Source organism: Eulemur rufifrons, chromosome 21 (genome assembly GCF_041146395.1).
Source record: "Eulemur rufifrons isolate Redbay chromosome 21, OSU_ERuf_1, whole genome shotgun sequence".
NCBI lineage: Eukaryota > Metazoa > Chordata > Mammalia > Primates > Lemuridae > Eulemur > Eulemur rufifrons.
Genome location: NC_091003.1, coordinates 14474866 through 14728076, shown reverse-complemented (window position 1 = coordinate 14728076; position 253211 = coordinate 14474866). Strand labels below are relative to the sequence as shown.

At 46.2% G+C, this 253211-nt stretch overlaps 4 protein-coding genes, 3 non-coding genes and 1 pseudogene across 10 annotated transcripts; 5 read left to right on the top strand and 3 right to left on the bottom strand.

Moving 5' to 3' along the window:
* Window positions 1-8147: 8147 nt before the first annotated feature.
* On the top strand, window positions 8148-58163 carry SVOP (SV2 related protein). The gene is made up of 16 exons (XM_069497134.1): window positions 8148-8182; window positions 21107-21267; window positions 24788-24873; window positions 25960-26058; window positions 31135-31206; window positions 37030-37154; window positions 42803-42866; window positions 44592-44717; window positions 45516-45644; window positions 47191-47264; window positions 48969-49045; window positions 51226-51333; window positions 53478-53589; window positions 54393-54474; window positions 56793-56882; window positions 57957-58163. The coding sequence occupies exons 1-16, from the start codon at window positions 8148-8150 to the stop codon at window positions 58161-58163; spliced, it is 1647 nt and encodes a 548-aa protein (XP_069353235.1).
* Window positions 58164-64543: 6380 nt separating this feature from the next.
* DAO (D-amino acid oxidase) lies at window positions 64544-80226 on the bottom strand. The gene is made up of 11 exons (XM_069497413.1): window positions 80100-80226; window positions 75069-75271; window positions 73897-74011; window positions 72635-72711; window positions 71905-71970; window positions 70106-70160; window positions 68880-68984; window positions 67592-67674; window positions 66534-66651; window positions 65754-65852; window positions 64544-65073 (listed from the first exon to the last, which is right to left on the bottom strand). The coding sequence occupies exons 2-11, from the start codon at window positions 75260-75262 to the stop codon at window positions 64942-64944; spliced, it is 1044 nt and encodes a 347-aa protein (XP_069353514.1). The 5' UTR covers window positions 75263-75271; window positions 80100-80226; the 3' UTR covers window positions 64544-64941.
* Window positions 80227-82200: 1974 nt separating this feature from the next.
* Window positions 82201-82306, top strand: LOC138401998 (U6 spliceosomal RNA). Its single transcript, XR_011236592.1, has one exon. It is a non-coding gene; the product is annotated as a U6 spliceosomal RNA (small nuclear RNA).
* A 4455-nt stretch (window positions 82307-86761) lies between these two features.
* On the top strand, window positions 86762-148545 carry SSH1 (slingshot protein phosphatase 1). 3 transcript variants are annotated; one of them, XM_069496799.1, is made up of 15 exons: window positions 86762-86917; window positions 90797-90837; window positions 113022-113125; window positions 116751-116815; window positions 117207-117328; window positions 122676-122744; window positions 123815-123880; window positions 126837-127031; window positions 128298-128391; window positions 129372-129500; window positions 132511-132557; window positions 133968-134114; window positions 135582-135782; window positions 138816-139359; window positions 142396-148545. In XM_069496799.1, the coding sequence occupies exons 1-15, from the start codon at window positions 86849-86851 to the stop codon at window positions 143650-143652; spliced, it is 3150 nt and encodes a 1049-aa protein (XP_069352900.1). In that variant the 5' UTR covers window positions 86762-86848; the 3' UTR covers window positions 143653-148545. The 3 variants fall into 3 exon arrangements, with proteins under 3 accessions (XP_069352900.1, XP_069352902.1, XP_069352901.1); XM_069496801.1 differs by having other exon boundaries at window positions 138816-139363; window positions 143031-143204; XM_069496800.1 differs by lacking the exons at window positions 86762-86917; window positions 90797-90837 and adding an exon at window positions 109493-109790 and having other exon boundaries at window positions 138816-139363; window positions 143031-143204.
* LOC138402006 (U7 small nuclear RNA) lies at window positions 148043-148104 on the top strand. Its single transcript, XR_011236597.1, has one exon. It is a non-coding gene; the product is annotated as a U7 small nuclear RNA (small nuclear RNA).
* Window positions 148546-171977: 23432 nt separating the features above from the next.
* CORO1C (coronin 1C) lies at window positions 171978-249200 on the top strand. 2 transcript variants are annotated; one of them, XM_069496809.1, is made up of 11 exons: window positions 171978-171997; window positions 203660-203859; window positions 222403-222525; window positions 235992-236121; window positions 238641-238822; window positions 239990-240109; window positions 240970-241074; window positions 242811-242956; window positions 245356-245413; window positions 245529-245774; window positions 246755-249200. In XM_069496809.1, exons 2-11 carry the CDS (start codon window positions 203665-203667, stop codon window positions 246872-246874), a joined length of 1425 nt encoding a protein of 474 aa, XP_069352910.1. In that variant the 5' UTR covers window positions 171978-171997; window positions 203660-203664; the 3' UTR covers window positions 246875-249200. The 2 variants fall into 2 exon arrangements, with proteins under 2 accessions (XP_069352910.1, XP_069352908.1); XM_069496807.1 differs by lacking the exon at window positions 171978-171997 and adding an exon at window positions 177466-177555.
* Window positions 197289-197397, bottom strand: LOC138401999 (U6 spliceosomal RNA). The gene has a single exon (XR_011236593.1). It is a non-coding gene; the product is annotated as a U6 spliceosomal RNA (small nuclear RNA).
* On the bottom strand, window positions 229464-229529 carry LOC138402008 (U7 small nuclear RNA; annotated as a pseudogene).
* Window positions 249201-253211: the final 4011 nt, after the last annotated feature.

Below are 253211 nucleotides of genomic sequence, written 5' to 3'. Positions count from 1 at the left end.
ATCTTTAGGGTTTTCTGCATATAAAATCACATCATCTGCGAACAGAGATAATTTTATTTCTTTCTTTCCAGTTTGCATAGCTTTTATTTCTTTTTCTTGCCTAATTGGTCTGGATAGAACTTCCAGTACTATGTTTCTAAAATATACTGTATTCCTAAAATATTTAGGAATTAACCGAGAAGGTGAAAGACTTGTACAATAGAAGTTGTGAAAGTGAGCATCCTTGTCTTGTTCCTGATCTTAGAGAAAAAGCTTTCAGTTTTTCACCATTGAGTATCATGTTCTGCAGCATTGTTCTTAATAGTAAAATATTGGAAGCAATGTAAATACTCAGAAAAATTAGGTAATACCCACTCAGCAGAGTGCTATGTAGCTATGAAAATAATGAGCCAGCTCTTTGTGTACTGTTAAGTAAGATTCTAAGATGTACTGTTGAGAGAAAACAGTAAGTACAGAACAATGGGAAAAGAATGCTATTATTTGTGTGAGAGAATAAAAGATTAAGTGTTGATAATTATAGGAATAAACAAGAAACTGAGAACACTACTTGCCTCTGATAGGGGAACTGTGTGATTGAGGACGGGGAAGGACATCCTTTTGTCCTTAGTGAATTTTGTACCACCTGCATGTATTATTTAGTAAAAAAATAATTTAAAATTTAAAACTTGAGAAACCTAACAGAAACACAGCATCAAAATTGATACTCCTTTTGGTCAAAAAATGCCACCTAATAGGATAAATATGGTCTTAAATTTGTTCAAAAAATAACTGTATACAGGTGTCCATGCACAAGAAAATGACTGGAAAGATATGCCTCTGAAGTGATAACTCTGGTTATCTCTCTCCAGTAATATTATTGCTGATTTTTATTTTCTGTCAATTGCTTTTCTGTATTAGTTGCCTTTCTACAATGATCATTTATTTTTTATAACTAAACAATTTTTAAGAGAAGACTCTAAGTTTGTCTTTTCTTATGCAGTAGTTCTGAATTTTCACAACTTTTGTAACCCAAATTTTCTTTTTCTCGTCGCTTTCCAATTGACAGAGGAATCGTATTATAAAACCCTGCTTTTAAGTTTTTCTTACCTTAAGGAAACCAGATATGAAGTACTACAGGAAAGAATGAAAACAATATCTCACCAAAGAATATTAATAAAGAGGTAGAAATTATTAAAAGGGATCAAGTAGAAACTCTGGAGTTGAAAAGTAGAATGAAATGAAAATTTCACTAGAGGGTTCAACAGCAGATTTGAGCAGGCAAAGAAAGAAATAATTGATGAACATGAAGATAGGTCGATTGAGATTATCCAGCCTGAGGAACAGAAAGAAAAAGAAATTAGGCAGAGGTTTGGAGGCCCGTAGGACACTATCAAGCATAATAACTTATGCATAATGGGAATCCCAGAGGAGAGAAGAAAGAGAAAAGGGAAGAAAAAATATTTGAAGAAATAATTACCCCAAACTTCCAAAATTTCACGGAAAAAAATCTATACATTAAAGAAGCTGAATGAACTCCAAAGGAGGATAAATTCAAAGAATTTGACACCTAGACATATTCTAATTAAATAGAAAACTAAAGACAAAGAGATTTTGAAAGCAGAATGAGAGAAGCAACTCTCAACATACAAAGAATCCTTAATAAGATTAAAAGCTGATTTCTCATCAGAAACCATGAGGATCAGAAGGTAGTAGGATGACATATTCAAAGTTCTAAAAGAAAAAATCTGTCAACCAAGAATTCTATATCTAACAAACTATCCTTCAAAAATAAAGGAGAAATTTAGACATTCTGAGATTTAAAAATATAAAACCGAGAGATTTGTCAGTAGCAGACTTGCCCTACAAGAAATACTAAAGGGAATCTTTCAGGCTAAAATGAAAGAGCATTAGACAGTAATTCAAACCTACATGAGGCAATAAAAAGCATCAGTACAGGTGGCTACAGAGGTAAATATAAAAGATGATAAAAATGTATTTTTTGTTTGTCATGCCTTTTTTTATTTCTTATCTGATTTAAAAAAACGATCACCTAAAGCAATAATTACAAATTTATGTTAATGGACATATAATGCATAAATATGTAATTTTTGGTAATGACAGCTTAAGGGGGGTACAGAGATACGTATGGGCAGAGTTTTTGTATACTATTGATATTAAGATGGTATTAATCCAAACTAAATTGTTATAAACTGAGATGTTAATGATAATCTCCAGGGCAACCACTAAGAAAATAATTCAAAAATATATAGTGAAGGAAATACAAGGGAAATAAAAGAGTACACTAAAAATATATATTTAATGCAAAAGAAGACAGTAATGCAGTAATTGAGGAACAAAAACACATAAGACATATTGAAAACAAATAGTAAAATGTAAATCATACATTATCAGTCTTTACATTAAATTTAAGTGGATTAAGCTCTCCAATTAAAAGTCAGAGATTGGCAGACTGGATAAAACAACACAATCCAAGTATGTACTGTCTGCAAAAGTATCATTTTAGAGTCACAGACACAAATAGGTTGAAAGGAAAGGTGTGGAAAAAGTTGTATCATGCAAACAGCAACCAAAAGAGAGCTGAAATGATTATATTAGTATCAGACAAAATAGACTTTAACACAAAAATTGTTACTACAGACAAAAAAGGACATTTTATAATGATAAAAGAGCCAATACATCTAGAAGATATAACAATTGTAATCAAACATGCACTTAACAACAGAGCCCCAAAATATGGTGAAGAAATAAAAGGACAGAATTGAAGGGAGAAATAGACAACTCAGTAGTAATAGTTGGAGACTTTAGTATCCTGCTTTAATAATAGGAAAACTAGACAGAAGATCAGTAAGGGAATAGCAGACTTGAACAACGCTATAAACCAACTATTTCCAACAGACATTTGTAGAATGAACCACTTAACAATAGCAGAATGCACCTTCTTCTCAAGTGGCTCAGTCTCCAGGACAGACCATATGTTAGGCTGTAAAACAAATCTCAATAAATTTAAAAGGATGGAAATCATATAAAGTATGTTCTCTGACCACAATGGAATGAAATTAGAAATCAATACATTTGGGGAATTCATAAATATGTGGAAATTAATTAACACATTCCTATGTTGCCAATGAGTAAAAGAAGAATTAATGAAGGATATTAGAAAATTCTTTGAATGAGTGAAAATGAAAACCTAAGTTATGAGTCACAATATCATGGAGAGAAGACCACCATTTCTTCTATGACAACTACTCAGACACTTTGAGTGGCTTCTACTTGATGAGTTGTTTCTTAGGTCTGGCAGGTTTACTGGCTGCTGAATCACCTCTTCCTCTTGCTTACTTTACAACCCTCTGGAAATAACATCGTCTGAAACATCAGTGTTTTATTAGAAGAGTTTTTGAGTCTGTCTTTTGAGCCAGCTAGTGGTTGTTCTCTCTGCCCTCTTTCGGCCTCTCAAGTCATTGATTAGACAGCTTGTATTTCATGAAGGAATGGCTTTGTAACCAAGGAACTCTTTATAGTTGTGCACCTTCATATTTTTTTTTAACAAGGGCTTAACCTCCTAACGAAGTCTCACCTTTCTGCCGGCTCCCGTGGCACAGTCAAGAGATATTTAACAGCTCCCAGCACAGTGCCAGGGACTTGGAAGTGACTCCGGACGGAGGTGCCATTCCACCAGCATGGCTAGCAGACCAGGGACCTCCCACCAAAGGTTTATTTTTCCACTTTGGGTTATTTTTTAAAATCAGATTTAAGTTCCCCCCCCCCCAAAAAAAGACAAATCCCTTTGTGAATTTAAATCCATGGGCTTCCTTTTTTAAATTAAGTGCCATTTTTATAACCGGTAGAATATTGTCTTGATAAAAATAGGATTTAGAACACAGTCAATTGTGGAACCACTTGTACATAGCACACGCTTGTTATTTTCAGGATTTCAGGCTAAGGGGCAGCTTGTCAGTCTCCATCCAAGCCTCTGTTATAAAATATTCACTTTTGTTTTAAGAATCAGAGGGGGGAAATCATGATGCATTGCTTTGGTGTGAAATAAAACCCGTCTGGCTTTTGGCATACCCCCATTTCCCAGACAGATGGATAGTGTGGTTGGCTGGAAGCAACTGCCTTTGTAATATTCCTGTCTGCCCAAGATGTCTCAAAGATCAGAGGCATAAACAAACATGGGCCATATTTTGCTTGGTGGATAATCTCATCCAGATATAACTTTAGAACAGGGTTTCTCAGTGTCGTCCCAGCCAGTAGCATCACCTGGGAACTTGTTAGCAATGAAAACTCTCAGGCCTTAGCCCAGTCCTGATGAATTAGAAACCCCAGGAGTGGGATACTCACCCCTCCAGAGAGGAGGCAGAGAATATCACTGCACCAAACTTGCTGCGGGCTGGCTACAGCCTGGACAGTTTGGGGCGGACTGCTGCAAAGCCTTAGATGCTCCTAGCCTCAAGTGATCCTCCCACCTTGGCCTCCCAAAGTTCTGGGATTACAAGCGTGAGCCACTGTGCCCAGACTTATTTTTAAATTGAGTTAATTGTCTCTTTATTATTGAGTTGCAAGAGTTTTTTCTATATTTTGAATGCAAGTTTCTTGTCAGACAGTTTGTAAATCTTTTCTCTGATTCTGTGGGTTGTCTTTTCACTTCTTTGATGGTATCATATGCAGCATAAAAGTTTTTGACTTTGATATAGTCCAATGTATCATTAATATTTTTTCTTTACTACTTGTGCTTTTGATGTTGTGTCCAATAATCCATTTCTTATGGATTATGACAATCCAGGGTCATAAAGATCAACTCCTATGCTTTCTTTTAAGAGTTTTTTTTATTTTAACTTTTACACTTAAAAGTCATTCTTTTTTTAACAAAGTAATTCTTTCTAACCCTGTAGGCAACTCAAAACACATCTCTATACCACATTTGGTGTATGGTCGTAGGTTGATCAACCATCAAGGGTTGCTGGGGACTGAGGAGTTTCCCAGGACGTGGAACTTTCAGTGCTAAAACTGGGAAAGTTCTGGGTAAACCAGGATGAGTTGGACACTCTACTTAGGGACCTGCAATCTGCCACATCTGATACAAACTATCATTCCTGCTTTCCATAGGTTAAAATCGATCTTGGGTCCCTCCTCACCCGAATGACAGACCAGTTTGTTTCCATTCAATTTAACAAGCATTTTTTGAGTGCCCACAATGCAAAGCTGTGGGGTTGCATGTAATGAAAGATAGGACAGTGAGTCAGAAGTGAATTCTTTGTTTAAGGTTATTCTTACAGTTTAAAAAAAAATTTTTTTTTTCCAAAATAGTTCTGATTTGCGTTCTGACTTTTCGGGACCAGTCTTTTGGCTTCTGCTGATTCATGGAATTCTGAGTGAAAGTGGGTTAAAAATGAGTGGATTAGTGATCACCTAGCAAGTATTTAAGGGAATATACTAAAATGTAGGAAGCCTCTACTTTCCTGCTTTTTCAGGGAAAATTTGTCATAAAAATTCTATAATATAAGGAGAAGTCATCCTATATTTGAGTCCTTATAAAAAATCATATTACAGAGTGTCATGTCAATTCTTTATTTTAAGGAAAACCTATTAGCTGAAACGACAATCCGCTTTGTTTTGGATGTTTAGAGGTCATTTAAGGGAATTCTTTTTTTTAAGATGGAGACAATGAAATGGTGCACTGATTTATTATTCCTGGGGATATGGCCTCACAGTTGCAAGGACTGAAAGCTATTGTATCTTTTTTTTTTTTTTTTTGAGACAGAGTCTCACTCTGTTGCCCGGGCTAGAGTGCCGTGGCATCAGCCTAGCTCACAGCAACCTCAAACTCCTGGGCTCAAGCAATCCTTCTGCCTCAGCCTCCCGAGTAGCAGGGACTACAGGCATGGCTACCATGCCTGGCTAATTTTTTTCTATGTATTTTGAGTTGTCCAGCTAATTTCTTTCTATTTTTTTTAGTAGAGACGGGGTCTTGCACTTGCACAGGCTGGTCTTGAACTCCTGAGCTCAAACGATCCGCCCGCCTCGGCCTCCCAGAGTGCTAGGATTACAGGCGTGAGCCACCGCGCCCGGTCTACTGTATCTTTTTGAACCACAGTTCTAAAAAAGAAAAGTGATTGTAAGCCAAGTCTTTTAAAGATCACTTTAAAAAGCCAACACATAAGCAGTTAAGTTGTGGCAATGACAAATAGAAATACACACAAGTGAGAAAAGCAATTGTCATAATGTTATCAAGAATGGTGCTCATGGGTTAGCCTAACATTTTCAGTTGCGTTTTTTTTTATTGTGGTAAAATATACATAACATGAAATTACTCTTTAACCATTTGTTTATTGTAGTAAAAAAACCACACAACATCACATTTACCATCTCAACCATTTTTTTTTTTTTTTTAAGACAGGGTCTCACTCTGTCACCAGGCTGGACTCCTGGACTCAAGCAATCCTCCCACTTCAGCCTCCCAAAATGCTGGGATTACAGGCATGGGCCACCACGCCCAGCCATCTTAACTATTTTTAAGTTTACTGTACAGCAATATTAACTATATGCACACTGTTGTGCAACAGATCTTGAGAACTTTTCCATCCTACAAAACTTAAACTCTATACCCATTGAACAGCAACCCATTTCCCTCTGCCTCCAATCCCTGCTAACAATATTCTGCTGTTTCTATGAGTTTGACTACTTTTGATACCTCACATAAGGGCAGTCATGCAGTATTTATTTTTTGGGGACTGGCTTATTTCACGTAGCAAAATGTCTTCAAGGTTCATCCATGGTGTAGTGTGTGACAAGATTTTTTTCTATTTAAGGCTGAATAATATTCCATTGTAAGCCTATATCCTATTTTCTTTATCCACTCATCCACCGATGGATACTTTGGTTGCTTCCACCTCTTGTCTATTGTGAATAATGTGGCAATCAACACTGATGTGCAAATATCTCTTCAAGATCCTGATAGCTTTCATTTCTTTTGGATATATACCAAGAAGTGGAGATTGCTGGATCATATGTTAATTCTATTTCTATTTTTTTTTGAGGAACTTCTATACTGTTTTCCATAGCAGCTGTACCCTTTTACATCCTTTAACCAATTTTTCAGTGTACAATTCGGTGGCAATAAGTACATTAACAAGGTTTTGCAACCAGCACCACTATACCTTTCCATAACTTTTTCATCTCCACAAACAGAAACTCTGTACCCATTAAGCAATAACGCATCACCCCTCTCTCCGTTGTGCTTTCTGTCTCTGAATTTGCCTATGTTAGGTATATCATATTTATGTCTGGCTTATTTCACTTTGCATAATGTCTTCAAGGGTTATCCGTGCTATAGTATCTGTTGAAATTTCATTCCTTTTTATGGCCGAATGATTGTCTAGACAGGGAGGATCTTGAAGGCAGGGACTTTAACTTATTCATCTTTGATTCCGCAGAGTCAGGGCTGTGGAAATCATACAATAATGCTTGTCGAATGAATGAATGAGTGATGTTTGGCCTTTTCATACTTAACTTGCATTTTTTTCCCCTCCATTCCTTTCACTAGACCTTCAGCTCTATGCCAATGACATGTCGAATTTGTCCTGCCACACCCCCTCAGTGCCTATGACAGTGACTGGCACACAGTAGGTGCTTCATAAACAGTACTTAACTGCACGAATACATTAAAAAATGCATACCTGTATTTGTCATAGCAGCCTGGGGTTCAGGCATATTTATGCTGATATCATTCATGACTCCCTACAAGTAAACATTTGGAGAGGCGTTGTCAGCCCAAGGATGCTCATTGGTACCTCGACAGCCATTTCGCAGGCCGGCGTGCCCTATAAGCATCCCGGTAAAGCACCAGCAGCCACGGAGAGCCTGTCAACTCCTCCGGGCAGAAGGGCCCTCCCCGCCCCCTCTCCCCGCGCAGCTCGCTCTGCCCTCCGCCTCCTCCTCTCCGCCCACTCTCGCCGCGGTCTCCTGGTGGCGGCGGCTTTGTCTCGTGGGCTGGTCCCCAGCGGCTTCCTCCCCCGAACAGCTGCCGCCCGAGGGAGGAAGCGGCGCGGGAGCTGTCCGGCATCCCGGTGCTGAAACCCCGGAGGGCTGGCTTTGCACCGCTACCATGTAAGGGCCATGCAAAGGGCTCGTCCTGGCGCAGCGCGGACATGGAGGAGGACTTATTCCAGCTAAGGCAGCTGCCGTGAGTGTCATGGGGGCGAGAGAGAGGCAAGCAGGCTTTCTTTTAGAAAACGGAAACCTGCAAGGGGAGGAGGAGGGGGGCATCTCTGCATGGCTTCTGGAATTTAATGGGAACCGTTTCGGAAGGGGGACTTGGGCCTGGAGCAAACAAGCCATTTTCCTTCCCCATTTGCCCAGCCTCTGTGTCTCAGACTCAGTTGAATTTTTTTTTTCAGATCTGTCAGGACCTTATGGGGAGCCACGGGGGGGTTATGCTTTCCCTGTTAATTGCTCTCAATCCTAAAGGGATGGTTGAGGTCTGTGCTTTGAGAAAACATTAGCTGCTGTTTTGATATGTGGACTGAATTGATGAAGTCCACGCAATGACACCGGTCCTTTCCAGCCCTTCTTCTGTGCTGTGAAATTCCTAATTCTTCTGCAAGGTCTTTTGGAAGGGAATGATACCGATGTTGCAAACTGGTTTCTAAAAAGCTGGGATTCCTTCCTAGAGGACAGGCTTGGGCAAAGTCCTGTTGTTTATGAAGTGTGTGAATGAGAGAGCTGTGCACGGTCGCTGAAACCTCTCGCCTGCTTCTGAATGAAAGGTTTCTGTAACAGCTAGCCAGAGTGAGACTCACCGTCGGAACAGCAGAAATGCACTCCTTTGAGGATGGGCAATTTTTTAAGAGATACCAAATTTGCTCTGCATCTTAGGGAAATATAACCAAGCCATGGAAAGGACAGGGGCCTTGTAGAGGGGCTTACGGATTCTTCCTACCACAAGTAGATGGTGATTTGTTAAGCAAATTCCAGGTGTATGAGAGGGAGCATGAAAAAGAACATTTCTGGTTGTTGTTTTATTTATTTTTAGAATCACTAGCCATTTGGATGGTAAAAGTAGATTCATTTTAGAGGATTAATTATTGTTAGTATGCATGTATTTTCTTGACTTAAAATATGGTGGGGGGGTTTTTCCCTCTAAGCTACTGAGGAATTCTCCCAAGTGACTTTTAGTGTGACTGATACAGTTCTCTGAGGCTCTGAGTACTGAAGGGGATTGTAATGTTTACTTCTCAATTAGCGTAAAATTAATTTTTATATTAAAATTTTAATTAATTTAAAATTTACTTTTAAGCTTTTATTAATTGATCCACAAATAGCATATCTTATTATGTAATATGGCATTATTTCACAAATGCTAAAGGATGCTGAGTTATAATATCCAGAGGTTGATATATGAGTACATAAAAATGTAAATGTCTGATTGCAAATCTCTCGAGGAAAACATATCACTGTCACTGAAAATAAATATGATCAAAAATCAAATTATTATCCCAAAATTAAAAATAATTAAAAATGAGAAATATGAAATCAGTTACTCAGAATAAGACTACATATAAGAACTGCAGTTTTTCTGGGATAAATTTTCCAATAGTGTCAGAGCATGTGAACTTTGCAAAAGATTCATTTATATTTAACCTACTAATATGTAAACCAAACATTATCATGGCAATTCCTTCCTTAATTAAAAAAAAATAAAAATAAGTAGAGGTTTTATTTATTTAAATTTAAAAATTAATTCAGTTTTTATATGAATATAATGTACCAATAAATAAAGGTAAATAAATTTCAAAGAAAAGCACAAGAATAAAAAATAAGTCTCCTCCCTTTCAAATCCCAGTCCTCTTTCCCAGAGTTAAGTTTATTGAGTATTCTTTCTGATGTTTTATAGACATAAATACACATATTATCTATTAGAGAGACCAAATTGTGTACTGGTTAGGTACACTAGCTCTTGAATCAGACAGACTTGGGTTCAAATCCTGACTCTGCCACCTCTTGGCTGTGTGTCTTTAAGTCAGTGACTTAACCTTTCTGAGACTTAGTTTCTCTAACTATAAAATGAGGATCTAAAGTACTTGATTTATAGGGTTATTGTGAAGATCAAATGAGATAATGTATGCTAAATTCTTGGCAGGCACAAAGCACTCAATGCATATTACCTATTATTACTACATCTGAAAAATCATTTATAAATATAAAATATATAGGTTCAAAATGCTGGACTTCCCAAAATTATAATCTGTGACCCCCCCCAAACTACATTCAAATGAATTCAAAATTAGTCTTGAAATGTGTTGACCTCAATTTCTAAAAAAGAGTAAGCTAAAAGGAATGGCCACATGAATCTGAGTGGGTTACAAATCACGACTTAGATGTTTTTTAAACTACACCCTGCGTATATTATGCACAGATTGTAGGCAGCAGATTTCCTGAGAAAATTATGGTTAAAAAAAATTCAGAATGCCTTGTAGAGGGTTGGCAAGAGTGGACTTTGGAATAGCCTCAGTCCTGTGGGAGACCAAGTGTTGGTAGATTATAAGCCACTGAGTAGTTTACAAAGGGGTAAAGGGGTGAAGGTGTCTAAGAAATTAGCCCTTCCTTGCACCTGGGGCCATCTTTGCACAGCTCTGGGATGGTTCATTTGAGACCACAAACAACCCTTGTCTTTCACCTTCTGTCTACTCAGGGACAGCATGTGTACAGGAGATTCAGGAGTCTAGGATTTTGCATCCAGTTCTGCCTTATTGTAAGACCTTGTGCAAGTTATACTTTTCTAGGTCTCTCCTTTCCAGGATGATGTCTTGAAAGAAAGTTTATAGACTCCATTGATTCATTCACTCATTCATTCATTCATTCACTAATTTACTTTAACACCATCCTAGGTGCAAAGAATTCTACAACCAAGTAAGGTAGAATGGTTACTGACCTTAAGGAATTCACAGTCTAGAGCTGTAGCATCCAATATGGTAGCCACTAGCTACATGTGGCTATTTAAATTTAAACTTAAATTATTTTCAATTATGTAATTGTGTATGAAATGATTTATACAGTATAATTTACAATGTAAAATTCTAAAAGTCTGTCCTTCAGTCACATTAAACACATTTCAAATGCTAAATAGCTGTTTGGCTAGTGGCTATCATATTGGACAGCATAGGTCTAGAACATTTCCATAATTGCAGAAAATTCTATTCGACAGCACTGATCTAATGGGAGAGGTGGACATTGAACACATCATTGCACAAATAATTACAAGAATTATCTTAAGTGCTATCAAGAACCAGTGCAGCGTGACGGGACTAGTTCTAGATGGGTGAGGGGGCGGATCAGGGAAGGCTTCCCCAAGGAGGTACCATTTGAGCTGAGCCCCTGGAGGTGTGTAGGAGTCATCCAAGAAAACAAGACAGGATGAGGAGCACTCCAGGAAGATGGAATTGTATAACCAAAAGCACTGAATTGGAAAAAAGCTTGGTAAGTCTCAAAATCAGCCAGTGGAGCATCATGAACAAGTGGCTGAAGGGAAAACTGCAGAGGACAACAGGGACTGGGCCATACACATGTGGCAAAGAGTTGGGACTCCACCTTGCATTTGTTGAATACACTCTCTATCTCCTTTTTAAGAAATCCTGTCTTTTAAGATTGAGGTTAAGTCCATTCCTTCAATGAATCTTCCCCTGACTTCTGCTGGGCTTAATCGCTAGCAGAGGTAAAAATGTGGGATCTGAGTCACGCAGACCTGAGTTCAAACTCTGGCTCTGCCACTTACTATCTGGTGGCCTCAAGCCAGTGGCTTCATCTCCCCAAGGCTGGGTGCTCATCTGCAAGGTCGGGCCAGTGATAGTACCTGCATGGCAGGGCTGTCATAAGCATCAGGGAGATAATCACCGGGAAGCTCTCAGCATGGTGCCCGGCTCTCGCGTTTCTTGTCTTCCTCCACTCTGGATTTGTGTCCCTTATCTTCCAACTTGTTCAGGTAGTAAAGCACCTGGAAGTCATAGATTCCTGTGCAGCATGCTAACAGAATATCTGGTTTTGGTGTGAAAGCACGTGTCTGAACTTGAACTCTTCATCTTTCCTCCACCTGCGCCTCTCTCAGCCTCACCCATCTCAACTGATGGCAACTCCATCCATCCTGTTCGGGCCCAAAACTCTGGAGTCAACTTAGACTCTTTTTCCTCTTGCGTTTCACTTTTGATGCATCAGGAAGTCCCACTGGCCCTGCCTTTAAGCTCCATCCAGCCTCCAGCCACTTTTCTCTACTTCTGCTGCAATGCCCTGGCTCAGGTCTCCATCCTCTCACATCAGGGTTGGTTGCGATGGTCTCTGTGCTGGTCCCCTCGCTCCTGCCCTTGTCGCCCCACAGCCCATGCCCAACACAGCAGCCAGAGGGATTCTTTAAAAGTCAGATCATGTCCTTCCTCTGCTCAATACCCTCCCATGGCTCCCACGTGACCTCATCTCTTCCATTCTCCTGCCCATTCATGCTGCTGCAGCCACTCTGGGCTCCCTGGTGTTCCTCGAACACACCAGGCAGGCTCCTGCCTCGGGGTGCACTGCTCCTTCTGCCTAGAAAGCTTTTCTCCAAGGTATCTGCTTTACCTTCATCAAGTCTCGAATGCCACACCCTCACCAAAGCCTACCCTGATCACTCTCTTTAAAATCGCAGCCCTCTCTCACAACCATTAGGATGGCTACTATTGAAAAAAATCCAAACCAAAATAACAAGTGTTGATTAGGATGTGGAGAGATTGGAAATTTTGTACACTGTTGGTGGCTGTTTTCAGGCTGAGCGGTGTTCCGTTGTGTACCATTCCATACCACGCCTTCTTTATCCATTCATCTGTTGGACGCTTAGGTTGACTCCATGTCGTGGCCATTGTGAATAGTGCTGAAATGATTATATGACTATTGTTTTAGACATTGTCCCAGGTAGACCCTTTGGGCCCGTGTCAACCCTGGCAAGAATTCATGTTTGAGTTCTAGAGGAATGAGAAGTAGGTTCTGGCTCCTCGAACTGAGACCTCTGCAGAGACACAGGACAGGACTAATTGGGAAAGGTCCTCGTGAGGCTTTCTGAGGGCTCTTGTGCCCCACACTTGGTGTGGCAAAAGGAGAGGAAGGGTCCTTGGCCAAGGTGGAGACATAGGGGTTCATTGTCACCCACCACAGGCAAAAAGTAGGGAGTTATTGTAATAGCCCGGAGATCCTCAAAGGTAACCCACCAAAGCCTTTAAAAACTCAAGCTCAAAGCTGCACACACCCCTGCATTTCTTTTCGTTTGTTTGTTTTTTTTTGTTTTGAGACAGGGCATCACTTCGTTGCCTCTGCAAGAATGCAGTGGTGGGATCATAGCTCACTGCAACCTCAGACTCTGAGGCGCAAGCGATCCTCTTGCGTTAGCCTCCCAAGTAGCTGGGATTACAGGTGCACCACCACGCTCGGCCAAGTTTTGTATTTTTTGTTGAGATAAGGTCTCAAACTCCTGGCCTTAAGTGATCCTCCCACTGCCTCGGCCTCCCAAAGTGCTGGGATTACACACTGAGCCTGCAGACTCATTAATGTTTTATACCAGCCAGTCTCACCTCTGAGGGATGTTTCAGTGACTTAAGGGGACCAGTCTGGAGGCCAAAGAAAGAAAGTGTCCTTGTAAAGAGGCTATTGTTTGTGTGGCCTTAGGTCTTTGGGAGGATTGTTTGGGAGTCAGCTGGCCTCGACAATGGCTTGACAACCCCAGACAAACTCTTCCCTGGACTGTCTAAAAGAATTATGCAGGTTTGCATATAAATCACTGTGTGATCTTGGGCCATTCATTGAACTTCCTTGAGACACAAGGGGGTGCCCGGGTCACCCTTAAGGGCATTTTCAGTTCTAACAGACTGTAATTCTCAGCTGTCTGGATGGGAGAGGCACAATCCTTATCGTGGTGGTCCTGGCGTGATCATTAATAGCATCGCATTCACTCTTAGCACGGGCTTTCTCAACTTTGACACTATTCACATTTTAGACCAAATGATACTTTGTCGTGGGGGGCGTCCTATGCATCGTAGGGTGTTTAAGCAGCATCCCTGGCCGCCTCTGTCCACCAGACGTCACAACCAGTTGTGACCATCAGAACTGTCTTTGGCCAGGCGCGGTGGCTCACGCCTGTAATCCTAGCACTCTGGGAGGCCCAAGGTGGGAGGATCACTTGAGGCCAGGAGTTTGAGACCAGCCTGAGCAAGAATGAGACCCCATTTCTACTAAGAATAGAAAAAATTAGCTGGATGTGGTGGCATGTGCCTGTAGTCCCACCTACTCAAGAGGCTGAGGCAGTTGGATTGCTTGAGTCCAGTAGTTTGAGGTCGCTGTGAGCTAAGATGATGCCACGGCACTCTAGCCCAGGCAAGAGAGTGAGACTCTGTCTCAAATAAAACAAAACAAAACAAAAACCTGTCTCTAGACATTGTGGATGTCGCCTTTGGGGCTAAATCACCCAGGGTTGGGAACCACTGCTCTAAAATGTTCTACTTTAAACAATAAATTATTTGGTCACTCTATTTCTAGAGCATCCTGGGATCTCTCTTTAAACCTCACTTTTCTGACTTTAGTTGTCTTGGACCCCTGGGGCACATTCACTTAGCAATGCCTGCGTCTTCTGTCATCCTCAATGCACCTTTGGTAAAAGGCTCTAGGTTCCACCAGTGCAAGAATTCAGTTCGACACAGAGAAGGTCCTCACTGCGTGGAGGTTGAGTGAATGAGTGAATAAATAAGCTACAAAGACAAACTCCCCGGAAAGTTGTAGCCAGGGCCTTTTGTTCCTCCAACCGGAAGAGTTACCCAACCCCCTCCACCGCGGCCATGTCAGAGAAGGATCAAGTGGGTGGGCCCTCTGCTCAAGCAGAACCGGGTTCAGATCCTAACTTTCCTGCTAACTTGATAGATAACCTTGGGCAAGTTATCTTCCTTCGTTAAGCCTCAGTTTCATCACCTATAAAGTGGGGATAAAATAGCACTCACCTCACAGAGCAGAAGGGTTCCTTGAGATGGTTCTTATAAGGTGCTTAACAGAGCTACCAGCACCTAGTAGGGCTTCATGAATGCTAACTTTTATTTATTTTATCTTATTACCTGTTGTCCAGAATATAAGCTAGTGGCCCACTATCCAGGGAACAAGCTCATTGCTATCCAGGTCGATGAGGGTGGCAGGAAAATACAAATAAATAAAATCTGCAAAGGACTAAAATTTCCATTTAATTGTAGACGTCTAGACATTCAGGAATGGAAAGAACCTCAAAGGTCATCAGATCCAACCCCTCATACCCTATTTCCCCAAGGCAGGGCAGGAGGGTATCAGGTGGTGACTTTCAAACTACCGTGGCCACTATTACTATCTTATTAAAATTCAGATTCCTGGGCCCCAGCTCTGCAGAGGTGCAAAAGCATTCAGTCTGGAGTGTGGCCCAGGAATCAGCATTTTAATCAGTTCCCTAGGAGTGTTCCTGGCCTCAGTTACAGAAGCATTGGCTGCTAGGTTAAGATCGTGGGTTTTGAAACAAGTTGGGCCAGGGTCCTAGTGCACTACACACTGTCTAGGGGACAGGGACCCCTTGGTGTAACGTCTCTCGGCTTGAGTTTACTTGGCTGTGAGCTGGAGATATTAATAACACATCTCTCTTGGGATTGCCGGAGGCGTTATATAAGGCAGTTTATAACACTCAGGCTTGGACCTGGCATGCAGCAATGATGCATAGATATTAAATATCATCGCTCCTGAACCAATCACATGGACACCTGCCTCTCCTGCAATGGCTCTCATGAAGGGGAGCCCAGGCCCCCCTAAACCAGCCTTTCTCATCTCCAGCCTTCTCTGCCTGAGAAGGCTTTTCTTTATATTGAGCTGAAACCTGCTTCCTTCTTCCCGATACCCAGAAGTTCAAGCTCTGTTCTCAGGGTCCAAGTTGAACAACCACCTTCTTTCACAGTCCAGAACCTCAACTGTTAGAAGACATAAACCCATCCCCCGGGCAGACTCTTCCCCAGTGACACAGATCGGGGAGCTCCCCAGGTCTTGTCTCCAAGGAGACAAAGCAAGTCCAGGTGTGAGTGACCTTGGCAGTTTCTGCTGCTCCGAGTGCACAGCGTCTAACCCCCTTTGTCGGTAGGTTGTCAGGCTCCAGAGAAGCCCAGGGCTGTAGGGCCCAGCCATCTGGGACACAGCGAGGGCTGCCCGCTGTCAGTGTCCTTGACTGAGTCCCCCAAACAAGGTAGACCCTTGTTACAACCCGGCCTTTTGCTGGTTAGCCTTGCAGATGTGTCTCCCTAGGAAGAAGTCTTCCTGTCCTAGTTGGAAGCGTGGGGGCGGTGGGGAGAAGGACTGATATTTACCACAAGCCTCAGCTCTCTCCTCCCTGCAACCCCCTAACCCAAGCCACCGTCACCTCTTGCCCACTGGCCGCTCAGCCTCCTCTCTGGCCATCTTTCTGTATTAACCGTGCCTCTGATTTTCTGTATTCTGATGTTTGGACATCCTGGGCCCTTGTCGATCCTGCCCAGAATTAACTAATTCCTAGAAATAGCTAACAGCTCGCTGGCCAGTGTTCCTTTCATATACAAACCAACCAACGCAGAGGTTCATGTCCCCAGTCGCCTGCTTGAACGGGCTCTCCCAGGGTTCTCAGACTCAGGTCCACATCCACCTGCCCCAATCACCCCAGAACCAGGCGCTAGACAACTAGGGACAGCCCCTCTGCCCCGGAGTCTGATGAACTGATTCAAACCAGCCAATCCTAGCCCTGCTCACTCTGACTTGCCTGTTTCTTCCCTCGGAAACCACAATAAAGGTTCTTGCTCTCACTTTTCTCCCTTCTCTCTTGCAAACCACAATTTCCGCCCTCCCTCTGCCTCCTGACTCCCCGGGTGGCCTCCCAAGTGTGGCTTTGTCTCCCTGGGATCTGTCAGGACAACAGAGTGTATCTTTTCGGAGGCAGTCGTCTGCTGAGCTCTTGGCCTTGGCATGCCTAAATAATGATAAAACCTATGATTTGAAATACTTTGCACCATAGATTCCTCCTCTTGCGGGGGAATGTGCCTGGGTGACCTTCTCAAAACTCAACTCCGATCGTCTTCCACCCTCTCGCTGCCACTTGAAACTGTTCCATGACATCCCGGTGGTCTCAGGATGACACACAAGGTCCTCACTCTGGTCTCCGGAGCTCGGTGTGACACAGCCGGTCTCTGACCTCTACCCCTTGGTCCTGCCTCCTGGCCTTAGTGTTTCTCTTGACCCTCCTCTGATCCATGTGTGACTGTCCTTGTTCCCTTGACCTCCGCCTTCCCAGGGAGGTCTTCTCTGACCGCCCCCTCTCTAATGCTTCCTTATGTTTGCTTCCTTCTCAAGGTACATTTCATTTGCAAATGTACAATGACGTACTTGTTTACTTGAATATTAACGATCTCCCCGACTACAGCATCTGCTTCCTGAGGGTGGGGACCATGTCAATTTCACCCCTCCTTGTGATCCAGCCCTCAGCACATAGTCAGCCTTCCACAAACGCTCACGCCTGTAATCCTGGCACTTTGGGAGGCTGATGCTGGAGGATCGCTTGAGGCCAGGAGTTTGAGAGCAGACTGAGCAAGAGCAAGACCCCATCTCTACAAAAAAATTTAAAAGTTAGCCAGGCGTGGTGGTGCACACCTGTAGTCCCAGCTACTCAGGAGGCTGAGGCACGAGGATCATGTGAGCCCAGGAGCTTGAGGTTTTGGTGAGCTATGATTGTGCTACCGCACTCTACCCAGGCGACAGAGCCAGACTGTGTCTCAAAAAAAAAAAAAAAAAATGCTTATTGAAATACTGAATGATTGTGGTTGGCTCTCCCAGATGCCCTCTGCAGGTTGACTCCTTTAATCTCCATGGCAACCCTGGGAAGTAGGAATCACCGTCTCCATTTTACAAGAGAGGACACTGAGACTCGGAGAGGTGCAGTCACCTACCCGGAAGAGTCACACAGCTCCTGAATAGTGTGGGTGGGGGATTCACACCCCGGCCAGAGACCGCCTGGCTTCGCCCAGGACTCTGAATGCCACCCGGACGTAATCACAGTTCTGTGTAAGCTTCCCTTCCAGTCTGATAGATTCAGGAACTCAAGGGATAACAGTCCAGAAGCTCAGATGAAAAGAGAGAAAACTTCCTTAAAATACCCTCATCAAGTCACAGGCCCTAATTTAAGGCACTGAGGTAAATTACATGATGGTACAAACAAGCTCTTTAAGTTGACAGCTATTTCCTCAAGTTCTTCTCCTCCTTAAATAGCAAAATTATATAAAACAAATGTTCCCTGCTATTTTGGTAAATTACATGCTATATATATATGTATACAACAAATGGCGAGAAATTGTGAGCCAGCCTGTTTTGAAGCCTTCATATATTTAACATATGCCACTGCTATTTTCTTTTTCTTTCATATGACATTTTTTTTTTCCCCCTTTCTGAAATCTTGGCTCATGCAGTTGGTAAATACTTTTAGGAACCCAGCTGATTCGAAATGTAGTCGGGCTTTCTGAGTATTGTGCAATGTAATGTCAAAGGTCCCTCTTTAGCTCTGTTTTAAAGCAAACTTTAATAAACAAAGGTGCCCCAGCTTCTAGTGCTTCACTAGGAACAGATTCTTGCTTAAAACTGCGGGGAGGCCGGGCGTGATGGCACACGCCTGTAGTCCCAGCTACTCTGGGGACTGAGGCAGGAGGATCCCTTGAGCCCAGGAGTTTGAGGTTGCTGTGAGCTATGATCATGTCACTGCTTCCCAGCCTGGGCGACAGAGCCAGACCCTGTCTAAAAAAAGAAAAAAAAAAAAATTGCAGGAAGCTAAGCCATTTTCTCAAAGTCCCACTTTACAAGTGTCAATATACTCTGTACTCAAGGTAGAGAGGTGATTTGGATGAAGCAGGCTGGAGGGAAGCTAATATTTACTCAATACCCAGAATGTCCTGTTCATCAAGTTCATTCAGTTAATCTTTATGAGGGTCCTCCTAGCCTGCTGTCACCCCCATTTCAAAGACGAAAAGATCTGTAACATGCTTTAGCAGAACGACACGAGCTCGGCCAAGAATTGCTATCATTATTTATATTTGCAGTAAAAGCGGTAGATGCCCAGGTTAGAAATTTCAAACATTACAGAGGAGTCCAAAATGAAAAGGAAAAACAAAAATTCTCTTCCTTCAAAACTTCCCATTACCATCCAGTTCTCCTCCCCAGAGGAAATCAGCCTTTGGTGTCTTTGGCGCCCTTCCAGAACGTCTATGACTGTGTGAGCCTAACGACTCCACGACAGTGACTTCAGATTGTGCTCTGAACCCAGATGCCCGGAGACCTGGTTAAAATGCAGATGCGGATTCAGTAGACCTGGGTCAGGGCCCGAGACTCTGCATTTGTGACAAGCTCCTAGGGAATGCCGGGGTCTTTGGTTCAGGACCACACTTAGGTTTTTGAGTAGCAAGGACCTAGGTCACAGACCATATTATAGCACGTTTAATAATGAGCCTCAACAGTCTTTTCCTGTTGGCTCTTACAGATTAACGTGTGTGTGTGTGTGTGTGTGTGTGTGTCTATGGTGGTAAAATATACATAACATAAAATTTACCATTTTGACAATTTTAAGTCAAAATGGCATCAAGTGCATTCACAATGTTGCACAACCATCACTACCATCTATTTCCAGAATTTTTTCAAATTCCCCAGCTGTACCCATTAAATGCTAACTCCCTATTCTTCCCTTCCCCCAGCCCCTGGTAACCACTATTCTATTTTCTGTCTCTGTGAATCGGACTATTCTAGGTCTCTCCTATAGGTGGAATCCTACAATATCTGTCCTTTTGTGGCTGGCTTATTTCACTTAGCATGATGTCTTTGAGGATCATCCATATTGTAGCATGTGTCAGAATTTTCTTCCGGTTTTTTTTTTTTTTTTGAGACAGAGTCTCACTCTGTTGCCCGGGCTAGAGTGCCGTGGCGTCAGCCTAGCTCACAGCAACCTCAAACTCCTGGGCTCAAGCGATCCTCCTGTCTCAGCCTCCCGAGTAGCTGGGACTACAGGCGTGCGCCACCACACCCGGCTAATTTTTCTATTTTTAGTAGAGACGGGGTCTCACTCTTGCTCAGGCTGGTCTCAAACTCCTGACCTCATGCAATTGTCCCGCCTCAGCCTGCCAGAGTGCTAGGATTACAGGCCTGAGGCACCGCACCCAGCTTCCTTTTTCTTTGTTTCTTTTTAAAGAAGCTATCTATGCATTAAAAAAAAAATAGAAGATGGGAAAATGAATACCCCAAAATGTTAACAGTGACTACCTCTGGAGATAGATGGTGGTGACAGCTGCGTGACAACGTGAACGTACTCATTCACATTTCCAGCCAAGACGAGAGCTTGGCAGCTCAGGTTCTCCAAGCCCGGCCTTGCCAAGGAGTGGAGTTTTAGGTGTTTGCAAAATTGCTATGATTTCATCTGTCTTTTCTCTTCCAGAACTTCACAGCAGTGCGTATGTCCTCTATGCTTCTGAAATCCAAAGATTTACCCTTTCTATACCAGAGCACCAGTTAGTCTTTGGTGAAACACATGGGCTAATGCAATAGTTAACATTAATAGCAATATTTTTCACTGAGATATTCCTCTTTCTTTTTTTTTTTTTTTTACCTTCTTCCAATTTTAAAATTTTGGCATCCACTTTAAATTAAAAAAAAAATATGTATGGGCAAATGTTGGTGGCCTAAATGTGACCTTTAGATGACCAACTTGTTAATGACTTTAAATTCTGAAACAATGTACTTCCAAACAGTATTTACATCTAAAACAGAGATATCCTCATTCACATAGGCTATCATGTGAATAGGGCACCCTGGAATTGTGTAGTGCCCAACGTGCCCAACTGTATATGGCAGTCCTGATATATAATTCTTTAAGTTGTCATTCTCCCCCTGACCCCAGTCCAACTCAACAGAAATGCCAACCCCCATCCAGCAGCCCTCCAAACCATGAAAAAAGTCTTTCACCTGTCTTGGGTGCTAGAGATGTGCAGCAAGGCCATTGAGGGGAAGGTCTACCCATCTTGACCAGATTTGCTCTGTTCTCTAGGGTGGTGAAATTCCGTCGCACAGGCGAGAGTGCAAGGTCAGAGGACGACACGGCTTCAGGAGAGCATGAAGTCCAGATTGAAGGGGTCCGCACGGGCCTAGAGGCTGTTGAACTGGACGATGGGGCAGCTGTGCCCAAGGAGTTTGCCAATCCCACTGACGGTGAGGGGCCCTGCAATTGGGGCATCAGCCCAGGACACAGTCAGGGGCTCTGAGGCTCCAAGGTTGCCCCCCGCAGTGGGTGAGCTCAGACGGTTCTTGCGAAGGGGCAGTCAGGAGGGCCCAGAGGGCCCAGGGGTGCCACTGGAAGTGTGGGCTGGGCTTACTTACATGGCTTACTTCAGCAGGCAAGGTTATATCACAATCCCTGCCAGGGAGCATCATCGCATAGCACTTGGCTGAGGATGGCAGCCACAATCGTGATGATGATGGTGACAAGGGTGATGATGATAGTGATGATGGTGATGACGACAGTGGTGATGGTGATGGTGATGGTGGTGATGGTGGTGTTGGTTGTGATGATGATAGTGATGATGATAGTGGTGGTAGTGATGAAGATGATGGTGATGATGATGGTGGTGGTGATGGTGGTGATGATGATAGTGATGATGATAGTGGTGGTAATGATGAAGATGATGGTGATGATGACAGTGATGATGATGGTGGTGGTGATGGTGGTGATGATGATAAAGTGATGATGATGGTGGTGGTGACGGTGAGGATGATGACGGTGGTGATGATGATGATAAAGTGATGATGATGATGGTGGTGATGATGGTGATGGTGATGATGGTGATGATGGTGGTGGTGATGATGGTGATGATGATAGTGGTGGTAATGATGAAGATGATGGTGATGATGACAGTGATGATGATGGTGGTGGTGATGGTGGTGATGATGATAAAGTGATGATGATGGTGGTGGTGACGGTGAGGATGATGACGGTGGTGATGATGATGATAAAGTGATGATGATGGTGGTGATGCTGATGGTGATGGTGATGATGGTGATGATGGCGGTGGTGATGATGATGGTGGTGGTGATGGTAATGGTGATGATGATAAAGTGATGATGATGGTGGTGGTGACGGTGAGGATGATGACGGTGATGATGATGATGATAAAGTGATGATGATGATGGTGGTGATGACGGTGATGGTGGTGGTGGTGATGATGTTGGTTATGACGATAGTGTTGATGGTGATGATGACAATGACAGTGGTACGGGAGCAGCTACATTGGCTGAGGATTTACTCTGTGCCAGCCACTTTACATGTGTAAGCACTTTACATGTTTTACCCATTTAATTCTCACAACATCCCCAACTGGATCTATTACCATCATCTGTCCCATTTTGCAGATGAGGAAACTGAAGCAGAGAAGGGTTAAGTATCTTGCCTGGGGTTAGGAATTAGCCAAGCTGGATTTCCATCCAGGCAATCTGGCCTCAGAGCCCATGTTCTTGCTCCTGTCCTTGTGCTGCCTCTGATCAGAGCTGGTCAAGTCAGGGACCTGAGACGGTGCTGTGGGACCTGGTCTGTGGGACTCTTCTCACCGCCTGATGCTCATGGATGAAAAGATACCACGCATTTCCTGAAAGAGCCCAGACTCCCAATATAAAAGAGGACCAATGACTTGGACCCAAAGCCTGTTGTTGGCAGATCCACGGAGGCAATGACCGGGTGGCAAGGGGGAGACGGGTTGGGGAGAGGCTTTACTCTCAGGCTGATCTGGGCTCCACTCCCAGCTCTACAAGGTGCCAGGCGTGTAGCACAGGGAGAGTCCTTGTCCTCCTCCGTAAAGTGGGGCTCATGCTAGGCCTTACCTGACAGGGTTGTGATGGGGATGAAGTGAAATCATGCACGTCTGGCTCTTAGCACAGTGCCTGGCACACAGTGAGTACCCAGTAACTGCACCAGAATATTGTTATTACTATAGTTATTATTTTTGATTTTTATTTATTTATTTAGTTTTTGAGATTGAGTCTCGCTCTGTTGCCCGGGCTAGAGTGCCGTGGCATCAGCCTAGCTCACAGCAACCTCAAACTCCTGGGCTCAAGCCATCCTCCTGCCTCAGCCTCCCTAGTGGCTGGGACTACAGGCGCTCGCCACCACGGCTGTTTAATTTTTTGTTCTATTTTGAGTTGGCCAGCTAATTTTTTCTATTTTTAGTAGAAACGGGGTCTCACTCTTACTCAGGCTGGTCTCGAATTCCTGGCCTCACGTGATCCTCCCACCTCGGCCTCCCAGAGTTCTAGGATTACAGTCGTGAGCCATCGTGGCTGGCCTGTTGTTATTTTTGATGGTATTTGTGCTGGAGGAAACCAGAACCTGCTAGTGCAGCTCACATTTCCAGAGAAAATTATGATTGACATGCGAGGCCCGTGGTTGAAAGAAAGAAAGATGACACCTCTTAGCAGAGACTGATGAGATGCTCAGAGGCTGCTTACGGAAGGGCCACCCAGCAGCTTCCCTTAGTATTTTTATTTTTTAATTAACTTTTTATTTTGGAATCATTTTAGATTTACAGAAAAATTGCACACGTAACATAGAAAGTTCCCATGTACCCTTCACCCAGCCTCCCCTAATGTTAACATCTTACTTAACCATGATATTAATACATTTGTCAAAACTAAGAAACTGACACTGGTACACTATTAGCTAAACTCCAGACTGTGTTCAGATTTCATCAGTTGTCTCATTTGTGCTGTTCCAGGCTATGATCCACCATGCCACATTGAGTTTAGTCTTTTAGTATTTTTCAAAACACTTACTAGCTTATAAATTACATCCATACTTTTTCTGAGCATAAAAATGACACCTGTTTATTTAGAAAGCATCCAGACATTATAGAAATGTCAAGAGTAGGATGGTGAGTGTTGTTCTGAAAGATGGCCCTGTTGATGGTTTGTAAGACATCTACTCAATCTTCCTCCCTTCCCTAATTTTATCACAAAGACAGCTCTTCCAGTACATACCTCTCCACAACTGGCCTTTTTTTACGTAGGAATATAGTATGCACATCTTTCCATCTGAGTGCAGATGGAATCCTGCTTTTAAAAAGTATTTATTTTTTCCTGGCTATGGAAGTAATAAATTGTAAAAGGAAGAGATTAAAAGTCTCATGTGATTTCTCCCTTCCTCCCTCCAAAGACAACAAAAATAAAACCATAATTCAAAGCCTTGTATATAGTCTATGGATATGCACATATACATATAGACACATATGCATACATTTCCTTTTATTTTATTTTAATTTTTTTTTCCTGAAATGAGAAGGACGCATACATTTCCAAGAATAGAAGCTCACTAAATATTTTGTTTTCCATCTTCTGTTTTAAAACATTAATTGACAATATATTATGTGCATCTTTTTATATCTGCACATTCTTTTAAACAGTTGAGTCATATTTCTTCGTGTGATATTTAATAATTTTAATGTATTTTATATATATCATAGTTTATTGAACCAACCTCCTGTTGATAGCCATTTGGGGTTTTCCAGTTTTCCCTGTTGTAGACAATGTCACAATAGCAAGATACCGTCACACTGGAATGTTTTTCTAGGATAAACTCTAGCACAAGCCTTTAAAAGCTTGCCTGGGGACCGCCCCAAACACCCTCATGTTAGGATAGCTTCAAGATGCTCTGATTCCTTCCTTCCCTCCCCTTTCTCCTTCCCAGATACTTTCATGGTGGAAGATGCGGTGGAAGCCATTGGGTTTGGAAAATTTCAGTGGAAGCTGTCTGTTCTCACTGGCTTGGCTTGGGCAAGTATTTTTTTGGGGGGGGGGGGCGGGGGGGACAGTGGCCTTATATGTCATCTCCAAGAAACCTCCATGCTGCTTAACTGGGTTTCCACGGTCTACAAGGAAGGACACAGTTTCTTCCACACGGAGCCTTTGTTTGAATTCCAATCAACAAAACGTATGTGCAGTGGTGAGAGTTCAGGTCTGTGCTTGGAGGGAGTTGGGTATGGTTGGTGATTGACCTCAAGGAGGAGCTGAAGCTTCTCGCTAATTAAGTGGTTCTCGACCCTTTCAGGCTCAGGGTTACTATGAGATTATGATGTCAGCTGTGGAGCTCTCCCTAGAAAAACGCACAGATTAAAAATCTGCCTTCTGCTTCAAGGCACTCACAATCTCTCGTTAGAATCCTCTTAAATAGCTATGGCAAACAGAACAGCTAAACCTTTCACAGAGCTGAAATTGATTTTTGTGAATGGCGTGACACAGCCATCTAACGACACATTATTCCAAATGGATCGTCAATTTCCCCAACTCATATTCCCCGCTAATTTGAAAAGCCAACTTGATCACATACCATATTCCCGCGGCCACACAGCTCTGCTTCTGGACTCTCGCCTGTGTCCTGCTGTTCTGTGTGTCTGGTCCTGTAAAGGTGCCACGATGTTTCATTGCTGAGGCTTCCTACGATGTTTTCATGTATTAAAAGGTCACACTTGTTACGACACTGACCATTCTACATGAACAAATATGCTAGAAACCAAAGACAAACTAGTCTTTCATGGCACTAAAGAGAAAAGATCATTGTCTCTCTACTGCTATAAAAATGTTTTTTTTCTTACATTTTAGAAATATGGTGTTTTCCCACTTCATTTAGGGAGTGCCCATATTTTTTAAAAACACACACATACACAAAGCAGGTAACATGTCTATTTGTCAACTCCTGCGTGATCACACGTGGTTTTGGCTACTAGAGCTTGGAGTATGTTTTGATGGGTGGTAGGACGCTCAGCAGGTGGTCCATGACTCCGGGGTCATGGACTTGGCCGGCCACCCCCGGCACTGGGCAGGTGGCATCCTGGCCTCATGGTGTCTCCTTCCTCTCTGCAGATGGCCGATGCCATGGAGATGATGATCCTGAGCATCCTGGCACCACAGCTGCACTGCGAGTGGCGGCTCCCCAGCTGGCAGGTGGCATTGCTGACCTCGGTAGGCAGCCCGGCACTCTCTCCTGTTGCATGCCATCCTGGTCCCCTAGAGTGTCCCAGGGGATGTCCCCTCTTCTCCTGCTGCCAAGGGCTCAGCAGAAAAGAATTAAGCCCTTGATGGAAACACTGGACCTTAACTTCCATTAGTCCCCTCCCCACCTCCCACGGTCTGGCAGGTTTGCAGCCAACTCTACCCCAGCCAGGGGTCCAACTACTTGGTAGAGGGGGGCAGGGGGTCCCAGACTTCCTGCTCAATTCCTGGGAACTTGAAACCCACTGGCACACATCACTTAAACCTTGTAAGCCTCACTTTTCCTGACTGCAAACAGGAGATGCCAATCCCTTTTCTCCTCCCGGGGTGATTTGAGGATTGGAAACAACACAGTGTCTGGCACATAGTAGGTGTTCGATAAAAGGTAGGTAGCTGTTGCTCCCTGGAGTTAAGGCTTGAAGGAGACTGCGGCAGAACCTTCAATTTTTGTCAGGGGAAGAGCAGCAGCCACCTTCTAAAAGAAGGGAATGAACAGTCCACATAGGAGGATAATAAAATGATAATCACAAAAGCTAATATTTATTGAGCACATATGTGCATAGGCCTTTACGTACATGGTATGTAATATATGCATAATATGGATTATGCATATATGGTACGTACATGGTATGTAATATATGCATATATAGATTATGCATATATGGTATGTACATGGTATGTAATATATGCATATATAGATTATGCATATATGGTATGTACATGGTATGTAATATATGCATAATATACATTGTGCTCTTTAATCCTTGCAACCCTGTGAGCTAGGTACTATTTGGGAACTAAAATAAAATCTTAAGCCCCCCTCAGCTGTCTGAATGGAGTCCCTCTTGGCCAAGGGGACCCCAGAAATATCCTAAAGCTGAGTTGCTGGCCATGAGAAGAGAGGTCAGACAGGCCTTGTCATACCCTCTCCCTTCTTGGAGATGTCCTTTGTAACCCATCACCAGGCCTAAGGCCATGCAAGACAAAGCTCAAACCAGACCTGCAAGTCATCAACTCGCTTAACAGATCACTTGAGTCTGGGTATGTCTGGCATCTTGTCTCCGATTAACAGATTTCCTTAACTTAAAACATTTAAAATACTTAGACGAAACTTCATGTCTTTAACCAATTACAAATCAAAGAATCTTTAAACCCACCTATATCCTGTAATGCCCCACTTTGAGATGTCCTGCCTTTTGGGGCCAAACCAATGTACACCTTCCATGTATTGATTTATGACTTTATGTGTAATTCCTGTCTCCCTGGAAGGTACAAAGCCAAACTGTAACCAAACCATGGCAGGACCACCTGCTCAAGGCCTCTTGGACTTGGCTTTCTGGGCCACGGCCACACATATTCAGCTCAGAATAAACCTCTTTAAATTATTTCACAGAGTTTGAGTTCTTTTCCATTGACATATTATTAGTTGAGGAAAATGAGGCACAGAGAGATTAGGTCACTCACTCAAGTCACAAACCCATCTAGTGGCAGAGAAATTGCCAACGAGGGCTGCCTCCCAGAATGCTGGGGTTTTAAACAGATAACCGTTCTGGCCTGATATTAGCAAGAAAGTCATGTAGCTCAGCGGGAGGGCCTTCCTAGCACGTACACCTGTGTTTTTGTGATTTAGTCTCCTCCTAGAAGCATGACCTTGAGTGTGGCACTTTATGGGTCTAATTTACGGCCTGCAAAATGGAGGTATAATGCCTGTTTGTCTGCAGTTGGGCAACAAATTACATGCAGTGCCTGGCGCAGGACAGGGGTTGAGTGTTATATTCCCTGTTCTCGTTCCTGTCTCCTAGACGGTCACTGCAGGTCTGCGTTTCTGCAATGCAGGGCCTTTCCGGTCTCTGGTCATTGGTTCATAACAAACACAATTTATTGCGTACTGAGTATATGCCATCTGTGCTAAGAGTTTTTTATATAATATCTCTTTAACCCTCTCAACCCTACAAAAGAGGTGCTATTATTGCTCAGTTTTCTACAGATAAGGAAACTAAGGCTGACAGAGGTGCAATGATTTGCACCCAACCTCTCACGGCCTGTACGGCCTGTACGAGACAGAGTCAGAAGTGAGATTCCCAGCCACTGCCCCGGGCTACTTCCTTGTGCTGTGAAGTTTGGGCTCCTGGGCTAGGTAGAGCCCTGAAGCCCTGTGGCCAAGTTTTCCGGGGGGAAAGTTAGAGAACAGCAGAAGTTGCTCTATCTGCATCAAGCACGCAAGGAGAATACAGCAGGCGCATCATTGTTGCCTCAGGAAATACTGTGCGAAATTACCGTAACTATTATGATATAGAACAGGTGCTCTGCTATACCTGAATCTCTCCCTTGGGAAAAATGGTGTTTTGGGGCATACTTAACTCTCTCAGGATACAAGGATACCACTTAACGCATGACTAAGGCAACACTTTACCCCAAGATAGTAATCTTCAAACATTTTTGTTCTAGGTCAATCTAGAAAAGAATTGAGTACAACCTATGTAGCATCTAGGACCTCACATGTTTTTAAATGAATGTAAAATTTTTAAAATATCATAGGTTGCAGAATACATCATTCCCAGTGTATTGAAGTATAAAAACTTAAACAAAATTATCATATCACTTTTTAAAATGTGTCCAATAACATGGAAATACTTATCTGATACCCAACATCATCCATTTAAAAATAACACGAATAAGCACTTCAGAGAAATTTGGAGATTTTGCATTGTCTTGTTTTCTTAGAACTGGTATTTCTATTCCGTTTCTCCGTATAATTTTATCTTAATGTAATGTTTTCTTATGCTTGAAAGTATCACATTCATCGCCCTATCCTAATTCTCTGTGACAGAGCATGTAAGTTTTAAATTACTGTTTTTAATTTTCTGAGATGAGGAGGCTCTAAGTACTAAAATTTTTCTCCTGTACTGAGTTATTATAATTATGTTATAATTATAATTTTATTCTATTATAATAATGTAATTATTAATATTTATTATGTATAGTTATTGTTATAATTTATTAGTAGTAATGGTACACAATAGACCAAAAGAAGATTTAATTAATTTTGATAAGTCATGGTTAAACATAAGTAAATTTTTAATGGGAATATACCCCTTAATGAGTGGTATGGAATGTTTCCCAAATATTTTGCATATTCCCAAACGATTACTTATTTTTAAAGTAAGACAACGTTCAGCACCAATTCTATTCCTGTGTCTCATTTTTACTGAATGGAAATGAATATGAAAAGCTTTGTTCATTGTCAAAAAAGTTTTGAGGAACTGAAGGAGATTTGTTATAACAATAAATTAATGCCTATTTAATTATTTAGAGACAAGGTCTCACTCTGTTGCCGGGGGTAGAGTGCAGTGGACTCATCACAGCTCACAGCAACCTCAAACTCCTGGGCTCAAGTGATCCCCCTGCCTCAGCCTCCCGAGTAGCTGGGACTACAGGCATGTGCCACCATGCCCGGCTAATTTTTCTATATATATTTTTAGCTGTCCATGTAATTTATTTCTATTTTTAGTAGAGATGGGGTCTCGCTTTTGCTCAGGCTGGTCTGAAACTCCTGGCCTCAAGCTGTCCTCCTACCTCAGTCTCCCAGAGTGCTAAGATTATAGGCGTGAGCCACCGCGCCCAGCTCCTGCTTGATTTTTTGAAGTTATATGCCAAAGAGCCCTCAGCTATCGCTTATAGAAAATTATTTTTAGTGATCTAATTTGCTGACAGCTTGATTAGGTTCTCCTTCAATTTCGTTGAAAAGCATAATAAAAAAATAATAATATTGGAAACTAAATGACTTGCAAAAGGCTTTTTTTTTTTTTTTTTTTTTTTTTGAGACAGAGTCTCACTCTGTTGCCCAGGCTAGAGTGCCGTGGCGTCAGCCTAGCTCACAGCAACCTCAGACTCCTGGGCTTAAGCGATCCTCCTGCCTCAGCCTCCCAAGTAGCTGGGACTACAGGCATGTGCCACCATGCCAGGCCAATTTTTTATATATATATTTTTAGCTGTCCATATAATTTCTTTCTGTTTTTAGTAGAGATGGGGTCTCGCTCTTGCTCAGGCTGGTCTCGAACTCCTGAGCTCAAACGATCCACCCACCTCGGCCTCCCAGAGTGCTAGGATTACAGGCGTGAGCCACCGCGCCCGGCCGCAAAAGGATTTATGTGTCATTGGTGTCCCTTTTGAGGCACCCTGGACAGTTTACATCGAAAAGCAATGTGCTTTGAGGTGCCTTGGCAGGCTTGCCATAGTGAGAGGTGGGGCAGGGAGCAGGGAAGACCCCTAACTTGTTCTCAGGAAAGAGTTTGTAGAGATGTTGAGGACTCGGAAACTAATTCCTTTAAAATGATTCGTGTCTGCTTCTTCCTTGGAACGCCTCTGTGTATCTCCAGCAAGCAGCCCGCTGCCCTAGGACATGCCAGGAGGAATGCTTTTGGGGTCAGACAAAACTGAGGCCATTCCTTCTACTCTCTGGGCCTCAGTTGCCTTATCTGTAAAATAGGTCTAATGGTAGCACCATGTTGTAGGTGAGATGTGTGTAGTAAGCATTTATAGCATGGTGTCTGGCACTTGGTGAGCAAAGAACACAGTGACAAGGCTGCAGTTAGCCTGCCTGGGTTTAAGACTTGGCTCTACCCTCTCCTTTCAGGGATCCTGAGTAGGCTTCCTAACCTTTCTGAGCCTCAGCGCCCCACGTGTCCAGTGGGTGTGATCATTCAAACCCCATCTGCTGGGAATCTGAGAATTAGCAATGTAACAACGACTCTGCCCGGCACACAGGGAGCTCCGTGAGCGGTTTCTCCTACTAGTGTTCTCCTACCCCAGCCTCCTGTCTGCCTGCTTTTCATACCTTCCAGGCTCTACCTTGCAACCCTTGATATTCGCTTAGCATTAGGGCAAGACATTTCCTTGCTGTGGTGAGACACCGGTCAAAGGCTCTCCGTGAATGTTGGCTCAGTATTATTATTTAGGGTGCGACATCACGGGTTCGGTTTGTCGTTTCCTTTCTCTGCGATGCTCCGTGCCTCTGTCTAACGGAAACTGTCTTTCCACCCACAGGTGGTCTTTGTAGGCATGATGTCCAGCTCCACGCTCTGGGGAAACATCTCAGACCAGTACGGCAGGAAAACAGTAAGGCAACCTCTTCCGAGCGCGTGTCCTCTGGGTTCTGTCTGTGATATAAACGTGGCAACGGGCAGGCCCGATGAGGAGCTATGTTCGAGTGCAGTGAGAAGACCTCGTGCTTAGGCTGCTGTGGACTCTTGTCAAATCACACGTTCCTAGTGGGCCCCAAGCATGTGTATTTCAGAATCTGGGTGCCGCTCCTGGTGCCTAGACATTAACCATTTCCTTACTGCCCCTGGCTGGGGCAGTCAAGGGCTGGTAGATAAAGACATCGGCTCTCTTGCCTTAAAGTGAGTCATTTCTCAGTCCCAGCAGGACTGAGCTCCGGTGCCCACTGTGGGAACCTGTTGGTGAGGGACACCCCGAATTATCCGCCTGCCCTGCCCGGTCTCACCAGTCTCCTCCACTACTGGGATCACTACCCAAATAAACTGTTTTTGCACTAGGATCCTTATCTTAGGGGCTGCTTTGGGGGGAGCCCAGACATGACGTGAAATGGATTTGCAACCCAAAAGGAAGAAGGGAACTTACAGGTCTGAGCCCCGAAGGCAGGTGGACCTGGGTTCTGTCCCAACTTTGTCACTGCAGGCTGTGTGATCTTGGGCAAGTGAATGGATCCCTCTGAGCATCAGTGTCCTCAGATATATCAAGAAGAAGATAACAGAAGCTACACTGGAGGGTTAATTGAGGGGATGGGCGTGAATGTCCTTGTACAATGGCCAGGCACATGGTAGGCAGAGAACACATGTGAGCCGGAACTCCTAACTTCTAATGAGTTCCCCGGCAACTTCTAACACTGTCCCAGGCAGTGCTGACGCTGCTAGTCTGGGGACCACGCTTTCAAAACTATTGGCTTAGACTGATGAAAATCTATCCCTGGGGTTGGGAATGGGCTACCCAAACAGACTTAGAATTCTGTTAGGAAGGAAGAAGTGGAATATGGGTGTTGGGTCGGTAACAGGCAATCTCCACAGCGCAAGCCCTACCAAGCCCATTCCTGCACTAGCTCATCCGGCCCCCTTAACCACCACTGAAGTAGGTACTATTATCACCCTGACTTTACAGAAGAGGAAACTGAGGCACCGAGAGTGGGCACCTTGCCCAAGGCCACGCGGTTTGTATGTTCTTTCTAAGTCTAGATCTTTATTTTAACCATGATGTCAGTCGCTTGACTCTGTAGGTGCTCAATAAATATATATTGGCTCAATGAAGGAATGAATAAATGTTTGAACAGTGCTGTGCAGGAAGTAGGCTCCAGCTGCATCCTCTCTTACTGCTACTGGGCAGGAAACACTGGGCCAGCAGGCACTGGGAGACGGTGATTAGTGAAATTGCCAAGAAGTGGCCACGACAGGGCCAGAGACAGCAGCCTGGGAAACCAAGCACATCCATCAGCGCCCAGAGGGTCATCTTGGGTGACAGGAATGGAAAGACCTCTCGGGGCCTCCCCACAGAGAATAAAAGTGGTTTCTTCCCCCTGTTAACCTAAGAGGGGATTAGTCTGGTCTTCAGCCACCAGCTGCCTAGGTTCTGTCCCCATGCACCCTCCCACCCTCTTCCTGTTTCTAGAGAGTGTGAGTGATGGCTTTGGAGATTTTTCTGGTTGGAAGAATGAAGAAGAGTTTGAGGGCAGGAGAGAGAAAAGAAGGAAGAAAGGAAGGAAGGGAGGGAGGGAAGAAAAAGAAACACCTCTTAAAATATAACAGGGCCATTTATTTGGTGGAGCTGAGCAGTTAAAAGAATAATAAAACTGTGGCTCTCTGAGGCTGAACCTAATGTTAATCTTCAGGCCTTTAAAATAATCAAAGGGGGCTGGGCGCGGTGGCTCATGCCTGTCATCCTAGCACTCTGCGAGGCCAAGGCGGGAGGATTGCTGAAGGTCAGGAGTTCGAGGCCAGCCTGAGCAAGAGCGAGACCCCATGTGTGTTAAAAATAGAAAAAGTTAGCCAGTCGTACCAGCTATTTGGGAGGTTGAGGCAGGAGGATCACTTGAGCCCAGGAGTTTGAGGTTGCTGTGAGCTATGATGTCACCACTGCACTCCACCTGGGGTGACAGAGCGAGACTCTGTCTAAATAATAATAATGATAAAGTGTCATTGTGAAAAGCCCAGACTCTGAGTCCAGACTGCTTAGGTTCAAATGCCGGCTCTTCTGCCCTGTGACACCTTGGGCAAGCTCCTCAACCTTGCTGTGCCTCAGCTTTCTCATCCGTAAATGGGATAACAATAGCCTCCCCCATAAAACTGCTACGAGGAGTAAGTGGCCCTCATACATAGAGCTCTTGGCACAGGGGAAGAGTTTCATACCTGTCCATTATATTCGTATCATGTGCCGAGTGTGGTGCCCGTAAATGGCAATGCCAGTATGGAAATGCAGGCGTGCCTGGCTCCAGAGTCCACGTCCTCAACCTGAGACACAACTCAATTGTCCCCTAGAATTCAGGTGATCCGTTGGACATTCATCCATCCCAATTAGAAGCAGCTTGGAGGGGCTGTCCGTAGAGCATCCCATCAGTTCTTCCAACCAGCGTGGTAAATTCACACCCAGCGTGAAACTGGCATGACCAGAGGGACAGGAGAGAAAGCGATCCCCGGATCGCAGAGCTTCCTCCTCCCCAGCACAGAATTCCGGCCCAACCTCAGGGCAGACGGGTCGGACTCTAATTATAAGGGTTCCCCAGGCTCCTGCGTTAACGCTGGCAAGCCTCGACAACCGACAACCGCAGAGAATCAACGTGATCCGCGTTGTCGCAGCTGGGAGATTTCCGTGAGGGTGGCCGCCACGTGATTTTGCAGGGCCACCCCATACGGAGATACGACTCGGTGAGCCACTTGGATTCCTCACAGAAGCCTGTGAGTTTGTGGCAGCCACAAATTGGTGAAGCAGAAACGAAAATAATAACCTCTTTCCACACCGTTGCTATGGGATCCAGTGCAGAGCTGTGACAGTCCTTTATAAAATGCAAATTAAAGTCCCGTGAAGTCAGAGACTCTGGCTGTCATGTTCCCTGCAGTAGCTCAGTGCCTCGCAAACAGCAGGTGCTCAATATATACATATTGCCTGGATGAATGAATGAATGAATGATATATGTCAGTACCTCTAGTGCTGGGTACACACCAGATATTCAACATATGTTTATTTAATAAACGAATGAATAACATATATCAGTGTCTAGCATACAGCAGGTGCTCAATGCCTGCTTACTGAATGAATAATTGAATGAGCAAATGAATGGATGCATAATGTCTATGCATCTATCGCTGGAGCCTGGCACACGGGATTCTCGATACATAAAGGAAGAAAGGAAGGAAAGGAGGGAGGGAGGGAGGAAGGCAGGAAGGAGCTGCCACTCTATAAAGGGCAGAACAGACGTTAGGCAAAATGAGGACTGTGGTTATCGAGGAGCCCAAAGGCCCATGAGAGTCCCAGAGAAGCTCTGGCTGGCAGCACCCCTGCCTTTGTAGTGGCCACGACGATACACACACGTGGTTGCGGAGTCCTCACTTTCCGGGCAGCTGGAAAGCGCTGGCATCAGCAGACAAATGCAGAGGCAGATGCAACCTGTTGTGCCCAAACAGGACAGGTTAGCATGCCTGTCTTTGCCGCCTGGCGAGGGGGAATGACACGGCTCCCCAACAGCGCTGGGGGGAAGGGCAGCCCCAGGCACTGGGCTCAGAGCCCCCTCCTTTCCTCTCCTCTTCTGCTCTGTTTTTCTTCTTCCCTTTTATTTCCTCTGCTGCTAATCACATCTTGTGTTTGATTCAAGACTCCTTGGATGCCAGGGAAGAAAATCTCTACTAAATTAGCTTAAGCCAAAAGAAAGGAATTAAGTATCTGCGTGGCAGGTACCAGTTTCACAGTCATGGGGTTAGGGGTGCAGAGCTGTTGCTTTTTTATTACTGCTTCTTCGACTTCAGTAATTCCCACTCCACCTATTCTCTTAGGCACCTAATATCGTTCTGTATATTAATTTGCTTTTTAAAAATAAGTTAAAAGCATTTTTCTTGGAAAAGGAAACTTGATGGAGTCTTAAATGGAAGATCAGGAAGAATTGCCCTAAGTAGGAAATGTCTGCAAAAATAAGTAAATGCAATGCAAACAAAACAATAGTATTAAATTCTAGCTGGTTATGGTTGCACCACTGCCTTGTCTGTTAAAAAAAGAGATGAGTAGATGTTTTTAAAAGGTTTTTTGTTTTGTTTTGAGACAGGGTCTCGCTCTATCGTGCCCAGGCTGAAGGCAGTGGCACGATCATAGCTCACTGCAGCCTTGCACTCCTGGGCTCAAGCGATCCTCCTGCCTCAGCCTCTGGAGTAGCTGGGACTGCAGGCGTGCACCACTGTGCCTGGCTAATTTTTCTTTTTTTTTTTAGAGACAGGGTCTCACTACATTGCCCAGGCTGGTCTCAAACTCAAGTTAAAGGTGAATGTAATTTACAATACTATTTTGATATCACAATCAACACCAAACATATGGATGCAAATTTTACGTGAATTTTAAACTTGCAGCGGTGAGGTCTGGGGCAGGTCTCTCTGCAACACCCCTCCAAGGTTGCGTTCACCCTCCTGCACCTCCGTCCCCCCACCAGGGACACTTCAGCGGGAAAGTGTGACACATATTGATTTTAGCTTTAAAACCTTACACTGAATTAAAAGAGACTAGAGAGGAAATTTGGAGGTCTATCAGATGATTTCAGGTCTTTTGGAAAATGATTCTAGATGGTAGAGAGAATATTTTAAATAATTTTGCATCTCTTACAAGAAAGGTATTTCTTTTTCACTTCAGTCTTCATTCTTATGATTAAGCCATGAGGTGCTAGTCTTTCTTTAACATCTTTTTTAGGCTAGGGGTGGTGGCTCACACCTGTAATCCCAGCACTCTGGGAGGCTGAGGTGGGAGGATCACTTGAGCCCAGGAGTTCAAGTCCAGCCTGGGCAACATAGCAAGACCCCATCTCTAAAAAAAAAAAAAAAGCAACAAATTTTAATAATTCCTTCTTAATTATCAGAAATAAATTTCAAAGATAAAAGAACCTCGTCCCTCTCATACTTTAAAAAAAGAAATCAGTTCTAATGCCCTATGATATGAGTGAAAAATAAAAACAGGTCATTCATAAGATTTATTTTCAATATGCAAATGTTCACATACAACTCTGCCTAGATGATAAGAGGAAGTAGGCAAGATATGCCCTCGATAACTAATGTTTGCATTTACGTGAATATTGTCAATGCTTTTTCTTTATATTTGACATTTCAAGATAAGATATAGATCAGTCTATCCCTAGATAAGCCCTGCGAATGCGGACAGATAAATTATTCCATCAGCGACTCAAATACCACAGGTGGCATTGCCATTAGCAACATGGTTTCCTGAAGTGAACAATTTTGTAAAGTCCCAGTAAAACAAAGTAAATCTGGCTTTGATTTTACCTGCATCTGTGTATATTCAAAGTATGCCCCCCAAATCCTGTTTCTATGTAAAAACAGAGAACGTCTAGGTACAGATCGTCATAGAGTTCTCAGCTGCATGACGGCTGCGGGACATCTGAGCTGGCGTGGGATGCAAGACAAGTCTGCAAGTGCCTCCTGCAATGTGGAAGATCTCACATCTCTGGGCCCGGATTGGTATTAAATGCCAATCACTGGGACAACCAAGAATGCCCCATGATTTTCCCACACACCTCCTAGGGGTTGCCACTACCCAGACAGAGAACCTCTGGCATCCCTTTGGCTGTGTGGGTTCCCGTTGTAGCTTTCGATGTGGGGAGGGGGCCGTGCCACCTGGAGGGGCTGAGAAGCCCTAATGCTTCGGTGTCTTCCTTCTCCGCAGGGACTGAAGATTAGCGTGCTCTGGACTCTGTACTACGGCATCCTTAGCGCTTTTGCGCCTGTGTATAGCTGGATCCTGGTGCTCCGAGGCTTGGTGGGCTTCGGGATTGGAGGAGTCCCCCAGTCGTAAGTAAATACCTGGCTCTGGCCATCCACAGCCAGGCAGCCACTCAACTGTGCCTGTTCATGGCCTCGGGGGAATGCAAAGATGGCTACGCCACAGTGTCTGGCATCCAGGAGCTATGGTGTTGCAAGACAGTAGCGTCATATCAGTATCGTAATGACTAACAACAACAAACACCACCACCACCACAATGGCTGCAAGGTGGTAAAAGTGAAATGACAATAAAAATAATAGATCTAGCATTGATCGCTTAGAACAGTAAATGACAACATCTGTAAAGTGTCCAGGACGATGCCTGGCTGAGCGCGCCATGCATATTAGCAAACATCTGATCTACTGAAGGCTTTGGTAAGACGCTGAGGTGTCACCATGATGGGCGAGGGGCGCAGGGTGTGACTGTAGAAAGAACAGGGAGGGGAGGAGACGTGACCATGTGGATTTAACACAGGAGCAAATCCGCAGGCTCCTCCTGCCACTTGGAGGCTGGAAGGACAGTGAGTGGCTCTCAGTTCCCCTCATTCCTTCCCTGCCTTGTTCACGGTCGATCCTGCCAGGGCTCTGCAAGGCAGCGTTGCACATGGGTGGGCTGGAATCTGGGATGGGCTTGGAAACCACTGGATCTTGAAGCAGAGGCCATTAACAGAGCCACAGCCATAAATCTGGGCTGGCAGGGGCTTGTGGACAACGTGCTCCACTTCTGGCCCGGCCCCAGGAATTTCTGCAGACGCGGCCACTGCCCCATTCAGGAGCCATTCATTGACGAGGGCACAGTGTCCCCCTAGTGGCTGGAAGGAATGTACTCGCAGAAGAGCAAATCGGGGATACTCCGGTGGATGCCCGCAGAAGTAGCCTCCAAACAGTCTCCTGGATTTTCTTCCCCTTTGAGGAGAGAGAAAGGGACTAAAAATGCAAGATGGTAAAATGAGAAGTACCATTTTCTATTTCTTCTTACGAATTTCCTGGACATGACATAAAAGGGACGAGAGATAGAATGCATCTTTAATAGTGCAGGAAAGCAAGAAAAGGGTACCACTGGTGGACCAGAAATTTCGAGGAACCTCTGGAAGCTTACAAGCAGATGGGGTTGCAATGGCAGAGCAACTGGAACAGAGAAAGTCACATCCGACAACAGCAAAGGAGGGAGATTCTTCCCCTTGGAGCCTGGGAGAAGCGCCCTCCCCAGGGTCTGCAAGTACAGGGAAAGGGGATAGGACTCCAGGGAATAAAACAAAGGACCCAGCGTCTAGGCGGACCTGTCCTCTTACCTGTTACTCTGAGAGTCCCCAGCCCTCAAATGCCATGCTGTCCTGTTGAGTTCATTGATTGAATCCTATTGTAACCCCACCATTTGTTTGAGCTATTGCTACATTCCAGGCACTAGGCCATGTGCTTTACGTAGATTACCATTTACAAGCCCACAAAACCTTAGGAGACATAGATAAAATGATCACCTCCATTTTATAGGTAAGAAAACTGGGGCTTTAAAGAAGCTAAGTAACACGCCCACGGTCATACAGCTAGTGAATGGCAGAGCCGAGATTTAAGCATCACGGGATGGCTCCCGCTTGTAATCCCAGCACTTTGGGAGGCCAAGGCAGGAAGATTGCTTGAGGCCAGGAGTTTGAGACCAGCTTGGGCGATATAACGAGATCTCATCTCTACAAAAAAAAATTAAAAAGTGAGCTGGGCATGGTGGCATGAGCCTATAGTCCCAGCCACTTGGCAGGCTGACGGGGAGGGCCAATGGAGCCCAGGAGTTCGAGGCTACAGTGAGCTATGACTGCACCACTGCACTCCAGCCTGGGCAACAAGCAAGACCCCATCTCTAAATAAATTTTAAAAAATAATAATTTGACCCTCTAAACCTATTCTCTTAACTACTTCACTAAATAGCTCTTTTATCTTTCAGAAGGGCAAATAAAAACTGTAAACAAAATTACAGAACTATTTAGCCATCCAAGAAAACCACAGGCTTCCCACCCCTATAACTCTACCCATTTACGTAAAAATGATTATGTTTTAATTGTACACTGTTCGTATGTAGTGATAAAAATGGCTCCCCAAGTTCATTATTTGCAACATTTCGTTGAAGATATTTTCATGTAATGAAATGTAATTCAGAGCTCCCATTAATTTAGAATAGCTTTATCCAATTGCAGCACCTCGTAAAACCAGATGAATTAAGATTTTGCTGCATGATTTTTAAAAGCTCAACAACCAGAAGTCCTTACAACGTACTCTGAATTTTTAGTGTAAATACCAATTATTTTATGAATAAGGAACTAATTCCTCGGCTCTGATCTGTGCTTTTTCTTCTCTTCCCCTCTTTTTTCTTTCTTTTCTTCCTTCCCCCAGTCGGGGGTGGGGAACCTTCAGCCTTGGGGCCACATGTGGCCTTCTGGACCCTTGAGTGTGGCCATTTAATGGAATCCAAACTTCACAGAACAAATCCCTTCCATCAAGGGGGCACATTGGCTTTGAGACCACAGGTTCCCCACCCCAACTGGGCACTACGCTAAGTGTTCTCCAACTATCTCTTCTGGTCCATTGAACAACCTGATTATCCCCATTTCACAGATGAGAAAACCGAGACTCAGAGCTCATAAGTGACTTGCTTAAGGTCAGATAGTTATTAAGTGGAGTGTAGGGTTAGCTTTTGCTTTGTAACAGACCATCCTCGTGCTCATGGCTTAAAACAACAATTTATTTAACTCACGACTCTGCAGTTGGGCAGTTTGGTGGTTCTCGTGGTCTTGGCGGGGCTTGCCCACGTGTCTGCAGTCAGCTGAATTAGATGGGGGCTGGCGAGTCCGGCATGGCCACGACTGACTCATCTATGCTCCACGTGTCTCTCATCCTCCGAGAGGCCGCCTGGTCACATGGCACCCGAGCACGGGTCTAAGACAGCCAGCAGAAGCCGCAAAGGTTCCTGAGGTCTCAGCTGGGAACTGGTACGTCACTTCTGCTACATTCTGGTGGTCAAAGCTGGTCCCAAGGCCAGCCCAAGTTCAAGGGGACATTGGGGGGGAAATAGACTCTCGATGAAATGAGCTGCAAAGTCACACAGCAAAGGAGCAGGAATACAGGGAGAGAAGCATTGGAGCAACCTTTGAAAGCCAGTTGCACCTGGGTTCAAACCCAGGTGTGGCTGATGCCAAAGGCACTCAGTGTGTTGAACAATTACTTTGAAAGTGTTCTGAGCACGAGCGCGTAGAGTCGGAAGGTCCTGCTAAATCGTTCCTGTGCCCTGGGTCCCCGGTATTGACTTGGAGATGACTCTGGGGATGTAGAGCTGGTTGTTCTCAGCAGGTTTTTATTCCCTTTAAGGAGGGAAAGAGGAATCGCACGTAGGTTGCCAAATATTACACTTTGTCTGTGGAAGAGCATCAGGCAGGAAGAGACTTTCATTCAAGCAAGGGAGTTAAATAGCATTTTATTTTTATTCTTGCAAACAATATATTTTTGTTTTAGAAAATTTAGAAAACGCAAAGAAGCATCAAAAAATCATAATCACCTCTCATTACTCACATATCTCCTCTCTAAAATACGTAAGATACAGGTGGGTCCTGGGGCCAGTGGATTTTTATTTCCAGCAGAGGGCGCTGTGCACCCCGGCAGGACATTTATGTAAGTGTCTGCGGTGAAAAGCTGTGGTCTCTGACACCCGACTTGTGTTTTAGCTGCTCTTAAAGATGAATACCCCACGTAGCCAGCTCCCCTGTTCTACACTGAAACCTGCTTCGGAATGTCCTTTGGATCGGTGTCCACCACGAGCTCGCCTGCAAACCCATCCCTGACACTGCTGTGTCCCCCAAAGACCGAGCAGAAATGCCAGACTCAGATCACGGGGCATTGCTTTCCACGCACGTGATCCAAATGGCCACTCTCTAATTGCCCAGGGCTGCAAATGCGATTATTTGCAGTGGGGAATTTATTTATGCCAGAATCAGCTGCTGCTTGGCATGGGTCATTTCGTTGCTCGCTCTTTTATTTTTTCAGTCTGATCGTAATCATTGCCATACGTTGGGTGAAGATCAAGCAGCTCGTTTTCCTAATGAACTGCTATACATAATGGCCAGATGCGGAGCGCAAGGATTATAGGAAAAGATGTTTCTTGTAGCGTAGGTCGCAAAACAAGAAATTGAACACGGCCTGCGTATTAACCAACAGGTGTAGGTGATGATACAACTGCAATGAGGAAGGGTATGCAGCTGTTAAAAATAGTGCAGTAGCGCCACCTACGTTACTATGGAAAGGTTTCCCAGTGGTCTTACTGAAAGCAGATCCTAACACAGAGCGAGGAGTAAGTCGTTTACTCTGGGGGACTCAGAGTGTCCCACTTAAGGGATGAGGGAACTGTCAGTGGAGGGCTGCTACTCCTGGGAAGTTTAACTTCTTTGGCACTGCTCATCTGCCACCACGAAGGTTGGCAAAGCCAGCTCGAGTGACCGGAGAAAGTCCTCAGGAAAGGGTTGCGGGTGCAGGCGGTCGGAAGTTGGGCTGGCATGCGTGGGAGTGGTAAGAACGGGGACGTTAGCATGGGTGGAACACTGGCAGTGTGCTGTGTGCGTTAAGAGGAAAGAAGGAAGGAGGGAAGGAAGAGAGAAAGAAAGAAGGGAGTTAGGGAAGGAGGGAGCGTGGTGCTTAAATTTATGTATTTATTTATTTCCATAGAGAAGGTGCTGGAAGGTTGCAAAGCAAACTGCTGGTGGTGACGGCTCTCGGGTGGAGGAATGCGAGGAGGGCAGAGGAGAGGTCACCGTGTACTCTGTGTACTGGTGTATTGCCAGGTTGTGTTGCAGTGAGTGTGCATTCACGTAATGCTCTCTAACTAAAAAGGACGATGAAAAGACTTCATGAAAAGGTTATAGGTTCATTATAAAAACAAATCCTTGACCTCTAAGGACAGGAATAGTTTTGCCCTTAGAATATTCTATGGCACTCTTTTTTTTTTTTTTTTTTTTTGCGTGGTTAGTAGCTTGACTTGGATTTGGTGGGGGACGCTGTGAAGTTAGACTCGCTGGCATTTACATTTCTTCCGACTTTTCTTGTGAGACGATCTACCTGAACTGCTGAAGCCCTGGCCTTTCTTCTGAGGTTCCTGGGAATTCTGTTTGCTTTGGACAGAGGTGCCTTTGATCAGCATCCTAGGGAGGACTTTGCCTGGTGACAGAACTGTGTCTACATCCCAGTGGTGTTGCTGAGGCCATTTACAAAGTTAGATGCTCTGTAGAGAAGGGTGTCGTGGGTTGGGCTCTATAGACGCAGCCTGAGCCTGAGGCAGAGATTCTTGTACAGGTGATTTATGGAGAGAGCGTTCTCAAGAGGAAGTGGTAAAAGAAGGAAAGATGCTAGAAAGAAAAACGGAAGAAGTCTGGCAAGGGTGTGGTTTCAGGTGAAGTCAGACTCGCTTGATCACACAGGGAGCTGAGGAGCGTTCAGTGCTCCGTGGGGCCTGTCCCCTGATGAAGCCAGGGAGCGGGCCTTTTGTACCCATGCACCAGTCTGCAGCCCGCCCTGGGGAGAAGGGGACGTAACCTCCAGGTACCTCTGTGTGTGGCAGCTTGAGTTGCCTAGAAATTCAGGAAATGTAGCAATTTTCCCAGCCAGCCCTGACCTTAACCCCCTTTCTGTCCCTTTGCTTCCCCAGGGTGACGCTGTATGCCGAGTTCCTTCCCATGAAAGCCCGAGCTAAATGTATTTTGCTGATTGAGGTAAGGCGGAGGGCGGCCTGGGTCTCCAGAGAGTGCTGACTCTCTGGCAGGAGGTTCTCTGAAGTCTTGAGCCACAGGTCAAAGAAGAGCAAGTTGGAGAAAAATATAACATACTCACTATGCAAAGACTTGAATGGATCAGTGGGGTCGATTCTGACATGGCTGTTTTGCAATGTGGGTAAATTCTTTAATTGTCAGCATTTCCTTCCTTTTTAGAGACAGGGTCTCGCTCTGTTGCCCAGGCTAGCGTGCAGGGGCATGTTCATAGCTCACTGCAGCCTTGAACGCTTAGCTTAAGTGATCCTCCCGTCTCAGCCTCCCAAGTAGTTGGGACTACAGGTGTGCCCTGATCTCTCTCTCCTTCTTCCCTCCTATCTCCTGCAGGGCTTCCTACCCGCTAGGGAGCCGGAGGACAGGGAGCCTGTTGATGGAATCCATAGAAAGGTGGAAAAGGACAGAGAGTGACTTGGAGAGGCAGACAGAAGACATTCAGTCACACCGGGAAGAGGCAATCCTGATAGAGGACACTGGGGCACCGGTGGGCAAGGGAGACGGATGTCAGTAGACAAAAGCCAATGTGTCCATTTGCACAGCCACGTTCATGGCAGCAAGGAGTCCGAAGAGGGAGGTTTACTAGAGGTCAGGAGTTTGGGACCAGCCTGGGCAACATAGTGAGACCCATCTCTACAAAAAATTTTTAAAAATAATTAGCCAGGTGTGGTGACACACACTACAACGTGGCTGAACCTGGATGAACCTTGAAGACATTATAAGTGAAATAAACCAGTCACAAAAATACAAATACTGTATGATTCCACTTATATGAAGTACCTAGAGTAGTCAAATTCATAGAGACAGAAAACAGAACAGTGGTTGCCAAGGGCTAGGGGGAAGGGGACATGGGAGTTATTGTTTAATGGGGACAGAGCTTCATGTTTGCAAGATGAAGACAGTTCTGTAGGTGGGTAGTTGTATTATGTGCAAAACATCATGAATGTACTTAACACTACTGAACTATATACTTAAAAATGGTTAAGATGGTAAGTTTTGTGATGTGTATTTTACCACAATAAAAAAAATGGAAAAAAAAAAAAAAAGCACCTTACTGGACTTGGTGGCTCACACCTGTAATCCTGGCAACTTGGGAGGCTGAGAAAGGAGGATCACTTGAGGCCAGGAGTTCAAGACCAGCCTGGGTAAAATAGTGAGACCCTGTCTCTAAAAAAAGTAAAAACAATTAGCCAGGTTTAGTGGCGTATGCCTGTAGTCCTAGCTACTCAGGAGGTGGAGGTGGGAGGATTGCTTGAACCCAGGAGTTTGAGGCTGCAGTGAGCTACCATCACAACATTGCACTCCAGCCAGGATGACAGAGTGAGACCCTGTCTCTTAAAACAAACAAACAAACAAAAAAAAACCAATGTGTCCACTACTGTATTGACATCACACGATATTGATTATATTGCTGTCCTTAAGCTGAGCTGCTGCATTGCACAGCGCAAGTGGGCACCATGCAAATACACACAGTGTAGACGGTGCCCTCGGGAGGTGGACAACATGGCGGCCCTGGCCTCTCCCTATGGACCACAGGGAAGGGGTGGCTATTCTGACCTTGCTGACTCCAGTGACCTCTCACCCACATCTATAACCTTGTCCACAATGATCCAGTAGATGCTCACCGTGTGGGCCTGGGAACCCCCACCACTGACCCCGATTCTCCTGCGCCAGGTCTTCTGGGCCATCGGGACGGTGTTCGAGGTTATCCTGGCGGTGTTCGTGATGCCCAGCCTGGGCTGGCGTTGGCTGCTCATCCTCTCAGCTGTCCCGCTCCTCCTCTTCGCTGTGCTGTGTTTCGTAGGTATCCTTTAAGACATCTCAGCCTTTGCTGCCTGGCACCCCGCTGAACTCTGTATTTTGGCGGGGAGGGGATGAAGAAGGACACCAAGCCACCTTTTGAGATATTTTTTCTAGATAAAGAACCAAGACAAGGGAACAAGGCCTCAGGTAGCCCCAGGGTGGGGTGTTGGATTTCCTCCAGACAGAGCTTCTGGGATGTTTTCTAGGGAGATAGCTGGGGGCCAAGGGATCCATCGGCCCCCTCCTTGCAAAGTCTACACTTAAAGTGACTGTATTAGATTAGTCGGGACTCTTAAGTTGCAAGTGACAGAAACCCAATTCAAGCTGGATTGAGTGAAAAAGAGAAGGATAAATGCATCACAGAAGATTAAATCTGGCTTCAGGCATGGCTGGATCCAGAAGTTTAAATGGTCTCCCCATCTCAGCTTTGCATAAACCACACCCCTAGTGAGATCATGCCACACACTCGTCATTTCATGTGCATGAAAAACGTTGTAGCCAGTGGGGCACCTGTATGGAGGTAGATGGGGAGCTCTGATGTATGGTAAATACTACAGTTATTCCTGCTAATGACAATCGGTGTTAATAACTATGGAGCTTAACTGTGTGGCAGGCTCTGTGCTAGGCTCAGAGAAGTTTAGTAATTGCGCAGGGTCACACGATCAATATAACAAATGGCAGAGCCAGGATGTGAAGCCGGGTCTCTGAGTCCACACATAGATAAGAGTGTGTGGCTGGGAGTGAGTGGTCTGTTCCACCCTAACCAGCGTTCTGGGGGTTTCCTGTCCCCCGCAGTGGCTGCCGGAGAGTGCGAGGTACGATGTGCTGTCTGGGAACCAGGAAAAGGCAATCGCCACGTTAAAGAGAATCGCGACAGAAAACGGAGCTCCCATGCCGCTGGGGAAACTCATCATCTCCAGACAGGTCGGTTCCGGGGCCGGCCGACTGTGGCGTGCGTGTCTCACCTCGGTGTGTGCGTTCAGGGGGCGTGTGCACAGGGGGTGGGGCGTGCACCTGTGTGGTGAGCGCGTGTACCCAGGGTGGGGTGTGCATGTGTGTGTGTGTGTGTGTACGTGGAGCAGATGGGGACACAGTAGGCAGGACCTGGAAAGGGAATTTAGCAACTCCAATCTGTATTTTTATTGTCAAGTTCCAAATACACTACCCAGCGCATTTAGCCAGTGATTAGAGAAACGTAACATCTGCTAATGGATCCTGTAACTACTCCTGCTTTGGTTGCACCTTTCAATACTGATGAGGTGTGACTAGCAAATGTGATAGGTCAGCAAAAGGTGTGCCATAAAACCACATGGGAACGTACATCCAGGGGGTCAAACCATACCCGCTGCAGATGTTCTTAATGGTTGGCGCATCAGTCCCCTGGAACGCCAGCAGGGAATCCATCACGGTGACACTCTATGAGCACCTGCGCCACGTAGGCGCTGGCGTTGCACACGTGGGAAGAAGGGATGCAGGTGTAAGGCTGCAGTCCCTGCTCTCAAGAGTCATCCACGCGGGTTGGAGGAACATGACAAATGCCCTTAAGCAGACAACACACCCTATAGGGAAATTATCTTTTTTTTTTTTTTTTTTTTTGAGACACAGTCTGGCTCTGTTGCCCAGGCTAGAGTGCCATGGCATCAGCCTAGCTCACAGCAACCTCAAACTCCTGGGCTCAAGCAATCCTCCTGCCTCAGCCTCCCGAGTAGCTGGGACTACAGACATGCGCCACCATGCCCGGCTAATTTTTTCTATGTATATTTTTAGTTGTCCAGATAATTTCTCTCTATTTTTAGTAGAGACGGGGTCTCATTCTTGCTCAGGCTGCTCTTGAACTCCGGAGCTCAAGCCATCCTCCCGCTTTGGCCTCCCAGAGTGATGGGGTTACAGGCATGAGCCACCGTGCTGGCCCAAGAATATATTTTTAAAAGTGCATTGTTAAGCAAAGATTTGATAAATTTGCAAATGATAGAAAATTGGCAACTGAGTCACTCAGCTAATCAATGTTTTGGCAAACTGGCCTTCGGTGAATTGGTTTTTCAGCACATGAATTGTCGCCACCTTGACCTAGAGCTGGCTTTGGGCGAGAGTGTGTGTGTGTGTGTGTGTGTGTGTGTGTGTGAAATGATTGGACTATGTGACGCCCTTTGGTCTGGTTTTCTGCTCCCCGGGTTCGTGGGACTGCCCAAGGCCAGAGGCGGCCAGGTCTGCGGGGTCTGCCTCCCAGCTCCAACTTTCCAGGTTGGAGGGCATGAGATAGCTCCAGTTTGTGGGATCAAGCCCCTGGATATTGCTGGGTCTGGCTGACGGTGCTGGGTAGCTGAGTCCTGCAGGTTTGAGTCCTGGTTTCACAGAGCCTGCGTGTCCTGTCCCCAGAAGCACCCCTCCCAGCAGTGGTCTCAAGCCACCAGCTGGTGCCCCACACATCTGCAGGGTACAAAATAAACACTATGTCCTTGTCTCAAAACAGGAAGACCGAGGCAAAATGAGGGACCTTTTCACGCCCCACTTTCGATGGACAACTCTGTTGCTGTGGTTTATATGGTAAGAGCTGTTTGGGGACCACGTTGACCCCCTTCCACTCACTCTGCCCTGTTCTGGCTTTTGTTTTAATGGGTGCACGGAGACCACTTTGATCTCAGGCAGCGTTTGCAAATTTCAGTAGTTTGAACATCACCCTCCTGATCTCTGCCATATCCAGGTTGTCATCTGTACTGTTATTCTCTTAGCTTTTTTTTTTTTCTTTAACTTGACTTGCTTTTTACTCAGATGAGGATCTTTGAAGAGGCAACTTCCTATCTCTACTTCAAAGGAAAACATTTTAATTGTAGGTCATAGATAAAAGTCACTCTTAAAGATGAATACAGTAAAAAATAGCTAGATTGATGGTTTGCCAGGCAATGAGCGTCTATATTTAGGAGACAGAAAGACAGAGAGAAAAGGGAGGTGCTAAGGATTCAATAGCACATCCATGAGACTGGGATGTAGTTCAAAAGAATTGAAAGGAAACCTCAAAGGGATTCTTCCCCCCCACAATACGATTTCCTATTTATGCCGCATTAGTGTCTTCCTCTCTGCTCATCTTGCCTTGGGTGTCACCAGCGGCGTGTATTTTGGGAACCGCTGATTTGGTCAACACGGTCATTTTTAGATCTTCCAGTTTTGATCCTGTTCAACTTTTCTTAAACAACAGGGAGGCTGGCGGTCAGGGCAGCATTTGCAGACAGTAATCACCTTCAGCTGCACAGCCAATCGGATTTCAGTCACCTTTCAACTCTCTTTGGACCGATTCACGAACACGGCCTTAACAGTGTACAAATTGGCCTGGCTTAAGGCTTTGTGTTCTTTTTAAACCCGTTCTCATTTTTCCTATTCACCTTTGAGCAGAGGTGCCAGTTAGTAGGGAAGTGTTCCGGAAGTGGTTGATTACAGGGAAGAGGAGAAAAAAAGCTTTGATAATATACAGAACTCGGCTCCAGTTCTGCCCCCACATTTCTAAGAGCTGAATCAACTCACCAAGCATTTATTAAACACCTGCTGTACAAGTGTGGAGTCCTCGGGATTTTTTAAAAAGAGGTTGGGGGACAGAGTTAAGAATATGTACCTTTGAGTGTGTATAAGTTTTTCAGTATTCACTACTTGAATATGGAAACAACGAATTGGAGGCTAATTTTAGTGCCCTGGGGAAGTCACTACAATTGCTAGCACCGATTGCAACCCCAGGAAATTAATCACTGGCTTCCGATTCTGACTGGGTTCCCATGTTAACTATTCCACTGGGCTAGAATGTTCTGGCCCTGTAAACTTGACTATTCTAACTCCTGTGTCCGTCAGGAATTGATAAACTGTGTTGTTCTGCTCTGAAATTCTAAAATCCCATGTCCAAGTTGACCCACGGGACCCAGAAGCCCTGACAGATGTCAACAGGACTGTTTTGTTTCAAATTTTGGTCCCTAACGTTTTCACCTGTTGGCAGTTGCGTAGACAGCCTTGGAAGTGCTGTGTCTCTAGAATATGATACAGTTCTCAGTCTTTCCAAGAACCTAGGGCCACTTCCTGTCCATCACGTCACGATGCTGTTTACCTGCCATCTTCCTACTCAAGGTCCCCAGTAAAGCCCCCAAAGACCCAGTGCAGCCCCAAGACTGGTCCCTGCTGCTGTAGACACAGGCCCTTCCCAAAGGGACGGGCAAAGGAAGCCGGCATTTCTCTGATCATTTCTTCACCTTTCTCACTTGCTCCTGGCAGGTTTTCCAACGCGTTTTCTTACTACGGGTTGGTCCTGCTCACCACGGAACTCTTCCAGGCGGGGGATGTCTGCAGCAGTGAGTGTCCTGGTTCTCTTTGCCGGCCAACTACCTCCTCCCCCAGTTCATACGGAGTCATGCACACGTTTCCCTCCACCCCCCACACCGGGGCTCTGCCCTTCTGGGGCCTGGCCCTGCTTTGGCTTCCAAGATGCTCTGGGGAAACCTGTGCAGTCTCGTCACCGTGGAGCTGACGTTAGCAGAGCTACATTTCATGTCACGGTTTGGGCTCTGAAGTTAGCGTGGTTAAAAGATAAACTGAAGCACATTAGCATTTCAGAGAGTTGATCAGAATAGACAGCGATTCATGAATCAGCAGAAAAGAGCTGCAGAAAGTAGGAACAAGGAGCAAAAAAAGAGGACGGGTTGTTTCAAAGTGACTTTCCTTATAGGGTTAAAACAGAAGGGACTTCCTTTTCATGCTAGCTCAGGTAGGCTCCTTCTTGGGGCTTGCTGTGAAATCTCCTTTTTTTTTTTTGAAAAGCAGCCCCTTTTAAAGTTCAGTTTGATTATATCACTTAGCAAAAGTGACTCCATTTTGGTTTGGCCTGGACCGCTAGGCCCTGATGCAGGAGGCCGATTCAGAACAATGGCCTCCCATAAGCTTAAACATAGGGTACACACAGAAGCAAGATAAAAAATTGCTTAATTGGTTAAAGTGGAACAGTAGCCTTGACACCCCTAGTAGATGTTTGTCGGTGGTTTCTGGTTGCTTCGGTTACTCTGAGTTGGGTTTCAGGTTTGCTTATGCGGGAACCTAGAATGCAGGAGTGGTCTCAGCCTAGTAGCCTCCCAATTAATTTTTTCTAACAGCATTTAAGGGGAAAATTGCATATAGCTTAAAATGCTCATTGCTAATCCCCTAAAGACCCCCACGTAGTACAGTACTCAGTTTTATGGAAATTATCCTGCAGCGATTCTAATGTGCACATTAAGTTTGAGAACCAGGTTGGACCTCCACCCTGGCCACATAATAGAATCACCTGGGAAGCTTTTCAACAATGCCCAGGCCAATTTCATCAGTATCTCGGGGTGGAGGAGGGTGCGGGTGAAGCCGGGGCATTAGCAACTTTCAAAAGCTCCCCCAGGTGATTCCGTTGTGCAGCTGGAGGTGGGAACCACTGGACAGAGGGAAAGAATAAAAAGAAAATTCTATATGCGGATGTCTGTGCTTTCAGACCATTCTGTCTTTAAGATAATACTAGATTCCTAGCGTTGAACCCAGGTTGGAGGATAAAGGACTCAAGTTCCTGCTTGTCTTTAAGGTTTGCCCAATTATCCTTTTTCATATTAAGCCTCTATAATCTTAGGTAATAGTTTTGTCTATTGGCATAAGAATTTAATGAGATAGTGGAGTCACAGCCCACTGGGGGGTGTGGGAGAGTCCACGTGAAATGCTCTGCAGAAGTGCCTCGGTTTAGATTCAGTCGCAGGGCTTGGTATCGATTGAACATAGATCGCATCCCCTAATACTAGCACTGAAGCTAAACAGAGGATCCAGGGCAATGTTAAAAAACAGGGGTTGGCAAACTTTTTCTATAAAGGGCCAGGAAGTAACTATTTTAGGCTTTGGGGGCCATGCAACTCTGGCGTTTGTAGCAGGAAGTCAGCAGTGGACAATAAAAAACATTGCTTGTGTTCCAATACAACCTAGAGGCTCAACTGTGGAAGGATCCTCTGCCCCACTTACGTGGGTTGTTGGTAGTGTTCAATTCCTTGTGGTTGTGGGACCCAGAGCTTCAGATTCTTGCCAGCTGTCAGCTGAGGCACCCTCAGACTAGAGGCTGCCCTCAGCTCCTCGCCGTGGTGGTCACCAACGCGGCCACTTGACCCTTCACAGTCACCAAGGGAGAGAGTAAGAGACAGTCCTAGAAAGATGGGCATTGCGAACTTACACAGTACAGTCACACACACCCCATCACCTTTGCTGTCCTCTGTAGGCTGGAAGCAAGTCACAGACCCCAGGGGAGCGGATCACACAAGAGTGTGAGTACCAGGAGGTGGAGATCAGCGGACCACCCTAGAGTCTGTGTGCCCAAAAAAGCCTGCCACGTGACAACTGTGCACAGTGGTTTTATTAGCCCCAGTTTTAGGAGAAAATTCATACCCAGGGAAGGAGGTATGGGGAACAGGAATATATGATTTAAGGCTATGTATGACACACACACTCTCTTTCTCTCTCCACCCCTCATCCCTAGTCTCCAGTCGGAAGAAGGCAGTGGAGGCCAAATGCAGCCTGGCCTGTGAGTACCTGAGCGAGGAGGATTACATGGACTTGCTGTGGACCACCCTCTCCGAATTCCCAGGTGAGGGACCTGTGCAAGGTGAGGCTGGGGCAGGGAAGCCTGAGAATATGACAGGTGTTCAGCTGGTGGCTCTGTCTGTGCCACTTGGAAGCCAATTCCGTTTCTAGGTCAGCCAGAGAATTTTTTTTTTTTTCTCAATTCTTAACTGCAAGTTGTCAAGAACTGTGACAGGTCTCAGATTTTATCCTACTTGAAGGCTAACAAGTTAAGCTGCCCAGTTGCATGCATGTTGGTAGAAGACATCAGACTCCTGGGTCAGAGACAAAAGACTATTATAGCAAGCAGCATCAGTAGTATAGTGGTGACAGTTTCCCTTGTCCCCAAGTCCCACAGAGATGAGAAAGGACCCAGATGGATACTAACACATGCAATGGATTTGCAACACAACTGAGGAACCCAAAGTTTAGGGAAGCTAAATCTTTTATAATGGGCTTCCAGAAATCTTCCCAACCTTTTCTTCAAAGGGAGACATCATCTTTATTATATTAGGCAATAAACTTCCCCTTTGCCCCATAGGGAGACAGTATCTCTACCTTCTAAGGCTGTTTGCAATACAAACAACCTTGCCACAATAGTCTGGAATAGAAGGGCAGCTAATGCCTCTGCTCACTAGATGTACAGGAATACGAGAGACTCATGGAGAGTTAGAATTGTCCCCTAACACCAGACACATTGGGAAGGATCGGTGGAGCATGAAAAATCCAAATCTGGCTGGGTGCGGTAATCCTAGGACTTTGGGAAGCTGAGGCAGGAGGATCGCTTAAGGCCAGGAGTTGGAGACCAGCCTGAACAAGAGCGAGACCCCATCTCTACAAAAAATAGAAAAATTAGCTGTCTGCCTGTAGTCTCAGCTACTTGGGAGGCTGAGGTGGGAGGATTGCTTGAGTCCAGGAGTTCGAGGCTACAGTGAGCTATGATGGTGCCACTGTACTCCAGCCTGGGTGACAGAGTGAGGCTCTGTCTCTAAAAAAATAAATTAAATAAATAAACACATAAATAAAACCCTTTCCTTGTATAGCTTAGCAGGTAAGACTGAAGGCTCAGAAGTTAAATCAGCATGGCCAATCTCCATTTCTGTGACTTTACCTCTCTGAAACTCAGGTCCTTTTTCCTTGATTTATTATGTTGTTTGTCTTAGTTGTTTTTGTTCACGTACGCATTCCAAACTCCTAGAACAGTTCCTGACACAGAGTGGGCACTTCATTTATTGACTGAATAAATGTGGAAAGTGGGACTATGAAGAGCATTTATTTTAGAGGGTTGTTTTGGTGATTAAACAATATAATAAATGTAAAAATACTTAGCCCACATTAATTATTATTCATAATAAGTACTATGCTATACTATACTACCTCTACCAAGGTGGAGTGTGTTATTTTTTTAGTCCCAGTTTACAGATGAAGAAGCTGAGGTTCAGGGGAGGCAAGGGACTAGCCTGAGGCCACACAGCAGTTAGAGGCAAGCAGAGGTGTTAGAACCTAGGAGTTTCTGTCTCCCCGTCCAGGTGTTCTCCTGCTTGGATGCAGTGAACGCCACCATTCAGGCTGCTATTGGTGCCTGTGTTCATTACCTGTTGCCATGCAACACGTCATCCCAACAGGCAGTGGCTTAAAACAGCACACACATTATCTCACAGTCGCCGTGGGTCAGAAATCCAGGAGTGGCTCACCTGGGTCCTCTGCTTCAGTGTATTTCATATGGCTGTAATGAAGGAGTTGGCCCAGGGTCTGCAGTCTCATCTGAAAGCTCGACTGAGGCAGGATCCACTTCCCTACTCACTCACATGGTTCTTGGTGGGATTCAATTCCTCAAGCGTTGTTGGACAGAGGGCCTCTGTTTTTTGCTGGCTGTTGGCCAGAGATCTACCTTCAGTTCCTTGCCAGGCGGCTTCCCCATCAAGGCAAGCACAGGAGAAGAGCCAGGGACAGAGAATGCCAGCAGAACAGAAGTCACAGTCTTTTATAACCTCATCTCAGAAGTGATACTCCATCACTTTTGCTTCTTCTTGCTTGTCATTAGAAGTGAGTCCCTAGGTCTCATCCACATGCAAGGGGAAGGAGGGATGATATAGGATGTGCATACCGGGGTGGGGGTCATTGGGAACCACACTGGCAGCTACCTGCCACGCCCTGCTCCCCTTCCAGGCGTCCTCGTGACTCTGTGGATCATTGACCGCCTGGGCCGCAAGAAGACCATGGCTCTGTGTTTCGTTGTCTTCTCCTTCTGCAGCCTCCTGCTGTTTATCTGTGTTGGAAGGTGGGTTATCAGGCTTCAGTTGGGGCCTCTGACGTGGGTTGGGGGGAGGAGGGCACTTTGGCCCCAGTTTCGCTCTAATAAATTTAGACTTTTGACATCATCTCCCAGTGAGATCATACATGTAGCCATTTAATTTATATATGTGCTAAGTCTCCATTTGTCCAGTGGAAATATTTAATATTTCAAACAGACCCTGTTTTGGAATCCCATTTTGGCATTTTTCCATTTTTGCTTCTACCAAAAGCCTCAAAATATACTAGTAGCCCGTGCCTCTCTTGACCTCTGAGAGGCCCCAGACGAAACCCAATGAGGGATCTGTGGGCCACGTCTTGGTCTGAGGAAGGCTGAGAGATGTAGCTTAAACCCTGAAATGTTGCTGTTCTGGGACATCTATGAGAACAATGGAAGAGAGGGCTGGGGACCAGAATTATCCTAAAAATACTGAATAGTAGTTTACTCTCCCTAGCACAGCTGGTTCCTGGTTCAATTCCTGCCCCAACAAGTTCCTGTCTGAGCATTAATTATTTGTATCTCTTCTCCCCAATCTTGTCCCCAACCTGGACACCAGAGATACTTCACCCTCTCAACCTGTTGCTTTGGAGAATGACAAACTTACAAAAGCAGGCCTTTCGAGATGGTCCTGGAACATGCGTGCCTGCATGTCTGCATGAATGTGTTCTTGGGGGAGGTGACCTTTGTCAACTTGTGAGGGTATAAATTTTGCCTGGGAAGATAGGACTTTGCTGAAACAGGCAGATGGGAAAAAAATACCATCATCTGCTTTTTTTCCCCCTCCTCCCTAGAAATGTGCTCACTCTGTTACTCTTCATTGCAAGAGCGTTTATTTCTGGAGGCTTCCAAGCAGCCTATGTTTACACACCTGAGGTAGGAGGGGTGTCTGGGAAGAGCTGGGGCGGGGAGGGGGGAAGCTCCGCCTCCAGAAACACCCAGCCTGGGAGGCGCAGACTGAAATCTGTCTCTGGGGTTGAGCGGAGACTGTGAAGCCCTTCATTACTTCAGCTTAGTTTTCAACCATTTTTCCTGCTCCTAGAAGCTCATGCTCAGTGTCAAAATTCCAAATTTTATATAACTGTATAAAACCAAAGCTGAAAGAGCCCCACATTCTCTCCTGCTAGAGGCAACCATCTCGAATAGTCCAGTGTGTATGTTTCCAGACATTTTTCCTAAGCATATAAATGTTGGTGCATGCTACTGGTCAAATTGAGTAACTGGGTAATTGAGAACAGTTTTACAAAGAAACGAGTTACAATGGTGTGAGGTAGGGATTAGGAAAACCAACAAGTGACAGAGCAGTGCCCCAGGGCTCACAATGGGGCAGAGGTGGCTGGGGGAGCTGTCACCCAAGGCCAATGGGGTGAAGGAGGGGGCTGTGCAGGGTCTCAGGAGAGAGTTGTGTGCGATTTCTAGTGGAGGGACACAGATGAAGTTCACATTCCAGTATTCATTAATAAAGTTTTGTTGGAACACACCACACCCTTTCATTTACTATCATTGTGTCTACACTGCTTTTGTGCCACATCAGCGAAGTTGAGTAGTTGCCACAAACCCTATGGCCTTCAAGGCCAAAATATTTACTTCCTGGTCATTTAAGAAAGAGTCCACTGACCTCTGGCTTAAACTAACCTAGCTGGCTACTTTTAACAATCGAGAATAGGTTAATTAAATGGTAAGTGATAGAATTCTGTGTGGCCATTAGAAATCATACTAGTATTACAGAAGACAAATAAGGACATGGGAAATGTCCACAATCCTTTTCTAAAAGAAAAATAGTCTTCAAAGTAGCATGTACAGAAGTAGCCAGTGGATAGAATGATCCCCCCTTGGGATTTGCTTCAGTGTAACTCAGGAGGGAAAGAGGATGAGAGAGGTGTTCCTAAAACAAGCACAGTCACAGTGCTTGGTACTAGGGAATTTATTAGACCATTCTACTTGAGTCTATTCTTAACATTCTCCATCACAGAAAGAAAAAAAATGGGATTATAATACTAATTCATTTTTTAAAAGTTACATTGAAGCCAGACATAGTAGCTCAAGCCTATAATCCCTGTACTTTGGGAGGCTGAGGTGGGAGGATCACTTGAGGCCAGGAGTTCGAGACCAACCTGGGCAACATAGTGAGACCCCCCATCTCTACAAAAAATAGAAAAATTGGCCAGGTGTGGAGGTGCATGCCTGTAGTCCCAGCTACTGAGGAGGCTGAGGCAGAAGGATTGCTTGAGCGCAGGAGTTTAAGGTTGCAGTGAGCTGTGATGATGCCACCTCACTCTAGCCCAGGCAACAGAGTGAGACCTTATCTCAAAGAAAAGAAAGAAAAAAGAAAAAAAGAAATCCTAAAGTATAGTGTTTTGACACAATAGAAACTTCTCACTTGTGAAAGTGTTCAATGTGGGTGTTATTGGTTGGGGGACAGCTTTCCTCCCCACAGTGGTTCAGGTATGCAGGCTCCTTGCATCTTGTGATTTTGCTTCAGGGGGCATTTGGCAATGTCTGGAGATGTTTTGGGTTGTCATGATGGGGGTCGGAGGGACAGAAGTGCTACTGGCACCTAGTGGGTAGGATGCCACCAAACATCTTACAATGCACCAGAAAATCCCCCATGACACAGAATGACTCAGCTCCAAACATCCATAGTTCCCAGGTTGAGAAGTCCTGTCCTGGGGCCCTGGAGTCCCCCTCCCAGCCAGCAGGCAGGGGAAGGGAGTGGAGAAAACACTCCCCCTTGGCCTGGAAGTTGCACAACCCTTCTCATTTTGCCCAGGGAAGAGCTAGGCACGTGGCCCCTACTGGGTACAAACTGAGAAGCCGTAAACATTTCAATCTCTCTCTTTGTGAAATTCTTTGAAAGCCCAAGACTAGTGCTGCAAGGTGAACTCATGCAAAGTGGAAGGTAGAGCAATGCCTGGGGCCTGAATGTGCAGCAGTGCCTGGTGGAGGAGTCTTTGGGGATCCCCCCTCCCAAAGGGTAGGGGGGACGCCCTTACTGGGTTCCCACGCATGGTTCAGCCTCTTGCCCTCTTTCTCAGTTGAACGTCCCATCCTCTTTGGGATGAGAGTCCCCATCCAACACCCAAGGGATTGCCCTGACTTCAGGCCTGCCCGTGGGGTGGGTCCCATCAGCACAGAGCTGCAGAGGAGGGAGGAACCTGCGCTTTCCCGAGCCCACGCCCACCGCTGTGTTGCAGGTCTACCCCACGGCGACTCGGGCGCTGGGCCTGGGCACCTGCAGTGGCATGGCAAGGGTCGGTGCTCTCATCACGCCGTTCATTGCCCAGGTGGGTGTCGCCTCCAAATACAGAGCGGGTGGGGAAGACAAAACCCAATGCATGGCAAGCAGTTACTCTGTGTCGACTATCTGCAGTGCCCTGTGTGCGTTAGCTTATTTTATCCTAAGAACACAGCCTGGGAGAGAAGAGATGTTGCTTGCAGTTGAGAAAATTGAGGCTCCGAGGATAAATGGACTTGCCCAATGTCCCACAGTCGGGAAGGAGACCAGCCAGGAAAGCAAACCCAGGTCTTTCCTACGCAGAAGACCCTGCGGCGCCAGGAGATTTGGCTAAAAACAATCTGGACGAAAACAAATCAGCCAACGTGATTTAGTAGAAAACAAAGGTCCCAGTTCCTGCTTTTTGAGTGGGATAATTAGATGTAATTGCAGAAATCTTGAAGCATCGCTACCCATTTTTAGAGATCTTGTTCAGTCTTTCTGCTTTTTGAATATCCAGGTTTTTTTCTGTTGGTACCACTTTTTTATTGAGGTAAATGTCATGTAACATAAAATGAACTATCTTAAAGGGAACAATTCAGTAGCTTTCAGCACATTCCCATTGTTGTACCATCACCACCTCTATCTAGTTCTAAAATATCCTGTCACCCCAAATAGAAATCCCGTTCCCGCTAAGCAGTCACTTCCCATTGAGCCCAGCCCCTGCCGAGCACCCATCTGTGTTCTGCACAGTGCCAGGTGCCAGGCGCCTCCGGGTAGCTTCTCATTAGGAAGTGACCCTGCCCTGGGTCCTTCAGCAGAGGAGGAACTGCCCCAAGCCATGAAGCTAGGAAGTTTGGACAGGCAGGGGCCCGAGAGACAGTGTCGTTATAAGTAGTCCAGACTTGAACTTGACAGACCTGAGTTCAAATCCCAGCCTCATCCTTATTATCTGTATGAACTTGGGTATACCACTTAGCCTTTTTGAGCCTCAGTTTTCCCCTCCGTAAAATGGGGATGAAGTACTTAGCTCATAGAGCGGCGACATGGAATGCTTACCAGAGGGCCTGGTGTTATCAGTGTTATTTGATGGCTGGTGGTACCAACGCTTCATGCTCTCACCAACCTGTGCCTCCCTCCCCAGGTGATGCTGGAATCCTCCGTGTACCTGACGCTGGCGGTTTACAGTGGCTGCTGCCTCCTGGCCGCCCTGGCCTCCTGCTTTTTGCCCATTGAGACCAAAGGCCGAGGACTGCAGGAGTCCAGCCACCGGGAGTGGGGCCAGGAGATGGTCGGCCGAGGGGCGCACGGTCCAGGCGTCACCAGGTCGAACTCTGGCTCTCAGGAATAGTGACCGATGGGGGGCTGAACTGGTCTTTGAGGCTGCAGAGCTTGGGGGAGCTGGCGGAGCCCAGCTGGGGCACTGATCGTCACTGCCGACATCAAGAACTCACCCAGGAGGACGACCTGGACCGACAGGGTTTTGTGTCTTGACTCCGTTTGCTCATATTCATTGAGGTCCACCCGGGGATGGGGAGGTGTTGGCTCTAGGGGGTTCTCTGTACCTGTGGAGGAAGGTTTCTTAATAACCTGAGGATCTGCATGGGAAAACTACCACATTAGGAGGGTCCGGTGATGCCTGCAGCCAACCAGATGCTGCCCAGAGTCGCCTGGTTATACCCTTGGTGAGCAAGAACCAAAAGTTCTCTGTAGATAAGTCCAGGTCCGGGCGACACCTGCCGTCCACTCACCGGACCTGTTCAGGGGGTGTCTCCCACACGCCCGGCCCGAGGCTTTCTTCTCTGAGATTGCGGGTGACCTAGGTGTAGCTGAGCAGCTTTTTCTGGGGTCAGAAAAACACTCCCTTGGCAGGGGCCCCTCCATGTGCCTCCCCAGGGCCTGCCGAGTGGAGACTCTGGCAGATGGATGTGCATTTGAACTTGAACCACGTGCTCTGACCTGGCCCTCTCTGGAGTTGCTGTGTCTGGCCCCAGGGGATCCAGATGTGTTCCTGGGGACAGCTGAGCGTGTACCAGATGACAGCCTCAGAAAGCTGTTGCCCCCCAGGAATGGGGACTGAGGCCAAAGGGAGGTGAGAATCAAGGCCAAAGCCAAAGCGGGGGAATCCATGAAGGTCATGCCGGGCTTCTTTTCTGGCCCCCTCCTTGGTTGGGCTGAATGGTGATTCTCGGGGAAAGAAAACAGTTGACTCAGGTTTCAGGGATTTGGATTTTGTGCACGGGTAGATGGTTGGATGGGCGGAGAAACCAAACCCCAACCACCCGCTCCCATCGGGATCAGGGGACCAGGAATCCCTGGCGCAAAGCTGTCCTTCCGCCAGGGGCTGTCTTGGTCTTTCTGCAAAGGCAGCCCCTGGGGTTCCAGCGCTGGAGCCCCTGGCAGGGGTGCCATTGAGTGGAGAGGGGTGACAGCGCCCAGACGTGTGAAACATGTACATTTCCAAAGGAAGAGGAGGGAGGCCAGTTGGGTTTGGGGTTGGCCTCAGGAGGGCTGGAGCTACGTCTCAGCAGACTGTATCCACTTCCGGGATTCGGTTCACACGAGACTTTTTCCCACAGTGAGGGCAGGGGACCTGGACAAGGAGGGAGGAAGCTGGCAGATCCCATCAAAGGCCAGGGAAGATGGACCCTCTGCTGGAAGTAAACATTGCGAAGAAGCCAAATGTGTGTGTTCATCTCTTATTAAAACATGTCAGTGATGGACATTGCCAGAGTCTGTTTGTTCCCTTGTCATAACTTCCTAGTGACGGTCCAGCTTAACAGCCTCGCTACCTTTGTTCCTCCAAGGGTATCTCAGTGCTTTAAGATGATAATCTCCTTTCTGATAAGCGGGGAACGTGGCATCGTGGCATCGTTGGCTGCCAACATTGTGACTTTGAATCTGTTGGAGATGACACTTTCTTCTAATGGTGTGGCGGTCACAAGGGGGGGACCTCTTGTGGCTCAAGCCGTAGGTGAATGGCAAACGATCCTGTGTCCCTAAAATGTGGGCTGCAGCCCCCGCCCCCAGCCCAGGCAGTCAGAGAGGAGGCAGCTGGGCGGATTTGTCTCCCCTGACATCCACGTTTCCCTGAACCACGTGTGGCTGTGGCTCTAATTATTTCTGGGCGGCTGAGCTCTCCTGGGTAACACAGAACCTTCACTTGTCTCCTTTGCCTTCCAGCTGGTCAGATGCTGCTGGATAATCTTGTCCACTCATTTCCCCCTCAAATAACCCAGAGGAGCTGGGGGTTGGGTGGGAAGGAGTGCTTGGTGGGCAGGAATATCTTCCAGGGACTGGGGTAAAAGGACTCACAGTTGAGGGCTTTCTCTGCCTAACGAAATGAATGTTTAAAACTCTTTGTCTTCTGCATAGCCTGCCCTTTTTTAAAACAATATTATTGAATGATACAAGATCTGCCACAAAAGATCACCCAAGCCTCAGAAATACACGGGGCCTTTAGCTGATGATGTTTGTACCTAATTTTTAACAATTCTGTTCAAAAAACTCTGGTTTCCATGAATGGAAATGTCATCTGTTTCTCCCAGTGATAGGAAAGATCTCAGAAAATGGCAAAAACATACAGCCGGGGTTACATGTGTCTTTCTTTCTCGTACTTCATGTCTTCTCAGAAATACATACATGGCCCTGGTGGTGTTGGCAATGAGATGAAAGAGTATTTTAGGGATTGACTTGGAAATAAGTATGGATATTCTTTGTTTTTAATAACAAGAAGAGTCTCCCCTGCTTATTACTAACAGACATCAAAGGACTGAGCTCCCTCCAGCTGCAAGTAGCACTAAACACAGTCAATAATGGCTGAAATCACTAGAATAGTGATTGTTCGTTTAACAACAAGCCCAAAGTCAGAGTCCAGGGAAGGTTCAGCAGCTCGACAATGTCATCAAGGACACAGATTCTTTTTGCCCTTCCTCTCCATCATCCTCTGCACATTGGTCATTTGACCCTAAGCTTGAAACCTCATGGTCACAAGATGGCTGCCAAAGTGCCGGTCATCGTAGCATTTTCAGAGGAGGTAGAATGGGAAAGGAGCAGTCAGCAAAGGTTTTCTTTCAGAAGGGTCTGTTGGGTTGGTTGGAAAGGGAAGTCCTCTGGCAGATTTGCCATGTCTTCCCATTGGTCAAACCTGGGTGGCATGGCCAACCCAATGTGATTCCTCCACTAGGGCTGGATGGAAGGGCCTAACTGCCACAGGGCCAAGGGATACCTTTGTGGCTTCTTGAACACAAGATTGGGATTCTAGTAGCATGGAAGAAGGGTGGCAATGGCTGTTGGATGCGCAATGGTTGAGAGGAGGCTGCCATGGATGTGTCGGCCACAGAGTTCTCATCAAGGTTGTTTTCGTTGCAAGGAACAGAAATTCTACCCAGGCTAATTAAAATGAAGTAGAGCTTTATTATATGAATTAGATCAGGGTTAATTTCCTACAGGGGGTAGTCAGGGAGTATAAGTAGGTGAAATGGAAGAGGTGTAAGGAACAAGAAGAGCGAGACCCTGGCAGAGTGAGAAACACAAGCCCTATCTGCAGGGGGCGGCCACGACTTAGCTTCAGCTGATTTTGCCGCACTGTGTGTGGGTCTAGTGTGACCAGATCCCCCGAATTTCAAGACGGGAATCTGGATTTTTAGATGAAATCTCCGCATTTTAGTATGTTGGGTCAAAAATGTTTACATGAGACCAGGCACAGTGGCTCACGCCTGTAATCCCAGCACTTTGGGAGGCCGAGGTGGGAGAATCACTTGAGGTCAGGAGTTCGAGACCAGCCTGAGCAAGAGTGAGACCCCATCTCTACAAAAAATAGAAAAATTAGCCTGGCGTGGTGGTGCACTTCTGTAGTCCCAGTTACTCGGGAGGCTGAGGCAGAAGGATCACTTGAGCCCAGGAGTTAGAGACTGCAACGAGCTATGATGACACCACTGCCCGGGTGACAGAGCAAGACTGTGTCTCAAAAAAAAAAAAAAAAAGTTTAAATGATGTGTGAGCCAAATAAAAGTCATCTGCAGTCCAGGTTTGGTCAGTGGGCTACCAGCTGGTAGCCTCTGAAAGGCCAGAGCGTTCTCATGGAAATAAAGCGTAGCCGGGTCTCCCACAATGGAACACAGAACCGGAGGAGCCACCGGGGCCCAAGGCAGCTCCTGCTCTGAATCTGTGGCCCTCGTTTCTGCCCCTCTCTGGAGATGGGGCTCCGTCTACCTCCTCGTGGCTGCTGCGTGTGCGTAACTGTGCACGCGGTTCCAGCTCACTGCGACTCCATGGCCTCGTGACACAGCTCTGCAAATGCGTCTGGCTCAGCTGCTCCACGTCCCACTTCCAGGTTTTCAGGAAAGGAAGCTGATCAGCCAGTTTAGTGTTGGTTCTGGTCCTGGTTGGGTCAAGGAGGGGTGGCCAACAGGTACAACAAATATGGCAGCTTTGGCTAGCGCTTCAGCAGGGTGGCATAGACAATACCTGGTGTGTCTACGTGGTCCCCGTGTGAGTGGTGTGTGTACGTGCATGCGTATGTGCCCTGCGATGAGATGGCCTTGTCCAAGGTGGGATCCTGTCTTTTGCCCTGAGTGGGCTCTGGCCACACTACACCCTGAATTGGAATAATTGGGTAAATAATTATCTTACTTGTTTTGATTAATCTTTCTTAAATGTATATATGGCTCGCATTTATTTCAATGTTTAATATTAGAAGTGTTTTGGTCTTTATTTGGAGGTTTGGTGATTTTTTCATGTGGCCAGAAATATGCTGTAGGAACTTAACTCTTGTTTCTATCAATGAACCTATGGTAAAATTGGTTTCATTCTACGTTGCTTGGCTTAAAGGTGCAGTTTCCAAAACCTATCGACGACATTAAGTGAGGACTTACTCTATAGAAATCAACCATTGCAAAATCCGCTCTTGTATTCTGAATTTAAGGACAGAATCAAGGGAAAGCCACCTTTCAAAGAGGTTCCTACCACTTATAAAAAGAAGAGGAGGGTCATTTGGGGTCTGAATGTGGACTTTTCTGGCCACATCCAGTTTTGTGAGTTCACTGTGTGCTCAGTCCGACAGGGTTCCCACTGACAACTAGCCTTGGCTGGTAGAGGTCACTCTCCCTAGAGAATTTTAGGTTGGGTAAAGAAATCACTTTTATTCAAAAACTAAATGCTTGCATTGCCAGGTGCCTCATGGAACAACAACGAAAACAACAAAATACAAAAAAACAAAAAACAAAAACAAAAAAACCTAAATGCTGGGTCTCACTCCAAGCACCAGGAAGTGTCCCTGCCCGGGAGCCTTGTCCAAGTCCCCCCATCTTGGCCCAGACATGGCTACGGGGAGGAGAGAGCTAGTTCCTTTTTTGTGTGTTTGCAGAGAGAGTTGGGGAAGACGCTCACCCCATTCCTTCATAACTTAACTGTTTCTTTTCCTCCCAACTTGGGATTCAGGATCGTGCAGTGGTTGAAAGCAAAGCCCTGGAATCGTAAAGTTTCCGGGCCAGAATCTCCATTCTACCCTGCCCAGCTGTTGACATCAGGCTGCCTCTCTGTGCCCTGCTCTTCTCACCTGTGAAATGGGACGATGGCGACCTCATAGGAGGCGCATGAGGATTACATGAGCAACATGCAAGACCTGGCCAGCATCATGGCAGAGGCTTCATGGAGAGCCCATCAGATGAAATGGCATGGAAGGGAACAGACAGTAATGACATGGGCATGGCATGGCATGATGAGGGCCAACTGAGACCTCTTGACAGCACACAGGGTGCCACAGGTCCGAGATGTATGAAGCTTTCCAGGCTCAGGCCTTTCACAAAAACCTGGACAGGTGAAAATTCAACCTCAGAGGAGGCTGAGGCAGGTGATTAGGGGTGAAGATGCAAAGGGGTCTCCTAGGCTCATTTAAGGCTCTCAAAAAATATCTCGGAGCCTGTTTACCATCTCAGAGGGAGCCCACCTGTAGGCAAGAGAGATGTTAAATCTGCCCCCCGAACAAGGAGTATGCTTGGTGACGTTAGTTCTTGCTATGGTTTGCACATCCCCTCCAAAACTCGTGTTGACACTTAGTCCCCAGTGTGGCGCTATTGAGAGGTAAGGCTTTGAATACGTGGTTGGATCATGAGACTCTGCCCTCATGGATGAATGGGTCATCATGGGTGCGGAACTGGTGGCTTTTTAGGAAGGAGAAGAGAGACCTGAGCTAGCACATCAGTGCACTCATCCCCCTCACCATGTGACACTCTGTGCCACCTCAGGACTCTGCAGAGTCGCCACCAGCAAGAAGACCCTCACCAGATGTGGTCCATCAGCCTTGGACTTCTCAGCCTCCATAACTATAAGAAATAAATTCCTTTTCTTTATAAGTTACCCGTTTTCAGGCATTCTGTTATAAGCAACAGAAAATGGACTAAGACAGTTCTCTATGAAGGGGTTCCCTGTGGAGTGATCCCTACAGAGGACCCCTCCTCAAGGGTCACCTGGTGGCCACGGGGCCACTCAGTGGATAACTGATGCCATTTGGAGTCCTGAATGTGGACCAGGCATCATGTGTTACTTAGTTCAATGCCTCACCTCCTCCTCCTCCTCCTCCAATCCCAGTTCTATGTGTAACCTCCTACAACAAGATCTGTTACCCCATTTCCTCAAACGTGTTCCATGGCATTCCCTGGTGCTCTGGGCAAAAGGTTTTCATAGCCCGGATAGGTTTGGGCAGCACTGGATTAGACAAGACCAGATAGCTGTCTTTGCTGCAGAGCTTTTCAGAACCTTTAATATATTAGTATGACATGTAATCAAGTTACTTAGCCTCAACTATCCTCAATTTTCTGTGGCTCTGGGCAGCTGTCCTCTTTGAGTTTCTGAGCTAGCCTTTCTTGTGAAGACTCTTGGACTAAAAGCCCTCTAGCTGTTCTTCATAATGTCAGACTCAGAGAGGGTAGAGAGACCTCAGTGATCAGAGAGGGCCCCGGGTTGGGCTGAGCTCTTCTCCAGGAATTGATTTCCTCTCACATCATGCTTCTTTGCAGAAAGAAGACGGGGCTGGAGTGAGGGGTAGGCAGTGGCTTATAGAGGAGCACGTTGATTAGTTGGCCAAGGGAAGTGGGGAGTCTTTGTTGGGGCTGTGGTCACTGGGGTCTTCAAAGGTGAGATGATGGCTTTCTGGACAACTTCTTTTCTTCCAGAACCTTCCCAAAGAGCTTGGCTGCCTCCAGGGCACAGCCCCAGTGGATGGTAAGCCCATAGCCTCCATGCCCGTAGTTGTGAATGACCTAGGAGAGGAAAGAATGAAGGTGGCCAAGTCTGGGAGGGACAGTAGAAAGGGTAGGGGAAGCTTTTCTGTCCTGGAAGACTCAGGAGCTTCCCAAAGAGTCCTGTGCAAAGCCAGGTGCCACCTGAGCTTCTGTCAGCACCCAGCTGGGGTGGTGGGAGCCCCTAGAACAGTCTTAGGCTCTTATAAATGATGGCATGGCCACAACATGGACATCTGGGAAATGGCCCTGGAGTCAAATTCAAATCATACCCTGGCCCTGTCCCCCACCAGTGGTCTGACTTAGGCAAGAGACTTCACCTCTCAGAGGCTCAGTTTCCTCATCTGAAGCATGGGAAGAACTGTCCCTATCCCAAAGAGCCGTAGGAGAGATTTAATAAGGTCCTCCATGTCATAGGCTTGCTGCTGTGCCTGCCACAAATAGATGTCCAGTAAGTGTCCATTTTCCTTCTACTCAATCACAGACCTTACCAAACCCAGGTGCTGTCTTCTGTGGAAACTTGAGCAGGTCCACTACCACCACTGAGACTCAGTTTCCCCATTTTTAGAGTAGGGGATGTTAGCCTTGCCTACTAGGGAGGCTGTGTGGAGCCTGAGGTCAGACATGACTGTTCTCTGGAAATGCCAGAGAACATCTTAGGGGTAGAGGAGAGCATGGCTTTCCTTGCCAGGAGAGCATACCTCTGTGTCTGAAGGTCCCATGCGAAGTTGCTCTCTTTCTAGCCGGATCTGGGGGCGTACTGGCCGCAGGCCAGTCCATTCAGTAATAATTCTTGCATCCTGGAACAAAAAGTGCAGGTAACTCATGTCTGAATTTTTTTTTTCCTGCTGCCATTTTTAGGTGGTAGGCAATTAGCTTTAGAATCTCATTACCATCACCACCAACACCAGCATCATCACAGTCACCTTTATTAATCACCACTACCACCATGACCATGTCTATCAGCTACCAACATCATTACCATTGCTGCTACCACCCCACCACCGACCCTATCAATTACCCACATCTTCATCAACCACCACCATTATCATCAGCCACTAGCCATAGTATTCCCAATGGTCACCACCTTGTCACCATCAGTGTCACCATTCTCAGCATTTTCATCACCATCAGCACCAACCACCACTTCCACCCCCACTGTCACCACCGTCATCACCACTAGTAGGCAAAAGTGAAAACTGAGATTTCTGCAACAAGTACATCCACTCCTCATGAAGACAGACTAAGTTGTTTGGGGGATGTCACCTTAGGAGGGAGCAACTCTTAGCCATAGCCAGATAGGTTTCATTAGCCCATAGCAAGGATTTCCCTGTACATTGTCAAATTCTAGTGTATGCCATAGTCTCTTGCTGGAATTAATTTATCCAGTTGTCCCAGTGGTGGTATCTTCCATTCTCAAGTCCTCATAACCAAGCTGCCAGGACCCTGGTCTAGGACGCTGATATCACTGCACACCTTACCTTCAGCATGGGCTCCAGTCTACAGCAACCTTCCCAAACAGTGTTGTGGTCCTGGATGCTGTTTAGTTCACTCCAGTTCCCCAGCTGAAAGATGCCTCCAAGAGTGACTGTCTGGATCCTAGATAAAAACGAGGAGTGTCAAGGATGAAGGAAAATAAAACCTTTGAGATGAATGTTCACCCTTATCACCATCTCTACTAGGGCACCACTACCATCAACATTGTCATCCCTGCTAGTGCCATCATCACCACCTCTATTGCCATTGTCATCAGCATTAACACTAACCACCGACTCTTCCACCACCATTAACGTTACCATCAATATTGTTACCTCCATCAACAACATCATCTTCACTACTGTCATTAACATGTCATCACTGTCAACTCCATTCACCATTTCACCACCGCCATTAACATCACCATTGAGGCAGTCAGTCCAGCCACATCATTAACATTGCCCTTGAGATTGTCATCTCTGCCACACTATTAACATCAATTATAGTGTCATTTCCATCATCCCCACTCCCAGTCACCACCATCATCAACATTGATCTCCTCATCAACACCCCACCACCCCATTAATATCACCACTCTACCATCCTATGCCAATCACCACCCCATCAACATTGCCTTCCCCATCAATAACAATGGTATCTCTTCTACCACCATTCTGCTATCAACGATATTGTCATCCCATCGACACCCCACCATCTTCACTGGTATCATCACTTTCACCATTCATATTGTCATCGCCATCAAGCCCAATCACCATTCCCATCCCCACTCTCATTATTGCCATTCACACCACTTCTATAATAGTGTCACTGCCATCACATCCCCGACCAGCATTACCACTACTGTCATCCAAAAGGATGTTCACGCTAGAGCTCACTCAAGGCTGAGTCCTGCTTTCCCGGGGATCTAATTGCTCAAATTCACTTAAAAAGCACTGGAAGAAAACAACTGCAGGAACCAAGCCAGGAGCCTGGGGCAGGCAGCAGAGGCATAAAGAGGGCATGAAGGTGCCCCCTCTTCTGCCCTAGAACAGTCAGATTTTACCCTGGGATGATGTACGGGGACTGGTAGATGCCGTGCTCTGGGTCATGGGTGATAATGAAGTGCTTCATCCAAGGGGCATCCACCTGTTGGTTCAGGACAGGAAGGTCTTGTCAGGGGAGCTGAATCAATGGGTTCCCCTTGCTCTTGCTCCCCTCTATGGCTAGATGTTCTGACAAGAGTGGCAAGGCTGGTTCCTTGGTCCTCTCATGACCCCCGTGGCTCAAGTCTGCACCTGATTGCTTGCCTCTTGCAGGAAGAGCCACCCTCATTGAGAGCCACCCCTGCTCCCTGAAGCATTGCACAGCCTCACCCACGTGTCCACAGCAAAGCCTCAGCACACATGTGTGAACACGTATACACATTAGCCCCCATCAGTAACACACACACGCCCCCCCACAAGCACGCACACCTGTACACCTATGGATGCACACATGTACACTCACATGCACACGCATGTACACATGCACCCACATGCATGCACACACAGAGTGAGAGGCAGGCATGGACTGAGGGTTATGTGCACAGGCTCTTAAGCCAGGTTGCCTGGGTTCGAATCCCAATTCCACCACTGACTACTGCGTGGATTTATGCATGTCACTCAACTCCTCTACGCCTCAGTTTCTCCATCTGTAAGATGGCGATGGTGACATTATAGTGCCCACCTCAAAGGGTTGTGGTAAGGATTAAATTAATACAATAAGTGCTTGGGGCTGTGCTTGGCACTTCGTAAACACTCCATAAATCTTTGCTATTTTTATACAATAGTTCCACATAAAAACAAGCATACATACACAAAGAGAACATTACGGGGGATAGGGAGGGCCCTGGTCCTTGTTTCTTTAACATGTCAATGCTCTAAGTCGGTGGGGGGTGGGGTGGGTCTCCTCTAATAGATGTTCCCAATTTGTCCACTGTCTTTGGAAATGAAATAAACACAGAGAACAATCTTCCTATCAATAAAAGCAGAGGGATCGGGCACAGAGGCCGAGGCAGGAGGATTGCATGAGGCCAGGGGTTCCAAACTAGCCTGGGCAAAATAGTGAGACCCCATCTCTATATAAAATACAAAAACAATAGCCAGGCATAGTGGCACCTGCCTATAGTCCCTGCTACTCAAGAGACTGAGGCAGGAAGATCCCTTGGGACCAGGAGTTTGAGGTTGCAGTGAGCTATGATGACGCCACTGCACTCCAGTGTGGACATGCGACTGAGACCCTATCTCAAAAACAAAACAAACAAAACCAAAATAAGAAAACAAAAAAGCCAGAGGACACACCCTCACACTCACCTTAATGATCTGCCCCCGGCCTGGCTGCAGCAGGGGGTCTGGTTGCAGCGCCCCTGCCCACACCCCGGTGCAGTTGAGAATCACATCCGCACCTCCTCTGGCCACCTGGCAGCAACCAAAGGCGGACGATGGAGTGAGGACCCTGGTATGCCCCGTTCGCTACCCCCCCTCCACCCAGTAGCCGCCTGCTCCCTGGGGAATGGCAGAGAGGTTCTCAATGAGCCCTCTGTGAGGCTCGCCTGCCTCTAGCATGACGCCTGTTCATAGTCTGCTATGAGGATCCCGAGCAGCTCGGGAGAGAAAACTGCTTGGAATGGAGTTCTGTGGAACGGGGGAAGCTTGGCACCTCCCAGAAGAAGTCAGAAGGGAAACAGAGATAGTTCTCTTCCTCCTCTGACTCCTTTTATTAATAATTTCATTCTCTTGCCTTCTACTCTGCCAAGGCATTTGCAGAAGACACGTTGGAACCCCTAGCTCTATGTATGAGATACTCAAGCACTCAAGCTCCCCAGCCCAGCTCCAGTGACTCTTGTCACAGACCGGTCATGGGACACACACCTTGCAAGGCACTATTACTGTTCATGAGCCAGTGTTGTTTGAGAACGAAGGCTACATCTGAGCCAACCGTGTATTTCCAGTGTTCATCAGGGCCTGACCAGAACAGGTAAGACCTCATTATATAATACTAATAGCTACGTGTCCTGAGCCCCTTCCATGTGCCAAGCATGATCCTAGGAGCTGGGACTGAATGAAGTCATACAGCAAAGCTCTTGGCACATCGTGCCAGGTGGTGGCAGTTGCTACTGTCATTACTAGTGGTGGTGATGGTGCTTCGGAGGAGGGCTGAACTTTGCAGAACACCAACCCAGGTGTCAGTAGAAGCAAACAAGTGGCTGGGACCTTGGGAGTGGAGTGCAGCTGATGCTGGGAAAAGGAAGCCAGCTCTCTAGCCTAACACTCACTGAAGCTCAGATACAAGTCAGCCCCTTAAGGCCACCATGATCCCACTGTTCCTTTGTTCCTACCACCGACATTAAGGCACAGACCTCCTCCCTCAGAATACTTGAGTCTTCCTGAGATTGAGAAAAGACTTAGAATCTGGGATAGGCCTGTGGGGACCCTGGGAGCCTCAGAAAGAGGCCCCTGACCCAGCAGCAGGAAGCAGAGACTCTCCCTTCTTCTCCTCCCTGCCCTCACCCCCCGCCCCCCGCAGCCCTGCTGCTCACCTCCTCGAAAGACTCCACCTTCCGCTGGAAGAATTTCACTCCCCTCTCAGTTAACCTGGGATGATAAGACACATCAAAAAGCCCAGTATTCAGTTCCCTGCTCCATCCCTTCAAGAGAGTGGCGTAGGGGACATTGCCCAAAGAAACTTTGTGGACGTTAGTCCCACAGGATGCTCCTTGAGAACATGACTGTGTAGTCAAATCAGTGCATGAGCACCTTGCTGGACCAGTGGTCCCCAAAATGTCCCTTGGGAAATCTGACATGGTCCAAGCCCCTTTTGGGGCAGATGGAGACGGGAGAAGGCCCTTGCTGAAGGCGGTATAGTGAGTCAACGACCCAGCTGGGACTCAAACCCAGGCCTTTGCAGCTCCCAAATACTTCCTACTGCCACCATATTGCTTTGTAATATCACAGGGGACGAGATTCAGGGTGGAGGGGGTGCAGGGATGGGCCAGTGTCAAATGCCCCCTTGTCAGAAGCAGAGCATGAGGAGGGAGGTGGGCTGAGGATGCCACCTCTCCCTTTAAATGTCTCAGAGGAAAACTATCTGTCACTATTAGAAATACAGTAGAAACATCCAAAGACGGGAAGTAAACCATATACAAGCTGAAGCATACCCTCAGGACTATTTCATTTACTTGATTTCCTCAAGATAGAAAAACTGGGAGCATTTTTTTTCCCTGGAAGAGGCTGGACGGGAGTCATAAGCATCCCAAAGTTAGGACAAATGGACATTATTAGCACCATGGTGCCCAAACCTGGCTGATAATTAGAATCACCCAAGGAACTTCTTAACATGCAAATCTCTGGGCTGGGGCACAGTGGCTCATGCCTGTAATCCTAGCACTCTGGAAGGCTGAGACAGGAGGATTGCTTGAGGTTAGGAGCTCAAGACCAGCCTGTACAAGAGCAAGACCCTGTCTCTACAAAAAAATAGAAAAATTAGCTGGGCATGATGGCACACACCTGTAGTCCCAGCTACTCTGGAGGCTGAGGCAGGAGGATCACTTGAGCCCAGGAGAGTGAGGCTGCAGTGAGCTATGATCACACACCACTACCTCTATCCCAAGCAACACAGCAAGACCCCTGTTTAAAAAAAAAAAAAACAAAAAAACAAAAAAAAACAAAAAAAAAAAAAACACGCAAATTTCTGAACCCTATCCCAGAGGTTCTGATTCAGGAGGTATAAAACCGGGTCATGAAATCTGTGTTTTAGGAAATATCCCCAGGCCATTTGATAAAAGCCATCATCCAGTCCAGATCTTTAAAAATCTTAATGAGATAGTAATATATGTGAAATATATAGAATCTTCCTTAATATAAATGTATGTGAACATAACTATCAATGTATCTTGCAAGCTAATGTTTGCTAATTTGGAACACTGCAAGATTCCTATTAATGTCAGGAACAAGACAGGGACATCCACCATCACCTATATGAGTTAACATCGTTTAGGAGATACTGGCCAAAGCAGCTGGAGAAGAAAAAAAAAAGTGATATAAAAATAAAAGGCAATTTATGTTTTGCAGATGATGTAAACATATCTGGAAAACTTAAGAGAATCCATTTAAAACTATCAGACAGACATTAGGGCTTTGGGTGAGGTTGCTGACAGTTATCACATGGCTCCTGCAGGGCCGCTTGCCTCCGTGCACGGTGGTGATCAGGACCAAGGAGAGCTCCTGCACGTAGCCTAAGGGTTTCCTTCAACCCTTGGGGTTGGTCAACATGAACCACCTTCTGCTACAGCTTGGTCCCTGGGAGGTGCCTTCCTCAAACTGAAGCTCAAAATCTCACCTGTCCGTCAGCCACTGCAGATAGATCTTCCCCTCCAGAATTAGGCTTGTGTTGAACCAGCCATAGCTAGAGTCACGGCAGACAAAAGGTGGGAATAAAGGTCAAAATCAGAGCTATATTTGAAGGCTGCCGAATGGAGGTGGGAGCAGTCTTGTTCTATGGGCTCCCAAAGGGTAGATCCAGGACCACTGGGTGAAGTTCAAGGGTGGAGGTGGCTTTCAGCTCAATTCAAGGAAAAGGTTTCTATCAGACAAAGCCATCCCTGACATTGGGGTATGCAAGTAGAGGCTGGATGTGCATTTGCAGAGGGGATTCGGGCGTGGGGTGGGGTGAGGGGAGAACCGAAAAGGCATCAGGCTGTAGAGAAAGGAAGAGAGGGATTTGGGGCCACACGGACTGGATTGGAATCCCAGTTTGGTCACTTGGCTGTGTGACCTTGGGAAGTCACTTGGCCTCTCTGAAGCTCACTTTCCTCATATGGAGCTTCTGGGCTTGAGATCTGTGATTCCACATCCCTTACCCCCACCCCCGTCCCCCCAGCCCAAGGCCCAGTTTGAGGGGCCTCGCTTAAGGGCAGAGCACCAGGAAGCCAGGGTACCAGGGGCTCTAGGCCTGGGAAGGGACCTGGGAAGGGACAGGAAATTGGGTGCCTCCATTCTCTGCCACCTTCTGGACAAGTCTGTCTGAACTGCGGCGCCTCAGTCCCCTTTGACTGTGACAATAACCTCACCCATAATCGGGGAACATGTCCAGCTCTCTGGGGGTCAGCTTCCGAAATCCCAGAACTGTGTCCTTCCAGAAAGGGTCCTGAGGAGGAAGGAGAGAGGGGGCACAGGGATAGGTAGAAGTCAACGATAATGACAGTCACAAAAAATTCTGCAATGCTGACTATGCGTAAGGCACTGTGCCACGCAGGTCACTTATAATAATCCATTTAATCTTCATAGCAAGCCATTGAGGTGGATACTATTCTTATCCCCATTTTACAGATGGCTCAATTGAGGATGAGAAGGATTAAATAACTTGCCTAAGGCTGCACAGCTAATAAACAGTGGAGTTGAGATTTGAACCCACACAGTGTGGTCTTAACCACTACACTTAGCCACTGCCACCACTACACAACAGGGCCTAGGGTGGGACAACCTGGTAGAGACCCCAGCCTCACCACTTACTACCTTGAGTTCTCTGAGTCTCAGTTTTCTTGTCTGTATCAAGGACGAGACAATCACTATTGTTCCCATGAAAGGTGACAGAGAGAATGTGGATGAAGCCCTTAGCACAGCACCAAGGGTCCCATAAACCTTGAGGGCTGACCGAGGGCTCTGGGCATTGAGCAGGACCACCCTCCCTCTCCAAGCAGTCTGAGCACGTCCCCCAAGGCCGTGCTGGTCCTCTTGGCACATGTTGGGCACCATGTGGTCACAGACTGCCTGGGTTCAAACCCCCGCTCGGCCACTTGAGAGCTTGGTGGCCCTGGGAAAGTTTACTTTATTTCTCTTGGCCTCTGTTTTCTCACCTGTCAAATGAGGGAAAGAACGGCACTTCCTGGTCATCGTGTGAATGAAATGAGTTACTACTTGTAGAGTAGTTAGGACAGGGCCTGGCATATGAGAAGTGCTTTGGCAGTTTCTGCCACGATGAGTGTTTAATTCCACCTTGATAAAAGCCCTGGGACCTCAGGGGCACAAGGAAGCTTTGGCTGCAGCACCAAGTGTGCGCATGTATGACTATTAGCCAAACCCATCAAAAGCTAGTTCCCCCTGGGCACCAGAAGCTTCTCTGTTCTTTGCCAATTTAACAGCAAAATTTGAAACAAAAATAATTTATAAAAGCAAAAATAGAAATTAAGGTAAACTTGTTGTGAACCCAGGAGTCTGTTAAAGTACACCCCAGACTCAGGGCCCCCACCCAGATCTGTGATCAAGGCTCTGTCCCCCCTATCCCCCCACCCCCAGGCCGTTCATCCCTGATGGTGAAGGACGCCTCACTCACTGGAACGGCTTCACGGAAGAGGTTGTAGCCTGAGATTAGAGCCAGGCCCATTTTTCCAGCATTGGGAGAGTGGACGTGGCTCAAGAGATAGTCAAAGGTCTGCTTGTTCCAGTCCCTGAAAGGATCACAAAGAGTCTTGGTCACCAAATGCCTTGAGCTGGGTGGAAAAATCTCAGAAGGTCAGCTGGCATGGGGCTGTGATCATGGAGTTAATAATCACAGAGGCTGGTGAGGCTGGTGAGGCTGTGTCCCAATCCCAGAAATCCACCCTGTACATTCTCACAATGCCCCAAATGCCTACAGGTCTTCCCTCTTCCAAACTTTCCAGTATTCCCCCATCAGTAGGTTAGGGAAGAGGGCAAACACAGGGTGCTCCATCACAACCATTTGGAGTGCACCCTGGCTTGAGACCACATGGCTAATGAGTTTCAATGAAAGCTTTAACCAGGCTTTGGGGACTGTGAACCACACGGTTCAGTCTGGCTCCAGGCACCCCCCACTGTAAACACCAATGGCAGACATCAGCTTGCTGTTCCCAAAAACTTTTCCTCTTCCCCCTGGGCATACAGCACAACTGCATTTCCTAGACTCTCTTGCAGCTAGGCATGGCCATGTGACTTGGTTCTGGCCAATGGACTCTCAAGACTCTGCCCATGTGGTCCTACATTCTCCTTCTGCTGTCACTGGCCCATGAGAATGACATTGAGGCAACCTTGGAAGCCATGTAGAAGGATGGCAGAGCCATGAGATGGAAGGAGCCTTCTGATCAGGAACATTGGTTTTGGAATTTATGGGAGTGAGGATTAGGCTTCTGTCTGAGCCATTATTCATTGGGGGGGGGTTCATTTGTTGAAGCAGCAGGCGATAACTTCTTTGATAAATCTGAGCATTGATCCACCCCCTTAGAAGTTTCCTGGATTCACCAGTGCATACGGAATTCACAGCTACCCAGGTTAGGGAAGAATGGAGACAAAGCCTCCCAGCACACAGTATCTGGCGCACAGTAGGGGCTGAACATGTGTATTTCCTTTATGTCACGCCATACCAGAGCTTCCCTAAGCAGCTTGTTCTTGGCGATGCAAACCTGATGGGGGGAAATCTGATGGGGGGAGCCCCCTCTGCAGACTCAGCCCCAGGGGCCCCCCAGGGTACACCATGTGACCCTCACTCACGCCTCCTGTGGGTTTCCGGGGTCAGAGACGTAGGGCTGCCAGAAGCCGGCAGCCACGTCTGTGGTGGTGAGCGGGGTGAAGCGGTCCGCGTAGACCTTCATGTCCAGTGGCTGCAGGACTGAGTGGTAGCGCTCGTGGATGCAGAGGGCAGTGGACAGCCCGATGACCCCGGCTCCAATGACCACCACGCGCATCGTGCCAAGCTGCGGGAAGGAAACGTGGAGTTACACCATCATCACCATCAACTCCATCATCATCAGCGCCATCGCCACCGTCTACTGAAGGCTTGAGAGTGCCAGATACTGCCAAGCCCTTTCTACAACTGGATCCCCACAATGGCCCCAGGAGGTGGGGGACTATCATTTTTCACATTTTGCAAATGGAAACATTGAGGCATGGAGAGGTGACCATGAGACTTGCCCAAGGTCACACAGCTGGTAAGTGACGCAGCTTTCCCTGGGGAGCCTCCCCAGACACCCCATTCCTAGGCTGAGACTGTAAGAGACCCAGCAGAGCACCTGGCAGACTGCAGGCTGGGCGGTCTCAGTTGTTGGAACAAGGGGCTCTGGCTTCACATCTCAGATCTCAGCTCTGCCACCTACTGGCCGTTGACCTTGAGCAAGATGCTTCAGAGCTTCAACCTCTAATAACCCATACTTTAGAGGATCAATGGGAGATGTAACAAGATGTCAAATGTAAAAAACTTTGCCCAGTGCAAAAGGGGTGATTTACTGACATTTGTGGAGCATCTACCGTGCGCCAGCCCAGTGCTAAGTGTTTCACATGCATTAGTTCATTGAAGTCTTCCTACATTCTAATGAGGTAGGGGCCGCTGTTATTGGACCCATTTTACAGATGAGGAAACTGAGGCTCAGAGAGGTGAAATGACTTCCCTTACACAGCCAGTAAGGGGTGCCACTGGGATTTAATTTCTATTCGAGTAAATTGTACACCTACTGTGTGCCGGGCCGGCAGCTAGCGGATGCATGTCAGACGCAGTGTCTGGCCTCAGAACCCCGCCTGCCTTGGGGTGCTGGCCTGGTTGGGCCCTTAGTACTTTAGGAGGCCTGGCAGCTTTTGACCTTGAAGCTGCCTGGGCCCGCACAGCAGGGAGATATTCCGCCGGCTCCTGCTGATGCAGAACAAGAGAACTGTTTGTGCCCGGAAGAGCCGAATTCAACTTTCCCTCCTCTTTACTCACAACTCTCCTCCCACGGATCTTGGCTCCTGGCAACTCTCTCGGGCCTGTGGCTCTGAACAGCAGGACATTCTCAACACGGCCTAGTTTTATAAAGGGGGGGGAACGGCTCCAGCCCACAAGAACTGGACTCCGCTGTGGTTTCGGAAGCCAAGTTGGAGGTAGAACCAAGAAATGCAAAGGTATCGTTCCTCTGGACAATTCTCCTCCCAGCTTCCATCCCGGGAGAGTGGGGGGAAGACCCTCTCAGGGACCCTGTCCTCCTCCTATCCCTCCTCCTCACACTTTGCCTCTGGAGACACAATCTCGTCATCTGTAAAATGGGGGTCACCCTAATCTCACAGGGTCACCCTGAGGATTAAACGAGAAGCTTAGCACACGTTCCTGGTACAGTGCCTGGCACAGAGTAGGCCCTCAGTACATGGGAGCCTCCTCTGTCTCCTTGCTCTTTGAAAATCACGTTGGAAACCATCATCGCGTGTACAGAAGGAGAAAGGAAGAAGGGAGGGTCAGACCTGGCTTTGCTTCTGGCTGGCTGTGTGATCTTGGCCAAGTTACTTGCCCTCTCTGGGCCTTCTGACTGTCTCTACATAATTTCTGGAGAGCTGACCACTTTCCTACATTAATAACGAGAAGGCAAAAGAAGAAAGGGCTTTCCTGTATTTTCCAAATTCCCTGTGATGGATCCAGGAGGCAGTGTGGGGCGGACACACCCAGGTTCACGGCCTGGCTCTGGCCCACACCAGCTGTGGGATCCTGGACAAGTCGCTTAAGCTGACCAGATGAGGGTAACCACCCTCTCCGGTGTGCCCAGACTGAGGGTGCTCCCAGGATGCAGACTTTCAGGGCTAAAAGTCAGTGCCCCCGAGTCCCGGGCAAACCAGGATGAGCTGGCCAATCCCAACTGAGCCTCGTTTTCGTCTTCTATAATCTCCTAAGGGCGAACAGAGCTCCCAGCTTTGTTGTCTCCCCACCCCAGAGCCACACAGTGATTGGCACATAGCAGGGACTCAGTGAATGGATGAATGGATGAATGGATGGACAGAGGAATGAATGAATGGAGTTCTTATGAGGATGGAAAGAGCAAATGTTTGTAAAGTGCTTGGGAGCTCATAAATGACAGCAGTGAGGATGATTGTTCCCAATTCACAGGAGGAGCTGAGGCTCGGAGAATCAAGGTCAATTATTTGAGGTCATAACAAGAATTGGAGGAAGAGCCGGGTGTGAACCCAGGTCTGTCCTTCCCAGAGCCTGTGCTTTTTCCGTCCTCAGGTCACCTAGATAAGCAGCAAAGGGAGGAGAAAAGAAGGAGCGACTTTTACATAACAGGAATGCGTGAGGTAGGAGAAGAGGGTTTGAAAACCCTTAGGAAGCTTCTGGACAGGGAGAAAGAGACCTGCACAGAAGCAGAGCTGTCACACGAGCGTCTCCCTTAACCAGCTGGTGAGGAGCAGTGGCACACACCCAAGGGAACAGCACGAAGGGGCACCCAGAGCAACACCGGGGCCATGACTGGTGGCAACTTCTAGAACCAACGGGCCAAGATGAAGAGGGACAAATATAGCACTGGACTCAGTTTCTCCAGTGTGTAACACTTTAAAGATGAGCTACATGTCCTTATACTGATGGGGAAACTGAGCCCCAGGAAAGAGAAGTGACTCAAAGTCACGAGGTTGTGATAAGAGGCTTCTGGGGTCTTGGTGTTAAAAAGTCTCTGTGAAAGGCAGGAATAGGTTGAGTCAAGAAAAGAACTGCGGCCAGGCGCGGTGGCTCACGCCTATAATCCTAGCACTCAGGAAGGCCAAGGCAGGAGGATCGCTTGAGGTCAGGACTTCGAGACCAGCCTGAGCAACACAGCCAGACCCCATCTCTACAAAAATAAAAAGCGTTGGCAGGGCATGATGGTGTGTGTCTATAGTCACAGCTTCTTGGGAGGCTGAAGCAGAAGGATCACCTGAGCCCAGGACTTTGAGGTCACAACGAGCTATGATTACACCACAGCACTCCAGCCTGTGCGACAGAGCAAGAGCCTGTCTCAAAAAAAAAAAAAAAGAAAAAAGAAAAAAAGAAAGAACTGGCCATATGGAGGTAACAACAATAGCCACTATTTTTTCAGCTCCTAGTATATGTCAGTCATTGTGCTAAGAACTTCACGTGCATTATCTGGTGTAATCTTCATAACAGCCCCAGAGGTCATTATCATGTTCATTTCATGAATGAAGCAACTGAGGCTCAGACACGTGAAAGCTGCAGACACACACCCGGCCGGTGAGAAGCAGAGTCCAGCCTGGGCCTGACTCACAAATCTATGTGCTCAAATACCACGCTATGCTGGCAGATCACACGATTTGAAAAATCCAAGGGTCACACAGGTAAAGAGAAAGAGCCAAGAGCCAATGTTTCAGAGTCCTGCATTAAAAAAAAAAAAAAAAAAAAAAACAGACCACAGCATAAAATGCAACGTTTGTAGGAATTTTTTACTGTGTTGGTGGGAATAGAATTGAAAAGAATAAAAGAGAGTCCTAAGTCAATTACCTTACCTTTTTTGAAAAACACCACTATAGGAACCAAACTGGATACTGATGATAGCAACTCTGTGTGTGTGTGTGCACGCGTGTGCGTGTGTACATTAGAGTGCAATATAAGTGCATAAGGTTCTCATTCGATGTAGGAGCCAGATTGTAGGCTCCGACAGACTCAGCCTCAGGTAAAATCATTCATGCATGTAGTTACTGGATTTCTGGACTTGCATGCACGCAGCTTCGTTATGAAGTCAGACATGTTCTCGTTGTTGCTAATGTTTTTATTAGTGTTGCAGTTCTCTGTTTTACAGCATTGCTCCAACCAAGCATGCATGGAGTATGCATCCTAGAAGATGCAAACAGCTGGCATTATTATATTTGTGTATGTGTGTGTGCGTGATTATAACATCTACGTAAGCAGGGAGCAGGAAGGGAACGAACGTATTTTGGCCTCTGCCACTTGCTAGACACATGTAGATGCAACACAGACATAATCCTCTTAATCTTCTCAACTGCTTTGTTTACCTGCTGGGAGCGGTTATTATCCTCATTCTGCAGATAGGGACTGAGATTCAGTGGGGGGAAGACACTTCCCCAGGGTTACACCATCAGTCTGGGACAGCATTCGGATCTAGCCCCAGTTCTAGCGGAGCTTTCTGCACTTCGCCATAAAAATATTTAGGCAGCCGGCAATAAGTTGGCACTGCATACTTTCTGCTTGTCTTTCAGTCTCGTGTTTGTTGGCTTAGACCCTCCCTTGTCCCCTAGAAAGCAACCTGAGGCCGCTGGTGCCTTGGATTGCTCCATGCACACCGCCAAGAATACGAAAGTCTCGTTCTAAAAAAAATCAGTGAGTCTTGGGTGAGGCATTTGACCATTATCAGCTCTTCCTGGTTGCACCACATGGCTACTTCTTAGGACGTTGGTATTTTCAGAGTTTATCTTTAAAGATGGAACAGAGGTTTTAAAAGCTCGAGAACCAGGCTATGAACGTCCCCATAAAAATAAATAACTAGGAGAACCTGCTATGTGCCCAGTTCTGTGCTAAGCACTTGCATTCACCACCTCTTGTAATACTCAGTTTCACCCTATGAGAGGTGAGTTATGATCCCCGCGTTCCAGATGAGGAAACTGAGGCTTGGAGAGGGGAAGTCACTTACCCGAGGTCCCCTGCCTGATTCCAAAGCTGGAGCTTCATCTCTCTGCTGGACATTTGCCTGAGGCTGGGTTTGTCCTTTGCTGTCTCCTGTAATGTCAAGCTTCTACCCACCCCCACCCCCACGCCAGGGCAAAGGTGCATCAGCCACTCACCGGAGGCGCCCAACTGCTGCAGAAACTAGAAGCTGCCGGGACGCAGACTCCTGTTTCCTGAGGGGGGCTCCTGATTCTGGGGTGTCTTGTCTCCAGCCCTCTCTGCCCCTCTGCCCGGCAGCCGGGACTGGAGTGCAGGGTCAAAGTCTGAAGCTGCGGACAGGGCACAGCTTGAGGGGTGGGGCCGGGCACCACACTGCCCGCAGGGACTGGCCCGGGGCCGGCCGGGAGACCTCGCCTCCCCTGGCTCCCAGTCCCTGAAAAGTTGCCTGACTTTTCTGGCTCCTCTCGCGCCCCGGTGGACAGGCCTCAGGGGAGGAGGGGAGGGCAGGCAGGCGGTCTTGGAGGGCCGATGGGCACAAGGAGGTCCGTCTCTCTGGCCAGCTGGAGATCATTCCCTTTCTTTCCTCTTCCCGCTGCCACCCTGGGGGAGGGTCTGGTTGTTCCCTGTGCCACTCTGGGCCTGGCCTGCAGGGAGGGGGTGGTCAGCCCTGAAGACAGGCCAGAGGCACAGGACAGGGACTCCCAGGGCCAGCCAGCCAGCCCAAATGCCATTCTGGGACGCTGGGTACACGAGGCCAAGGAGAGACTCGAGGTGACGCCTGTTTGGGCCGTGAGGATGTGTGGCTGCTTGCTCTGGTTTCCCAGAGACACAAGCGGCAGGACTCCAGGCCCTTCTTCTGCCAGGGCTAGACCTGGAGCTGCGATGGTGAGAGCCCAGAGATCTTCAGGCACCTCACGGTACACACGGGGAGCCTGAGGCCCAGAAAGAGAGACCAACCAGTCCTGGGCGAGGCACCCTTTGGGTTAGCTCTGACAGTCCAGCCTCCACCACTCTACCTTCAGCGTCAACAAATCAAAAGGAGAAGAAGAAATAAGATAATGCATGCAAAGGCTGGGTGCATTGGCTCATGCCTGTAATCCCAGCCCTTTGGGAGGCTGAGGTGGAAGGATCACTCGAAGCCAGGAGTTTGAGACCAGCCTGAGCAAGAGCGAGACTCTGTCTCTACAAAAAACAGAAAAATCAGCCAGGTGTGGTGGTGCGCACCTGTAGTCCCAGCTACTCGGGGGTGCTGAGGAAGAAGGATCGCTTGAGCCCAGGAGTTTGAGGTTGCTGTGAGCTAGGCTGATGCCACAGCACTCTAGCCTGGGAAAGAGTGAGATTCTGTCTCAAAAAAAAAAAACCAAAAACCAAAGAATGTTCACAGCTCTAAACTGGAAGGAGTCCAAATGTCTATCAGCCAGAGAATGGATAAAAAAAAAATCATAGTGTTTTCATGTGAAAAAAAATATATATATATGTATATATATCATACAATGGAATATTATACAGTAATGAAAAGGGAAAAATACTGCTCTATTGAACAACGTGAATGAATCTTAGTCACTATGTTGAGAAGTAGAAGCCAGACACACAGAGGCCCGTACTGCATACTTCCATTGTTACAAACTCAAAAGAGCAGGCAAAACTCATTGGCAGTAATAGAGGATGTTACCTCTGGGGGAGGCACTGACCAGGAAGGGGCAGGAGAAAATTTTCTGGGGTGCTGGAAACAAGCCCCTTCATTTGGGTGGTGGTTACAGGAGTATATGCATGTGCAAAAATTCATCAAGCTGCATGTTTAAAATTAGGATTAATGGATTTGACACAATAAGAAAAGGAAAGAAAGAAAGAAAGGAAGGAAGGAAGAAAGGGAGAAAGAAAGAAAGGAAGGAAGCAGAGAGAGAAGGAAAGAAATAAGAAAGGAAGGAGGAGGGAAAGGAAGGAAGGAAAGAGGGATGGAAGGAAGGAAGATGAAGGAAGGAAGGAGGGAAGGAAAGAAGGAGAGAAGGAAGGAAGGAAGGGGAGAGAAAGAGAAGGAAAGAAAGAACATGCTCACAGTCACACTGCCTATAAGCAGAGGCACAAATCTGAACCCAGGTTAGGGTTGCCAGATCTAATAAATAAACGACCCTCACCCCAGGCCATCAGTGTCCAGCGCTGGGGCACTCAGCCACCACAGGAAAGAGCTCAACTGAGAGCCAGAGAAGGGCCCCAGCCATCAGTGACTCCCCAGCGGCAGGGCTGGAGATGGGCTGTGGCTCCAGAAAGTCCTGTGCTGCGCTCGCCTTGGCAGCACCTGTATCAAAATTGGAACGATACGGACAAGATTAGCATGGCCCGGTGCAAGGATGACATGCAAATTCGTGAAGCATCCCATATTTTTAAGGCTTGCCAATCTATTTATCTTCTCCAGGACTGACGTTTTTGTTAGAAAAGTAAAAAACCCAGAAGCAGCCCAAGTTTGCACTGGGGAAACTCATGGAGCTTTGAAGTGAAGGTTCTGGAGAAGCTACTGGGGACGAGACAAGTCCTAAAGATTAACGAGGTGATGGATATGAATCACTAATCCAAGGATCTGGTTAAAATTTAGACTTTTAATAGTGACCAATAAAAAATCCTATTTGTGGGGGGGCGGGGTCCTGTGCTGTGTATTCAATATTATTAGTTAGCTTTGGAAAATGAGGTTGGGAGACGCCTATTGTTTTCATGTTACAAACTACAGAAAGTAAAGTTCCACAGAGTCTTTTGGCTATTGGGATAAGGTGAAGATATCCCCCAGGAAGGATGTGAGATTTTTATCTTTATCAGAAGGGGAAATTAGTTTTTAAAAAAAAGAAAAGGAAAAAGAAAGAAAAAGAAAAAGTTGAGAAACACTGATCTGTCCATTTTACAGTTAGAGAAACTGAGGCCTAAAGAGAGAAAGGGATTTTCCCCAAGTCCCACAGGGGCATAGGATCACTCAGAGATCCTGGTGGGAGCAAGGCCCTACTAGTATGAAGTTCAAAGTTCATTGATCATAATAATCAGAGGCCCTAGATCTTTGGAAGCAATTTCTGTTTATTTGGCTGGAGGTGTAAGAGTTGGGGGTCCTTCTTATCCCACCAGATGGTTGATAAACAAGGTGGCCACCTGGTAGCTCTGAAATATGCTCAGGCCAGGGCAAAAGCATCATTTATCTGGAGAATTCTCTGGGGGAGAGGAGGATGAGGTTACAGAATAACAGCTTAACCCCTACTCCCTCTTTCTCAAACAAAATTAGCTTTATTGTAACTGTCCCAAGTATCAAGATGCCCTCGGTAAATTTATACAATGCAGAGGGTGCAGAGAAGACAGTAAGAATCACGTGCAACTAGTCCCACCACCAGGAAACAGGGGCTGTTATTTTGGGTGAATATCTCCAAATATTAACATAAACACACCAAGGCGACAAAAATGAGATCATGTGATCCATGCCGTTTCCTGTTACTCTTTTCACTTATGACACAATATGATGTGTCCTGAGCCTCTTTCCACAATGACTGTAGGACAGTGGCATCCTTTTTACGCAGGACACAAGCTCAAAAAGGTCTTGCGAGGAAAACAAAGCTGGCTAAGGGCAGAGTGATGGAGGAGGCTGTTGAGGCAAGTGGTCAGGGAAACCTCTGGACAAGGTGACATTTTTTTAAGGAGACAAGGTCTTTCTCTGTCGCCCAGGCTGGAGTGCAGTGTCATCATAGCTCACTGCAGCCTCTAACTCCTGGGCTCCAGCGATCATCCTGCCACAGCCTCCCAAGTGGTTGGGAGTACCGATGCGTGCCACCCCACCTGGCTAATTATTACTGGTTTTTTTTTTTTTTTTTTTTTTTGTAGAGATGAGATCTCACTATGTTGCTCAGGCTGGTCTCGAATGGCTGGGTTCCGCATCAGCCTCTGCAGTCGTGGGGATTACAGGCATGAGCCACTGTGCCTGGCTTATTTTTCTCACGCATTTGAAAAAACTCTTCATATGTATGTGTCTTATCCTTTTGTGGCAAATATTTTCCCCAATTTGTTGGTCATACAAAGGTTTTAAAACTTTTCTGTAGTCAAATCTATCATCTTTTTTTCTCCTTTATGGCTTCTGTGCTACCATGTTCTTTTTTTTTTTTTTTTTTTGAGACAGAGTCTCACTCTGTTGCCCCGGCTAGAGTGCCGTGGTGTCAGCCTAGCTCACAGCAACCTCAAACTCCTGGGCTCAAGCGATCCTCCTGCCTCAGCCTCTCGAGTAGCTGGGATTACAGGCATGTGCCACCATGCCCAGCTAAGTTTTTCTATATACTTTTTAGTTGTCCAGGTAATTTCTTTCTATTTTTAGTAGAGATAGGGTATTGCTCTTGCTCAGGCTGGTCTCGAACTCCTGAGCTCAAACGATCAGCCTGCCTCGGCCTCCCAGAGTGCTAGGATTACAGGCCTGAACCACCACGCCCGGCCTGACCAAAATTTTAAATAAAGACTGGATCAAATTCAGACAGGATCAATGAAAGTGCCTTGCTGATCCTCATTGGAGCCTGAGGCAAAAGGAAGAATCAGTAAGATAGTACTGATTCTGTTTTCATTTGAAATGTTGATGTTTTGTTCATCGTGGATTTTTTTTTGCATTAATTTTGATTTTCTACAATGTTGCAATAAAATATCATTTATCTTGATCACTGAGTTTTGGGAGTACCCCCCTTACATTTTGCATCCCTCATTCTGGTCCCGGCACGACCCCTGAGGCTTTTCTTAGGAACCATTCTTGGCTCTATACGTTATGACAATGCAGAGTGATGCTGGCTGAGTTTTGGGGGGCAGGATGGAGACAATGAGATCCTGGAAATGACACTGGCTAGGGGACTGGAACGGCTTTTTGGAGGTGACGTCTGGCAAGAGTTAGTTGTGGGACAGAAGATGATTCCTCCTAGGCGGGGGGGTCTGTGTTTTCTCCAGGGGATTCTCAAACACTCACATTTGAGAACTAATGTCAAGCAGACATAAAAGAAACATAAATCATAAGGACACAGTCAATGCAATGTAATGTAATGAAATGTATTACAATGTATATAAATGTTCAAACTCAATTCCCTAAGAGGAAATAGGAAAGTCTCAGAAGGCTGTGACGACTTACAATAAATTCGTTTAGATTTGAGAAGTGAGATGTTCACTATTCAACTGAATTTTGTCCACAGTTTTGCGTTATATGTGACATTTTGGAGTAAGTGCTAAATAAGGATGGCTGTCTGTCTACTTAGATCACAGCTACAAATGCAGGCGCCTTCGGTTGGCTGCTCTAATATTAGGAGTGATGTTGCCATCCAAAACCTCATTTTCCCTAATGGTGAACAATTCTTGACAAAGCTCTTAAAACAAAGTATGTTCTTCCCTCTATTTCACCATAGTTGTATGTCTGAAAATTCAGTGAAAAATACTGCGTGTTGATATATGGAGTGGAGTTAGGTTCTGGCTCAGATAATTACAAGTGGCTTTTTCCCCTAATAGGTGTCCGGTGGGAAGGGAGAAATTCTTCTTGGGGGGGGACCATCCAGTGCTAAAGCATCCCTGGCTCCTCCCCTCTAAATGCCAGTAGCTCTCTCCTCCCCATCAGTGAGATAACCAAAAACATTCCCACAAAGAAAGGCTATAGTGTGCCCCATTGAGAACCACCTCTGACATGCATAGCACTGAGGGCCAAACCCCTGGAATATGGAGGAGGTCACAGCCTCAGGACCTGGGGGAGGGAGGGGGAAGGATCCGGGAGGTTGGGGGGTTTCCAAAAAACTGATTTGCTAAGATGGCGTGCAGGATTGGACCACTGTGTTTGGGATCGTGTGGGCAACATGTAGAGGTGTAGGAGGGGATTTTGGATAAAAGACAAGCTTCCTGTATCTTACTCCACTTCGTTCTCTCCATCCCCATACTGGTCATCTCTCCCCAGGACAACAGCAGCAGCCTCCTGCCTGGTCTCCCTCCACCCCTCTGCCCACAGTCCATTCTCCAAGCAGCAGCCAGAGCGATCTTTCCAGAGCAGATCCTGACTCCCACCACTCCTCCCCTCCCTGGGCGCTGGCCTCTGGGTGACAGCCTCCTTCCTGTGTCCAGGCTTTGGTGGCTGCTGTGTCCCCTACCTGGAGAGCTGTCTCCCCTCCTTTCACCGTTAGGCCCACTGTTCAGGCCTCGCAGCAAATCTCCCTTCCTGCGCTGGAAAGCTTTCCCTGACCACCCCCATCTCCACCCCAATAGTGGGCTGGGTTCCTGTACATACAGAAATAATTCATTGAAAAAGATTAGTAAACTAGTTTTTTTTAAACGTGCCTAGTAATTTGATTAACCTTTGTACAATCAGGCCTCCGAGGGCAGGCAGAATCTATTTTGCTTCCTGCTTTATACTCAATGCCTGGCACATACTAGGTGCTCAGTAAATGATTTGTAGACGAATGAAGGAGTGAATTTCTGCAGAGACAGCCTGCAGGAGATCATGGCGCAGTGGCCAGGCTGTCTTTTACTTCCTGGTCTCTGCACAAGCCTGCCTGCGCGACCGCCGGGCCTCAGTGTCCCCGGCCTGTGCAGCGGGCGCGCCCCTGAGTCTCCCGGCCAGAGGGACGGGCGCGGGCGGGGACGTGTGCGTCGGGCGGGCGGGGACGTGACCGCACAGCCGGCGCCTCCGGGCGCCGCTCGGGCCCGCGCACGCGCGCCGCGCGGCCCCGCCCCGTCCCCGCGGCCCCCTCCGCGCTCCAGGGCCCGCGCGCGCCGGCGCGGGAGGCGGGAGGTCGGGGGCGGGGGCGGACGCCAGGCGGAGGGGCGGGCCCGGCCCGGCTCGGCCCGGCCGCCCGCGCGCGGCTCCTCCAGGCCCCGGGCCCGGCCCGGGCGGCGGTGGCGGCGGCGGCGGCTCTAGCTCGAGGCCCCGGCGGCGCCCGCGCGCCGCGCCGCAGCCATGGCCCTGGTGACCCTGCAGCGCTCCCCCACGCCCAGCGCCGCCTCGTCCTCGGCCAGCAACAGCGAGGTGAGCCCTGGGCCGCCGCGCCAGGCCTGGGCCACCGGGCCCGCGCCTAGGCTGGCCGAGCCGGGGCCGCTTGTGTGGGGCCGGGGGCGGCTGTGCGGGCGGGGAGGGCCCGCTGTACGAAGCGACCTGGGCAGCGGGCCAGGGGTGACAGTGCGGGGACTGTGTGTGCGGCGTGACCCCGTCTGGGGAGACTGTGGGAGCAGTGTGACCCCGTCCAGGGCTGGCTGGGCGTGAGACGGATGTGCGACTGGAAGTCCTAATGGAGTGGCTGCAGGAGACGCGGGTTCTGAGACCTGCGACCCCGTGGCGGGTCTAGGCCCTTTGCCTGAGTGCCTGGCTGGTGACCTGTCTGCTGGGGACTGTGCCAGGGTGATGCTGTGTGAGACGGACTGCGGGGGTGACCCTATAGACGTGTGAGGTGTTTCCCCGACTGCACGCCTCTGGCGTTCTGTCTGTAGGTGCGCCCGTGTCACTCTGTGGGCTCCGTGTGGCTGGCTGTGTGTCTCACGTCTGTGTGTGCAGCCGAGTCTGGTTTATGCTTTCTGTACTATCACTCAGGGGGGTGCATGTGTCTGTGCCTTTTTCCGTGTGGCTGTGGCCCATTCGGGGGTTTTTGTGATCTCATGGGGACCCTGTGCAGGGGTTTCTGCGGGTCTGTGTGACCCGGACCATGTTTGGCTGGCTCCTTCTTGCTCCGGGGCAAATTAGGGAACTGGCACCCTCTGAGTCCTGGAGCTTGCCCTAGGCGGGGCCTCAGGCCTCTGAGCAGGTCCCTCCACTGCGGGCTGACCCTCTTGTCTTGCAGTCTCTCCCTGTAAGGCCTGCAGTCTACAGTCATATCCATGGCAAGGCTGAGTGAGTGTCACCGTGAAGAGAAGGCCAGTGGAGCAGCTTTGCAGGCCCGGGAGGCGGTGCAGCCGGCATCTGCGCTGTTCAGGCCCGTTCTCTGTGGGAGAGAGTGGGGGAAGTTTAACTGATCACACGGGAGGGGTTTGTGTGAGCCCGAGGAAAGAGTACTTGTGTTTGGCTTAGTGGCCCTGGTGGTATAGCTCTTCCGCCTCATTTTGCCAGGACTGGCAGGAACATTTTCAGAGTGCACCTTCACAGCCCCCTCCTGTCCAAGGCCATTATTGAGTTATCTTGTCTGCACACAGAAGGTTCTAGAAGCCCCCCCCCCCCCCGCACGCTGATCACAGGCAAAAGACTATGGTGGCCACTTGCCTGCAACTGAGAGGTTAGGTTGCATTGGTGTCTCTCCTCCCCACGGAGAGGAGGGCTGTTCTCTTGCATCATTTCTGTAGCTGTCTGGCAGATGACAGCTTATTTTCATGCACTGGATCTCAGGTTCTCATCACAAAAACCACGTGAGATGAAGGGAAGAGCTTGGCTTCAGGCTGAGCCTCTCAGCCGAGGTTTCTGATTCTAAACTCCACGTTCCCTGTGTTATCTACACCTGGTCTATTCCTGTCTTAGGCAACATTTGTATGGTTTTATCATTTTTTAGTTGCGTACCATAAATTCACCATTTTAAAGTGTGTACAATTCAGTGGCTTTTAGTATAGTCACAAGATTGTGCAACCATCACTGCTGTTTAATTCCAGAACACTGTCATCACCCCTAAAAGAAACCTTGTACCTCTTAGCCATCACTTGCACCCTCCCCAACCCTAGGTAACCACTTAGCTACTTCCTGTTTCTATGGATTTGCCTGTCGTGGGCATTTCATATAAATAGAGTCATATACCATGCTGCCTTTTGTGACTGGCTGCTTTCACTTGGCGTCATGTTTTCACGATTCATCCGTGATGTAGCATTTGGCAGTTCTTCATTCCTTTTCACGGCCAAATAATATTCCACTGTATGGATGTACCACATTTTGCTAGACACTTGGGTGGTTTCTGCTAGACATATTTTCAATTAGGATAGACGACATTATTTTTGCTAAGGGCCAATGAGTGTGTAAACACAGAGTGAAACTCAACCAGCTTTCGCGTGGCCTCAGTAAGTCAGCAGCATTCATCGCCCGGCGAGGGAGCAGAGGCTAGGATGCTTCCGGAAGGCGAGGCTTTCTCCCAGATGTGTTCAGGTCACTTCACTCATCCAAGTGCAACTTCTTCGATGAGTCAGAGACACTTAGGGCAGCCGTTTCCTGACACAGCCGGGCCTGCTGCGTGGCGTGGGAAACTGAAGGCGTTCACAGCCCTCAGCCCTAAAGCAACTCTCTCCTCTCTCTTTTAATTTTCTTCCTCTTTTTTTTTTTCCAATCTTTAATTATCTCACATGTCATTTTCCTGTTAACCTTATCTCAACTCCTGTGTGCCAACAGGCCGAGCAGGAAAATAGATAAACCAATAATTTTCAGGAATGGATCGTAACATTGTTATTTCTGACAAGCCCTCAAGGTGACTAATTGTCATGGGCAGCTCTCCAGGTGCTTTTTTGGGGTTGGACCAGAGTTTCTCAACCTCGGCACTGCTGATACTTGGGGCCAGAACGTTCTCTCCTGTGGGGGCCTGTCCTGGGCATCGTGGCATGTGTAGCAGCATCCCGTCCTCTACCCACTAGATGCCAGTAGCAGCCTCCAGAAAAATGTCTCCAGGCATTGCCCAGTGTCCCCTGTTGTGAAAACTTGTCCCCAGTTGGGAGCCACTAGGTTAGACTGAACATCCTCTTCTAAGTTCGTTGTGGTTGTCGTGAGTTGGGTTTTTTTGGTGCTTCGCTGCAGGACAGGAGCTGGTGGCCCTGTGGTTAGCAAAGCTTTTCCTGGTTTTTCCACTTCTCCTTCGGTGTCGGGTGGGAAGCCGGAGAACGACTGGCCTGGCCACCTGTGTACACCTTTGCGTGCAGGCCCCTGTGTGATCCATGCATTCGCTGTCTTAATACAGTTTAGGGACTCCGGCGCTCCCTGGTATACTCATTCTTGGTTGAAGTTGCCACCTCCTGGTGGGTGTCCCTTGCTGCCCAGACCCTTCCCTGCATTAGCTCTTGACGGTTTTCCCGTCACCATTGGCATCTGCCTCATTTCTGTCCTCGATCAGTCTCGCATCTGTCCTGGCCATCACAGATTTCCAGGTTTCTCTTGCCCATTCAGTGGGCGCCTCTGTGTAACATACAAAACATGCCAAGTCCCAGCAGTGCAGAGCTGTTTGGGGGTGGGTGTGTGTGTGTGTGTGTTCTCATTTCAGTGTTCTCTTAAAAAAAAAAAAGGTCACAGTTACTTTCAGAGCCCACCCTCTTGGCCTTTTAGGTTTTAGAAACATTCAATATCCCTTTCTTTCATTTATATAAGTAAGCCAGTAGCCTAGAACATTTCATATTAAACATTTAAGTCTTTCTGAGAACCACCAGGAGCTCTGGAGACCTACAGACAGATAGCCCCGATTCCTGGCCCCCTTCCATTGTGCAGAGATTTGCCTGGGATGGTTTTTTTTTTTTCTTTTTTTTTTTTTTAATGGTCTTCATCACTCAGCTCTTATTGCCTGGCTTGACGGAGGAAGTGGACTCTCTTAAAACATAGCCCCCTCCCCTTAAAAGAGAAAAACAGGATAAGATCCAGAACAACTCCGGAAAGTTGAGAGCTATGGGCTAAAAGAGTGTGTTGGGTGAACAGCACGAGATAGGAAGCGTTCAGTTAGCAGGAATCAGGCCCCCGGACTGCGGCAGGAATGCGGGTAAACATTTGGAAACCTGCAGATTCCTCCATGGAAATTACTCAGGACAGGCCAGCGTGGGTGAGGAAAGGGCGCGCCCGTTTAGAAGGAGCCAGGTTTCTTGGACATCTTTATCTTGTTCCGACACCAGGGTAGAAAGCGTGAGGCTGCCGTCTGAGGCCTGTGGGCAGTGGTGTCTGTGGTGTGATGTTCTCTTTCTTTCTCCGTAGCTGGAGGCTGGCAGCGACGAAGATCGAAAACTAAACCTCAGGTAAGCAGACTTTTAATTTTATTCTTAAGTCTTTCTTCCAAGCAGGTAAGGAAATAACTCTCGTTCCTTTCTCAAAGGAAAAACCCTCAAAAAGAATACATCTGTTTTTTTCTTGCCTAAAAAAGTATATATAAAGCACATACAAAAGTAGTGCTTTAAAAAGTATACAAAATTATACCTGTTTGACTCTAACCACCCTTAATAACATCATATAACATTTGGAAAGGAAGGGAAATAATTGTCCTTCCTCTACCACCCTGGCATTACCATTGTGAGTATTTTTGGGGATTTTCTTGCAGATTTTTCCTCTGCCTTAAAAAAAGAATTAACCATTATGCTATACCCCCGCTTTCTCATCCCGCTTTTCGTAAGATAGTCCATTGGAGGTAAACACTTTGCCAGTTTGAAACAGGTCCTCAACCTCCTAGGTTTATCCATTCAGGGTGGTTTACATGTGCTCATGAGTAATCTTTAGCTATGCTCATTTAAAAGATTTCTTTTTTTTTTTCCTCCCCCACAAAAGATTTCTTAGGATGTAGTCCTCAGTTGCTACATTCACTAGTGGACACCAAAAACATTTTTGTTTTTGTTTGCCAAAAAATTAAGGCCTACTCTTTGTTTGGGTATTTTGTTGGTTTACAGATGATTCAGCAACTTCATTATATAATGTATTCCTTTGCACCAAGGAACCAGTCTTAAACTGTGACCTCAGAGTTTAAAAAAAGTAAACAAACTTTCAGGGATATATATATATATATATTTTAAAGTCTGTTTTATCTTAGGAGGAGGAGGAAAATTAATTGGAAAAGGAAATGTGTGTTCAGAAATTGGGGTCAGCTGTTCATTACTGAGAGCAGGATGTTCTCCTGGTTAAACTCTCATGCAAAAGTGGTAGAAATATGCTTAGCCTTTCTTTGAAGTCTCTGCGTGTTTGAGTGCAGGGAGGGAAAATATTCGCTTTTATTGTGGCACACGTTATTTCTCAAGATTATGTGAGTAGGGAAATACTAGCCTGCAAACGCCAAAGAGTTGCTGGAGCCTCGTTTTTAATGTTCTCCGGAGACCAAGGACACATTTGCCTTTTCACCCTGGGGTTTTTGGTTGGTCAGGGCCTGGGTCAGGGTTTGCAGGCTGGGAACAGCTGGACTCCCCAAGTGGGGGCAGTAATGGGCCGTGTTGTAGATCTGACTGTCTGGGTGGAGGCTGGGAGGCTGGGGACAGTTTGGGGGAGGGGGACCTGGGGGAGGAGCTTACTGGGCATCTGCAGCCCCAGGCGCCTAGCTGGCCTCTGAGCACCCCTCCAGCCCCTTCCTGGGGGAGGGATCCCTTCCACCCCTCGAGGCCATCTCTTTCTCTTGTCCATGAGATAGCATTGAGCCCTCTCACTTAGACTGCCTTTGGGGCAAAGAGCTATTTTTATTTTTTAATTACCTTTAATGAGCTGACAGCATAGTGTTTGGAGTCCTTTGCAGTCAATAAGAACTTAAAAATGGCAGTGATATGAAAATGTGTTGTGGTGGCCCCTTCTCGATGCTAAAAGGTCCCTTTCTCTCTGCCTAGTTTGGAGCTGCAGAGGATCTTACAGAGGGATGGGAAATGACACTTTTGCAGTGATATACATTGCCGTATTTAATCCTCAGAACAACCCTAGGAGGGTATTTTCCCAGTTGATAGGTAAAGAACCTGAGGCCCGAGATTGCATGTGGGAAATGCTATATTCTAAGTGAGGCCTCTGCCACCTCTAACATCCCAGTTGATCATACCGTGCCACCTTCCTGGAGACCAGGTTAGTCGAATCGGCTGTCTGGGACAGACAGGTGAGGGAACCTGCCGAAGGGCACCCAGGTGGTTAGAGGCAGTGCCAGGGCCAGAACCTGCTAACTTGTGGTAGGTGCCTTGTGGGATGTCGGGTCATTCTGACCCCTGAGAGTCCCTCTTTGCTGCTTTTAGCAGGTTCCCAATGCCACCGTGACTGCTGGGAGACCCTCGGCTGGAGTCGGGGACCTGGGCTCTGGGCTTGTTCCCCCCTCCCCCTGTTCCCTTTTAAGTCCCTCTTTACTCACCTTGACATTTCGCTCCACTTTTTAGGCAGAGGGCACAATCCTCCAACCCTCCTCCCCAAACTAGATACACTCTGTTTTCCTGGTTTATGCTTTGATTAAAACCCTTTCACATCCACGTGTTAATTTGCATTTTAGGTCTCTTCTCTCGAAGTCTCTCCTGGAGAAAAAAGTTATGGAAGAGTCGTTGCTTTTGTTTGTTTAGGTGGAGGAGAGTTAGGGAGAGGAGATTTCTCTTTGCTTCCAATGGAGCCTGGAGAGAAACTGCCATTATTTCCTCTCTGACGGGTGCTGGGAGGGAGAAAACTGGGGGCGATTCCTCTCTCCTCTTTTCTTTGTCCGTAACTCACAGTTTTATCTTTTGGGTCATCCGGGGAAGTCAGCTTTGACTCATCCGTTTGTGGTAAATTGCTGAATCATGGGGAGTCTCACCTGCTGTCTTCTTCCCAGGTCTCCCTGGTGGTGCTGTCATTCAGGTCCTCACACCTCCCTGTTGCATCGCACGGCCACCCATTGACCTGTCCCCCTACCACGTATATCACCCCGAGGGCTTGGGTCTCCCTGTGTCCCACCCTCATTCTGCATTGCTGGCCCTTCCTCCCTCCCCATCAGGACTGCCCCTGTTCCCTGATCACTCTCTGTCCCTAAGCCAATCCCTTCTTCACTCGGCCATAGTCCTCACGGTCAGTGGAAATTGCTCCCACCCTGGACATCTGTGACTTCTACTTCAGAGAAAGCAGGGAGCTCTTGGTCTCTCCCTCTGTGTCAGGTACCGCACCTGCCTTATGTGGCAGGTATATGTGCTTTTGTCACCTTCCTAACTGTTGGTACATCCCTCAGTGACCGGGCCTTGGCTGTCTTCCCGCACATAGCATTTGTACAGTTTAAATGGGTGTCTTTTGACCCTGCGGTAAATTGCAGATGCGTATGAGAAATAGTGAGGCGCAGAGGAAAGAGAGTGGGGTTTGGAGTTGGGCAGACCTGGAACATCTGGCTCCTGCCCTAGTAGCCGAGTTCCTTGACCTCTCTGGGTCTTAGACCTTCCACCTGTAGAACGGAGATGACACTACGACTTTCCAGGGTTGTCGAGTCGTTTGCGGGAAGCTCGTTGCACAGAATGAGGTCCCCGGTGGGCTCAGGTGCTACATTCTGTCTCGTGCGGTGTTGGTTCACAGCACGGAGGACAGAGGGGCCAGCTCCCTGCCGCTGCTGCGTCCAGGCCTGAGAGGGCCCCACCGTGGATGCTCCGTGACTTGGGCAGCCTGCATCCTCCACCCGGCTGCCATCCCGTAAGATGCAAGTAAGAACGCACGCTTTGAGGAGTCAGTGTTGTAATTCAGACAGTTTCTCTGAAGACCTTCTGGGAAGTTCTCAGGAACTGATTGTCTCCTGCCCAGAGTGCCGATGATCGATGCCGGGTGGTGGAGATCCAGTTCTCTCCCTCCTCTCCCCTGCCCCGTGGAGATCCAGTTCTCTCCCTCCTCTCCCCTGCCCCGTGGAGATCCAGTTCTCTCCCTCCTCTCCGCTGCCCCGTGGAGATCCAGTTCTCTCCCTCCTCTCCCCTGCCCCGTGGAGATCCAGTTCTCTCCCTCCTCTCCCCTGCCCCGTGGAGATCCAGTTCTCTCCCTCCTCTCCCCTGCCCCGTGGAGATCCAGTTCTCTCCCTCCTCTCCCCTGCCCCGTGGAGATCCAGTTCTCTCCCTCCTCTCCCCTGCCCCGTGGAGATCCAGTTCTCTCCCTCCTCTCCCCTGCCCCGTGGAGATCCAGTTCTCTCCCTCCTCTCCCCTGCCCCGTGGAGATCCAGTTCTCTCCCTCCTCTCCCCTGCCCCGTGGAGATCCAGTTCTCTCCCTCCTCTCCCCTGCCCCGTGGAGATCCAGTTCTCTCCCTCCTCTCCCCTGCTCCGTGCACGTGCAGACTGCCGCCGGCCCCTCGCGGCACCTTTATGGAAGCCGTGCTGCTCGGACTGTGGGAACCGGTGAGCAGACGGCCCTGTTGGCAGCAGCTCCTGGCTCCCTCGCCATCCTGGGAGCCGGCTCGCTCTGGCATGAGACGGAGTGGGTGGACGCCAGGCAGGGCACCGGGGAGATAATACGGTTGTGTTGTCCCCAGAGTGTGGATGAGGAGTGAATTTTTTTTTTTTTAATCCAGCGTTTCCAAGTCAAGCGCTTGAAAGTGGTCCTGAGAATTCTTTTAGTTTTGTTCTTTGCGATTGCCTGCCCAAGCAACCGTTCGGGCCGGAGCAGCAGGATCTTGTCGTCTCTGTGTTATTGGGTTTCGGTGGTAAGGTGTTAAAACTCTCCTACACCTCGGCCTTTCTCCCTACTCTCCCTTCCCCTTTTGGTCTTGACCTGGAATTCCCCAAGGGACCCCGTCCTCCTTACAGCCTTCCGACGCGTGGCTGTGACTCCTCCCCGACCCCCCGGTGTCAGGGTCGGGGTTGTCCCATCCTCTCTGCAGACCACACTTCCCTGTCTCCACAGAGCCCCCCTGCTCTTGCCCCCGTCCCCCTCTGGGGTTCCTCTCTGCCTTTCTCCGTGGTTTATCTCAGCCTGGGCTTTGTTGCCTGTTGACAGTCTGTCCAGTTACGTGCTGCCAGGAGGTGTCGAGCACCTGCCGCGTCCAGGTTCTGTGCTAGAGATGGACACGTGTGTGGGTCACCGTATCAGTTATCTATCGCGGTGTAACAAGCTGCCACACACGCAAAGGTGAAAACAGTACACGTTTATTATCTCGCAGATTCCGTGGGTCAGGACACGGTGTAGCTGGGTCCTCTCACAAGGCTTGCTGGGTCTCATCTGAAGTTTGGGGTCCTTCTTCCAAGCTCATGTAGTTCTTGGCCAAATTCATTTTCTGGTGGCTGTAGAAGTCACGGTGGCTTGCTCCTTCAAGGCCAATGGGAGTCTGCTGCCACAGGGCCTTAGAAAGGACTGTGATCACAGGAATGGCTGTCCCATCTTGTTCCCGGTCCTGCCCACATGCAGGGAGAGGGGCTCCCCTAGGGCCCACCAGTCAGAGTGTGTGTGTGTGTGTGTGTGTGTGTGCTTGAGATGCCCCAGAGAACACACATGTAAACAGGTAGGTCTCCATTTAGTGTTACAGACGGAACAGGTGGTTATGTGATGGGGGCGGGAGCCCAGTGCCCATGGGGAGAGGCCGGGAACACGGGGAGAGAGCCCCACAGGGTCAGACCACCACACCAGCAAATGCCGGCCCCTCTCTGCTCAGCACCCAGGTGTTGCTCGTACTCTGAGGTTTAGCATCTCTCAGGTTTCCCGACCTTGTGTCTGTTGGCGTCTGGAATACCCACCTTCATGGATCCTGACGGTTTCCTCCACGAGCTTTGGCCGTGGGGAGGGACGGGCCTGGGATTGGCTCCCGCCCCCTCCTTCCCCTCCTCGCTGCGCTGTCGCAGGACCCTGGGCAGGCCTCAGTGCAAATGGGCAAAGTAATACACAGCCTGTAGGGTTGCTGTCAGAATCAAACGTGACAGTGACACGAACCTCTTATCCCTCGGTAGACATTCAGCAAATGCCCCCTGCCTGCCTGTACCTCCCTGTACAGCTTCTGTCAGGGAAGATTCGTGATTCTTCCTTTCTCTTCCCCGAGGCATTTTTCTCTCCTTAGTGTTTCCTTGGGACTTGGGACTTGTTTTGTAGCATATGTACGTATGCACATAAATGTTCCCTACGATGCAGGACTGGCCAGGTAGTTTGTGGAGCCCTGTACAAAGTGGACATTGTGGAGCCCCATGTTAAAAAATCATTGAGAATTTCAAGATGGCAACAGCATAGAATTAAACCAAGCGTGGGGCCCTTTGGAGCGCAGGCCCTTGAGCAAGAAGCTGGTCTTGCCCTCAGCACTGTGAGCCACTCTGGGGAAGGGCCTTCCTCACCTCCCGCCTCGCAGCACCTCGTACACACTAGATGGGCCCCAGAGGACTCGTATATTGAATATTCTGTTCTGCATTGAGCAACCAAAAGTGGCCTTGGACATGCAGGAAGCAAAGGACAGAGAGATTTTTCTGCACTGCTTCTCCGTATGGCCCGGTGGAACAGGTCCCGTTAGATCAGTCTCAGTAGCCCTCCGTCCTCTTCCGTTTACCTGTGAGCCATGCATTCAGCAGACGTTTACTAAGCTCCTACTGTGTGCCAGGCACTGTTCCGGGAGCTGGGAATAGAGCAAGGGACGAAACAGAATCCCTGCCTTTCCAGCTCACATTCTGTTGGGGGATACAAGACAGTAAGATAAACAAGCACAAGAGTAGTGTGTCCACAAGGCGAAAAAATAAAGCAGGAACGGAGGAGATGACCTGGAACAAACACTTGACTGGTGCCCCGCTCTGTTAGGTGACTTGTGTGCATTGTGTCATTTGATCTATGCAAAAATCCCGTAAGGAAGGCACCATGTGAATGCTCTTCCTCTGGAGGAGACGGCTAAGCCTCAGAGATTCAGCGGCCTGATTTCGTACCGTAGTAAGTGGTGGAGCCAAGACCCCATGTCGCATTGATTCCAGAACCTGCGCCCTGACCCTCAGAATTCAAGAGCCATCTCTGCTTGGCCTCCTCCCGACATGTTAGCGCTCTCACCAGGAGGCAGAGTGGAATTATCCGGAAGAACCACGGCTTTGCATCCATTCTTGCTGCTTGAGCCCTTAGCGGCACCACCGTGCACTGTGTGCTTTGGGCGAGTCCCATCACCTCCCTGGGCTCTACCTAAAGCAGGAGTTGTCATGTATCACCCTCACCTGCCACCACCTGGGAATCCGGGGACTAACACGGCCAGCTTCTGCTGGGTGCAGGCTCTGGGCTTGGGACTTTGTGCCTGTCCTTGATCTCATTTTGTCATCATGACAAGCCTGCAACGCAGGGACTCTCCTCATTTTAAGCAACTATGATAGTTCGGAGAGCCAGGGTTTGAATGCAGGTCCCTCTGCCTCAAGAACCTTCCGCCTTTCTGCCCCAGTCCCTCACAGCAGACATGCAAATTTGTGTTCAGCTTGTCCCTTCCTGTCCCCCCCCCCACTGCCCCCGTGGCTTTTTAAGTGGTGGCCTCCCATCGACACCCAATTTTAAATACTGGGGCACACAAACTTTTAAAATTCTAGAACCTTCATACTCTTTGGCTGTTCCTTTCAGTTTAACTCGAGTATTATATCATTTCTGCAGTTCATTGGAACATTTGACTTTAAAATCAGAATTTGCCTTCAACATGTATCTATACGCTTTTAATTAGAAAACTCATCCTAGAGTGGAGACAAATGAGGACAGAGAGGGGAAGAGTTAATTTGATTTGATTGGAACTTAATTAAACTTATTAAGGTTAACTGAAAGTGAATTTTTGCTCAGAGTCTGGTAGGTTTCATTAAACTTTCAAAATACCAGTACTTAGACTTGAGAAGAATGCCACGGGGCCCTGGGCTCATTCTTCTGACACGCTTAGCACGCCAAGGGAGCGTGTGCGCATGCGAGCTCTGCTCGGGATGACGGTGGTACCTGTAATCATTCTCATGGTAAATGGCACAGAGCTGGAGAGGGAGTCAGAAACCCTAGGCTCTGTCTTGAGATGTATCGTCTGCTGTGCACCCTTAGGCAAGTCACTTAACCTCTCTGGGCCTCTGTTTCCTTCCGTGTAAAGTGAAAGGACAAGATTACATTAAGGTTTCCAAATGTAAGAGAGGCCTCAGACCCACCAGTCGAGTTCTGTGTTTATATGGCGCTTCTCATCGTTTGCTCTCCAGTTGTAACAGACTGTCAAGAGGCTTGTTCCCACAGGGAGAGCGAGGCCGCACAACCGTGGGGTGTCTGGCCGTGTCGGGGTTATGGTTTAAGGCTGGGGTGGAGAGCACTGACCCCTTGCTGGGACCCGCCTCCCCCTCAGGGAGCGGTTAGCTGGCGCGCCCCACCCTCGGGAGCAGGGCCACAGGCACGCTGCCTGCCGTGTAGACAGACGAGACTCCGCCTTTGGAGCCGTCTTTAGCGTATGTTGTGCTGTGGTCAGATCACTGGATCTGGACGAGTTACTAGAAACTTCCCAAGATGAGGAGGACGTCCGCAAGAGTCATTCTGCTTCAGAGAAGGCTGAAAATGAGAAACCGGGATTAATCAAAAAGGCTTAATCAAAATAAGGAGTGGCCACTTTGAAGGCGAGCTGGGTGATCGGGCCGGGGTGGGAACTCCTGCTTTGCAGCGTGGGGTGGCGTGCTGATGAGAGGGTGGGGGCGGAATGGTAGTGCGTCCCCAGAGACCGCGTTAATGACAGAGGTCACGCAGGGGGAGCCTTGCACGGACAGAGCAGGCCTCTGAATTGGGTCACAGGCCTCGCCACTTGCTTGTGTGACTGTGGCCCCGGGCCAGCCACCTGCCTCCTCCAAGCTGAGGGAAAGCCCACCCCAGTCCCGGGGCCCTTGTGAGGTTTAGAGAGGGTCTCGCCCCCCGTGTGGTGTCTGGCCCACACCTGACTCTCCGTAACCGTGATTGTCATTGGTGGTGATTCATGAGAGCCCCTCCTGCCGCCCCTCTCCCCCTCCGGGGTCGGACTTGAGGCAATTTTACCACGAAAGACCACGGTTAGCCCAAGTGGCACCTGAGGGGAAAAGAAAAGCCCAGTGATTGGCCTGCTTCTCTCCAAGTTTCGCTGACACTTGTACCTGGCTTCTATCTCGGAAACGTTATTCTTGTGCGCCTTTGTATTTACAGATTTTATTTGTTTCTTTCCTTTTCTCTTCTTTTCCCTTGCATGGTTACTTTCGAAGCTATTTTTTAAAAGACTTTGTTTCGGAGAAGGCTGTCAGGAGGTCCCGTGTTAGGATGCGCCGGGTCTCTCCCTGAGGGGGGCGACCCCTGCGCCCCCAGAAGTCGTTCCCAGTCAGGGCCTGGCACGTGCTTGCCAGGAGTTTTCAAGGCGTGTTTCATGTTTCCCCAAATCTGGGCCCGGTCGGAATTCCCACCAGGGAGGGGACCGTTGGTGTGGTCTGGAGAGAGCCAGGCTGGCTGCCACCTCTGGAAATCACTTGTCACTTCCCGCACGCCCAGGCCAGCCTGGGCCGTGCCGTGCCTGTTGCGGGCGGGAGTCTGGCTCTTTAGGTCTGGAGTTGAGGCCACCGAACTGTCAGCTGCCCCTGAAGCAAGAGGGCTCCCTAAGGAAACAGCACCCCAGGCCCCGGGCAGGCCCCACCACGTTGGGGTGGGAGGGAGAAGTATCTCTTGTTGAGCAGCCTGGTCATGGAGGTGGTTTTTATTTAGTTATTTGCTTTGTTTATCAATTCAGCCAATGTGTGTTCAGTGCCTATAAATGGGTTCTGTGCTCAATGCTGGGGATTCTGTGTTGAGTAAAAAAGAGTCCTTACCACCCCCACCACCCCGGGGTAACGTGTATTCTGTATCTACCATAGCTCCTTCCAAAAGGGCTTTGAAGCGGCTTATAAAATTCATAGGGAACAATAGAGTTTAACATTAGTGAGAAAATTGGAACATGGAGAGAATAGAGGATAAACTGAGGTCTGGGGAAGGTTTGGACATGGAATGCATGGCATAACATTGGTACAGTTATTAGAGTTTGGCCACAAGTCTGACTTTGAGCTTCCTAGTAGTCAAAGCTAAGAGGGAAACAAGATGAGTTTCTTGATTCATGGTGGCCTTAAAATACCGGCAGGTCCGTTCCTCTGAAGAACTCTTCCTGATAGGTGCCTGTGGGTGTTCATAGCATGATGGATGGACAAGAAGGTTGTCTTAGCTCTGGCCCTGCAGCCCACGGGGAGAGCCGAGGCTCCATGCCCATCTCACCAACTAACCCGGGTGTTTGTAGTCTTTGGAGGTGAAGTCAGCAGCAGTGCTTGGTGCCAAAGCTACTGGCCGCCCCGAACACTGAGAACAGGATGCTGAGTCACATCCTGCAGGGCTGCGGCATCCTGGCTTCGCGTGCCCTTCACAATGGGAGGCTCGCATGGGCAAGTTGACCCCTGCTGTTCCAAACATGTGGTTGCAGAGCAGGAAAAGGCTAAAATTAGGTCTTCCATGGGCCAGGGCTGTGTATGTGAGGCAGAGGCCCTCAAATCTGGACACGCAGAGACCAAGAGGACCTAGGAGAGCAGAGCCCGCCATCATTCTCTGCTGCTGTGTGCATGGAGCAAGGCCGCTTCTGTTCTGGAAAACACGGAGGGAAAATGGTCCTGAGGCAGGGAAAGAGCTCAGTTGATGAGCGAAATAGTATCCAAGAGATGGAAGAGGAGAGCCAGGAAATACGTCAATAACAATGATCAGTAGAATGATCTCAGCTTTTATCACCTACCCATAAAGAAAAATGACGATTAGTGTTTTACACAAATCTAACTAAGTGGAATTTTTTTTTTTTTTTTGAGACAGAGTCTCACTCTGTTGCCCAGGCTAGAGTGAGTGCCGTGGCGTTAGCCTAGCTCATAGCAACCTCAAACTCCTGAGCTCAAGCGATCCTCCTGTCTCAGCCTCCCGAGTAGCTGGGACTACAGGCATGCGCCACCATGCCCGGCTAATTTTTTCTATATATATTTTTAGCTGTCCATATAATTTCTTTCTATTTTTAGTAGAGATGGGGTCTCGCTCTTGCTCAGGCTGGTCTCGAACTCCTGAGCTCAAACGATCCGCCCACCTCGGCCTCCCAGAGTGCTAGAATTACAGGCGTGAGCCACCGCGCCCGGCCACTAAGTGGAATTTTTTTGTTGTTGTTGTTGAGACAGAGTCTCACTCTGTTGCCCAGGCTAGAGTGCCGTGGCGTCAGCCTAGCTCACAACAACCTCAAACTCCTGGGCTCAAGGGATCCTCCTGCCTTAGCCTCCCGAGTAGCTGGGACTACAGGCATGCGCCCCCATGCCCGGCTAATTTTTTCTATATATATATATATATATTAGTTGGCCAGATAATTTCTTTCTATTTTTAGTAGAGACGGGTCTCGCTCTTGCTCAGGCTGTTCTTAAACTCCTGAGCTCAAACGATCCACCTGCCTTGGCCTCCCAGAGTACTAGGATTACAGGCGTGAGCACCACGCCCAGCCTTAAGTGGCATTTTAAATGATAATTTTTTTTAATTTTGAAATAATTTCAAACTTACAGAAAAGTTGCAAAGACAGTGCAAAGAACTTTTTTGTGAACCATTTGAGAGTAAGTGGCCAGCCTGCCGCTCCTCAGCCCTGGAGTGCAGGCAAGGGCATCGTCCCACGAGCCCCGATACAGCCAGCCACGCAGAACGTTAATCCTGACACTGTCCCACCGTCTAATCCTCAGACCCACGAGGGATTCGTCATGTGTCCCCATGACGTCCTTTGTAGTGAAAGGGTCCAGTTTAGGAGTGTCCATTGCATTTAGTGGTCCTATCTCTTGGGTCTCCTGCAGGCTGGGACATTTCTCAGTCTCTTTTTGTCCGTCGTGTCCCAGGCAGTTGTGTCCAGGACCGTCATCTTGTAGAACATCCCACCGTGTGATATGTGTGATATGATTAGAGTCAGGGTGTACATCTTTGGTAGGAATAACACACGAGGGATTCTGTGTCCTTTTTGAGGCCCATCAAGTGGCTTGTGATTTCCTTTTGTTCTGTTACGGTGACATTCACTTTGGTCACCAAGGTGGGTTTTACTGGACTTCTCTATTGGACAGTTATTCTTTTTCCCATCATCATTAAGAAGTTTTTCTTGGCTGGGCACAGTGGCTCACACCTGTAACTCTAGCACTTTGGGAGGCCAGGGCGGGAGGATCAGGAGTTCAAGACCAGCCTAAGCAACATAGCAAGACCCCGTTTCTACAAAAAATAGAAAAATCAGCCGGGTGTGGTGGTGTGCACCTATAGTCCCAGCTACTCGGGAGGCTGAGGCAGGAGGATCGCTTAAGCCTGGGAGTTTGAGGTTGCAGTGGGCTATGATGACACCTCTGCACTCTAGCCCAGGTGATAGAGCAAGACTCTGTTTCCATTAAAAAAAAAAAAAAAACATTGAAAACCATGAATTCAAACTGACACCCTCAATTCCTATGCAACACCTTGGGGTTCGTTTTAGTTTTCTCTCTTCTCATACTTATAACTCATCCCTGAAATATGTACGTGTTTCATCCGTGCCCCGCCTGTGGGCAGTCTCCATCTCTCCTGCCACCCCTCCCTGCGCAGATGCCCTCCGCACCCTCCTCAATATCAGGAGCCCCAGTTCGGGGTACCACACTCCCTCCCCAGTTTGGATGCCTGCCCTGATCTGCATCGACAGGTGATTTTAGGTCTGAGTTGTTGGGGAACAAGTGAATTGTTTCAACACTGTGTTTTCCCAAGATGTCGATTTGGCTGAAATACAGCACTTAAGAGCAGAGATCTCTGCTTTCCCCTTCCCGCTTCTCCCCTTCTTGGTCACGTGAACTTGGGCGAGTGACTTGCACTCTCCGAGTCCCCTTCCCTATCTATGTATGTAACAGTCATAGACGGATGCTGAGGATGAAATTAGCTACTGTGCGTAATGTGCTTAGCATGACGCTCAGCCAAAATGTTTATTTTTAGCATTGTATTTACTGAGTGCCCACTGTCTCCTGGGCGCTGAGATGGGTCCTGAGACAGAGAAGTCACAGCCTTAACGTTCAAGGTGCCCGGGGTGGTGTGGGGAGCTTGGCTGCTGTTGTGTTGTTCGAAGCCCTTGGTTGCCAAGAGGCCCTGACCCCCAGGTGGCTGTGACCCCCTCACAGCAGTGATGTCCAGTTCGTCCCGTGTCTGGTGAGTGCCCAGCGTTCCTGCAACACAGAGATTGCCAGAGTGAGCTCGTCATAGGATGCTTTGGGACCGGAGAGGAGGACAGCTCGGCCGGTGTGTCTGCCAGTGTTTACTTTGACTTTATTATCTGGCAGGCACAGAGGGAGGTTTAAAAATTCTACGTGTCGCATCCCGTTGTGAAGCTCAAATATACCGGCAGGAAGATGCCTTCAGCACCCGTCAGTAGCCAGGTGGGTCACGGGAAACCATCTGGAAAGCAGGGAACTTGGGTTCCTGCCACTTTCTAAGTGCAGTTGTTGCTCAGATCCGTGAGGATTGGTTCTGGGGACCCCCTCCACCCCCTTGAGGATACCAAAATCTGTGGGTGCTCAAGTCCCAAAGTCGGCTCTACAGAACCCTCAGATTCAGGAAGTTCCACCTGCCTCGAATGCTGCATTTTCAATCTGCATTTGGTTGAATTTGTGCTATATTTATTGAACAAGTGACTTTATCCCTAAGCCTCATATCCTCACCTGCAAGATGAGAGAAGGTGCTAGAAGACGTTGAAAGGGAGGAGCCGTGGCTTGCAGCTAAGGCCACGGGGGAAGAATTCCTGGAGAAGACACGAACGCTGAAGGCAGGCACGATGCGGGGGCACCGGGGGAGGGAGGAGGCTGTGAGCGGAGGATCTGTGAGGACAGCGGTGTAGCCAGGGACGGAGCAGAGAATGTGCAGAATGGGAGAAAGAGTGCAAGAAGTAACACACAGAAGGTTTTTATTATAAAGTACTTTTTCTAACTGTATTATAAGCCCCTTGAGGTCAGGGAATGTCAGATGAATGAAATTTAGGTTAATGCCATAATGGCTCATTGTGGCTGCCCGAGAGAGCACAAAGAGTCTGGACTCTATGGATGGTGTCGCATTATTGAAAGTTCTGGGGCTGGGAAATAGGGTCATGAGAGCCGTGGCTAGGAAACTGCGGAGTGAGCTAGAGGCCGGAGACAGAGGGCAGGGGCCTCTCGAGGGCTGATGGTTCCCGGAGCCGTGCTGTCCTATGCTGTAGCTGCTAGCCTCCTGTGGCTAATTAAAATTAATTAAAATGAAATAAAGTGACAAATTCAGTGCATCGGTCACACTTCCTGCATTTTAAGCATCAGTAGATACCTATGCCTGGTGGCTACCATATGGGACAGTGCGGACAGAGAACGTGTGCATTCCCTGGGTCAGCCCTGTCCCCGCAGGGACATTCTGAGTACCCGGCACAGAGCTGGGTGCACGGTGGGGCTGGGTGGGTGTTGCCTGGCTCATGGGGGTGAGGAGGGCCCGAACTGGCATGTTGACCAAGGCACTGGGAAGGAGGGACCCTGAAAAAGTTGGGACTTGATGAGTCACTCACAAACATGGGCTGGGGCTGCACACCAATGAAGGGGCCGAGAACCTGGCTCAGTTGGAATAATCTGTTCTCGGAATTTTTTAGTTGTTTCAAAAACATTTCCTTCGTGCGCCTGTTATTTCTGGCTGGTTAGGTTGTCTCCGCTGCCGTGGCGTTTCTTGCACAATGCAGCTTTTATACCTTCTGCCCCCGTTCAGGGGGCTTAGATGCTGGTGTACCAGATGCACAGAGAAAGATGCACCCGCTGGGGCATCTTCCACGGGGCTTAAGGGCACCGGGGAGGAGCTGTCCCAAGGTTTTCAGAGCCGAGTCAGGGTACATCCTTTGCTGTCTTACTTATGCAGGGGAAAAAAATTCCTGCTTTTGCAATTTGCTGGTCAGTCGAGCTGCTTGCTCCTACCCGTTGGTGTGAGGGAGAGCTATGTAACTGGCTCAGAGAATGTCTCTTACTGTCTGGAATATTTTGGACATTCCTTCTCTCTGAGAGAAGCCTACGCCTTCTAGCCAAACAATACATGCCCCAGCAGCACAGATATTTGTAACAAGCCCTGCCAGCATTTCTCGTCCGTGACCCCTTTCCCTGAGCATTAATGTGATGCCCCGCAGAGCTGGAATTTCTCCGTCCTCAGCACTGTGTGTGCAGGGGAACATCGTGGGGAACTCTCGTTGACAGGTGTGTCCCTAGAGTTCCTTGTTTTCTTATACCCGGGAGAATGGCATTTGGAACGAGGCCCTGCCAGATTGCACCATGAAGCACACAATAAAAAAAGGAACAAGACCTTGGTGCAACTCCGGGTTTCTGTGGCTTTTAAACATGAGTTCAAAATAAGGGAAGAACCTGTGGGAGAACCATGGAAAGAATGTTCCATTCCACCTGCAGTCTTTAGCTGATCTCTCTCCAGATGGTGAGCTTGCATTTCCTTTACATCTTTGTAAACTTCACTTTGCGAGGAATGGGGTTCTGACTCGGCCTAAAACATCACCAGTAGTGGTTTTGAGATCAGTCTGTCTTTATCAGCTTTACCTGCTGCTGCTGCTGCTGCTGCTGCTGCTGCTGCTGCTGCTGTTCGGGCAGGTTGGATGGTCTTGCCCTCTGACCTGTGGATTCTGCAGAGAGAGCACTGAACTTGGAGCCTCTCCGTCATGTTCTGCCTGTTGTCAGCCATATGACCACAGACAAGTTATTTATCTTCTCCTGGTCTTGGGTCTTTCATCAGAAGAATGGAATTGTAGGAATGAAGTGGGAAAATGTAGGGACAAGCTCTCTATAAACCATAAAGTACTGTGTAGATGGAAGCCATTCTTTACTGGTATAAAACAGCATGCACTGAGTGCCTATAGTATACCAGGCATTCGGATGCTGAGAATGTGTTATGTTGACAGCTCAACCACAGTCCTGAGGTTTGGTTCTTAGATGTGCACATTCTGAAACTTGAATTTATGAGTTCACTCAGGGTTGAGCAAGTTCTGAGAAACGAACTGATTTATGCTAACCAAACTTATAAGACACTGATGTATAAAGCATAATTTATAAATTCACATTTATGAATAATGCAGGAGGGGGCCTTTTATGATAGAAACCAAATCCTCCTCGGTTTGCCGTAGGGTACGTATAACATAATCTTACTTTCCTGCTCCCCGAGGCCCTCTGTTGACTGATCCTTTTTGAGGCCCCGCTCAGTATCATTTCTTCCAAGGAGACTCCCTGGACCCCTGTGTGTATGTGTGTCTGCAGCACGCTATACATTCTTCTGCTGCGGAACTTGCCCTGTTATATTGACGTGACTGTCCTGTGCCTGTCAGATGCACGAGACTGTCACGTTGCTGTAGAGCAGGAACCGTGTCTGTTTCGTTGCTGAATTCCCAGGGCTTAGCACTGACGGGGCACAGCAGACGCCCCGTAAATACTTGTTAATCTAAGTGGAATTAACAGAACCTCCTTTCTGGACTGCTCGTTGGCACCCATCTTTTCTGTGGGTGAGAACTTTACATTAGTTCCTTTTTTTCTTAGAATTACCATCAAGTCCAAGGGACGAACCACAGGCCCCTCAGCAGTTACCATGAGACCCGAGTATAGTCTAGGGTGAATTCTGTCCAGTGAAAGCAATCCAGTGTGTCTGAGCCAGCCCAGTCAATTCGGGACCCTTTACAGAGCCTATGCTTTAGGCTCACATTCTCTGATCTTTTGCAAGGTACAGCGTCAGAAATCCTAAAACCATACCATTTCAATAACTCCCTGTATCCTTAGGTGTAAATCGGGATGCTAATGCCTACTTGGTCTGTGCCATAGAGTTTTGTGAAGATCAAATAAGTTGACATTCGCCAGAATGTTTCGTCCACAGCAGAGTTTATCAAAGCTCTCGTCTATTGTCGTTATTGTTGTCATCATTTCATAGCATTAACGCAGGGCCTCTTTTAGAAGACAAGAACATTCGTGACTCCGCAAGTATTTGGTAGTTACCACCCTTCTGAGAGGACCATGCGTTCTTGTTGGTGTTATCTTTTACCAGCCGAAACCATTTATCATGCAGCTGTATGTACGGTATTTTTACGAAGCCTGCGGAGAAGCCGGTTTTCTCTGTGTCTTCTCTTATTCAGTCCCAGGGTTCTTGACCTTGGCTGTGCGTCACAAGCACCTCTGAAACTTTGTAAAAAGCTGATTCCCAAGATTCATCACAGACCTTCCGAATTGGGTAATGTTAAGGTTGGATCTGGGTGTGAACGTGTTCTCGAAGTTTCAGAGGTGGTGTGGATATGTATAACCACAGCTGAAAATCAGGGGTGTTCATGTGATATTCTGCAGTGCGATATTTCTACACCAGCTGTTTCTGTTCTTAAGGAAATTCTGTTTCTAAGTGGCATGGGACACACCCAGATCACCAGTCCTTGAAGATAATGGTTATCTTTGCCCTTATTGATAAAAACAGGCTTCTGCTCATTCATTCAAAGAGCCACGTATTTATGCGTGTGGAATACGGGGCTGAGCCCTATAAAGGACTATCAGAACGTATCTATAGTAGAACATCCATTAGAACCAAAAAAATACAGATTTCCCAGACCAGTGCTTTTTATTTTCTTACACTTGGATGTGTACCAGAATTATGGGGGTGGCCCAGGCCGTCTGGAGTTTCTACATCAGAAGCTTTGACTGGCTGCCTTCATTTGGCATATGGAGAACACAACACCTGCCGGCAGCACTGCAGGCGTCCGACGACGTGGCACAGCTGAGCGCCTCGTGCAGTCTCAGCCGCGTGGTGGGAATTTGGTAAATGACAGTCCTGTTGATGAGAAACCACCTTGCACAACACCGTCCTGGTCAGTGTGGCTGTGCCGGTCCCGGAACTCCTCGACACTCCCATTTGGTGCGGAAGGACCAAAGGATGTGTCCCGTCCCATAAGCGTGGTGGCAGCAGTGGGCAGGGTGATGCCATGGGCCCCCTTCCAGTTGCCCGGGCAGCAGGTGGAAGAACTCTGATGCAGAACCTTCTTGTCCTGAAGTTCTGTTTCCGGAAAATCGTTCCTTTTCTTTCTTTCCTACACACGATGCATTCGGATGTTGAGAAGAAGAGCTGGAGACGGGATCTGGATTCTGACTTGTTAGTGTCACATGCTTTAGCAGAACCAAAGCAGCGGCACCGCGGTCAGCCACTGGGAAGGACACAGGCAGAGGTGACGGCGGCATCACGGCTCTGATTGGTTTCCTTTCCGGACGGGTAGAATGGCGTTCCAGGGGTTACGAGAGTGGGTGTAGGGCATAGACCTGAGTCTGGTTTCATCTTGGAAAGGTATATGTTCCTGGGCAGGTGGTAGTTTCCTCGCCCTCACCTGCAGATCAGTGCCACCTCCTTGTGAAGTGTCCCTGAAGTCACCAGTTCATTGCACCCCCTTCCTTCCTGTAAGCCCTGGCAGAGTTGCTTTCCTGGGGTACGTACCCCATTCTGCCTTGCACTGTGGTTACTCACATCCTGACTTTATCTCACTGGCCAAAAGACGTGCTAACAGCACAGCTCCTGGCCAGCGTCTGCCAGATGGGTTTTGGGATCACGTCCCCATTCTTTGGGACCTTGGCAGCCTGCCCTGCCCTGGGCACCACACGTATCCCAAACCCTGTATCCCAGAGCACCTCGTGTGTGTGCACACACGTGGTTCCCTCTGCGTGGTGTGTCCCTGAAGTAGCTATTATTGGCATGACTGAAGAAGTTTCAGAAAGTAAAAGTGCTTTAAAAATGCAGAATAATTAACTGTGGCGGCTGCCTCACTGTTGGGTGGATGGATGGCACTTTGAAAGAAAGAGACATCCTTCAATATGTTGATTTTAACCAGAAGGGGGTCCTGTGGCGTGGGGTCGGTTCCTGGGTGGCCAGCTGTGTGCCCTCACAGTTTCTGATGCACACCCTGGGGCTGTTCCTGAAGCCTGCAGAAAAGCCCGTAGGAGTAAAGTGATTAGGGGAACTGCAGTTGTTTTGCTCCCTCTGAATGGCCCTCTTTCATTGGGATGTGCTGGGACAAGGGCCTTTTTAAGCCAAAATATCAGGGGAAGACAAGAGTTCCACAAGAGCCATTTGCTCTTTGGGTGGGAACCTCATCCGAGGAGGACTCCAGTCCACGGCTCTCACGGAGGGACTCGTCGGCTTCTTCCTGGCCTTTTCCTGTTTTCCGCCGGGAGTGGATGGCGGGAGCTCTGCGGAAAGTTCGAGGGGCTGTTAAAGATGTGAACACGGCAGTCGCGAACTTTCTCTATTTCACCGACTTCTGCATCTTCCTTCGGCCAACTCGGTACTTCTGCTGTTCAGAGGTTTCCGGCCCGAATTAGTATGTGTGACCACCCTGATTTCTGTTTTCCTACCCGTGTGCTGGTTTCTGGATGACACTGTCTGTTTGTATTCTGAGGGTTTGGGGTTTTTGGAGGAGCGCTGATTGAGGTTTTTGTCCGTCTTCAATGCTTTGCAGAAACTTTAATCTTACGAAAGCTCCCCGAATGGCAGTAATCAGCGTCTGGGAATATATTTGTGTTGCGGAGATAAAAGCGTTGAGGCTGGTGGTGGAGAGGGCAGTGGCCGAACCTTTCTTTATCCCTCCTCAAGATTTGTCTTAAGGAAATGGAGGAAGATGTTTCAACTTTGTCTGTCTGGGTCTGACCTTCCGTAACTTTAGTCACTCTTTTTAGGACACTAGAATCTCTTCGGAGAAGGCTGGTTTTTCTGTAGCTGGTGGTTTGTGGGTTTCACCTTCCTTGTCCTGGGCACCTGGCGAAGTGTGTGCACCATCACGGACGTGGATTTCTTAAAGGACTTCCCCGGCGGGGCACTCTGAGGTCCTCGTGAATCAGGGTACTGTGCCTCTCGCTTGGAAGCCTGGCAGAGAAGCACACAAAGCCCCGGCCGTAGGAAATAGCGATGGCATCAGCCACACACAGGGCGTGTGAGGCTCTGGGCCCGGAGTGAGCTCAGCACAGAAGACGGGAAGCCGGGTCACGGAGAATATCTGCATCTTGTTTTCATAAGTCCTGTGACTGACCACGCTCTGCGGCCTCCCACCCCACCCCCAAGAGCCATCTCGTGTGGTTTTCCTCCCTCTTAGACCCTTACTGTATGCTCAGGACGCAGGGTGACCTCACAGCCTTGGGATAATGTGCTCCTTGGGCTTCCCTGCGGCTTCCAGCCTTGTTCTTTACAGTAAATGCCTGTTACGGGTCGTCATGGGGGAACAGAGGCAGAGTGTTCCAGGGCCCCAGTTAATACAGTCCCCCGACTTCACGTGGAGAGGGGGAGGCTCTGATACTTCCCAAGCTAGGGACGCTGAGGAGGAACAGCTGGCCTCGTAAGTGATCATGGGGTAGAACCAGCCTATTCTATTGCATTGTTCTCTCTCTCTCTTTTTTTTTTTTTTTTGCAAAGGGAAACCAAGGGGAATTTTTGCCCATGATTTCCAAGGCAAAGGTCACCGTTGAGGGTTGGCTGTTTCCAGAGTGCTCGGGGGTTTCTGGTCAGTATGAATTTTTTTTTTTTTTTTTAAACTCATGAACAAAAGAGGTTTGATGTTGGCCTTGAAAAGATTTTCCCAGCTGCTTCGATGAACTGATTGTTGTTTTAAGTTTCAAGGGTTTTGGAGTTCTCTTGCACAGCTCTCTCGGATTTTGATGAGAACGAGTAGTAAGTGATCTGTGTCTCCAACAAGAACAGTTCTGAAAACAGACTTGTAAAATCCGAAGGAAGGCAGCGAGGTGAAGGCGTTCTCAGAGTAGAGGCGGTTCTGCAACCTGGCGAAATGAGACAGCATGGATCTTAAGTCGGCCAGATGGATGCAAAAGAGCTTTTTAGCTTCCCGTGGGTGAGGGTGAGACAGCAGGGAAGGGATGCTTCTCATTTCTTTCATTATTTATAATCCTGGCCTCCTCGGCACTCGAAACTCACAGCACAAATATGCGGCTGTGATGGGGGAAGAAGGGTGACTTGGCAGTCCGTCTGCAGTGACAGATGAAATGCCATACAGATGCAAGGTGTGGGTACTATGAAATGCACAAAACCAGTCGTCAGTGATTCAAAGGCCTGAACAAGAGAGGGAGAACTCAGCCTTATGATTTAATATGGGAGCAGTCGCTATTTTTTAGCATGAGAATTTAACCAGAAAAATGAACAGATTTTATGGTGGATTTGCTATCTCAGAAGAGAACAGTTTTCCTAACTTCAGAAGCTACTGACTTAAAATGCTAGTTCATGTGATGTTTTCTTAGCACCTAGAGTGATATTCTCAGCTGAGTTTTTTTTATTCCAGGATTAGAATGTTTAACTGCTAATGTTAGATGTCTGGGGCAAAGGTGATCTTGCTTTTTTATATTACAGAAAGCATCCTTGTATTTGTGTCAGGAATGGATTTGCTTAAGCTGAGCATTCTATTTTTTTTTAAAAAGGGGGCTGCTTTTTCTTAGAGTTTTTCCCTTCAGGTCATTTATATCTTAATAGGTTGCTCAGGAGATAATTATTTTTATAGTTCCCTATAATTTGAATGATGAATTTCTTTCACAAAATTAATAAAACGTTCTTTTTCTTATGATATAGTATGTTTTATATGACCTTAAAAAATCAAACAAAAATATAGCCACTTTAAAAAGTTAGTATTTGTTCAACATAGAAAATCTGGAAAATACTTAGTAGAAAAAAGATAATCACAGGTGGTCTGGTGCCCCCAAAAAACCACTATTAATAATTTTAGTGTATCTTTTACAGGTAATTTGAGAGTTGATGGTATTTTTGAATAATTGGCAGTAATTAAAAGGTGTTGCATTCTTTTTTTTTATGTCTTAATTTCTACATACACTGAAGATTTTTTTTTTGATCGTCAAATCACAAAGGTGAAACATTTTTTTAATTTTAATTTTTAACACCATAGGTGGGATATCAATGTTATTGGTAGTTAAAGTAACAAAGGCCAAAGATTGGTTCTGCTGAGAAATTCACTGGGGCAGCTTGAGGTTTCCTGCAGGAATAATGGACAGGGCGGCCCTGACGAAGTTAAATCACAGGTCCGTGGCCACCCACTTCCGTGAAGATGCAAACGCCTAGAGAATGTGTGATTCATCTTCCTTGTCTTCCATCCAGGGGGGGTCACCAAGAAGCAGTGAGGTTGTTCCAAGTCAGAGAGTTAGAAGCAAAGATCAGCGGCGAGATTATGAAAATTCCCAAAGTGAATCACCCTCTCCCCATCAGGGAGTCGTTCTCAATTTTTAGAAAATGTTATATTACGGTGAGATCCCTTTCTAGTAGGCTGCAGAAAGGGGCTCGTCCCCCTGGGAGAGCCCACATAGAACTTTGGGTGCAGCAGCAGGAACATTTCTGCATCACGCGAACTCTCCAGCCGCAAGCTTTTAGCAAAGGCCAGGTTTGGGAAGAGTCCCCTGGGAACTTACCGTAAGGGCACGTTCATCCCATTTGCATTTCACATGCCATTTGTCCCCTCTAAAGCTTTTTCCCCCCTGTAGCATTTCTTTGCCCATTTTCCTCTCTGAATCATAGTCTAACTGTGCTCTGGTTTTGTTCTTCCCAGCTTAAGTGAGAGCTTTTTCATGGTGAAAGGAGCAGCCCTCTTCTTACAACAGGGAAACAGCCCTCAAGGCCAGCGGAGTCTTCAGCACCCCCACAAACATGCAGGTGACGGCTCTAAGTTGTTGCTTTTAAGTTGGAACTCCTTTTCTGTACAACAGAGGAACCTTCCATTGTCGGCGGTGAGCAGTTTGCTGGGTTTTAAGGCCAGAGAAATCCTGGAACACAGGTTTATAATGACCAGTGCAGGTAGAGGCTTAGGTGTTCTTCCCCTGAGCAGGCCGTGCACCTTTTTTTTCCAGGTGGCACTGGGAGCTGGGGAGCCTTTTAAACCACGTGTGTCTGTGTGACTCAGCAGTGTCCCGTGGGATGTGAAGATTTCCTATGCACAGTGTATCAGATAGCTGCAGATGACAGTCTGGCTTTTTAACAATGCACCGAAATGCATCCTAGCCAGATGTTGTCCCCTTGAAAGTAACCACTACCTACCTAGTCTGCGGATGCTGTCATTTCTCCGATCATGTGGAAAACACTCACTTGGGGAATTTCTTTAAGAGCCTTTGGCTCGTACTCAGAAGTAGTCCCTGTGATACGGAAGTCTTGATTCTGTAATGATGAGTTTGGTTTTTGGAAGTGGACAGAAGTAATAGAATGGAGATCAAACCAAGTGTTAATTGAGGTACAAAAGCAAATGATTAAGAAAGGCCTGTGAAGTAATAAGGCTGGTTTTCTTAGGAGACTTGACTTGAAACTGAAGACAGTTAGAAACGAGGAATTCCAAAAACGCTCGCAAACAAGTGAATCTTTGTCATGGGTTTGATAGCTTCTCGGGGCACTTCTTGGGTGGGCAGCACGTATTTGAATGTCTGGGAAGGCCGGTACCTTTTGGGACAACAGATGAAACCAACTGGCAGTTGGGGCCGGTTTTCTTGTTACCTGTGATCGTTTTGTTTGTTTAACCTCAAGTTATCCAGCTTCATTTCAGATCTGAGTGCTTAGGTTAGAATTTCATACCTTACGATTTATAGCAAACACCAAGACGCAGTCAGTATTTTCACATGCTGATACTTACAATCAAGATTTAGATCTGTTTTAAGCTAAGAAAATAATTGTCCCGCACAAGAAGCCAGTGTGGTTTGGGGAAACAATATTCGCTTTGGAGCCAGACAGACCTGGCATCCGATCCCAGTTCTGCAACTTACTGAGCAGTCATAGGTCGACGTCTGAGCCTCAGTTTCCTAATCTTTACACTGGGCGTAAAATACTGGTACCTTAGGTAGTATGGAAATTTAAAATTATGCACGTAACATACCTATCTTCTAGTAGGGGTGGGTGTGTGTGTGTGTGTGTGTGTGTAGCTATACTATTACTACAATGACTTCTAGTACAATAAAGCTATAAACAGATTCTTCACTCTTGCATTTGCTAACGGTTCTGCCCTGTTAGGAATGTAGCCATTGTTCATGTCTTAGCTATAATGCATACAGCAAAGTGAGCACTCAGTCTTTGCTCACGGTGAGCTGAAGAAGGCAGAGGGGCCGCCAGCTGTCCCCAGGTACTTGGTAAACGGCCCTGGGCCAGGCGCAGACTTTACATTAGTTCCTTTTTTTCCCCTAGAAATACCATCAGGTTCCCTAAATGAACCAAGAGTCCCCCCACTAATCGCTGTGCAGAGCCTAGCACAATCGAGGGTTAACTCTATCCACATACAAGTCATTCAGTTTGTCTCAGCCAGTCCGGTAAATTTGGGACCCTCTCTAGGGCTTAAATTCTCTGATTTTTTTGTATGTGTGGATGTCAGACTAGGGTTTGAATTTCTGTCTGTCAGCAGTTCCGTATCTCAGCAAACAATCCCACTGAAAGGAGTTTATCTGGGTGGAAAATGTCCCTTTCTTTTAGGCATTTATCAGACAAGGGGTTTGTTTCCACTTTCATCTGTGCAGTTCTATGACTTGGGGTGAAGGGTGGGAGGGCCCAGGCGAGTGGAGAACCAGGCTGGGGTGTTGTGTGGCACTGTGGCCTCAGTGAGGGGACAGGTGGGGTGCCGCCGAGGTGGAGGAAGGGGCACGGGAGCTCCGTGTTCTCCTTTAATGTGAACCATTGTCTCCAAGTCATTCCGTAGAAAGCAGAGCCAGCGTGGGGTGGGACACCATGGAATCCCATTACTGGAGAGAACAGATGAGAAGCCACGGTTCTTTTTGTTGTTGTTGTTCTGTGGAAAGAACACTAAACATGAGATCCACCCTATTAACAATAGGAGCAGGTCTTTAGTGACCCGATTCCTCTCTGAGGCAGGAAGTGCAATTTTGGACATCATACGTCACTCTGCCTTAGAGTGAAAAAGATGCTTTTGCAAAAGGAGCAAACACCGTGTTTTTTTTAGAGCATTTGAACGTGTAAGTAGTATTGATGTTTCTGGGATTCTCATAGTGATCTCTAGGGTAATTTTTTAAAACTACATCAAATTCTTTGAGGCATCACACAAAATGGAAATCGATACAGATTTTCTATGAGTTATTTATTGTATCTCCTTCTAGATCAGCATCTTTACAGAGGGACCTTTTCTTCAGAAAGAAACCTGTGCAAACGTAATGTATAAGCTGGGGAAAAAGCAGCATTAGCGTCATACCTGCTACTTACTGCTCACGCACCTGGTCTTGGTGTCCCTCTCTGCTAATGCAATCCCTTCTGCTGGGTTCTCCCACATGGCCACTCCTCATTCCGGTCCACAGACACCCCCCAGACCCTGGGACAGCTCAGAGAAGTTTAAAAGCCAGCCCTGGATTACTGCCTTGTAGACAATGAAGGAAAAAGAGGACGTAATTTTTAGCAAGAAAGGAGAAAATGACAGATTATTGTCTACTAGGATTATTTCTCTGGGCATCCAACATACAGCTGCTATCTAGAGAGTCATATAAACACCCACCGCCCCACCCCACCCCCAGTTATAGAAATAATCTCTCTCTCTCTCAAGGAAAATGCAGAAGAGTTTGAAGAGGAAAAATGACACTCAGTCCTTTTTCTCTCAGATTAATTCTTAGCAAATGCTTCCTTCCAGCCATGGCTGTAGTTTCTGGCTGCCTCATCCTGCCAAGTAATGTTTGCTTGAAAAAAATAACATTTTTCTCTTGGTTTGTCTATATTTTCAAAATTTTGTATTAAAAAAAGTTGGCCGGGTGCTGTGGTTCGTGCCATAATTGTAGCATTTTGGGAGGCCGAGGTGGGAGGATCACTCGAGGCCAGGAGTTTAAGACCAGTGTGGGCAACATAGCGAGACCCTATCTCTACAAAAAATAGAAAGATCAGCCGGGTATGGTGGCCCAAGCCTGTAGTCCCAGCTACTCAGGAGGCTGAGGCAGGAGGATCGCTTGAGCCCAGGAGTTTGAGGCTGCAGTGAGCTATGATTGTGCTTCTGCACTCTAGCCTGGGTGACAGAGCAAGACTCCATCTCTTTAAAAATAAATAAATAGCCTTATATTGCACGTATTTCAGAAATTAAGAGCAACTTGTAACAAGATGACAGTAAGCTGTATATCGCTCATCCTTGTCACCCAGTATTCAGGGATGGAACAAGAGAAACTGAGACTTGAAGTTTTTGTGACATTTCTCCTGTGGTGTAGGTAGAGAAATGTTAACTTCTAAATCTTCCAGGCCCTCAAAATCAGCCTTTCAGAGGTTTCTTTCTAGAAAGCAGGTGGGAGATGTTTTAAAACTTTCTTCATTGGTCCAACAGGTGACCTGCCCCAGCATCTTCAAGTGATGATCAACCTTCTGCGCTGCGAAGACAGAATCAAGCTGGTAAGAGGTGACCCGAGTGGCAGGTGTTGGTTTTTAATCGTGAAACTTGGCGGGGAGCCATTCATCAACAATGGGGGAGAACACTCGTACGTCACAATAAATTCTCCCAAATTATTCACAGAAGCCAAAGCCACGCTTGCTCCTCTGTGCCCCACGGGGCCGGAGTCGGGGGCTGCTCGCTCCTATCTCACGTTTTGTGTGTCCCCTCTGAGCCAGGCAGTGTCCCTGGTCCTGGGGACATAACCAAGACGCGGCTTCTGATCTCAAGAACTTCGTCTTCGCTTTTAACTCCCAGGGGGAAAGGTAGCAAACGAGAGATCTTGATCTTGGCAAAGGGACAGAGGCAGCCCCCCGAAAGGCAGACCAGTGAGGGCGTCTGTGCCGTTTCTAGGCCGTGCGCTTGGAGAGCGCCTGGACGGACCGGGTCCGCTACATGGTGGTGGTGTACAGCAGCGGGCGCCAGGACACGGAGGAGAACATCTTGCTGGGAGTCGACTTTTCCAGTAAGGAGAGGTGAGTCTAATGGGACGGTGGTTCCCTTCTGGGAGGGGGACGAGAGTTGCTGCTGGTTACAGGTTTCCGTGGTCCCACATCCGTGGGAGACGAGGCAGAAATGTGTCCCGATGGGGGAAGGGGAATCGTGACACCAGGAGCAGCGGGACCTGCCGTTTCGGCTCGTGTCCCCGGCACTGTGCCGGATCCCGTCTCTGCCCTCGAGGAGCTCAGAGTAGACGGAGGATAGAAAGTTGCACCGTGTTCAGAGGTAAAGAGAGGCACCTTCGCCAGGGCTACGTCCTGAAGGAGAGGATGGCAGTGGGGAGCGTGGAATGACAAGCCGGGGCCAGCCAAGTGAGGCAGGGCGGACACCTTCAGTAGGCGTCGCATCAGACACTTCATGCAGTAGTGACAGTCCACGGATTCCCAAGGACTTTTTGGCAGGTCCTTGGGCAGAGGCTGTAAGAGAGGCTTGGAATTTCCCACTCACTAGAGGCCAAGTGAGTTATATCCTAGGCCCCAGTATGTGCGTGAAATGCAGGTGCCCGGCTCACCTGACATCTGGGATAAATGAATGCCCGTGAGATCATCGCAAAACCTGGATTTGTGACATCAAGATTGGGTAGACTTCCTTTGTTCATCATTGGTTAATCTACTCATTCGTTAAGCATGTGATTTATTTGTGTTCTCCTGTGTGAGAGGCAATGGGCCAGGCCCAGGTAAATGAAAGAAACACAGTATACACAGTTCTTGGCCTGAAAGAGCCTGTACGCTACGCGTGGAAGACAGACAGCCACAGCTAGACACGAGGGAGAGGGGTGGGGAGGTGGCCGGGGTCTGGGAACACAGGAGGGGTGGTCGCAGTCAGCACGTGCTCCAGAGGATGTCTTGCCTAGGGTGGTCTCAGTTCAGGGGTAGAAGTGGAGCAGAGAGGTGCACTTGAAGCATTCCAGGCAAAATCAGTAGCAAAAAAATCAAGTCGCGGAGGCCACGAGTGGCGTGGTAACCATGCACGCTTGTGCTGTTCCTTTGAGAGCTGCTGCGGATCACATTAGAGTGACCGAGACTTTGTTGCTTATTAGAAGTAAATGAGTAAAAAGAGAAGGACATTTCTTTCATGATCCCCCTCCCAGTATATAATAAATAGTATTATGAAAAAGTTTTCTGTGGTGCATTGAGGGGCACTGGCGTTTGGGCTGGTGTGTGTGGCCTTGGGCTGGCTGGGAGTCTGGGTCTAGAATATGTAGCATACGGTGTGTTAGGAGGTGAGCTCTGAAAGGCCACTTGGAGACTGGTGGGCTTCTTACGTTGTGTCAGGAAACCTCCAGGCTCTCAGCAACGGTCAGAGCCCAGGCCAGGCACGGTAGCTCACACCTGTAATCCCAGCACTTTGGGAAGCCGAGGTGGGAGGATCACTTGAGGCCAGGAGTTCGAGACCAGCCTGGGCAACATAGCAAGACCCCCATCACTACAAAAACTTTAAAAAATAAGCTGGGTGCGGTGGTAGGTACCTGTAGTCCCAGCTACTCAGGAGGCTGAGGCAGGAGGATCGCTTAGCCCAGGAGTTTGAAGCTGCAGTGAGCTATGACGCTATTGCACTCTAGCCTGGGTGACAGGGCGAGACCCTGTCTTTTAAAAAAAAAAAGAAAAGGAAAAAATATGGTGAGAGCCCCATCTTTTTGGCCATTATCCACGTGGTTGTGAGGCTTAGGGGCACTGAGTGTTGAACAGTGTTGCAGTCACAGTTGTTCCAGGATTATCCGGCCTCCCTGTGTTCTCTCAGGGACAGGGACTTCCCTACACGGTCCATCCCAATAACACTTTCTGACCCTAAACCGCATCTGCCCCACAGGCGGCACCCGTCGCCTTGATCCTAACCACGGAGCTGACAGACGTCCAGTCCCGCCCCCCTCCATCTCTGTCGCTCTGTCACAGGGCACAGTGCGCTTAAAACTCCTCCACGAACATCTCGTTTAATCCTTGACTCTCCCTGTGGGGCGTAGCCCTACCTCACATGTTACAAATGCCGATTAACACCAGAGCCGTCCCAGTAGGTAGCTGAGCTGGGACTTGCGGCTTTTTCTGTGGACCCACGGATTGAGTAGATGCCGCTCATTCTTCCCGGTGTGCTGCGGCTTCCTCCTCTACACCACTCCCTCCTTCATTCCCTCCCAGGCTTGTAGTAACTGTTGGGTCTGTGGTCCCCAACCCCTGGGTCACAGACTGGTACCAGTCCCTGGCCTGTTAGGAACCGGGCTGCAACAGCGGGAGGTGAGCAGTGGGTGAGCGCAAGCGAAGCTTCATCTGTATTTACAGCCGCTCCCCATGGCTCGCATCGCCACATAAGCTCCGCCTCCCGTCAGACCAGCGGCGGCATTAGATTCTTACAAGAGCACGAACCCTACTGTAAATTGGGGATCTAGCTTGCGTGCTCCTTATGAGGATCTAATGCCCGATGATCTGAGGTGGAGCTGAGGCGGTGATGCTAGTGCTGGGGAGCGGCTGCAAATACAGATTGTCATTAGCAAGGAGGTTTCACTGCACAATAAATGTAATGCGCTTGAATCAGCCCCAAACTGTCCCCCACCCCAGTCTATGGAAAAACTGTCTTCCATGAAACCAGCCCCTAGTGCCAAAAAGGTTGGGGACCTCTGTGTTAGCTCTTTCCCTGTGCCACGTGCCCTGGGGCTGCATCTGTGAGCACACAGAGGTCACAGATGTGCATGAGGCCCCCCCACACACACACATGTGCACAAGCACACATTCTGAGTGCGTTCTTTCCCAGCTGGGGTGGACAGACCCATGCACTTGTTCCTGCCCACCCTGAAGTGCCCTCCCTTCTGCCCTGTCCCCCTTTCCTCCCCTTGGCACCTGCCTTCGATTCCCTTCTTGCTGTGGTCTTCTTGCCCTCAGCTCGTGCTCCGCCGTCAAACCCTAGGTTCCCCGTGCTCTCCGAGCCAGAGCCACAGCCTGCCTGCAGGCGCCAACCCCAAGGCCAGTGCTGGTCTCCTGAGGTCAGAGGGGAGGCAATCATGAGGCCACACAGGTGAGCAGGGGACCGACAGAGACCAGGAACTAAGCGGGCCTTCCTGCCGTTGAGCCTGATGCAGCTGTCCCCTGCATCCAGCATCCTCGGGGGCTGGCACCTGGGTGTCCTTCTGTGGCTCCCACACTGCCCAGCCACCAGGCTCTCATATTCTCACCTGGCTTGAAAACAAAGCCCCGGTCCTTACCAAAAGCCTTTGGCCTGCTCAGAGCATGATATGCTGGTTTTTCTAAATTCCTGCTGTTATGTTAGATTGTGTTTCCTTATTCCAAAAAAAAAAAAGGAAAGAAAGAAAGGAGTGCTGCCCCAGAGGGCATCTTCCTGGGTTCCCGGTGCGAGAGTCCGTGTGCGGCGTTAGAAAAGACAGCGTTGGGCTGACGGTGGCTACAGCAGGCTCGCGCACTCTTGCTCGGAGATTTATATCTGCACGCACTTTCTTAGGAGACCACAGCAGCCACCCCAGGGTTCATTCTTGGATTATTAATTTTTCTTTTTGGACTTCGGAACATTTTGAGTGCCATGAGCACATACCGCTGTCTTCCATGTTTTGCCAGCTGTGAAGGATGCCCACGGTGGCATTTGGGGACAGGCCCACCTCCTGCCTGGACCTCCAGGCCCCTCTGGCTTCTGTGTTCCTGCTGTCCAGGCCCCAGGGATGCGGAATCTGCTTTCTTCTCCCGTAGATGTTCTCACCCACTTTATCCTTCGGGGTCATTCTTTCCCTGAAAAGATCCAGTTTCCGTAATTGCATGTCCTTTGTCTGCTTACCATAAATAGAACACACGGGCCCTCCTTCGTTGCAGAAACATTATTGTTAATCACCGTAGGACTGCTGGAAACTCACAGAATAACAGCTAGGGGCCCACAGGGGATTTGCAGAGTTGTTACAGTGGTGCATGGTCCCTGGTCCATGCTCTTGGCTCTAGTTCAAGGCCGTGAGCGGAAGCCTTCCAGGGGCTCTGCCCGCTGGTGCAGCGCCCACCGGCCCCTTGCCCATCCCTGTGTGAGAGGGAGGCTGGCTTAGGGGTTTAGGTACACCCCTTGCTTCGTGTGGGCAATCTCAGCCCTGCCCCTCGATTGGCTCTGCCTGCCTTTGGCCTGGGCCCCCAAATTCTGTGCTCTTTGCAGCTCTCTGTGCCGTGTCCTCCCCCCGACACCGGTTCCTGGCGTGGGTTGTCACTGCTCAGGTCTGGTCTTCCAGGCCTGCCCACATGTCCCAGGGCACCTTCTGACCTGGCTTTCTGCACGTGGGATTTGAGCTCCAAAGGGACCTTCCTTGCCTCTTCCTGGCACTGACGCGGCCACCCAGCTCCCAGAGCCCTGTGAGCTCTGCGTAAACTTTATTTTGCGGTTCTACAAAGGAAATAAAATTAGCCCGTCAGGAGTGGGTGGGACTGCAGGGTGTGACCTGAGCGTTTGCCCAGCCCCAAAGCTCAGTCTCATTGGCCGGAAGGGCTGGAAACGACCGTCCCTTCCCCACAGATACAGAGGCCCAGGGTGCAAGAGCCCCACGCGGTGGGCGCTGCTCTGGAGGGGGAGCTGGTTCTGGGAGGTGCTCCCCGAGGGTGCCCTTACACGGCACAGAGATGTAAGTGCGAGATTCCCGACGGTCCTTGGGGCCGGCCCTGGGCACGGCGACAGCAGTTTCTCACAAGCCGAGTCTTTCTTACGTGCCCGAGGAATCTTCGTAACAATCTAAGGAGCCCCTGTGATCAAGCCCCTCCTTTCTCTCCCTCTGTGTTTCTCCGGTGGTGCCAGTCTCGAAAGTTGCTACGTCTCATTTCCCTGTGAGGATGGGCAAGACCAGGTTAAGTCAGTCTGTGAAGCAGCAGCTACACGGAAGGTAGCACAGGTCCCAAAGTGCACCCCAGTAATGGTGTGGCGCGCTCCCCTCCCCTGCCACCCTGGGACGGATAAGGCGGGCTTGGCTCTTGCTCTTCACTTGTGTACCCCCGGCCTCCCGCCAGCAGGGCACCAGCTCTCGGTGGCTTCCCTGCAGCGGCAGTGTGGGCACGCCGTCAGCTGCTTGTCCCTTATACCCCAAGAGCCTCAGCTGAGCGCTCATGGAGTTGCATCTGGGACAACCCTGTGGCTGTCCCAGATTGTCCCAGATGTGCGTCTTCTAGAATTCAGTGGCGAACAGTCCCTACCAAATGGCCTCAGTAAGAGCCTCTCCCAGATGCACACCCAGCAGCCCGGCCTGGGCCTGGGGTGGTTCCCCGCTGTGAGCCAAAAACGCGGGCGAAGAGGCAGAGAGGGAAGACTGTGCGTGCACGTGGGTGGGCGCTGACTCCAGACGTCTTCTCTTCCCCCTCGCAGTACGAGCTGCACCATCGGGATGGTTCTCCGACTGTGGAGCGACACGAAAATCCACCTGGATGGAGACGGGTAAGGAGATCTCTGTAAACGATTCTCTCACTGTAGACTTTGAAACACGAGTTGGTTTGGGCACCCTTGGGTAATCGTTAGCCACGGAGTCACATGCGACGGGTTCATTGCATCAGGAGAAACAGTGTTACGCTGCCGTGAGCTGCACAGGAAGGTACATCTGCACTTCTGTACCTTCTGTAAACGGTCACGAAGTATCAGGGGAAGCGCATTACGGGAGATCTGTGTGAAGTTCACAGCCACGGTAAACTGTCGTTCATCCACTTACCTTGATTGGTTAAGCAAGTACTCACTACGCGCCCTCCCTGGGGCTGACCCCTGAAAGTTCACGGTGAATGTGGTGCCGCGGGAGCTCGCTGGCTTTGGGGGTCTGGGGAGAGACATCCCACAAGCAGGTGCGACAGTGTGGCCGGTGTCACTTAGGGGGCTGCAGAGGAGGAATCACCTAGTCCAAGCTGTGCGGGTAGCCAAGGGGTAAAGGGCCGTCTGGTTCCCAGTGCATTCGCTCCCAGGGACGTGCCTGGGAACCTCAAGGAGTGGACAGAGGCGGAAAAGAAAATGTCCCTACCCTGGAATTCCAAGCAGGTCACAGTTAACATTGCCTCGCAGATAGGATGGGGAGGGAAAAATAAAAACTTGGATTTGTTGAAGGGTGGGATTGTGGGGATGTTATTTCCTTTTTTTAAATTTTGTTTTCCACAAATATATTTTTCCATGCTGTTCCAAAAAAGAACAGGTGGGGCGGGAAGTAGTGGGTGGGCAGGGATGGTTGGGGGACATAAGAGAGTTGTCACTGCATGCTGTCCTTGCCTGGCACTTTTGCTGGGCTTTCAGCGTTTGGTAGATTTCTCGTTGCTGGGTTAAAAACAAGCCTTCCTCCTTCGAGAACGGATCCTTTTCTGCTTTTGCCTGCTCTGCCTCCGTGGGGCTCCTGATCCCTCATCAGGCAGCATGAGACATACCTGTTCTCAGGGTCCTCGGCGGGCCTGTTCCCGTTGTCTCGAAGTGATCTGATTAGGAGAGTCTGATTTCCCACCACAGATATCTTTCTTTCTGTTTTTCATTCTCAGTGGATTCAGCGTGAGCACAGCAGGAAGGATGCACATATTTAAGCCTGTGTCTGTCCAGGCCATGTGGTAAGTATAGCGTAAGGTTTTAACTCCTCAGAAGTGTTTTCCTGCTGGTCAGGCGCGGTGGCTCACGCCTGTAATCCCGGCACTCTGGGAGGCCGAGGCTGGAGGATGGCTTGAGCCCAGAAGTTTGAGCAAGAGGGCAAGACCCCATCTCTACTAAAAATAGAAAAAAATTAGCCGGGCGTGCTGGCATGGGCCTGTAGTCCCAGCTACTCAGGAGGCTGAGGGAGGAGGATTGCTTGAGCCCAGGAGTTTGAGGTTGCTGTGAGCTAGGCTGATGCCACGGCACTCTGGCCCAGGCGACAGAGCAAGACTCTGTCTCAAAAAAAAAAAAAAAAGAAAGAAAGAAAAAAATATTTTCTTAGCTAATAGCATGAAAAAAAATCTCTTCTACTTAGAAGCTTATTTAGATGCGCACACCTGTGTATATGTGGCAAAATAAACATAAAATTTGCCATTTTAACCATTCTTTAAATGTACAGTTGAGGGGTATTAAGTGCATTTGCAGTGTTGTGCAGCCACCGCCACTGGCCATTTCCAGAACGTTTGCATCATCCCAAAGAGAAACTCTGTACCCATTAAACAATGACTTCTTTTCCTTTCCCCCAGCCTCCGGTAATCTCCACTCTACTTTCTCTCTCCGTGGATTTGCCTGTTCTGGATACCTCATCTAAATAGAGTCATGCAATATCTGTCTTCTTGTGTCTGGCTTCTTTCACTTAGCATGTTGTTTCAAGGCTCGCCCGTGTCGTAGCATGTAGCAGAACTTCATTCCTTTTTAAGGGTGAATAATATTCCATTGTGTGATCAGACCACACTTTGTTTATCCGTTCATCTGGCGATGGACATTTGGGTTGTTTCCACCTTTCGGCTCTCGTGAGTAATGCTGCTGTGAACATTTGTGTACACGCATCTGAGTCCCTGTTTTCAGTTCTTTCTGGCAGATACCTAGAAGCGAAATTGCTGAGTCATATACTAATTCTATGTTTAGCTTCTTGAGGAACTGCCAAACTATTTTCCAGTGTCTACACCATTTTCCAGCCCTGCCGGTAAAACCTACCGGTTCTACTTTCTTCATATCCTTGTCAGCTCTTGTTAGTTTTCTTTTTAATCATCACCACCCTAATGGGTGTGAAATGGTACCCCATTGTGGTTTCGATTTGCATTTCCCTAATGACTATTAGTGTCGAACATTTTTTCATGCTTATTGGCCCTTTGTTTATCTTCTTTGGAGAAATGTCTATTCACGTCCTCTGCGCCTTTCTAAATGGGGTGTTTTTTTGTTGTTGTTGAAGGTGTGTTTTTACATATCTCTAGTTCCTGCTGGCAGAAAGTCACTTCAGCATAAGTGCATCTATTCATTGTGTCTGGCGTGCCATGCCATAGGCACTCAGTGTGCTCAGTGAAAGGAGCGGGGCTTTGCTAGGTGCCAGGCACGCAGGGAGGCACCAAGCAGATGTGATTCTGTCTTCAGGAGGTTTAAAGTCTGTCCAGGGAAGTGGCCACAGATACATGATCAAAGTCCTGTGTTATACTCAAGGACGTGGGGGAGGGTGTTCTCAGAGGGTGTAGGGCTGCAGGGTCCGGGTGCCTGGGTGGGGATAGGACGTCGCCCAGGACACTCTGCTTTGGGGATGAGGTCGCTTTGGGTGAAGGCTGCGTTGGGTGACGGCATCACGTCCACACCTCCTCTTAGAGCCTCCTTCCTCCTTGGAGGGTTGCACAGACTGCCCAGAGCAGCAAACTCGACAAAACAATCTCTCTGAAATTATCTGGGAAAAAACTCAGGAGAGAGCCGGTACCATCTGATGGGAAGAGTTCTGTGCAATGTTTCAAAATAACGATGCTTTCTTCTGGGCACAGTGAGAGTTGTGCAGAATCCTCCCAGGGCCAGAAGTTAATATTGTCCTTCATTTTTTAACATCCTCTGTTACTCCACACTGCAGTCAATTCAGGATCATTTGGGAGAAAATCATGAAATGAGAATTCTGGAACATGAACCAATAGATGTCCCAGATGTTTCTTTGTGTCCCTGCGTCATTGGTTATCTCTTTCTCTCCAGGCAAATAAAAAATAGGCCCACATGTTTTTCTAGAAACTTCGGAATGAGAACTAAATTTAGTACACATGCAGCTCCAGTGTGTTCCCTCAGCCAACCTAGAGATCGGACAGAGACGTGCAGTTGGGGAAGGTGGTGTGGATTGCAGGATTTTTTCTGCCACTGTGGGGCCGTTCTCTGATAACTCCGTCCCTTCCAAGGCTCCAGTCTTTCACCCCATTCGCCAAGAAATTTTCAGCCTTTATTTTTGTAATAAGAAGTAGAAAAGGGCGGCTCAATGAAATGAATACATCTTTAATATTGTTTCTTCTGCCCCGTTCTGCCTCCCCAAACCTCTCCTTCAGTTAGTTTCTGTATTAAAATGAGTTTCTAGAACTCTTTTCCTTAAGAAATCTAAGCTATTGTAACATCGACTGGGGATAGTTAGAAATGTAAGTATTTCGAATGCAGTCAGATGTCTCTGTCGCATATGAAAGACTTTTCCTTCCAGCTGCGAGGCTTCATTGTGGTGCTCACGTTCAAGGGTCCCGCAGCTTCAGAAGTAAATCTTAATTCTTTGGAGGGGATCGATGGAATGTGAAATAACACGGGAACCAGCTTGAGTGGAAGAGTGATGAAGTTTGTTGTTTGTTTGTTTTTTCTCCTTTTGGACATGACGAGGGATGTTCTGTCCACTCTTGGACTCGGTTGGTGACTGTGGCCAGCTCTGTGACCTGGAAGACTGGGTCGTGGGCTGCCGTGTATCCGCCACACGCCCTTGTTGTGTGAGCACGGCTCCAGCAGGGAGTCCCATGGGAACTGCCCTTCTCCTAGCCCCTGCCTGCACCCCTTGTTTGGAGGGGACACCCCCAGCCCTTCTTGCGTCTCCCCAGCCCTGACCCTCTCCCCTCCTCACCCCAGGTCTGCCCTGCAGGTGCTTCACAAGGCCTGTGAGGTGGCACGAAGGCACAACTACTTCCCCGGGGGCGTGGCCCTCATCTGGGCCACCTACTATGAGAGCTGCATCAGCTCCGAGCAGAGCTGCATCAACGAGTGGAACGCCATGCAGGACCTGGAGTCCACGCGGCCTGACTCCCCGGCCCTGTTCGTCGACAAGTAAGTGTGCCACTTCCTCGCGGGCACCTGCCCACCGGTACCTACCCTGTGCCCGCCCCTGCGTCTGCACAAGGTCGGACCTCCCCTGGAGCCCCTTGACCGAGCCGCCTTTTCAGAACCAGCATTTCCAGCAGGGGTTCCTGGCCTGGGCCCGTGGGTAGTCTTTGGCCGGGGAAGGGTCTGTGACCAGCCCCTGCCCCAAAAAATTACAGACAGATTTGTTGACTGTATTTCTAGGGAACAGGTCCAGAACTTCCATCGGATTCTCATAGGAGTGTGTGGCCCTGTGTGTCACCAGCTCCTTGCTACTCTGTGGTCTGGCCTTTCCTCTCCAGTTTGCCAGAGACTCAATTCCCAAGGCCTCCTCCTCTGCTCTTAGGAGAATTATGACTGTGACCTCTGCTTCCTTGGCTCCCAGCACACAACTGCTGAGGGCAGCCTGCCTTAGAGCGGCAGCCGTGGGGGGAGTCACGTGACCTGTGTCATGTGACCTCTGACAGCACTGACGTGGCCAGAGGCCACGCTCAGTCACGTCTAGTTTGAGAAGAAGGAAGCGGCTCTCTCCACTCCCGGTCAGGACCCTGCTCCCCGCAGAGTGTCCCCTCTGGGACGCTGCGAAGTTCGCAGAGGGCTGTGGACGAGCCACCCTGTGTCGAGAGGGCAGCGGGCGGAATGATTGGAAGCCCCGTTGCACGAAGCCTCCAGGAAATCACGAGACAGATTGAGGAGAAGTGATCGTTGCCTTTGAATTATTTGAAGGGTCGTCACGGGAAAGAAAGATCACCCTGGTCAGTGTGGCCCGTCGGGTGCAGACTAGGGTTGGTGCGTAAATGGTACAGGAGATACATACACTTTGGAGCCGGCCACAGCTGGGCCGGGCTAGCCCCAGGCGCAGTGAGGTCCTCGCACCCACCTGTGTTCAGGCAGAGACTAAAGGGCCCAGTGGCGTGGGCAAGTCACGCTGGCGATTCCAGCGTCCCACCTTGAGAGTGTCTGCCGCTGCGGGGCCTGAACGAGCAGTGAGTTTCCAAACTGTCCCCCGTCCGCCCGATCTGCCCTCTGCTGTGTCGAGTCCCGTGGGAACTCCGGAGATGGAACAGGGTCTCCACGGACCTCTCCCCGCCCCCCGAGAACACGCGCACCGAGCCGCGAGCTCTCCATGCCAAGCCTCATTCTGTTTAGACCCGGGAGCATCTGGTGTTTCTGTGACCCCTGACCTCAGTCTTCCCAGACTCCCGCGCTTGCCTAAACATCGTTTCTCTCCAGGCCAACCGAGGGGGAAAGGACTGAGCGCCTCATCAAAGCCAAACTCCGAAGCATCATGATGAGCCAGGATCTGGAAAACGTGACCTCCAAAGAAGTAAGAAAATGCTTCTCTCCTTAGCAGAGGCCACGTGGCATTCGCTCGTCCTGGGCGCTGGGAGCTGGCCTCGCACCTGGTTCTCTTTGCCCATCTGCTCCTCAGCTCTCAGAGGCTTTTTTCTGCCTGGTTTTATAACAGCAGCAGGGCTTAGTGGAAAGAGCACAGGCCTTGGAGCCAGACTGTAGTTTGATTCTAACTCGGCCACTTCCCAGCTTTGAGTCATTGGGTGAATTTCTTGACCTCTCTGAGCCTCACCTGTGTTTCCTTTGGTGGCGATTCCATGAGATCTATAAATTGCACCCAGGAGCATTGATCCTCCTGGCATCTGCCTCATGTTGCCTTGTGTTGTACGTCAGAGACAGCAAACTAATTTCTCTACAGTGGACGACAGGATTACAGTTGACTGGCAAGCTGTAAATTCCAGACTGCCTTCTTTCTGCCTTTTAATGTGTTCCTGGATCACTTGTTTTTCCTCTTTCTGTTGCTTTGTGTTCAGGGAATGCAATGAATTATAATAACAGCTTAAACAAGGTAGATCTAAGAGGAGGAGGTTGAACTTGCCATTTTAAAAAGTCATATATAATCTTTTTATGAATTCATCCATTTAAAAAACCATATTGTGATAACCTTTCCAAGCAAGAGGAAACTGATTTTAGATTCTGTGATGTATTTGATATGTAATTGTAAAAGCAAAAGTGCTTTAAATTCAGTAGAAAAGATCTCATGGAAATCAGATGCCTTATTTGAAATAACAAACTTTCCCCAGTTGGATTGACTTTCAGGCTGAGTCACCTGCATTCCTGCCACCTACGCATGTGTGCTGCATGTGTCTAAATATGTTACTCTAAAAGAAAAAAAAAAAAAAAAAGCCACCTTTTTTGGAAACAGCCACTGTTCGTGTTGTAACTTTAATTCTTTGGAGGTAGACAACTGTTGTCTCTAGCAAACCACTTTTCCTAATCTTTTCCACTCCACAGATCCGTAATGAATTAGAGAAACAGATGAACTGTAACTTGAAAGAATTTAAGGAATTCATAGACAATGAGATGCTACTTATCCTGGGACAGATGGACAAACCCTCCCTTATCTTCGATCATCTTTATCTCGTAAGAGGCACAGCTATGGCGGGGCCTAGTGTGGGGGGGCGTGAATCAAACCTTGACTGGTGCTCACAGCGAGACAGAGAGGAAAAGTAGAGAAAAAGCTCCAGTTGCTGGAGCCTCCGTCCCGACTGACAGAAACTCCCCAAGTTCTTCGGCCCCTTCTCCGGCCTGCAGACCACTGGTCTGCTCTGGAGCCAGATGTTCCAGACGTGGCTCTCAGCAGGGCTGCGGGGAGTTTCTTGGAAGCTGTTTGGCACAGGCAGTTGGCAGTGTTTTCAGACTCTCAAACCCTTCCACTCACTCACACACGGGCCCTGCCCAAATGGCGTATGGGCCCCGAAGCCCCCGTTACAAAGGAGGCATTCTCACCAAACCCCGCAGTTACGCCTAGGCACCCCGCGACGTGGGAAACGGGAAACGACAGGGAAGACAGATCACACAGCTGCAACGTAGCTTCCCCTCCGAGCCTGTCCAGACAGCTCCTCCCCGGGACGGCTCCCAGAGACCCTGGAAGAATCTGCCCCGGTCCTGCAGCTTTGGGTGGGTCGCACTGATTCCCTGCACCTCCGTGGCTCGCTCAGATTGTCTTAATGCCGTAAATCTCCATAGAAGGTAACTGGCAAGTTTTCAAAGGCACAGAGACTATAGAGAAAGGCACGTTACTAAAATTAGAGCGGCCGCACGGGGCAGTGAAAATCAACCCACCAGGGCCCGAGTTCCCCCTCCTCAGCCTCACCGGGCCGTGTGACTTGCAGCAGGTCACTTTGCTGCTTTTTTTTTTTTTCTTCATCTTACACCTCTTGGGATGATGAGGAGGATTAAATAAAATACAAGCTGGGTGTGCTGGCATAAGCCTATAGTCCCAGTTACTCTGGAGGATCCCTTGAACCCAGGAGTTCGAGGCCACCGTGGAAAAATAGTGGGGGAAAAAAAGAAAGAAAGAAAATATGTGTTTAAAGCATCCAGCACAGTTTCTGTAGGTGCTAAAAAATGGTAAGCATCGTTAGAGGAGAAAGTGCATCCTGGGAATGGTGAGGAAGTGTATTTGCTGCTAGAGCCATGAATGACTTTGTTTTCTGTCTGTGGGAAGTCATTGGAGTTCTCCAAATGCATTAATATATGTCATGATAGCTATAGAGATATATAGAGATATATATTTAAGTGTATTTGTACGTACAGATCTATATAGATTTCCTATTTATACATTCAAATGTATATATAAATGTGTGGAGTTGAAGACTTTATCTTGAGAGATATCTAGGAGGTACGGGGCACTTCTCCCTGGGAAGTCGATTGATGTCCCTGGTGAGAAGGGAACATAAGGCACCTTCGTCCCGTCTTTCTCCACTAGGTGGTGGTCACGGCCAGAGGACACTCACAGCCTTAGCGGAGCTTGCGTTATTTTTTCGGTGTGGTTTGGTGCTTTATGTCACTTTTTCCATGAGAGATACTAAAGGAATTTTTATGTTTGAGCCTCTCCCTCAAATACGAAAATTCAGCTAGCACAGCACGTTGCCGGCTTCACTGGGGCCCGGCAGCCCCTGGGTCCTGCCGGCTCTGCCCTCTTGGGAACTTGAAAGAGGAAGTTTGTAGGGAGATGAAGGCGGATTCTTTTGCTCTTTGTGACCGTGTCTTTTGCACTTCCTAAGTGCAAAGTGATTATTTTTTCTTTTTCTTTTTTTCCCCCCTTCTATGTTCTTTGAATGCTTAGGAATTGTTTGTTAGTGTGATACTATTTTTTTAAAGTATTAAATTAAAACATTGTAGAAAGTCTGGAAATATAAATAAATCTAAAGAAGAAGAAAAAAGCATTCCCAATCTCACAAATCCAGAAGTAGTCACTGTTAACATTTTGGGCTATTTTATTTTCCCATCTTCTGTTGTGTGGGGTTTTTTTTTTTTTTTTTTTGTAAGGCATATATAGCTTCTTTAAAAAGAAACAAAGAAAAAGAGTCCAGGTGTGGTGGTTCAGGCCTGTAATCCTAGCACCCTGGGAGGCCTAGGTGGGAGGATTGCTTGAGATTAGGAGTTCGAGACCAGCCTGAACAAGAGCGAGACCCTGTCTCTATTAAAAATAGAAAAAATTAGCCGGGAGTGGTGGTGCATGCCTATAGTCCCAGCTACTTGGGAGGCTGAGGCAGGAGGATCACTTGAGTCCAGGAGTTTGAGGTTGCAGTGAGCTGTGATGATGCCACTGCACTCTAGCCAGGGTGGCAGAGTGAGACTCTGTCTCACTCACTCATAAATAGATAGATAGGTAGATGCAAAGAAAAAGAAAGGATCATGCTAATTATGTTTATATAGTTTTGTATCCTGCTTTGTTTTTAAATATTCTTGCCTTATGTGGTGTTTTCCTGTGTCATTAAATATTCTCCAAAAATATGGTTTGTTTTCATGGCTCCTTCATGAGGCTCCACCTTTGTTTATTTCACTAATTTCTTCCCATTTGACCTTTGGGTTCTTTCCACTGTTTTATAAATAGCCTTAAATATCCTCGTACCTAAATCTCTGTGTGAATTATGATTTCCTCAGGATAACTTTTTGTGAGTGAAATTACGGGGTCAGAGGGTTGGAACTTTTTCAGTATTGCCAAAATATTTCCCAGAAAAGGTAGAACGATGCCTTCTTCAATTAGTAGTGTGCAAACGTGCCCTCCCCCGGGTGGGAGGTCACAGGTCATTGCCTCTGACCGTGGGACGTCACTGCAGTCTTAGGAGAGGAAGCAGGGAGACGGGGAAGCAGGTTTTCCTGGACCTGTTCTTTCCCTGAGGCCGAGGGGCCAGTGAGGGCCTGGGCTCTTCCCGCTCTCCCCAGCCTCAGCGCACATGTTGATGATGCTCTGAGAACTTGGGAAGCTTCTTGAAAGTCAGCCCTCAGTTCTCGCTGTTCTCTGAGGCCAAGGGTCCATGAAATAAGGCCTGACTCACCCCCAGGGCTGGGGCAAACTGCGTCCCCTGAGCAGCTCCGAGGCCGACATGTGACACTCACGGGGTTTGTGTGATCTGTCTCCCAGGGCTCTGAATGGAATGCATCCAATCTGGAGGAACTGCAGGGCTCAGGGTGAGTCTCCTCCCCTTGTCCTTCCCTGTCCTTCCAGGCAGCTTAGGGTCCCTCCACGCTGCCATCGAGGCTGAGACCTCGGGCTGCCTGCCTGTCACTGCCTGCACCCCGGTCTCTGAAGTGGCTGCCGGGGCCGATTTGCATAGCTAAACAGATGTGCTTCCAAATGCCACGTCTTGAATAATTCATGGGCTTAGATTTTCCTGGAGTCTCCCGTGATTGTGTGTGTCAGGGAGGACGCTGCTCAATCACACTCACATGGCACAGGACAGCAAGGATGCGGAGAAGGCTCGGAGCCCCCTCCCACCGCCTCGCTGCCCTGTGGAGATGCCCAGAGCCCCCGCGTGGGTACAGAGATCTGCTGGCGGTTTTGCCAGTCAGCAGCCCTGATCCCTGGACCGCTCCTGGCTCTTCCTGAGGTTATACTTTTGGGCCTGGTGGGATTGCAACTAAGTACTCTGCGTTGGCCAGAAGCGTATGCCTTGTCTTAGTCTGAGAAACGCTTAGCAGCAGGAATGAAAGATGTTTGACTCTAGACCTTCAAGAACAGATGTCTGGACTTTTTGTTTTTTAAACAACATAGCCACAAAATCACCGTTCTGCGGGTCTGACATGATGGCATTCTGGAATTACTACATTTAAAAATCAAGACTAAACAAATCTTAAAATATATCCTTAGAACTACTGGTTAAGTTGTGTTCCTCCAGCAGAAAGTATCCTTAACATGTAGGGTGATGCTCTGTGTGTTTTCCATCTTGCTGGGAATAAATGAGTGGCTTTTAAATGTATTTTTTAAAGCATGTATAAGTATTCTCTTATGAAACCTATTTGAGATATTTTCTAACTCCTGAAATTATTTTAGTCTTCCAGTAATAAAAGTATTAAGTTTGTAGAACTACAGAAGCTGGGTCAGAAGACCCTCGGAAATACTTATTTATATCTTGCCTTGTTTCAAAACAGATTTAAGGCAATTCCCAAGGATATAAATAATGGATGGATACATTCTGCTTTTTAAGAGTAGAGACTTTTTTTAAAAGCCTCTGTATACTCATAATAGTTATGAATCTTGACACTTTAAGGAATTTAGAAATCTACTTAAGTAATATACATATTTTTAATTTCTAGCATGCTTTAAACTGAGTTATCTTTTTATAGGGTTTTTTAAAAATAAAGAGATTTGGGTTTTTGGTATAAATATAATACATTCTCATCTTATAGAGGGCATTCAGAAAATACAAAGAAAATTACTGTTAAGGAAAAACAAAAGTTCTACCACAAACGTATTGCCCTTTGTTAATATGTATTTTTTTTTTTTCCTCTGCCAGTTTATCATTACTTTGTTTTTTATAGTTCCTCATCCTGATTCTCCAAATCTGGTTTGTTTGTGTTTTTTTTTTTTTCTCACTGCAGGGTTGACTACATTTTAAATGTTACTAGAGAAATAGATAATTTTTTTCCTGGCTTATTTGCATATCATAACATCCGCGTCTACGATGAAGAGACGACAGATCTTCTCGCCCACTGGAATGAAGCATATCATTTTATAAACAAAGCCAAGTAAGTGGGCGGGGAAGCCGGGCAGAGGCAGAAGCTGACTGGCAGTTGCCGGGTACGCAGGAGCTACTGGTGACCCCAGACACAGACGTTGGCTGGCTTGAGGGGCCTAGATGTCCGATGGACTTTTGGTTTTAGCTGCAGGACCCCAAATACCAGAGGGGAAAAGTTGTTGGTCCTCTCCAGGTAGAGGCCTAACGAGGTGACTCTCCCAACTGTCCATGATTGTGACGTTTGACCCCGGTTGTCCTCGGCACTGGTTCCTGGCAAGGATTGGATACCAAGTGCACACTCTTAGGAGCTCTGCCCCTGGGGAGTCGCTGAGCCAAAGGAGCGCCAGGGAGGGACCTGGGCTCAGAGCTCCTTTGGGACTGTCTCCCCAAAGAACTCGGCCTGTCTTCTGTCCTCAAGTTAGTGTCACGTGGGATGGAACAGTCTGGTCTCACCCATCGTTTGTTCCCATTTTATTCTGCTGTGGAACAACTGTGCCTTATTGCAGTCAAGAACAGGAAGAGAGAACCCTTTGAGAGGCTGTCGAGAGAAACACCCTCTTCTGCTTTGTGCTCCTCTGGGTCAAAGCTTCGTAAAGTGACCTTACCAAATCTTAGTTCTCTTCAATTCCCCGGGGACAGACTCAGGACAGTCTTGAGGGAGACTTCAGACCAGCAGTCCAAAAAAAAAAAGGCAACTGAGTTTTGGAGAGGAATTGTAAGCTTGGGGTGTGGGAATCTGGAGCCCGCTCCCACCCGGTGGGGCTACCTTCTGGACGAATACAGTTCACAGGTGCCGCCCTTCCCAGCCTGGCTCTCCCTCGCATTCTTGAGCGAGCAGTACTTAGACAAACACTGTTGTGTCGGCCTTGCCGTACCTGGCGAATCAGCCAGGCCTGGGCCAGTCTTGCCTCCTTGCAAATGACGGATCAGCCTCATCTTCCTCCCCTGGCTTGTCCCTCTCTGGCTGTCCTGCTCCTGCTCCCTGGCACTCCTGTCTGACGAGTGTCTTGTTCTCCCCAGGGCCTTGCTGGTTTCACTTCGCTGACCCCATTTTCCTCCAGTAACTCATTCGCTGTCTCCATCTGCTGTAGCAGCTGAGCAGCTTTTGCAGAAATCCCTTTAGCTGCCCAACTGCTTCCCAGGAAAGGGTTTTTTGGTCCCCCTAGCCTGTCCCAGCCACGTGGGAAGGTTCCCACTTTTGTCGGTGAAGGCGGCCAAGTTTTGGAACTCTCCTTGCAAAACTTGGCTGGGCCAGAACAGATTTCTCTTGATTTCCCATTGTGTGCTAATTGGTTTTACAGTGAAGTTATTTCCTTTAGAGGGTGTGTAGACACGTAAACATTAGGACACAGGAGGTTTTAGGCAAGTGAGATAACTTCAGGGTTTAAAAAAAAATCAGTTGAGTAAAAGCTTAGAGAATGAAGTTGTAGAAGATTTTTAACTCTTTCTCCTGCACCCCCCCTCCCCACGCCGGCAGGAGGAACCATTCCAAGTGCCTGGTGCATTGCAAGATGGGCGTCAGTCGCTCCGCGTCCACCGTCATAGCCTACGCGATGAAGGAATTCGGCTGGCCTCTGGAAAAGGCGTATAACTACGTGAAGCAAAAGCGCAGCATTACGCGACCCAACGCGGGCTTTATGAGACAGCTGTCCGAGTACGAAGGCATCTTGGACGCCAGGTGGGTGCCAGCCCAGAGAGGGGGGGACTGGCTGGCCGAGCTGGAGCAGCATCTGCCAGTGCTCCCGTTCGGGATCTGAGCGTGCTCCCTTTCGGCCCTGGCAGTGGCTTCCGCAGCCAAAATCCCGCCTCTCTCGGGGAGCCGGTTCGAGAAAAACAACTATTGTTTGGGCTTTGATTAGCCGTTTCCAGGAGGGATCTGTTTTGATTTTGTTGGCACACACGTAAAGCCGGTTCTGCTGCCGGAGGGAACGGTGCCTAACTTCTGGTCCAAGGCAAGTCCTGGTGTGTGCGGCGCGGGCATGTGTCTGTCCCGTTTCCTGGGCGTCTGCGTCACGCGGAGCCCCGTGCACTGGCTGTGTGCTGCAGGATGAGCCCGGCTCTGCAGAGCCAGACGGGTTTCTGCCAGGCAGGCCGGGTGACTTAGAGAGAGCGGGTCAGTCTCCCTGAGCCTCAGTTTCCTCTTCTGAGTTAAGAATCAGTGCCCACCTCGATGTGGATATTAACTCTGTAGGTGCTGTGAAACACAGCATGGCGGCTCCTCAAACAACTAAAAATAGAATTACTATATGAGCCCACAATTCCCCTTCTTCATACATCCCCAAAAGAATTGAAAGCTGGGTCTCAAAGAGATACTTGTCCACCCACGTCCATGGCAGCATTATTTACGATGGCCAAAAAGTGGAAGCAACCCAGTGTCCACTGACGGACGAATGGATACACAAAACGTGCTGCACCCATACAACGGGGTGCTAGCCTTAAAAAGGAAGGGAATTTGGACACATGCTCCAACACGGATGAGCCTCGAGGAGGCCATGCCGAGTGAGATAGGCCAGTCACAGAAAGATGCGTACTCTGTGATTCCAAGTCACACGAGGGCTTGGAGTGTCAGAGTCAGGGAGAGAGACAGTAGAATAGAGGAAAGAGGGAATGGGGAGTTAGTGTTTCATGGGGACAGAGTTTGAGTTTTGCAAGAGGAAAAGAGTTCTGGAGATGGATGGTGGGATGGTCGTGCAGCACTGTGAATGTATTTAATATTACCGAACTGTATACTTCAAAGTGGTTAAGATGGAAAATTTTATTATGTGTATTTCACCACAATGAATAAATTGACCAAAAAAACCCCAATACCCACCTGATAGGGTTATTTCGAGATTTGCATGAGCCCTGTACAAGTTTACCTTTGCAGATACTTTGCCAGGCTTGGCTCATAGTAAATAATAAATGTAGCTTCTCTTAAAAATCTCTAACTTCCACCCCATAGAAGGTCTGCAGAGTACAGCTTAGCCCCCTTTTCCGGGGACAGGAGTGGGTTAATTTGTCACCCGTCACACTGTCAGTGGACAGCAGAAGGGAGAGACACACAGGTCTGTGCGCCCCAGGCAGGGGGAGCTTGGCACGGGGAGGTCCTGAGGTCATCCTCCCTGCCCAAGGTGTCGGGGCAGGGGGGGGGGGTCCTCCGGTGACCCCCAGCAGATCCCCACTGCGACTCCAGTTCCCCAGATCAGATCCAGATCGGAAGCCAGGAGATTGGGACTCACTTTCTCCCCGTTCTCCTCCTATTCAGATAAGAAGCAGGTCTCCCTGGAGCATTTCTGATCCGTGTTGGAAGAAAGCCACAGGCTAAAGCCCAGGGGCTTCGTGGCCAAGCTTGGGAATGCAGGAGTTGCCCTAGGGTCCCGCAGGGTCTGCAGAACAGCTCTGGCCGTCTCGGGGCTCTTCACTGTCAACCGGACAGTGGCTGGACAGGTCCCCAGGCAGGGCCTGCAGGAGCGGCCAGCATTCTGCTGTCCCCTCCCCGAGCCTGTCAGGCACGGCTGCCGTCAGGGCTCTTTGTAGCTTGACTGGGGCTCTCCAGGCCGGGCCCATGGCCGCAGGACATTTATCTCGAATGACACAGCTCGACGGAATGTGCACAGAGCAAACAGCAATGAAGGATCGTGACGCTGCCTTGCACCAAAGAGCAACAGCAAATCCTGCATTCCCATTGCGTGTTTGTGTTTCCTTCTCGGGGTTTTGTTGTTTTTTTGTTTTGTTTTGTTTTTTTGATTTTTTTTGAGACAGAGTCTCGCTCTATCACCCAAGCTAGAGTGCAGTGGCATCATCATAGCTCACTGCGGCCTCATACTCCTGGGCTAAAGTGATCCTCCTGCCTCAGCCTCCCAAGTAGCTGGGACTACAGGCGTGTGCCACCATGCCCAGCTAATTTTTCTATTTTTTGTAGAGATGGGGCCTCACTCTTGCTCAGTTGGTCTTGAACTCCTGAGCTAAAGCGATCCTCGGGCCTCAGCCTCCCGGAGTGCTAGGATTACAGGCGTGAGCCGCCACGCCTGGCCTCCTTCCCTGTTGTCTTAACCCTCACAGCGCCGTGACGTTGGCCTTACTTTAAGGTTTACAGGGGTGACTTAGTCGCCCTATTTCACTATAAACCTTTCTCTCTCTCTCCCCTTTTTTTTTTTTTTGCCTTGTGTTTTAAAAAAAAAAAAAAGATATTAAAAAAAATAGTATTCTGTAATCCATCTGACCTAAACAGATATTTCCAGTTGTCTGGGCTCTTCCCAGATATATCCGTGTGCGTCATGTGTCTACATGGCTACGGCAGCGTGTGTAGGTCTTCACGTGCTCTCTGCCGTCATCCCCTGATTCCTCTGCACCGTGGGCGGGGGGAGGATTGTTATTCTCGTTTGACAGATGGAGAAACTGACAGATGGAACGTGAGTGAAGTGACTGGGTTCACAAAATGAGGTGGCATAAACACAGAGGGCAAGTCTAGATTCCCTTTGTGTCTCTTTCACGTTGTCCCCATGTGACCGCAAGTCATGTGAGGCTCCCCGTGCAAGCCACGTTGATTTAGGGTCCTCATCCTTGTGGTTCTTGGGAACAAATGAACAGAGGGGCTTTACCTAAGCCAGAGCCTGCCAGCAGCCCCAACCGTGGGCTATCCTTTGTTTGCTCCCCCCGCCACCCCTCTCCCCCAAGCCCCTCTGGGCGCTGTCCTCCCCTGCTCACCCTCCCCTGCCCTTTCTCCCCACAGCAAACAGCGGCATAACAAGCTGTGGGGGCAGCAGACGGACAGCAGCCTCCAGCTGCCCACAGACAGCCCTGCGGGACCCGGCGACTTCTCACCGGAGACCCTGGACAGCACCCCGGAGACCCGGCCGCCCTGCCTGGAGGACGCTGCCCAGCCCGGCTTCCCAGGCCTCAGGGCCCCCGGAGGGCCCGCTCTCCCCTGCTGCTTCCGGCGACTCTCAGACCCCCTCCTGCCTTCCCCTGACGGCGAAACTGGCAGCTCGGTCCAGCTCGAGGACCTTGAGAGGGACGCTCTTTCCGAGGCCGCAACCCAGCCAGCAGAGGTGCACAAGACAGCCAGACACCCCCAGGAGGGCCCCGGGCTCTGTGAGAAGGACGCCAGGAAGAAACTAGAGTTCGTGAGCCGGAGGAGTTCCTCGCCACAGGCGGAGGACATGGACAGGGACGATGGCCCAGGACCAGGGCGGTGGGGGCGGCCTCCAACCCAGCTCAACCGGGAAAACCTAAACAACAACAACAGCAAGAGGAGCTGTCCCGATGACTTCGAGGTAGGCACGGGACCAGGGTGGGGGTCCGTCCTGCTGCTCCCCTCCTCGGAGCCGGCAGCTCTCATCTCCGGGGACGGGGCAGGGAACCGTGGGCTTATTTCAGAGGGTGACTCTGCTGGCTGGTTGGGAATGTGGCATGTACGTAGATAGTGGACTGGGGTCTGCCGGGAATGACACGAATCCCAGCGTGCCCCCTCCGCCCCGTGCGCCTTGTTCACGTCTTGGGCAGGGCTTCCAACTCAGTTTCTCCCTTCTTATGTAAAATGTAAAACAGAGTAACTTACCGCCCAGCTTCAGCTTTGATCAACATGTGGCCGTTCTTATTTCATCTCACCTGCTTCCCCGCACGCTGGGTTATGTTGAAACCAATCCCAGATTTATCATTTTATTCCTGAAGGCTCCAGTGTGGATCATAACCGCACTACCACGACCACCTTCAAAAAACCGGTAACGAACCCTCAGCATCATCGAGTATCTAGTCTCCTAGCTCAGATTCTCATGCCCAACTCCGTGAGTCTCTGGAGGCTGTGATAACGGGTGGATTATCTGCAGCAAGGTTTGAGCTTCCACCCGGTGCTTACTGAGCAAGTAGTTCGTTGCAGCCAAACTTTTCCCTCTTGCATCAGTGGGAGGCGACCCAGGGGCAGAGGCTGGCTGCGTGGAGGGGTGTGCTGTGCGGCCCGGTCTCCGCGTCCACCCTGCCTTGGCGCCAGCTGGCCAGGGCCCGGGGCGGGGAGCTTCGTTTCCGCTGGCCCCCCCTGCCCAGCCCACGGGACCGCTGGGATTCTCAAGTGGGAGCACTTGGGATGCTGACAGATGCTTTCGAGTGTAAAGCTGTTTTGTCATCAATGTCGTGGCATAGTGCAGGCAGAACTGGGGAGTCGCATCCGCTGACCCCCAGATGGTGAAAGGTATTCCACACCAAATACCCCTCGCGGATGCCCCACTTCCCTGCTCACCACAGATACCCACAGAGACAAGTGACATAAAACCATGGACGCCCTGGGGGGGCTTTAAGCAGAGGGTGGCCAGGCCCCTCCGGATGTGGGCTGCAGGTAGGCTGGTGGGAGAGAGGGGCCGCCGGGGGCCTGGGGAGACAGTGGCTCAGAAGGTGGGGCGAGAACGTCTGGAGGCAGCGCCCCATGCCCTCCTGCCTTGTGTCCCGCGTCACCCCCCCCTGCAGCCTGCCGCCCTGTGCAGGGCCCTCTTCCCTTGCAGCCGTTGGGCATGTTCTCTGCTTTCTCTGCCTGCTCGGCACCTGCTGGCCCCAGAAGCTCAGCTGAAGTCAGTTCCTGGGGGCAGCCTTCCCTCCCTCTCTGGAGGCCTTGAGCTCACCCCGCTCCCCTGGTCCTTGTCACAGTTTTCTGGTCTGTTCCCACCAGTGGACAACGGGCTTCCTGAGGCTGTCTCGTCCCCAGCCCCCGAGTCTGATGCAAGTCCTAGCACGAGGCAGGCGCTCCGTGAATACGTGTTGAGTGGATGATTCTCTCCCATCTCCCACCCGGTTGCTCGGAAAGGTGCTTCCAGATCCCCCGCCATGGTGGGTTTCAATCCAGGTTTCAGAGGAACCACCGTATAGATGCTTTGGCTAAAGCTTCTGAAAAATTTCTGGGTCAAGAATTCAGGCCTTGGGCCAGGCACTGTGGCTCATGCCTATAATCTCAGTACTTTGGGAGTCAGGGTGGGACGATCACTTGAGGCCAAGAGTTTGAGACCAGCCTGGGCAACAGAGTGAGACCCCATCTCTAAAAAGAATTTTAAAATTAGCTGGGTGTGGTGGTGCACACCTGTAGTCCTAGCTGCTAGGGAGGCTGAGGCAGGAGGATTCCTTGAACCCAGGAATTTGAGGCTGCAGTGAGCTATGACTGAGTCACTGCACTCCAGCCTGCGCGACAGAACAAGGCCCTGTCTCTTAAAAAAAAAAAAAAATCAGGCCTTAACAGGAGGTTGGTCAGGACTGAGGTCCTACTGATGGACGCAGAAGCTGGCCCCAGGGTTCCTGACTGAGAGAAGGTTCTATAGAGGCCCCTCCCTCCAGGAGTAACGGCTGCGTATCCTTTTGACTTCCTGAGTGTTGGAGCCTGCTACACGGGATAGTGTTAATCCCTGACAGTCAAGGGGGGTGGGGGGGCGTCACCCAGGACCCCCCTTGCAGGGAGAAAGTGCGGGAAGCCTGCCTGCCCTTTGCCTGGGCTCAGTTTTAGCCTGGATCAGGAATCTCCCAGCTGAACGGCTCCAGAGAGAGTCGCCTCCAGCGGTGTTGCCTCCCTTTTGTGATCTTGCCCCGATTTCAGCCTGTCAGTCTGCCGGGGAGGAGGTGAAGGGACGTGCTGCAGTCACTTAGAGCCCTGGTGACCAGAAAGCAGGGAGCTTCCTTAGGAGATGGGGTAAATGTGTTTTCTTTTGGTTTATCACGCCCACCCCAGCCTGGCGCGCTTACCAGGGCCTGTGGGCACCCGTGTCTGGGTCTGTGTCGGAGTCTTGCCAACACTCGAGAGAAGACCGTGGCTGGATGAAGGTTCTGGAGCCACACTGTGCTCCTGCTGGACGGGAGGGGCTCTGCTGTCAGGCTGCATACTCCCCACGTGCAAACCTCTGTGAAAGGAAGAGGCCCCCTTTCTGTGTTTCCATGGTGGACACTATTTAATGTCATTCTCACAGTGCTGGGAGGCGGGGGTTGTCACCCTGTTTTCCAGATGAGACGAAGTCCTGCAAGAGTGTCACACTGAGCAGGTGGCAGGGGCCGGGTTGAGAAGGAGGGCCCTGGGGGTCCTGCCCCAGCCATGCTGGAGCGTGGCCCAAGGTCTGCCCAGGGTCTCGGGCACGTGCTCCTGGGCAGCTTTGGCTGGCGTCTCCAGCTCCTGTCTCGTCTGCATTATTCAGGGTCAGGTGGGTCCCGGGAGGTCTCGACTCCTGCACTAAATGAAGCAAGAGCCACCCCTCCAGGGCCTGCCCCAGCCCGGCCTCATACCTGCCTCCTAGTTTTGGTCTCAGCTCATCAGGGCACCCTCTCACGATGTTCTTGTCCCCTTGCAGCATGACGCTATATTTGGGATCCTTAACAAAGTGAAGCCTTCCTATAAATCCTGTGCTGACTGCATGTACCCTCCAGCCAGCGGGGCCCCAGAGGCCTTCAGGGAGCGATGTGAGGACCCTGGTGCCCCTGCCATCTGCACCCAGCCTGCCTTCCTGCCCCAGGTCACGTCGTCCCCTATGGCCCTCACGGCCAGCCGGGCCCGGGCTCTGGAGAAGCCAGCTTCCGGCCCAGCCGAGACTCCCCCACTCCCGCCACCAGCAGGCTCCAGGAGGCCAGACCCCAGTGGCTCTGGGGCTGCAGCTGCCCCAGAGCTCCCAGCTAGCCTTTTGGAACCTTCCAGAGAGACCCCGAAAGTCCTGCCAAAGTCCCTCCTTTTGAAGAATTCTCACTGTGATAAGAACCCTCCCAGCATGGAAGTGGTGAAGGAAGAGTCACCACCCAAGAAAGACCCGAAGCCTGCTAAGGACCTGCGGCTGCTGTTCAGTAACGAGGCCGAGAAACCCACGACCAACAGCTACCTGATGCAGCACCAGGAGTCCATCATCCAGCTGCAGAAGGCAGGCTTGGTCCGCAAGCACACCAAAGAGCTGGAGAGGCTGAAGCGCGCGCCGGCGGACCCGGCCTCCGCCTTCAGGGACTGCACGGCCAGCAGGCTGGAGGCCAGCATCCCCGAGGAGAGCCAGGGGCCGGCCGCGCTCCGGGAGCCAGGGCCCCTGCCTTTCCCCGGCCTAGCGGGGAGCGATGACAAACCAGAGACTGCCCCACCCCTTCCCTTGGAGGGAGCCTCGCTGAAGAGTCCCCCTCCCTTCCTCTGGCGGCTGGATCACACCAGTCACTTCTCCAAAGACTTTCTGAAGACCATCTGCTACACCCCCACCTCCTCTTCCATGAGCTCCAACCTGACCCGGAGCTCCAGCAGCGACAGCATCCACAGCGTCCGCGGGAAGCCGGGGCTGGTGAAGCAGCGCACCCAGGAGATTGAGACCCGGCTCCGGCTGGCGGGCCTCACCGTCTCGTCCCCACTGAAGCGCTCGCACTCCCTTGCCAAGCTCGGGAGTCTCAACTTCTCGACCGAAGACCTGTCCAGTGAGGCTGACCCGTCCACCGTGGCCGACTCCCAGGACGCCACGATGAGCGAGTCTTCCTTCCTGCATGAGCCCCAGGCCAGCCCAAGGAACCCACCTGCAACCTCCAAACCGTCAGGGAAATCTGCCCCAGAAAACTTGAAGAGCCCCCCCTGGGCGAGCAAAAGCTGACCCTGCTGCTGCACCGGGACGTGTGTTTTCCGATGACTCCTCTCGTCGTTTCACTGTGGATTTTGGTCAGCCCCTTCCGTCTCGATTTCCCTTAAGCAATTGAAGTCATCCTAACTTTTCCCCCTCTTGCCACAGAGAGGAGGAGAAGAAACAAAAATAATTAACTCGCAGCACAAGAAGAAAGGGGAACTCTCAGCGGCGTGGCCTGGGAGAAGCAGAAGCCACAGGCCGGCAGACACAAGACTCCGCGCCCAGGTCCTGTGTTTCCAAGAAGAATCGTGTCTTGAGAAGAACGTGCACGAATGTGCACCCACGTCCAAACCGTTCCGTTCGCAGCCTGCAGAAGAAAAGTCGTGGCCATGGTGGCATCGCCGCAGCAGACGTTCTAGCTCATTCGTGGCCCTCTCGGAAAACTCTTGGATGGCGACATAAGTCCTACCTCTCCGTTCTTGCTGTGCTTTTTATTATTTTTAAAATACAAGAATGACCAAGGCTCGTTCCAGGGAATGATGCTGTGTTAGAAAGGGTTTTTCAGAAAAAAAAAAAAGAGAGAGAATTTTCTTGTGTTCTCTGTTTGGGTTGGGACCCCAGAGGTGTCAAGACTTTTAACTCGACGGCACCAGACAGGGCTCTGTGGAGTCACCTGACGGAGGTGTCCTGTGCCGTGGTGGAGCTTGCTCCGGGCCGAGTGGCAGGAGAGCTCTCTGTCCTGGTGCTGCGGTTACAGCTGAGTGAGATGTGCTTGACCAGCAGGGGGGTCGGGTGGGGAAAATGTGAGGAGTGTGGTGGTCTCAGCTGTTGCTAATGCTGCAGTTGAAGGGGAAGGGCCCACCACGCGTCGGGAGCCCCACCTGCCGCCAAGCCGCGTGCACGTGGTTGCCTTGAGGTTTTGAAAGCGCTCGAGTGTCGAGCAGGAGCCATGGTTTTGAGAAGCGGCTTGTCCTGCTGGGAGCCCGGACGCTCCGGGTTGGGCCCCATCTGTTCCTATTTGGGGAGAGCACGGAGATTTCAGCAGTTCCCTCTCCAGGAGTAACTGAGCAGCAGCTTCTCGGAGAGGAGTGAGGCTGTTGCAGAGCTTCACAGGCGTTTACAGTGGCCCTTGCTGCGGTGAGAATACTGCTTCCTGTTTCTTCCCAGCAGCGATGACAATGACCAGGGATCTGTGGTCTGGCCTCTCCTCTGTGGGTGGCCCCTTTCAGAACCAGGTGAGCTCGGCCTCCGGCTCTGGGCTTGAATCGGAGGACTCATCTGGTGTCAGCGGGCAAGACAGAATGTTAAAGCATCCTGAAGAGAGAGCAGCAGCTCGGTAGAAAGACAGGAAGGTTGAATTCGGGGATCAGCAATCTATCGTGTATGGCCCCCAGAGCTAAGGGTGGTTTTTGCATTTTTACTGGGTTGTTTAAAAAAAAAATGAAATAATATGCGACAGAAACCACACGGCCCACAAAGCCTAAGCTAATTTACTGTCAGGTCCTTTATAAAGTTTGCTGGCCCCTGGTTTTATTTGACAACACAGGGCTGCCTTTGGCCCTGCAGAAGAAACAGCAAATTGGAAGACCTCCTCTGCCTCCTGGACCCCTGACCCTCCCTCCCCTCCTCCAACTCCAGGCCTGGCCAGCCCACCCCAGCTTGCCTCTCTTATGCAGGACGGGAGTAGTTTATTGGGGGACACTGTTGGCGGGAGCTCTTCCGCAATTCCATCTTGCCCTCTGCTGGGTCTGCCAGATTAGCTCAGTGAAACCGGAAAGCCTTCAAGGCCAGCCAAATTCTGAAAGTGAGTGAGTGAGTTGCCATCTTTACGTTGGTCGGAACCAGGTTCCCAAAAGCAAGAGATTCTGGAAAGCAACCCCGGGCAGGGTCTTCAGGAACAAGGCAAGTTCGTATTTCAACCAGGGGGTAGAGCTTTTGCAAAAACCCTTTCTCCTGGAACTGTTTCTCCCTGGTATGATTCTTCTTCTTTTTTTTTTTTTTATTTTAAACATACTTTATTTTACTTTCTAGGAATTTGTTTCCCACTAGTGTCAATTGAAAGCACCTTAAAAGGTGATAACTTATTCCTGAAACCCCTGTGGGTTTCCCCCGTCTCAGCCAACGAGAGCACGGTCTCAAAAAAAAAAAAAAATACCAAGTTCAGTATGTTTTGCCAAATTAAATTTTATGGGACAGATCAGTTGTGTCAAAATAATCCCTTAAATGTGGTGATGACAGGCTTATGTTGGTTTTTTTCACCATGTCTGTGTATGAGAGTGATGTATTTTTGAAGACTTTAATTTCGAAAGCCATAATTTTTCTTGTCCAGTGAAAGAGTTGGGGTAGGGGGAGGATTTCAAATACAAGTGGGTTGTTTTGGCTCTTGGCAAACTTATCCATTCATTTTTTGGGAGGACAGCTAGTATATCAACATCTAAACAGACACCAGGGCGATCGTCCCCGTCATCAGAGCAAAATGAAGCTTTCTTGATTTGGTGGTTAATACTCTGGCCTGGATAAAAAGGTCAAAGATTTTTCCTAGAGTCCCAAATAAGCTGCATGTAAACATACAGCAAATTCCTACTTGAAACATTATATGAACAAGACGAGAGCATTCTGCCAGGCTTGGGGGCACCTTGGCAAAGACAAGTTCATGCTGGTCTCGGAAAAGAAAGTTTGCCCCGTAAGATACCCCACGGCTTGGCCGACGCTTTGTGTATCATCGTAGCCGATGGAGAAAATTCCACACGTAAGTGGCACAAGAAAGAGGCAGGCAGAGGTTTGTGCCGTGCGAGTCATTGATTTTTTTTTTTTTTTTTTGATTGTCATTTTCATCAAATGCCTTTGTTGATTTGGGGAAAAAGGCAAATTTTCTAAATCAGCTTGATACCCTGTGTATTCCACTGGATTTCATCTTCCCCCTCACCTTAATGGGTGTGGCATGCCACAAGTTAGACTGCATTTTTATACATCTTCACCTTGCGATAACAGGAAGATCTCTTCAAGTTTTTTAATATAAGGGGGTCACAGAGAGGAAGAACCAGGCTGCCTTCCGATCATAATTGGGCAATGCCGATTTCCATTGCTTTGTCTTGTAGCTACTTCGGGGCCTTCCAGCGATGTCCCGGCTACATGAACTTCCTAAGAACACGGTTTCTTTCTCTCTGTGTCCGCCTCCTTGCTGTCAATGCAGGGACCCCTGCCAACCTCCAGGCTGTTGAACGGCTCACTGCGGGGTGGCAAGCCCTTCTCCGTGGCACCCTGTTGCTCGAGCGTGCAGATCACTCACCAGGTGCACACAAACAGCCACGCTGTCCAAGTCCCATTCTGCTTCCTTCTGCTAAAGAGCATTCCAGTCAGTTCTATAGCTCTGGTATAAGGCCAGAGGATGCGGCAGGATGGAGCTGAGGTTGAGCAGAATAGACCTTCAGGACAGCCCTGTATTTCTGCACTCGTGCCTCAGGGCCAGCCCGTCCTGGAAGGTTCATGCATCCTGCTCCTCCCCTGGGGACCATGTCTCCCTCCTGGGGACAAATGCTGCATCATTTAGTCAAGAGATCATGTTAAGTAACCTTGCCTGAGGCATCTGAAGAGGGAGCTGGAAATTCTTGGTGCCGGAATACATTGCATCCAACCCTGCTCAGTGGCTGGCCACTTAGCAGGCCCCCCCAAACACACCACCCAGTGAGGGCACCCACTTCACCTTTGGCAAGACAGCTAGGTAGATCCGAAACCTGGTGACATCTGGACAGAGCAGTGCAGGTTCACTTGTCCTGGTCCCACCTCCCAGGTTCCTGCTGAGGTTACAGGTCAAGTGAAGGCCCTTGACTTTACCCCCATACCCAGCCACTTGTTTTGTTAGTGCTCGTTCTGCAGTCGACTCCCTATGTGTGTGACTTCACTCCGCCTGTATGTATTTGAGTATGCAGAACTTGAGTGACATGGCCACGTGCATCATTTCTGTCTCATCCACACGCACGCCGTGTCACCCGAGCTCCACAGCGAATCCTGTGACCAATCTGGAGAGACTGCCTCGTTCTTGTTGTGCAGCAGGTGCTGCGGCCCTGGCTTCTGTCACTCTCTCCAACAGGCGTCTTGAGAACCAGATCACCAGTTGGTCCTCTGCTGTCCTTTCTGCCGGCCTTGCTGCATGAGAAGATGGTAGCTGCTTCCTCCCTCTTTTCCTACACTGTAATTATTGTCTTACAATCGAGTGCCTTAATAATAGTTTACAAATACTGTGTATTTATGCGAAAGGTTAAAGGTCTCATGGTTTGTGGTTGGACACTGTGTCTTGTTGGTAGTGGTTGGCTTTAGGACTTTAGCTTGTCCTAGCCCGTATCTGTGTTTATTCTGCTATGCAGTTTTACATTGTGTGTTCACAGCTGTTCCAAGGAGCCTTGCTAGAAACAGCACTGGTAAGTGTTGCAGCTCTTTTAGAATCTGTCTAGCAGGTTTTCTGGTCCGCACCGGAAGACTCCCACGTGCAAAAAAAAAAAAGAGAAAGAAACAGCACTGGTAGTTCCTGCAGGCAAGGCAGGCGGTGGCGCTGCCGTATCCTGTAGGAGCTGATGAAAAACGTAATTTGGTTTATTGGCCAGCTGGGGGGTGGCACAGGCCGGGTGACCTCTGAACCAGAGTCCCGCATCTCACCCATTGCCCCAGTTGCACCATTGTACTCTTATTTAATAGAGATTTTATTGCCTAGGCCACCCTATTTTTCCTCTCCGTTAATGTCTTGAGCTCTTTTGCAACAAAATATAGGTACAGACCAAACCTCTTCCCTGCCCCCAAAACCAGGAGCTCCACGCGACGAGTTGTTCTTTGGTTTCTCAGAAGCTGCCAGTGGGTTCCCGTGTGTTGCATTATGATATCAATGATTTTTTTATTATATTGTTTTTCTTCTTGTTTTTTTTATATTATCTATTTAAAAGGCAGTATCTTTTGTACTGTGAATTTGCAGTAGAAGATGCATAATGCACTTTTTTGTTTTTTACTTCTGTTGGTGTGTATTGTATATAGTGTGTGTGCTGCTTGTGATGGAAATAAACTTTTTCTTTATAAATGCCTGATGACTATGAATTTGTACAAAAGGAAACTGCCCCTTTAACCCTTGTCGAGACAGTCTGATGCTATGTCATCATCATCATCATCATGGCAGTCTTTACTGAGCACCTACTGTGTACTAAGCTCCATGCTAGGAAATGTGGGCAGGTTAGGCCAAAGAAGGAGCCAAAGGAAGAAATATTAGCTCCTCCCAGGACTGGGCTTTTTTCCTCCTGATTTTGTCAGTAAGCAAGAGCAGGCCCACTTGTGGGTGGTCCTTTGCGGACCAAAAGAATGTTACCCACCAGAATGGGATGTGGACTTTGGGTGGGTTCTCTTCCCCAACAAGTAGGAAACGGAAAGCCAGAGGTGTGCTCTAGAGACCATCCAAGCTGCTCCCGCTACACCTGGTGGCGGAGGACCGTGGAGACTAATGACCGCTGGTGGCCAAGGCAGGGATCCCAGGAAATCTCGGTCGCTGAACACAGCACAGGCTGATCTGTTCGTATCACAATCCACTGCATACCGGGCAGCTTTCGGTGGCCCTCTTCCCTTGGTGACTCAGGAAGCAGGGCTGCTTTCTTCTTAAAATCCTGCCACCTTGGAGTTCTTTGCCTCCAGCCGTGCAGGGAGAACTCACGTTCACTCTCATCTGCCTTCGTCAGGGTGCCGTGCAGCAAGACCTGGTCACGTGGCCCCAACCCAAGGGCCAGGGGTCCCGGGAGATGTATGGGGCCCACATAATTTGGTGAGCATTAACTGCCACAAGTAGTTGGGCGTGACCATTAAATTCCAGTGTCTGCAGATCCAGAAAGTACTTGGTTCACTGCACCTGGAGTTGTTCTGTCAACTTAGACTCACGAGAGACTGATGAATAAACCGGAATGCACGTTTATTACTTTACCACAAGAATTATGACTGTCAAGCAGACCAGATTATGCTGATTAGCACCTTCAGGCCTTCCAGGTAAATCTATGTGGGAAGCCAGTGTTCGGTTAGGAACTGCTTGTTGAGTATGAAATCAATGGAAAAGGCTAATGGGATGCTCCTCGTGGTTAGTGTTACCAGGTTCTAATGCAGCCCCCTCCATAGGATGTTTTAAACGTGGAAATGCTGAGTGTCACGGTTCAGGACACACTCTTCCTCGGCAAGGCCGGAGATAACCCAACAAATGCGTGAATCGGAGTCTGGGGATGGGGCCCAGCAATCTGTATGTTGCTGATAGATTCTCTGGGAATTGTGATGGCCAAGTTTAGAAACCACCAGAATAAGAATGTGATGCAATTGCGTAGGCTCATGCTTTGCCACTTACAATCACATTCCACACATGCTTTCTGGAGACAACACCCACATCATCCTAACAGAATATGGGTGTTCCCAAAACTTACCAGATACTTACATACTCAGGCCCTGGGAGAATATTCCCACGACCGGCTGCTTCTGCCCTGACCACCTGCTCAGAGTAACCATCCCACGGTTGGGTGTGATCCCAGATCACACCTGCAGTAGAGGGTGGCAGGGGGTGTGCACGGGATCCACGTGCTCATTTGTGTTTATGTCTGGGGAAGCCCTGCTGGGCCAGATGCTTGAAAGGAGCTCCAGCAGGCTGAGCATGAGGATGACTTGGAATTTCAAAAGGATTCGCCTCATCGTAGGGAAGGCCCTTCTAAAAGAGAGGTCCACGAACAGCGCACAAAGTGAGCCCTGCCCAGAAAACAGCACCCACCGGTCCTTGGGGTGCACATTGTACTTACCACGTGCCTTCCATGCGCTTCACACAAGGAATCCCACTGCATCCTCCAGACGACCCCGTTGGCGTTATTCTCAGTTCACAGATGAAGAAACAGGCCTGCGGAGTGTTAAGTAATTTGCCCACAGTTAGATCTAAAAAGTGATGAAGCCCAATAGCTACTGCTCCGTCCCCATCCGAAACCCCTCCCAGAGCTGCGGCTCCCACCCCAGGAGGAGAACGCAGCAAGCCGAAGATGCATCTTCATCTCCCTGGCGGCATCAGCGAGAAAGCAGAGGACTCAGAGGCGAAGCTTCCAGCCCCCGGGAGATCTGACCCATTTCTTGCTCTGAAGGCGATTGGGGGTGAAGTCTACTGGGGGCGATGCAAGGTATGTGCCCCTCCCCCCCAACCGCAGTCACCATATTTTGCCTTTAAAGGGAAACTGCGCGTGCATCCCAAAGTATACTTGTAAAGAGTCCAGTTGCAGCCTGAAATTCCTTTTGCTGTAAACTGTTCTGGCAGATAAAATGCCGGCATTTACATTAGCAGCCTTCCAGCCTGGGAGGGGATGTGCCAGCATCTGACCCTAAAAGACAAGTTCTCCCACGAGGGGTGCACTGGAGCTGGGAAGCTCCCTCTGGTTCTTGAAACCGGATATCAGAACGGGTTGAGGACAATGCTACCTACCTCTTGGGGCCATTGATTTGAAAATTAACATAATATATCCAAAGCCCCTTCTGCCTGGCACACTACATCCTAAATAAATGGCGGCTGTTGTTGATGGGAGGGGAGAGAGAAGGGAAGGAGTATATCTTGAGCATCTGCTAGTTGCGAGGTTTTCACATATATTATGGAGTTAATCCTCACAGCAGATCTGACTGTTTTACAGGTGAGGAGGTGGATGGTCAGAGAGGTTAGGTAACTTGGATCGGGACCACACAGCCAGGAAGGGGAAAAGGCCTGTAGTGCCCGACTCCAGTTTCTTGTGGTTTGTACCCCGCTGTTGTCTCCCCAAAGATAATCGCCTCTGATGTACTATGTGCAATGCTTAGACCATAGTAGGTGCTCAACGGATATTTAATGAGAGAATGAGTGAATGGAATATGCCAGGAAAATGCGTCCCAGCTTCATTCACCAAGGCTCGGGACAGTTTGAGGACACCCATGACTGCCCAAAACAAGTTCCTCTGGGGCAAGGGGCCATGTCACAGTCACCTCTGGTACCACAGCAAAGGCCTGGCACCTGGGACTGGACCCCGGGTCGACACCAGGCATTCACTGTGAATCAAAGAATCCTGAGTTTTCCAGAGTCCAGAACAATCTGAAAGGTCATCTAAGGCCACGCTCCTTTTTAACATCCATCCGTTCCGACATCCTCGATTCATGGAGCCCCTGCCACATGCCCGGCGCTAGGGAAAAAAACAGACAGTCTAGTCTCCCCCTGGGGTCCTGACAGAAGGCCCCTCTGCAAAAGAAAATACACCACCTGCATATGGCAGTGGCGTTAGATAGTTAGGATTCAAGGTTTATTTTTTTTTTTTTCCTCCTTTTATCTATTTTCCAAAATCTTTGCAACAGGATTATGTTACTTACATAATAAAAAAAAAATGAAAGTGTAAAGATTTAATAAAAGGATATCTTTGTACTGAGCTAAAATTTGCTGAGTTCCCAGGCTCATGGTTCTAGGGGGCTCAGCATAGCATTTGGGGGGGAGGGTCTTTTCTTCCCTCTCCTTGATGGAATAGCATGGGTCCCTGGAACAGAGGACTCTCAGATGGCTGTGGCTCAGAGGCACCCGACAGGGGCTTGCTATCCTGGGCTGTCAGCTGCTCCGGGCTGCTTACGCCCACCCCTCTGAGCATCTGGGGGTGGCAGTGGTACTGCGCGGCATGATGATGGACGCACAGTGTCCAGGGCCGGGCTCAGGGCAGTTGCACAGGACTCCAGGTTTTCAAAGACCTTGCACTTGGTTTTAAAGCCCTGCTGTCACCATCTTGAAATTCCTAATAATTCTTAAACAAGAGCCGGCCTTTTCATTTTACACTGGGCCCAGCAAATTATGTGGCTGGTCCTGGAAGTGGCAAGGGTTTTGGAGCAAGACAGCCCTGGATCCCAATCCCAGCTCTGTACCTTACACGCTCAGTGACTTGGGACAAGTGATTTTGATCTCTCTGTGCCTCAGTTTCCTTATTTGAAAAACAGGGATAAGCTCAGAGTGGTGTTATAAAGCCTAGCACTCTGTAATTAGCACAAAGTAAATACCCCTGACTTTTGATATTATTTGTTATAGAAAGTATTTAGTGCAGGTCTTACTTAGCACAAAGTAATCCCTTAATGCGTAGTTCCCATCATAGTGGGGAAGACACTGGTCGGGCCCCCATGGACCAGCCCCTGCTCCCTTAGCATCTTTCTGGAGGGCAGAGGGATGCACACGCAAGCTCACTGGAGGAGGCACTCAGCTGGGACTTGCACATAGTCCTCCCGCTCCCCTGCCACTGACCCCACGAGGACACCAGCTCTGCCTCTCTCCAGACACAAACACCATTTGTCCCCAACCTGGGCCTGAGCGGTTTTCCCCAACAAGCCTTTGGGGAGGGGAACGGCATGGGCAGCCTGTGAGCGTGGGCTTGTCCCCGCTGTGATCCAGAGGCACATCCTGTTCTGGCGTTGCCATGGTTCAGCCAAAAACATCTGCCACAACAGACAGCTGGGGCTGGCGGCTGGCAGCAGGCCTGGGCGGGCTGGGCACCAGAGGCTGGGCTGGGGCGGGTGCAAGACTGAGGAAGGCCTGGAGCCGGACAATGACCTGGGAAACCTCCCCAGTACCCCCACACACGCGTGTGCGTACACATACGTGCACACACGCTATCTAGGAGGCAAGTTGGACTTCCAGGACAAGCAGATTCCCCCTAAGGAAGAGTTCTTAATTCCTGGTTTTTTTCCTGGAGGTCCAGAGAGAAGATCCCAAGTGCACAGCCCTGGTACCATTGGACCCTCCTGAATTCTCGTCCTCGTCCAGGTCCCAGACAGGTGCCCAGAACTGCCCGAGGCCCCATCCTGCTCCCAAAATGGAATTCGCTTTCCTGGTGGTGGTTGCTGCTGCTGTTTTTCCTGATCAGAAAGTAAAGCACAGTCATCGTAACAAAATCACATAATGCAGAGGAGTGACAATAGCTGTGCTTCCGTGGCAGGAGCCAGCTGCCCGTGCCACTTAACCTCTCATGAATAATACATGCGCGTAACGTGCTTAGAACGGCCCCGGCCTGTGGTAAGTGCTATAGATGCGTCTCCTAAATAAAATAACTGTCAAAATTATCTGATTTCATTAGACAAGCTGGGGATGCAGGTATTTAGTAATACATTATCTAAAAGAGGAAGTACAGCTTACAGAGGTGACATCACCTGCCTAAGGTCACACCATGAGTGTCCTACCTGGATTGGACTTGGGTTATACCAACCCTAAAGCTCTAAGCTCAGCCTCTCCCCGCTCCCCTGCCCCGTGTGCTGCTTCTCTTGGCTCTTGAATAGCTCCAGGCTCCCTTCCTCTCTCAGGCCACGGCGCTGACCTCATTCCTGCTGGAGGCCCCAGAGGCCTGGCTGAGGTCACAGTTCTGGCCCTGGACTCACTGAGGCGACACCCTGTCTGAGGCCTTTGGGGATTCTTTTCACTGCTTTGCCCTGTGTCCCCGGGCTCGGAGGGTTTGGGGCACTCTTTGACCGCCCTCTCCCAAAGCATGGGCTTCCTGCTGCGGGGGCTCGCTGGGGTTGTTACAGTGTTCACGGATGACATTTCCTGAGCCACACTGGACAAGGTGGGCTTTGTGATCCCGAGTTTTCAGATGAAAAGACTTACCCAGATGGCCCAGCCAGAAGGCAGTCAGAATTCCAGAGCCACCTCTTCGGGAAGCCATCCCTCACAGCCCCTCCTCTAAACTCCGAGGAGCCAGCTGTTATGTAATCTGAGCACCCCAGGGACCTGCTGAGGACCCTGAGCCCCTGCGGGGAGGGGCTGGGTCAGGTTTATTGTGGTCCACCTGTGCCTAACATAGTAGGTGCTTCATAAATATCTGTTGAATGACCAACTGTAGAGTACACCAATAGATGAACGAACGAACGAACCATAGGGCTGATTTCATTTCCCTTCTTGGGTCATGAGAGGTTTGAGTTTTAATCTTTGCTCCTCCACTGCCTGGCTGTGTAGCCTTGGCCCAGTTTCCTAACCTCTCTGAACCTTTATTTCCCTCTCTATAGAATAAGGGTTCAGTCTACGGGAGTGTTGGAAGGAACCTACGATGACTGACGCATAATAGGTACTCAATGAACAGCCCTATGAGAGAATTCTGGCTCTGAAGTCAGTCTGTTAGGGTTCAAATCTCAGCCCCAACACTGGCTAGCTGTGTGACCTTGGACAAATCACTTCCCTCTCTGGACCTTGTTTTCTAGATACTTCACTTGGGATGACAATAGCACCGATTACTCAGTTGTGGTGAGAATCAAGGAATATAATCTGCCTACTAAGACCTCCGTAAAGTCCCCCGTAAACATGAGCTTCTGTGCTTTAGGGTGAGCTCTTGGAAGGCAGAGACGTGTCCCACTTTTTCTACCCAACCCCAAGTCCTCGCTCAGTGTTAGGCACACAGTAGGGGCACAGATTGCTGGAGGAACCGAATCTCCATTTCCGCGGCTGTTTGGCCACAGCCCCAGTGAGCCAGCGCAGGCTCCCAGAACACCCTCCCCACCAGGCCGACTCCCCTGTGCTTTTCCGTCTCACTTCCTGCCGTGGCCTCTGTGCTCAGCTTGGGGGGGGAAGTGTCCCTATGTGGGGGGTGGGAAGGAGGGGGGAGGGCTGGGGGAGTGGAAGCCCCTCTAAAGTTTGCCCAGTGCCCCAAGTGGACCAAGCTACTCAGTCGGGAGGGCCGGACTCAAGCCTCCCAGCACTGCTTCTAGCTGTGTGACTGTGGACCTATGGCTCCACCTCTCTGAGCCTCAATTCCTATAGATGGGGCTGTTGATAAGGCTGGTGGCCCCAAAGGGTTGTTGGGAAGTGGGTGAAGCTTGCAGCGTCCAGTAAGTGCTCCATGAATGTACTGGTCATTGCTACCCTCGGAGTTCTTGTAGGATAGCGCTTGTCTTCCACAGATGGGGAAACTGAGGCCCAGAGAGGGGCAGTGACTCCGAGGTCACAGAACCTGGATCTTGCTGGTTCCAGCTGGGGCCTTAGCCATTCTCCCTGCTCAACCCCCAAACAGCCAGCAGGCTGGGCTTCTGGGTAGACCAGCCAGGGGTCTCCCCTGGGCTGAGGGGTGGGGTGGGTAGGGGTAGATGAGCTTCAGCAGAAACAGCCGCTTTGCCCAGGGCCCACTGGGAGCCAAGGGTTTTACTCGTTTTCTCATTAAATCCTGAGAACACTATTAAAATGGTATCATCATCATCCCCATTCTACCGATGAGGAAACTGAGGCCCAGAGAGTTGGTCTGTTGCCCAAGCACACAAGGGGAGGGGGAGGCCGTTCACCCCAGCCCCAGATCTGCCTTTTGAATGAAGTACAAGACAGTGTTGGGGGCGCATAGTGAGTTCTGTGATTTGAGGGGTTCAGCTGGCCTCCCCCACCCCCTGGGCTAGAGGGGAGAGGTGGACACAATGCCAGCAGCTTCTGAGCTTGGGGTGTCATTAGAAGCTTCCAGAGAACGGGGAGGAAGAGCCAGAGAGCCCTGTCCCTCTCACCCCACGGCCCAGGTCTCACAAGCCTCCTGGGTGGCAAATGGGCGTGGAGGTGGCGGCCGCGGCCGCGCCCACAGGGCGCTCCCCTGTCCCCAGGCCTCCGCGCGGCGCCGCCGGCCGGATGCAGACGCCCACCCGGCCTCCTCCCGGGGACTCCGGGGACCCCTCGCCCGGCCCGGACCTGGAGCCGCGGCGGCCGGTCGTGTACCGTCTGGAGGAGATGGCGCGCTGCCGGCACCTCCCGGCGCCCTCCGGCTTCCAGGGTCCCTGCTGCCGGCCCTACGCGCCCGCCGGCCCCCAGGTGCGCCGGCTCCTGGGCGCCCCCCAGGGGACACCGGGAGACGTCTCCGCCTCGGATACCCCGGGGGAGGACAGGCCAGTCCGAAGGTTGGATGAAAAGGCAGAATCTTCCACTCGAAAAGGTGAGCGGCTTCGGGGGGCCACCTCCCCTCACTGGACACACAGACTTGGGGCACAGTTATCCCGGGGGGAACAGCCGCGGACTTGCATTCTCAGTATTGCCCCCCACTTGCCCTGTGACTTCTGGCAAACTCCTGGCCCACTCTGACCCTCCGTTTCCTTATCTCTACCTCCAGGAATTGGTGTTTGACTTTTCATCTTTAAAACTCAAGCCAAGACCTCATTTCTGTGGGAGGAGGGCCCCACCTGGGGGATTATAAGGACAGTAGCTGGTCCACACCAACCTTCCCCTCTCCCCTGCCAAACTGCAGTGACAGCTCCTTCTGGAGTTGCAATATCTAATTCTCATAAGAACCCTCCCCAGGAGATGCTGTTGCCCCATTTTATTGAAATGAAAACTGAGACCGTAGTGAGCGCGATAGAGCTACAGAAATGGGGTTTGGGACCCTGTCCCCAGCCCTCCAACCCTCCCCCCACCCACCGCCTGTCAGACTTCAAAGCCCTGTGTCCTTTCCACTAAGAACACAGATCATGTCCCCACACCCACAAAGGCTGGCTTCTCGGGGAGAGTGGCCAGGTTCCTGTCAGTAACCCCCTCAGCTCTCTGAGGCCGCCGTCCTGCACTGTCCATGGGACTCCCTGGGGGGACACCCCTGGAGGGCAGGGCAGCCGCTGTGGACATTGTGTCACTGGCGCAGCCCAACGCCATGACCCAGAGTCTCCAAACAGAACAGAGGAGGCCCCCTCACAGAAGGAGATGGGAGAGAGTGTTCTGGGCAGAGGGCAAAGCTGGTGCAAAGGCCCTGAGGTGGAGGTGAGCACTCTGTCCTCGACAAACTCCACACAGCCAGGGTGACAAGTAGAGAGCCAGGTGGGAGGGTGCGGGGGCAGGGACACAGGCCATGCAGGGCCTTGGAGGTCATTGTCAGGAGTCTGGACTTGATCCCAAGGGCATTGGGGAGCCATGAGGGATTACAAACTGTGAAGGGATGTGGTCAGCTTTTCCCTCTAGAGCTGCACTGTGCAATAGGGTAGCCACCAGCCATTGGTTAATTTAAATAAATTTAAATAAAACTAAATTAAAAATTCAGTTTCTCAGTCGCACATGCCACATTTCAAGTGCTCAGTAGCTACCTGTGGCTCCCCTGTCTGACAGCAGAGACAGAGAACATTGCCGTCATCACAGAAAGTTCTGTAGACAGCGTTGTGCTAGAGATCAGTCAGGTTCTGGGTGGAAGGTGTTTTTCAGAGAAGGGGACTGGTGAGGATGGGCTCCAGCGATTCAGCGAGAGATGCTCGTGGCCAGGACCTAGCATGGTCCCTGGAACATAGTAGGTGCTCAATAAAACACCACTGGTTGGCTAGGTGGCCTGTGTCAGAGTGAGGTGGGGGGATGCAGGTGAGAGGATGCTGGCAAGAGTGCTTCAGAAGGCTAAACTGGTGGGCCATGGTGACTGGAGGGGGCTAGGGTGGTACCCTGGTTCTGGCTTGGGCAGCTGAGTGGATGGTGGGGTGTTTCCTGAGATGGGAACCGGGAGGGAGGTGGCGTGTTGGGGACAGGGATGATCTCCCGTCTGAGGTGCCTGTTGAACGAAGGGCCACATGGAGATGTCTGGGAGGCCATTGGCTATTTGGGCCTGGAGGTGTGGGCCAGGCAGAGAGTTGGGAATGGATGGGCCCTCCCGAGAGAGGAGGCAGATGCAAGGGACAAGGGGGGGGGTGGCCCTGGGGACATGGACATGTGAGAGGTGGCCAGAAGGAGAAGGAGTGAAGGCGGAAGAGCGCAGTGCTCTAAGTGTCAGGGTCGCCAGGCAGGTCTGTAAACCAGGACCAGGACGCCCTGGATCCGGCCCTAGGAGGTTGCTAGTTGACCTTGGACAGAGAAAATTCAGGACAGGAAGGGAGAAAATGCCAAACCAGAAGTGGAGAAGAGGAGGCCGCGAGTGGCTACAACTCTTAGAAAGTTTGTCGGTGAAGGGATTAAGACTGTTACCAAAGGCTGGGCACGGTGGCTGTACCTGTAATCTGAGCACCTTGGGAGGCCGAGGCAGGAGGATCACTGGAGGCCAGGAGTTTGAGACCAGCCTGGGCAACATAGTGAGACCCCATCTCTACAAAAAAGTAGAAAAATTAGCCAGGCCTGATGGCACCTGCCTGTAGTCCCAGCTACTTGGGAGGCTGAGACAGGAGGATGGCTTGAGCCCACGAGTTGAAGGCTGCAGTGATCTATGACAATGCCACTACACTCTGGCCTGGGCAACAGAGTGAGACCCTGTCTTTAAAAAAAAAGAAAAGAATGTTACTGAAGGGAGGGTTAGGGGAGAGAGGGAAGGAATTTTTCCCCTTGAGTTGGGAAAAATTTGAGCCTGTTCACAGGTTAACAGAAAATGTGTGTTTGGAGGGGTTTGGTGGCCAGAGGGGTGTTGCCTAAAGGAAAGAGCAGTTAATAAATGGTGTTTGTAATGTGCTTGAGAGTGTGCACCGATTCTTACAGCTGTTCTTCTCAATATCTCAGTGACGGAGATTCGTCTTACTCATCCTCATGTCAGAGATGGGGAAACTGAGGCCCGGAGTGGCTCAGCAATTTCCCCACGGTCACACTGGGCACCTTTACCTGCTGTGCACAGAGGCTCGGTCTAAGCCAGCAGGGCCTGCCCTTGAATTTGGCTCCCTGGGCTCTGCTGCAGGGTGCGTGCCCTATGCTCTCCCTCCTTTCTGGATAAACAAACCACTAAGTTATTTAAAAAAAAAAAAAGTACTGAAATTCCCAAGTGGGAATAATTTAGCCGGACAGAATGAACAAGGGATGCTGCTCCTGGTACTGCTCGTATTTCCGAATTCACGACACGCGCCTCCTGCCCCCACCTCACTCCCCAATAGGACGTCTTGTGAATCTGCAATAGTATAACAACTTAATAATATAATTGCGGCAACCATTTATTATGCCATTTACTTTGCTGAGCATTTAAATGCTATCTCATTAACGGCAACCATGAGAGGTAGGCCGTATTACTTTCTTCCTTTTTAGAGTGAATAAATGGAGGCACAGAGAGGTGAAGTGACTTGCCTAAGGCCACACAGCACATCGTTGGCAGAGCTAGAAGTCAAAACAGAGTCTGTCCCCAAAGCCTGTGCCTGTCCGTCAAACTGCTTTGCCGGTGATAAATTAGAGCAGAAAGGCTTGTTCTTTTGCTCTGTCACATCTGACTCGCTCACTGACGTGGGGGGAAAGTTAGCATCCGGCTCTCTCTCCTGATCAGCCTCTTCTCCCATAGGGATGTAACTGTCCCAGGCCCCAGGAAAGGACGCTGTGGGGTCCGCGGGGACTGCGGCATTCTGGCTGGGCGAAATATGTATTTTCATCCACAAAAAGCTTTTTGAGGCCCAGGAGCCTTAGGGAAATAGGGACAGATGGGGCCCATAGATTTCTTCCAGAAATGGTCTCGTTTTCTATTCCATCCTTGGGTAATGAATGTGTTGGGGGTCAAGAAAATGGCTGGTCATTTGCCACTGAACTAGGGAAGGTGGAGGGGGCAGGGGATGAATGTCTGTCTGTTTATAATCTGCAGGAGAAGCAGTATCGCATGGCCTTTCCTTGCCCTGGGTGTTCAGTGTCCTAATCGGTGTAGGCGACAGAGAGAATTAGGTGGATGAGAGCTGATCCCAGCCATGCAGCTGGGCGATCTCATGCTTGGAGTCAAACCCCATAAGTGGCTGCTAAAGCCTCTGGTTTGCAAAGCCACAGCCTGGTTAAAGAGGTGTTTTAGCCACGTGGTGTTCAGAAGCCAAAAGGCTCAGCTTCAGTTTTCTGGGGGGGTTTAAGGAGAAAGCAACCCTGGCAGGATAGATTGATAAATAAGAACCACTGCTTTCATTCCTTCACTTGGTCCCACACTGGAGCTCTTTGAGGCTCAGTTTGCTACTCATACTACTCAATTGCATGCCCACACACCGAAATAACCGAATAACCATTGCCCAAAGTGTGGTGATGGCTCCCTGTCCTTTGTCTGGGCATCTGCACTTTATAACCATGATTCCATTGTGTAGCTGTGCAGGAATTAGCCAGTCTCATATAGATGGATCTGTAAATGGTTTCCAAGTTCTCACTATTATAAATAAAAGTGTAATTATTATCTTTGTGCCTAAAACATTTGTAACACCTGCTGTCTTCCTGTAGGCCAGATTCTCAGAATTAGCAACCTACCTCCAAGATGGCCTCCTACAACCCATTCCTTCTAATATCCACGTCTGCTATGGACTGAATGTTTGTGTCTCCCCTGACTTTTTTTAGAGACACGGTCTCACTCTGTCACCCAGGCTAGAGTGAAGTGACATGATCATAGCTCACCGCAGCCTCGAATTCCTAGGCTGAAGCGATCCTCCTGCCTCAGCTTCCTGAGTAGCTGGGACTACAGGTATGCACCACCACACCCAGCTAATTTTTTATTTTTATTTTTTTAGAGGTGGGGTCTCACTATGTTGTCCAGGCTGGTCTCAAACTCCTGGCCTGAAGCGATCCTCCCACATCAGCCTCCCAAATTGCTAGGATTACAGGCATGAGCCACTGTGCCCAGCTCTGTCTCCCTAACGCCCAATGTGATGAGTTTGGAGGTAATTAGGTTTAGATGAGGTCACGAGTGTGGGCCTTCTATGATGGGATTAGTGCTCTTATAAGAAGCAGAAGAGACCAGAGCTCTCTCTTTCTCTACTACATGAGGACACACTGAGAAGGCAACCATCTGTAAACCAGGAAGAGGGTTCACCAAAAACCAACCATGCTGGCACGCTGAGCTCAGACTTCCAGGCTCCAAGACCGTGAAAGATATTATAAATTTCTGTTGTTTAAGCCAAACAGTCTCTGGTATTCTGTCGTCGCTGCTCCGACTGACTACAATACTTTTATATAGTCGTCTTCCACACTGAATCAGGGCTGGCCTAAGTGGACAACAGAATGTGGCAGAAGTGACAGTGTGTGACTTTCAAAGCTACATCAAAAAAGGCATTGCAGCTCCTTTCTCCTTTAGTCTCTTGAATCTCTCAAGAGCAGCCAGCCACCGTGTCATGAGGACAGTCAAGCAGCCTGCAGAGACAACCAGAGGCCACCTACCAACAGCCAGCAACAGCTTGTCACTCATGCGGGTGAACCGCCTTGGAAGTGGAAGCCGAGTCTCAGTTAAGACGTCATCTAACTGTGACTTCCCCAGAGACCCTGAGCCAACACCAGGCAGGTAGGCTGCTCCCACATTCCTGACGCCCAAGAGATGAGAGATGGTAAATGATTTTCGTGTTTTAAACCAACACATTCTAGGTGATTTGTTTCACAGCAATAGATAGCTAATAATACTGGATCAAAAGCCAGCATTCTTGAGATGCATGATCTAGAATGCCATTTTTCTTCCCTTTTCATATCACCAGATTGTCAGTTCCTATTCTGACGCGGAACTGGCTTGCATGATCTAAGGCGATCTCCCGGTGGGAGCTCCTATCAGCTCTGGAGATGCGAGGTGTTTGCAAAGCCCCACGTGTGACCCACAGCCCTTGCCATGCTGTTCTCACAGGAAGATTGGTTTTTGATTTGTGGCTGTGAGCACTTCCAGGACGGGATGTTCACAGCTTGTTACTTGGGCCCAGCTAAACCATCTAGTAGCCCAAGCCAGGCAGCAGAGACAGCCCAGCCTGTTATAATTGTTCCTTTCTCTGGATTCTGAAAAGCTTTCTAAGGAGTGTAAGCAAAAACATCTGGCCTATGAAAGAATACTTCGTCAGAGGCCATGCAACCGAAATGAGGGTTCTGGTGAGGAGGTCAATGTTCATTTCTACGGCTCATCCACCCAAAACATTCCCCACGTGATATACAGACCCAGGAACCTACATGGGCACTTGGAGATGTATTCATTTCATCATTAGTATGTTCAGTAACCACTTACGTAGCATCCTAGACACTGCTGGGCTTTGGGAAAATTCAAAGGAATGGAAGTCACAGTGGTCTTTATGCTTGCGGTTGTTCACAGAGGCAGTAATTAGAGTAAAAAGTCCACAGATGTTGTAGTTTGAACTAGGTTCAAATCCCAGCTACACCACCTACATCCTGTGTGCCCTGGGTTGGGTTTCTGGACCTCTCTGAGCCTTAGTGTCCTCTTCTAAAAGGAGAGGATAATAATAGTTTCTATCTCTTTGGAATATTTTGAGGAATGAGATACGCACATGAAACACTCGGAACCAGGCTTAGAGCATAGCATGTGTTTAACAATTGCTGAGTTTCTTATTATTGGTAGTAAAATGTCCCAGGTGCCTTGCATGGGCTCACGTGACAAAATTAGACACACCCATATTTGAATGCCTACTGTGTGCATTGCATAAAAAAATAAGAAAATAATAAAACATAAATAAAAAATAAAAAGCACTATAGCAATAACTCAGCAATGTGGGTGTGGGGAAGGGGAGAGTGCAGGCTCTGAAGTCAGAAACACCATGTGGTTCCTCATTCTGCAAGATACAGCTATATAATCTCAAGTTCCTTCTGCTCTGGAGGCCTCAGTTTCCTCTTCTGTAAAATGGGCAGGATAATGGGGCCTATGTTCTAGGAGTGCTGTGAGGATTCAATGAGATCTTTCCTGTAAAGCTCCTAGCCCAGGAAGACTTAACGGGCTCTGTATGTCCAAGCAGCCAGTTTTTCAGCCTCAATACTATTGACATTCGGGGCCTAATACTTCTTTGCTAGGGAGCGTGAGGGGCTGTCCCATGCACTTAAAATATTTGGCAACATTCGTGGCCTCTACCCACTCGCTGCCAGGAGCACCCTCCTAGTTGTGACAACCAAAAGTGTCTCCAGACACTGCCAAATGTCCCCTGGGGGGAGGTGGGGAAGAAAATTGCCCCCAGTTGAGAGCCACTGGTGTAAGCCTTTGTTGTTATTAATTAACAATAATTCCCTTTTCCTTTGAGGCTGAGGCACGTGATTTGTGAGGGGGTTGCTGGCCAGGTTGGGCTGTTGCAGACTGCACAAGCCGTTACGAGCTTTATTACCTCTATAATGAGATTTACATGGACGAGTGAGCCCTTTTTATGCCAAGATTCATATTGAAGTTTTGAAAAAATCTGCACGAGAGCATTATCTGGAAATTCTTCTAGCTGGAGTTCTATTGAGGTTGTCAAAGGGTGACCTTGGACCTAATTAGGATCTTGATATAATACCTAGAATTTATAGAATCTCTTCCCCCTTTAAAAAACACAATAATTTTTCTGATTTCCAACTGTTGATTGCACGTTGCAGAAAAACGAGAGCAGGAAATACAGGGCAGGAAATGTGAAAAGGAAGCTTACCTATTGTGATGGTTAATTTTACGTGTCAACTTGGCTGAGCCACAGGATGCCCAGATATCTCATTAAACATTATTTCTGGATGTGATCGTGAAGACGTGTTCGGAGGAGATTAACATTTGAATCAATGGGTTGAGTAAATCCAACGGCCCTCCCCAGGGTGGGTCATCCAAACTGCTGAGAGCCCGAATGGAATATAAAGGCTGAGGAACGGGTGTGCCAGCTCAGGCCTGTAATCCCAGCAACTCGGGAGGCTGAGGCAGGAGGATGGCTTGAAGCCAGGAGTTCGAGACCAACCTGGGCAACCTAGTGAGACCCTGTCCCTAAGACAACTAAATACAAATAAATAAAAAAATAATTTTAAAGAACTTTTTAAAAAAAGGCTGAGGAAGTTTAGGTTCGCTCTCCCTCTGCCTGTTTGAGTTGGGACGGTCTTCTGTCTTCGGCACTCCTGGGACTTAGGCTGTCGTTCTCGAACTGGAATCTCCACCCTCGGCCCTCTGGACTTTGGACCACACCCCTGGTCTTCCCGAGTCTCCAGCTCGCAGGGGGCAGATCGTGGGACTTCCCAGCCTCCATATTTCCACATGCCAAAACTTTATGACAAATCTCTTTCTGTCTATCTCCTGTGGGTTTTGTTTCACTGGAGAACCCTGACTAATACACCCATAATTCAAAATCCTAGGTCTCACAGATAATTTCTATTACTTCATGCATGCGTATGCGTGTGTGTGTGTGTGTGTGTGTGCGTGCGCGTGCGTGCGTGTGGTTTATAAAAACGGAACATGCTGTTTTCTGACCTACCTTTTTCCTCTAACAGCACATCTGGAACATCTTTACATATCGTTAAGTCACAAATGTTCTTCCATAAAATTCTTTTACTTTTCCTACTTAAGAACCTTCTGTGGCTTCCAGTGGCCTGGGAGTAGTCAGGCTTTGCCAAGAGAACAAGCTGAGGCCACACTCCGCGGTACCTGTTGAACTGCAGTTCTTTGCTGGTGTCTTCTGGCCACATAGAGGCCGGAGACCACAGATCTCATGAAGGAGGAGGGCAGAGGCTGGGTACTAGAGAGTCATTTTTGCCTTCAAGATGAGGTACAGACATTTTTAGCTGTTGTTCATGCTCTCTAATGCCCTTACTTATAGCATTTATAGCGTTCTTTCCAATCTCACCTATCTCTTCTTATTGGGTATCAAGGGTTGTTTCCATAACGAACAGTGGTGTGACAAATGTCCTTATACGTAGACCTCCTCATTATTCACTGACTCGGTATGTGCGAATTCACGTATTCACCAAAATTTATTTGTAACCCCAAAGCAATACTCGGGGTGACTTTGCAGTCATCTGTGGACATGTGTATGTGCAGAGTAGGGAAACATTTGGGTCCCCCGATGTGCACATTCCCAGCGGGGGTTGAACAAGGCAACGTTCTGCCTTTTTGTTTCCGCCCTTGTACTGTAAACAAGCGTCCTGGCTTAATCCTTTGGGGCTGCTATAACAAAATGCCATAAACTGGGTAGTGTATAAACAACAGAAATTTATTTCTCACAGTTCTGGAGGTGAGGAAGTGCGAGATCAAGGCAGACTTAATGTCTGGTGGGGGCCCGTTTCCTGGTTCGTAGATGGTGACTTCTCACTGTGTCCTCTCACGGTGGAAGGGGACAGGGGGTCTCCCTTGGGCCCCTTTTATAAAGGCACTAATCCCATTCATGAGGGCTCTCCCTCAATGACCCAATCACTCCAAAAGCCCCCAACTCCTAATACCATCACCTGGGGCTTAGGATTTCAGTGTCTCAATTTTAGGGGGACAGAAACATTCAGACTATAGCATAACTTTTCACAGTATGTTTGGTGCCACATTTTTTAGCATTTGTGTGCTTTTTTGGCTCGATTTCACTGTTTCAAATGGCCCCCAAAGTAGTGCTAAAGTACCAAGTAGTGTTCCTAAGCCAAGAAGGCAGCTATGTGCCTTATGGGGAAAATACATGGGTTAGATAAGCTTCATTCAAACATGAGTTATCATGGTATTGGCTGTGAGTTCAATGTTCATGAATCATATAAATCAACCATATATAATCCTAGCACTCTAGGAGGCTGAGGCAGGAGGATCACTTGAGGTCACGAGTTCGAGACCAGCCTGAGCAAGAGTGAGACCCTCCCCCCCCCATCTCTACTAAAAAACAGAAAAAATTAGCCCAGGGACTATTATATTTGTTTTAAAAATATTTTTAACTTTAAAGTTATGAATTAAAAAATTTAAAACACACTTATATATATAAAAAAATCAGGTGTCTTTAAGCAGAAACATAGATAAAACAAGATTGTATATTAATTGGTAAATGTAAATGTTATGACCAAAAGCTTGCAGGAACCTAGCTATATATTTCCCCTAGGAGCAGTGATTCAATGTTTGCTAATTCAGTGTTCATGGGGACTTTATAGAATATAAAATATATAAAGTATAAATCTACCATGAATAATGAGAATTGACTGTATTTGTGCATGGGATCATGACTGTTGCTTTAGGATAAATTTCTGGGCGTGGAATTACTGGGTCCAAGTAGAACACCTCTTCCAGAGTCTTTGAGTTTGTATTAGTTAGCTCTTGCTGTGTAACAAACTCAGTGGTTTAAAACAATAAGCATTTATTATTTTGTCAAAGTCAGCTGGGAGGGCCTGTCTGGATGAGGCTCAGCTGGTCTCACTGGGCTCATTCGTGTGTTCAGTCTGGTGGTGGGCAGTGGGAGCTGGCTGGTCTAGGGTGGCCTCACTCACCTGTCAGGGTTGACGTTTCCCATCTTTTGGGAAACATGCCTGGGCTTGTTCACACGGCAGCATCAGGGCTCCAGGGGAGTGTGTGGAACTGTCCAAGGCCCCTTGAGGCCTGGCCCTAGTACTGGCACAGCGGTCACTTCTGTTGTATCCTGTTGGCCCATGCAAGTTACAAGGCCAGTCCAGATTCCAGCAGTGGGAAACAGACTCCCATCTTTTGATGAAAAGAGTTGCAAAATCAAACTGCAAAGGGCATGGATACAAGGAGGGATGAAGAACTGGGAACATTTTTGCAATCAATCTACCACGTATTTCATACCATAAGCCATCTTTGTTGTCTCCCCAAGAATGTGGTAAGAGATCATTCCCTTTGAACCCTCTCAGATGTGATGACAAAGAATGAATAATAATTAATAATTAACAACCCTTTATGGAAGGCTTAATAAGTACCAGGAACTGTGATTCCTTAAATAAACTTTTATTTTAGGGTGGATTTTGATTTACAGAAAGCTTACAAAATAATATAGAGAGTTTCCCTATACCCCATACCCAATTTCCTCTGTTATTAACATCTTACATTAGGATGGTACATTTGTCACAATTAATGAACCAATATTGATGCATTATTAACTGAAGTCTGTAATTCATTCAGGTTTCCTTAGCTTTTGCCTAATGTTCTTCTTCTGTTTCAGGACCCATCCAAGACACCACAATACATTGAGTCACCATGTCTCTTTAGGCTTCTCTTGGCTGTGACAGTTTCTCTGTCTTCTCTTGTTGGTGATGACCTTGACAGTTTTGGGGCGTACTGGTCATGTATTTGGAAGATGTCCCTCCATTAGGATTTGTGTGATGTTTTTCTCATGATTAGACTGGGAAAGGAAGACCACAGAGGTAAAGTGCCATTGTCATCACATTGTATCAAGGGTGCCAACTGTCAACATGGTTTATCCCTGTGGATGTTCACCTTGATCATCTGGCTGAGGTAGCATGTGTCAGATTTCACGGGAAAGCTTTTTCCCCCTTTCCACGCTGTATTCTTTGCAAGGATGTGACTATACACAACCCACACTGAAGGGGTGGGAAGTTGTACTCCACCTTCTCGAGGGCAGTGAGAAGCTATATTTTTACATCAACGATCTACTTTACACTCCTTAGTCACTCCATGAAATTAGAACTATTAGTGTTCCCATGAAGTATAGGAATTGTATTATTTCTGTTTCACAAATGGGGAGACCAAGGCTCAGAGAGTTTGGGTGACTTGCCCAAGGACATTCAGGCAGGGCTTTAGCCTAAGTCAACCTGACCCCGACCCTGAGACTCTCAGTGCCTACTTCTTCCCGCTCTCCAGGACCTGGGCAGTGGCAGAAGGCTTTCCCTCCATTTTTATTAATGCTTCTGAGTGGTCACTCCCACTTACCTTCACCTCCTGCCTCTTGGTAGGCAGTTGTGCAGATCTCTGACCCAGAAGTTTTCTCTGACGAATGAGATCTTCCCGAGCTTGGCAGTGTTTCCTACTTATTCCTAGACATGGAGAAGGTGGCACAGTCTATCAGGAAGTAGACTTAGTGCAGTTGGCCAGCAGTGTGGCCATGGGCAAGTGGCTTCACCCCTTTGAGCCTCAGTTTCTTCCCCTGTAAAATGGGGCTAAAGAAGGCATATTGTTGTTTATCGTCTTAGAGTGAGATTCATTGAGTTAACGCCTGGCAGGTTGGTAACATTGGCCTGGTGAGTAGTAATGTCCAATAAGTACCAGCCCTGTTGTGGTAAGTATTTATTTGTATTAAGGATCTGTGGCAGGTGTTTGCACAAACATAATCTCAGGTGAGCATCATTTCTCCCCACTGAAGAGATGAGGACACTGAGGCCCAGAGAGGTGACGTGACTTGCCCAAGATCACAAAGCCAGGAAGTGGCAGGTCCCGTTGTCACACCAGGGTTTCTCCCATCAGCTCAAGCCATCATGGCCACCAGGCATGGACTCTGACCCCAGCATGTGCCTGGGCCAGGCAGGCATCCTGCATTTCCTCGTGGACGCTCTCAACACCTTGGGGTGACGTCAGAGAAGGCTGAGTAGGGAGCCGGACTTCCATTCCCACCGGGTGCTCATGAGGCCGTCTCCGCACGGTGCAGGTGGAGGCCACGTGGGGAGGCTGGATTTCCACCCCCACCCGACAGTAATGATGTGTTCCCTCTCTTCCCTCTAGGGTGGTGGCAGAGGAGGCATCATGGTAAGCCAGGACTGTCACCACTGCCTGAGGACACCCTGCCATGGTGTCAGAGGAAGACCATGGGGAACACTAATAAGGCATTTCTACCATTCCCTTCCCCAGCCAGGGAGGTAACAGCAGAGGCAGGTGGGGAGCCAGAGCGCTCACGTCCACCCGGCAGTAGGAGAAGTCCCCCCACTCTGCCTATCGGGGGTCCACGGAGGCCGACTGGGGAGCTTCCACCCCCACCTGGCAGTAATGTGGTGGCCCCTCCCTCCATCCCCGTACCAGAGTAGTGTCAGGTAGCACTAGCTAAAATGGAACATTTAAATGAGATCCAGTGTCTCATAACATAATACCACAAATGTCAAGATTTTTTTTTTAATTTTTTTTATTTCGGCATATTACGGGGGTACAAATGTTCAAGTTACATATATTGCCCTTGCCCCACCCAAGTCAGAGCTTCAAGCGTGTCCATCCCCCAGACGGTGCGCACCAAACCCATTAGGTGTGTATATACCCATGCCCTCCTCCCCCCTCCTACCTGCCTGACACCCGATGAATGTTATTACTATATGTGCACTTAAGAAATGTCAAGGTTTGGATTGAAAATTGCCCATACGAAGAACCAGGAAGATCTCAAACTGAGTGAAACAAGACAATCAACAGATGCTAACACAGAGATGACAGAGAAGTTAGAATTAGCTGACAATGATTTTATTTATTTGAGACAGGGTCTTGCTCTGTTGCCTGGGCTACAGAGTTCAGTGGCGTCAAGCTCACAGCAACTTCAAACTCCCGGGCCCAAGCGATCCTCCTGCCTCAGCCTCCCAAGTAGCTGGGACGACAGGTATGTGCCACCACGCCCAGCTAATTTTTTTAATTTTTTTTGTAGAGATGGGGTCTCACTATGTCAACCCAGGCTGGTCTCAGACTCCTGGGCTCAAGTGATCCTCCCCACCCCCTGCCTCAGCCTCTCAAAATGCTGGGATGACAGGCATAAGCCACCACACCTGGCCTGACAATGAATTTAAATCAGCCATATAAAAATTCTTTGGCAACCAACCACAAACATGATTGAAATAATTTTTTTTTTTTTTAAAAAAAGGACTGTCTCCATGAAGAAATAGAAGATATAAGGAAAAACCAAATGGAAATTTGAGAGCTGAAAAGTATAATAACAAAGAAATGCAGTGGATAGGCTCAACAACAGAATGGAAGAGGCAGGGGGAAAAAATCCGTGAAGACAGAATAACAGGAATTACCTCATTTGAACAACAGAAAAAGAAAACAAACCAAAAAGATAGACCATATCCTGGACCATAAAGCAAACTTCAACAAATTTAAAAGAATTAAAATTACACAGAGTGTATTCTCTGACCACATGGAATCAAATCAGAAATCTGTAACAGAAAAATAACAGGATAATCTCCAAACACTTGGAAACTAAACAATGCACTTATAAATAGCCCGTGGGTTGAAGAGGAAGTCTCAAGGGAAATTTAACGATGCACTGAACTGAATGAAAATGGTAATCTAACACATCAAAATTTGTGACACACAGCTAAAGAAGTGCTGAAAGGAAACTAGCACTAAATGCAGATGTTAGAAAAGTCTCACATCAAAAATCTAAGCTCCCACTTCAAGAACTTAGAACACGAAGAGCAAAAGAAACTCAAAGCAAACAGAAGGAAGGAAATAATAAATATAAGAGCACAAATCAATGAAACTAAAAATAGGAAAATAGAGAAAATCAATGAAACAAAGATCAGTTCTTTGAAGGTTCAGTAAAATTGACAAATTCCCTACTGAGACTGACCAAGAAAGAAAAAGACACAAATTTCTAATATCAAGAATGAAACAGGGGCTATCACTACAGACCCTGAGACATCAAAAGATAGGGGAATCCTACAAACAACTCTAAACACATAAACTTGATAATGCAAGTGAAATGGGCCAATTCCTTAAAAAACAAAAACTACCATAGCTCATCCAATATGGAACAGATAACTTGAATAGCCCTGTAACTATTAAGGAAATTGAATTTGAAATTTAACAGCTCCCCCCAAAACAAATGTCTAGGTCCAGATGGTTTCACTGGAACAGTCTATCAAACATTTAGAGAAGTAAAACCCATCCACACCAATCTCTTCCAGAAAATAGGAGGAAAACATTTTAACTCATTTTATTAAGCTAGTGTTAACCCCAATAACAAAATCAGATAGACTACAAAAAAGGGGAACTACAGACCAATATTTTACATGAGTATAGAAACAAAAATGCTTGATAGTATATTAACAAATGGAATTCAGCAATATATAAAAAGAATTATACACCATGACCGAGCGGAGTTTATTTCAGGGATGCAAGGCTGGTTCAGTATTTAAAAATCAATGTAAGCCACCATATTAACAGGCTACAGAAGGTGATTGTATTATTTGATGTAGAAAAAGTATTGACAAAATTCAATACCCATTGATGATAAAAACTCTTAAAAACAGGAATAAAGGGGAGCTTCCCTGATTTGATAAAGAACATTTACAAAAATATCTAGGCCGGGCGCGGTGGCTCACGCCTGTAATCCTAGCACTCTGGGAGGCCGAGGCGGGTGGATCGCTCGAGGTCAGGAGTTCGAGACCAGCCTGAGCAAGAGCGAGACCCCGTCTCTACTAAAAATAGAAAGAAATTATCTGGCCAACTAAAAATATATATAGAAAAAATGAGCCGGGCTTGGTGGCGCATGCCTGTAGTCCCAGCTACTTGGGAGGCTGAGGCAGTAGGATTGCTTAAGCCCAGGAGTTTGAGGTTGCTGTGAGCTAGGCTGACACCATGGCACTCACTCTAGCCCGGGCAACAGAGCGAAACTCTGTCAAAAAAAAAAAATATATATATATATCTATAGCCAACATTATACATAATGATGAAAGGCTCCATGTTTCTTGGTGAAGGTCAGGAACAAGGTGAGGATGTTTGTTTTCACTATTTTTTATTCAACGTAGTGCTAGATGTTCTAGCCAGTGAAATAAGGCAAGAAAAGGGTATAGAAGGAATACAGATTGGAAAGAAAACATTAAAATTATCTCTATTTGCAGGTGACATGATTGTCAACATAGAAAATCCCAAGGAATCTACAAAACACCTTCTAGGAGTAATAGGTGAGTTCAGCAATGTTCCAGGATATAAGATAAACATACAAAAATCAATTCTATTTCATTATACTAGCAGTGAGCTCATGGACACAAATTAAAAATACAATGCTATTTATAATTGCTCAAAAAGTTACTTAGGTCTAAATCTAGCAAAACATGTACAGGACTTGTCTACTTAAAACAACACAATACAATGAAAGACATCAAAGATTTAAATAAATGGACAGATATTGTGTTCATGGATTGGAAGACAACATGATAAAGATGTCAGTTCTCCTCAGATTGTTATACAGGTTTGCCACAATTCCTATCAAAGCCCAGCAAGATTTTTTGTAGATACAGACAAGATTATTCTAAAATTTATATGTAAAGGCAAAGAAACCAGAATAGCTAAAAACAATTTTTAAAAAGAAGAATAAAGTGGGAGGAAACAGTTTATCTGATTTCAAGATTTATTATATTGTTAATAGCTTCAGTGGTCAGGACTGTGTGGCAATGGTGGAAGGAAGGTATATAGATCAGTGGAATAGGATAGAGAACCCAGAAGTAGACCCACACAAATATGCCCAACTGATTTTTGACAAAGGTACAAAATTAAATCAATGGAGGAAAGATAGCCTTTTCAACAAATGATACTGGAGTGATTGCATATATGCAGGCAAAAAAATGAACTCCAACTGAAGTCTCAAACCTCATACAAAAATTAACTCAACATGGATCACAGACTTGGGTGTGAAATATAAAATGGCAAAACATTTAGTAAAAGCATAGGAGAAAATCTTTAGGGTATAGGTGAAGCATTCTTAGATCCGACACCAAAAGCATGGACCATAAAGGAAAACATTTGATAAATTGGACTTAAAACTTAAAACATTTCCTTTGTGAAAGACCCCATTAAGAGTATAAAAAAACAGACTATACAGATGGGGAGAAAATATTTGCAAACCATATATCTTGACAAAGGACTAGTATGTAGAATATATAAAGAACCCTCAAAAACACAACAGTAAACAAACAGATAAACCCAAAACATAAATGGTCCAATTAGAAAATGGGCAAAAGACACGAAGAGACATACAAACAGCAAATAAGATAGGAGAATATTTATAACATCATTAGATATCAGGAAAATGCAAATTAAAACCACAGTGAGATACCACAATATACCTATGAGAATGGCCAAAATAAAAAACAGTGACAACACCAAATGCTGGCAAAGATGCAAAGAAACTGGATCACTCACAGATTGCTGGTAGGTGGGGATGGAAAATGGTATAACCACTCTGCAGAACAGTTTGGCAGTTTCTTAAAAACTAAACATGTAACTACCATGTAACTCAGCAGTTATACTCCTGGTCACTTTTCACAGAGAAATGAAGACTTACGTTCATACAAAAACCCATACATGAATGTTTATAATGTTTATAGCAGCTTTATTGATAATGACCCCAAACTAGAAACAACAAACAACTTAGATCTCCTTCAATGGGTGAATGGTTCAAGCATCCGTGGTATATCCACACTATGTAACCGTACTCAGCAATAACAAGGAACAAAGTATTCATACATGCAACAGAGATTTACGCTGAGTGAAAAAAGCCAATCCCCAAAAGTTACATTTCTATCACATTCTTGAAACGACACAATTACAGAAATGTAGAGCAGATGAGTGGTTGCCAGGGGTTAAGGAGAGGGTGGGTACAGGATGGAAGTGGGTGTGGCTATAAAAGGGCAACATGAACGATCCTTGTGGTGATGGAAATACCTTGTATCTTAACTGTATCAATGTCAATATCCAGGTTATAATGTACTACAGTTTTGCAAGATGTTACCATTGGGGGAAACTGGGTAAAGGGTACACATGATCTCTTTGTATTATTTCTTATAGCAGCATGTGTATCTATAATTACCTCAAAATAAAAGTTTTAAATTAAAAAAAGGCATCTGTCAGTAGCTGGGCAATTAGTCAGCAATTTTCCAGTCCCTATTTTGCAGAAATAAGCACCCGGAGCAGTGAGAATCAAGATTTATCCATGTAGGATGAATTTTAATATTCCCCAGGCTTTGTCCTCTTCTGTCACTCAATTAGGGGTCTTGACCACTGAGATTACTCTAAGGGCTTCCAGTCTCATTTATTTAATATTATTATTATTAATGCTTCCACGGGGCTAATTCACTTAGCTTCCAGGTTACCCTGGCAACCTAAAACTAATGTCCACATTTGGTACTGAGAGAAACCAGAAAAATGATTTGCTAAGGAGCCTCTGGATGCAGCCCCCACTGTTTTTTCTTCTTCATACATGAGCGAGCACCTGTATCATGTAGAGCCTGGAATCACTCTTATTTTTCCTGATCATTAAATTCCTCTCCATCTCACATCTGTCTTAGACCACTGTAGAAATCACCAGCTTTTGAGAGCAGGGAAAGAGTCTCAGCCTGAGTGTGGTGACTCACATCTGTAATCCCAGCACTCTGGGAAGCCAAGGCGGAAGGATCACTTGAGGCCAGGAGTTCAAGACCAGCCTAAGCAACATAATCTCTACAAAAAACAGAAAACCTAGGTAGGCGTAGTGGCACACACTTGTAGTCACAGCTACTTGGGAGTCTGAGGTAGGAAGGTTGCTTGAGCCCAGGAGTCTGAGGTCGCAGTGAGCTATGATGATGCATTCTAGCCAAGGCAACAGAGGGAAACCCTGTCTCACATACACACACACAAAAGAAAAAAAAGAGAGAGAGAGAGAGATGAAGACTTTCAAATCCAGCATCTTACCTGATCTTACCTGGACCTGAATCCCTTCATTTAGGACCAGATTGGAAAGAGCCAAGGTTTCCTTCAGGCCCACAAAGGGGTGGCTGGAGATTTAAGAACAGGGAAATGATGGGGTTTGCTTCCAGCAAAGGGTTACGCATTTTTTCCTGCTGTTCCTGGGAGTAGCAGTTCTCAGCTGAGCACATTTGGGGCAGGTGTCGGGTAAGGTGAGGTGGCATTGCTTCTGCTTTTGGATGCATCTGTGAAAGGATAATCCCCCCTCCCCCCAACTCAGGGATAAAACTAGGAACCGAAACAAGCAGCTGGAAGGTGAAGACCTTGGAATCTTTCTTTCTCAGCATATTGCACAGTTGCTTTATGGTGGTGTCATCTGGTGGAGGGAAGTGGTGTCATGGGAAGCTTTACTTCTAATTTCATCATTTAAAGAACTGGGGGAAGGGAATCACCATGTTTTAAGCACCTGATGTGTCCTGGGTACTTTTCCATGTCTTAATTCATTGAATTTGAACTCCTGAGTCTTCAAAACCACTCCCTGAAATAAGCATTTACATGATCCCCACAAGGAGAGTGGGGCTCAGAAAGCAGAAATGACTTGCCCAATGTCACACAGGAAGAGGTGGACCCTGAATTTGAACCCAGGTCTGTCAGAATACAAAGTCTTTGGTTTTTCTATTCTCTCTTGCTGCCACGGAGGCACTTTAGTGTAAGGACTAACTGGCCAAGAGTGTAGGTTCTGCAATTAGACAGAGTGTGCGTTTTACCTGGTTTAAGCTGTGTGACTCGGGCAAGTAATTTCACTTCTTTGAGTCTCAGTTTCTTCACCTTTGTAGGTAGGGATTAAGAATTCTTTCTATGGCCACAGGATTATTGAGGGATTTCAGGAGATTCTGCATGTAAAGCACTCAGATAGTGCCTGGCATATATAAGTGATGGGTAAATGTTAGCTATAATCTGTTTCCAAAAGTAAGTCACTCACTCGGTGGTTCCCAGTTGCAACACAAAGCACTTTATCAACCTTCATTTTCCCCAAACCGTGCAGAACCCACTGCTATCAATGCCCTTGTTTAAAGATGGGAATCGTAAAAATAGTGAATCGTTTTTCAGCCTTGCCATATGGCAGGCACTGCACTGGGTGCTTTAACACATTCATTTATCTCATTTAAATGAAGAGCGTGGCAAATCTTGCTGCAGAAAGGGTGCTGAGTCCCTCCCATGAGGAGTGGCTGCTTGAAGGCAAAATGAAACCCATCCTTTCATACTGTGGAGTCAGGGCAGTAGCAGCAACAGGTAGCATCTGCTGAGGGTTTATCACAAGCCAGGCACCCTTCTAAGTGCAATACTAACATGGTCTCGTGGAACTCTGTGAGGAGGTGTTCCTATTATTCCTATTTTAGGGACAAACTGAACCTTAGAGAGGATAAGTCATTTGCTGTGATAGCTATTTTAGTTCAGGTGGACCTTGATTTACATAACACACATTTCTGAGACTCATGCTTAAAATGAAAAATCCCCCTGTGACTTGCAAAGATGCCTTGCTTTGGGAAGTCAACAGCCCCACCTCTCAGCAGGCCTGCCTTGTCAATTCAGTTCCCCAGGCCCAGTTTCCCCAAATCTTGGTATTTCTGAGCTTGGTATTTCAGGAAGGGGCTCTGGATATCAACAGGACAACTTCTTCACGATGAGGATTAGGAATCTCAGGCCCAGTTCCAGAAGGAACCGCCCCAAGTCACACAGCCTGACGGCAGCAGATCTGGGACTGGAATCCCCGGCTCTGAGTTTCAGGCCTGGGACGCCCAGTTATTGAGGGACTTTGGCCAGGGAAAGGAAGGGAGGGACTTTGCAGTTTCCATTTCCTCACCTGTGAAATGGGGTCAATCACCGGTCATCTTTGCGTCATTGTTGGGGCCACGTGGGTGTGGCCCAGCCCAGGGGAGGCCCCCCTGCACTAGGAACGTATAGGCAGGGATGGAACGTCGGGAGTCCCCAGAGGTGGCAGTGGGAGGGTGAGACGGGGCAGGGGCGGAGCTTCAAAAGCCAGAGGCGGGGATTCACGGATTCGGGGCGGGACTTGGAGTTGAAGCGTTTAGACAGATAGTGGGCGGGGCCTAAGATGATGCCTATTGCATCGAGGGTCCCTGGGCGGGGCTTCTGGCAGTCTGGGCGGGGTTTTGCGGCGCCTAAGGGCCAGTTCGGAAGCGGAATTGGGCGGGGAGCTGGGCTCAGGGAGCTGGGAGGCGGGCTTCAGGGCTTGGGTGGGCGGTGGGCGGGACTCAGGGGAGCCGATGTTCCGGTTTTAAGGGACTCGGGGGAATCTTTGTGGAGCCTGGGGCTGTGGCTCGCTGAGCCCAGCGGGTCAGTGGGCGGAGCTCTAAGAACCCAGCTCCAAGTTCTAAGCAGCGGTGGGCGTGGCCGGAGGCTCCTGTGGGCGTGTCCGTCCGGCCACTCAGATGACTGGAGAGCGGGGCGTGGGCTGGGGCACCGCCCTCCTCCTCGGCCCACCTGCATCCCTCGGCGCGACCAGAGGGGCGCTAGGGAGGGCGAGGCGTGGAGCGTCGAGTGGGAAGCGGGCTTCCCCTCCCGGAAGTGGGCGTGGCGCGGCGCGGCCCGGCGGCCCTGGTTGGGCGCGGCGCGGCGCGGGGGCGGGGCCTGCGCGCGGCGGCGGGGGCGGGGGCGGCTGCCCGCGCCCCTCCCCCGCGCGGCGCTCAGTGCCAGGCGGGAGGCGGCAGCGGTTGGAGGCTTCGCCCGGCTTTGCAGCGGGGACTTCGGCGGCGGCGCCTCAGGCACCTCGGCCCTGGTGAGCGGCGCGCGCTCGGCGGGGCCGCTCGGGAGCGAGCCGGGCGGGCGGACCTGTCCTCTCAGCATGTGGCAGCGCCCGCTGACAGGAGCCGGCGGGGCGAGGGGCAGGGCCGGGTGGGGGAGAGGGCTGGGGCAGGCGCGCGGGGTGCGGACCCACGGGCCGGTGTGCAGGGGCTAGGGTCGCGGGCTGCTGCCGGAGGCTCGGGGTCTCGGGGGTAGGGGAGCTGGGGACGGAACCAGGTGGCCTGGGGAGAGTGAAGCGGGGTCCCTGTGGGGAGGAGGCTGCCCAGGGGAGGGTCTTAGAGGTCCGGACCCCTCCTGGCCGGGCGAGGAGTCGCGGGGGACGCGGCTGCCCAAGGAAGGTTTTTTGGGACCAGGGACCGCCTGGTTGGGTGAGGAGAGGCTGCTCGAGTCTGGGGCGCAGAGCCCGGGGGCGCCAGGCCTGGGGGCGGGGTTTGGGTCGCCCTAGGGAGCGAGTGGGTGAGGGGTGGGCAGGGGCCGGGCTCACGTGGGGCCGGGGCGAGCTGGGCCCTGCGTTGGGAGGGGCGAGGGCGGCTGCCCGGCGTAGGGGTTGCCTGGCTTTGGGTGCGAGGCCAGCTCTGGGCCCCGAAGGTCTAGGTCGGGGGCCAGGCAGGGCGGGGCAGGGCTGGAGCTGGAGTAATGTGGGTGGGGGCGGCCTGGGAAGAGGCTGAGCCCGGCCGAAGGAGCAGAGGGCTGGGACTGGCAAGGGGGTGGGCGAGGAAGAGCGAAGCAGGAACGCTGGCGGGGTCGGGGGGCCTGGGGCGTCCGAGTGAACGGGGTGATTCAGAGATGTGTTCCCCTAATAGCGGGGCAGCTGGAGAGGGACGCAGGAAAAAGGAGCTAGGTGCAGGTGGGGTTCCGCTGCGCTGAAATGACTGAGGATGAGGTCAGATGTTGAGGGTGGAAATGCAGGAACCGAGCTCTCCCGCCTGTCCCCACAGGCGCTCGCTCACCAGCTCTCCGTCTCTCAAATGATTTGAATGTGTTGGGGGAAGTGGCAGGCTTCGGGGAGAGCCGAGAAGAAAGGGGCTTCCTCTTGGAGGGAGGCGCTGGCCCTGCCAGCCTTTTTTGGGAGTGTTAAAAGGATTTTGAACGCTGGAAAAGGAATGGTAGGCTTTACTGCCTCATGGTTTAGAATCACATCCTATATTTGGCCTTAATGTAGGCTGCCCTTGTTTTGTGGTGTCTGAAGTGCTTGCTCTACATGTTACAAACGTGGGATTCAGAGTGAGAAGCAAATTGCAAGTTGTTCCTCTCCCCAGGGATAGCAAGATACAAAGGCTTTTCCTTCCTATAAGACATTTTAAAAGAATTGAATGTAGTGCGTGTTTATAAACTGGTACTGGGTGGCAAATATATTCACTTCTGGGGAAATAGTTATTACAAGATATTGGGCTGTGTTACCACAGCCTTCCTGCCTGGGATTACATTCTAAAACAGTACTTGTAGGGCTCTTAGTCACTCTATATAATAATGCATCTCATTGTCCTTATCTGGCAGAACGTTCTCCTGACACCAGGGCCTGCTAGAATAGACAGAAACATGATTAAGTATAAGCAGTTGCTTTGTACCGTCTGTTCAATTGTGAAGGCAAATAGATGTCTGTTTAATATTAATTGACTTTCTGCATTCCCCGTAAAACTGCAGAAATGCACAAAATCTATTTTGGACTTGATTCTATACATTTTAGAAGACTGATTTAAGGAAACTTTTTTTTTTTTTTTTTTTTTGGCTTTAGTCATAATGTTTAGATATGAAGCCTTAAGTAGTAAATGGGTGTGAGAGATTGCATAAATAAATAGAGAAAAAGTGAAATAAAACTGAGAATTGTACCTTAGGTCTTGAAGTGCAGTGTTTTTATATATATATTTTTTTTATTTATTTTTATTGAGACAGAGTCATGCTCTGTCACCCTGGCTAGAGTTCCGTGGCATCAACCTAGCTCACAGCAACCTCCAGCTCCTGGGCTCAAGGGATCCTCCTGCCTCAGCCTCCTGAGTAGCTGGGACTACAGACTTGCACCACCACGCCCGGCTAATTTTTTGTGTTTTTATTAGAGACGGGGTCTCGCTCTTGCTCAGGCTGGTCTCAAACAGAACTCAAGGAATCCTCCCACCTCAGCCTCCCAGAGTACTAGGATTACAGGCGTGAGCCACCGCGCCCGGCCCTGCAGTGTTTTATAGTAGATGATAGTCCTGTGTACTGTGGATTGAACGAAGATTTGGTATAAAGGTCAGGTACACACCTTTTTGACAAATCTGGAACATATCTTGTTCACATTTGTTTTTGATTACTTGTGGAAGGTACATTAAAGCCTGACAAATAGATACATACCAATGAAACATCACTGCACACAATATTGAATTTTTCACGATCATTTGTTACTTTGCCTGCAGATTGTGCTAATCAGCATTTATGTCTATTTATGTGTAGTTTAAGATGAGATTCAGCATCAGTGAATAACAATTTTTAAACACTGTTGGGTTTTTTTGATATAAGTTTTATGTTTAACGCATCTGTCACTTCTGGGATCCACTCCAACCATGAGAAGGAGAGTGACTCTAATGCCTATGAGATGGAATGTTCCAAAGGATAAATTATCAGTTCTTATTAATAGTTATATAAGTGGGAATGTGGAAGATTCAGTTCTTTATGATGGCAAAATATTCATTTCTTTTTTTTTTTTTTATTTTTTTTATTTTTTTTTTATTTATTTATTTATTTATTTTTTTAAAATATTCATTTCTTAATATTTGGATTTGTCACACCCTGGTACTTTAGAAATAGATATTAATTAGGCTGTTTGACCTTTGACCTCTCTTCAGGGGTGGAGCAATAATAAATTTGAGTACTACTTTCGTGTTCAGAGTACAAATCCATATGGTATAACCTCTTAGGCTGGTTTTCCATTTAATGACTTCCCTGTGTTATCCTATCCCTAAGTTTTGAAAACTCTTCTGACACTTCTATGTCTTTTTAAACTTAAGATCCCTTTTCTGTATTAAACATGGAATTCTTCATGAATATTTCAATATGACCTAGTACCTAGAATGTTAAGTAATAGAATCTCTCTGGGTTTTCATTGCCCTAGTTCAGATCCTTTAAAGTGAGTGAACAATATTCTATACTCCTTCCTGAGCACACACTTTGTATTTCAGCAGTGCATAATGGAATATTTTTTTGTTTTATAACAGCTTTATTGAGATGTAATTCATGTACCATATAATTCACTCATTTAAAGTGTATAGTTCAGGCTGGATGTGGTGGCTCACGCCTATAATCTTAGCACTCTGGGAGGCCGAGGCAGGAGGATCACTTGAAGTCAGGAGTTTGAAACCAGCCTGAGCAAGAGTGAGTAATCCCAGCTACTACTTAGAGTAAGTTTAAACTTACTCTAAGCAAGAGTGAGCCCCTGTCTCTACAAAAAATAGAAAAATTAGTCGGGCATGGTGGCAAATGCCTGTAGTCCCGGCTACTTGGGAGGCTGAGGCAGGAGGATCTCTTGAGCAAGACTCTGTCTCAATCAATCAATCTTAAAAAGTGTACAGCTCGGTGGTCTTTAGTATACAGTATTCACTGAGTTGTGCAGCCACCACTACAATCAATTATAGAACATTTTCATCATCTTCAAAAAGAAACCCCATCCCGTTAGCAGTACCCCCTCACCATACCCTTCCCTCCCCAGCACTAGGCAACCACTAATCTGCTTTCTCTATGGATTTACCTATTTTGGACATTTCATATAAATGGAATCATACAATATATGGTCTTTGTGTCTCACTTCTTTCTTTCTTTCTTTCTTTTTTTTTTTTTTGAGATAGAGTCTCGCTCTGTTGCCCAGGCTAGAGTGCCATGGCGTCAGCCTAGCTCACAGCAACCTCAAACTCCTGGGCTCACGTGATCCTACTGCCTCAGCCTCCTGAGTAGCTGGGACTACAGCCATGTGCCACCATGCCTGGCTAATTTTTTTTTTTTATACATGTATTTTTAGTTGGCCAGATAATTTCTTTCTATTTTTAGTAGAGACGGGGTCTCGCTCTTGCTCAGGCTGGTCTCGAACTCCTGAGCTCCAGCGATCCACCCGCCTCGGCCTCCCAGAGTGCTAGGATTACAGGCGTGATCCACCGCGCCCGGCCTCACTTCTTTCTTTTACTTAGCATGTTTTCAAGGTTTATGTATGTTGTATGTATAGTACGTCATTCTTTTTTATGGTCAAATAATATTCCATTGTATGGATATATTGTATTTTGTTTATCGTTCATCAGTTGATGAGCATTTAGGTATTTCCCCTTTTTGGCTTTTATGAACAATGCTATGAACATATGTTTTCATTTCTCTTGAGTATATACCTGGGAGTGGAATTGCTGGATCATGTGGTAACTCTGTGTTTGACTGTTGGAGGAACTGCCAGACTGTTTTCCAAAGCAGCTGCGCCATTTTATAATTTTCACCAACAGTGTTTGACGGTTCCAATTTCTCCATATTCTCACCGACACTTGTTATTCTCTATTTGATTCTAGCCATCCTAGTGGTATCTCATTATGGTTTTTACATTTTCCTAATGGCTAATGATGTAGAGCATTTTTTCATTAAATTAGTGGACATTTGTATATCTAATCTTTGGCAAAATGTTCAAAATGCTTTGCCCATTTTTAATGGGTTGTCTTTTTATTGTCATTTTAAGAGTTTATGTATTCTAGATACAAGTACCTTGTCAGATACATGATTTGCAAAAGTTTTCACTCATTCTGTGAGTAGCTTTTTCATTTTCTTGATGGTGTTCCCTTTGAAGTACAAACACTTTAAATTTTGATGATGCCTAATTTTTCCATAATGGAATCTTACTAGTTACAAATTATTTAGACCTTAAACCATATCTCATCAGTATTTTGGTTATAAAAATTAAAAGCCAAATGTGAAAGAGTGAGGGAAAAATTTGATTTAGGATAGGCTATAGATCACAAACGGTTCATCAGGGAGTATGTCATTGGTCTGTTCATATCCTCCGGTGGCTTACACACCCCATTGTTCATGAAATAAAGTTCAGTCTTCTTAATGTGGTTGTGGATTAAGGCATGTCTGATTTCAGCCTGCTTTATCTCTCACTGTTCCCCTTCCGATTCTTCATCTCAGGTGCCACTCCCTGAAACGTCCCAGCTTTCAAATCTGTGATGAGCTTATTCCTCCACCTCCTTTCCACTTTCTGAATCCCACTTGTCCTTTGGGATTCAGGTCATGAGGCTTTTCCTCCATGAGAACTCCTCCACACAGCCAGACTTTGTCCCTGTCCTCATGGATTGTACATTCATCGCTATTGTCTGCTATTGTGACTGAATTTGAGTTGACAGGCTGAAAGTTGCCTTTCCCTTGAAGGCAGAAGGCAGCAGAGAACTTCTTGGAAGGCAGACTTAAATTTTCTTATTCACAGTTTGGTCACCAGTGCCTTTTGGATATTCGCTGAATGAATAATTATTTATTGAAGTTAACTGGAAAGATTCTGAGGTCAGTGGGTTTCTCTGATTATTATTAACATCTTTATTGACTATATTAAAATAACACAAAGGACAAGGGTAATTCCCTTCTGCCTTTCTGGCATCCAAGTCTAGCTCTTACCAAAAAAGTGCTCAGATGTAAAACCAAGTGTTTAAAACATTTTTCCCCAAGGGCAGAACATTCTCGTCCAGGTTCTTTCTTCCTAATGAACAATAATGACTGGCGCACAGCCTTCTAAGTAGGGCAGATGGCCAGGGAGCACATTTAGTTTGGTATGATTTAGCCACACCAAATGCATACAGGCCAGCCCTACTGGTCTTGGGTCAGTCAGTACTGGAACCTCCCCTGTGCACTCATGAGAATGGTTGCAAATTGGATTTTAAGGGCATGTACTTGTTTTCATTCTCTCGCTTCTCTTGGAGCATCTACTCAAGTTAGTATTCCTTAGTTATATTTTGTGTTATATGCATTTTTAATGCTTTAATTCATAAAATATTTCACTTAGCATCTTCTGAGAATTAGGAGAAACCAGTTGGCCATTTTGGGGTACATTTTCTTTTGTGTTCATTAAAGGTTGAATTGTAGCAAGGTAGTAAAGAAGAGAAAAAGAAAAATAAATTTCAAATTTCTTGTTTGTCTAATCAGGCTGAGTGAGCTATGACTACCTGACCTAGTTTCTTGCTCTGAGAGAACTTTGTGTTTGGGGGAACTGAGGCTGTGAAGGTGCAGGCCTTTAGAGCCACACGGAGCTGGGTTTCACTCTGGGCTCTACTTCTCACTAGCTGTGACTTCGTCAGGTACCTCACCTCCCTGAACCTCATTTTCCTCTTCTGTAGTATGCTGATGCTAATGGCTACTTTAGAGGGTCATTGTCAAGATTAAATGAGGAGGCCGGGCGCGGTGGCTCACGCCTGTAATCCTAGCACTCTGGGAGGCCGAGGCGGGTGGATTGCTCAAGGTCAGGAGTTCGAGACCAGCCTGAGCGAGACCCCGTCTCTACTAAAAATAGAAAGACATTATATGGACAACTAAAAATCTATATAGAAAAAATTAGCCGGGCATAGTGGCGCATGCCTGTAGTCCCAGCTACTCGGGAGGCTGAGGCAGTAGGATCGCTTAAGCCGAGGAGTCTGAGGTTGCTGTGAGCTAAGCTGACGCCACGGCACTCACTCTAGCCTGGGCAACAAAGTGAGACTCTGTCTCAACAAAAAAAAAAAAAAAGATTAAATGAGGAAAAGTATGGAAAGTGCCTAATGCAGAGAAGATGCTGAGTACACTCCTGTTCCCTTGCTCTTCACTCTGAAAGGTCTGTTAATGAATGGAACTGGGGAGAATCAAATAGAGTACGTTTAATACATTTTACTGCTAATGTTAAGCTATTAAGGTATGAGTTCCCACTCCCACCTGAGGATTTTACGCTTTGAGTCACAGTTGAGTCACTGAAGAGGGAAAATAATGTCTAATTTTAGAATGAGAACATGGTGTTAAAAATGAGGCAGTGTTTTTGCATCTGTCTGAATTGGAAATGTCTATTCAGATAAGCTTCCCTTATTCAGGCTTTATGTATTCAGTCTGTCTGTCTGCCTGCCTTGAGGAAAAGGGTTTAGTTCCTGGCAAAAGATTGATCATTTTAGGGTTTGGAAGGAGATTGCACTGTAGTGCTTGAGATACTCATCTGGTTATAATGTGACTGGCAGTGTTGTGATAAAGTGTAACATTCTGTGTGGGAAGAGAGCCTCTGTAGTTTCATGGGATGTGAAATTAGGCCTGTCATTTGAATCTTACATTAATAACAAAAATCAGTTCCTTTTGGTGCAGTAGTGAGAAATTAAAACAATGCAAAGGTGAGTGCGAAAGAGAGAAACTGGAATATAAATAGGAGTAGAAAGGTCTATATATTATATAACTGAAGGCAGTAACTTCACAATACAAATTTATTTTTTTCCCCTTTGGACATGCAATGATCTACATTTCTTTTTTAAAAATTATGAATGATGGATCATAGTTAGCACCAGTATTTCATCACTTTTTAAAGAACATACCATTTTAGGGGCGTTTGGGAGATTATTTATTTCTCAGGTCCAGAAGTCCTCAAGTCCTCATTGCTGACGGTCCATGAGGATCAGCTGTCGACCTTTATGAATATGGCCGCCGGGCCCTGAGCTCCCTGGTGAGTCTGAATCACAGCCAGAGCAGGAAGCGCTGAGCACCTCGTGTTACGGATGGATGGGGGACTGTGGTCACAGGAGCTTGAGGGACTTGCCCAAGATCAGGAACATAACTGTCCCTTCCTTCCTTCCCCTCAACCCACCTCCACCTCATTTCATGTGTAGTGTGAATTCATTTTTATAGTTGGTAATGTAGATGTATTGTATAGTGTGCATTTTTTTTTTTCAAACTGTGTGAATCTGACATGGCTTTCCCTTTTAGTCTTTGACCCAGTGCAGCAGTTCCATTCTCTTAACCTTTCACCGTGGTCTTTTGCCAGATCTGCAAACTGAGCCTGTTCACAGGGTTTATCTCTTCAGTTCATCACCACAATGGTAGCTAGTACCTGTGTTGTTGTTGTTATTTTTTCGCACATGTTCAGGTTGTGCATGTATTAAACTGTGAAACTTGGCCAGGCTTTTTAGATTCATTTTTGGGAAATTTGAAAATACATGCAATTTCTTAGCTAAGCCTTTGGTAGTCTTGATTTTCTAGTTTTAAAGTTCTTCGACAATCTTTTATTGATCCCTTTTTATTTCCTCAGTCTTACAATCTGACCATTAGTAATCAGCGATTTTAAGGATTTGTCTTGAGTGTTTGGAAGACCAGTTATTTTTGCAAAGGTGCCCTTGCATTGCGTCTTGCCAGAAAACTCGGCACTGGTAGGCCACCTGTATATGAAAACACTGAGTTTGGACAGGAACAACACAAGTCCAGTACTGGAACTATATGGATTGTAATAGTCATAGTGAAAACCATTTCAGATTAGCAGATGTTGATCATTGCTTCACAGTGTGGTCATTCTGTCTCTGGGGATCCAAGACAGACTGCAAGTCTGGTCACATGGTAGTTTGGTGTAAGAGCCTTTCTTGCTCCATTGTGGAATTGGGTATGTGTCCCCATGTCCCAACGACTGTTGAGGCCTTCATTCTGAATGAACAAAGCTATAGTTTTTCAGTTTCACGAGAGACCATAGTAGACACATGGGAAGGGAAGTGTTGGGAGAGTGAAGCCTTGGGGTGTATTTTCCACTCTTGGCATTGTAGGGGTGCTTAACAAAATTCACAAGCACCCCCTCCTTATGACAAATGTTTAATCACCATTATTTGCTTACTTCACATGAAAGATACTTAAATTCCTTTTCATAATGGTCAAGCATTCTTTTCTAGTTAAAGATTCTAATTCCTTTCATTCTTAGGAACTTAAAGAATTGAGACTGATTTATAAAAGCTCAAATGCTGCCTGAGTGGTGACTAAGGAACACATGTGAACTCGAGCGATCATCTCTGTTAAGCAGAGAGATTTATTAGGAGACTAGTCACTTTACAAGCTAGATGGTGAATTAATTTTGTGGTTAGTAGTATCTTTAGCTTAACATTGTCATCCTAGTTTTTCTTGGCAAGCAAGAGAGAGACTGGAGCCAACGAGGTTTGGCCACAGCTCTTTGGGGTGATATTTAATAAGATGCATGTTGTCTGTTTTAGAATAGAGTAACTGTCCTTTAGGCTCTCTCTTATGTGGGCCACTATTGCTTTACAGTGCTACTGTAGGCAAAGGTAAGTTGGAAGTCTTTTTTTCTCTCTCCCTAGGACTGCCGGTTTGATCTTCTCATGTACTATGGCAATGTATTGAATGCACTGGGCTGAATTACACTGTCAAGTAGAACACGTAACATATCGTACCTGCAAAGAAAAGTTGTGAACCACGTGTTTCTCTGAAAGTGAATGAGAGCCCAAATGCAATTTCTGTTTTGGAGGCAGTGTGTGCATTTGGTCCCCAACCCAACTCAGGACTGGGTTTTGTTCCAGAGTCTAACTCAGTTATTTAGAACTCAGGTGGCATTTTTTTATGTAGAGTCAGCATTATAAGTGGTGGGTAAGTTCCCAGCCGAGACTGAAGGAATCTGTTTAAAAACAGCACAGTTTTTTAAATTGTTAATGGTGATAGTAGAATTCTGGATCTTGGGAGCTGGTAGTCACATGAAAGCGAAATAAGGACCCATGTTCCACCCCGCAAGTGCCTCCCTTTGCAGGCTATGTGGCGTTCAGAGGCCTCAGGCCTCAGCAGCCCTCCTGATCTGTGCTGGCCCTCCAAGTTCTCCCTCCTCCTTGGTATCTCTTTTAATTTGAAACTTCTACTCCTCTGGTTAAGCTGATCTCCTTTAAATAGGAGTAGCAAAGCACATGGTTCAAGTTCATTTCCACTAGTGTGTGCATACGTGATCACAGTTAATATTAGACTGCCACTGTTATTCAGTGTTGGACGGCTATGGGCTTTATTTATATTGTTTCACTCACATCGTTTAATCCTTTTAGAGGTACAAGATTAATATTTTTTAAAAGGAGTTTCCTTACTGCTAAATGGATTGTCTCTGAAATTTTTGCATTCAGTCAGTTGTAGGAAGGCTTCAGGGGGAAAGCTGCGTGGAGGCATGTGGGGTCAGACAGAGCTCATACAGAGAGGCCACCCCTGACACCTGGAGTCAGGAAAAAGCCCTGCCTGCTTTTGAAAGATTCTTCCTGTTATCTATAAAACAGTGAATCTGCTAATTTTTTTTTTAAACTATTCATGATTCCTTTTTTTCTTTTCCACTGGGAGTCACAGCTTGAAGGGGGTCTTAGGTTTTAAGCACAGTGGCTTGTTTTCTGTGACCTTCAGGAAGCAGATCAGGGCAGGGTAATGGTTGTAAATTAGGGCAGCTTGTACGGGCCAGAGCTAGGCACTGGTCCCCATCTATTTTTCTGTTCTTTTATAAACTTACCAAAGAGTGGTAAGATGTGGTAGCTCCCGCCTATAATTCCTAGCATTTTGGGAGATCAAGGTTGAAGGATTGCTTGAGCCCAGGAGTTTAAGACCAGCCTGGATGACATAGTGAGACCCCCCCATCTCTACAAAAATAATTTAAATATTAGCCTGGCATGGTGGTGTGTACCTGTAGTGCCTGCTACTTGGGAGGCTGAGGCAGAAGGATGGCTTGAGCCCAGAAGTTTGAGGTTGCTGTGAACTGATGCCACCGCACTCTAACCTGGCAACAGAGTGAGACTCTGTCTCAAAAAAAAAAAAAAAAAAAAAAAAAAAACTTAACAGCACTTTTTTTCATCAAGCAGTGGGAAATAATTGACTTCTCTTTTTTGTTGATGCCTCTGTGAAGAGTTTGGACTGCCTGGTTTCAAAGAACTCTCCTCATTCAAACATTTCATGATGCGTAGCATAATAAGGATTAGGGACTTGCATTTTCTGGTTTCATTAAAAAATTCTTATTCACAAAGTCTCTTGTGGGAAGCTTAATGTTTTAATTTACTTAAAAAATATGTAAAAGTTTAAAAAACACGTTAGAAGCTTCCTCTAGCCCTCAAGTGAATGACTCTTTGATGCTGAATTCTGCGGTATGGACTGTGAGGGTCTGTGTGAATTCAGGGGGCAGGAATTGGAGAGTCAGTGGCTCTGGGACACTGAGAGTGGGACCCTGCCCAAGGGTGAGCATGATAGTCCTAGGCTGACTCAGAACAGGTGTAACTGGGGAAGAGTAGTGTTAAGATGGGTAGGTAGGGTGGCCTGGACTATGGGAAGTCATGATAATGGAAAGTACATTTATGCAATATGTTAGAGTAAAATGTAAATATAGTTTGGTTATGGAGTTACAAAGGTAGATGTAAATGTAATTGTGGGTGTCACTAGTGTTAGTGATTTCTGTGCTAATACTAATTACATTTTGGATTAAATGAGTAGAAATTAAACAAGTAAAGTATAGAATTATTTCCTAGTTTGTGAACATGACCTCCAATACCACTATATTTCACATTCCTTAAAGGCAGAGAATGTCTTACATTCTTTTGTGCCTCCATGTCCTAGCATACTGCCCAGCACATAGTAGGTGCTCAATAAATGTTAGTCTGAATAATTGAATTTTAATTTTGCTTAATACACTTGTGATAGAGATTATCAGTCTTTTCACTTTCCTAGACAATGAAAGGAATAAAGAAGTTTTCTATGATGTGAAAGAAGGACTACTAATTGTAAATACGTGCTTATTAAATTATCTGATGATAGGATACATCCTCTGTTTCCAGGGTTAAAAATATTTATGAAAAATATATTTTAAAAATTATTTTATAAGCTAACCTCATAATTTTAAGCCAGGCACAGTAGCTCATGCCTGTAATCCGTTGGGAGGCTGAGAAAGGAGGATTGCTTGAGCCCAGGAGTTTGAGACCACCTGGGCAACATGGCCAGAACGTGTCTGTACAAAAGTAAAAAAAAGAAAAAAATTAGCTGAGCATGGTGGCATGTGCCTGTAATCCTAGCTATTTGGGAGGCTGAGGCGGGAGGATCACTTGAGCCCAGGAGTTTGAGGTTGCAGTGAGCTATGATCATGTACTACACTCTTGCCTGGGTGACAGAGTGAGACCCTGTCTCTAAAAAGAAAAAAACAAAAATGTTAGCAAAGTGTTTGTGTCTATGTGCATATAAATGTATATATGTGTGTATATGTACACAAAGGAAAAATTTTATAAAATTTTGGAATGCATATTTTGTAAATAAAGGTAACTTTAGCTACAACTTCCCATTTTCCCTATGTATGGCAACTTTTGGGACACCCTGTATATACATACACACGCATATACTTATTTATCGAAACATGTTTTATTTGTAAAGCAAATATTGGAGTTTTGGTTATTTAAAGTATAAAGTCTAATAAAAAGCATGATGACATTACATTTTGGTACTTTATTGCAAATTTACTTAACTGACTTCTTGAATAAATTGAAAACATTGGTAGCATGAGGTTCTTATGGCTTTTTTTTTTTTGTAGCTCTGGTTAGCATTGACTTTAGAATCAATGAGGTAGCATCCTAAGGAAGCTTTCGTCTGAGAGCCTTTGTCAAAATAGATATGGGAAGAACCATAATTTGTATCAAAGTGAGGATTTAAAGTTAAGGTAGCCATTGAAAAAGCTGAGTTTCCCTTTATTGTCTTTGTCGTCTTGAGTTTCTTGTCCTTGGATGTGCGGATTGACTAGAAAGTGTCATGGCACCAAGTCCTCCCTAGAGGAGGAAGTGGAAGTTTGTCCACAGTGGACCTGTTGGGGGTTCCAGGCCCAGCCCCAGAGGAATCTTAGGACAGGTCTTGGGGCATTTGAGTGACGCTTGGAGCCCCAAGGATTTAATGTGTTGGGAATTCATTTGACTTGAGAATTTGACAAGAACTAAGTAAATTAAGATAGGGTGAATTGTGTACCATTTCAACTATTAAATGATCTCATCATTTAGGAGTTCATTTATACATAAAGTTTGAAAAATTGTAGGCTTTGGTTTATATCCTATTATTTAAGTGGTCACAAAAAATGAATTTTATAATTGCGGGGTGTGTGTGTGTGTGTGTGTGTGTGTGTGAGAGAGAGAGAGATTTCTGGCAGTTTTGAGACATTACTACAAACCATAAATGTAGTTGTTTAAAAGAGTGTTAGGAATGGGAAACCCCCAGTCTTTCTGCTGGCATTCTACTCAAAATCATTTAAAAATGATCCATCCTGCTTTCATTTGAGGAATAGAGAATTTCTCTTTCAGTTACCATTATGCAGTTCAATTAATTTAACACAGAGAATTAAGAATTATAATGTTCTTTTTAAGTCTTGATACAATTTGGAAGGAAAGTGGGTTTGAGATAGTTATGGTTTTACTAGCTATGGCTGCTAAAAGCCTCGTGTGTTAGAGTATTCACTCTCAGAATATCTAGCCTAAATGTTTCTTCCTGAAAGTGGGCTTTATTTATTTGTCTCTACTTTCCCCGAGGTATTTTCATTTTATTGGTGAAATTGGATGTGTAGTGTTTTCTTCCTTAAAGAGCTGAGATCTTCTAAAGGTATCGGGTGGTGGTTCCGTATTTATTTGGTAGTAACTACACTTTCCCCTATGAGTTACATTCTTGCAGTTTCTTATACTCTGTTGTGGATACTGATATTATGTTTTTTTTTCCTTCCCTTTAGGAGAGAGGTATGCTGATAATGAAATAGTTTGTAATTTTTTCAAAAAAGATCTGGCAGACAAAATGATTTTTCCTAAGGTGAAGTAAGACTGTAAAAGCTCTGTTTTCCTATTTCTATAGGATGCCTGAAAATTCCAGAAACAAGGAGATTTTTATTTCAAACAGTGTTAGTTTCATTTTCCAAAAGCATGTTCAATATGTTTTCCTTTAAGCTGCAGACACCTTTGTGGGTGAAAGTAGCGTAATTTTAAAGCCACAGATCCAGTTATTAATCTGAAAAGGTAATTACGTTTTAAAAAATACATTTGAAAGTATTTTCCGTGTGGTTTTACTCTTCACATATCTACTTGTAAAGAGAAAGCTCTTCGGAGCTACTCCTAAGAGGCAGTAAGTCTTCCTCAGCACCAAAGAGCTCAAGGGAAGGCCCTACAAACCATCTAGTGGCATGAGCCAAAATTAGGCCTCAATGTTGATGCACTTCGTATCTAAAACGCTTTTAAATTCAGTTGATTTCAAGTCTTTTGACTCCATCCATTTGTCTCTATTTCCATTGAAACTGTCACTTCTGGCCTGGACAAGTGCGGTGACCTCCTAACTTGCTTCCCTGATTCCTCTCAGATGCTCCCACCTGCACGTCCATTCTCCAGCTGCATTCATGGTGATCTTTTTAAATGCAAATCTGATTATGTGACACACTCACACTTAAGAAATTTCCTATGGCTCCCAAGACTTTAAAGATAAAATCCTTAGCATGGCCTAGAGGGCCCTGCTGACCTCCCAGCCTCTTTTAGCCTAGCTTTTTTGGCTCCAGCCCCTCCTGGCTAAGTAGTGCAGTCTAACTAGCCCTTGCTCTTGATACAGCTTCTTTACACCTGTTGTTTCTCCCAGCTGGAACTCACTTTTATTGTTGCCCAATTAACTTCTACTCATTCTTTGATTTCAACCTAATGCCGCTTATCTGGTTCTGTTCCCCTGATGATTGACTCGTTTACCTTGTGTACTTCTGCATCTCAACACTTGTCACAGCAGCACATTAAGGTTTGTGTGGCTGTCTGATTGAGGTGTGTCTCCTCCAGTAGACTGTAAGCTCCATGAGAGTAGGCGCCGGGTCTTCTTGCTCACTTGTGTCTGCACTGTCTCCATGGTGCCAGGCAGGTCAAAGCTCAATAAATAGTTGTTGAATAAATAAATGGGATTAAGGACCTGTTCAGCATTCACAGTTGAGTGTATGTGTTATACGTATAACCCTGTGAGTGCCAGTAACTAATTTAGTTTGCAGTAAGTTGTGTATGCTTTATTGGGGGGGGGGGAGTAATACAGACTGCATCCCAATGAAAGAAGGATTCCCTGTAGACCCTTAGGCTTCAGATTATGATAGGACCCTAGAAAATCATTTATTTTAGTTCTCCCATTTTATATATGAAGAAACCAACAACCAGAGGACCAAAATGATTTATAGGTCAGGATATACTCGTGTCTGACACCCAAGCCAGAGATTTTCCTTGATGTTACTTTGAAACATCGTGAGGAGTATATGTTCATTTAATCCATTTACTCCCTGCTTGCCCAAGGTATAAGGTATTGAAAAGGGAAGACAAATTCTTCAGTTGAAGGTGAGTATTTTGTTTTTTGGCACTGCTAGTTTTGCCTATGACTAGCCTTTTGAGGTTCTCGTAAAAATGCCCCCCTCCTTAAGGTCTGGGAGTCCAGTAATTTCATTTCCTGGTATAGGAATATTGCAAAAGAATTAATAAAATTTTATTCCAGGAGAAACTCCATCTGACTAAATAGTGGAAAACAGACTCAGCAGGTTTGAACAGTCATACGGTGCTTTTTACCAGTTGTTGATAAGAAAAGTAGGTCATTAATATAGAAAGAATATTTCAAAACACATTCATGGATTAATTTTTAAGTGAGATTGCTAGGTAGCTTATGTCTGTAAAAGTTCTGCAGTTGGTTTGAGATCTCTTGGGACTAATTTGGCTCTTTGAGTTGTGTCCTCCTCTTTGAAGAGAGATGCAGAATTGAGCTTCTGAGTCTAGTCTCCTGTGGTGCACTTTAGGGAGATGGCTGCAGCCTCAGATGATTTTATATGGTTCCACAGTGTTCTCTGGGGCAGGGAGTGCCTGCTTCTGTCTTCATGATGGAGGTTTCTTTAACAGTCTTTTTTCAAAGCTCTGGGGATGGGGAGAGGTGGTTGTGTTTGTAAAGATGCTGGTGATAACCAGAAAATTGGGAGATATGAGGAATGTCGCCTTTGCACATTATCTCTGCGATAAAAATATGTATTTCTGTCATCGAAGAACTAGAGATGACTCCTAAAACTTTATAATCTCATGTTTTAGTAATTGCAAATTTTCTGTAATGTCATTCCTATTATATTTTAAGTGAGTTACAAGCCTCATTAAGGTTATCTTTTAGTTCATAAAGGGTCTCTCTTTAATACAAGTGTGAGAGGATTTAGGATTTTTATCTTTTGTCTTCAGGCTCTTTATGTGTTGCTGTTTTGCTATTTATATGATGCTCATTTATTTTTTGTCAGACTCAATTTTCAGCAGTCATTTTCTTTTTTTTTCTTTTTTTTTTTTTTTTTTTGTTGAGACAGAGTCTCACTCTGTTGCCCGGGCTAGAGTGAGTGCCGTGGCGTCAGCTTAGCTCACAGCAACCTCAGACTCCTCGGCTTAAGCGATCCTACTGCCTCAGCCTCCCGAGTAGCTGGGACTACAGGCATGCACCACCATGCCCGGCTAATTTTTTCTGTATAGATTTTTAGTTGTCCATATAATGTCTTTCTATTTTTAGTAGAGATGGGGTCTCGCTCTTGCTCAGGCTGGTCTCGAACTCCTGACCTTGAGCTATCCACCCGCCTCGGCCTCCCAGAGAGCTAGGATTACGGCGTGAGCCACCGCGCCCGGCCCAGCAGTCATTTTCATGGCTTCCTATTCTATTCTAAATCATCAGTGAGTGCTGATGTTTGATGTTAGGTAGTCCCCAACTTCTCTTTGTAAGAAGTTCCTAAAATGAGTACAGATTATAAAAATGTGAAAGTAGGAGTTCTTTTCTTAGAAAGCTATAAAAAGTAAAACCTCTTCATTATACCTCACCTTTAAATAGTTCCCTTGATGTACATACACACACACACACACACACACACACACACACATATATTTCTAGTGTTTATGCGTACTCTTTTATATTCTCTTCTTGGACAATTGAGCACATATTCTTCCAGCTGAAGCCTAAGGGTTTTCAGTCAGAAGTAAAGATTTGCTTCCTTGGTCATAACTAATGCTCTCCATTGTTTGTCTCAGTATATTTGAATGCTGAGTTTATGTATTTTGATTTTTCCATTTTTACTTATATTTATAAAGTGTAGGCAAAAATGCAATTTCATATTTAAAAATTGTACAAACTGGCCAGTTGGACACGTGGGCTATCAAGGCTGCAATCCCATGGCGGAGCTCCAAGTGCTGTTGTTGGCTGATGTGGGGAGCTGAATTATATATATGTATGATGCAGGATTTATCATTGAAAGAGTATGAGAGTTCATGGGGTGAAAAGTTGAACTGCCCTGTACTTTGTGGTTGGAGGTCATGTGTTTCTCTTAGAAGTTCTTTATCTTTGGGCGAGTCACATGATGTCTCCAGGCTGAAAAAATGAAGGGCCTGGAAGTGATGAGCTTTGGAACCCTCTCCACTCCAGGCTTCTGTGAGCCGGAGGAGTCTTGGTAGATCTTATTTGCATTTTCTTGTCTCTTTCTCCCTAGAAATATTTTAAAACTAAATGTTATGGGGTTATTGAATTGAAACAAAATGCATCTTATTGGTATGCCTCATTCTCAGCATTTTCATATTACCTGGATTGATAAGCACATGAAACTACTTGGAAGGCTACAGCAAGTGCGAATTTTTCCCCCTTATTCTGAACCATTCTTGGTGTCATGATAATTGAGCCAACATCAAGGTTGTTCCATACTTGCAGTCAGTTGTCTTAGTGGTCAGCAGTTTTTCTAGAAAAAACATTTTTTTCAAAAAGTCCATGTCATCGGGGGAGTGCAAATCTCTTTCAGCAGCAGCTGCTGTGAATGAGGAGGTCTTTTGTGTGTCTGACTTTTTTGCTGTGCTTTATAGCAAATGTTGTGTGTGGTCTTTTTTCTTCCTTTTTAAAAACAGCTTCTATTAAAGTAGGTAAATAAGGTATGTTTTTTCTTGGAATGTCTCATGTATGAATCTTATAGTTAAAGAGTTGGATGCGGCATAAATGTGATTTCTTAGGTGAACTCTTGGACTGTCATGGTGGGTTTTGTTTAAGAAAATTTGAAAAAGCTCAGCCATCTCATATGCCGAAAGGATGAATGTTGAATTTTTGCGTTTAATCAGAGTACTTCCCATATTTGCTTTGGGTGTCTGCTCTCTCATGAATGTGTATTCTGTGTAGGCTTACGTATTATTACATTTCCAGCTTCTTAAAAGGAATTTTCAACTGTTGGGTGATGCCATTTTAATAGCTGAACTTAGGACATTTGTCTCCTCATCTGCTATCCTACTTGTCTTTTTCAATTAAATAATATATCTCATCTCTTACACATTGAAAAGTACCTGCCATAAGAGCAGCAGCTTATAGAGAACAAGTCCTTTGTCCAGTGGGACATTTTGGAGTCTTCCTGTGGTTGCTGCTGGCTGAGGGAACATGCTCAGCCTACTGAGCACTGGAGTAATTGATGCTCCGGAATGGTCTCAGCAAATGGGCCGAGCAGGATTTTGCTACTGGTAGGGGTTTTCCTGTATGTGTTCCTAGCAGGATGTGTTTCCTTTCATATGAACCATAAAAGTCCATCTGCTGGAATCTTTAAACAGATAACTTCTCAAATAAACAGGAAAATGTCAAAATTTGTGGTCACTTTTTATGAGATTGATGGAAGTAGAGAGAATAGAGAAAAAGTAGTAACATTTACTCAGGTGTTTTGAGTGTATTTTATTTGGTGCCATTACAGTGTAAGTTCCCTGTCCTGTCTACATTTTTTTCCTCCTGACACCCAACATGTTTCTTATATGGCCTATGAAATAAATTTTCTCTATATAACTTGACTTGGTAGTAACATAAGAAGCATGCCTTTTTTACACTGTCCTAGAGGTTGAGGATTATCAACTGACTATAAAATGGAAATTTTATTACAAGAATGCAAACTTTCTTCTGACACATAAAATAAGTCCTTAAACCGTGGAGGTAGACCTTATTCTTACTGTTCTTGGTTAAATGTTCACCCAACATATACAGAAAATTTTAATTGTTTTTGTTTCCTTAAATCTTAAGTATTATGAATTTTAGTTATTGCTTTTAGATTTTCTTTATTTGAAGCTAAAAACAGGAGTATGTTGTCTGCTTATTAAAAATTTATCATGATGATTTCTGGATAGTCAAGACGTATCCTTTAATTCTCCTGCTTGGCCTTTAGTATCACCTGGAAACTTGGGCAGGGAGACAACTGTCCATGTTTCTAAGATAGAAGTTTCAACCAACTCCCAGAGAGACCATCTCATAATTGAGCCTATGCTCTCAGCCTATTCTCACATTATCTTCAAAGGTATATCACTTTTTATTATAATGAGAACCATTCTAGAAATGAAAACCATGCTAAAGTAGTGCCAGTCTTATTGGAAATATGGGTAGAGTGATAAATTTCATCTTATAAGGCCTAATTCCACATTTTGTGGAAATTAAAAACCACATTGCATTGTCTCCCATCTAAAGTCAATTTATGTTGAAATTTATAAACATTTCTTTGTTTTGTTTAATGAATGACTTATTGCTACATCGTCTTCCTCTTTATTACTGAGATGATCTTACCATTGAAAAGAAAAGGTCCTTTGCGGTTTTAAGAATTTGTACTTGAAAGACCTAACGAGCAAGTAGCTTATCCAACTTTTCCATTCTCTGACAAGACATTGAGAATTGTACCTAGTATTTTGTTGGACTTCGTGCCTATTGTATTAATTCAGAATTTTCTTCATTTGCTCTTCTTTTTTTTTAATGGAATGCTTCACAAATTTGTGTATCATCTTTGTGCAGGGACTATGCTAATCTTCTCTGTATCATTCCAAGTTTTTAGTATATGTGTTGTTGAAGTGAGCACCATTTATTCTTTTTAAGAATTAGACCCCCTTTTAAAATGCTTTAGTTTTAGTAGGAAACTTTATTTTTTAATTATTTATTATATATTTTTTTGGAGACAGGATCTCACTCTCTTGTCTGGGCTAGAGTGCAGTGATGTCATCATAATTTAAACTTCTAGGCTCAAGTGATCCTCCTGCTTCAGCCTCCCAAATAACTGGGATTACAGTCATGTACTACCATGCCCAGCTAATTTTTCATAGAGATGGGGGTCTTGCTGTATTGTCCATGCTGGTCTTGAACTCCTGACTCATCAAATGATCTTCCTGCCTGAGCCTCCCAAAGTGCTGGGTAGGGGGACACTTTAGTTCTCTAATTTGTGGTTTGATCAGTTTCAGACAAGATATCTAATAAAATAACTTCCAAGTTTGATTATATGACATCTTAATTTGGAAATTTATAGCTGAACAGTTTTTAAATTGGTGAAACACTAATACCATTTGACAATTCAGGCAGTTGTCTTAAGAAGAAGGAGGTTTTGTGTTTGGGATGGTTCCCATTTTTTTCTTTGCTTGAAGAGAAATTAAAATGTAGAAATACCATGCTGAGGTGGGAGAACATAATAAAATTTTATAAAGAGTCCTTTATAACTGATGCTGGTTCTCTTATGTGAAAATTGTACTCTTGGCCCATAATCAGTACGGAATTGATTTGGGTTTTTCTTCCTGGGTAGGGAAACCTATTAGTGCTCTTAAATCAGAATAGCTAACATTTATTAGCTAATATATACTATGCTTCAGATTCTAATGCTAAGTACTTTGCAGATCTTTTAAAAAACATTTTTGGGATATAATTAATATGCCATACAATCCACTCATTTAAAGTGTACAATTCAATGGTTTTTATTGTTGAATCCATTTTTTTTAATCCATTGATCTATTTTTTTTTTAAGAGATGTGATCTTGCTGTGCTGCTCAGGCTGGTCTTGAACTCCTTGCCTCAAGTGATCCTCCCACCTTAGCCTTCCAAGTCCCTGGGATTACAGGCATGAGCCACTGGGCCCAGCTCCCCTTTGATCCATTTTTAAATTGGATTATTATCTTTTTATTATTGAGTTATACAAGTTCTTTATGTGTTCTAGATACAAGTGCCTTATCAGATATAAGATGGGCAACAATTTTTCTCCCCTTCTGTGGGTTGTCTTTTCACATTCTTGATAGTGTCCTTTGTAGCACAAAAGTTTAAATTTTGATGGAGTCCAGTTTATCTACTTTTTCTTTTGTTGCTTGTGCTTTTAGTGTCATATCTAAGAATCCTTTGCCAAATTGAAGACCACGGAGATTTCCTCCCATGTTTTCTTCTAAGAGTTTTATAGTTTTTTAGCCCTTATAGCTAGGTCTTTGATCTATTTTGAGTTAATTATTTATATGGTATTGAGGTAAGGGTCTAACTTCATTCTTTTGCATGATGCTATCCAGTTGTCCCAGCACCATTTGCTAAAAAGCCCATTCTTTCCCCGTTGAATGGTCTTAGCACCCCTGTTGAAAATTAGTTGACCAAAGATGTATGAATTTACTTCTGGACTTTAATTCCATCCCACTGATATGTATGTCTGTCCTTGTTTCAGTATCAGTGCCTTGATTATTGTTGTTTTGTAATAAGTTTTGAAATTGGGAAGTGTTAGTCTTCCTAATTTGTTCTTCTTTTTCAAGGTCGTTTGGCTATTTTTGGATCCTTGGAATTCCATATGAATTTTAGAATCAATTCATCAATTTCTACAAAGAATCCATCTGGGATTCTGATAGGGATTTCATTGAACTGTATCAGTTTGGGGAATATTGCCATCTTAATGTTAAGCCTTCTGATGTATGAACGTGGGATGTCTTTCATTTATTTGTATTGTCTTTAATTTTTTTCAACATTGTAGTTTTCAGTGTACAAGTCTTACACCTCCTTATTTAAGTTTTATTCCTAAGTATTTTATTCTTTTTGATGCTATTGTTAGTGGAATTATTTTCTTAATTTCACTTATGAATTGTTATGAGTGTATAGAAATACAATTGATTTTTGTATATTGATCTTGTATCCTGGTGAACTTATTAGTTCTAATAGTTCTTTTAATAGATTCCTTATGTATATTTTCTACATATAAGATCAGGTCATCTGTGTACAGAGATGGCTTTACTCCTTTTCCAATCTCAATGTGTTTTATTCCTTTTTCTTGCCTAGTTGCCCTGGCTAGAACCTGTATTACAATCCTGAATAGAAGTTGCAAGGGTGGACGTCTTTGTCTTATTTCTGATCTTAGGGAGAAGCATCCTTCACCATTGCATATTGTGTTAGCTATAGTATTTTCATGGATGCCCTTATCAGGTTGAGGATGTTCCCTTCTATTCCTAGTTTGTTGAATTTTGTATCATGAAAGCGTGTTGGATTTTTTCAAATGTTCTTTCTGTGCCTGAGGTGATTGTGTGATTTTTGTTTTTTATTCTGTCAATACAATGTGTTACATGAATTGATTTTCAGATGTTGAACCAATGTTGTGTTCTTGGGATAAGTCCCACTGGATCAAGGTGCATAATTCTTTTTCTACATTGCTGGCTTTGGTTTGCTAGTATTTTGTTAAGGATTTTTGCATCTGTATTCATAAGAGATAATGGTCTATAGTTTTCTTGTTATGTCTTTGGTTTTGGTATGAGGGTAATACTGGCCTCATACAATTAGTTTGGAAGTGTTCCCTCCCTTTCTTTAAATGTTTGATCAACTTCAGCAGTGAAACCATCTGGAACTGGACTTTCTTTCTCAGATATTGGTTGAAATTCTTGTTAGAGGTATCATTCCCTTTATTCTATAGATCAGGAAACAGAGGCTCAGAGAGGTTAAAGAATTTGCTATTAAATGGCAGAGCTAGGATTTGAATCCAGATTATTTTATATCAATTACTAGATGACAACAGTAGGTAACATTTATGGAGTGGTTAGTTTTGTGTGTCTAACCATACAAGGTGCTATAACATAGTCATCTCCGGCCACCATCCTATCACCAGTTGCTCCTTTAATGATCACTTCAACTTTATATGCATTGTACTCATACAGAATCTGACACTTCCGGGAATTCAGTGACTTGCCCTACTGAACCACGGCCAGGAAGTAAATGGCACAGTTGTGCTTCTCACTCACAAGGCTGTCTGACTCTGGAGCTTGCTCTCTTAATTGCTGTTCTCTATTGTGTGCCTGGAGGGTCTGAGACACTCTGTGTAGCAAAAGCAGCTGTGCCACGTGTGCATAGCTAAGCCCAGATCAGGTTTGACCTTGGAAGAGAATGGGCTCGCACTGCCCTTCAAGCTCCACTTTGACATGCCTGAGTCAGCACAGCACTGTGAAAAGCACTGGCTTTTCTCCCTCCCTCTGCTCTGTAGCTAAAATTCTCCGTGATTGTAGCAAAAGAACTATATCATTCTGCCCAGATGTAGTTAGGATGAAAATAAGTTGTCACCATGCATAATATAGAAATGTCTTTTTACGGTATTTTAGTAAGTCAGCCAGCAGATTTGTATTACATAATGTCTTTCATTGAAGACAGTCTAAGCACTTTACATATTTATATTAGTCTTTGTATTGTGAGATTAGATGGTATCTAGCTTATTTGAGTGAAGTGGAAAAATTGTTAGAGGCGTTCCTCAAATATCCGTGCACATTTAAAAGTGAGGCTCTAAAAGGTGACCTGACGCCTATGTGGGAGGAAGGGCATGTTGAGTGGCGGACCTCACTCGGGGCAGTGAGATCTGATCTCCCGCAGGGTGGGGTGGGTGGTATCTTGGGAGCCAGGAGGAACAAGGGGCTGGAGGCCCCACTGTACAGAACCGGCTTGTCAGTACGGCACCTGCTAACACCTGTGCCCTCTTGTGCTGCGTGTCATCCTGTCCAGAGGCCTGCAGCCTGGCCTCTCCTGGCTTCTGCTGAGGAGAGACCAGTATCCTGGTTGTGCAGCCCTAGAGGGAGGGGCTCTGGTTGTCCAGCTGTCCCTACTTCAGGCTTTCAGTCGATTCTCTCTGTAGCCCGTCTCCCACATCCCTGTCTTCAGAGACAAACAGTTTCTCCTCTGAGTGTTCTGGCTATTCACAGTGGGCCCTGGCGTTCTTCTGGTGAGCACCCCCTGAGACTCTCAGCTGAGTAGAGGACACGCACACTGTAGTCAGTTACACGTGCATGACAGCTTTCCATCATCCAGGAGTTTGTTGTCACAGTTGTCCTCTTGCAGGCTGCTTTCCGGTTCTCTTGTCCTCTGGTGTTTATACCTGCTTTTATTCCTTTGCTGACATTAGGATTTTAGGAAGGGGTGGAGATAAATACCATTTGTGTTTCATTTATAAATTACTTCTTCATGTCCTTTGCCTAATTTTTTTTATATAGGAGGGATATTAACTCTTTGACACGGTGCAGTCTTTTTTTTCTTCTAGGTTAACTTACTTTTTTTTTTTTTTCCTCCCGCCCCTCCCCCTTAACTTACTTTTGAAACCCTTGCTGGAAAGTGCTGGTGGGGATTCCAGCATTTGTCACTTGTACAGATGGTTGCGGGGAAGTGGACCCTGAGATCAGCTGGCTGAATGTTGGCCTTTATATGGATGTGCTTTCCTTTTGCTTCTCCCCACCTCATGGAAGCTGTCTTATCTAACTCATGCTTGAGTATTCCTACTGTTGCACAGATGAAGGGTCCTGGCCAAGTAGAAGCATACCATTTGCCATCTCCTGCATCAAGTACTCAAAATGTATGGTCCTGGTCGTCAGCCGGAAAGGTCTGGCAACAGTTGGGCTGAGGAACATGGATGCTCCATGGATCCATGAGCTCAGTGGATGCTCGTCCAAGGGTCTGTTGCCCCAGCATTGGAGAGAGGCCACCTTTGCACATGCCTTGGATGTCCCACCTGGCAGGAGTGGACAAGTGTTAGCCCTCCTCTGTACATGGGGTTCTGGTTTTCAGCTGAGCTGTTAAGGTTGAACCATATTCTATTCCCACTTAGGTTTTATCCAGGCTCCTTCTATCCTAACCAATATGAACAGAATGACCTGCTGTAGCAGGTGGGAAAGTTACACTGGGTGGGGTCTAGGAAACCGGAATCAGGCAGAGCCTGGTCATCCTAACGTGCAAAGCTCTCAGTGTCTATCAGACAATTTAGTGGACTTTGGAGTCTGAAATGACAAATAAGAGAGGCTAGGAACCTAGTTCTGTGTCCCCTTCCCTCCCCTCCACTCAGATTTCCTGGTTCACTGGGGAGGTGGCCATGGTGAATGGTCAGCTCTGACTGGAAACCCATCCTGGCTTCACTTCCCCTCGAGAATAGCCGCTGCATTTTTCCTTTCCTCTGTCCTGACTGCTGCAGCCAGATCATTCTGGACCTTTCTGGGGCTTGGTTTATTATCTATTATGGTTTCCTAGCCCAGTGCCTGGCTTTGAGCTTCCCATCTAATTCGTTCAGTGTGCCACTGCCAGACTTATTGTCGTCCTAAACATCCCTTTAATCACATTGCTTTCCATTTAAATACTTGCTCCTCTTTTCTAAGACCTGGCTATTGATCCATTAGGCTGTCTCAGGCTGATTTTTCCTGTTTTTCGCTGTGAAGCACAGAGCACGAGGCAGTTGGTCCTGCGGTGCTCCGATTATTATGCCTGTGTGAGAAGGAGATTAGGAGGCTCCTGAAGACAAAGGTGGTTGCTGGGCCTCTTGAATTCCTCCCTACCTGGAGTTGGTCTTGTGGAAACACTCTGGGGAGCAGGCACAGTTCTCAGACAGCAGAGTGCTGATGTCTGGGGAAAATGTTTAAAAACTGAAAAATTACCTTGGCAGGCTGAGGACAAAGCCACAAAATCACAACTTGTTTTTTGGGCTTTATTTAGCTTCACATCTACCAGATAACTTCACTTTGGCCTTTTCTTATCTGTAAAAGGGGAAGGGGTGAGAGTGAATTATCTGTCAGTTCCCAACCAACCCTGAAAGGCTAATTTTCCTTCATTCTTTGCCTTGATCTTTCTACTGAAATTAAAACTGATGAGTTGTTTCTGGATCTTGAATTAGGAATTTTTCATTTCTTTGTAATTCTTTCCCTGACGCATTTTGCAGTTGTTTCTGGGTATGTGCTGCTAAGGGAAATTTGGATTTGCAATTTGGCTACTTTTTTGAGGAGAGCAGACAAAATGCCATATCATTCTGTTTTTCCTACTTTTCATTTGTAAAAGTAACGCTGTCAGGGCCTAATTCTAACATAATTCCCGCTCTTCCTCTGCAGACACGATGAGGCGAGTGGTACGACAGAGCAAGTTTCGGCATGTTTTTGGACAAGCAGTGAAAAATGACCAGTGCTATGATGACATCCGGGTTTCTCGTGTGACCTGGGATAGTTCCTTTTGCGCTGTCAATCCCAGATTTGTTGCCATAATCATAGAAGCGAGTGGGGGCGGAGCGTTCCTTGTGCTCCCTCTGCACAAGGTAAGTAACCTGACCTTCCATTCTGTTAGACACCCTCTGGTAGTCTCTGTATTTTTTCTGTAATAGATTGACCGTTCACTAAGAATTGTGTTTACTGCGACCATTAGACTCTGATGTAATTGAGGTTAAGTTCCACACGCCTTACTGACCACATCACTTTTTCTCTAACAGAATCATTAAACAGAATGGTGACCTCTGTTCTGGGCGTGCCCTGTATGGATGAAAAAAATTATATTAGAATGACGTTGTGAGCACAAGCAGGCATAGGAATTTTATGGTTTGGGTCTTAATCATCCACTTTTCACAAAAATTTTTCTTTTGCAGTAGTTTTAAAAACAGTTATGTTTTTGCTCCAAAGTAAAGTTTTAAAACCAGTTACATTTTTAAATGGGCAGAAATTTGTAAGATAATGTTCTCTTTTTGTGTGAAGTCACGAGGACGGAGACTTTTTGGCTTTATGAATAGTAAATGGAACAAGGGCTCAAAAAAATGTTCCAAAGCAATACAGATTTCAGTTCTGGACAGTGATAAGTTTCAGTATAGGATTTAAACAGTGTTAAGAAGTGGTAGAAATAAAGGATCTTTACTGAAAATGGATCTGTGTGTTCAAATTCAGTGGGCTTCCAAGTCCTCCCTTCTCCCTACTTTATCCTCCAGAGAGCCCGCTCCAAGGTGGGAGATTAGATAGGAATTTTGTGCATTTGCTGACTGATCATGAACGCTGCAGATCAAAATCTGCACTTACTTTATCAGCAAATCCCAGAGTGGCAAATAATGAAGGAAAAAAAAGCTATGAAGGTGGCATAGAAGCAGTTGTTTTCTGTTAGCTTTTAGGAGGAAACTGAGTTTGGCGAGTCCTGAGCTCCAGTGATAAGGCTCAGTGCTGGTGCAGACGCAGATGTGGGTCACATTACAGCTGTGTCCTCTCTGCTAGAGACAGTGGGGGAAGTGGATGCCCCCCACCTTTGAGCCATGCACATTAGGGGTGCATCTCATCATAATGGTCCATGGGATTGTGAAAGTGGTTACGGTAAAGTGAATTTCTGTCAAAGTAATGTTTCCCATTGTATTTTGATATTTTTTTCCTTGGGAAAACTTCCATCTCTTGTTCTTTTCTCTGAGTGATGCTCATGACTAGCTTGTTTTATTTTAATATCTGATTTTTACATTAGTAGCTGGATTGATGTGGTATTGATATTACACAGTAGAACCGTCTCACTACAGAAGTGGGGAGTTGGATGCCTTTGGGGAACAAATTTGATTTGTGTTTTCAGATGCACCTTCTTTCTTATTAGCAAAGGTGACTCTTTTCATTAAGTTGAAAATTGATTTAATATTTGGATAGTTTTATTTCTGTGGAGAAAATTGACATTGAATTGCAAATAAGTGCACCACAATAATTATTTTGAAGTAGATAACCAATACTTCATCCAAACATGATAATTTTTTAAAGCAACCTATTCTATCCTAATTATTGTAAGGCTGGTGAAAGAGCAAAATACTAAAATAACTGTGCATTTGGTTTCCACAAATTTTTAGTTTATTTGGAAACTTGACTTTTTATTGGTGGGTTTTATGGCTGCCAGCTGAGAAGACAGCCACACATTGTCAACCCAGATGAGGCACTGGAGTGCCATGATCTGTTTTGGAGTTAGTTTTTATTTTCCCTTTATAGACTGAGGGATAAATTTAAGACATTTTTTTTTTCTTCAAAGAAATGAAACAAGCCAATTAAAAAGCCCAGATAAACTTTTGAATGGCTAATCTTCCGCTGAATTTAGATAGTTCCCTTCGGCTTCCACAGCCACAAAAGGCTCTGTGAGTCCATCATTGCTTTTACAAACCACGGGAAACCTTGAGTTTCACTTAAACCATTTAAGGGAGACTCGTAAGCTCCAGCCTTAATTAAGCTTACTGGATCTTATGATTTGGTTTTTCATTAAGTGGCCTACATTTAATAAATATGTTTTAGTATTTCACTCGTTAGCCTTACAAGAATTAGGGTAGAAAAAGTTGCTTTAAAAATTATGTTTGGATAAAGTGTTGGTGTTCAGAGGAGCCACGAGGATCTTTTGTTCCCAGGCTATAATACTGTCTGTGTGGCTTTGCACCTTAAATACTGTTTTAGAGGTGGTAACATTGGTCTAAACTAAGCCCGTGACAGTCATTGGAAATGTCAATACTTGGGGTTCAGTAACTGGTAGGTTGCCATGTACTATGTGAGATTCTTGTGTAGTAAAGTGTATTTAGCCCTGAATGTCAGTATGGGTAGAGGAAAGAACACAGGTCTGGAAATTGAGGAGCTGTGGAGTTCAGTCCTGGTTTGGTCACTGACTTTTAGTGGGACATGGATGTGTCACTCTGCCCTGCTCTTCTATTTCTCTGTAACATGAGGGGCTGTCTACAAAAGCGATTTTCTGCCTTGGTAATTCTATGGTTCCCATTATGAAGTGATTTCTAACGCAGCTGGTCTGATACTCAAAATTCAGCAGAGAAAACACTGTTGTTTCATTCTTTCCCTTAGTCCAACACGTAACTTTGAGAAGTAGATTAGATGCCTTTTTACTTGTGGCTGCTTTTCCGCCAAGGCCCAAGGCTGAACCCAGCGAAGAAGAGTAGTCTCGTGTTTTCTCTAGACAGTTGTGTGCCTGGGGAGCTCTTGGAAATATCGCCTGTGGTGGCAGGGCCTGGTCCATGAGCCCTGGAGTGTCAAGTGACACTCCCCTTTCTTTTCTTCCTAGGTCACTGTCCCTGCCTAAGTTGCTGGCTGGCTACCGGGGCATCAGTAGCTGTTAGAAAATATAACCCTCTTCCACATTGTCAGGAAACCAACACTTTTGTCTCCTTTATGGGGCTAACTGCCCTCTTGATATCTACTTTATAATTTTTGTATAATCATGGATATTTAAAGATTATAAGTTTTACATTTTCACAGTTGATATTTGATTGTTTATGAAATATGAGTAAGTCTTCACATTGATTAGTTGGTTTGATCTTCTGTAAGCTGAGTACCTGCTGTGTGCCAGCATCTCTGCCCTTCAGGAGCACTTGCATCTGGTTTTTGTTGTGGTCAGTTTCCTAATCTCCTCCAGAAAGCATCCTAGCAGATCACTGGTACTGAGGTGTTTGTCTCCTCTTTAGATGTTCAGCCTTGAAGAATAAAAACATGATGGGGACTCCAAGTACATAGTGAACTCATTAATCCTAATATAGGGCTCTTCACCCTGGAAAAGAGTCCTACAACTTCAGTGTCTTGGCAGCTATGAAATAGTTTTATTATGAGGTGCTGCTTTGGTTTAAAAGCAAAAACCAAAAAAAAAAAACAAAACTCCCAAAACAGCCAGATTCCCAGATATAATATGAAGTTATACTTAAAATCAAGATAGCAAGAAATTAATACTATAGGTGTGTGTTAGGCCACCCCAGTACATGTGGTAGCATTCTGGGGTTATTCTAAACATGAACCTTAGGAGATGAGCATAGTTTTTAACAACTATTTCAGGGGCTTCTAATAATATTTCCCCTTTTTATTTCTGGTTATAGACAGGGAGGTTGGTTTTGGTGATGCTTTTGGCGCTCTGTGCTTATTAATATCGAATGTGTGTACATAATGATCTTAAAGTGGATTGTAACCCTTTCAGAAAGGCTCCCATTTGCAAACATGGCTTTCCGTGAATTTCTCTTGAAAGCTAGTTAGTTGTCAGCAGCTAATAGGGCTTATTATTGCAACCTCATGAGGTTTGTGGTTAGATTCTGGGAGAATGTAAAATCAGTTAGACATGGTCTCTGTCTTCCAGGTCTTAAAATCTGAAGTGGAAAGTGTAATAGGAACAAACACATTAAAACATGTGCACAAGTACAGGCACACATGCAGCAAGAAGCACACTTATGAGTGTATGTTTAAATGTATGATTTATGAGGTTTGTTAGGAAGATTTTATTAGAGAAAGTGATATTTTAAGAGGTCATTGCTGGAGGAATACGGGAAGTCCTCACTCCTGAGGTGGGGTGATTTAGATTAGCACACGTGATGCCTGATGTCTTTTGTAATGCTTGCATCAAGCTGTGGCTTGCCACTCTGCCATGACTCTTCAAGGTGTGGCTTAGTACATTTTCTTTTTCTTTAGTCTTTCAGAAGATGAATAATAAATAGCAGTCTTGCTGAACACAAGTTGGCTTTGTGGTTTTTGCTATGAGATATGCTTTTTTTTTTTCTTGCCACAACTGCACAAACTGCTTTGTCGCAGGAGCACACAGGTTTTCAGCCCACTGTGTAATCTACCACGTTGGCATGAATAAGCCTTTCCTTTGTGGAGCAGCCACACTCGTGATGTAGGGCTGAGGCATTCCCTCCCTACTGTGAACCCTGGAGGCTCATACACACCTACCAGTGTTTCTGGTTAGGTGTACACACACACACACACACACCCATACACACACACACACACATACCAGGTCAGAGGGAACCTGTAAATCCTGCCTTAAAACAAATAAGAGTGGGGGGAATTGGTTAGAATTATATGCTCTTGATCTCTTCACATTGACTTGAATGGAGGATGCAAACTGGATGGCTCTCGTCTTCCCTAATTGCATTCTCCTCCTCCCTTGAGTATTCCTGCTGTGAAGGAACTTCAGTGTGTTGGAATGATGGCTATTTTCAACCTTGCAGTAACTTGCCTGGTGAGATGGGTCACTGTCTCTTCTTCTCTCCTTCTAGCTCCTTTGCTGTAGCTTTGCAGTTCCTTCTTGTACATATTTTTGTTTCTCCTATTTATTTTAGGAACTGTGTGCGAGAATATTTGGGATCTTGCTTTATTTGTGTCTATGAACTATTTTTTTCCAACTCATTTTGCAATATTTTTCAACTAGGGTTTTGTGAAAGAATTTAGCCCCACAGAAAATCATTTGAATGACTGTTTTTTTTAGTTCTCCTCAAGAAGGAGCATAGCTAGTGCCTGCTAGATACATAGGAGAGAAATTAATTTATTACATACAGTAGCTGCCTTAGAGCATTAGGACTTAAATCTCCTTTTTAAAGAACACTCTAAAGCAAGGTTGACAAGGTCTGCTTTAGAGTGTTTCTGTTGTTTGTTGAGGAAGAAATCTTGATTCATTTCAGTCGGTATTCTACTAGTGAGACGTGGTGGTCTCTTCTTACTGTTCAGGATCCAGCTCACATGTTACCTTGGATTTGCCGAGATGGAGGAAATCATCTTTTGTGTTCTCTTGGTTGCTTGTCTGTACCACTACTACCACAGGCTGCATTGTCACATTGTGTTATAATTATTTTCTTATTCACTTAACAGATGGGGGAAGCAGTTAGAGTTGTATGCTCTTGATTTGTTGACACTCCTGATTTCTTGACTCTCTTGGATAGGGGATGCAGACTGGGTGGCTAGTAGCCTTCTGTACAGGTTCTCCCAAGTCTTGCTTACTGCATTGTGGTAGGCAGCCCCGAAGATGGCCTCCAGTGGCTCTCATCTCCTGGTATTCATGCCGTTTTGTGGTTTCCTCCCACATTAAATACGGCTGACCTGTGTAACCACAGGTTATGGTGGAATTGATGGAATGTGACTTCTGAGACTCGGTCATAAAAGCTTACTGGCATCCACTTTGTTGCTTTTGGAGCTACCATGTTGTGAGGATACTTAAGCAGCTCTGTGGAGAGGTCCATAGGACCTCCTGCCAACGGCCAGCACCCATTTACCAGCCATGGGGATGAGCCATTTGGAAAGTAGATCCTGCAGCCCCAGTCAAGCTGCCAGATGACTGCAGCCCTGACAGATACCTGGACTCATAAAAGACCCTGGGCCAGAACCCCCCAGATAAGCTGTTCTTGAACTCAGAAACTGTGTGAGATAATGAATGTTTATTTTTTTAGGCAGCGAATTTTAGGATAACTTGTTTAAAGTAGCAATTGATAACAAATATATGTATTCTCAGAATATATTACTTGACTCATAATGGTTAATTCACACAATTCATATATGAATAATTCAGAATGACCTAAAAGACCTTCTGGTGGTTTTGAGCACTATTTTTCCACCTCTCCTTTTAAAAAATACAAGATATAAAGTATATCTATATAGATAGATAGATTATATATATATATATATATAAACATTTTTAAATGTCTTAAATGAATAATTGAAGGATTCTGTGCAATAGCAAGAGAGAGTTATATTATGTGGCAAGATTTTGTTATCCTGTGTTCTGTGATACCTTCAAAAAAATGTGTTGTAAGATCATAGTCACTATTTTATGCTTAACTTCAATTATGTTATTGGTTTTTAGGGAAAAGTCTGGAATGTTAACATGGATGGGACTAAAGGTGATTTTTATTTTCTTCATTATAATTACCTGTATTTTTTTCAAAATATTTTACAATAAGTTTATTATATGCAGAGATTATTATTATTATTTTTATTTTTTTGAGACAGGGTCTTACTCTGTCGCTTTGGCAAGAGTGCAGAGGCATCATCATGGCTCATTGTGACCTCAAACTCCTGGGCTCAAGGAATCCTCCTGCCTCAGCTTTCCAAATTGCTAAGATTACAGGTGTCAGCCACTATGCCCAGCCCGTAGAGATTATTTTTAAAAAGTATCATCAGTAATATTACTGGAGCACATATAAAGAGCTAATTATTGTTTAAATATTAGTGAAATTTAAAACAGTACTTTAAAAAGTCACATTCATTCATTCACATACTCATTCCTTAGGCATTTGAGCGCCTGTTATATTCCAGGACCTGTGCTGGGTTCTTGCTTTTAAAAAGCTTCAGTGACGGCTGCTCTTGATCTCTCGTGGAGAGCTTTGTGTGTGCATGCAGTGCTCTGGCACAGCGATGTGAGAGATGAGTTCCACCTGAGCCTCGGAAGGCAAGGCAGGCTCACAGGGAAGGAAGGTTCTGTTTGAATTCCTATTTCTCCTGTGTGTAGGGGCAAGAGATGATAACAGAAGAGGAGCCCAGCCAATTCCCTAAACCACTAGGTTAGAAGAGGTGCTGTTCTAGCTTGTAAAGACTCCAGAATGACATCAGATTGTACTTGGAGGGTCCTCTTCATAAACAGTGTCTCCGTTTTTGCACTTAGTAGGGTTGCAATCATTCCTCTGTTCTACAGTTGCAGAAATTGAAACTCAGATTGAGTGATTGCCCAAGACTGTGAGGTCCTTTGTGGATTTGAATTTAGGTCTTTGAGTCTTCATTTGATTTGTACGCTTATATTTTTTACTAACATTTTTTGTCTACTGAGCATGAAGAATTTGTTTGGTATAGAAACTGTGGTCTAATTGACACTTAATCCTTTGCATTCTTTCTCTGGGATTAGAAAGCTTAATAACAAAAACACTAGCTTCTCATGGCTTTGATTCTGTCAGCTCAGAGAATTGTCTTAAGGTTTGGAAAGTACTTGGTCTATACTATGCAGTGATGAAATCACAGCAGTTCGTATTTGTTGCAGCCTTCGTTTAAGTGCCAGGCGCCATGCTGATAAGTGCCTTCTTTCATGGGCTAGTTCAGAAGGAATGGCAGTCTCCTGATGGTGCTTTTCTGTGTGATCTGCAGTCGCTGCCAGCACCTGCTGGATTTGCATTGGCTGCATCTTCGTCTTACTGTACACTGCTGACAGGCAATTTCCATTTCTACAAATAGTGGTGCTCCCTTTTAGTCAAGGGTGGCAGCACCAGTAGCCTTTTGTACAGATGTGGGCGTCTGGCACTTGGTAGCTTTGGTGTTATGGACAGGGGATTTCATTCGGTGCCAGCCAGTGTCCTGATGTGCCCAGGGGTGCCCACTCACTGCCTCCCGAAACAGGTTCTGTCTGATGCCAGGGCACCTTAAACTGTCAAGCACATGGGCTGTGAAAGGCTAGGGAGAGAAGGGGAGGGGTGGAGGATACAGGGGGAGGGCACCAGGTGCAGAACAATGACTTCCAAATTATGTCACGAGCTGCCAGCCACACGAGCACTCTGGCCTCATTACCACATGAAGTGCCACAGAAGGGCCTTTTCATTTTCTCCTAGTGACTGTGTTTGCCACGGTCTTGCTGGGGTTGGGGGGAGGGCCACCCTACTCACCCCCAGTTAACAATGGAGCACAAAGTCCTGGCAGAAGGAACTTCACAGTGTACCCTGGGGCTATTTTTGATGACAGTGAGTGGCTGTGACTCACTGTGAGAGGGTGCCCTGGCAGATGCCGGCTTTCCATCCTCCCTTCCCAGCCCTCCCCTGGAGATGAGCAGGCAGCCTGTCCTTTGTGCGCTGCCTGGCCGGCTGCTCCTGCTGCTGCAGTTCACTGATATGTCCACAGCAGCGGCCTGACGGGGCTCTGACAGTGGTTTTTACCATATATGGCCATCAGCGCGCTGCGGCTGTCAGCCGGCCAGGATAATTTCCTTCCTTTGCTTTGATTGGCTGCACTGTGCTCAGAGAACGGTGGGATCTGGGAGTGTGTGGTGAAGAGAAGCCACTGAGTCAAGTGCAGAGAACGGTTAACCCTTTCTTGGGTTTGTGGAGAGCACTAGTCTGTGCTGAGCACACAGACAAGTGCTGCTGCAAAAGCCCTTGGTGTGTAAATGTGATAACCCCAGTCTGGGAAAGCGGCTCTGTCTTAGGCTAAGAAAGGTGCCTGAACACAGATGACTCTGGAATAGACTCAAGGTGTAGTGAACAAATTTCTGCAGTCATAATTTGTGCAGAGGCCGCCTTATAACCATGCGGAGCAAATTGCTCCCGCCAAGCTGAATGTCTGTGTTGGCCAGGGGTGGGACCCGAGTTCAGTCCAGGGAAGACTGTGCGGGGAGGGCCAGTGGTGGGGCACATGCCTGCTTCCTCTGAGGAACAGGGACTTGGGTTTCATTTCTGGCTGAGCTTTAAGTCGTGAGTAAAAGATACCGGCTACTGAATTGGGTCTGTACTCCAGTGCTCTGCTTGTTTACAACTGCTACAAGATGTGAACTGCCTGCCCATGGAGCCCAAGGCATTTACCTTAAAAAAAAAAAAAAAAGTTGCAATCTTTTTCTGTCTTTCATCCCCACTTCAAGGAGTATTGATTTTCCTTCTGAGGCTCGTGGATAAGCCAATGCAAAGCTGCGATTGGAAAGGGTAGCCCTGGAGTTCTTCGTCAGTCACAAAGGGTCCCAGTAGAGAAATCTCTAGCAGCATTTGCTCTGTGCGAGAGATTAGGCAACCAATTGCTCTCTTTTCTGATTTGATTTGAATGCTTTAATTTCCTATATTGCATTTACATCTATAGTTCTTTTGCTTTTTAGATTTTGCTTTCCAGCTGAATTTTATTTTCACTGGGTTCTCCCTCATTTTGGATTCCTGGTTTTTGTTTGTTCTCTGCCTAGAAGCATTATGTGGAATTACCTGTCTGCAACGATGAGCAGGAAATATTAGCTTTTCACTTTATAAATTTGTTGTTAAGTCAGGAATTTAGGAAATACCGCTTCTCTGATCTCTATTGCATATTTAGACACGGTCGAGTAAGGAAATGTTAACTTTTCTACTTTTTTGCTTTCTGACAATAAAATAGTCATAGTTTTATAGTAACTTCCCTCAAGTTCTTACTGGGCTTTAAAATATGTGTATTCAGTATTAAACACAGTTTTTAAAGAGGACCTGTGATGCCAAAATTATTTGCTTGGCATTTTCCCTTCTGCCCATGAAGACTGCTCTTTTTCCCCCACAGGCAGGTGAGGTATCTACAGGACCACACTGCCTCTCCCTGGCAGCTTTAGTTGCTAGCTTACCTTACCTTACAGGGTAACTCAAGCTGTATGTTTTATTCCAGAGCACCTCCTCTTACCTCAAGGTTGGTGTTTCTGGTTCCCTTAAAGTAAAGCCTCGTCAGAATGTTTAATCCTGGGCTGGAAGCTGTGTGTGAGGGGCCAGCCTGTCCACAAGTCATATGTTGTGTGCATCAGTCTTTCTGGTTTGCTGCCTAGTCCGTCCCGTCATCCACTCCACTCTCCCCTGTCCCACGGCCACAGTCACTCTAGCTTCTCCCCGGGGAGCAGCGAGGGCTTAAGAAATTCCAACAGAACATGTATCCACATAAATAATACTGTCATAAGAGAAAGGAAGTTGTAAAAAAAAGGAAAACCCACTTCAATAGATGTCCTTCTGACTCCTTTGAACTCCGTACAGTGTGAATGGAGCCCTTATGCTTGGGTGGAAAACTTTTCTTCTGCTTCCGAGCACATGTGTGACTTACGATTCTGCTTGCTGAGTTCAAGACTTCTCATTATATTGCCCCAAGCCAGAAATGAGTTGTCGTTGAAATGTAGGCACATATGTGATTTTGATACTCATTTTTTCCTAAATGAAAACTTAGATATAAAGTAGGAATGAGCAGTTTGGAAAATCTTTAACTCTCCCTTATTCCTTGAGTCCGATAATGTCAAGTGTCTTTGATTGCCTTCCCTGGGATGTGGTGGGGGCCCTTCAGGCCCTTACATCTGAGAGTGGTATAACCAGTCTGGATAGTAGGCACAGATGACTGCAGATTAGAAGTTGGAAAAGTACTGGGAAGTGAGACAGCTGCCTGTGCCGGATTAGATGAGGGCGGCAGTGTGGAGAGCAGTCAGAATCCAGCACCCTAGGAAGGTTCAGGTTTCTATCAGGAACTCCATAATGTAAACTGGAAAGCATTTGTTTGTGAAATATATTAAAGGGAACTATTTGATTCGACTGATAAAATGAATGTTACTTTTTACCACCATGGGGGTTTAGTAACTTTATGAAAACACATGGTAGTTATGAGAAAGAGTAAGCCAGCTGGGGGAGGTATTGTGTGACTTTGACAAAATGTGACATGTCTCCATTCTTGAAGGAACAAGTGATTATTAGATTGATCTGCCTTAGCACCAATTTGGTAGCATCTTCAACCTAATCTTATATTGAGCAAGTTAATGTGTGGGTTGAAAACAATTATGTGAGGAATCACTCTTACAGTAAGAAATAATCACTCTGAATAATCTTTTGTATAATAATATGTAGGACATATTGGAAGCATTCCAATTTGAAATTTGAGGGTTTAGGAAGGTGAAAATGTCTTCAGGTACATCTGCAATGTCTCCTTTAAAAACGTATCCCAGGGGAGAACTACTTTATTGAAACATATCTGGGGAATTTTCTGTATATGTTTGTATACATTTAGGATTTTTTGGTTGCACAGTACTGTCCTCAGTATGTAGGATGAGTATGTTTCTTAAATGTGGATTCCTTTTTGGAATGAGGTGTGAGATAAATAAGACACACTATTAGATGTAAGTAGAAGCTTTATGATTTTTCATTAAAATTGATGGGAAATATACTTGCAACTAGAAATACCATTTCTTAAGAGTTAAATTGAATTTTCTGTGCCTAAAGATAAATGTTTTTGCAAAGTTATTTAAATTACAGACATCCCTTTTTATAGCAATTAGATAAAGTTATATATTTACTGATGCTTAAATCTTGATTTTCATCTCCCTCCCACCCCCGCTGCCAGCCCCCTCCCTGTCCCCCTTCCACCCAGGCCAAATGCCCTTTGGAGGAAAATGTTGCCTAACTCTGCGGGTTTAGTTGATGCCTCAGTCTCCAGGAGCTCTCCTGAGTCTCTTGGATACTTTGAAATTTTTAAGGATTTTCCCCAAACCCAGAGCAAATGATAGTGCTGGTATCTAGGACAGTTTTCGCCATGGTGAGGTTGCTGGCTGGAACATATTCAAAGCCATTACCCTCAGCTCAGGCGAGCCACGTGGAAATTGTGCCATTACACCTCTCCCTTGTGCCAACTGTACACACGCTTCAGAGGCTGAATTTTCCCTTGGGCTCATGTTGCTTGGCTCTAGGCAGGCCACTGGATCTCTCAGATAATAATGTCTGTAAGCCAGTGTCCTGACCTATTTCACCAGTGTCCCATGAGTTTATGAACTGGGCTCTGGGCCAGAGCCTTTGGGAACCTCGGTGTTGGTCATTTTTGCCACTTGTTGAGTTGACTTGCTGATAATCCCAATCACTTTGAGTTTTAATTAAAGAGGTATAATAAAAGCTATTCTATGGCACGTGATTGGGACTAGTAATAATCAATGAATCAAAGCGTGATCTAAATAGCTGTTACTTTCTCAGCTAACTTCAATTCTGTGCTAGAAAAGTAGTAATATTCTAGATGGTGCAACAGAGGTGGTTTATCCTTAATGAAACAGTAGACTGATCTGATAGTAAAATGAAGTTATTTTATATATTAGCCTTGGAAGATTGGTGGGAGGTTCTTAAAATGGCACGTACTAGTTAAACGAGTTATCTAAAAGCTGGCGTTAAATTCTTATACATCTTCCTTCCAGCTGAGCATTCATTTAAATTTGCTGCCTAGAGGTGGAGGTAAGCTGTGTTGTCCCCAAAACATGGTGGATATCTTTCTGAATGGCCCTTCACAATCTAGCAAATTAGACACGGATTCTTTGGCTTATTCACTGGGTAATAAATGAGTATGTGTCATGGGGATGAATGAGAATTGCATTCTCATTAGATCCTAGTGTAAAGTGTCTTTCAGAATGAGTTTCCTCATCTTTACCATATAAGGCGACCATTAGTGTGGTTTTCTTCAGTCTCCATGTAGTTGAGCTCTCAGCAGTTTATAAGTGCCTAGCTCTGCATTTTTAATAATATATACTCACTTGGTGAATAATGTATACTCACTGGGCACAAATACATTGTTGTGCTTTTTTCTTGATTTTTGTTAGGAGTAGGAAGATATTTGAATATTAATTATGTACTAAGAAGCTTACTAAATGACTTTTTTTTCAAGTTAAAATGAATAACCCTGGCTAAAAGCTAACAGGTATTCACTAGCATTCCTCTTTCTAGCTTTCCCCCTGGATAGCAAGGTAGCTGGTACTTGACCATGTGTGTGTGAACGTCCAGCATGTCAAATGATTGATGTACATTTGAAATGCCATTTCCCCCATACTTTCTTCTCATTTTTGTTCTTTTATCACTATCGGATATTTAGTTGCCTTTCTCTTGTGCTGCAGTGTGATGCTACTTTCCCTGTTTTATTTGTTGTAAGGATTTATGATGACATCACTACCAGAGGAAGCAGCTGCTCGCAGAATATCGTTTTTTATTAATTCTCATGTTTCTGATGGCCAGCTGCCAATTATTTTAACATTACTTCTGTGCCTTTTCCACAACATGTGGGACAGTGGAAATTTTCTTTCCCTATCCAAATCTAGTATGGATGGTCAGTAGTATTTTACTGTCTGCTTCTTGACTTTGTGCCTCAGTCTCTTTATTTAGAAGTGGGGATAATAAAGTTTGATAATAAAATAAAGGCTGTTGTGAGAATGAAGATATTAAGGTCTTCAGACAGTTCCTAGCATGATAAATATTCTAAAAGTATTAGCCATTATTGTTATTATTATTTGATTTTGATAGAAGGGATGGAAGTGTAGGTGGCAGTTGCCCTTTCAATGACATTCAGGTCCCTGTGAAAATGTTAGATGCTAGTATTTTTATGCTACAGACTTATCAAGGCTGAGTTGGGAATGGCAGAAATGTATATTACTATTCTCAAATGTTTTAGTTGACTGAGGAATGCTAGTGAATAGCTATTAACTTTTAGCCAGGGTTATTCATTTTAACTTGTAAAAAAAAGTCATTTAGTAAGCTTCTTAGTATTTAATTAAGAACAGCTAATGCTAGTACTTTCAGATTCCCCTCAAAATTGCTTTATGTCTGAGCAAAAGTTCTTAGCCCAGATTGGAAAAAAATCACTTGGTGTTCTTGGAGGTTCAGAGTTCAGTACTATACTTTGCCATCAAGGATGCCAAATGTGGTTTTCTGGGGAGAGCCTAAGAATGCAGACTCTGAGATAAAATAAAGCAATTCAGGTAGAAAACCTTTTTTCCTTGGGAGTAAAAAGTTTTTAAAATGTAAAGTTAGTAACAATGCACTGGTGTGTTTCTCAACTTTATTATATTTTTAATTCTTTTTCTCAAAATAGGAAATGTATCAAATAAAATAACAGGACACTTATTTACTCACCCACAAGATTAAACAGGTGCTAATATTTAGCCATGTTTATTTCATATCTCTCTGTTTAGGAAGAAAAAAAGGCATAACAGATGTAACTAAAATACCATTTTCCTTTCTTTTTTTCTCCTTCCCCCAGTTAATCATTTCTTCAAATATGTGTCATCATATTTTTGTATTTTTATTACATATATATGCATCTGTAACATACTTTTATGTGTGCTAACATTTACGTAGGTAATATTTGTTTCCATATTGAAAATAGTGAAATTGCTTCTGCTTTTGCCACTATTTCCAACAGTACTACAAAAACTATTCTTCTTATACAAAATGTGGGAGCATTTCTCTCACCCAGGCCACCTAGAAGTGGTATCGCTGGAGTGGACATCATCACCTCTGCCTATTACCAAATTGCTCTGGAAGAGGATTGCAGTAGGATATTTTGCAAGCAGTTTATATGAGTGCCTCTGTCCTGACCTCCTCACTGGCACTTGTATTTAGACTTTCTAAATTTTTGCCAGTTTTAATAGGTGTAAAATGTTACCTTGTTTTAATTTGTAGTTGTCTCTAGTGACTAGTGAGATTGAGTATCTTTTTTTTTTTTTTAAATTTTTGAGACAGGTCTTGCTCTTTTGCCTGGGCTAGAGTGCAGTGGCATCGTCATAGCTCACTGCAACCTCAAACTCCTGGGCTCAAGTGATCCTCCTGCCTCGGCTTCAGGGTAGCTGAGACTAGAGGCTCATGCTACCACGCCTGGCTTATTTTTCTATAGTGATGGGGTCTCACTATGTTGCTCAGGCTGATCTCCAATTCCTGACCTCAAGTGGTCCTCCCTCCCCAGCCTCCCGAAGTATTAGGTTTACAGATGTGAGCTATAATTTTTAATCATATTGCATTGTACTCAGAACATGCTGTACATCACATTGATTCCTTGGTATTTTTTGCGATTTGCTTTGTGGTCTCCTAATTGGCCATTTATGAAAATTAATGTTTAATGTGTGGTTGAAAAAAAAAGTATTTTAAAATGTAGCTACAAGGCTAAATATATATCTATTAGATCAAAATTGTTAATTTTGTTACAGTCTTTTTTTTTTTTTTTGCTGAGTAGTCTCCAAAAATTCTTTTAAAATCTTCTGTATTCATGTTAGTTTTGTCTGCTTGATCTCTTAAGTTTTTGTTGAAATGTCTTAAGATTATGGCCTTGTCATTTTCTTCTTAGAGTTCTGTCAACTTTCGCTTTAATTATTTTGAAGCTATGTAGTTACAGCTACATAGTTGAAGTTTATAGTGACAATGTAACTTTCCAGTGAATTGTTTCTTTAAATCTTGGGTAGTGACATTAATCTTCAGTGATGCATTTCACCTTAAAGTTTATTTGTTCTGGTATTAATTCAGCTACCAGGTATATATTTTAATATGCCCCCCCCCACCTTTAGTTGCCTTTTAATTTCCTGTTTCTATGGGATTGAATGAGTTTTTTAATTCCAGTGCCACTGCCCCCTCCTGCCTTTTGGAAGTCATACATTTTCTTTCCTTTTAGTGTTTGCTCTTAATTTTAACATGCTTGCATGACTTAAAGTCTAAAATTAGTCAATTTTCCTGCTTTTCTCTAGAGAAGGGTTCTGAAACCTTTGAACTCAGATTATTATATGCCTTTTATCTTACATGTTATTGTTTTCTAATATTTTATTTCTGCCTTGTTTTTATCTGTACTCCAATTAGTCACTAATACTAAGGTTTTACGTAGTCAGTACTTATTTGTATTTATCATATTTACTGCTCCCCCCTTTTTCTCACTGGTTTGGTATCTCAATCCTTTCTTCTAGTTCACTTTCTTTTCCTGAAATGAGTCCTTGAACTTAATTCTTTGAAATTAATTTTGAAATTCTTTGAGATAAGTCCAAAAATTTAATTCTTTGAACAAGGGTCGATACATGGTAAATTCTGTCTCTTTTTGTCTAAAATGTCTTTTGTTTGCTTTTTTTGGTCATCACTCTTGAATGATAATGTATCTTGGTATAGAATGCGAGGGTTGTTTTTCTTAGCATTTCCAAGATACTTTCTCATTTCTCTCTTTCTATAATTGCTTTTGAGAAGTCTGCCCACAGTCAGATTACTGTGTAGGTAATCTGTCCTTTCTCTGTGGTTGCCTCTGAGATTTTCTTTGTTTTAGGTATTTTAAGTTGCACTAGGATGTGACTAGATAGGTATTTATTTTCATTTGCACTATTTGGGACTTGTGCCTCTTGAATCTAAAGGCCTATACAGTAGAACATTACCTGGGGTGGTAGCTCCAGGGGTACAAGTGAAAACTATCTCTCACGCGGCTTTTGTGGGAATACAATGAGAGAATTAGGTAAAACCACCTGGCTTAAGTTTAGTAACTGTTCTTTCTTTAAGGAGAGACACCATCAGAGCTGTGGAGTCCAGCATTTGTTCAGTTTTGGGTAACATCTATTGAGCACTTTAAGTGCTGAGACAGTACCAAGTACTTTACCTTCATTGTCTCATTTGGTCCTCACATCAAGTCTTAACAAATGAACTGCTAGCATTCTAATTTTACAGGTGAGGAAGGGGGTTGAGAAGTAGAGTCATCTGGCCAGGACCTCCACAGCTAGAAAGTGGCAGAGCTGTGACCCCAGCCTGGGCCGTCTGCTTCTCAACCATTGGTGCTTCATTGCCTGTAAATGACCCATGTGGCTCCTTCTTAAAACACCTAGGTTCCATTTAATATGGTGTTCATTGACATTTCCTTTTTTAAGTCCCTTTTCGGTGAGGGATTTCAGGATATTAAAGCTGGATTTAATTAGTTTTGTAAGGGAAAAGGGGAGGACGTGAAGAAGCGTAGGCCTTCAGTCTAGACAGGCCCATCTTCAGCTCTCAACGTAGAACTCACTTTTCTCAGCAGAAAACCTTCCCAAAGACGATGACCCCATAAGCCTGGTTGAGGGCCCTTCGTCTGTGTTCCTCTGCCCCTGTGCCTGTCCTCATGCAGCATGTCTCATGCTGCACTGTCGTTGGCTGTTTAGATGTCTCTCTCTGTCCCTTTCTCCATTGGACTCCATGCTCAGCCAGGGCAGGACTGCCCTGTTCATGTCTGTATCTCCAGCACTCAGCACAGTGTCTGGCCCTAAAAGTTCACAAATAACACATATTTGTTAATTCTTAATGATGGAGTTAATTATTATATCAGAAGAACTAATAGTGATAGTTTTTCATTGTTTATTATATTCCAGGTACTATAATTAAATTTTTCACATACCTTACACAGATAATTGTAATACTGAATTATGATTTACCTAAAAATGTTCTCTCATTTGATTCTTGTAGTAATCCCAGGAGGCAGTATTATTGTTACCTATTTTACAGATGATGAGCCGTAGCTTAGAGAGATTACATGATTTGTGTAAGGTTACCTGCTGTTTAATCAGTAAAGCCTGGATTTGAACCCACATCTGTTTGATTCCAGAGCCTCTGGCATTGCACTTTAGCATACTGCTTCTCTAGAGATTTCTATAGTCAAGTCAAATTAGAGAAATCATAGAATTTACTGATCTTGAAAAATTGCCAAGAGGCCTGCCCGGTGTTAGAATGATTTGCCATACTAAGAGAGCAACAATGACAGCAAATGGATTCAGTTGTACATTGCAGTGATTCCTTTTTGTACACCTGCTCTTAGAGCATAGACACCCTCAGCATGAACAGCATTAACCTGTTTAGAAAACAAAATAGCTTTTATCCACGTGTTGTTACACTGGCAGTGGTCTCAGCTGACACAAAATTGGTCTGATAAGCTGGGTTGTCTTGTTAGATACAAATATGTAACATAAGCAAATTGTGGTGGCTATTTATGACCAGCATTACACATTTTATTCTTAACAAGATGTGGAACTGGCTAATGGGTGAGGTCTAAGTTGGTGTTAATTGGACTGTCTGGCATTTCTGCTGAGTGAAGGCAGTGGAGAGACTGAGGCATTAGAGTACGGTATGCCCATTAGCCCCTAAGCAATAACTGAAGCTTTTCTTTCTTTTTTTTTTTTTTTACTTTAACAATGCCATCCATTTCCAGAACTATTAACTTGTATATTCAAGGATATTGTCTTATTGTATTGAGAGGTATATTTCACATTTTGAATACCAAGGTTTAGGGTTTCTTCTGTTTGTTTGTTTCTTTATACAGTAAAAACATCCTTATAAGTTATAATTTGGCTATTTTAGAATTGTATTTTGATAAAAAGACTTGTATTCTCTTTTGCTATGTCTGTTAATGCAGTTGATTAAATAAAATCTTTGTGGTTGTAGAAATTTGGATCTTTGTAATTTGATGGAGTGTCCTTGGTAGTAGCTTTTTCTAGAAATGAAAGTTTACAGTCTTACTAGTTGACACTGACTAATACAAATGTCGTCATATGTAGACAGTTGAGAATTTTGGGTAGAGGTTATAAAAGAGAAATGGGCCTGAGAAAACATTTAAACTCTATGATGTTGGTGCTACATAATAGGTTTGTTTCTGTCTTCTTTCAGACTGGTCGAATTGACAAATCCTACCCTACAGTATGTGGCCACACAGGACCAGTGCTGGACATAGACTGGTGCCCACACAACGATCAGGTCATTGCCAGCGGTTCAGAGGACTGCACAGTTATGGTAAGCTCCCCGGGTGTTGCGTGCACATAGGCCAGGCCAGCGAGACTCACCTGCTGCTTTCAGAAGTGTGGGCATGTGTGTGTGTGTGTGTGTGTGTGTGTGTATGTGTGTGTGTACAGGCTTAAACAGCAGAAAGTCATAGCAGTTTTGACTGTCCATTGGATTATATAGGAATTTAGCTACGTTAAAATTTAACTACAGATAAGCCTTTTATAAGCCCTTCTATCAGAGGGTTGTGCTGTATTGTCTTTCTTCTTCTTTTGTGTATATATGTGTATGTACTTATTGACAGTTGATATCTACTCTGTGGAATGATTTTTAGGGGAAGTAAAATGACTTTCCAATAATTCTATGAATACTGTTTGACCATATGACCTCCCCAGAAAAGGAGAGGAATAATTGCTGGCACAAACTGTATATGATGGTGAAGTAAGATGCCAAAAGAGACATGTAACAGGTATTAAGAGATAGTAAGATTTTTGGCAAGTGCTTATTTCCAAGATAATTTCAAAAGGTATGTTCTGTGCAGTGCAACCTGGTTAAGAAAGTCCTTTTCATGAAGATACACAAACAAAAAACTGGAAAGGTAAAATAAGTTCTTTACATTCCCTCGTGTAGACTCCAAAAGTAGGTTATTTATGAAACCAGGCTTTGGAGTATGTTTTTATGTAAAGTTTTGTTCTTGATTATCATCTTTAGCTTTAAAAGGTGATTATTGGTTCGGATCAGTTTTTAATACTAGCCAAAGTATGTTGAAAAGGTTAGGCATAAGCATGGATGAGAATATTGCTGCCCTGGGAGTAAGTGAAGATAGTCCCTAATTAATTTGTAAGTAGTCTCACACATGACAGGTAGAGAGCTTTGAGAACCATGCTACTTTTAGTTTCCTCTTCATTGTGTCTAGAGTGAAACATTGTTTGGAAGGCTTTATTAATTAAAATCATTTTACATAAACACAAATTAATTCGTAAACTGTGTCATTTAAACATTTACCCACTTTTCCTCATGGGGTTTTGCCTGAGGATGTCTCCTCCTGTGATCTCATAGTTTTGGCAGCCAAAGCATATTAAAGAAATATGCTGCTGTTAAAAGAAATTGTTCTGTTTAATGTGCTTTGCTAAATTGACCATTTTAATGGCTGCAGATACATTTTGCTTACGGAAAGGAATATTATTTAGACCCAATGCCAGAATCTTAAACTGAGGAATCTTCACCTCTTCTAAAAGGCAGATTTGACCCATCTCTTGCTCCCCCCGACCCCTGTCTCTAGTATTACTGGTCATGTTATCCTTTTTGAAAAAAACTTTTGTATTATTAAACACCCAGAAAAAACACACCAAATTGTTAAGTGAAAAAGTGAAATAAGTGAGTTAAATGATTTGTTACAGAGTGAACACCCGGTGAACCACCCCTTCCGGGTCAAGACAGAGCTTTCCCAGCCCCACACTTTTCCAGGTGCCCCATCCCAATCACAGCTCCCTCCCTCCCTCTAAAGGTAACCACTGTCCTGACTTTTGTGATACTCATTTCCTTGCCTTTCTTTGTGGTGTTAATCACTCAAATGTGCATCTCTAGACACTCTAGCTTAGTCTTGCCACTTTTAAAAACTTGATATATCGTCTTTTAAGTCTCTTAATCTGTAGGTTCCTCCTCCATCACTTTCTTTTCCTTCCAATGTATCTGTTGAAAAACCCTGACCTCTCACTTGGACTTTTCACCCATCTGCATTTTACTTATTACACCTTCATAGTGCAGTTCCACATGCTCCTCGGTCCTCCGGATTTCTCGTAAATTGGCAGCTGGATCCCAAAATGTGGTCAGATTCAGGTTCTGTCCATTTGGCAAGACTATATTGCTAGTGTCAATTTCTTCCATCAGGAGGCACGAGATGTCATGGTGTCTGGTTTTTGGTCTTTTTTGATTTGTGCAGCTATTGGTGCTCAATGCCTAGGTTCTGTAATTCACTGGGAGTTGTAAAATGGTGATGGTAAATTCTATCATTTTGTTTGCAATTTCTAACTGGTAAAATTTTATAAGATGACGTTCCCTCCTGATTACCATTAATATTTAGTTACTCAATAAGCATAGTTCATTTAGGAAAGCAGGTTAAATGCTTGACTCTTTCCTTTTATTTACCCTGTTTTCAAGATAATGAATTGGTTCTCTGTCATCCTCAGAAGGTGACGAAATTAGTTTTTTTGTCCTTTCCTTTCATTTGGGACATATGGATGTGAAAATATTTGATGGGTTTCAGTCCATCAAAGCTCAGATTGCCAATGGGAACCTCTTCAAGGTTCCTGAGTTGCTTTGAAATGACATTTGTAGTCTTTAATAGCTTTCTTGCTGTCTGATATGTTAAGGTGTTTCAGGCTCACATTGGATGTCTCTGCCCAGACTGTTTCTTTCAGAATTAGCGATTTCTTTCAGAAGCCCTGATTTCTTTTAATGGAAAACGATATTTCTAGGTCACAGTCTGGGTGCTGGGGATGGTCTTTATTACCATGATGATCATTATTTTTAATGGTCAAGTAAATGAGGCTAGAAATTGCATATATATTTAAAGATACGATACTTTGTGATTTCATCCTAATTTCAGTTCAAATTCAGAATACAGACATACCTGTAGAATACAGGCATACCTCAGAGACATTATGGGTTGGGTTCAAGACCACCACAATAAAGCGAATATTGCAATAAAGCAAGTCACAAGAATACATATGAGAGTTATGTTTACACTGAACTGTAGTCTATTAGTGTGTAATAGCATTATGCCTAAAAAACTATGTACATGCCCTAATTAAAAAATACTTTATTGCTCAAAAATGCTAATGATCATCTGAGCCTTCAGTGAGTCCTAAACTTTTTGCTGGCAGAGGGTCTCAACCTTGACGTCGATGGCTGCTGTCTGATCAGGGTGGTGGTTGCTGAAGATTGGGGTGGCTGTGGTAATTTCTTAAAATAAGACGGCAGTGAAGTTCACCGCATTGATTGAGTTTTCCTTTCATGAAAGACTTCTCTGAAGCATGTGACGCTGTTCAGTAGCATTTTACCCACAGTAGGACTTACTTGAAAATCGGAGTCAGTCCTCTCCAACCCTGCTCCTACTTTATCAACTAAATTTATGTAATGTTCTAAATCTTTTGTTGTCATTTCAACAGTGTTTACAGCATCTTCACCAGGAATAGATTCCGTCTCAAGAAAGCACTTTCTTTGCTCATCCATAAGAAGCAGCTCCTCATCAATTCAGGTTTTATCATGAGATTGTGGCAATTTAGTCACATCTTTGGGCTTCACTTCTAATTCTCTGGCTGTTTCTACCATATCTGCAGTTAATTCATCCACTGGAGTCTTGAGCCCCTCAGAGTCATCCATGAGGGTTGGAATCAACTTTTTCCAAATTCCTGTTAATGTAGATAATTTGACCTCCTCCCCTGAATCATGAATGTTCTTAATATCATCTGGAGCGGTGAATCCTTTCCAGAAAGTTTTCAATTTATTTTGCCCAGATCCATCAGGGGAATTACTATCTATGGCAGCTGTAGCCTTACGGAATGTATTTCTTAAATAATAAGACTTGAAAATTGAAATTACTCCTTGATCCCATGGGCTGCAGAATTGATGTTGTATTCGCAAGCATGAAAACAATCTTAATCTCCTTGTACATCTCCATCAGAGCTCCTGGATGACCAGGTGTGTTGTCAATGAGAAGTAATACTTTGAAAGGAATCTTTTTTCTGAGCAGTAGGTTACAAAAGTGGGCTTTGAAATATTCAGTAAACCATGCTGCAAACAGATTTACTGTCATCAGGCTTTATTGTTCCATTTCTAGAGTACAGGCAGAGTAGATTTAGCACAGTGTTTTTTTGTTTTTGTTTTTTGGGGGTTTTTTGAGACGGGTTCTTGCTATGTTGCTCAGTATGGTCATGAGCTTCTGGACTCAAGTGATCTTGCTGGTCAGCCTCTGGAGTAGCTGGGACTGTGGCTAGATTTAACACAGTTCTTAGGGGCCCTAGGATTTTCAGCATGGTAAATGAGCATTGGCTTCAACTTAAATTCACCGGCTACATTAGCCCCTAACAGGAGAATCAGCCTGTCCTTTGAAGCTTCTAAGCGAAGCATTGACTTCTCCTCTCTAGTTATTAAAGTCCTAGATGGCATCTTCTTCCGACATAAGGCTGTTGTGTCTACATTGAAAATCTGTTGTTTAGTGTAACCACCTTCATCTATGATCTTATTTAGATCTTCTGGATAATTTGCCGCAGTTTCTACATCATCATTTGCTACTTCACCTTGCACTTTTATGTTACGGAGACGGCTTCTTTCCTTAAATCATTAATCAACCTCTTCTAGCTTCAGGGTCTTCTTCTGCAGCTTCCTCACCTCTCAGCTTTCATAGAATTGAAGAGAGTTGGGGCCTTGCTCTGAATTAGCTTTGGCTTAAGGGGTTGTTACAGCTGGTTTGCTCTTCTGTCCAGACCACTAAATTATTTCTTCAAATCAGTAATAAGTCTGTTTCACTTTCTTATCTTAGCGTCTTCTATCTCATTTTGAAATAGTATATTATAGTTTTATCTCTTTTGAGCATATCTGTTTAGCATTCTTATATTATTATGGGCTATTATTGTGTTCTTTTTCTCCTTTTTTTCTTATAGTAATTTGGGGATTTGGCTTTTTTTTTTTTTTTTTTTTTTTTGCTTATTTTTGTGTGAATTTAGATTTCCCAAGCTTTTTAGAAGGTGGCTTGGTTCAGATAGCTGTTCTAACTTCTCAGAGCCCCCTCTTCTGCCATCTCCAGGTACTATTGAGAAACAGCGTGGCTTGCTTTTTGAGATTTCCTGGCCTGCTTTTATTTGGCCTTTCTCATTCCTTTGTCCATCTGATTTCTATCCTGCTCCAATTTGATTCCATTCCCTGGAGTTTCTCCTTAGTGTAGGGCCTGTCCTGGAAGGGAGCCCTTTCTGGGTGGTTTGGAGAGTACTGGGTGTAGATTGCTTCCGCCCCTCCAGACATTTTTATTTCAGGCCCTCTGGCTCAGCAGCTATTGGAGAGGGCAAAACCCGTCCCAGTTTCTACTGCTGGTCTCAGATTGGCCTGCTGGTCTCAGATTGGCCTGCTGGTCTCAGATTGGCCTGCTGGTCTCAGATTGGCCTGCTGGTCTCAGATTGGCCTGCTGGTCTCAGATTGGCCTGCTGGTCTCAGATTGGCCTGCTGGTCTCAGATCTGCCAGGTTCCCCATGGCTGGGGAGCACCTGAGGCCTTATAGGTACAGATCATTTGGCTGTTGGCTTGACTCTGCCCACTTGCATTTCGAGTTATCCCCAAGTTTTTTTATAAATATTGTTTCTGGGGTTTTTTTTGTTTTGTTTTGTTTTATTATCTGCTTGCTCTGTGTTTTTATGGAGGGACTTGGGAAAAATCCCAAAACTATGCTGCCACCAAGGTCACCATTTTCTCAGAATCCTCTAATGTTTGCGCCTTTATTGGTATTGCTGGAGTGACCATTTTGTGAATTAAATAATGCTTTGGGATAAATCCTTCTAATTTGTTTTAAACCCTTAAGTATGGAACTGATATTTAAATCACTCTTTAATCATTTAATGTCCCTCAAATCATATGTTGTTATTGGGGTAATTGAAGCTTTTATAGATTAGCAGTTGAAATGAAAGTTTAAAGAAATATTGGATCTTCTCCTATCCTACCTGCTTCTTAATACCTTATTTTCCACTTTGCTCTTCTAAAGGTAAAAGAACACTGTAGGATAGATCAAATGTTTTAAACAACACCTTCCCCCACCCCCCCAACAAACAGAAAAGCTCTCTGTAGTTTCTTAAGCCCAGGTTATTGGTCGTAGCTCATGAGCTGCACATAGCATAGTACAGTACAGTAGAGGGAGGGTACCAAGAAGAGCCCGAGACTAGGAGTTCTGAGCACATGCAGGTCACTGAAGTGCTCTCAGCTTCAATGCCTTACGTATAAAATGGAGGTATAATAATAATGCCTATTGAGAGGAGCAAACGGAAGCTATAAATGCAGAATGAGCTATTTTTTGTAATGGGTTTTGATGTATATCTGTAGTGGATTCATAGCAGCAAGATTACCTTTAACAGATATTTGGTAGAAAAATATATTAGAACCAATTTATGAAATGAACTGTAAAAGGGATAAAATTAGCTTTCAAAAAACTGCCTTTAGTGTTACTTATAGCATAAGTCCATTAAGTACTAAGCATTTAAGCATTGATTTGTTAATTTTGTGAGCACCGATTCTGTGACCGTGATGTCTCTTTGCAGTTTTAGGAGAGGGAATACCAATCTTAAGGTATATTCCCCCATCTTTTAGAGGTGGCCTCTTGAAGCAGCCTAAAAGTAAATTATACTGAGACAGTTTACCTTTCCTGTACTGCTTTTTGAAGCAGTGCCTCATACCAGCAAACCGCAGTTATATAAATCCTACTCCCAGAAACTACACTTTGCTCCTAGGTTTTCTAAATTTTTGGTTCTTTTCTTCAACAATATCTTCACATAGAGAGTTTTAGGATTGTGGCTACTACGTATTTTACTTGGGGAAATTTTAGCTCTAAGAAAATAATAATGCTTTAAATAATACAAAGAGCAGCCAAGTTAAGTTTAGCAGATGATGTTGATTCAACATTATTCCTTATCTGCAGGGTAGTAATCAAACACAAATGCAAAAAATGGCTAATTTAAACAATGAAATTGCGTAATTGTTTCTTCCAGAGCCTGGGGGATGGAAAGATCTTGCAGACATGATAATCTTAATTGTCTCCAGTGTATATATGGCCTGAATGGTCCCAAATTATTAAGTTTAAGTGGACACTTTGCCCGTCTTCCAAATCGGCTTTATTCTTCTGCAGAAATCAACAACAATAAACTCCCTATCTTATTCATTTTTGTTTCCATCATAAATGTTCCCATTTTCAGGGTTTTTCAGTTTAAAAAAAAAAAAAGCCCTGCTAAACAGATTTAAAAAGAGCTGTAATACTTCCTAATATAGTTTTTGCCATGAAATAAAAAATGGAAGTGATGTGTGGTTCCTCGCAGTCATTCGGCAGGGCCCCATATTATTTCCATCTGTACAGATTGTATCTGGGCCCTTTGCCAGTGAATATTAGAACCTTGGCAGATCCAGACCCAGCACTCAGTTCTCGATTTTCCCAAACCTAGTGTTGCTCTTGGTGTCATGGTTCATTTAGGAGTGTCCTGACACCCGACATGCCACCCCGTGGGGTTACTGGGTCAGTGTTTCTGTAGGGGATTGTGCTACTCTGCAGCTGCTCCCCAATCTGTAAGTCTCTTCCTGTCTCTTAAGATCATCACTTTATTTTCCCTTTGGAATTGGTTTCCTTAGCATTTTAAAAATATGGCCTTTGGGGAGAATAGCCCTTTTTATGGCTGTAACTCTAGTGCCTAACCCAGTAGCAAGTTCATGATGGATGATTAAAATAGGAAAGCAGTGTCTGGAAACACTTAGCATGTGCTTTAAATTTGCACTGTATTTGAAAAATAAAACCATTAAACTAATTGTACTTTAAATTACTACTTGAGAGAAACCTAAGTTTCTTAATTTTCCTCTTTTTTTTTTTTTCTTGTTGGAATTGTTCTCCTGAGCTGTCTTTTTTTCCCCCTATCTAGAGTTTCACATGTGAAAAGGATGCCAGTGATATGATAGCTCTGAACACGCGCTTAAATTTTCCTGAACCACAATGGGTTTTCACTGATTTATTCACTTTTTCATCTGGGAGCCCTTGGGACTGATTGCATTTTTGTCCTTTCTTACAAAACATTGCCATAGTAATGTCTTGTCCAAATAGAAAATTTTAGAAACACACATCTTCATTTGACAATTAAAAAAAAAGTGGGAGAGGGGATAACTTGTAGTCCCTGCTGTGCTGAGATGCCCACTGTATATGTTTTTAAGAAAGCGGATTGGTGTTAGAGTACCTGTCTGTAACCTTGGAGCAGAGAAAAGCTAACAGGTCTGCATGAAGATCAAATCTGTCCTCAGTTGTGGTAATTGGCCTAGGCATAAACTAGAGCTTTCACACAAATGACATCTTGGGTGTAAATTACTTAGTATTAATTAGTTGGGTGCAGTGCCATATTCATTTGCAGATAAGACTCATTCCAAGAAATCTTGATGTTCAGACCTAGAAATATATGTGGGGTCATAGTGGTCATATTAACAGCAAGAAAAGTAATGATAAACATATAGTAGACCTTTTTTTGCCAAGCACTATTTTAAGTTGATTTTTTTTTTTTTTTTTTGAGATAAGATCTCACTCTGTTGCCCAGGCAGTGGTGTGGTGGTGCAGTGGTATCATCATAATTCACCATGACCTCGAACTACTGGGCTTAAGGGATCCTCCTGTCTCAGCCTCCCAAGTAGCTAGCTGGGACTACAGGTGGCTGCCACCGTGCCTGGCTAATTTTTTTAAATTTTAAATTTTTTGTAGAGAAGAGTTCTCACTCTTGCTCAGGCTGGTCTCAAATTCCTGGGCTCAAGCAATCCTCCCACCTCAGCCTCCCAAAGTGGTAGGATTACAGATGTGAGCCACCTCACCCAGCTAATTTTTCTTTTTTTCGTTCTTTTTTTTTTGTTTTGTTTGAGTCAGGGTCTCACTATGTTGCTCAGGCCTCAAACTCCTGGCCTCAAGTGATCCCCCTGCCTCAGCCTCCCAAAGTTATTTTAAGCTTTTAAGTTCGTGATGATATTTAATCATTGTAACAGCACAGTAGGGCAGGAGTATGGCCCATTTTACAACTAGGAAACATAAGCTCAGAGAGTGGCAGTTTTGTCAAAGGTCACACAGCTGATAAAGGGCATGGCCAGACCCAGATCTGTCCAGCTTCAAAGGCTGTGTTCTTCTCCCTAGTAGTAGTTTTTCCTGTTAGGGTAGTGCGTCGGGTATGACCTTTCTAGTAACCCCTGAGTAAGCACAGCTATCCCAAGTATCAGACAAGGAAATTGAGGCTCCCAGAGGTGAAATCCCTTCTTAATGCTAACATGTCCAGTTAGCGCTCCAGCTCCGGCAGGAGCCTGTGTCTTCTGACACCCAGGCCAGTGTCCCAGATTACACACAAAAAGACTGAACGTGTGCCGAGTGGCACTTCTGTTCCTTGTTGTCCCTGAGCTGCAGGAGCGAGAGCTCTTCAGTCCAAACCGGCAGGCCATTACCCAGAAGTAGTAGACAGCCCTAAAAAGGGCAGAGAGCTACGTCATGACAGGCCTGTGGGCACCAGCCAGAGCATGTGTGTGCTCAGTGTGGAAAGACTGACAGATCCCTCTGCTCTTTCCGCAGTCCACGTGGGGAGCACCACCACGTGCATTTACCACCAGACACAAGAGCTTGGTTCACAGACTTTTCTAGTCACTTCCTCCTCCCACTGCAGTCCTCGTGCCTACGGCATTGCTGTTTTGACTCTGGTGCCTTTGCCCCGTCAAGCCCCCCCCCCCAACCCCCCCCGTCCCAAACCGTTGGGACATTATTTAGATGCTTCATATACTTTTTAGAAAATTGCGATACACATCTGTGTTTTTTATTTTGAAGCTAGATACTCAACTTCCTTCCTTCCTCATCCCTTTCTTTCCTCTCACCTAACTCCTGTTCATCCTCAGCGGTCATTTCCTCAGGGAGCCCTCCTGGGTGGACCAAGCTTGGTTAGCAAGAAGGTCTCCTCATGACACTTGAGTTTCTATTCGGCACTCAGCGAATGCCAGCATAGCGTTGGTTACCCTGCGTGGTTCCTAGTGAATAACACAAGTAATAACAATAGCTACCACTTACTGAGTGTCTGCCTCATGCCAGGCATCATTCTGAATGCGTCAGATTCATGTCACCACGCTAGTCCTCAAACCAAGCCACCCCATTTGAGGGCAGGTTCATTATTATCTCTATTTTGTAGAAAAGAAAACTTAAAGCCCAGGAAAGTTAGGTGAGTGTGCCCAAGGCTGCACCACTGATACGTGGCAGAATCAGGAGCTGAACCATCAGTCTGGCTAGAGGCCACGTTCTTAACCACTGCTGTGTACTTCTCTACATTTGGGGGCATGTTTTGTGTGTCAGGCTCTGTTCTAAGGGCCGAATTGACTCACTTAATCCTCACAGCAGCCCCAGGAGGCACAGGGACTGATGTTTCCTCTGTGCACGGTGATGTTTGCCCAGGATCATCACAGTAAGAGGCCCAGGCAGGATTTGAACCACGGTCCATCTGGCTCCAGAGCCCACTCTCTTAACCCTCTGCATCACATCACTTTGATCTTCAGTCTAATAGAACTCTCTGCTTTCTGTTAGACCGTTAGCTTCTCCAGAGCAGGGCCTGTATTTAGCCACCCAGTATCAGACTTGCCTTACAGTGGCACATTCAGCAAATGTGCTCCATGAATGAGTCACGCCCAGGGGAGTAAAACGGGCAGTGCCTGTGTCCAATGCATAAACCTAGTTGAGGGCATCATTAAATCTGCTGAAAATGAAGTAAACAAGGAACAGGGAGTTTCCTCATTTTAAAAATTATATAATAAATGTTTTGCTTCATTAAAATTTCCTCTCAGTCCAAGGAAAAGATGGATGGAGGAGAAGCTAGAGAAAGGAAGATGTGAAGTCCCATTATGAGCTCTGCCTCCGCCCTCACATTTAAGGGTGGAGATGCTGATTATAACCAAAGCCTCTCATCACTCCACGCCTCATTAGGGATTTGGAAAATGCGCTATTTAGTTGTGGTTGGAGTTAGGCACAGAAGGATCTGCAATTCTTGCAGGAAAACCCAGCAGCCCGTGGTTAGGGTGCCATCTGGAGATAGCAAGTGGTATTACCCCTCTGTCAGTTCCAAGTGGGGTCAGAATTCTTGCAAAATGCATTTCCTGTTGAGTCACTCATGTCCCGTTTCATAATTGTTTCTGTGTCGACTACTTCATGCTTTGATCAAATCAGTAGTCATTGTTTTCTGTTTATTCTTTTCAAAATTTCAGTCCTGCTTTATATTCACATAGTCAAGTTAAATTTGGAGTTGTTTTACTAATCATGAACCCTTGAATAAAAATAGTACATATCAGGATGAAAGCTAGCATATAATGCCGGGGGTGGGGCAGATGCCCACACTCTCCCGAGGGAAAGAGAGGCTTAGTTCAAAGTCTGTTTGGCAAGGAGACGTTGTACTCTGGGAGAGGGGTGGGGTATCTTACTTCTGCCTTCCATACCTATTCACACCTACCATATTTGAAATTTGCTGAAAGAAGAGGGAGTTCAGGAGAAACTAGGTGATGTCCCAAGGTTGGGCCCTCAAAAGGCAGGCTTAAGAGGTTATATTTAGCCTGGGCAGAATTTAACTGTAAAAATGGATGAATCGTTCAACTCATGCATTTTTCCCACTCTTCAGGATAGCAAATTTTCTTATATTTTGCAGGACAACAAAACTGAGCAGAACCTTAAACACTCGTCTAATCCAGGTCTCTGCCTTCCACTAAGCAACTGAAAACAGCCCGTTGTTTGTCTCCTTAAAAATCCCACAAAGGAAAATTCTATTTCTCACTTGTTCCACTGTTGAACAGTGATTTCTCACTGGCAGGTTCTAAGTTTTTCATGAGCTAGTTCCTTAAAATCTTTTTCTGATGGTAAATTTACCTATTTTAATCTTCGTATAGAAGATAATTGTTTTAAACCTCAGCTTTTTCCCAAATTTAAATATTATTTAATATCTAGTCTTCTGTAGGGTTCTTGGTGCTACTGAGCTTACCTGTAACTAAGTCCTTTTCTTCTTAGAGGGTGTTTCTGTTTCTTAACCTTTTAAAACCTTTATCTTCCATTGTTAAACATAAAGTCTCTTGTTCCTTCCACTCTGATACTTTCCCGATGCCTTTCTCCTCCTGCTGTGCAGGCAGGTCCCCAGTTAGGATATGATGAATCTTTTGCATGTCTTCACTAGTCAAGAGGATTAAAAAAAAAAAAACCAGCTTTATTGAGATTTAATTCACATAGAATTCATCCATTCAAAATGTACAAATTCACTAATTTTTAGAGTTTCCACAGATATGTACAATTATCACCACAGACAACTTAAGAATATTTTCATCATCTCAAAAAGAAACCCCACATCCTTTAGTTGTCAGCCCCCTCCTCTGTTCCCCAACACTGGGCAACCACTAATCTGCTTTCTGTCTCCCTGTATTTTCCTATTCTGGACATGTCACATATATGGAATCCTACCATATGTGGTCTTTGTTTCTGGCTTCTTTCATTTAGCATAACATTTTCAGGGTTTACCCTTGTTGTAGCATGTATCTGTACTTCATTCTTTTTGTGGCCAAATAATATTCCATTGTATGAATATGTCACATTTTGTCTAGCCATTTATCAGTAGATGGACATTTGGGCTGTTTCCACCTTTTGGCTATTATAAGTAATGCTGCAATATACAAGTTTTTGTGTGGATGTCTATTTTCATTCCTCTTGGATCTATTCCTAGAAGTATTGCTGGGTCATACGGTAATTCTGTGTTTAATCATTTGAGGAACTGCTAGACTGTTCTCCAAAGTGGCTGCGCCATTTTCCATTCCCACCGGCAGTGTCGCAGGCTCTGATTTTCCACATCCCTGTCAACACCTGTTGTTATCTGTCTTTTCCATTCTAGCCATCCTGGTGGATGTGAAGTGAGATCTTGTGGTTTGATTTTCATTTCTGTAATGAATAATGTCAAGCATTTTTTCATGGCCTTTTGGCTATTCGGATATCCTCCTTGAAGAAATGTCTGTTTAATTTCCTTGCTCATTTTTACATTGGGTTATTTGTCCTTTTATTGTTGAGTTGTAAAAGTTCTTTATTCTAGATACAAGTCCCTTATCAGGTATACGATTTGCAAAGTATTTTCTACCATTATGTGGGTTGTTTTTTCACTTTCTTTATAGTGTCCCCTGAAGCACAAAAGTTTTTAGTTTTGATGAGGTCCAATCTATCTATTGTCTTTTGTAAGGCTTATTTTCTATAGTACATGTTACAAAAACATTATATTTTCATTTTCTAAATGTAAAATTATAGAAAATAATGTTTTAAAAACTGCACCGTCCCCTCAAGAACCACGGACTTAGCTAAGAGTGTTTACTCCAATGCTTCTTTCCGTTGAGTGCTTCAGTCATTTTGTATTTTTCTTTCAATTTTTTGCATGCTTCTAACTGGAGACTTTTGAACTTAACAAAGAATTTAAAATAAAATCCCAACTAATATTAAATAAAAGCCAAGAGGTAGCGCTTTGTAACCCTTATTGATATCTTGACCTTTAATATCATATTACATTTTCAAAACAACTGAACCACAGTCATTTCACAATATTCTGCCTTGTATGTAAATATCACTGTATGTCGTTTGTGTAAGGACTTTAAACTGGATGGCCACAGTAAATGTGATAATGAAAGGCAATAACTTTCACATGGATTGTCTTTCCTTTCTTCTCCAACAGGTATGGCAGATCCCAGAAAATGGACTCACCCTTTCCCTAACCGAACCTGTGGTGATTTTAGAAGGCCACTCAAAGAGAGTTGGCATTGTGGCTTGGCATCCGACGGCTCGCAACGTGCTTCTCAGTGCAGGTAGGGGCTGAGCAGGCCTGGCCGCCTCACTGCTCACGGCTCGTTGTGTAGGGGGAGCAGCAAAGCGTTTTGATTGTTTGCTATACAGTTTTGAAGCAGATGATTAGGAAACCATGGTGAGGAGCGTCAAGATGCAATGCTTCCCCGACCCATACATGTGTTTGAACGCATGTGTGTGTGTGTGTGTGTGTGTGTGTGTGTTTCAAGGCCACTTCGACAATCTGATGAAAGCTGTGGGCTTTGTGCTTTGAAAAGCGAACAGATACATACTTTTTTGCCTGTAATTTCAACAGGTTTATGGTTCCTGCTGAGGCCCTCCAGGAACCACAGTTGGAAGCCAGAAGCCCTGGGTTCTTTCTCTGGTGTTCCTGCCAACTTTGGGGTGATCTCCATTTGGGCAAATATGCTCCTTCCTTTTTAAGACATACTTTTCATTTTAAGTAGTGCATGTATATTATAGAAAACATATAGGCAAAAGGGAAAAAAATAAAAACCACTTGTAATTCCACCACCCAAAGGGTAGATCATTATTACCACTTTGATATTTCTTTCCAGAAGATATTTCTGTGTGTACATAAATTACTTTACACACAGACCTGGTTTCATACACGATACACGTGACCTGCTTTCTGCACTGAGTGGCACCCTGTGATCCTTTTCATTAAATATTCATTAAATATGCCATTAAATGTTCTTCCTACGTTATTCTTAATGACTCCATGATTTTCCATTGCCTGAATATAGCTCAGTGTATTTAATCAGTTCCCTCCTTCTGGACACTGATACTGTTTCTGATGGTAATGAACCCAGTGGCTGAGTCCTAGTGTTCTTACTGGTTTCCCACTTGAGTAGTTTCTAAATTTATCTTACAGAAATCTTTTCCTTTGTCCAGAATTTGAGATTTTATTTTCTTTTATGAAACCAGTATATAGGGCACAAGGGAGCTTTGTGGGGTGATGGAAATGTTCTATATCTTGGTTGTGGTAGTGGCTACATGAGTCAAAACTTATCAAATGTGTACTTAAAATGGGTGTGTTGTATGTAGGTTTTACTTTAATAAAATTAGTTTATGAAAAAAGCAACACTAATGTTACTAGTAGAATTTTTAAAGATCTTTCCCCTCACCAGTAAAAGGGAGGTGGGCAGTTTAATTTTTAACTAGGAATAGAAGATGTGTATGACTTATAAGGAGTTAAATAAAATATTTAATGCCAGGTACCTAGAACACAAGCACCATTTTTCAAAAAGGACACTCTGTAGGATACTGTTACTATAATCCCCATTGACTATATTTAGGAACCCTTGTGATGTTCCACTCAGAACCTGTCTGACAAGGAGAGAAAAAGAATTCCAGAGGTGGAATTCCACCAGGGAAAATTTCCTGCTACCTTCTCATCTAGGTTAAACAGAGGGCAACAGTAGCAGCTGATTCCTGTTCTCCCTTTAACCAACGAAGGAGGGTGGGTGATTGTCATGACCCATCTGCCCTGGCTGGAGTTGCCTGTGTGCCTGAGAGGAGCGAGGCAGAGGAAGGGTCAATTCTTCATCCCAGAGCTTAGCTCTAACTTTCATACTGTTATGCGGTTTTTCTCCAGTTTCCTACCTGTAGCCCTTAGGCAACCTAGGTATCCTGGGTGTTAGTAGCTAATTTTTCCAAAACGCAAATTGCTTTATTGGCAAGAATTCACCTTTAGGATGTCCTTCCTTTAGTTTGTGCCATTCTTGAACTAATGTCCTGGAAACAACACGTGGTACCTCTTTTTAAAGAGGCCTGGGGGCTTGGGGCAGACCCCTGAAGGAAGGAAGGATGGAGTTGACAAGCTGAGGGTGGTGGCTGAGTGGACATTGTGGGCCTCCCAGGGATCAGTTTCTGAATCCACGTGCCTACTTCATTACAGCTCAGGCTTCTCACCACGATCAGGACGGTCTTGGCCTATTTTCTCCCTTCTAAAGATAAAGATCTGTTGTGAGCAAACAGGCCAAGTCCTCATATTTCCCTCCCCCTGTTGTAACTTACCACACTGTAATATACCAACACTATGTATTACAGCCCCACTGATTTGAATACCTGCCACCCAAAGTTTTTGTTGAGTGTCCTAAACAGTTATTTAAACCTTTTATTTTTAGTTCCTTTGGAAAAGCAATAAGCTGTATTCATTCTGATGCTTGCTTTACTGGAAAAGGAAACTTGAAAACACTCGGATCCACCAGCCCAGTTAACTCTTTACAAAAACATAGGATTCTATTTAGTGTAGTGCTTTGTTTCCGTATAGTTGTTTGTTTCATATGAACCCAGACTTAACAGGTTGTGTTTGTCCTTTAATACTTTTATTTGTTTTATGTAAATCTTTTTTCTTAGTCATTTCAGTTTTTAACTCCTAGTAAGTAGGGCCTCTTATAATCAGCACCTTCTTTTCTACATACATGTATATTCTCATTGTATTTCTAGTTTTCTTGACTGTGTTGTTGTACAAGTGCTTCTAATCTTTGAGAGACATGGGGTTTTTTGTTTGTTTTAGGGTGTGATAATGCCATCATCATCTGGAACGTGGGGACGGGTGAAGCCCTTATAAACTTGGACGATATGCATTCAGACATGATTTACAACGTGAGCTGGAACCGGAATGGCAGTCTGATCTGCACAGCCTCCAAAGACAAGAAAGTGAGAGTAATCGATCCCAGGAAACAGGAGATTGTTGCTGTGAGTATTCTTAGGACAAAAACCCCAGTAGTTGCAGCACTTCAGTGAGTGTGAACTTTCTGCTTTTTAAGGCAGGCAGCAGTACTGACGAGTGGGCCCTTGCTGCGTGCAGACACCTGCTGTGAATAAGAAAAGGCTCGTACAGGCTTCTGTCTGCCTCCCCAAGCACACTGCTCTCCAGAGTTGGACCTTTCCAGCTTTTACTCAAGTCTTCTCTCACTTGGTTGCCAGTTTTCACAAAGAAATAGTTTTTATCAGTTCACTAGAGTCCTTAAAAGTTAAGACGTCTGGATCAGCTAAACCAGTTAGCTGCATTCCTGATCTCATGGCTTAGTCCTGAATAACGATTAATTGATCTCCACCCTGTTCCAAAAACAACTGTTAGAGTTTCATCTGCTTCGCAGAGATGCAGCAGGTTCTCTCATCAGCTCAGTGTCTTCGTTTCTGCCGCCCAAACTGGGCCTCAATAAAATCACACATCCTGACATAAGATGGACATTTGGGTCTTTAGTCAGGGTTGAAACTGCAAATGTCAATTCCAGGCACATCTCACTTGAGCCACACCCTGAGGCCTCCCTACGATGTGGTGGTTCTTTGGCAGCATTTCCTCTAAAGGGCCAGACAGTGATCCTGGCTGGTGCTCACCAAGCACTGTGGACTTGCGCAGCCCCATGCGTGGTGCCTTATCCACCCAGAATATTCCAAGGGTTACTACTAGTGCACTCTTAATACTTACACACATGAGGTTAAGGAAGGGGTTAACTAGACTAGGCTTCTTTTTGTGCTGTGATATTGGTAGAAATTGTAGGGTATATCCAATCTTCAGGTTATTGTCCTCTCCAGAAACAAACATTTGGCAGAAGCCTTTCGTGTGTTTTATTTTTGCAGTGTGTGGACTTGGGTTGCAGCGGGATGTGGTGGAAGGAGTGAGGCTCTTGAGTCAAATCCTGGTGCTCTTGCCAACTCGCTGAGGGGCCTTGGCCAGGTCACTTAGTGTGTCTGTGTTTCCTCGTCTGGGCGAAGGGACGGCTAACACGGACGCCCTCCAGGGCAGCGTGAAGGGCGTGTGGGTCTGAGGTCGGGCTCGGTGCTCGAGTCTCCCCACTCACCTTTCCTGCTTTGCAGTTTGGCTGTGTGTGACCTGCCTTTTTGCTCGCTCCCTCCTAGGAGAAGGAGAAGGCACACGAAGGGGCAAGACCCATGAGAGCCATCTTCCTGGCTGACGGCAACGTCTTCACCACTGGTTTCAGCCGCATGAGCGAGCGGCAGCTGGCGCTCTGGAATCCGGTACACCCCTTCCCAGCTTTCTGCTCGCTTTCTCTAGAGTTTCTCTCCTATCTGAGCAAGTTTTCGGGTTGTAAGTAGATTATAGGATTCTCAGCGTGGTTTTCTAAACTCCTGCTTGTCTTAAATTGGATCTGAATGTGAAGTTCTTATCCTCACTGAAGACTTAACGGTAAATGTATTTCAAAATCGCACTCAATACTCCCGAGGAATCTATATTGACTATATTTTTGAAAAAGAATGTACAAGAAATTCAGTGTTTTAGATTTGGGAAATAAGTTCTAAACTTATTTATATTTCATAAAGAATATGCTCAAATGTCTAAATCGAAATAGTCATGCTGGGGAAAATGACTTAATTAGCATAAGTGGGAGAAAAGTACTAAACTGCATCCACGATGTGATCTCAGTCTGTGCTGTGTACATGTGTTGGAAAGAAATAGGCCTCAATGGTAATAGTTTCTGCCCCCCACTGGGGTGCAGAAGTGTGGAACATGCAATGATCTTTATGAAGTACATATATTTATTTTATAATAATAAAGTACTTTTAAAAAAGAAAATAGTCACAAAGGAGAAGGGCCCTTTCATCTTTGTCGTGGAATCTCACTAATGGATACATTAATTATGTTGTCAAATCAGCACAATTCTCAGGGGGTTGGATCCCGTTTTGTATGCTGGTTGGTGTTTACATGGATGAATGTTGTATGTGCAATGTTCAAACTTTCATTATTCTAGGAAAATGGCTCAATTAGGGACAGAAGAATGTGCAATAAGGTTATAAAAATTCATCTTAAAAATACATACACACATACACATTTTATATATTTAAAAAAATGTTTTTATATATATTTTTTTTTTCCCCAGAAAAATATGCAGGAACCCATCGCTCTTCATGAAATGGATACTAGCAACGGAGTGTTGCTGCCTTTTTATGACCCAGACACCAGTATCATTTACTTATGTGGAAAGGTAAGCAGCGATTTTGATGTTTGATGGTAAATTTAATCCTGTAAGAGGAAAAGCTTGTCCTACCAAGATTTAAAAGATGGGCAGCAGACTGTATCTTTTAAATTTTTCTAATTTTGTGTGTGTATGTGTGTGTGTGTGTCTTAAGCTAAGGACAGATACTTTTAGTATGTTTTAGGTCTTCAGACCAGACTGTTTGCAGCTTGCCAGTTGTGCAGTAATAACATGCCGTGTTCAGCACTTTTGACCACAGTAGGGGTTGGGCCGAGGTGTTGGGGCTAGTGCTTCACTCAGGGAAGTCTGGTGAGAAAAAGAGGACATGTCTTCACCTAACGGTACTACCTGATTGGTGACTTTAGATTTATCTGAACTGATATCAGGGATGACATGAGTAACCATGTGGCCATACCTCATGCTGAAATTTGTCAGATAACCCTACTGACATGTATATACTGAATACTCATGCCCTGGACTTGTAAAGAGAATGTGCTTTGTGGGTGTGAGCTTTTGAGGACCTCAGAGACTCCCCAGAGGGTTGTTACTCCTGGAGTTCAGTGTTAGGGCCCTGGGCTTGAAGGCATGTGGCCTAACTAAAGTGTCAGGGTGACAGCTGTTACAAGAAGGCTCCACACCAAACTCCTCCTGCCTTTTGCTCTCATTCTAACTAGAAGGTTGGTAGCTTTATTATTATTATTTCATTTTTGTAGGTGGTAACTTCAAAATACCTTATTCTTCTGTAGGTTCAATTTTGCTTAGAGCTTTTAGTAGTTGAAATAAATGAATTAATAAAAATGGAGCTGTTGATGTATTCCCCAAACCTGTAAGATAGCCCTTTGCTGTGCAGAGCAGGCGGTGTTTTACTTTTCGTAGTTGCTTGAGTGTGCTGCAGACCTGTTCTCTGTTCTTACAGGCATTTCCTTAGAAAAACTGAGATCTTGTCTGTTCCCTTGGAAGTCACTTTACTGACGTTAACAGCCGTTAAGTACATGCACCTTACCGTTGTTGCCACTGACGGCATCAAAACAAACACAATGAGCAGTTACCCAGATATTACTAACAGTAGGTGGAAAATTATTTTGGGTATGCAGAAAATGACTAGTACGTGTTTAGCTTCTTTTCCATTGCCTTAGCTCTGAAGTCACTGAGACAAACGGAAATCGTGAGAACCATTCTAAGCCAGATAATCAGAATTTTATACACTGCAATGAGATGGCACTGTTTTCTGAAGTTAACGGGTTCCCACTGAAACTGAGTTTCTCAATTAGAAAAATCTCACTTTTATTGTCACCTGAGTGCCTGGTATTAGCGCCTTTGAGTCTGTGACGGGTGCTGCACTGTGCCAGTGGATGAATACTTCAGTCAGTAATTGCACTCGCAGCAGTCCTCCTGGTCTTTGTTTGTTTTTTGAGGTTGAATAGCAATGCGGTTGTTTGGTCAGAGGGATTGACATCTTTGTCCTACCCCTGGCCTTGTGTCTAAGCTCAGGAGAGTAAAACTAGAGCCTTCAGAAGGAGGCCAAGGAGACCACTGAAAGGGCCTGCTAGCATTTCATAGTGAGGGCTTACTGGGTGAGGCAAAGAAACTGTCACAGGCTTTAGGCAAGCCTCTTAATGAGGAAGAAAAGGTCAGCTACTGAAGTGGGGTCCCAAGTGATGCTGGGTCTATAGAGGAGAGAGACACCACTCAATCCAGGTGTTTCAGTCAACATCAAACACAAACTTGTCTTTGATTTCTTATAGGGCGACAGCAGTATCCGCTATTTTGAGATCACGGATGAATCCCCGTATGTCCACTACCTCAACACATTCAGCAGCAAGGAGCCTCAGAGAGGGATGGGTTACATGCCTAAGAGGGGACTCGATGTTAATAAATGTGAGATTGCCAGGTAAAGAATCGATATTATAAAGTATGTCAATTGTTTATGCCATCCATGTAGGACCAGAGCAAGACAGCTACAAGTAATTCTGTAATGCCCAAGTCTTTCTCCCCGTGTGTGTGGTGTGGAATTAGTATCTCATTTCCTGCCCATACCTTGGAAGTGTAGCAGTTAAGCAGCCTAGCTGGAGGTGTGCTGCACACTTAGTGAAATGGTGAAACCACCTCCTTTTATCTTCAAGCTGAGGCTGTGGCCAGCGTTCCCTGGGGGGCAAGCAGAGGAGAGCCTGGCTCAGGGCTGGAAAAAGGAGTGGATTTTCCTACTCTAGCAGGGGAAGAACCAAGTTCCAAACTGGATTGTGGACCCCACTGGTTCTAAACTAGAAAACCAAAGATCATCCTTCATTGGGGTGATGGGTTACCTTGACTTAGAAAGTTCAGCAGTGTTATATATAATTTCTGTCTTTCTGTGCATACACATTTTTTTAAAAATTTGTATGCTGTAATGCTTGTGGGCTTCCTAAGGGACAGGCTTTTTTTTCATGCTGGTCAACAGAAGATATCCCATGAGACTCAGGAACCACTGACCATTTCAGACAGCGGAATAGCTAGCACCACATTATCAGAGATAAGGTCTTACCATACATTTGTGTAGGACTGTGTTTATATGAACTTTTTAAAAGTTTGATGTTCTGTCACATGATTAAAGAATTGATATTTACATCTTTCAAAATAAAAGGAAAAGAATTTTTATATTTACCTCTATGGGTTTTTAAAAAATAACTGGTGTAATGAAGGAAAACTGTCACAGATAATTTAAAGTTGTGGTATAAACCAAACTAATCAAAATGTGGTTCACGATAGACTGAATCTGAGTTTAAAGTTGTATCTGGTATTTTGGGAACACAGGTATTGTACTGTCATCCAAAAGTTTAAAAAACTAAAAGCACAATTATTCAGGACACTTTCTATTTATTAAGTGTTTGTTGAGCATTTATTATGGCAGACACTGTGTTAAATATGTTACATGGATAACCTCTTTTACTTCTGGTCACAATCCTATGAGGTCGGTGTTATTTTTATCCCCATTTTATGGATGAGGAACTTGAGGCTTGGTGAAGTTGTCGCACCCTCAGGGGCTGTCGTAGCAGAGCTGGAAGTCAAACCCAGGTCAATCACCACTATACTGACTGCAGAGTTTTCATTAAGCCAGACTTCTAAAATGTTTTTGGTTTATCTGGTGCTCTGTTTGGCTGAAACAGTGAATAGACAAGTTTGGCACAAACACTTTTACCAACCTGAGCTCCACGTGGCTTCTATTCCCCTGGCGCATTGGAGCAACGTCTCTTCTAGGCCATCTCGACAGATTCGTGCCCAGATCGTGTTACCCATTTTCAAGTGCCAAAGGCTGCAGGTTTCCGGGAGAAACAAATTCCACTGGCTTTGGGTACTGGAGATGGCAGTACGTCCTCTGACTTAAACTCTTGAAATGCAGAGGCCACTTCCCCAGTAGCACTTAACACCTACGCTTAATCCCACCCTGGCACGCTGGCCATTTGACTGGTGATCTGGCCAAAACACTTACCAAGGCCACGTCCCTTACCCAGAGCTTCAGAGAGAATTTTTGATTATTCCCCATCTCGACTGAAAAAAAGCACCTTGGCCTTATCAGGGTCCTCATAGAAGAAGTAGTTTCTGGTTTGTTTAGTCTTCTTGTAGGGTGCAAATAAAAATGGTATCCCTTTTTTCCCCCACCCAGAAGATATTTGCACCACTTTTCCCTATCATAATGCGAGTTGCTTTCCATTCCCACTCTTCCCATATTTTGGATAATTTCACGTTTTTCTTGAGTACTATGCATGATGTGGTTTGTTTGGATGCCAGAATGTTAATTCCTAGGATTGTTTTCTTTTCCTTTTAAAAATCATATTTAGAAAGCAGTGGGACAGGCAAAGACAAAAAATCATACTTACAAACGTTCAACCACCACAAGCTGGCTAAGACCTGGTACCGAGGCTGTAGATACTCTCTAACAGATGTGTGTTCTCTTCTGTCTATTGACATGGCAATATTTTCACGAGTGAAGCGTTATGGGTGTTGCTATTATTTCTACCGCGGTCGATCTGCCCCCAGATAATTGGAATTTGAGTGTCATCACACTACATAGATCTCTGCTTGTGGTTCTTGTCTACAGTCTGCCCTTTCCCAGCCTAGCTACCCTTGGCTTCCGTTTTCTCATCTGTCAAATGGGAACACTAAGTTCTACCTACTCCTAGGGAGGAGCAGATGAGGTGATGGATAAAAAATCACTTTATAGCAGATACAGCATTGTAGAAAAGGAGTTATTAATCCTGTTACTCAGCCTCCTATTTCACTTAATGTGACTTTACCTTTATTTCCCCTTTGAAGATTCTTCAAACTTCATGAGAGAAAGTGTGAGCCTATTATCATGACTGTCCCCAGGAAGGTGAGTGCCCAGTGTTTTAGACAATCCATGTTTAAAAAAAAAATTAAAAAACTAAAAGAAAAAATCCCAGACCTTTCTTCCTTACCCTAAGGGTTTCCCTCAATGTCTCTTGTAGTCTGACCTTTTCCAGGATGACCTGTATCCTGACACGGCGGGGCCAGAGGCTGCGCTGGAGGCGGAAGAGTGGTTTGAAGGGAAGAACGCAGATCCGATCCTCATCTCTTTGAAGCACGGGTACATTCCAGGCAAAAACAGGGATCTCAAGGTGGTCAAGAAGAACATTCTGGATAGCAAGCCAACGGCGAATAAGAAATGCGACCTGATCAACGTCCCTAAGAAAACCACAGACATGGCCAGTGTGGTAAGGACACAGGCGTTTGGCTGGCTCGGGCCTTGTCCTCTGGAAAGCCCTGTGTGGCGCAGAGCGTTGGCAAGTGCTGCCCCACTGTGGGCACGTGGGGGTTCCAGTTCACGGTAACCTGTATTACACGTAAGAAAGTCCTAGGGTATATGACAGTGGTGAGTTTGGGGTCATGCTTGTTCCTTTAGCTCTGTTTTTATAATGACTGGAGGAACTGTCAGTCAACTGCCATCTCTGAGTGTGAGCAGGAGCCTCTTGGGTCCTGTCTGTCACCAGACGGCTTAAACCCATCTCTGATTTGGGTAAAAGGAAACACAGAAGTGTTGGGGTCACAGGTGCCAGGAAGAGAAGGTCCCCGGAAGGAGGGAGTGGCGAGAGTGTTCAGGTGTTGCTGAGTGGCCAAGTGACAGGAGGATCTGGCAGTATGTGGGGCTAGCCACAAAGATGATTTTGACAAGAGCCATTTGGGCGGGATGATGGGAACCGAGCCTGCATTGAAGACCCGCCACGGCCACTGGAGAGCCCCTCTGCTGCTGGAAGAGCAGGTCCAGGGGAGGCGAGGAGCCAGCAGACAGGGCAAGGGATTTCCCCCCAGCAAGGAGCCTCACAGCAGATAGTGGGAGCTCTGTGGCCCCCGGAAGTTGCCCTTAACCCTGGTCAAACAGAAGTTACATTGATGGAGCCTTGAAGGAATCTGGTCTACAATATAATTGTTACCTGGGAGTGAGTGCCCAGGCATGGGGACGAGAATAGCACTGCAGTACACTGTTATCTTGCTCTGGGGTTTCAGACGGATTGACCGGCTTTAATTGCGATCTCATAAGGCCTAGATGCCGTAGGTTTTGAAGTCTCAACTTGGTGACTGTGGCTTGCCATTTGCAAAATAGAAAATTACATTTTATGTCTTAAAAATTCTGAACTGTCTTGAAATTTGTTTACTGCTCTTCAGTCACTGACCCCTTTTTTGTTTGTTTTCTTAGCAAAATGAAGCCAAGTTGGATGAGATTTTAAAAGAGATCAAATCTATAAAAGACACAATCTGCAATCAAGATGAGCGTATTTCCAAGTTGGAACAGCAGATGGAGAAGATAGCAGCCTGAAGGTCCCACCCCACCCCTATACAAAACGGGAGCAAGAACTCGTGCTTGGTAGCTGGTTGTTGGTGTGGTCCCAGGGAGGGAGGAGGGGAGGCACTGCCATTTGGAGACATTCCATTTCAGATTTGTCAACCAGCGATAGGCCACATTCCAGTAAGAACTCAATTGGTCTCCCAAATTTGCAGAAACAAAACGTGATTTAAAAGCTGAGCTTTTTATCAGAAAGCTTTTTTGATGTTTTAAGTGTTATGTGACTTGTTGAACTTTTAAAAGACAAAAGTGCTACTTTTAAAATCCCAGATATTCTGAATTTTAGAAAACAAACTGATTCTGATTCAGTGTCGTGCCCAAGTACCTTTTTTTTACGAATAGGGACCAATGCCACATTGCTTTTTATATTTCTTTCTTTTTTTAATGTTGCCAAAACCAAAAGTAGCTTTTTTTTCTTTGTATTTTGCTACTTTGCAGTATTTGTGTGTGGTTTTTTTTTTTTTCTTTAATTTGAAAGGGACAGCACTGTGTATGTTTATAAACTAAATGAAGATAAGATATTATTTTGTATAAACATTCATCTGAGAACAATCAGCAGTAGCCACATGGTGCTGGCTAATTTGCAGCACAAAGCTGGTCATCTTAATGACTGTACAAAAGGAAGACTTGAAAAAATCACGTGGATTCATATTACTACCCCTCTCATTTCACTGAGTCTTCTGATCAAAAAAGCTCACATCATATCTCTTCCTTTCTTTTCCTTTCTCTTTCCTAGAAATTGGGTGGTTGTACCAGAATGGAATTTTGCTTCTTGGTTATCCTGTGCTTCTGATGATTATAATCTAACCCAAACTAGCATGTGTTTCTGCAGTTTTGTTACACATATAGGATCTGTTGCATTCATCACTGTAAACATCATGTTTCAGGTTTTGGTCAATACTTGACAAGGGTGCCCGGGACAAGAAGACACACACATTGTTGAGAGTATCTTCTTGTCCATTTCCGCAGCTTGCCTAGCTCTTGAGTACGGTGGTGAGGACTAGAAACAAGGGAACTTGGGAGGGAGCATTTGCCTGGGGTGATCCTCTGGCTTCCCCTGTGACCTGTGCTGTCCCCGGCTGTGCTGGAGCCGGGGGAGATGGCTCTCCTCCCACCAACAAAGCTCCTGCTCTCCCCTCTTCCTCACATGTGCTGCGACCTCTCTCAGGGCTCCCCCAGCCATTCCTTCACTCTTTCCTGCCTTTCAGCCCTGCTCATGTTCGGCTAAGATGGGGCCAGAAGGTGCTATTGAATATTGAGACTGAGGAATGATCTAGAATGAAGCAAAAACAGAAGCGCAGACCTCTGCTGTAGCTTTAATGTGTACAAGCATGTCCCTTTGCATTCTCCACACAAAGTCATCTGTTCCGCCTCTCCAGCTCGCACCGAGGCTGTGTCAAAGCACAGAGGCTTCCTGGACCCAGAGCGGGGCCAGAGACTGAGCTCTGGTCACCTGCTCATTCCTAGGTTAGCTAGTACTTCACCCCATTTCCAGTTTCTCATACTGCATGCTTGAGAAGCAAGATTTCAGGAGCCTCTGCTTTGGAAGGGCTGAACGTCTGCGATTGAAGGTGAGACTGTAGTACATTGGGACCACAGAGGGAGCTCTCGCACAAGCTCGTGCTGGTGTGGCATGGGACTGGCTGGAAGCCTCCTAGAGGCAGAGTGTGGCGACGGCGGGTTAGAAGGCACAGCTGAGCTAGGGGTAATGTCCGTGTAGAAGAGGTACCATGTTCTTAACCAACCGATATTGGGATCGCTGTCTCCACGATTTCAGGGCATCTGAATGTTGGATGTGGTTTTGTGTGTATGTACGTGTGTATGTGTGTGTTTTTAATATTGAAGTGGATAATGAGATGTAAAGAAAATAATTACAATGACTTTTATTCAAGCCTGTATTTGTTTCTTTATCAATGTAATCTGCTGAGGACCTGCGTTTCTAAGATTCAGAAATGTTTTAGGGTTCTGATATCAAATTAATTAAGTAAACAAAATTGTTGACGGTGGCGTGAAACACTGTAGGGAATGTGGTCAGAGAGAAGCGGAAGGGCGGGGAAGAGTCATCCTGATCTTAGGCTGTAGCTTAGGACTTACCTAATGAGTGATGCCCAGCCAGGCTCGTAGGTGCCTGAAGCATTGTGGATTATTTCTCCTGTTTTGTCTTTTTTTTTTTTTTTAAGCCGTGACATCCCTGAGGAGGACAGTGAATTACTCCTAGATCGGCTCTTATAGAGCGGCTATAGTATTCTGTCAAAACACTTGCTTCCATTTTCAAAGATAAAAATCATTGATTACAAAATGGTGTCCGTGTTTATTTCATACCCCGGCTGTCTCTGAGGCAACCCACACCTCTCTGCCTGACACAGCAAGTGACTTTTTCCTCCCTGAGGGTAAGTACAGGGAAGTGTGGGTGGGGGCTCAGCTAGAGCAAAGGGGACAATGGCATGGGGTCCAGCAGAGGCAACTGCTATGTTCCTGATCCCAGCAGACCTGGATGTTTGGATCCTGCCTCAAGCCTTTGCCTGCAGTTTGACCTGGGGCAGAGCTCCTAATCCCTCTGGGTCCCTTTTCTTATCTTGAAGGAAGGATAAGAATGTAGTTTAAATGAGAGAAATACCTATTTCTGGCCACACAGAGTGGCCCTCACTGCATGGCTGCCATTGTTACCACAATGAGCTGATTTCCTCACGGGGCCTTTGGAAGCACTTTTTCTTCTGTAGAAGTAAAATTCTTTTGGCTCAGCTGTGAGTTTTATTCCAGCAGAAGGTTTGCAGGGTCAGTTGAATTGCACGGTCCCTTTTTGGCTCTCCTTTTGCACTGTGGCATTGTTTTGTGACATTTCAGTGATTGTAGCAAACAGTTTCCCACTGTTTGCCTTTTCTAAATGTTTGTGAAAATGATGAGTAATCAGCAGACGCTCTCCCTCCTCAAATACCTTATCTTAGGGTTGCTTCAGTCCATGAGAACAGCAGCAGCCAGGTTCCTGATCAGCTGTGGCTGCAGGAAGTAGAAGTTGGCAGATGCTATCTGTAGACCCGAGGTGCCCACAGTCGGGGGGAGACTCGCGGTGGTCTGTTTACGACCGACTTGTTTTCTGACTCGGGCCACCTTGATTCTTTGCCAGAAGACCCAAAGATCCGAGTGCTAGCCCCAGACAGCCAGCCAGACCTTGTCTGGGGAGAACTTCCATTTTTTTTAAGGTTACTTCCCTTGCTGTACTTGATGTTCTGTGTCCAGAAAAACTTTTTGTTGGCTCTTAGCAATCTGTTTACTCTAAGTGGCCCCTTCTCTTTCTGCTGGCACATTAAAATATCCTAGTGCCATCACTGGGTCACAGACGGGAGTCATTGTCAAGGGTGCACCTTTCCTGCTTGGTGCAATACTTGGTGTCCAGCCTGCCCAGTGCCCTTTGTTCTTTTTCATTAAAAAGAAGTCCCCCCCCCCAGCCTCCTAAGAATGAAGGGTGCAAGAGGGGGGTATGTGCAAAGTGGTCAGCCTTTCGGGAGGGCAGTCTGACAGGTGTGTCAAAAGTCTTACGTGGGCTGGGTGTGGGGGCTCACACCTGTAATCCTACCACTTTGGAAGGCTGAGACATGAGGATTGCTTGAGGCCAGGAGTTTTAGACCAGCCTGAACAACATAGTGAGACCTCATCTCTACCAAAAACGGGCAAATTAGCTGGACATAGTGGGGTGCCTGTAGTCCTAGCTGTTTGGGAGACTGAGGCGGGAGGATCCCTTGAGTTTGAGGTTGCAGTGAGCTATGATAATGCCACTGTATTCTGGCCTGAGTGATAGAGTGAGAGCCCATCCTCTCCCCCAAAAAAGTCTTAACTATTACCTTTTGACCCAAGGTTTTCACCACTGGGAATTTTGTCCCAAGGAACTAGTGGAAGATACATTCAAGAATTAGAGGCCGGGCGCGGTGGCTCACGCCTGTAATCCTAGCACTCTGGGAGGCCGAGGTGGGCGGATCGTTTGAGCTCAGGAGTTCGAGACCAGCCTGAGCAAGAGCGAGACCCCATCTCTACTAAAAATAGAAAGAAATTATATGGACAGCTAAAAATATATATAGAAAAAATTAGCCGGGCATGGTGGTGCATGCCTGTAGTCCCAGCTACTCGGGAGGCTGAGACAGGAGGATCGCTCGAGCTCAGGAGTTTGAGGTTGCTGTGAGCTAGGCTGATGCCACGGCACTCACTCTAGCCTGGGCAACAGAGTGAGACTCTGTCTCAAAAAAAAAAAAAAAAAAAAAGAATTAGAAAGTAAAATCAGTCCAGCAGAAGGGGAAGTTACTTGTCACATTCATATGCTATAGTACTGTATGGTTATTTATAATCATTTAAAAAGAGTTTCCTATTCAATAGAATAGGATTTAAAAAATAGATTATAAAATACAGTCGATTCCAACTTGTGTTTCTAAAATATGCCTACCTAGGTTAAAGCATGAAAGTATACTATTTCTGAGTGTTGGACGTCCACCACCAACTTTTCCTGGGTATTCCAAGTTATCTGTATTACTAATATCATCAGAAAAGGTAAAATATATGTTTAAAAAATAATTCTCATGGCCGGGCGCGGTGGCTCACACCTATAATCCTAGCACTCTGGGAGGCCGAGGCGGGCGGATCGTTTGAGCTCAGGAGTTTGAGACCAGCCTGAGCAAGAGCGAGACCCCATCTCTACTAAAAATAGAAAGAAGTTATATGGACAACTAAAAATATATACAGAAAAAATTAGCCGGGCATGGTGGCGCATGCCTATAGTCCCAGCTACTCGGGAGGCTGAGGCAGGAGGATCACTTGAGCCCAGGACTTTGAGCTTGCTGTGAGCTAGGCTGACGCCATGGCACGCTAGCCCGGGAAACAGAGTGAGACTCTGTCTCAACAACAAAAAATAATAATAATAATAATAATTCTCACCAACTCTCTCCCATGGAGTTACTTTGTGGTAAATGATGTTAGTTGGCTTATCTGTTCAAAATGAAGGTGGAGAATTGTGAAGGCCATTAGACCTCATAAGAACATAAAAGACCAGAATTTCTAGCCAGAAACCTAGACTTCTTAGCTCCATAATCTTTGAATATGGATGTGTAAAACAGAGTAACCACCCCAGAATATATTGTTTTTGACAAACCTTTTTTAATGATATGTGTATGCACAATGTATATTTATATGTGGAATAGTATTAGAAATGTTACTGCTGTAGGGAGGTAAAGTTGTGGATAATTTCTATTTAATTCAATTTTTCTGGATTTCTGTGTTTCCTATAAATTTCTTTATTTCCAGAAAGAAATTATTAAAATTAATGTATTCGTGATAAATTAATTATTAAAACAAGCATCATAAATCATTGGAGAAGTATGAAATAAATGGTACAACAACATTAAGTTAGCTATGGGGGCAGCAACACCAATATACATTCTTACTCTGTAGTTAAAACCTTTTCCTTTTTTTAGAAGAAAATAAGTTCCCTTTTATCTAAACTTCAGACTAGGGAAAAAATTCAACATGACCAAGTAGGCTCCATCCCAGAGATGCAGGGGTGGTTCAACATAATGCAAATCTATAAATGTAATTCACCACATAAATATAAGTAAAAACAAAGACCACATAATCTCTCAATAGATGCAGAAAAAGCATTCAACAAAATTCAGCACCCTTTTATGATAAGAACTCTTAACAAAATAGACATAGACGGGACTTACCTCAAAATGACAAAAGCCATATTGGACAAACCCACAGCCAACATCATACTGAAAGGGGAAAAATTGAAAGCATTCCTGCTTAGGACTGGAACCAGACAAGGTTGCCCTCTACACCACTTCTATTCAACTTAGTGCTGGAAATCCTAGCCAGAGCAATCAGACGAGAAAAGGAAATCAAGGGCATCCAAATGGGGGCAAAAGAGGTCAAACTATCGCTCTTTACTGACAATATGATCTTATATCTAGAAAACCCCAAAGATTCTGCCACAAGACTACTGGAATTGATAAATTCAGCAAAGTCTCAGGTTATAAAATCAATGTACACAAGTCAGCATTCATACTACACCAACAACAGTCAAACTGAAAACCAAATCAAAGACTGAATACCTTTCACGGTGGCAACAAAGAAAATAAAATACCTAGGAATATATTCAACTAAGGAGGTGAAAGACCTCTACAGGGAGAACTGCATAATGCTGAGGAAGAAAATAGCAGAGGACGTAAAGAGATGGAAAACCACACCATGCTCATGGATCAGCAGAATCAACATTGTTAAAATGTCTATACTACCCGAAGTGATCTACAGATTGAATGCAGTCCCTATC

Coding starts and splice junctions, on each gene's coding strand:
- DAO (XM_069497413.1), bottom strand. CDS start 75,262: ATGCGCGTGGTGGTCATTGGAGCCGGGGTCATCGGGCTGTCCACTGCC. Junction 67,675..68,879: donor GCCGGGGGCAGATCATTAAG/GTGAGTGTGAGG, acceptor CTGAACCAACAG/GTGGATGCCCCTTGGATGAA. Junction 66,652..67,591: donor TCCCCGTACATCATCCCAGG/GTAAAATCTGAC, acceptor GTTTTTATCTAG/GATCCAGACAGTCACTCTTG.
- CORO1C (XM_069496809.1), top strand. CDS start 203,665: ATGAGGCGAGTGGTACGACAGAGCAAGTTTCGGCATGTTTTTGGACAA. Junction 238,823..239,989: donor GGAAACAGGAGATTGTTGCT/GTGAGTATTCTT, acceptor GCTCCCTCCTAG/GAGAAGGAGAAGGCACACGA. Junction 245,775..246,754: donor CCACAGACATGGCCAGTGTG/GTAAGGACACAG, acceptor TTGTTTTCTTAG/CAAAATGAAGCCAAGTTGGA.
- SSH1 (XM_069496799.1), top strand. CDS start 86,849: ATGGCCCTGGTGACCCTGCAGCGCTCCCCCACGCCCAGCGCCGCCTCG. Junction 86,918..90,796: donor CCTCGGCCAGCAACAGCGAG/GTGAGCCCTGGG, acceptor CTTTCTCCGTAG/CTGGAGGCTGGCAGCGACGA. Junction 122,745..123,814: donor ATCCACCTGGATGGAGACGG/GTAAGGAGATCT, acceptor TTTCATTCTCAG/TGGATTCAGCGTGAGCACAG.
- SVOP (XM_069497134.1), top strand. CDS start 8,148: ATGGAGGAGGACTTATTCCAGCTAAGGCAGCTGCC. Junction 21,268..24,787: donor GTTTGCCAATCCCACTGACG/GTGAGGGGCCCT, acceptor TCTCCTTCCCAG/ATACTTTCATGGTGGAAGAT. Junction 45,645..47,190: donor AACTCATCATCTCCAGACAG/GTCGGTTCCGGG, acceptor GTCTCAAAACAG/GAAGACCGAGGCAAAATGAG.